The sequence below is a fragment of the Pleuronectes platessa genome, chromosome 3 (assembly GCF_947347685.1).
Source record: "Pleuronectes platessa chromosome 3, fPlePla1.1, whole genome shotgun sequence".
Classification (NCBI taxonomy): Eukaryota; Metazoa; Chordata; class Actinopteri; order Pleuronectiformes; family Pleuronectidae; genus Pleuronectes; species Pleuronectes platessa.
Window position 1 is genome coordinate 19815865 of NC_070628.1, and position 224037 is coordinate 20039901.

General features: G+C 42.6%; 4 protein-coding genes across 16 annotated transcripts; 2 read left to right on the forward strand and 2 right to left on the reverse strand.

Moving 5' to 3' along the window:
* Nucleotides 1-30363: 30363 nt before the first annotated feature.
* On the reverse strand, nucleotides 30364-60646 carry mxi1 (max interactor 1, dimerization protein). Of its 2 annotated transcripts, none has more exons than XM_053418323.1 (6): nucleotides 60273-60646; nucleotides 57625-57727; nucleotides 53328-53357; nucleotides 36655-36769; nucleotides 35008-35206; nucleotides 30364-34367 (listed from the first exon to the last, which is right to left on the reverse strand). In XM_053418323.1, exons 1-6 carry the CDS (start codon nucleotides 60499-60501, stop codon nucleotides 34204-34206), a joined length of 840 nt encoding a protein of 279 aa, XP_053274298.1. In that variant the 5' UTR covers nucleotides 60502-60646; the 3' UTR covers nucleotides 30364-34203. The 2 variants fall into 2 exon arrangements, with proteins under 2 accessions (XP_053274298.1, XP_053274299.1); XM_053418324.1 differs by lacking the exon at nucleotides 60273-60646 and adding an exon at nucleotides 57963-58507.
* A 31821-nt stretch (nucleotides 60647-92467) lies between these two features.
* Nucleotides 92468-191685, reverse strand: add3a (adducin 3 (gamma) a). Of its 11 annotated transcripts, XM_053417697.1 has the most exons (17): nucleotides 191571-191685; nucleotides 159280-159563; nucleotides 156027-157199; nucleotides 127048-127285; nucleotides 116259-116397; nucleotides 115368-115519; nucleotides 114532-114612; nucleotides 109562-109711; nucleotides 108649-108792; nucleotides 108076-108174; nucleotides 106775-106951; nucleotides 104534-104791; nucleotides 103424-103528; nucleotides 103148-103234; nucleotides 101443-101566; nucleotides 98205-98297; nucleotides 92468-95566 (listed from the first exon to the last, which is right to left on the reverse strand). In XM_053417697.1, the coding sequence occupies exons 4-17, from the start codon at nucleotides 127240-127242 to the stop codon at nucleotides 95316-95318; spliced, it is 2055 nt and encodes a 684-aa protein (XP_053273672.1). In that variant the 5' UTR covers nucleotides 127243-127285; nucleotides 156027-157199; nucleotides 159280-159563; nucleotides 191571-191685; the 3' UTR covers nucleotides 92468-95315. The 11 variants fall into 11 exon arrangements, with proteins under 11 accessions (XP_053273672.1, XP_053273674.1, XP_053273668.1 ...); XM_053417699.1 differs by lacking the exon at nucleotides 156027-157199 and having other exon boundaries at nucleotides 127048-127281; XM_053417693.1 differs by lacking the exon at nucleotides 156027-157199.
* A 5643-nt stretch (nucleotides 191686-197328) lies between these two features.
* On the forward strand, nucleotides 197329-211769 carry cusr (Copper-only SOD repeat protein). 2 transcript variants are annotated; one of them, XM_053419363.1, is made up of 10 exons: nucleotides 197329-197607; nucleotides 201721-203788; nucleotides 204322-204421; nucleotides 206773-206847; nucleotides 207353-207448; nucleotides 208157-208289; nucleotides 208378-208492; nucleotides 209445-209569; nucleotides 210713-210793; nucleotides 211231-211769. In XM_053419363.1, exons 1-10 carry the CDS (start codon nucleotides 197568-197570, stop codon nucleotides 211350-211352), a joined length of 2955 nt encoding a protein of 984 aa, XP_053275338.1. In that variant the 5' UTR covers nucleotides 197329-197567; the 3' UTR covers nucleotides 211353-211769. The 2 variants fall into 2 exon arrangements, with proteins under 2 accessions (XP_053275338.1, XP_053275339.1); XM_053419364.1 differs by having other exon boundaries at nucleotides 211261-211769.
* An 878-nt stretch (nucleotides 211770-212647) lies between these two features.
* On the forward strand, nucleotides 212648-223478 carry xpnpep1 (X-prolyl aminopeptidase (aminopeptidase P) 1, soluble). Its single transcript, XM_053419427.1, has 20 exons — nucleotides 212648-212808; nucleotides 213935-214059; nucleotides 214722-214785; nucleotides 215772-215876; nucleotides 216248-216340; nucleotides 216701-216844; nucleotides 217045-217140; nucleotides 218293-218374; nucleotides 218942-219152; nucleotides 219519-219608; nucleotides 219718-219768; nucleotides 220060-220118; nucleotides 220433-220510; nucleotides 220642-220713; nucleotides 220835-220895; nucleotides 221053-221122; nucleotides 221860-222033; nucleotides 222496-222572; nucleotides 222862-222960; nucleotides 223205-223478. The coding sequence occupies exons 2-20, from the start codon at nucleotides 213943-213945 to the stop codon at nucleotides 223322-223324; spliced, it is 1863 nt and encodes a 620-aa protein (XP_053275402.1). The 5' UTR covers nucleotides 212648-212808; nucleotides 213935-213942; the 3' UTR covers nucleotides 223325-223478.
* The last annotated feature ends 559 nt before the right edge of the window (nucleotides 223479-224037 follow it).

The window sequence follows — 224037 nt, forward strand, 5'->3', positions numbered from 1 at the left end:
GTACAAGGTGCAACAGGCTAAAATGACTTAAGCAGGAAACACCATCTCACCTGTGCAACAATCTTCCATTCCAAAGTAGTAAAACACATCACTTGATGCAGCTCAACATTTTAGTTAAAAAATGCCAAAGGAAAATTCGGACCTTTGCTGCTCATAACCCAGAGAGTCATGCAAACATGGACCGGTCTGAAATGATGATGATGCACAGGTCACTTCAGTAATGAATGAGTCACAGGTGAGGAGTGGGGTATGTGGGCCGCTGACAACGTCCAAACCTCTGAGCAGAACTCTCTCACAACCTTGACGCTGAGCCAGTAGTGTGTGTCCCAACAGACACTGCCCCTGTGATGACAGGCTTATCCTGCTCATCTTAATGACACAATATGTTGAGTCAAAACATTGGTGTTGGGCGTGTCTTTAAATGTCAGAGGGAGGAAAGGTTCTCTTGATCCAGTGTGTTTCCGAAAGTTAGAGATCTTGGCTTGTGTGATGCTGAGTCATGTGCTTTAACTGTCGTGCAAATACTACCAGCAAAAAGATCTAATCTGAATTATACATAATTTTTTGAATATATGAATGTTGTTGCCATCGGGAAGTAGATGTTTTTTTGTCAAAGCTTTGTGATATAAACAGAATTCTAAAGGACTGGCTGTTCTGTGATCTGTAATCAAGCAGTTCCCAATAATGACTCATTGATTTGTTAAACCGGGTGAGAAATGAGGTATGGAGGTCAATGAGTATCTGTGTGTGTCTGTGTGTGTGTATGTGTGTGTGTGTTCGCAGGGTTGTGTGAGGATCTATGTGTGAAGGCCGAGTTAGATTGACATTAAGCTGCTGTGCCGTCATCAAAGAGAAAACAACATTAGTCCTCCAGCATCCAGCAGACATGTGGGTCAGAGATGCAGGAGCTGAATGAGAGTTGGGCTCAGTGTGTGTGTGAGTGTGCGTGTGTGTGTTTGGAAACCTCTAGCAACAGTTTAAAGTTGGCCATTCTCTTCTTTTAAAATGTTTAGGCAGCTAAAAATAATAGTATTGATAATAAGTGTACTATGTTTGGAATTGGCATTTCCGGTTTCTGTTTCTAGTTTGGCCAATCATGGTAGCGCAGGCATCAATTGCCCACAGGTTCATGGGGAGAACAAAACAGGCGGGAAGACATTGCCTGAAAGTATCAGCTTAGTATTAGTGTGCCAGTTACCGATTTTCACTATCCAAATTCTTAGTTCCAGTCAGTCGCCATATTTAAATTCCCCAGATCTGGATTTCTTTTGGATCTGCACCACATTGGACAAGCTCGTAAATATCAGTCCCTTATTCATGGCTTTTTTTCATGAAGATTTATTAAACATTATTATCTGAGAAATTAAAATAAAATGTTGCCAGACATTCTCACAATGCTCAAGAAAGTGAAAAAAATAAATCCTGGATCCGCCCCCTGACGACATCCTTCAAGGTAACAACAAAGTAACAAACACCAGTGAAGACATAATCTCCTTGACGGAGGGCTCACTGATTAGTCAAACCACTGATCCACAATCGATATGCTCACACTAATCAATAGGTCATTTAACTTCCGGCCATCAAAATGTCACCTGCTTGGCTGAACCATTTCACTGATAAATGGATGTCATTTAACAAATGACTGCAGCCTGTGACGTGTGAGTGTGTGCTGCATAAAGATATTGAATGTTCCAGAAATACCGGGTGAATGCCGAAACCTTTAACTGTGTCATTAAATAATGTGGCTTCCAAACCCCACACATCCCTGTGTTAATGAGAAGATTACCGCCAAACTGTGATAGGAGGCTGTTAAAATGTCAAGTGAGAGCACAAACATAGAGTCTAAAAGTGGCAAAGTGTGACCTTTTCTTTCAACCGAAAGTTTAAGGCAGTTATTGAGACGGTGGAGTGTGGATGCGTCAGCCTGAGTTACTCAGGGAAAGAAATGATGAGCAACACAAGTCCATCACAGAAACATATACAAAGCAGCAGAGAACTCGGCAGACATCTCCAGGGAATACCCCCACACTGCCATTTCCGTTCCTTCAGAAGGACAAACAGTTCCCGCTGACACTGAGGAGGACCTGAGGGACCAGCAGCACAAAGACTTCAGGGCCTGGAAGGAAACCACACAATGGCTCAATCGAAACCTGCTCAACTGTGCAATATTTTGCTGATGCTTTTATCCAAAGCGACTTACAATTAGTGCATAAAACCATTAGGGTACAAACCCAGAACAACAGGAATCAAGAAAGTAAAATTGTCTTCAAGAAAGCCAAACTACCAAGTGCTATATGTTAGTGACATATCAGTTTTGTATAGTACTAGTTTTTACAATAAAAACCCTAACCTTAAAAGAGATTAAGAAAGGCAGAAATTGTGCTTTTTACAAAACTAATTTGAAGCCGCGGTTGACTAAGGTAGGGCTGTTGCATTTTCTGAATCTGTCAAATAGACTGTATATTGATGGACAAGAATCTGATCACTGCCATCATGGGCCAAAAACATGACTAGGAGCCAGAGGCTGTGTCCGAAATCACTCATCACAACATAGTCCACTGTATAGTGAGTTGGCCATTTTCGCAGTGCTGTACCAATGTTAAGTGACATTTTTTATAACCTATATAGTAGACTCATTGTTTCCCACAATACATTGTGAAAAGCAGTATACAACCAGTGGTCACTAAACGAGCAATATATACTACACTACATTCTGTACAACTTGTATAGAATGCAGTCATTCAACCGACGACGACGTTGCTGTAAGTCGTAATCCTGCGACAATGGGTTCTCTGCCTAGAATACCCTCCTATACAGTGAAGTATGGGCTGATGAGTGAGTGGTTGATTTCGGACACAGCCAGAGTCTGCACAGTAACGATCAGGTGATCCAAATGCTAATGCACACGTTTGAATAGCATCAAATGCCTCATTAAAACCAAACACACCAGAGAAATGAGCACTTGAACAAACAGTCTGATGCAAACTATTACAAATCTTTGAGAAAATCTTTCTTGACGTGTTCTTTGACTTTTTAGTCCGGGCCATGGTACATCCATTCACGTGGAGGAGGCAGGGTTTAATACTTATTCAGAGGCCAGGCACAAGGGGGCGATCAGGATATTTGGCTTCACTTTAAGGGAGCCGTCATTTTGCATAAAGTCCATTGTTTTCTTCTTTTTCAAAAATCGGACTCATCACACATGACCACTGCTTGTTTCTCCCCCCTCCTGTTCAGCCTGAACAAGTCCGGTCATGTTCCCTCACTGACAGGACATGACGGGATAACTTGATGCAGAGAAGAAAGACAAGGAAATCAATTTGTCATTACTAAACATGAAACATGGCGAGTGTGATGATGACTGAAGGTGTCAGAGCATCCAGAAATCCTTCACTTATCAAAGGGAAGGTCACTTTCTTTTCTCAGTAATATGTTCCTCATCCTTTCAGCCTCTGACGCACATGCCAAAGACATCACATGAGGGTCTAAATGAGAAATGCACTTAAGCTGACTCATACGATATTTTGCTAGTCAGACCGGAGAATAGTATCCAAATGGCAACCATGGCATCAACACAGGTCTCGATAGAATTGCTGGAAAAATTGCTGCCTGGGCCCATGTGTTGTTCTGCTCAACCAGCCGCTCCGGCAGTGTTTGTTTTCATCTTATTACAGGAAGCAATTTGCTTGGTAAAAAGGTAAAAGAAAAGATCATAAGGTAATTTCCTGTCTCCTGAAAGTCAAGCCTCTGACGCACACTAATGGCCCTTTAATCTACCGCTGCCACTGATGGTGCGTTTTGCTGCATGTCCGCCCCTGATGGAAGTAGAAGTAGATATGCACAAAGCCAGGTTATCTCTGTTCTTTGTTTGTCTGAGTTTCACCGCTTTTAATGCAAAGCATAGGAGTCTGGATAGGACAGGCTCCGCGATGTCTGTTCATTAAGGAGGAGATCAATGCCCTGGAAATGAGTCCCTCTACCTGAATTCAATCAGCGATGGGGCTAAAGCCCGTTATCATGAAGCATCTCTGGCTCTGATGAAAGAGGACGAGAGGAGCAGACGTCTCTCGGCCGAGAGGAGCCGGGCAGGGCTGGATGCTGGCGAGGCGTTTCCCCTCTGAGAGGAATTCCTGGAGAGGATCTGGGAGCAGGAAGCAATGAAACGGTCACTGGTATCTCACAGGGCTTTGTGAACAGTGCTGCAATAAAAACCTCCTGAAGACAAACTGGACACCAGAATAAAATAATTTGTATTTATTTCCGCGAAGGAGGTAATGTTTTCGTCTATGTTTGTTTGTTAGTCAGCAGGGTTAAACAGAGATTACTGAATAGATTTCCCCAACATTTTGTGGAGGGGTTGGATTTGGACTCAAGCATGAACCTAATACATTTGGTGCAGATTCAGATAGGGGGGCGGATCCAGATCCAGGAATGTTTCACCTTCTTCAACATTGTGAGATAGAGCGTTTAGCTACATTTTCCTTGACAATCATGATGAAAATGCAGTCTTTTTCTTTGGCTTTTTGACTAAATGTGAAAGGAATAAGTGGGACAGCTCATCGGAACAAGTAAACACTCTATTTAACGCAAAGTGTTCAAAGATAACACCCAGCCTGTGACTATTTGATCAGCTGTCCAGTTTCATGGCTTGTCACACAAGTGGCTATCTTTAAGTCAGGGTACATTATTTAGTATACGTCATTATCTTTATTTTTGATTTAAATCACATAATACTAAGACAACATAACCCTGTCTATAAGTAGAACCAGCGAGCTCAAGCAGATGTGACAATACACACTTTATCTAACCATCCCTATGGTGATGAAATCTCCTTGACTACCTGCAGAGGACAATTATCACATTTCTTCACTTCATCACACCTAAAGTATATTTTCATATTTGAATCAACTACACATCATTTCTCATTCAGTGTGGAAAACCCAGAACATAATCAGCTTAAGTGTGATCAAACCAGGTGGTAAAAGATATTCAAGAACCTGTTATCATTGAAGTACTCCACCTTATCAAAGACTCCTCCCTGGCTTCTGTTTCTATGATGATCAGATCCTCATCGGGCTTCTTGTCCTCCTCTCTGTGGAGGGGGCTCGTCAGCAGGACATTCTGGTTTCTCTTGGAACAGAACAACAAATGTTTGTGTTCCCTCTGTGAGTGCAAACTTAGAGGAACAAACAGGCCCTGTTGGCTGTGATGAGTAGTGCAGGTAGAATTGTGGGCTTGTTTCATGTGTTTGTCTCCATCATGTTGTGTTTTTTTTTGGTAGCAGCTCTTGGCCAAAGGCAACTTGACTGTTTCATCAAATATAAAGTTGTGCACCTGGAGACCTGCTGATATGTCCAGGACCAGGTTTGGACAGTTCCTTCTCTGGAAGCTGTTCCTGACAACATGCTGTCCAGATCTTGATCCTGTAATTCCCAGGTTCACTGGCAATATTGTGTTTGAATGGGCAGCAACCACAGAAAAGGACAAGACGTTGATCCACTTTTACTACAGTTGGAAACAGGATTTTAAGTCTTCAGGCCAATACGTGCAGACTCCACAGAAACAGGCTCCAGGCAGCATTCAAGTGGAACCCAGAACCTTCTCGCTCATGAGGCAACGTTGCTAATCACATCCCCACTACTTCTATGTAACATAGTTTGACTATAAAGTGCTCTTTACACTGCGGCCTCTCTGGTCTTACACATTCAATTCCAATGGCTGATCATTTTTGACACAACATACTTTAGATGGACAAAATTTAAAAGGAACGAGACAAAATATAACAAAATTGTATTTGTGTTCACACCATCTGTGTTGAGGGTATTATAAAGCCTTATTCCTATCTTCCTATGTACTGTACAAAAACAGACCTGGTGTAAGCAACCTAATATGACCCCAACCACCATGTTCAATGCAATATCTAAACATCCGTCACACTACTTCCTGTTTTGGTACGCAATGTTTCCACTGAAGATAAACCGCTGCGTAACAATGTATTACGTATGATTTGAAACACACACATACCCATTAACAAATAACCACATTCATACCAAAAGACACTGATGTTCCAGGTTGATTAAAATGTGAGGGAGGTGATTAGAGGGCAGAGCCTCCACACACACAAGTGACAGTTTGAGGCTCGAAAGGCCTTTGTGAACAAAATGAGTGAGTCAGAGAAGAGGCCAATGAGCAGGGACAGCTGAAGCCTTAAAAGCCTACTTTATCCCATTTGATGGCAATTACCTTTTGAGTGATCCGTCCAACTTGCACTTTGTTTCGCTGTCATAACACCTGATAAATGTCATCTCGAATAGCTTTCACTCTTAGCCTGGGACACTTATCCCACCACAGCCCCACCCCATAGAGTTGTCTTCACCTGCTGAGTGCTCCTCCTCATTAGACTGGGCCATTCTCCGATTGACTTCAACATGCAGAAGTTAATTGGCTATCTGTCTCTGCTCTGTCACACACAAAGTTTTGCTTTAGCTAGCATCCACGCTCTCTGAGTGTGGGGGTCGGGCGTCACTCGATGAGTCAGCGCCACGCCGCCACCCGCTGGCGCTCTCTTATTAGCAGCTGCCATAGTGAATGTGGGAATGATGCTGATGAGAAAGTCACGATGAGATTCCGCTGAGCTGATTTCGGTGTTTTAAGTGTGATCTCTGTGTCAGCGGGAGCGGCTGTGTGAGAATGTGGTGACACTGTGACAGCGTGAAAATATATGGAGATGACGATGCTTTAAGTGGTTCCTGTTTCAATGTGTCGCTCCTTTGGTTCAATTCTGTTTTTTAAGCTCTGTAAGCAAGACCACTGTTTCCATCATGTACTAAACTTAAACCTGACGTGAGAACTTTGGTTTAAACTGAGACTCAAACATTGACATCAACGGAGTTTTGTGTGTGTCGCTGTTCCATATGATAAGGCGAGTTTTCAATAAATGATTGTTCAAAATAAACGCAGCTGAGACCAAAATAAAGAGATTTCTGTCATAGAAATGTGTGGCCTCTTAAAGCCCAACATCATTCCCCCTAATTAAGTTGACAAGGTTTTAAATAAACTTATAATTTATCGTTGAAACTACAATATACTTAACCACACACACTCACACACACATAATCAACACACTTAGGTTGCTGCATTATAATAAAAAAAATGTACCTAATAAAATGGTTAAAATAAATTAAATTAACAAAAACGCGACTATTAATGACTTAAACTGTTCACTCACGTACAGCACATGTAACTTTTGTCCATTTTATTAGGTACACAGGTACAATTTCATGCAATCAAGAACAATTGTTCCATAAAATCAGCATTTATGTGGCCTGTAGTGTTCACTGCTTTAGAGGAGCCAATTACGTTTTAGGCCAAAATTAGTGGTTTGGGCAAAATACTGAACCGGAAATTGCCCCGGACGGCAGTGCTGTAAAGCTCTTTGAGTTGTTATCAAGACTCGAAAAGTTCCATATAAACACATACCCTTTACCATATAATGTAGTGCAGCACAACCCTACCTTTGACCATGTCCTTAATAAACAACACAATTTAATTCAAATATGTATGTAATGTTGTGAATGTCGAATTTATGGCAGAACAGTACTGAATTGAAACCTTTGAATTGCCTTTAATCTTTTAACATATTAACATTAACCATGTTTGTGTGATAGTAATACAAACAATACTTACCACAGTAAAGGTGTCACTTGACATTAGAGTGTGCTCCCACACAGTTTACTGGGTTCATACAGACTGGACGAGTGCAGGACTTAACATGTGTAGACCTAAACTGTGGATTCAGCACTAACAGTCCTGATTGGAAAGGTCATCCAAACACTGCTGTGGACGGTGTTTGGGCATGTTCAAGGGAACGGTTTCCTTTCCAGCATATTCTTCCTGTCCCTATTCTGGGAAGAGACACAGGGTTAGGAAATGGGGCCAATTAGGTTCGGAGGTTTGAGGCTGGATTGTGAACTTTTAGTTGTGCAGGCAGTTGCATGGATAAATGAAATGATAGTAGCCTTACTTATCCAGGGTTGGGATTTGACTTTGCAAAGAGTGTTATGTTGGTGACACCCAGTGCAAACGGGGAACTTTAAGCCTGATCTGCTTCACTTTGGCCACTGAAGGGTTAATGTTTGGCTAAATCTTTAAAGACGCTACATAGTCCTGAGATACAGAAGATGCATCGCTTGCAATTCAGTGGATGTGGTCAGTGGCAGCCGAACAGCAACCAGCAGATGTAGATCCCCACAGGGTGTGTTTGAGTCATCACATCAAGCTCAGGGCCTGTCAGCACCAATGGTGTTTTTATAGGTGAATGCTTCCCTCATTACACAACCAAAACTGTGGTGACATAGTACACATAAATGTGTGTGTGTGTGTGTGTGTGTGTGTGTGTGTGTGTGTGTGTTCTTGTGTGTGTGTGTGTGTGTGTGTGTGTGTGTGTGTGTGTGTGTGTGTGTGTGTGTGACGGAGAGAGAATAGTGGTGAAACAAGTGTGAATAGGAAATAAGTGAGAACGGCGTTGCACATTTCTGTGTATCATGACATCATCAAATTGTATTTTTATTGCCCATATTCACAAATCACAATTCATCTCTTAGGGCTTTAACAGGGTGTGACATCCTCTGTCCTTAACCCTCAGCAAGAGTAAGGAAAAACTACTAAAAACCCTTTTAACAGGGTAAAAATACATAGAAACCTGAGAGAGAGCCACATGTGAGGGATCCCTCTCCCAGGATGGACAGAAGTGCAATAGATGCCACGTGTAGGAAAACATCATCAAGATCAAAGTTTTTAGCAGCATTGATGAGGGTAAACATCCCGAAGGATAACTTCAACACGATATGTCAAGCAGTCCTGCTGCAATCATAGTCTATGGTCAGCAACCAGCAGGATCATGATCCACCATCCAGATCAGATGCCACTTTAGTCCACAGTCATTGTCCACTGCCGCTTATTAGGATCCATCATGAGCCGCCGCCGCGATCCTGGTCCACCGCCCGTATCTGATGCCAACGCGACACAGGATCCGCCAATACCACTACGATAAGCCTGCACGATATAGAATTCGCCATACTGGATCCACCATTGCGACCTCTGATGCGTGATCCACAAATCGTAATCCATGGAGCGGCCACAGAGGCCCCGGATCTGCGGGTGATAAAGCAAAGGGATTCCGGGGAAGGGGGATAGGGATGGAGAAGAGGAAGGAGAAGCTGGAAAGAGAAGATCCGGGTCTCATGTGTCACAAATTCCCTTTGCATCTTAGCGTCATCAGGATTTTTTGCCTTGTAATCAATGATACAATGATACAGGCCGAACTTGAGGCTACACTGAGGCTCAAGGTAAATCTGACTGGCTACTGGTTTGTATGATAGTACAATGAAAACCATGTGGCCCACTCAGTAGATCAGCCATCAATACCTCTATGCCTTTTTAGACTAAACGCTTCCTATTTTAGAAAATAGAACAAGTTACGTTCTGCTGCATTAATTAGCTCTAACTATAAGCTTTATCAAAAAGGAAGGTTTTGAGTCTACTCTTAAACGAACCTCCCGAACTGAAAGTGAGAGATTTGATGGCTAAAAGCTCTGGCTCCTACTCTACTTTTAGAGACTTTACGGACGACAAGTAAGCCTGAATTCTGGGAGCGGAGTGCTCTAGTGGGTTGATAAGGTACTAACAGCTCTTTTTTCATTCAAACTTGTTTCGATATAGCACCTTTCACACAGCGCTGTCTCCATTATGAGTCATATGTAATTCATACCCATGTCACAGGGTGTATTTGGGTGCAACATACTAAACCAGTACATGATTTCTCAGTCATACTGTGTCCAAACTCAAACTCCAAAGCTAAGCTTAGCTAAGCGACTCTGAGACAAGCATGTCAGTCACATTGATCTTCTCATCTCAACTCTCGGCCGGAAAAAGTTTTGAAAACTACTTGAACCCAACGTCAAGAATATTGTGTCTTGAATTTTTATTATCATCCACATATAATCATTGTCCTTCTTTCTCATAAGTACAGATCCATAGATTTTCCAAACGTGAACAAAGGTTTCCGCCTTTAAAAAATATATATAATAAAAGAAAAATGCCAAAAGGAAATCTGTTGTTGCTCACCATACCTCTAAGTGAATTCTAGTGATCTCAAACCTATTCCACAGTTGAGTTGAGGCACTGTTAACTTCTATAGATATCATTGTGATGTCTAAATAGTGTGTATTGTCAACCAACTTATACACACACAGAAAAATATCCTTTACTTGTAGTGTTGCCTAATTGCATTTATTTCTAACACTGCCTCGTTTTGAATCTTCTGTGACACGGTGAACACAAGCTGTCTAAGTGTCTGGATCCTAAGCGGAAGGAAGCAGATGGGGTGGTTGGTATCTGGGCCTCTCCTCCAGGCCTCAAAGCCCCCGATTCCCCCTGTTTACCCACCAACATCCTGCACAAACAGGCTTCAGATACAGACAACAGTGAGTAATCTTGCCCAGTCTGTTCCTCCACTGCTCTGGCTTCTGCTTCCTCCCAGCAGGACGCAGCCCCCGAGCCGAGAGCTCAGCTCGCGTCATGCACAGCCGCCGGGCGGGAGGACGGTGCACTGTTTGCGTACGCAGCCAAGCTGGCTGTTTAACTAGGTGTGATCTTAAAGGACGGTGATAACGGGGCCTAGTGCCAGAGAGAGTGATGATAACAGGCCGATGCACTGCACAGTAGCAAGCGGGAGCCCATCTGGACAGAAGTGCTGATCAGAGTAAGAGCTGGTCTGAAGATCCAGCTTGACAGGGAACACGATTTTATGTATTTCATCGTGACACATGAAATGTTTTCACTGGATGTGTGAGTGCAGCTGGAACAGGAAGAAGCACTGAACAGCAGATCGGCCATCAAGAGGAGAGGATGTGGTTACACTGTGGAAACTAACAGCTGTGACCATGTGTCACTTTCATTTGAAAGGTATTCAAATGTAAAACAGGTGTTCCCTGAAAAACACGAAGACATAGATTCAAGGGAAACACGAGTTAGAAAGTGAAACATCGATAGGAAATCACCTTCGAGTCCCTCGTTCTTCTTACACTAAACTAAAACTATTCATTTGTCATTACGGGATATACACATGGCTTTCTCTCTGAGATTTACATTAGAGGAATTATACTATTCTCTCATGGTTAGCTTAGCTTAGCATTGCTACCAGAGTAATAATCTGATGTTTTACTCTCCGAAAAAATTAACAGTTGTTCTTACCAATGACATAATGTGTGTTCATCAATCAGCTTTAGAGGTGATGGTCCGTGCTTTTTTACATTTAAGGCCTTTGCACATCAATGGCGATGCAAATAAACGACACAGAATCGCGAGTTTGGTCCCATCGGCTAATTCGGACATTCTGTGATCTATACTAGGGGGCAAGGCCGGGGAAACTGTGGAAGCTCTCACTCAGACATTTCCATTGTCCGGAGTGTATTTCCTTAAATGTAAGAGTGAGACCTGTTGATATTAGATGTTAAATAAACTGATGAATAATAAAATAAACTGATGTGTTCAGTTTAGTTTCACATGAGGCATTTACTTTCATAGCCTGCAGGCAGCAACGATGACCTTTATTAAAAACACAGGGAGTGCTGCTCAGGGGCGAGGCTCAGAGCTGTGACTCAGCCGTGACACGAATCACCTCACTTCCCCCATGGCTGTTGTAATGACCCGTTCTTAATATTTTATTATCGTTGTCTTTTCAAACTGTCACCACTCTGGTTTTGACAAAAACACAACACATACTTATATTCCACGTTCTTTCCCATTACGTGTATCAATAGACTCTCACCTGGATCATTTGTTCAGTCTGAGTAAATATCTTTCTCACAGGCCAACCCAGTGATGTGATGATGTGTGTATTGAATCAGGTTTGCCGACATGCACAGGAGACAGCGGAGGAGTGATCCTCAAACATCCTGGACGTGGCCCCCTTTCTCACACACAAACAAACCATCAAATATTCATCCGGTCACACCCGCTGCCTCGTGTGTGCGCATTCCTTCCCGGAGAGTCACCTACATTTTGTGTTTGTGTTTTGTGTCTTGGTAAACTGGATTTTGTCGCGTGACACATGACACCTTGCTGAGTCTGCACGAGTTGTGGTGCAGATTCATTGGGTGTTGTGTTATGGTGTTAGCCCAGTGGCTGCTATTAACAAAGGTGTGATGTTCTTTATAATTACAATCATTTATTGAAGATAAGCCTCCTCTCTAGGTCTGGACAACCTAACTCCATGGAAGCTAGGCCTCAGTTACACTCCGATTGCAGACTCGCACACAAAACAGTGTGGGCGCTGCGGACATGTTGTTATTCTCCTTATACTTGGAGTCCACTTGGAGGAGTGCATGTAGTTGTTGCTGGTCTTGTAGTCTAGTGACTGCACAGAGCAACATGGACATCAGCCCAGACCCCAGTTTAAACCCTCTGATGGCAAAACGTATGCTACTCATTGATGCAGAAAGTATAACACAAGAATAAGCACAAGTACAACGCTGCTTCTCCGCAGATGTTGTGATCACTATAATAAGCATTAACCATTACTGCTCAAACGATAACAACAGACCGAAGCAGCGAATCTCTGTGTGTCAGACTCACACCTTGAGATTCCGATGCATTTCCTGTTCGGTGCCGTCTTTGGCAACCCCGACTACCTGCCCTGACAACCACAGGCACCAGTCCTCTCCCTCAGGCCTTCTGATGACTCAAACTGACACACAGCTCTCTCCTGCTGGGGAAACGTTTTATCACAACCCCTCCTTGCAGCTTGGCTAAGGCCACAGTCATCACCACCACTGCTTAGCATCCTCCCACCAGGGGGCGGAACAGTGGGAGACAAAGGGCGGGGTGTTATTTTGAGCTCCCAGCTTGCGTATGGAGGTGTATCATCATGTAAAGCTGCGTAAAGTTGGCAGTGTGAGTGGAAAGAAGACAAAGAGGAGAGAGAGTGCTAATGGCTGAATCATACACCACTTGTCACACCCCCTGCTCCACCTGGGATTGAGACCACTCCACATCCATGTGTGTGTGTGTTATAGTGCCTGCGTAGGTGAGACAGAGGGCCGCCATGTGTGTGCACATGAAAACACTGTATGTGTGACAGGGACAGGGCAGAGAAAGGAAAGAGCAGATGTGTGTGTGTGTGTGTGTGTGTGGTGGAGGTGTGTGGTGTGTACGTTTCTTTGCGTGTATACACACGTGGGTGTGATTCCTGCCTCTCTGTCAATACATGAGCTGCATGAGGCTTCAATAGATTCTAGGATGACGCACATCACAACAGGAACGGCTCAGATCACGCGAAGCCCCGACAATCTCGAGATATGATTATTTCTAAACTTTGAAACTAATATTCTCAATTCTTTTCGGGAGGGGAAGCAAACATGACAACTTGTGTCTCTAGTCAAGGACATATTAATAATGTCACTAGTGTCAGTAATTTTGTGAGCAAAGCTACGATATTTAAGATTTTAAAGATGTCCAACATCATTTTTGATATTAATGGTTTATCAGCAATAACTCGTACATTAATTCTAAGGAGGTTTTTGTTTTCCTCTGTGTTTGTTTGACAATAGGAGTAATTAATTTAATTATCTCAGGGATTGCTATGAAACTTGATTAAACCAAACTGATAACGTTTGGTGCAGATCCAGGTTTGGGAGGCGGATCCTGTGACTGTGTCCTGCTGTTGTGTGGAAAACTACTTGGGCTGTAAGATGCATACATATATCAATACACATTCAACTGATTGTGACTCAGCCCTTATATAAAGTGCCTTGAGATATTGTATATTCTGATTTGGTGCAATACAAATAAAATTGATCTGTTGCGGATGATCTGAACCCACAAAAGACACATAGTCGTGACAATAGGCCCAATATTGTTTGTTATTGCCAAGGTATCACTGTTATGTGACCTGGGAGCAGTTTAATCATTGCACAAGACTTGTTACACATGCGCGCACCAAAACAATAACACTGGTTGTGCAGTTACATACCATAGTAAATGATGGGTAAAGTAATTTCCCAGGAATGTGCTCTGAACAAACAGAGATATAATGTTTCTAAAGAATCAGGGAAGAATGAACACACAAGAGTATCGCACAATTTAGATCCCTTAACCAGTGTATGTGGCAAGAAACAAAGGAAGATCAGATATTAATTGAATTTATGTAACATTCCTCTACCTTGGCCTACCCCGGGATAATCAGAGCCCTACGCTGGGAGTGTCCCCGGAGCCACAGGGAAGAGGGCTGGAACAATCTTTCCCTCGGAATTGGGACACCACTCACTACGCCATCAGCAGCCAATCAGTTTTATTACAGTGACAAACAATTTCAACTGAAAACCGTTAGGGCTAGATGGCCACGACCCCTTCATCACAAGGAGAGATGGGACAACACTTCCCCTTCACGGCCACATGCAAAAGTAATGTGTAGGGCCAAGTGGTCGGGTTAATGGGTGAATTAGGACAGGGCACAAATACCATGCTGGAAACATTTAGGGTTCTAAAATTGTTCCTTCTCTGACAATCACAGGTACCATCTTGTTTCTCTTCTTCAGCCGAATATTATTTGCACATTGGCTAACTTGTGTTTCCAGTTTTCACGTGTGCTTTGTTTAGCTCCTTCCAGTCAGTAGTGGCTGACTAATCTCCATGTGTCATTTTCACCACAACTGCATATTTATGCAATTGTGTCAAGCAAATGCGGTATCCATGTAAGTGGACAGCTGCATTGGAGCTCATACAATCATGTCAATACTTTTGTGGCCGGTTTCTTATTGTTGACGTGTCCAGGTAACCAGGTAATTATGGAGGTAGATGGCGTCGCAGTTTTCTTAAGCAAATCACTGATCATTTATACAACCTGGTAAACAGTTGTCAGTGAGGACAACACCAGGCCTGTTTGAAATATTAGACTAATCAGAATTGCAATTCAGGTGTCAACACCCCCACCCTCCGAGTAATCATTAAAAAAAAGAAGAGATGAACAGCCAATTTTTTTAAGCTTTTCTCAAGAAGCAAACTGCTAAAATGGCCGTACATATAAGGTCATAAAGGTCATGAAGTATCACTTAAAGACGACTCTGTGCTACAAATATTGTGGGAGTGCATTTTACTGAGAGCGAGGGTGATTTCAGTTTGGAGTGAACACTTAACAGATATCAAGATTTGGTTTAAATCATCAGCGGCTGCAGCCATTAACCACCGCCCGGCGTCAGACAGCACAACAACCTCCTCCTTTGTCTGCTTCGCTCGGCTTGATGCAAACTCATCAGTGACATCACTGTAGGACGCCTGCCCACTGGCGTCACCGTTCATACGTGTGTAAGTGGAATGACAAGTCCAGTGGAGTCGTCACTATCCTGCCTCATGATTTTACTCTAGAAAATGATTCTCCAACTGTGTCGCTGAATATTGACGCAAGGGAGCAGGACAATTCATACAGACTGGGAGATTTTTTCTTCACACCACGCACAAAAGGAAACACAAACATCAATTATGTTAAGGTACAAAACAAGTTAATCAGATATAATTAGATTTTTTTGATAACGTATTTATCATTTTAAAGTGCAGAAGTATTTGAACAGAATCAAACATACCTTTAAAATTTTATATTTATGTTCAATGTCATGAAAACGTATTGTGTTTAAAGGTCAATTTGTTGAAGTCTAAGTCTGTATATCATGAGTTGTGCTTGCATTATAATCGTGACGCACTGAAACGCACACACAGGCCTGCAGGCGCACACACAGAGGAGGCGAGAGAGAGAGATGGTTAAAGACATAAACCCATAAATACAAAGAAAGAGAGCACAAGACAGATGGATGAAGAAAAAAGAGAAAAGTAGACCATGGCAAGCCTGTAGGTAATAACACACATTCAGATAGACAGACAGATAGAAGCAGAAGAAAGGAAACAAGTAATACACACAAGATGATGCATGTATTGAGACATAATCTTTTGTCAAAAGACACATATGCAAAAGAAGACACAAACATATACACACACACACACACAAACACGTTCAATCAGACCTGTGAAATTGTGAGGAGCAGCGACACAATGCAGAAATATCCTGGTTGTCCATTTCCCTCGAAATGATGGTTTCAATCTAAATGTGTGATCAACCCACACATACAAACATTTGTTCTGCTATCTTAGTGAGGACACTCATGGGCATAATGTATTCCCTAGCCTCTTACCCAGACCTTAAAGGGGACATATTATGAAAATTCCACTTTTGTAGTGCTCTTACACGTTAATTTGGGTATTTTGCATGTCTACCGTCCCAAAAACTCTGGAAAAAAACAACTCCCGCGATTTGTTGTGGTTCCTCTATTTCAGAAACAATACGCTAAAGTGCGTCAAATGGTATTGCGACCGAAATAAACGTCATAGTCACACCATGCCCATGTAGGGAGTCTCGCTACATGGCCTTGGACGAGCGAGCTAACGCTAGCCGGGCTCCACCGGCCCGGTTAGCTCGTGAGCTAACGCTAGCCGGGGAGCCCCCTAGGGTACCCCGGCTAGGGGAGCCCGGCTCTCCGGCCCCAGCTAGGGAGCTGGGGCTCTTGCAGCCAGGCTAACCGGGGCTGAGGGGGGCGGGGCACTCAAAACAGGTCAATCTGAGGAGGGCTATTTTAGACAGGGTAAAAAGGGTGCTGTTTAAAATTATCCTTGTGGTATTTTGACCAAATATGTTACAGACATTTCATTAAGACCCCAAGGAACCATATCAACTTTGGTAAAATGGGCATAATATGTCCCCTTTAACCATCACAACTAGATGCCCAACCCTAACACCAAGTCTTTACCCTCAAACAGACCATTAAAAGTGGGAAAGAAAGTGTTGACCGGACAAAATGTCCTCACTCAATGGGTTCGATGCTCAAAATGGTCCTCACAAAGAAATAGTACACACAGACAGCAGTTGAAGGAGGCAAACTGCTGGAGACTGCGATGGCAGGGTGACCCACCACTCTTAATTGGGTTGTCATAACAGGAAGTGACCCACTCGACTGACCTGCCAGAATCACGACCTCCGAGCATCACCGACTTTGGACTACAAACCCCACTTCACTTCTTCCTCTCTCCTCATTGCTGTCTTCATCGCTCGCAACAAAAGCTTCCCCCAAGGTCATAACGGACCCCTGCTGAGGTGGCGTGTGCAGAACGCAGCTTCCGATTGGCTACCAGGGGAGAAACAGACAGTCACTGACTCTAATTGGCTCGTTTGATCTGACATCTCTGTCTCTACTGCTGTCAAAAAAGGTGTTAAACCCATCTGAAAGTATAAATGTATATCTATACTGTATGACAGTGGATTTACACAAATCACACAAATGACTTATATTGGATACAAAATAGACCAAAAATAAGGTTGGATGCAATATTTAATCAAATGCTTTTTTGATTGGACACATTTTCTTCTGAAATGCATCTTTGTAAAATCTGTATTTGAATTATTGGAGTTAAACGTCAAAATCTGAAATAACTCAAATACCAGTAGTGCATAAAGGCGCCTACATTATATATTAAGCTACTTTTAGTTAGCTTCACTTCTGCTGAAGAATGTCATGTCTGTTAGTTTTATGGTCTGTTGTCAAGGCTACACTCATCTAAGTGTAGTATTTTGTGTAATTCTGTTGTACATTCATGGAAGGAGTCATATATTAAATGTATACATTGTATGACGTATGTATTTAATGTGTATATATAATGAGTATGTTAGCCCTGTATGATGAGACATTGTGCTCTGAAAAGTTATTTAATTGGACAAAAGCATAGACATCAGGGAATACGTGGATTTTAAATTGTTTGAGTGAAACATTTCTGCAAAAATACGGCTTCCTCAGCTTTATGAATCGTCTTCAAAGAAACAAGGAGAAAAAAAAGAGAGGGAGTGGCTGGAGATACACAGGCACAGTTGGTGGATCTGCTTGTAGCCGGTTCTCACATGTCTGTACAGTTGGTACATTAGCTATTTGGGGAAAATCAAATACTGGCAGCATAGAATGTCCACATGTCAAATTAACATGGCGCAATAGGAATGAAGCTAAATTTGAATGGGTCACAACAATCTCCGGTGCCAGCTCTGATATATCACCATCGACAACCTGACGGCTCCCAAAAAGTGAAGCCAAAGCGTCTTGATCACCCCCTGGTGGCTGGGTGCAGTTTAGGGCATAACCCCCCCTCTAAGTTAGTGGATAGAACATTGACCAAACTAATGTTAAAAAAATTGAGTCCAATTTTCTCAAAGATGTTTTTTGTCATTTAGCTGGTTCTTGTCGCACTGATGTCCAAGTGCACTACTGCTGCAAAGTCTGAGGCTTCAAATGCACAAGATGGCAGAAGTTTGTATCCAGGATATTTTGGCTTAATTTCTTAATAGTGGAAGGAAGTGGAGACTTGTCTGCGATCTTTATGTACAATCTATGGTTATTGTACAGATGTTATATGTTGTATTACAGCTATATGTGAGGTTATCAGATCATTTGTCCTTCAATACAAGATTCGTATTCACTTTCCCCTTATAATAATGACAACAACTGCATCGTCACACTCTGAAATAGGTCACGGTTGATAGTCAGACGTGAGAGTGCTGCAGCAGGAGCAATAAGAGGAAGATAAAAAGTCAAGACAAACAGACGACTGATAAAGAGGTCACTCTTCCCCCTCCTCCTGGAGACTTTAGCAAACACATCAAGTCTTGTCACAAAGGCTTCATTAAGACGTGTGGTGATGACAATGGAGTGATCCCAGTGTGATTCACCCCCTCCTCGTTTCCTGTTGACCACAGTCGGGGAGCCACAAAGCCCCACACGAATCAAGGCGGTCACAGGGAGCAGATGAGAGGCCGAGACAGCGAGTGAAAAAAATGACTCCATCAGGAAAGCCGTTGCCTTGGAGAGTTCTCATCAGCGGCCGTGTGTGATATGATAAGGTGTTAATAATGCTGCGTGTCAGGCATAGCAGATCTTACAACGTCGCAGTCGCAGGTCTAATTTGACTGGTGTCAGCTGTACTCGTTGTATTATTGTTGTTATTATTGTGTGGCGGTAGGATGCTCGGAGATAAAGAATGTGACAAAGGAATGTCTGTAGGAGACACAAAGAAACACGCACGCTCACACATGTACACACTCTCGGTCACAAGCACGTGTACGAACAAAAACACATTCCAACTTTACAATTAAGCTACGAGAAGTGCACCAAGATGACACATAGAATGGGAATTCCACTTCAATTCCTCCTCCTCCACTGTAAAAGGGTGGTGGTGGTGTGTGTTGGGTGTTGGGGGGGGGTTGCTGGTGGTGTGGCGTAGCAATTATCATTGTGCGTGCACCAGCATTACAGCCAATCCTCGAGGATTAAGGTCGCAGAAGAAGAGTTAGTCATTATTCTCGCACGAGCGTCATCTCTGCCATCGCACCAGTCATCTGCAGATATGTTAATTGAGGGGTCGGAGCAGCGATGGAACTTCACTGAGACAACGGAGGATGAATACATGTTAACCTACGTCCTGGAGCTTCCCTTCATCCTCTGTGTAAAGTAAGAGGCAGATAAGGAGAAACACTGTTAAGTAAGGCTCACAAATCGCGGTTAAGAGCAGGACACCACCCAAAGAACCTGAATCAAATGGTGAATAATTCAGTACAGTATGTAAATATGGTAGATAATGGACACCATATGGCCCCTCTCTGTGTGTACTTGGCTCGGCCGTGGACACAAAGCAGACACACAGATCCCACCTTCACTCCGTCACGTAGCCCGGGGCTCGGTGCCACATCACGTGGTTGGTTCTGAGAGCCCAGATTAACGCCTGGGAGAGAGACAGAGAGACACCGCCAGAGAACGAGAGAGAGAGGGGGGATGATGTCGACATGACTGGGCCGATGCTGTGTCTTGTCATACATACCAACAGCCCTGGTGACTCATCAGCCTCCACTTTCTTTTATTTCCACTACACGGCCCCATTTGATCAACTGCGGATTATTATTATTAATATCATTATATCTGTGTAAAAGGGCTTTTTTCCATTGTCTCCCACTCCTTACGATCAGAAACACACACTCAGAGTCAGATGCCTGTGGATGATGTGCTGCTGACACTTTCCATGATGTGTCCCTGTCTGGGCCCCGACATATTTTCCGTCCTAATCAGACCGTGCTGCCTTTCCCACTAACACAGAGGTGCGTTCATAAATCTGCTTTCATAAAGACAGACCAGGTGCACTCCAGGTGACTCAGATGAACCAGGTGTGAGGCAGCAGCGCTCCTCCCAGGCCCAGAACCACAGAGGTAAGCATGTTCAGTAAGTGAGCCGTTTTATTGGATTTGAATGTCAGTCCCGATTGAAATGAGCAGGAAGATGTGGGTAGTTAGCATTAGCAGATATGAATCACCGTGTCTGAACTACAGATATAAAGATGGATGACGAATCTCCACCTATGGTCTCCACCTCCTCTTACTATAAAAGTAACCTGCATTTGTTTTGTTCTTGATGAAAAAGATTTGACAGTCCTCCGACATGTCTGCTATAGAGATCTGTGAGATTGTGTGATTATGTAAAGATGATCTGACGTCTTTCTCCCTCTTATCTTACAAGAGCTAAGCTAAGTAGTAACCACTCTATCATTGTAGCTACACGCGTGTTGGCCAGGTCAAAGCTGTCCCGTGTCACAGAAGCCTTTTGTTTCCTGTCATCTAAAGAAGTCAAACCTCTCAGCACTCTGTCCAGGACTGAGGCCTTCTGATTTTTTAGACCCATCTATATTTAATAAAGAGTTTCCTGGCCTGCCCGGTCATAATGTACTATGCACACCCCCGCTCACTGCAATGCTTCACTGTCACCCATTCATCCGCTGTGTACACGGAGTGATGGGGGCTTTGAGAGGGGAGAAAGTCAAGGACCAGTGAAGCAAGGAGGAGGGTTCCCAGTGGCCTTTTGCAAAAGCTGTGCCTTCGTCACCTCTCCAGCGGCCAAGGACTGTGACAAGTCAGAACGCACACAGACAGAGAGAGATGACAGAGAGAGAGGAGAAAGAGAGGAGGAGGGTATGAGACGAATAAATATTAAAAAGATAAAGAGAAGTGGACAAACAGTCCTTACGTCACTGTAATGAAAAGCCTGACAAAATAAACCCAGAGCAGCCAACCTTAAGTGTTCTACATGGGCAGCCTGTCGCTGCGGCAAGTGACATCATGACCGAGTCAGCGTAATGGAAGTGTGTGTCAGCTACATGTGTCTGGGACTATTATCTTTCTTTGTAGGTAGGTGTGTGTGTGTGTGTGTGTGTGTGTGTGTGTGTGGCGGAAAAGACACGTAACTCCATCAGCAAAGTGCTACCTCCCATTTTGCATCAAGCGACATCTAAAGAGCCTCCTCTGCAAAACAGAGAGGGAGGTGAGGGGTTTAGGGGGGGGGGGGGGGGGGGGGTTCCTGCGTGGGACCTTCACCACGCAGGAACACAATTGGTCATGGATTTCAATCAATCACGCTGTGAGGCAGACAGACAGGTTAGTCATACTGTATGGAAAACCTCTTTATTGTCTCCGCCTGCAACTTGAAGCAACACACACACACACACACACACACACACACACACACACACACACACACACACACACACACACACACACACACACACAATATATCATATTTTAAGACATCACCAAGGTGCTTTTTAGGCTGCAAGTGCAACAGTCAATGTAGTTTTGTTTTCACAGTACAACCATGATTCCTTCCAGTCTTTGTTTATTTTTGTGTAACCATAATGATGAGGTTTCCACTAATGTAAAAGGGACAAAAGAAATCCAAACCAGCCACAGCATCAGTGAACTCACTAGTTTCTACAACATTAGCTCAGCCAAGGAGGTTCTGTTTTCACCCCTGCCCACAAAAATAACTGGATGGATGAACGTTGCTATGAACACAGTGGGGGTGCTGCAACATTTCCACAAATTTCCCAGGGAAATACAGGCCAATTTTATTGTGTGAAATTTGGTGCAGCTAGTTAAACAAGTGCCCTGTAGTTACTCTGCCATGTTTAGATGAATACTCAGCAGACATTGCTACCTCATTACACATGTGTTCAGTAGGTTGTATTACAGTATGGCTCGTCAGAACACATGGATGAGACAAGATTCATCTTCTAACTCATTTCTATCTCAAACAGCTGTGACTCCATCTGACGATGCAACCGTGGTGACAACATCTGTCCAAAGACAGACAGACATATAAACACCTGCTGAAGTTAGTCAGAACCTCCTCTGTGGGAGGTCCTTCGTACAGCAGCTTCTCCAGGACACACACACATCTACATATGGTGAGACACACACACACACACTCACACACACAGCCACAGACAGAGTAACAACGCCACAGTTTTAATGTAATTTAACATCACAAAGATTCATATCACTGCAGTCAATCTTCTCATTAAAATTCAACATCAAAGAAAGGAAAAATCAGTTGGCAGCCAACAGACACTAATTGCATCAGGTAATAATGCAATTATTTAATTTCGGCCAGGGTAATTTGTTTTCCACTATATACAAACATGTGGTCCTCAAGAAAGAAGCAGCACATGGTAAAAAATAAACGTGTCTACCCTTCCAGGGGAATAAAGACTGTGTGGACTGTGACCTGGGAGAGGTTGAAAATGAAATGCACATCACACTGCTCTAATTATGTATTATTATGCATGATTATGTATGAAGAGGCGTCTGCTCTTTTGTCGTGATTCTGCCACTACACTTGTCATGTTTGTGTCACGTGGGCTGGGCAACATTTGGTGTGTGACACCTTGAAAAAACAAATGACTCACCTACAGTCGAAACAATTTGAGTTCTTGGGTGTCCCTGCCTCCAACAGGGTCGTGGTCTATTCGGTTCATGTCTTCCCCCTCTCTCTCTGCCCAGGGATCCTATCATCTCCACAGTAATCTGTCAAATACACACAAAAAGGAAAAAAAAATGCTTTCAATATCTGGAAATGCACAGGAAGTGTAAACCGAATCATACAACGATAATCACCGGCACAACAAGCAGCTCTTCTCCATTTCCTTCTATGAAATTGCTCTTTAAAAACCCATTCCAGCGTCTCTGCAGTGATGGAAACATGTTAATAACGAGACGTGACTCACACTCATTCCTTCTGCAGCGTTGAAATCTAACAGTGTTTCAGAGGAGAATCATAACAGAGCAGGGGTCTTGATAAAGAAAGACTTCACGTCGGGAAAGTGATGCATGATCATCTCTGCGCGGGGTTTTAAATTGGCGAGGGATCTGATTACGTGCAGCGGCTGCGATCCCACTGCAAATGAGCTTCAGATGGGTTTTCACTGATAACACCGAGGCAGCTGCCACTTCCAATCTTCTGTGTGTGCTTGAAAGGCCTGGCCGACAGTTTGTGAATTACCTGGAGATCCGCGCAGGAGACGGGCTTCAAAGTACCATGGCCATTGTGTTTGGATAAAAAGAACACACACACACACACGTTTTATTCTTCATCTAAATTTGCCAGTGTAAAAAAACTTGGAGGGTTTATGTTCCTGGACCTGGTGCCTCTGTGGTCACAAAGGAAACGCTTGAGTTTCTGTCGGTAAAAAGGTGGAAAATAAAGATGTTTGTAAATCTCCCTGAAGGAGATGAGAACAATTATTTACATTTGTGTACATTTGTGTATTGGATCTCTTTCTTCCCTCCAGCAGTGACCACAGCTCCGCCCGTCTCCTCAGGCGTCTCCACCTGCTTAACAGGACACGTGTTCATGGGAGTTTAACAGGGACCATTTTCTGAGTTATTGAGCCGCTCCGTGTCTCCCTGATCACTTCAACAACGATGCTCGATTATCTGAAATCACATTTCTTCAAGAGTAAATAAGTTTAGGTCTTTCTGTACGAGAAAGTCGAGTGGGAATAATGAGCCAGAGGATTTATTCCTGTGGATAAAATAAATAAAAAAAGCAGAACAAAATGTCTGCTGGGAGTGAAAATGGGTCTCAAAATTAAATATCTGGCAATCAGAGTCCTCAGTTATCAAACAGTCAAGTGATTTGTCTCCTCGAGCTACTTGACGGTTAACAAGCTGCCACCGAGCGTGTGGCGTGGAGCCTCTTGATTTCTGCTCGTCCCGGTGACTCACAGTTCTCAACGAGCAAACCTCCCATCCGGGGCCTTCTCACATTGTCTAGTGTTGTGTCGAGGGATTGAGGCGGCTGGAGTGTACGTGAGGCGAGGGGGGGGGGGCTGGATTTGTGCCTGCTGGGTCTTCTCATCAGGAGCGTGACTAACCCCACGGAGGCTCCGGAGACAGGGAGCTTGTCGTGATTGGATGCCCGGGAGCCTGTTCTGATCCTGACCGGCCTCCGGACCAGTCCCTCTCCCTGCAACCACAATTACTCCCCCCGTCTGTCACACTGACACACACCTGCCTCCTCATCTCAGAATTACAACACACCTCAGGCCTTGACTTCATGCCGCCCGTCTCCCGAGAGACGTCACGCATAATTTGTTTTGCCGTGAGCCCCCCCGCTCGCTCCTCAATCAGCCGGTGAAGGACCTTCGTGAGGAATTGCTTTCTCTCCACTGATAAGGCTGCTGTGATGTCAGAGGCCCAGTCGCCATGGGGGCGATGACTCATGCGCATCACTGGAGGAAACCCACCCGCCTACCCCGAGCGTATCCCCCCCCCCCACCCCCCCACAGAGTCAGTCCCTCTGCCCGGCTTCGTCTCAGCGTCTCACATTCAGCCATGGACTCCCACTGTGGCTCTCTTTTAGCGCAGTAGTTGGCTGCATGGGTTTGTTTCTCTGCGAGGGAAACGGAGAGGCGGGGGGGGGGATTGAAAAACAACAACTACAATATGGAGTTGAGGTCTGCGGAGTATGAGTCATGACGGGAGTGAAAGTGGAGCAGAACTCCTCCTGTGACATTCCTCACAAGCGGCAGACGCAGCCAACGGCCGAACTCTCATTTCAGCCCGGGAAACCAAAAACGCCCGGCAGAAACATTTTAATCAGGCAGCGTGAGCTACCTCCGCTACGTGCACGTCACTTGTCAGTGACACCTGACCCACGTGGTCCCAAACCCTTTCATCTGTCAGAGGATGTGGACGTTCGGATTTAACCACAGTCAACCCGAAGCAAAGAAAGAATGCTATGTTAGTATCTACAAGTTTGTCCAAAGTGATGAAAAAAAAATGGTGGTGCTGAAGGAGCTGGAGGTGACCTTGATGGAAGTGCAAAAATCACACTTCTATTTTTACTTCTAAATGCAGGACGCAAACCTTCGTCGACCCGGTGTTTATATTCAGCTGTGTTGACAATCTTCATCGTTTCTGTCCTTCATTCCGTCCAACCCTCATCTCAGCTCAGTTTAACCATCAGTTAGCGACACCACACATCCTGTAAGGGCCATGGGGGGGGGGGGGGGGGGGGGACTGGAGCCAGTCCCAGCAAACACTGGGCGAGAGGCCAGTGTGTCGTAATCAACCATTCGCAACTACGGGCAATTTAGAGTCTTCATTTAACAGAACCCCAGTCTGCATGTCTCCTTACATGATAGAGAAGATGTTGACTTGTTGCAGTCCACATGGGGATGCTGCGTCTTTTCCAGCGCCATGTTAAATGCATGCATTGAACTTCCAGGCGTTGGCAGGTGGAAAGTCATAAATGTTGTTAAACCAAGTAATTTTTTATCAAATAGGGACAACGTGCAAGAACAATTTTTTTCTTGAACACTGGCAAGACAGCGAGCTCCTCAGTTTCTGATTTCAAACATGACTAACCGGTGGTAAAATGAAACAGAAAATCAACCTCCTGTGATGGCAGTGAGAAAGGAGTTAATCACCTTTTGTAGCAGGTTCACCTGATTTTAACAAAAACACTCATTTTGTTGAATGACATCAGTCTTTGGACTGTAGGAGGAAGCCAGAGCCGCTGGAGAGAACATGCAAACTCCATTTAAAGACCACAGCCCAACCAGCAGCCTTATGACTTGGAGTGCTCCCCACTGCACCACCATGCCACCCAGTGTCGAACCATACTTTTTAATATATCTTATTTAACTAAATGTTACAATTTGTAGCTTTTTCTGGATCAAGTGCAGACACCAAGACCTGCAGAGGCAGCTCAGTGAATTATTCTGACAACACAAAGGTGAGCGAGAGTCCATCAACACAGGAAAATGTTAGCTACTGGAACCGGGGGTGGGTCAAGGATATTTTTGAACTTGGTTCCAGAGTGGAACCCAGTTCAAGTCCCACAGGAACATCACCTCACCCCCAACAGAGCCTGAGCTGACCCAGAAGACTGCGAGCAAGAAAACACACAACTGAGGCTGAAGGGATCATTGAACAGGTGAAAGACAAGTGGACAGCTGAGGACAATAGCAAGGGTGGGAAACAAGTAAGAGACACAGGGGAAGTGGCTTCAAAATAAAACAGGAAATGAGAAAACGTGAGGGATGAGAGGAAACATGATAATGAGTACAAACCACCAAATCCAAACACAAGAGGCCATAAGAATAACACAAAGATAACTTCAAATCCACAAAAATAATATCTCTACAATCCTGAACCTATTTCACCATGGACTCTATGGTGTGATCACTTCCTGTTAGGGTTCGGGTTCCACTGAAGCAGCCTCAGTGTGTCAGATGATGGAGGAGGTGAGAGCATCTTTTCATCACTGAGGTGAAGCCAGAGAGAAAAGAAATTTCTCACAATAAAGCGCCACATGGAAGAAAGTCCAAACATTTAGTCATTCTAGTTGCAGCTCACTGAAAAGACAAATAGTTACTGGGTTCATTACCAAGATCAGGATTCCGTGTTTCCTGTAGTTTCTACCAGGTTTCCCAGAACAGTAAATATCCTGGTTGCGAGTTTTTTCTTTATATACAGTTGTTTCTGACATTTCTTTATCGATCAACCATCATACAACGTTAAAAAGATAATATCCGTAGCTGTTTGAATTTACACATTTTATTTAAACAGAGGAGTCAAGTTTTTAATTAGCAGTGGGCTCACCCCCCTTGGGAGGTGTCACTTCCTCCCAGAGGACTTCACGGTGACAGTGGTGATCACCAGCTCCTCGGGGGGGTTTCCCCGAGCTGATGAGATTCAAACGAGGGTTCCTCTGACGTCTGGAGCATGCAGGGGGCCGAGCTGCAGGAGACAAATCAACTCGGAGATTCATATGAAATGAAGAAAGGACAATTAATTCAGGACTGGATGGATTTATTCGTGACCACGAGAGTTCATCTCCTCCAAAGGCCCTTCACCCCTACTTATAGATACCCATCATTATCATTCATTATCATATTTCTGGATTGAAGGGATATTTGAACAGCGATGGTTTTCTCTTTCTGAAGATTCCTCCAATCATCTTCTTGGCCCTGATCTCCACTTGCTTAGCACTGTATTTATTTTTTCTATTCCTTCCCTCGCACAGGCTCTGTGATGTGGGAGCCATGGGAGCCATGGTGCTTTTCTGCAGCCTAGTGGTGCAATACCACACAACTGCTCCTATTGTTCAGATAGTCGTGGTCCTGCAGCCTCCTCATACATCTTCCTTTAGTTGTGAGACCAGCTTAACAACACTCGTTTCTCCAAAGTTTACTAGTTTCCATTTGCATCCATGTGCTGATTTCAGCCAAAAAATAATTTCGGTGTGGTTCAGGGGGTAGAGTGGGTCATCCACTAGCCAGAATGTCAGAGGTTTGATCCCAGACCCCTCCACTGAACCCTGCCCTAATTTCCAAATTGTGATAGAAAAAGCACAGCATGTAGTTGTGTGTATGAATGTGTGTGACTTATACTTTAAACGGTCGTTATGGCAGGAAAATGAGATACTGCGTACATATACAGTCCATTTACCATTTGTTGTAGATATAAACATAATATATATTTGTATATATTTCCCGAGCTGGGTTTGATTTATAAACGGTACATTTGACATGTCTGTATATATCACACACTTTCGATCACATAAAATACAGACTTTTCTGTCTTTAAAATGTCAATGTCAATTCAAAGCTCTTAACATGCAGCCACATCAGTCTCTGTTATGAATGTGATCCGGTTGGTATTTAAATATATTCACAGTGAGATCGCAGACACAGATATGAAAAAAAAACACATACGAGATCCAGTGAAACGAGAATTGGAAAAGAGACAGAATGTGATTAGTTTGTGCAAATGAAAAATCAACGCAGCCCCATCAGAAAGAAACGAGCAGATTATATCCGTAGATTTCTGATATAATAAGAAAAGTCGCTTCACTGTCAGTGGAGGCTGCAGAAATTCACTGTTACTGAGCATCTCCAGGCCTCTGCTGCCCCCTATCGGCTGGTTTTCTATTAAACTACTGTTATAACCTGAAGACCTCTCATTTATATATCATTCATTCATATACTTATCTAATTATTTTATCAATTGCAGGAGTTGAAATGTTCTACATTAAACGCGGTGCTTTGTTATTCTGACTGAATGTGGGAAGTGTGTGGTGTTTACACGTTAAAGCAGCTCTTTTCTTTAATGAGATGCAGAAGAAGCAACAGTCATCAAACCTTGTGTGCTGATGGTAGGTCACACAGTCACATCCTTTGTTAACATGTATTATTATTAATCATCAAACACTGTAATGATGTAAGTAAAAGGTCGGGACATTTGAGTTTAGCTGCTCAACTGAAACCATTGACAGTTTTTGTCCTCTAGGAGGCAGTATTTGACTGATTATGACTGATGAACCAGCCTGAACGGAGCTTGTGAGCCTGAATGAGAGAAACAGAGTGACTTCATCATAATGTTACCAGCGATAATAAAATAATAATAATAATAATACTAATGATAATAATGATACAAATACATGTGTATCTGAGACATGACAGAATTAGCATTATGTAAATATCCCTAAAATAAAACATACTGTACATGTGATTCTGTGATTGATTACTGTTAAAAATCATGTTTCCCATTATCTAGAATTAACCAGAATAACTGAGATTAACTCAGAACAAAGTTTGGTTCAGTTGAAATGAGCTGACAGTGTTTGTGTATTTTATTTAACGTATATAAACAAATGTATTGTACAACCATCTCAAATATTAGAGACACCCACTTCTCCTTTTCTGTTTTTAAACTCAACCTTGTTTCCAGTTTGACATGTGACATGTTTATTCTCATTATTTTCAGCACAGACCAGCGTCAGTGGTGAACCGTCAGTGGCATCTGATGTGGATCTGTGATCTAAGTCAGATTATCTGCAGTTTACAGCGAGGGACAGACATCTTCATCATCACCGTGTTACTCGATGGCTGCGGCCGAACATTGTGGCTTGTGTACAACTTGGGAGGTTGAGTCTGACTCGAACCCTCGGAGCCTCTTCCCACAAACTGGGACCACTTGACGGGGACATTACATGTGGTGGACGCTCACGTGGTCGGTTCAAGAGAGAAGAATGTATCTGCTTTGATCACACAGACATCATGTGGTCACATTTACAGCACGTGTGGAAAGGCTGATTTAGTCTGACACGCATGCTAAACGTTATTTCAATCAATGTGACACGTTCGGTTTCGATAAAAAGACTTTAGTTCAGTATTAGTGAGTGTGTGTGTAGTATTGAACTAGAGAGGTATTAGAAAAATTGTTGTTATCCTTCGGGGATCCTTTTTAAAGAGACAAATATCCTTCATTCAAAATCTGTCGAAAAGCTTCTTCCTGAACTTCCAACTACATCCACCAGATTTCATCAGCAGGTGCAGCTTTCCTCAAAGATCGAGAATGAACACTGAGATCAAAGTTGTACAAACACTGTCCAGGTAGGACGCAGCCACACAAACTTCATATCAAAATACATACAATGCACATATATGAATTCATAGTCTATGGATTCTGTATCCATGTGATCCTTTATGTGCTCTTCATCAATTTGAGCAAATTCCCGACAGCTTCTCAAGTTGTTTGATTTCAATAAGCATTTACAGGCCTGAAGTGATAAAACCAAAGACTTTTTAAAGAAAAAGCAACAGCTATCTTTTTCTTTCCAGTGTCACTATAATCATCCATCCTTCCGACCCCCCCTCATGTGACCCATTAGAAGGGTTCAGACCCTCTATTCTATGTTATATTACATGTTATTCTACAGGACACACATTCAATTCAGTTTTTTATTTGAAAATATTTGTCCCATAGATTGAAGAGATGAAGAACCTTCTTGTTTTAGTTTGAAATCCTGAACTTCAGATCCTGTTTGGCCACCTCAGCATGGGTCCCAGCTGTACAGCACATTTCATGGTACAAACAATCCGGCTTAGTCGTTCAGGTTTGAAAATCTTGGTGTTTTTATTGTAAGTATTGCATCTTCAACTTACACGGCTAGAGTCATTTATCAGAGTGCATGATTTACAAAGGATGGCCACAGGTTCAGAACAACAGGACTCCTGCTCGTTTGGTTTGGCTCAACTTGACCTCGTGGACCCGTTTGCTCAGGGTCGACCTCCTGAGGGACCGACACCAGAACGGAAAGTGGTTTCATACAGCTTCCACTTTGCTGTGCTGGTTCACTTTTAGTCAAGTCAACTCATTCACCAACCTGAAGCACAGTCAGGACTGTGGGTCTAAACCTTAGCCTAAAACAAAGAGGTAAAAATATAGCTTTGTGATCAACAGCTTATGTAGATATGACATTTGTTTTTTGAATTTGCAGCGTAGCCAGAAACTCCAGTAACCTGGACTGACCCTGGACCAGTCTGCTCTGACCTTAACAGTTCCTTTCACTTTCAATGCAAAACCACACCTGCAGTTTATGTGATGGAGCCTCCACCACCACTTATTATTTCTCACACTGGACAGACTGGTCCCGGAGTCTGATATGTGCTGAGCAGCAGCAAGGAAACTAAGATCAGTGCAGACGAGTCCTGGACCAGGTGCCTTTCTACACACACACACACACACACACTCCCTCACACACACACACATACACTGAACACTCACACATGAGAGAGCACAGACCTGGCTTCTGTCTTAAAATTCGTTTTCATCCCGTTTTAGAATACAAGAGCAGAATAATTTGCCTCAAGAGACAATACAATGAGCGCCAGAGCGTTTTCACACATTGTCCAACATTGTCAGATTTGTCCCAATGATGTAAGAAAACACTTTGGACCCCAAGCAGGTGAAAAGACAAGTGTCCGATCTGCAAAAGGAGTGAATTTTATTTTTTCCAAACACGGGACATTTTTACCTGTCGTCAACGCAGGTTCATAAAAACCCAGCGTATATGAAAAAGAAAAAACAGAAACGAAGAGACGATGAAGGTTAATAACTTAAACTGGGGCAGAATAAATGCAAACTTTCCCTCGGAGAGAGAGAGAGAGAAAGAGATAAAGAGAGAGGACACTGAGGTGTTCTGAGGTGGTTTTGGCATTTGTGTATATTTTAATGATCGAGCACCGACAGTGGTGACTTTCTGATTCAGTGCCATGTCCAACAACCTCAACAGGGCTCTACCAGAGAGCTCTGATGTCAAACTCTGACGTCCTTCAGAGGAAAGCGAAGGATTTGTTCTTCTTTGTTTTCTTTTTCACTTGAAATCCTCAGTGGGAGGCCTTGTAAATGTAAGACACATTTTTTTTTCAACTACAACACAAGTTTAATAGAGACTACAATCCTCCTGAAAGAGGAAAGTGGAGTTTTAGACCCCTGTTTATTGTGTAGCAACCGGCTCAAACTGCCAGTAAAAGTCTTGGCTATCAAATAAGCCTTGTGCAGAGGAAGCCCCCCCCCCCCCCCCCCCCCCCTTTTTGTTTTTCAGCCTATCCATGTTTTTTTTTAATGATCTGAATTCATCGTCACAGGCATAGCGTAGGAGAGGTGGGAAAGTCGGCTCCGGACAAGGCTGACGACTCTAAACAGGCGGGCTCAGCATTAGGAGCAGCTTAGGGACCAATTACATTTCAAGTGTCCATCAAAAAAAAAGAACAAAAAAAAGAAAGAATATATAACAAACCAGCTACATTTTCTTCTGATTCCCTCCCATCCTCTGGACCCTCCCCTCAAAAAAAATTGAAGAAAAATCAAGGAATAATAATAATAACGACAATAACCCATAAAATATACATTTCTTAAAATAAGGAATGAGGAATAATCATCAATAGGAGGAGTAAAATAAGTTAACTTTTCTTTCACCCCGTCGCTTGGGTTCTTCGAGGGATTTGAGAAATAAATATTCAAAACGGTGGCGCTGTTTGTTTTTCTTTCTCTTCCAGACATGAGAGGATTCACGGGGACTGAAAAACGTAAGGAGGACTGTGGTGGAAGTGCAATCTGTAACACCAATGGAGCTGGGATGGCGAACAGTGACATCATCATATAACCCGTTTTTTTCTCCCCCCCCCCTGCACCTCAGATGTTTCACAGAACACCTGACCACCAGTGGAATGAATGCCATATGCAGCATTTTGTAACCCCCTGTTCATGAACAATACAAACACAAGAAGAAAAAAAAAAGAAGGAAAAAAAAGTCTAATAAATTATAAGAGAGAGACACACAGACATCCTCCAACACACGTCTCACTGCAACGCTTTTTTGTTTTTGTTGTTTTGTGTTTTTTTTTATCTTGTTGGAGAATAAATCGCCTTTCCTCCTCTGGGAAGCAACAGAAACGAGTAACTCTCAAATGTTTTCATCAATAAAAACTGAGCAGAGTAAAATAGTGTCCATGCCACATCCACTGTCACTCTGTAGAGGACGACATCTTTCCGTAAATCTGAATCTAAAAAGCACAATAAACACAGGTCAACCAGCAACAGAGGCAACATGTCTATCCATGAGCTCTACCCTTTTTTTTTTTTAAATCTCTTTTCTAAACTTTTATTTATCTGAGCTATTTGTATGTACAAAGAAAAAACTAGAAATCTGTTTTTTTGGACGGTCACACACACACACACGTGTCGTTAGGGAGAGGGGAAAAGAAACCGGGAGGGTTTTTTAAACTGATGGGACAAAAAAAAAAAAAAAACTACTACAAGAGTTATTGCTTGTTACTGCTGGAAAGAGGTTGGGCGTCTATTCCAAAGTTTGTCGACTTTTTCGTTTGGACTTTTTCTCTCTTTTACTTCTTGGTTTGTTTGTGCTGTTTCTGTGGACAGCTCTAAAGTAGGCAAGTGCAGGATGGCTTGTTGTAGCTGCTTGTCGAGGGGAAAGAAACTAAACGAAAACACACGCGCGCGCGCACACACACACACAAACACACACACACACACACACACACACACACACACACACACACAGTTACAATTTCCACTCTTTGAAAATGCACTGAGCACCCACATTCGATAGGAATGTATTTTTTCCCTCCATATATATATTTTTGGGGGGTTGTTTCCCTCCACACTTGGTTGGAAACAATCATAACAGACATGCTTTGTTTGCTTTAAAAGCTTAGTGGTTGTGTATCTGATCTGCTTTCCCATTGGTTTGTCTCACTATAGCACCAATTCAAGTGTTCCAGCTTCAATCAGGGGCTGGAAAGATGTTGTTTCAGCTGTGTTGATATGGCAAAGTTCACCCACAGTGTTCATTGAAGTCCCGATTAGATGTGCTCCCGATTATCCCGGCCCAACACCACAACATCAGGATGGGATACGAAGGATCAGCTCCAAACACACACACACACCCACAGGAGGAGGGACTTGGAATTATCTCTACATTTAAGTGCATTTTGAATCAAATTGGGGATCGATTGTGAATCTTTAGAAAAAATCCAGACATTTTAAGGGTTGGAGTAAAAAGGAGTAAAATCAATCATTCATTTCAATTGCAAGGTTTTAAAAATCACGATGCTGTATCATTTTTTTCACGTCAACCAAGTCTCTGACCTCCCTTTAAAAGAAGAGAAGAAGACCAGAACCAGTCGTCAGTCTCACATCATATGGGTCCCTGGCAGGGAGGGCAACTAAAATGCTGGGAGCAGGCGAAGGGGGGGGGGGGGGGGGGGGGGGTGCTGCTCAGACATTAGCTGGGACCCTGGGTGTCGTCTGAGGTGAACGGGTGTATGCATGTAGGCATTGCTGTGTGGATAAACAGATGGGAGGGCGGCTGGGTTTGGCAGGGGGGGTGGCGGCGATGGTGGTGGGCGTACTGGTGCTGGGGGGCTCTAGGAGGAGAAGGCAAGTTTGACACTGCAGGAGGAGTAGCCCTCGTCGCTGGCCATGCTCTGCAGGCTGCTGTGGTCGTCCAGGTCGCTGGTGCTGGCCGTGCTCACACTGTCCAGCTCTCCATGGGAGAACTCTGTGCTTTCCACGTCCACCTCGATCTCCTCTGCAGCCGAGAATGGAGAGATGGCATCAGAGAAGAAAAGAAGAAAAAAAAAAATCAATTCATTTGAGACTAAGAAACTGATTCTGGGAAGTACATTTGTGAGAATGACATAAAAATAAAGTCATGTCAAGAATAATCTAGAAGCAGATTTTTGTAATTTTATCTTTAAATTGTGCTACAAATATGCAGTATAGAAGTAATTTCCAATTTTTATAAAAATAAATCAGGCTTTGGCTACACAGGCACTGGTATAGTCAATTCGTTTTGATAATAAAAACATAGAACATCACTATTTGTTTCCTTTACACAACATAATATTAGGTAGAACAATATTTTTATAACGGCTTTAATTTAAAATGCTGATTAAAATGTCTTGTCTTGCAAACAGTTCCTCTAACAGTATATATCCGTTGAAAATAATCAATTTGACTCATTAGAAGTATCCAAACTACAAAATATTAAATTATATAGAAAAAACTAATATAGGCTTTAACATTACTATGTTCAATACTTCAAGATACATACTTTCAAGAAGTATTTTGCCATTTTAATCTCTATCCAACAATTCTGTGGTTGATTATATTCACTTTAAAAAGAGTCCCAGAGGGGCTGCAACTGGTTCGACTGTGGTCCCACTCACCTTGGTCAGAGTCCGAGCGGTCGGAACAGAGGGTGGAGCCCACGCTGTCCATACGTATCCTCTCGCCCTCCCCTGGGCTACTCTGGGCTACAGCACCGCTGCCCCCCCTCAGCAGCTCAAGCTGACGGTGGAGGTGCCTCTGCTCACGCTCCAGAGACTCCAGCTGATACTGGCTCTTCCTATCCGCATCTTCAAGTTTCTGACAGGGGAGAGAGCAGAGGGGGAGATGGAGAATAGGTTCATTATTATGGGGGAGATAAATGTCAGCGTGTTAGCCAGAATTCTTTCTAAAGGGGGACACACAAATAGTGGGTGATGGAGGAGATAGGAGGACAGACTGAGGGCGAGACAGTTGAGAAAAATAGAGCAGATAAGAGAAGAAGAGCGGGAGGAACACCTTAAGAAAGAATGCAGATACTGAGGAGATAGATGTCGATGTTCTGTACAGAGATTCCTCTCATATTGAAACAAAGTCAAAACCTCAACAACCGGTTTCTAATGTGTTGTGTCCACTCAGATCTCTGCTTCACCTTTCTGTGTTGACACCATGTGGACTCCTCTGTACTCGCTACCTCTGTTAACTTCCTGTGCCATAACAATGTAAGCAAGGGCCGTGGCTGGGCCTGATACGCTCCATGTTGTAGATCTAACCTGGTGGCTTTGTGTCACTGCCGAAGAATGGGCCATCAATAAGTGATGAAGAGACGAGAGAGAGAGAGAGAGAGAGAGAGAAAGAGAGAGAGAGAGAGAGAGAGAGAGAGAGAGAATGTGCATGTTTGTTAGTGTGTGAAGTGTGTGTGCGTGTGTTTGTCCAACAACAATATCGGCTTTATGCCCCCCCCTGTCTGTCAAGTGAAGCACGCTACCCGGGCCTTTTCACACACGGTCTGCTCAGTCTCAGTCACGTGCCTGTTGTCAGCGTGGATGTGAAGGCATGAAGCCGATGTCTTAAGATGTTACACACGCTTCTCTGGATTATCAGGCAGAGGAATCATATGTGACGGTTTCAGGTGTAGTTAAATAATCGATATTTCACCTTCAGCCCAGAAACTGGAACAGAGTGGTGCAAAAGAAATTTGAGATCGAATGTTCCCCCTGTGAAAACACATCATGTGACAACTTCCGTACACTGGTGGACACAGGAAGCAAATTGTCTACCCTGCAGTTGGTTGCTTGGTAACAGAAATCACGATGAATGGTGTTGAGATGGTGAAAAGTAAAGAGCTATTTTCAGACATTCATGTCAGAGAATGAGTTTGTCTTTCTCATATGAACAACTCAGCAGCAGAGTCTCAGAGTGACAACCAGGTGGAATGGTCACTGGCTACAGAAGTGTTGGCAAAGCTTATCATTCACTGCTGGTTGATGTTCAGTTATGAACTGATAAATCTATGAAAGTGTTAACTGGCAAATTATTTGGGGCTAAAGAAAAAAGGTATGGAGATGCAAAGGCCAGGCACTAAAGATCAGAAACACTCATTTAGACAAGGCAGTGCATCTTTATGCATTTGTATCAACATGTTTTTATGCATTTTATTCTTTGCTCAGTTTTGTTGATATGGTCTTTCTTCTTTCGCTCTCAGTTTTATATTTGTGTCCAGAAATGTGAACAGGACCGGCTGTGCTGATGCTCTGCTCAGCCTGTACCTTTATGTGTGATTTGGCCTTGTTGAGCAGGCCCAGGGTGGTGTGGCGGTTGCAGTCAGGTCCCAGAGGTATGAGGGACTTCAACCGCTCCAGACACAGCCGCAGGTGAGCTCGTCTGCAAAACAGGACGACAGAGAGACAGAGGGAGATAACGATTAGATACATCACAGAGGACAATGGGGAAGCAGTTGAGGCCCTGGACAGTAAAATGCAATCCATCTGGGTTTGTTCAGGCAGACGTGGTTTAGTGACTCACTTCTCTTGATTACTCTTGTACAGGTTGTAGGGTGATTTTTAAGCAGTAAATTCCAGTTTCAAACAAGTTTGTCTAATTTCCAGCCAATTGCTACTTTATACAAACCACCAGAGGGTTATTGAAAGAACAGTTCACCCTTAAAACCAGCGATTGGAGTCTTTTCTCTTCTTCTTCTTCTGCTGTACTTTTCTCTATAATCTTGGACATGTTTTACTGCCTCAACACAGATGTCAAGCTATTTATGACTTCACACCCACTTCAAGCAAAAGACCAAAATTTACAGCTGTGTTCCATGGGCTCTGATGATTTCTGGATTTCTCCCTTTAAATAAACCTGCTGCTCACCAACATGCGAACACTACACTGTCACCTTGGGAAGCAGCCTCATTAAGACACCCTCGTATTTCTCTCCGAGATCCGGCTCATGTGTTGTAAATCCCCCCAGCTTACAGTTCAACGACACAGCAGGTTACATATGATTCATGTCTCACATAAGCCCTGAGACGCTACATTAGCCTCTGCTGGTATGTAGTTCTTGCAAACAACAAGTTTCAGCTGAGAGAGAGGGGGGGCAGAAATGTGTGAGGGCATTTCCTGGACCCTGCTTGTCTTGTACTCGCTCCATCATCCCGACAGTCCCTTATTCTGGACTATCTATCCCGCTAATGGCCCGGAGTCGAGAGGTAAAGAGAGATAATTGTGGCTATAACACAATCAGCGCTCCATTAGCATGGGCTGCCCATTTAGCCTGGCCTGGAGGGAATGGCGGTAGAGACATTAAGAGTCAGTGGAATCAGTGGAGCGACCCCGGGCTCTGGAACTATCTCTGTGGGGGCCCCAAGGAGACGAGCACGGGGGACCGAGAGCACACCGACTTCACAGGAATAGACGGCTCTGTGCCATGCTCTGCTGGTTTAAGACTGGTGGAGACATGTGAGCGATGGCTGGAGCATGTCTGTCTGTGTGTGTGTGTGCGCGCGCGTGTGTGTGTGTGTGTGTGCTGAGGGGAGGTTAAGCTATGCATGGATGGTGCTGATAAGAACACGAGAGCAGTGCAAGCCATTAAACCATTACAGTAAGCACGTGTAAGTGTGTGTGTGTGTGTGTGTGTGTGTGTGTGTGTGTGTGTGTGTGTGTGTGTGTGTGTGTGTGTGTGTGTGTGTGTGTGTGTGTGTGTGTGTGTGTGTGTGTCAGTGTGTGTGTTTTAAGTACATGAACAAGACGAGTGCTGCATGTCTGGGGAGTGAACGAGGAGGTGCCTGATTCAGTCTGTCGTGCTAAAAGTTTAGAAGTCACGAGACGTAACGTCAACACACAGACACACACCCACACACAGACACACACCCACACACAGACACACACCCACACACATACACACCCACACACATCCAAACACACACACAATGAGTTAAGAAGTTTGACTGAATCAGTCTGGCTCAGGTCATCTGTCTGTGTAATCAGTTCTATTCACAGTGGAGACAAGAGCCCACCCCTGTTTCTTATCTGTGAAGGGTCTATCTGTGTTTGCCTCATCTGTACCTCAAACCACCATCTTTGCCCCTGAAGTGCACACGTGCGCACACACAAACACACTAACACACACTCGAACGTCTCCGTCTTTGAGTATTCAAACTAATACGGGACCAGCAGCATTTCCAAACCTCTTCCCCTAAGGCGCTCATAACGAGTAGTAGTAGCAGTGATGGATTGTTAAGACTAAAACGTAGTAGAGTGGATGTAGCCACAGACTGCTGGACAACATGGTTGAATATTTGTCTCGGTGGTTACAATTCTGTCAATTTCCTTCAACACTGCTCATAAGATTAAGATTAATAATACGTGATTACATGTAAACAAGCCCTTAAGTGTATTTCTACAGCAATTTGGCATATTTTCTACACAAGAAATTTCAAATGAAAAGGCGCATGTGCAAGGAATGTTTTAACATGGCTGATTTGCCATTCAATTATTTATTGTGCAGCTGGGGCTGAAGGCCAGACACAAATCTGATTTTAAATTACATGGTTGAACGAACACATACTTGCTCATGAATGCTACATTTTTTTTAGTTTTAAAGCTTGTGCTCACTTAAAAGACAGCCGGCCTGATCTTACGTGTTTCCTCAGTTACACACGCAAACACTGTTTTTCCACACATGGTCAAGTGCCGCCTGATGAGGGAGGCTGCAAGGGCAGGGCAGGACACACTGCTCATGTAGAGGCCTGCGTGTCTCTCTGTCTGGCCCATCAGGCGTCGAGTTAACAAACTCCAGACACCGGAGACCACAATCTTCTCCCCCACACCCATCCATATTAAAACAACCGTCTCAGCAGACAGCCTCAGATAACCTCCACTTACAAAACACTCCTGTCCTTCTTCCACCCTCCCTTCTCCCCGACACACTGACATGACGGACGTATGGAGGAAGCAACGGTGCTCCGACCGCAGACAAAAGTATCACCACCTCTCTAACGTTGCCTGTGACCAAAATATTACATTATGGTTCTTCGGGCTGAGACCTCGATAAGTGATTGTGGTGAGAGGCATAACTGGTCGGGCTGCTGAATCACCACTTTTATGCCAAGTCAGTGTGAAACCACAAATACCACTCCACACCCATGTGATGCTGATGACGAGTATGATGGTGGTGAGAGGGGGTTGGAAGAGAAGAAGAAGTCTGCCAAGTTTTCAACTCCTGCAGCACTTTTCTGTTCTTTTCACAGATACACTTTTCACGGTGTACTGTGCGATGCCTTCTTACATAAAGCCATTGGTTGGCAGCTTTTAAACGTTCTGTGCCTCTTATCAATAGACAGACACATGAGACGCCTGCATGGCATACGTGCTAATCTCTGGGTGCACGACATGCTTTACTGTGGAACACTCTGATAACTACAGAGGGCAAAGAAGCCCCACAAAGCATCAGAGGGAGTGGTGGAGGAACAGCGTGTATTTCATGTAATGTTGTGTAATTCATGGCTATCACACAGGACAGTCTGGGGAAGGAAAGTCCAACTGGAACTTCCATTTTCAGCACAAAAGTATTTCAAATGAGGGATGAAAAATCTGCGGATTAATAGCCTGGAGCCGGAGGCCACTTCAGATAAAGACAGAGACACATTTATCATGGTGGTCTGCACCACCAGCTCTGCTATCTCTCTGAGCAGCAACTGAGATCAGACTCTAAGATCTACCGGTGAAGCTACCAAGACAGGTACCTATACCCTGAAAAGGTTTGTTTATCATGTAGACCCAGAGCTAAGGAGCTTAAGCCATTTGCAGCTTACAATATGAGTTGCGGCTTATGACCATAAATACCTGCGTGCTGCAGCCACAGTCTCTTTGCCTCTGCCCTTGTGAAGCCACGTAACACAACAACCGGTTACAGAGCTTACTTTTTTTGCCAAGTCCTAGGAAAAATCTGATGCAGATTACTGAACAGCTATGGATTTACTGCACAGCCCAATAACTTCATGTCCTCGGGTACTTAGGCTAAGAACTGGTCAAATAAACGTATTTAAAGAATGCAACATCAGCAGATCACCATCAGAGGAATTAGGCTGCTGTTATTGCAGTCGCTTCATCAGGGGTTAAACTGTTTAACTAACATAGGCTTGTTTGTGAGAAAGAAAAAGCATATATGGCAATTACCTTATGTGTATTAAAGTGTTGGTCTATAAATGGTGCAATGACGTCCTAAGGCAGTGGAAAGTGTTTAATGCATGAATGACCAACAAAAAACAGCCAACGCTAATGAAGGCTATCAGTTTCAGTTGGATATTCCCAGTGATTAATGACTGGCTCAGCGAGCTGTATGTTGCTTGAATGAGGAACTCTCCATCTGTGGCATATAACACAACACGTGGCCAGTTGCTACCAGGACCTGTGCACAAAACTGTCACGCACAGCAGGGACATTGAGTCCCTGTTTTCCTCTTGACTTCAGCAGAGGGAGACTCCTAGGAATATAAGCCAGCACGACGGCATCTCTCATTTGGTTTTGGTTTGTTTCGCTGGCGTATGGTCTCTCTCTGTCCGTGAGGCAGCGAGCTCCGGTGGACCCAAGCCTTAACACGGATTGATTTATAATGCAACTAGTTATTAAGAGGAAACCACATCTAATGCTGCTGCTGATCCCGTGCTAGTTCATTGGAGTCATCTGAAACTCAAAGACGTGCACAGTCATGCTGTACAATGAAGTCTCAATAGGATGTTGGATGGGAAACATTATGAAAGTATATTAGGGGGAAACCAATGCTCCATCGTGATAACCGCCCCTTGTTGGCCTCTACAGGTGAGGCTTAAACAGGAGAAGCTTTTTTTTGGGCGTTCTTATCGATAGGATGGATTCAACATGTTCATTACGTGCCTATTACATAACTAACAAAAAGAGTGAAAATTGAGGTGTGTAAAAATCCTCCAACACACACATATTGACTCCCACAACCGATTGGCAGGACTTGCAGGCTCACTCCTGACACAGCCAGCCTTCCCTTCCTCTTGAGACAATGGGGCACTTCCACTCTAGCAGCGTGTGTGTGTGCGTGTGTGTATGTCTCTTTCATGTGTGTGTTCCTGTGCCTTGTGCTCATGATGGGCCCCAGATGGGCACTCAGGCAGGCAGGCTCTGCCTTTTGGCGTTGTGAGCAGGCAGCCAGCCGGCCCCGGGTCACTGCACCACACCTTCCCTCATCACCTGCCCTCCTCTGTCATCTCGACTCCTCTGTGAACCACACGTACACACCCACAGCCATTTTTCTCCTGTACATTTTTCCCCTTCTTTTTCCGTGTGTCAATGCAAAGTGAATTCAAACACAATGCAACAGAAAATAACCCGTCACTGGTCGAGTATTTATATGAAAAATTCTAAATTCTCCCTCTCCCTGTAGCTGTGTTACTTGTTGCTGGAATGCGTCAAACTGCCTCCAAAGTGTCTGAAGCTGAGTTCTTTTTAAAGAGGCACTTTGAAGCGCTCCCTGCTGGGATGGAGGGGCTGCCCACCTCAGCTCTAACACAACCTACACACATCACACACCTCTCGTCAGCACAGCTATGTCTGCAATATCCTCCTTCGCCCTTGTAACAGCCACGCACTTGTACAAGCGGAGTGCATGTGCCGTTGGAGACACTGAAGGGCAAAGGCACTGCAATAATATACAGGTATGCATATTCTGATTAAAAGGTACCTCTGCATTGAAAACGATAGCGTGAGACTCAACTAACATGCTACAAAAATCCCTTTTTAAATGTTTGTTAGCATGACGGGAACAAAACATCAACACGCTGTCATTTCAACATCATTAGAATGATAAGAGCAATCACTGCGGTAGTGTAATATTACAGTCCCTCTGGAGAAGTGATTAGAGACAGTAGTGTGAGTATACTGTGAACAGACAGAAACTAACATCGGAACTGACTGCCTTGCTTTTTATATCAATCAATCCAAAATCTATTTGTATAGCCCATATTCACGTATCACAATTTGTTCCGAAGAGCTTAAAGGGACACTTCATCCAAAAATTTAAATTTACTAATTATCTTCTACCTATGCCTATCGTTGTGTGGGTGAAGTGTTTGAGTCCATAAAACACTTCTAGAGTCTAAGGGGGTTAACTAGAGCAGAATCCAATACAATGAAGTCAATGGTGAGTCCTTCTTCAGACGTCATAAAATAACAGAAAAACCATGACATGCCTCCATAGTGCACCTGTAGTGTCATCCAAGTGTCTGCACGCCCAAACATTAATATTCAACACCATGTTTTGAGCCTCAATGTCCTCTGATATCTTCAGACAGGTGCATTTAGGGGCTGTCGGAAATGCTAACGTCCGCTAGCTTAGCAACTTATGGTGGACTTTTAGACTTAGAACTTGCTGTAAATTATCTCGTTTCGAGGCGAATTTTAATGGCGGGGCTTCCGGACCCTTGGATGACACCACAAAGCGGTATGGAGCATCTTATGTTTTTTCTGTTGTTTTATTACATCTGAAGATAGGTCACTATCAGCTAAACTCAAAACCTTTAATGTGATGCCATTTTCCTCTGTCCTTAACCATCAACAAGAGAAAGGAATAACTACAAAAACAGGTTATAAGGTAACCAAGTATATATGTACTTGAGAAAGTAAGATACGTGCGTCACATCAGTTGAGTCAGAATAACAAAGATAAATTTGTACAAATCTGAATCCTGACATTTCCTGTGGGCAGTCAGTATCCAACAGAGAGGCTGGTGAGCAGAAACAAAGGAAAATACATATTCATGTACTGCTCTTTGTTTGGAAGGAAAATAAATGGCAATAAAAGAACACCTGGGTCTGAAGAGGGATGCGGACAGAACTGTAATTTTCCCCCTTCATCTTCTCAGGAAACAGACGCAGCTGAAAACAGCCGTGACAAATTTTGTCACGGTTGTTTTTAGGTTATACTTATTTATGTTTTTCATTCAAAGTTGCTGGAACCAACACCATTAGTCCAAGCTTGAGCGGTGGAGGGGGGAGAAAAAAAATTGCTGCCCTAGATTCCGAACTTGTGGATACGTAAATAATGAATAACTTCTCATGCCGTCCAAGATGGCTGACATAATTACTGAAGGTGCATGCTCTTAAAGGGGAGGGTCAGATCTCCAGCCCGGAGAGCCAGTTGATACACTTCGCTTTGGCAATCCCCCACTCTCGAAAACCCATTTAACACAAGCACACATGCTCGCACCCACACTCCCAATCCGACCTACTTCTAATGTGTGTGTGGTGGGAGAAGAAATCTGACCCGTCACCCAGTTATTACACTAATTACACATCACCAATGATCGTCTCAGTGGTAAATCGTTTTAACTGACATGTAAAAGGACATTAGGACATCATTACACAGCAAGGGGAAAAAAAATGAACTTGATTTTGTGAGCAAGTTCCATTGTTCCACTTCTACTTTACTCCGTCTCCTGTGTCAAGGCTCATTCAAGGCAGCCCCATATCACGATTAACAGTCATGTCAAAGATAACCAGATTAATTACAGTATTTTGTGACGTAATGCCTCATTTAGAGGAGAGCAAGTCATCTCCATTGAGCGCCACGTCAACTTAATGGCAAATTAACTCACTATGTGGAGGAGGGCAATTAAATCAAAAGCAGAAGATGTGAGCACAGATATGTTCTGTGCTTTGAGTATTACTTTCCCAAACATGCCAAATCCATTATTACATGGGTAAAAATAGACAACGTGAAGTGAAACGCCAGCTGCTTTAAGGTAAATGGTCCACACCAGTCCCACTGTCAAATCACATGGTAGGCTCCCTGTCCAGCATCGTGCCTTGCCTATAGTGAAACAACATGTTAACATGTGGTAAACTGATCCACCCTCTGCAGATGGTGGCATTTCATATACATGGGGAGGGGCAGGTCTGGAGCCACATGGCAGCCTATACAGTCGTACCCCCATGATGCTTTGCTGTGGCTGTAGGAACCACCATGGAGCACAGGATGCATAAAAAAAACGAAACTCTTTGAGAATTTCTAGCGCCACATTATAATAAAACGAAGTGGCTGCACTTGGCTTAATGTTCACGTAAACAGAGAGAAAAAATCAAAAACAAAAGTGCTCTGTGAATAACATTACAACCACAAGAAACACAACGGCCCTCTTGTGTTTGCTCTCTACCTCTGTTTACTGGTTCGCTGGTTTAAAACAAAGAGCAGGGTTGTTTTTTCTGCTAAAGATGCCCCCTTCTAGGATTCTCTTGGGAGGGGGGTGGTGGTCATTCTCTCTCTCTCTCTCTCACCCCGCCCTCTCTCACATGACTGCTCCCGGGTTACAGCCAAGGTCACATGATTACACACAAAGACAGTGGCACCTGACTGAATAGGTTGTGTTTTTATAGGGGAAACCACCACTCACTAGGTTGACTGCTGGAACAGTCATCAAAGAGAGTGGAACAGCCCGTCTGCAAAAAACGGAGCCCGCTTTATGTGCTTGAGCCAAACTACAGCTTCATTATCCGAGCTATAAATGGAAGGTTCAGGAAATGACACATGCATGCAGATGGGGACAAGCTTATGTGTGGAACTGGTCTGGATTTGCACAGCAAATATCATTATTCTAGGTTTCATTATTCCCCTTCATGTGAAAGATTTACGTCGGCGACTTATGATTTGACAGATGGTTCAGCCCGTGGATGGCACATGATATGTAACTAGCGTTTAAGAGTCATTAATACCTGGCACCGCAACACTGACTCCTAAAACCTATGGAACTTTAGGGCCTTGCCCCCCCTTATTACCAAGGCGACCAAAAACATATACAAGAACTTTGCATTGAGGCTACACCCGAAAGTTGAGTTGTTTCCGTCTGCAGATGACGAGCAAGTTAGTCCGTCACATTTTGTGCACACGCACGCACACAAGATTAGAGCAATCTCTGCCTTACAGCGACTGTAGGACCTTTTATTTTTTTATCTGACAGACGGATGATTCCCTCCTCTCTTTTATAAAGCACAGACAGATGGGATAGATACAGAGAGAGTCGGCGCAACATAGAGAGGGTAAGAGATGTAGATAGTGGGGGAGGAAGGGGGGAGTGTGCTGCCTGTGTAATCTGCCCAGAAACTAGCCACGGGCACAAAACCAGAGCCAATCTGTCAGGAGTTTCACTGGGTTTAGAAATGGAAACGACTAAAATCGACTCTCATCATTTCAACTGCCCACTCCAACGTGACACAAATATCCAAACAATGTGAAAATCTAGTACAACAACATTAAAGATGAGCATGCTTTGTGTTGAGCACATTCGTCCACAATGTCACGAGTGCAGGAATTGTGCGCATGATTGGCACCAGTAGATATTTAACCCCTAACCCTAAAAGATTAAGAGCAGTGCTCTACTTATGGAGCTACATAGAATGGAGGAATGAGTGAACTGCACCAATAACATTCTGTTCTGTGATGGTTTTGACAGTGACAGCAGGTAAGTGGTGATAAGTTGTCGAAATGGTGATGATCAGCTCTTCATTAACACTTTTTGTGTCCTGATACATACGTTATCATCAACAGCTACACTTACACTGCTCTTCGGGGAAAAGAAAATACTCCTGCTCACCTTGTGTAGAACGCCCTGTGTCCCAGGTCCTGATCTCTACAATCCTGCATTGAGGGCTTTACTAGACAAACTCTCCATTTTTGAACATGACAAACAAGGTTCAGGAATGAGGGAAATGCTCATCTCTTTCCCACACACGGTACAGATTTTTGGTCTTAGTGATTAGGCAGTTACTGGCAAACGTTGGGATTCATGGGACCTACATAACGAATTCTGGTTAGATGGCCGGGAACAAAAAAGAAATACTAAGGGGGGGTAAGAAAATAAGTACACATGTGGGCGGATGATTGGGAACGTGACTTTTATATTTCTGAGTATTTAGGCTGTTGTGACCTCAATCCCATAAGAGATTCAGTGCGGAAGGAAGAGAGCATCTTTCTGACTGTTGTTTAAGCTCAGCATAAAAACTCATATGGATTCAGGGCTGAAACTACACTGGAAACTGTGGGCAATAAAATGCAAATGGGAGATGAAAAATCTATGTGGGCAGAAACCCACCACACCCCTGCTAAACTTGTCCCAAGGCTAAGAAAAGTGTGAGGTAATTAAAGTGAAACTCAGTTGATTAGGCAAGCCAATACTATAGTCACGGCAAACCCAGCTCAAGCCGCTCCGAGCCACACCAACAGCTTCCGTCACCATGCATAGCAACAGTGCAGGAAGAGGGGGATGAAGGACGGATTGAGCACGCGGAGGAAACAGAGGAGACACGAGATGATGGAAAAGATGGGTGAGTCTGAGAGAAAGGGGGATGAAAGAAAAGCAGCAGCTCGCACGATGTGTGAGCACAAACGTGCTCACACATACAAACACAAGTACACGTGCAGAGTAGAGAGGCAGAGAGAGTGAGAGCGAGAAGGTGGAGGGGGGGTAGCACTCACTGTATGGCAGGGCCAAGAGACTGTGGGGCTCAAACCCATCGCTAACACGTGGATTAGTTCACACATGCATATTGCCTTTTAATCTGCTCCACTGACACAGGTTGGAGAAGAGAGAGCGAGAGAAAGAGAGAGAGAGAGAGAAGGGGAGAGAGAAAAGAAGGTGGGAGAGAGACAAATGGACAGAGTTAAAGAAAAAGATGACTGTAGAAAGAGAGGGTGGGGATGGGGGGAAGTATGGAGTTAGTGGGACAGGGGGAAGAGATGATCAGATGATGGAGGACAGGGGAAACTACTACAGGTGTTCTACATGGGGCTGCTGATAGTGTTGCATGCCATCATGGTAAATTGTCCTCAGCGTCTTATCTGTCTAAATGATGAATGTCCCTCTGATTTTTCCACAGTGTTCCATCAATGGCAGAAAACCAGCTAGCACGGGGTGACATGCTAAACCTGACTCAAACAGGGATACTCCTACGTCACCAGGATGCCCCTCTATCCTCACTTTATCCTTTAGCCCTGTGCAACTTTTAGGGTGAGGGGCAAAGCTTTGGATTATGACTCCAAAATGCCTTTTCTCCTAAAATGGGCTTGGTGTAAAGCCAGGAAGATCGAGCCAGATGTTGGCTCTAGGGGCAGGATAGGGTGGGAGGCGCACAGACATACTATGCATGTGTGTGTGCGTGGGAGGGGGTTGCCCTGACCGACCACACACTCTTTTCAGCGATGGATGTGTTTGACTTTATCCAATAGCGGGTGGAGGTAGGCGTCTAATCCACATGTTCACATCAATATTTGATGCACAGATACAAGCACATGATGCACACACTCACCCACGTTAAACATCATATGTCTCGTTAAGTGACTTAGCCCAGTTGGCATGGAGGTTGATCCAATGAGGTTAACGTCAGTTCTTAACTGAGAAATGGTGAATCGTGACAATTGACATATGCTCCTGATGATGAGTAAGAATGTGAGTTAGCAGTTGCAGGAGTGAGGGTGGGGACCTCTCTTACTGCTTCTTCATCGCTCGGTTGTCATTGGTGGAAACACGAACCACTGTGATTGGCCAGAACGCAGTGGTGTTTCCCCCTTTTTCCCCAGCTGTACAGCTAAAAATAGAAGGCACAGTCAGATTTAGCCTAATTGAGTCTGTCTTGTATCTTCAACTAGCATCGTATTTTTCCCTGTCTTTCTATCTTCATCTCTCCCTCTCCCTCTCTCTCTGTCTCTCTCTCCCTCCCTCTCCTTAGGGTGCTGATTAAGTAAGCTCAGCTGCTAACATGACAAGCTGCTCCAGGAAGGAGGAAGGAAAACAGGAGCATTTCTTCCTGGAACAGTATGTACCCGCAGCCTCATCCAACAGCGCCAAAGTGGGCTTATCAACAAGCCCGACACAATGTCGTTAATGGCACAGGTTGGACAGCACGTTGCGTGGGAGGAGGTGAACACTTTGCAGTAGATTGCAGTACAGACTGAAGATACAGTCCCTGCTTCAGGATTATTAATTTGAACACCAACAAACAAATTGATCCTATTGAGTCAGTGAGAATTAAAGCAGGCTCTGAGTCACAGAGCCTGGGCTAAAACCTGCTGACTAGGCCTGTATGCTTGTCCGGCCTTAGTTCGTTTGGTTACACTATCCTTCCACAGAATGCGGTCTGGGTGCACTTTTGCAGGATAAGGGCACAACAAGAAGGCGCCAAGATAAGATAAGATGAGTCGAGGGTCATAAAAGCGGGATGAGAAGTGAGTGATGGGCGAGCCTTCAAGTGCCGATATCCAGTCTCCCTGTGTGGGGCCTTCTTTACACCTGTCTGCAGAACATCTGTCTGGCAATGGATTCTGAGGATGTGAGGCAAAATAATGGTGACCTCTGATTCTAGACAGTCTTCAACCATCTGACAGCAAGCGATAAGAAATGTCCACAGAATCAAACCAAGCCTGCTGTCCTATCATCAGAGTTCTCACTCGACACTTCTCAAAACGCTGCTTTAGATCTCACATTATAGCATTTGATACTGAAATCACAGCAAAGGACAAAAGACAAGTTGATTTTGGAGAACAATAAATGAAATGTGTCATGAAGCTACTCCATATAACAAGCTGAAATATTTTATGTAAACCATTTAAGGTCTGTGTAGTGTCCGATTTCTTGATGTTAAAGACATTTCCTTATGAACCTACTGTCGAAGTCTTGGCTGAGGTGAATATGTACATTCCTGTTGTACATATTGTTCTGTTAGCACCAGTAGTTAAACGGCCAAAGTCTACAGAATAAACAGGGAAAACTTCCAGCCACAATTTGTCACCTTCTGAATGTTTGTGGTGTCTGCAGCAAATGTCTTACCCTGATACTGGCTCATGTCGCACTATGTTAATTACAGGGCGGAAATGCTTACTGTGTACACACACTGACACGGTGGGATTGTGGATCAGGCTTGCGTGCTGCCCAAGTCATCCCTTAGTCAGGTGTGTTTGACCTATCCCTCTGCTCATCCCATCAGCCTGTCAATTATGTCCTCGTCCTCTGACATCGTTGTTAGCTAAGCCAATGCCAAGCAAAGCTATTAAGGACTAGCACCGGGTGGCCTGAGGAATGGCGGGGGTGGGGGCGCTGGGAGGAGGGGGGACAAGGCATGCCCCAGCACGTGTGCGTGCTCTAGCTCCGCTCACCAGACCAAAGATCAAGTCCCTTAAGCGGCTTTCCTGAGCCAAGAAAAGCTTACAAGTCGTCACGTTGATCAGAACAAATGGTCCCAGTTATAGAGCCTGCAGCAGAGCCTGAGAAGAGGCTGCACTCACTCTGCAGACAACAGGGAGCCCGGTGAAGCAGTTTGGCTTTCTTTGAGAAGCCTCAGCACAGCCAGGGAAAATGTAGCCCAGGCTTATTCATGTTTGACTGCGCATCCTACCCCAAGGCTGGCACAGCAGTAGTGAGTTTATAGACCACTGGTTAGAAAGAATAGAAAAGCATTAACAGAGTTCCAACAGAATCTGTGACATCAAGCTATGTTCAGTGGTAGGGCTGGGTATGAATTGACAACCTTGACATTGATAACGGTTCAGTGATTCAAATTCCTTGAGCTGATGGTCTTAGCATTTATTTTGTGCATTGATTCAATCGCACACCATCAACAGCAAGTCGGATAAAATGGAGCCACATGTTTTTTCATTAGCGACCATATGATGCACAACTTAGTCAAGCTACTCAAAACACAAATGTGAGCCCTGTCTCTGCCTCTATAACATGTTCTTATTAGATAGCCAATCACAAGCTTCAATAGATCTTGGTATGAGGAAGATGCTTGCTTATTGGTTGCTGATAACCATCAGGTATTGAACTGTGGCGCCAAATGACAAGGCATCTTTTGATACTCGAGAATATTATTCAGACAGTACCATACACATATTACAGTTCAGGTCCAAGCCCTTTTCAACAGTGAGATTTGGGTTCTGGTGTGGAGTGCATGTTCTTAAAACTACTTTCTGACATTTGGCCTTGTACCTGTAACAGTTACATATAGTTAGAAACAATCATTTCAGTAAATAATGATGTACTCATCTACTTTGCAGCTAAAGAGAGAGACCTTCTCTCAACACACATGGACAAAAAATAAAAACAGACGTTCAAGAACCCCCACAACAATCCCAATGTTGACCATATTTTCATTTATTATTAAACATACCACTTAGCCATTACCAGCCACCCAAGGACAACAGGCTCCTGACTACAATGGACAAGACTGAGACTTTTTAATATTCCCCAAGCACATGCTAAAAGGTGTTTAACTAACACTGTTTGCCCACCTCCCCTCATAAAGACTCTAGCAGAAAAGCTAATATTGCAGCCACTGTCTGGGTAGTGGGTATTATAAACCTGGCCTGATAAACAATATTAAAAGGAATAGGTTACACTGGAGGAGGAAGGTACATGCTAGGTGACCGTTCCTGTGGATTTGTTGTAACAAGTAAAAGCTTGTCGTATTGATTATCCATAAACAGAGTCATCACCCAAAAGGGAAAACAACAGCCATGAATCTGAGCCATCTTTGTCTTTACTGTGAAACAATTCCTCTCCATAAAAAACAAGGATCAACCAATGACTCTCCTGAGCTATGAATCTGGTATCAACATGTGTAAAGGAAAAGGGACTTCTGGGCGAAAGGCTGTGAGATCAAAGAGGCGACACAGCCCATGCAGCTTTTTCCTGTTACTGCTACTAAGGCAGTGTAATTTAGTGGTGACATTTGGAATTGAAATTGGGCTGTTAGGAAGAAGATGATCAAAGAGGCAGAGCCTCCACATTATCTGGTACCGATGCACAGTGTGAGCATCTACAATGCCACCCCCCTCTTCGGCACCTTTAATCCCCATCCTGTGGTCTCTGCTGTCACGATGAGTCTGCTTGTCACAGGGGTTATCAAGACCTGTGGTAGCCATGCAAGGCAAATCGTCTAGCCTGCAGCAGATATACAGGGATTGATAAGAGTAGAAAAGGGCCTCAGTCAGACTGAACCATAAAGGAGGGGCCTCCCAATGTACAAGACTTGAAAGTCTGCTGGGATGGAACGATTGCTGTTTCTGCTGCTGTTGTGGAATCATAATATAAGCCTGAAATACTTGGGTGAACAACTATGCCTGATACATATAGCTTACAGTAGGGCATGTGCTTAAGGGGAATTGGATTAACTTCTGGCAAAAGGGGGGATTATTAACGATTCTGACTTTAAGTGTGCTTCTTAAAAGATGGATTACCATTTCAATTTCTGCCCTCTTCCCTTGCTAATGGAAATTCAAATTAGTTTAGTACTGTTCAACTTCCAAGCAACAACATCAAGCTCGCTGTGTCAATTTGAAAATGAAGACTGGAGCAGGGGGAAAAAAGCAGGCTGCATGTATCTGGATGAGGTAGTGTAGTGTTCTACAGGACAGTGTGTTCCTGGACCACTCTGTTCTGCAGCAGCCCCGTTTGAGTCTGCACAGATCAGTTAGGTGGAGCCAGGAACAGGAGGAGGCAGAATAAACAAGATTCAAAGGATGTAGAACACAAGACGGTAAAATAAACTGATGCTATAAAATACACACATGCAGAGCTAAATCACCTTGTTAGTCTCTTCATTCTAATTTGGCTATATTAGTTTTATAATGTATAGAGTTGCATTCTACTTCTTCATTAAATTATTATTTATGTGATTGGTTCATCACAATGCAGCAACCATGATTCAGAAAGCAGTGATTCCTTCTGTTTTGTCATCTTCAGTCATTACACTACTCTGCTCTGATTGGCAGGGATGATTCTCGGCCATAAATGGCCACAAAACAAAATAGAGAGGATGCCTGCAAAAATGTGGGGGAGAGTCAGCCTTCACACTGTGTCGTAGGAACAAACAACTGTGCTGGCAGCTTTAAAAAAAAAAAAAAAATTGTGTGGGTGGAACATTGGGAAAAGAATCGCAACCTGTGCCGCAATCTGCCGAGGCCAGTCAGTCGACCGGCTGGCCTTGTGGTGCATCGCACACGAGCACCGAGATGACACATCAACTCTTGTCTATATTTAACTCACTGGACGCCTCTCCTTCCAATGTTCCCATTCATTTAGGAGAGGCTGCCAGGGAGAATGGTGAGAAAAACAGGCCGAGGTGATATGTAATTACACTGAATGGATCCATCCTCCCACATCCTTTCATTGTACCCACACCCTCTGAGATAATGAAATGGAAGGCAAAGCTTTTTTTTCTATTTACCATAAATCCTGCAAGTCTAGCCGCTCTTATTTATGGTGTTGAAGAAAACCCTTTACCGCTTGACTCTCGGGCCCTGCAAAGTCACGGAACATAAACACCAGCAAGCAAACCTATGTGGGTGGTGGACTCAATCTGATAAGGGCTTCTAAGAAACCAGAGTTTGCTCTCTTCAGAAGAGGATGTGGAAAACCATCATAACCTAAGGTCCCCCTGAATTCTCCACATTTCTTCCACTGCGGATACTATCTTGAATGCAGAGATAGAAATCGGGATAGAACTATGTTCAGGCTTGAAAAACACTGAAAGGACATTTTGTCCAGATTTAGGGCTGAATTTGTTTCCACTTCTACATGCCAATGAAAAAGCATATTTGTATCAAATAAGCATTAAACTTTAGACATCAATTCCAGCTCTGCCTGCATGCACCCACATGACTCAGAGCCCTAAGCAACAAAACAGTTGCATAAGTTTTAAAAGGTACAAAAGAGTGTGTGCGTGTGAGGGGGAAAACAATGAGGTAAAAGGATTGAATGTCCTTAACTGAACACAGGTTAGTCACCGCTTACTATTGTTTTTCGGTACCTGAAGAGCAGGAAGTGCTTATTAAAAAATCTTGTGGGGAAAATGAAAGTAGAACCTGATCGACTGAAGGCTCTGCTCTATAATTAAAAAGCCAAGTATTTTGAAAATGTTATGCCAACTCACCTATTCTTCTCCAGTTCATTGTGTGTCGACCTGCAGAGAAAGAAAAACAGGGGTTACCACAAAAAGAGCTAATGTAGACTTTTTCATACTTAACTAGCTGAAAGTGCAGAACTATAGTACCTGCTCCTCCTGAGAAGGCACTACACTATATATGGACAAATATGGTGCAATTATTTAATAAAACTACATGAGGTAGACAAACAGGGGCAGACAGGGGCAGAGAGCGAGAGAGGGCCCACTAAATTAGCTTGTCCAAATCAATTTATGAAATTATTAATTAATCCTCAGTGAGATGAACTCTAAACCCAGAGCACCGGAGCCTTCACACTAACAGAATGTGACAGTCGGGCATGCACTGTGGCATTATACAGCCTCTTCTTCAATAATGCACAGCACAACTCTGTGTGTGTTTGTGCATGTGTGTGTCATTGCAGCCATTTATGCTCTCAGAAGTTTTCAAGCACACACACACACACACACGTCCTCTGCATGCAGCACCCAGGGTTCAGCACTCTGTTAATAATGTAAAGTGAATCAGCTGGTCCCTAAGTGAGTCTTTGTGTGGCAACATACTGAAGGGAGACAAGCCCTCCTCCTGATAATTTAAATGGCCGAGTTCCCATCCACACACACTGCACTTAGCTATGTTTCAGGGTGTGTGTGTGTGTGTGAGACAGGGGGCATCTTTTGAGTCATTTACACAGAATTTCTCGATATTGTGGGTTCACAACACTGAAACACTTTGCACGTAAGCTGCCATCTTGTTGATATTGAGGCAGGAAATATGGAGAAAACCGGTGATAAGAATGGGAGAATAAAATGGTAAAGAGGGATGAGAAAAGAGTGACAAAAGAATGTTCAGAGCTGTGGTCGAGTGTGTCAACATCAGCCCTGCCTCCCAGGAAATCATTTTTGATGTTTAATAATTCACACCAATAAAAACACCATATGTCCGCATTAGAATACATTACTGTTCATGTTGTTGGGTATGCAAGACTGCATGTGTAGTCAAATGTGGGAGCGCATTTGATTCAATGGGAGGAGTTCTATGGCCAGTTTGAGCAGCTGCTATCACAGCAAAACAAAAGGCTCACATGGGCCATTTCCTGAAAACCTGTGAGATCCTAAGTGCTCACCCATGTGTTCTTGACATATTCTAACTTACATATTCCAAAACCTTGTAATAATCATGCATAACTGTGCCCTGTATCACATCAGCCACACACATAGACAAATAAATAACTGATCTATCTAAACCAGCTACATCTGTTTAGTGCAGTCACAGCCTTGTTGTGTTGAATGCAGGCTTTGAAATAGACATATAATCACAGTCCATCCACGGATTACTGGAGCTGATAGTGAGTCAGAGATAGTTTTGCTAACAGAAGATGAGTATTTCAGAGTGCACCAATTTGCGTCATCAGCTGTTATTGTGCACAAATTTTGTGTTGCATGGCAACCCGCATGCTAATTTGTAATATTTTCCAAACTTGGAGCATTTCACCATAATGTGTTTCCGTGTGGTGGTGAAGAATCTAAGAAGTGCTGTGTGGGGGGACGATGAGTCGTGGCCCCATCAGGCAGTGTACAAATGATTTGTTTTCAAAATGACTGTTTCATCTTAAAAAAATGACAGCAGGCAATCAAAAGACAGAGTCTCTTCAGGGATAGAAATGGCGGTGGGTAAAAAGGTGGAAATAAGTGAGGAGACTTTCAGTTATTCTATTCAGTTTTCAAAGAAGAGATACATTTAGACATGGAAGTCCCTTTTAGTGACATGCTTGCTGATGTCATTTACGCTGTCTCTTAATCTGAAAATGAAACAGGCCTCAATTCAGCCCTGGTCGCCCCCCCACCCCAGTCAAACACCACACACTTAATCTCGGTACGGCCTCTTATTCTGAGAGATCAATCTAAGTCAGCTCGCTGTCCTATGGGCTGTTATCATCACAAACCACTCTCCCTGCCTTCTGAATCAGATATCTGCATGTCTGGTCTTCAGCAACAATGCAATACAGATTATAAAAAGGCTCAACGCCACACACATCTGCAGCATTTCCTTTGTATAGGTGTGTATGTTTGTGCGAGTGAATATTAGTACACACAGAGTGGGTCATTGAGATAAGGCAACCCTGCTATAGACAGTAGGCAGGAGGGGACAGAGTCAGATAAGCTCGTCACTTTAAGCCCCAACACGCTACAGGGAAGGAGAAGGTATCTAAAGCGGGAGCGAGCGAGTGCCAGAAAGCAATCTACTGTATATTTAAATAAAATGTCAAGATAATATAATTATTATAATGAATGCATTATAATCTCTAAAAGGCCTGATTACCATGAACTGAGGGGGTGACTGTAAGTGAGGAATGATCATGAATAGTAATATGACACATGAGGTGCAGGTAAAGTGCCATGCTCTTATTTGAACACCATCATTTGTCAGTAGTAAAATCTTCAAGTTTTTGTAATTTTGAGCGTACACAGAGACGATGATCAAGCTGTAGACGTGTTGCTCAGACCTCTTGGGCTGAGGAGTAATGCATGTATTTCTGCAGACTCTGTAATCTGACAGTGTGGGGTGGTGAGAACAGCTCTAAGCTCGGACTAATTAGCAAGGCTTCTCACCTATGCTGGCAAACCATGAATAGAACCATTGAATAACGTAGAGCGCTAGAGACCCCGACAGCACCTGGGATATCCATATAATGCTGTTTTCTTGGTTGGTGAAGTGTGCAGCTCCGATGGGAATGAAATGAACTGCTCCACGATATGAGGCTGATAAATGGTGTTAGATGCTAAATGGTGTTACCTCACTAAGTGAGCTGTGAACGTGTCTCTGTGGAGAGTAATACCAACACCGGACATTATTCCTGCTCGGTCTCATCTTAAAACCCTTCAAGGATGCTCATCTCCATTCTAAAAGTGTTCCCCATAGGAGGAATATCTTATTGCTTTTCGACTTTTTAATTTAACATGAACAAGTGCAGCATTCTAAAACACAATTAGACTATGCTTTCTTGTATTGTAGAGTTTTCCTATTAGGCCCAAACCTGAGCAGGCATTATGAATATCGCCTCATACCTACAGTATATCTGATTATGACTGTTGCTATGCAGAACTAGGCAGCGTTCTGCGCCCATGATGAGTAATACGCAGTTCCTGTTTGTGTCCCGCTCTTGCATTAATATTAAAAGGCTCAGAAACCGAAAGAGAGACAAAGAGAGAGAGAGAGTGGGGCTTGCATTTGATGTATGGCTGTCAATGAGCAGATTAATGTAAGCAGCCTAACATCAAGAGAAAACACAATCACACTTGGTCTTAACTTGAGAGATCCCCGTCTGCCTCTCTGACTACTAAATGCAAGTTTGTGTCATCAGTGAAAGCACTGTGCACAATGAGGGCCTTAATCTCAGTGACAGCTCATGATGGGATTACCAGTGACATGAAGGAACACAAAAGAATAGATAATAAAACCTATGTTCTAAAAAACAAAACAAATCACTGGCTCTGAACCGATGCATGCCAAAAAGTGCACGGGCGCTTTTCTTTGTAAAACAGAGCTGCACATGAAAGTGAAACAAAAAAAATCACTGATCACCCTAAAAATTCATGAGTCCTGAAAAGGCTCCACGTAGTCACCTTTGGATGTCTGCAAACAACACCAGCCATAAATAGCAGCTTTTCCATTTAAGGGCATTACACAAAACTACCTCCCTCTCCCCCGGCGTAGAATACACGTGGCATGCGAAAAAAATACGCCTTAGTGCCACAAACACCTCAAACAACCCTCATTTGAAAATAAGACAATAGGTGTTGTGTTTATTAAACCAGGACTGAGCAGACGACACGACGTTCGAGGGGACCCTTTTTCCCATTCGGAGACAACACTTTAACCACGGTCCCTAACCTCGACCACTGCAGTCCGTTTGACAATCAGCTGATGAGAAGCTAGAGGAGCTGCTGCTGCCCGCCCCCACACCCCCCACCGATGTACACAACAATTAGACAAGCCCCGACACGTTTCACCACACAGCTTGTCTTCTTTCTTTTGCAAACTTTATTTGTTCTTCTCCACCAGGAGGGTGTGATGGCTGCTCGCTGCCGGCTGCAGTCAGCCCACGGTGGCGGCTCTGTTGTTTATCAAACCCTGCTGCCATAAAGACGTGAGCAGCGGGTGCGGGATCACATGCTGCCCTCACACACACCAATCACCACAACGCGTCAAAAACACAGTCCTGAGTAATGACACCTTCAGATATATTTCCAAGGGATGACACTTAATAGCAGGGCACTTCCTTACCGATTGTGGTTACTGCTAAACTTCTTATTCCGGAATTTCCTTTGCCTCTGGTAGTTCGTGTCCTCGTTTGACGGAAACGTGGAGGCATACCCGTGTTCACACTCTGTGGAAAGAAGGACGTGTGGTTAGCAGAGGACATGTCAGGACACTTGTCCCGCTCGGTCGTGTGCACCGATCCCACGAGCAAACCAGAACACTCCCGTGTGTTGTGATCATGTGCAGGTCACGAATAGAATCTGCTGACAATACTTCCCCTTTTTGGAAAAACCCGTGTTCCCCAGCAGGCAGTGGGTCAGGCGACAGAGGTGTCTACTGGCCATGTACACATGTGTAATTACCTCGTTCTTTCCTCTCTAGATATTCCGCAGCTTCCAGTAACCGTTGGATATTGATCAGCTGAACCTCCGTCATTCTCCCCCGAGGCTGATGTTAGCTGCTGCCTTCAGGGTTTAACGTTAGCTCCGCGGACAGCGACGACGACAGCTCGCGTGTTTTTTTTTTTAAATAACCCTAAACTGAATTTTACTTAAAAAAAACAAATGATAATCGTAAGTCGAATAATGATTATTATCTCGTCTGGTGTCTTCGCTGGGTCATCGGCAGCCTTTGTCGAAAGCAGGAGAGAGAGGGGGGAGAGGGGAAAAAAATCCAGTTTTTCCAAGCTAGCAAGCTACAGCCAATCCATGCCAGCGAGTTGTAAGAAAAATTCAAAAAACGAGCGTATGAAAGTATTAAAAGTTTCTAGGAAACAAGGTATTAATTTTCCTTTCATAAAAAAAAAGCGGATATAAACAATATAAAACTTCCCCGAAGGAGCCCCGAGCCAGCAAAGAGCCGCCGCTGCTCGCTTCCACCGCTCTCCTGTTTGTTTACCTGCTGCACAGCTGACAGGCGCAGAGCAGGCAGGGAGGGGCGGGGCTCACCGCGCTGCACTCTGGGAAACACAGTCTTTCTCCGCACTGGTGAATTACGGTCAAACGTGCACAAAACTCGTTATTTCCGGGATGAATTTAGACTTTAGAGCCATTAATCAACTCAAGCATCGTCCGCGGTGCTGCATGGTTTAAATGTGATTATGCCGGGGCAGATTGATGGGTAATCACAAGGAATGGGGCAGGTTTAAAGGGCAAGAGAAATTATTTATAAATGGAGGGATGATTATTCATGTCAGTTTCAATTGGGGGCTAATGTTGAGACACATTTCAAAGGAAAAAACATTAACATTAAAGATACCACTGAAATATTCAACATTATTATTTGGACCACGGACCAGTTATATTATATTATATTACATTAAACTACATTGTAGGTTTTTTATTTGGCAAAGACAAACGAAGGCTAATCTTAACTAAGTCAGCCCATCGATCATAACAGATCACGTTTACTCCATGTGTGTCACTAGTTCCTAATGCCGCTCTCCTCTGTCACCCTACAAGTCCCATGATCCATCGGGGTATTGGGGGTGCACGCGCCGGCTGAAGCCAGGCCCAGCAACACGTGACGTAGCCACCGAGCGGGCACTTGATTGGCGGCGGCTCTGACGAGCGTCGGGGGCTGAGCTCGTCCCAGGCCAATCACCGGGCAGCTTTGCGCCATGTGGAAGCCAGTGAGACACACCCACAAATAGCAGGAAGCAAACAATCAAGATGAGAGGAGCGGAGGAGCCGCTGCTGCGATCTGCCCCCTGCTCAACTCCCACGTTCTATTAGAATACATGACATTACTCAGGGGACATCTGCAGCGCTGCATTAGCACATAAGCCCCTGTCTTTGCACGGAAGGAGCCTTGCACGGACAGATGCGTGTATTCAATGGAAGCGATGGCATAAAAAACAACCTCGACTCCAGTGTTGATATAAAGCATTGCACGCTGGAAAGGAAATGGGGGCATCATGATGAATCGTTTTTAATGTCGCATTTCTTTGAGTTCATCCCCCATGTCAGCAGATGTAGGTCAGGGTCTACAATTTGAGAGATCATGCCATCTTAAAGCAACCCTACATGGATCGTACATTCCTTATAAGTTCCCTATTAATTCAGGACGAACGAATGAAACAGACAGACCTCAATGTGTCCTATAAACGTCAGATTCGCCAATCAGCTATGTGCGACGCGTTTTATATATAAAGTTTTCAGTTTTTTCGATCCAGTCTGCAGGGGCACAATGACATCATCCCTATCTGAGTTGGATGGCGCTGCAATGTGGTCAGTTTTATCATTTCACTGTGGTGGCCAACACACACACACACACACACACACACTCACACTCACACACAGACACACACGTATAATCATTATGTCATTCTGCTTTATATGCTGATGGCTCAAAATGAAGGATCTAGAGTTGAGAGTTGTGCAGACGCAAAGCGATGCACAGAGCCCCACTTGCACACAACGCAGATTAAAGAAGAGTCCATGAAATACAGAAAGCCTCTCAGTGTAAAGTGCACAGAGTAAAAGCGACTGATATGAGTCAGGTGCCCCGGCATATTCAGGGCTCACAGCAGACACTGAGGCTTTAGTTGAATGAAATCAGCCCTTTGTTGTCTGTGGCTCTTGACAATGAAACTCTTTTCTTTCTTTTTTTCAGAATTATTAGTTGGGAGGAGAAAAAGGGACAGGATCAAAGGCAGCACAAATCAAACTCACTTCCGTCCTTCCTCTCGGCGCTCTCAAGAAACCGAGCGGCCTCCAGCAAAACTTGCACGTTTTTCAGAAAAGTGTTGATCTGCTCCATGTGGGAGTCTTTGGAGTTGCTGAAGACGTCATTGAAGGCGCAACTGGACATGTCGAAATCCGGCTGATCCAGGGACGCGTCGGAGTCAAAGAAGAACTCCTCGCTCTGCAAACTTCTCCCCTGGCTCTCACTTTTGGCCATTTTTCCTCCTCCTCTGAGTTTGTGCGTCTTCTGCTGCGGGGACGTGCTTTGAGCGCAGTGGAGTGTGAGGTGTGCACGCTGCTCTTGTCAGATGGCTCGTCTTTTCCTTTCCCCCCCTGTTTTATGAATGCAGGGGTGTTTAATGTGGAGCAGTGGCCAATGTCAGTGGATGATGGTGCATGAGAAAACCAGAGCCCGCCTCCCCCCTCGCTGGGTCTGAGCAGTCCGCATGGTCCCTGTGCCCGCCGTTAGCCCTGCTATTTCTGTACACAGAGTAAAACACCAATGACTGAAGAAATATTCCCCAGTATGTGTCAACATTACTTTATCATTAAACCATTTTATACATCATCTGTATCTCCTTCTCATTATTAGTAGATGAATGCATCACATTAGTGCAGGAAGCAATATACTGGTAGTAAAGATGTTACAAGCAGTTACAACAGCATCGTGTACATGTCATATGAGTTCCTATCAATAAGGCAACAAAAACAAAAATCAAACTCTCCTTAGTATGTTTGGTAAATAATAGACTATGCTGATTTGGCGCAAATGACGGCACCAATGCACTTTGTCTGACACTGGACTTTATCTTCTTCTGTAGTAATATGTTGATCTGTTTCTTCCCTGGCATCAATTTTATGGTCTGGCTGTGAAACAATTCCCTCTGGTGGGATAATAAATTTGACTTGACTTGACTGTACTTTGATATCAGTATTAGAGATTTTATTGGACTCTTATGTGACTTTAAGTAGCCAACTGATGTAAGAATCTACACAAATCATTCTTAAAGTTGATCAAATGTTACATTAATCTCTCTGAAATGTTGGCTAATTGCTGTGGTTCAATAAAATAATGGGTAAATATAATTATGTTATTTGAAACTCATCTTGTTGAATTTGTTGCTGGTTAGATGGATTGATGTATTTGGATAGACTTTAACTGAAAAAGTTACACACATATTGCATTAAATTATATAATGAGAAAATGTAATAACTTCACTTCAAAAACATCTTGTGTCATGTGTTGTGTGTTATATAAGTATCATGGTACGTAAGTATCTAAATAGTGAAAGTGAGGCAGTAACACAGTAAAAGAGAATTAAAGTCAAATGAAATGACACAGCAATAAAGGGCTATGATGTCCGAGGGATGAGTGGACATAAAAGAAAAGCAGATTGTTTGAGGTGGAAAAACTCAAACTTACATTTAGAGATGAAGCCAAAATATCGATATTGGAATAAACTTGTGTTTTCAACATACACGCAATTTGCTTTGGTGTTTGGTGCAAAACAGGTAGAAAATAAAGGGAGAAGATAAAACAAATTAAGAAGATAATACTGTTGTACATCATTATGCAATAACATAAAATATGTAGCAACACCAGAAAACAACGTTAGATATGAAAGTATGAATTGATACTAAAATATGAATATAAATACATTATTTATGGCAGTTTTATTGCTAACTGGTTGAGTAACACTCTTTTAATTAAAAGGCATCACTCATGTGTTAGTGTTTGTTCGTGATAGCAGGGATATGAAAGCAGCAGTCACTCGAGGCACAGCACATCCCTGAAGTAGCAGCAGAGGCAGTAGTTGTGATAGCTGTGTCTGTTATATTATACTATGCAGTATAACACTGAAGTGTGTCTACAGACCCTCCTGTATGTGTCAGGATCGGTAACTCAGAGATAAGTCGTCAGCCTTGATCTTGTGCCAGTCTCCGCAGACCTTTAGCAGAGCTGTTTTGAAATCACGACAGAGTCCATTTTGAGCCGGAACATGTCAAGGCAGAGGCCTGTGTTCGACTCTGAACCCCCCTCCTCTGCCACTTCAAAGACCCAACAGTAGCTCACGACCGTTTGATGTAAAGTTCACAGAGACAGAAACTTTCAAGTCCGACGCACGGGGGAATCTCTGAAGGTCTCCCCCGCCCCTGCTCCACCTCTCCGCCCTCAGTCAGGGGTAGCTGTAGAGGAAGGAAACACATTTGAAAGTGTCCCTGTGTGCAGTTTGAAAGGTGCCACGGCCACATCCTCTTTAGGGTTTCAGGGCAGCTTCCCCATCTTGAGATCACTGGGTTCAGTTTTCCCAGGCTGTTTTTAGGTTTCATCTGTGTCCTGCAGTGATTGGCTTCAGGGCAACAGGAATGAAACAAGTAGCACAGGGAGCTGTTAAACCTTCATCATAATATTTTCGTCTTCATGAAAGCTCAAGGGGCGTCACAAGCCCAACAGGTCACAAGTCACAATTGGACCTGTCAGGTCATGTGCAGCAAAGAGAGGTGATAGAGGAATGCTGAAAAGCAGGAGGGAGTCATGTGTCCCAGTGGGGATCTGTGGTCACAGTGTGAAGGTAAAGATTTAAGAGGGACTATATGGCTTAGGGGTATGAATGTCCTACAGACACATTGTTTCGGGCCTCCCCCTACACAGACAGGTCGAATCACTCCTCTTCACGCTATCATTCCGATTGAGGGCAGCCTCGTGCGCTTTTAATTAAAAGGCAAGACCGGAGTCAAAGCAACGAGGTAGGATTAGTCATAAAGCCACACCACCAGAGGAGGAACAGGGACAGGGGTCAAACATGTTCCGTGAGATGAGTTCATTTTTCCAAGCCTCAGAGGCAAACCACAACAACCACCATCTCACATGGGTTAAAAGAGGGGATGGCAGCTAAATGGCAAAACAAAGGCTAATGTATGCTAAATGAAATGGAGTGCAACAGTTTTACTCCATTACCTGTAATGGCCTTTGATCATCAATTAAAAATGGCCTGTAAATGTTTAAATAATTAAATCATTCTTTATTGAATACTTTAGTCTATAAACGGGATGTCTTCAAATTTGTCTTTTTCTCAAACCCTGAAATCTGTCATCAAAACAGAAAAGCAATAAATTACATTGGATAAATTCACACAAGGGAATATTTGTTTCTTTTTATGCATGTTACATGGATGGTAATTCAATAGAACATGTTTTGCTATGAAAGTTCGTAGTGATGTTCATGATTCCTGTCTTCTCTGATCCTTGGACCTTTCATTTACCACCGTAGGTCAAACAGACGTCCCTGTTGATGTGGTGTAAACAAAAACACGTCATTTCCGCAGCCGAATAGTACGTTATGTCCTTCCTCCTGCATCCTCTACCGAGATGCCACCACTAGCCTGAAGGCTCTGACCATTTTCCTGTTGTTGCGAACACGTCTGACCAGGACATTCTCCCGCTATGTTCTTCATATGGGAAATGTCCAGAGACAATTTTCTGAACATTTACAGAGTGGATTTCTGGAAATGACTAAAGTCTTTGTTGGAGTCTTTGTTAGTCATCTGATCATTTCAGTACTAGTAAAAGTTATTCTGGAGAGTTTATAGGAAGAACAGTGGAACAATTTCAAAGCCGTTGATGCTACTTACAATTACACAATGATAATGTGGTGCTTATGACAAACTGCGCCCACAACTTTGTTTTCAGAGGATTTAAAAAACACTCAGAGGCACATTGAACATTCATATAATAACATTTTGCCCGGGAGAAATTGCAGACTTTGTTTTACAGGAACCATTTTGCATCATTCTTGAGTCAACACCATCTATTGAGCCTCTGTGGATTCAGGCCGTATTACAGTACCCAGCTAAATGAAAGTCAAATCTTCTGAAGGCGGTGACGTTGGGATGGGAGACGCATCGACAATAAAAACACCGAGCCATAATGGGGTCTCCCTCGTCTGTTGTGGCTTCCTCTGAAAACTCATTGACATTTTCGTAAATGCCACCGATTTACATCATACTCGGAGGACCACTTTAGCTGTTGGTGTTCATGGGTAATTAGGCAACATCCACCATGTAAACCTCTGCAACACAGGCAGGAAGGGCTGGTGGAAGGGATAGAAACAAAGTGGAAATGAGTGACACTTGGAGGAGGAAAGAGAGGAAGAGAAATGGAAGGCTGGTGGGAGAATATCTTTATGATAAACACGACCAGCTCTCCGAAGTGAAACCTTTTGTCCTGGCAGCGGGCGTCGAGAACGAAGAGTGGCCATTCATGCTGCTGACCTTTTTACAGCCTTGTATTTGTCTGTTGAGCTTTCCAAAACACCAGAAGCACCCTCCTGCTTCCCATTCACACGAGTGGCCTTTTGACCTCAGCCTACACAATGTCCACGGGGTGAATGAGTTTGAGTATGAACTTTAGTTATGACCAAGGAAATTACAGTTAAAACACAGAAACAGGAGCATTTCTAAAATACTAAAATACTGTAAGCACATCAAATTAAATGACGCATATCAAAGTACATTAGTTATTTCCCATGTGAGGAGAAAGAGAACATGTGCCTCAGCTGAAGGGTCGCACCATCCTAAATCAACCACTGTCTTTTGTTTTTGCCCCTGTCAACTGACGTGGTTAACTAGGCCTCTGAAAGAGACTCATCCTAAACCTTTATGTCCTCTTCTCATCAGCCACAATAGGTGTTTGTTCTCCATGGGAGGTCAAGCCTGATCACACAAACACTGAATACGTGTCCTGCCTGCTGTTTTCTTTCCAGGAGATCAATTACTGTAATTGATGGCTTACATGTGACACATACACACACACACACACACACACACACACACACACACACACACACACACACACACACACACACACACACAGACACACACACACACACACTAATGCACACACAAACAAACCTACACAAATCTGCAAATCCCAGGTTGAACTGACCCAGCTACACAATGAATAGCTACCACTGTTTTTCAGTCGAATCTTATTTACAAAACTCGCTGTGCAAACTGTCGGCGAGTTAGCACAGGTGTCTGTGCGTAATCCCCCCTGCTCAAAACACTGCCCATCAGAAAGAGGGAATACTAGTTCCAGGGAAAGGACTGGGTGGGGGTGACAAAGCAGTTTTTCATGGGAGCCTCTTCCACTGACCTCATGTTGACACCACCCGGTTATGCTACTGTCAGTGCGCTTACTTTCCCAAGGGTTTCCATGCGGTGTGGTGGTCTGCTTTGTCAGGACTTTCTAGCCAAGATACTAATCTGTCTTCCATCAAGATTGCAGTCAGGCTTTTCTTTTGTTTGGCTCAAACCGCGTGGCCACTGGGGAAAGGCTTCCTGGGTATTATCCCCATTCCAGGATATTCTCAGCCCTTCCTTGTGATACAGTATCAAAACAACACATTACACAGCTGCGCCCCACCCTCTTCCTTAAATCAGTGGTGCTGATTCGACTGCTAGTGCACCTCTCAATCTCAATTCTCACTTCCTGTCCCAACCCTCTCCCAGGTGCATGTTTTCATCACTTCTTTCTGTAAAATGTCACTCCAGTGTCCTCGGGTGAGAAGAGATACCCGCAACACTCACAGCACCCACTCGCTCGCAAGCATGCTGATGAGCCGACAGGGTGGATGAAACATAAACCTGTTAGACGACAGACTGGTGTCGCCCCTCCCCAGGCGATCGGCCTTTGGCTCTTGGTGACCATTGTTTGCCTCCGTTCCCAGGCACTGACATCTGGTGACAATGGCCACCGCGGGAAAAAGGAAAGCGAGCGCACACATGCACAAATTCATACATACAAACACACAGGCATACATTTGCAGCCTTAGAGAAACAAACAAACTTGGGTGCGCACAGAACCAAAACAATAAGGGCCCAAGCTGAGTGACGAAACACGTACGCACATGTGCACAAATGTTGCGTCCGGAAATGAACTCAAAGGCAAGAGCAAAACCTAAAATGAATGACAACACAAACAAACACACTCACATTTGCAGATAACACGCGCTGCCCAAGGCATGGGAGGGGCGAGATACAGAGTAACTGAGGGTGACACACACACAAATATGTACACAAACACACACAGGGGTAGAACGAGAGCCTTACAAAGTGATGTACACATTAGTCAGATGTTTAGATGCTTATTAAGAGTTTAGAGGATCACGCAAAATCAGCACACAGAAATACGCAGAGTCACGCATGTTAAAGGGGCAAGTTAGACAACACAGGCCGAGAAGAGGAATCACATATTCAGCTCGGCCCTTTCTCTCTCCTCAGTGGCTCCAGCGTCGACACACCAGTCAGAACATTGTTTGCTTCAGGTGCCGTGCAAACTTGTCATTTATCCACGGGGGCCTCAGACTGCTGTCTCTATACGTCTTTGCAGCGCCACACTCCCAACGAGAAACATCAAAACAAACCCCTTAGCAGCGACCCAACTCTACCACTGTGTCTCTGATGTGGGGAGCTGCCAAATTAGCTCGGGGGGCCTCGAGGCAACGTGTCTCCTTTGCAAATTAAAGAGGAGAGCAAAGGCAGACCCCAGAGAGAGGGAGAGGGTGTGCACAGGACAGGGAGAAAGAAAGCCAATGACGAGAGGTAGAGAGGTTGCAGGTTCAAAGAACCAATGACCTGCCTAGGCGGGGGAACTGTAATGGCAGTTGTGTAGACAAATACAACAAGAAAGAGACGTGACCTCATCCCTCTCGATTGTTTAGACCGATCAGACCAGGAAGTGCCACAATGACATCCATTTTCACATTCTTACAACATCCATGGTCCTGGAAACGTATCAATATTGTGACAACAAGTTCCTGGTCACTGGGTTCATTTGAGAAAAATGTATTTGCATCATCTGCTCCTGACTCATATAAACCACTATATCACTTCATGGAGCTGTTCATACTTCAGCAGAGTAATCCTATAATACTTTGAAGTATGTGACACAGCCACTATCACACCCTCCTCCACTATCGCACACTTGGATTCTCTCTGTTTCCTCGATAATCTGTGTGATAATCTTTCCAAGAAAAGTTGTCATTTGGATTTTGTGTAAAACTAGATTTTTACCACTAAGCAAGATTGTGCATGAATAGATTTCACTTCAGGGAGCTAATCTACTGATCACTGTGATTCCCATGAGTAGATCTCAGGTGTCATTTATGAATATCTTCCGACTCTCTGACCGATTGTGTGTGTGGCACTCAACCACAAATCTATTAGGTCCATCTGAAGAAGTAACTCTTCAAAACACTATTAATAGAGCGTTTGTTGGGTACTACTTTCAGCTGTGGATCCATACACAATTCGGTGCCCTAGCAAGTAGGATTGAATCTAAATGAATTAAGGTGCAGGTACATGGAACATGTTACCAAGTGCAATGATATGTCAAATACAGTTTTTGGAGACATGGCACAGAGGAAATAAAATATGTCAGGCTTCAGCAAAAGAATGTCACCTGCCTTATCATTAAAGTATTGCCGATTTGTTTCTCCCTAATGAAACCATAATGCTATAAATAGCATAGGAGTGGCTTTTGGACAGTAAGTACTCATGCAGATTTGGCATGACCTGCAGGAAAAATAGTTCTATGTCTTTGTTCTGAAGTGGTTTGTTGGAAGACTGTCTGAAAAATGTCTGTCAGCCAGAAATGTGAGAAGTTTCAAGTATAACCTGCTGGCTGTGGTTGCATGGTCATTAGTTTGTATGTTAAAACACAGCATGAGTATATTTCTTTGTTCTCCCTTTTCAAATGAAAGAATTGAGCATGGCCAACACTAACACACAAACCACAAGCATGGCTTTCATCTTCAGCTCACACAAACACAGACCCCCCCCCACACACACCCGTACACACAAATGTGTACACTCCTGCTCTTATTTTCTTGTAGCTGTAGACAAGATGCCTCAGACCCTGGAGACACCACAGCACGATGACTGTGTGCATCCAGAGGGGCTGATGGACAGGTGTGAAGAGGAGCCAGAGGACATGAAGAAAGCAACAAGAAAATGGAGGAGAGGAGAAGACATGGGAGGAGATGCTGTGGGAATCCTCCCGCTGTTGTTTTCACGCTGGCTTCCTGTTGTCACTGCTCCCATTTCCTGTCCCAGAGGAACTCTGCTCGCACATCCCATAATTCTCCTCTTAGCTTGTGTTTATCTCGCAGCTTGGTCTTGTAAACATATTTTTTTACTTTGGGGAGTGACTACCTGTGTCACTTCCGTCTGAATCCATGTGTAGAAAATAGACGGTTATCAGTTTCTTTGTCAGGACACTGTGTCTTGGAGAAGTAAACACGGACCACTAGATACACACGGACAAATAGAAATGCAAACCTGAAGAATTTGTAGATAAACAGGATGACAGGGATTTCATCCATAGGGCACGAGGGGTCATGAATGGTTTGATGGGTATAGGAATGGTGTGATCATATGAAGTGATCTCCTCAGTCACCAGATCTCAACCCATTTAATCTCTTATGGACGATTTCGGACCGATTTGTTCGAAACCATCATCATGAAACCAAATGGGTGAATATCTATTAGAAGGGTTCATTGTGGAATCAATGTAAGGGTGCAATAGCTGCTCTGGTGGAATGCGGTCGGCCAACACCTTACTTAGGCCTTGATCAGCCATGGTAGTAACATTGGTCCTGAATGTGTCTCCCATGACCAGTTGTGATGGGATTTCACTTCCCAGCTCTATATGCAAATAAACATGCCTCTAAGATTACAATGAAACAAGATTTTACCCATTTGTAAACAATAGAAAATCAACATGTAGTAGTCAAGTGTTAATATTGGGGCTCTGGGAAACACTGAGGTGAAGTGAAAAATGACTTGGGTACAAAGGGAAATTGTGGTGGATCAGTTGAGTAAGCCGCTATAATTTGGCCCGGACCACCTTCAAATGTGGTCAGATCTTAGACCTGGTCCACATCTGGTATTAACATGTGGTTGTTGTGATCCTATCACAGGTGGACAGCTCTAAGTACAGGTGTGAACGCACTCAGATCAGATAGTGATCGGATCTGATCAGCTGATGTCCTATGACCCACAGTTTCACTATGAACTGAACCTATTTTTACTCTTATCTGTGCCCATACAATGATTTTTTTGTAACCACAACATCATGAGATTCATCGAGCGCCTCCTATCTAATACCGACATACAGACACACACACAAACATTGTCATCTGACACATCTGTAAACTAAGGCTGGGTCAAAAAAACATAATTAGGTCTCAAGTAACACAAATGAAATACGTGTTAAATTGCATCTAATTGAAGGAAGTGAGATCCGATCCGATGCGTACTTAGGGCTGCCCACTTTGGATTGGATCTCTCAAGATGGATTTAACCCCATGGGTCTGAACAGGGTCAAAAAAGGGTCTTTATTGCATCTTGTGTTTGTTCACACATGCTTAGAGCTGATCACTTGTGATTGAATCACTTCGGACAAATATTATCACCAGGTCTGAGTCCATGGTGTTTTTTCCTATATTTCCCTTCTGTCTGAAAGGCTAATTCCTTTTATGTTTACTGGTCAAATGTCCCCATCTTTCAGATGAGATCTGATGAAAACAACACACATTCCCCCCTCTACCGTATCCTCACCACAAAAACCTTCTGTTTTTCTTTGAATTTTCCCAGTCTCTTCTCTCTTCTTCACTCCACCTTCCTCTACCAGACTGTCTGCATATCTCCTCCTCATCCCCTCCTCCTCCTCTCTGTGGTTTTCTGTCTGTTTACTGTAGCAGGGAGGGAAGCAGTTCGGCTGGGGAGTCGCCTGCTAGAGGAGCAGTAACCTTTCTTTGGGTCCTTACTGATTTCATTATTTTCATTATTGGGCGACTTCCACCATGGCAATCCCATTAGTATAAGACGGGGCCCAGTGGGGTAGGGCGCACTGTCTGTGGGAGGGGGTCGGGAGTGTGTGTGTGTGTACGTGGGTTCATGGCAAGGCTGTCCCGCAGGATAAGAGACTAAACTTAAGCATGGCTGTATTTACCCGGATTGTCAGGGGGTCTAAATTCTTAATGTCTCAGTTGTGATATTTGCCTCCATGTTCAACTTTAACAGCTGGAAAAATTGGAATTTCGAACTGAATGGTTAAAAGGGTTCTAAGATGCATAAGAACTAGTAGGAAATCTAAATAAAACAAAATAATTAAACATGAAGCCACTGCAGTATATGCAGGTGTTAGATACGACTAGATTTCAAGCTTTATTAGTCCTTCAGCAGATACAACTTCACTCCAGCTGTAATGCCTGTCAACACATTGAGGTTCCAGCCCTTGAGTTCCCACTAGTACTACAATAGTTGAAGAGTTTCAACTCAAGCAAAGATGTCATCATTCTGGAGTTTGTTTGCATCGTAACATATCAAGGCCTTGTCAACACTACTGTGGATACACTTCGAACTGATTTTTTCCCCTCTATTCTAAAAAGTATCTCCATCCACCTAGACCTTCATTTTACAAAGTAGCTCTGCTCAGACTAGAACACCAAAACTACTACAAAGTGCTACAAACACACAAGTTGTGGCGATAATGTCTATCCAAACAATCCTTCAAATATCAGCAAAGAATATTGTGAGTTTGCTCGAGCTTATTCTCTTTTGGTGTTGTGGTCCAAGTAACATTGGATGGGGCAGATGTCCGTTAATGGCGGTAACATGGTGCAGTAATGCTACTTATAGCTGTGCACTTGTAACTAGCCCCTGCTAACCAGATGTAGAGAAAGTGGTACATTGTTTCTTGCGCATGCTCGTTACACAAAGCAAGACTGGGCATGCGCGAAGTAAGCTCTGATGTCACAGTTTCCCAAAAGATGTTCATGAGAGGCCTAAATGCAGGCAGAAAAAAATTGTTTTGCAAAATATCCGCACTAGTGTGGACAGGGCCTGAGTGCTTACTTGAACCTGGAAACACAACAGAGTTTATCTCTGTCACCTTCCAGCTCCTCTGTGCGTCAGGTGAAACCCCTTTAGAGCTTTGTGGATCAGGTTTGCTTTCAAGTGTGAGACACTTCAGGCGGCTTCAGCGTCTGAAGTATGACTTGACGTTTGCAGAGGCTTGGATTACAGCACGGACACGGGTACATCCTCTATGTAAGCTGTCAATCTCCATCAAAGCGTCTCTATGGGGTAAAACAAGAAGGAGCACAAAAGGAGATGTCAGAAACATGCACAGACAGTTCATATATACTAGTATCCCTCTAAAGGGGACATTTTATGAAAATTCCACTTTTGTAGTGCTTCTACACTTTAATTTGGGTATCTGGCATGTCTACCATCCCAAAAACTCGGGAAAAAAACAACTCCCGCGATTTGTTGTGGTTCCTCTATGTCAGAAACGATACGCTAGAGTGCGTCGAATGGGATTACGACCGGAATAAATGTCATAGTCACACCATGCCCATGTAGGGAGTCTCGCTACACGGCTCCCCGGCTCCCCGGCTAGTGTTAGCTCATGAGCTAACCGGGCCGGTGGAGCCCGGCTAGCGTTAGCTCGCTGCTGCTACCCGTCAGACATTTAAGTGGCCGCATAAACAAGGGACCCCCGGGACACCTCTAAACAGGTCAATCTGAGGAGGGCTGTTTTAGACTGGGTAAAAAGGGTGCTGTTTTAAATTAACCTTGTGGTATTTTGACCAAAATATGTTACAGACATTTCATTAAGACCCCAAGGAACCATATCACCCGTGGTAAAATGGACATAATATGTCCCCTTTAAGAAGCATTTGAGTAAAGTGGATCAGACTGGTCTTAATGTATGTAACCAGGTGTCAAGTGTAATCCAGTTAACACGGATGAACTTTCACCTGGAGACATACGATTACGTGTATGTTCCTTGTTTCGTGCTCAGGAAGTCCTGTTCAATTAATTAAATCTTTTCCGATAAACCCTCCTGTTGGTCCATGCTCCCCTTCTATTTCTCGGAGCTGTGTTTTCGTGTGATAACTGCAGTGCTCAAAATGAATCTATCAGGGGGCAGTTTATTATTATTTTCATGCAGATACCTCACTTAGCCATCACTTACATACCTTCGCTCACTTGCATCTCTGATGAGGCTCAGAGGGAGCAGAGGAGTGTAGCTGCCAATGAATCATCATGCAACTGAGGGGGTGTGACCCTCTGTGGCCTCCTTATAACATCATCATTTGGAGCCGTACTCCAAATGTGCTCACCATTTAAATGCCCCATCTAACATCCTTTCTGTGTGTGTGTGTGTGTGTGTGTGTGTGTGTGTGTGTGTGTGTGTGTGTGTGTGTGTAGGAGGGAAGCAGGAGTGGGTGAATAGCTGAGGGGCCTCGTTTTCTACCTAAGGGAGTGCAGACACATACAGACACATGTATACATTCAAACAGACAAGAAACATCCACATACTACTGGCCACACTACTACAAATGCATACGCACACAGCCACCCCAGCCTGTAATGGCCTTTGGCACAAACAAACCCTAAACACATGACTGGAGCTGCTTAAGCCTTATAAATCTAATACTTCAATGTGGCTGTCAGCAAAATAAATGACTTTCATGCCACGACTTTGGAATTACAGGATGCCTGGGCCACGCATGACCACAGGAATGTACAGTGTTTTTGTTGACAAGATTGTGATCAATAGAACACATATCTAACCCCCTTCCTATGGTCCATCCATCACTGTTACTTGTTTTGCTATTTTGAACCAGTTAGAACCTTTTCTTCTAAAGAAAATGATTGTGCCTATGAAATCTCCACTTTGTCTCACAGACTTTTTCCTCCTTAACCCTTTAAGGATGTTTTCAAGACTGTTGGACCAAACATTCTAATAACTATGAAAATGGTCTTGCACTGGCAAATTCTAAGCATGGATTAGTAAAACCACTCATCTGTTGTCTGCAACTTCAAAACTCCTCTTTCTATCAATATAATTACAGTATCTTTTGACAATTACCACTGAATCTGCACTTTTAACAATTTTTACAATCTTTTGTGAGGTACTGCCTCCAGGGATCCCACTAGTAGTCTTATGGATTTAAATCTCACAGCTGTATTCAACACCATAGTATCCTCATTGCTCACCTGGATCATTGAGTGTATGCTACTGCTGTGGAATGGATTTGGTCTTACTTGTCTAACAGTTTCTGTCAGTCTTGGTGACCCTGAACCCTCATCTGCACCTCTCCAACCCTGAGTCCCTCAGGTCCAACAATGATGGCCTTTTTCCAGCTGAGGCTCTAAGTTACATTACATTACATTACATTTCATTTAGCTGATGCTTCTATCCAAAGCGACTTACAATAAGTACATTCAACCCCGAGGGTACAAACCCAGAACAACAAGAATCAAGAAGGTAAAATTTCTTAAAAAATAAAGCAAAACTACAAAGTGCTTTAACTAAGTGCCATTTAAGTGCTACTAAATTGTTAGTTTCAAAATTTTATTCAAGGTATAGACGGAAGAGGTAAGTTCAAATGCCTTTATTGTTTAATGATTTTTAAAAGGTTTTACAGGATCAGGTCTTGACTTGACTGCTGTAATGCCCTTGACATAGTTGTTAACCAGGCCTCCAGTCTAGCAGTTGTCCAAAATGCTTTGCTGCGTCTCATCTTCTAACAGGAAAACAGGACTGAGAATATATTTCCCCCTAAATGACCCCCCCCCCCCCCCCCCCCCCCCTTACTGGCTCCCTGAACGATTTAGGATTGATTGTTTGATTGTATTGTTTGCCTACAAATCATTAAATGGGCCAGCCCCAACCTATATCTCTGACCTTTAGAACCACGTGTCCCAGCACAGTCACTCAGGTCTGCTGACCAGTTTTTCTAAGTTGCTCCAAGATGAAAGTTGAAGCATGGTGAACTTGTTTTTAAATGTCTTTATTACAACAAATGACCCGACTCAACTTCCAATACAATTGGGAAAATTTTCAAATAGGATTGTAAAGATGAGGGGAGGTTGCATGCAGATGAAAGCTTAATGATGGGTGGAGACTGCAACACGCTGTTTGTTATCCTCTTGGTAACCATGATGAAAAAGATCAGGTGTCAACGCTACACACAAACACACCAACACACACTATATTCATGAGGATTTTCTGACTTTAAACTTAGTCGTAAACATAAATCCTAAATGCAGATAAACTGCTGAATAGCTGAGTCATAGCAATAAGCAGAATCATGTCTCTTCACACAAAATTGCACACTGAAGACTTAAATCACCAATAGATACTCACAATGGTGGAGAAAACAACTCACCATTGCCAGGTAACTCAACCTGTTTTTTCTAAACGAACAAACAATTGAAAGTCTACAGTGCAGTTGAGGGTTGCTCTTCAACAGCTGAATGGGAAATGTCAAGAGCAACAATGTTATTATTGCATGTTGTACAGACCTTGGATTTGGTATAATGAAGCAACACTTACCAATCCAATACATGAACAAAGTCAACTAATTACACCTCAATCCAATTAAAAAACCCCATTGCTTATTGTGTGACTGTTGAGGCAGGAAAATGACTAATTGTGTTCAGCGGTTGGTGACGTCAAGTCTAGGTCATGTCAAAGCCTCTTCTCTGTGTGAACCACCACGCTCCCCACACGGAGACAAAGAGCACATTTGATGAGGAGAAGTGAATGAAGGAAATGCCATCCGCTGCAATACCAATTTATTGCAGTTACACTAATGCTTGATATATTTGCAAAACAAAATCACTGATGTGAAAATTCTGTCATAAACTATATCGTATCCTTGTGCGTTCATACACGTGTAAGGCAAAGAAGAAGAAGAAGAAACACAAACACAATGGTTCCCCAAGAGCAAGGCTGTGGGCTTGCTTCTTTGCCGTGTTTGCTTTGTTTGTGAAGGTTTTTCCTTAGTTTCCATGAGAATGACTCGTCTTCTCCCTCCACGAGCCATCTGTGGATCTGTACATCTCCTTCAATAATGACATTAATCCGGTAGCTTAGCGATGTCTGTAGAGACAGACTCTTGGCCTCAGCTCAATTCATCCACCAAGTCCCCAAAAACATTGGAGATGTGCGACATGCCGAAACGACGCTGCTCGCAAGGACAAATATGACGCACATGGACTAGGCTTAATGGAGCCAATGACTGAGCCACTAAAAATGGCTGCAACCGGTCTCATGTATGGAGATGAGAGCCCTTACATACTATATTCATTAGTTCTTTACAAATTAAAATATGACATTTTTTGTGTTCTTGTGTAAAGTAAATTAACTTGCATTGTAAAACACTGTGCCACTGCCTTCAGCGCAACAAGTTCTTGACATTTGTTGTAATAGCCATAAGTTAGATCAACTCAACAGCAGTTTTCACACAAAAAAACAAGATGGACTTGTTCAATAAGGCTCTGTGTTGGGGCCTCCAGTGAGGCAGAGGCCTGGCCAAACAATAGGAGCCGAGGAGAAAGAGTGGTAGTGAGGGTCCTCCAGCCTCTACGACCAAAACTAGGTCTTCTATTCACTGAGCTGTTCTCCGCAGACAATGGGACCCGAGTGAGTGAGTGAGTGAGTGAGTCAGCACGTTGAAATTGACAATGGCAAGTATACACGTGTCTTTTTTTTCTGGATCTACATAAGCTATATACACACTCATGCACACAAACACAGATAGAAGAAGCCCCTATAGCCACGCCTTGCTACCCGGTCACGGCTCCTCCGCAGTCTAAATACGTCTCCCTATTGAACATCTGTGCTCTATCCAAAGTGAAGGGCTCTCCTTTATTAATCTCACACTCTTATAGCTTGTGAATGGGGATTTGATGTGTCTTGTTCGTCCCTCTGGTCATGAACCCTGCTCTGTGATATTTTACTCCCAGGGAGATTGTGGAAGTGGAATGGTCCTTTATTTTCTAATTTCCATGGCTGATAACGTGTCAGATGTGACTTTCTTCACTCTTTTATCCATTCTGATTCTCACCGCGCATTAAAATGAGTTATGAGTGGAGCTATGGCTGGGAGACATTTCTTTCTTTTCTTTTCCGTTTTTCCTTTGCATCATGTTTGAAATTCAAATTGTGCAAAATCTTAACCCACTGTTTAGTGAAAATGACTTGGGTGTGAAGTTATTTCTCTGTTGAATAATTCAAACGTAATTGTTCAGAGGGGGGGGGGGGGGGGGGGTGGGGGGGGGTGGGGGGGGGGCTGGTTTTTATTTCCCCCAAAAGTCTGGGCAGAAACAATGAGCTATGGGAACAAATTCGGCGAGTCAATCGGCAACTCCCATGCAAACACAGCCGGTCATTGTGTGGTAGTGAGATGGGCCAAGAGACGGAGGAGAAGAAAGAAGAGGGAAAAGTTGATATTTCATACTGAATAGGTGAGAGGAGGAGCAGAGCAAAACGAAGGCACCTGTCTCAATAGGAATCATTCTTTCTTTCTTTCTTTCTTTCTTTCTTTCTTTCTTTCTTTCTTTCTCTTTCTTCCTCAAGATGGAGAAAGATTTGGGGAAATAGGTACTTATAGGGGTGAGGTCTCTTCAAGCTTGAAGAAAATCTTTAATTCTGTCCCTTCCTTGCAGGGTTTCCTTCGTGTGTGTGTGTGTGTGGGGGGGGGGGGGGGGTGTGTGTTTGTGTGTGTAGGGGTGCGTAGAAAAGAAACGAGGAGGCTATATCCCCCTCCTTAGACAAAGGGCGCAGATGGCTAGCCCTCCTCAGCTTCGGGGTGGGGCGGTGTGGGCAGACGCCTGCGACGGAGCGCCGTGCCCTCCCATGGAGTTCATTTCAGTTCCCCACTGAAAGAGACGGCAGACAGGGGGGCCCTGCTTATAACAACCAGACTCAGAAACCCCCGTCAACACCCCGAAGCACCCTCACCACTGGCCCGTGACCCTTGCTCCTAACCAGGTCACATACACAGTTACGAAAGTGGGAGGAATGCCACAGCAGAGGAGGGAGTGAGTCAGACGGAGACACAGCGAGTAATAAAAACTGGACAGTTTAAGAAGAAACAGGAACTAATTTTACTGAGCTGTAAGAGAGATGAGAGCCTGACCGAAGGAGAAAAACATACTATACGTTACATGTTATTTAACGTGGCAACCTTAAGTGCAATGTGAGTTTAGCTGCCAACTTTGACAATGTAGTGCCACTTCAATGTAAATGTATGTATGTAAGTATTAGGCATTAAACTTCAATGCTGAAATAGCCATTTTGGAACCGTTGCGATTGTTCAATTTAAATCAAGTACATATTTCTCAGCTTAGTATAGTTCATATAGGAGATAAATAGCAAAGCTTAAAGAAGCTAAATAGCAAGTGTCCATATTAAGTGTGTTAATTGGAAGGAATAGTTTGAAGTTTTTGCAAATGTGTTTGTTTGTTTTCTTGACAATAGCTAAAGGAGCATGATGTTGTTAGCTTAGCTTAGCTTAGCTGCAACAGTTTCCTAAAGAAATACTCTTTTGTATTGTATTAAATCAAATTGACTGAGCTTTACAAATGTTTTTCTTCTTATACATTGAGTCAAGCTAGCTTTTTAATGTTAGTCTTTGTACTCCACTAAGCTAACTCCATTCTGGCCCCCGCTTCATTTACAAAGTGATATCCTTCTAACTAACTCTCGGCAGATAAGACTAATAACCAAAATGAGGAATTTAGATTAATTCCAAATAATTTAATGTGTCAAGGTTAAAAACTAGACGATCAGACCACTAACATACAGCATCAACACAGGGCAACATACAGTGACAGAGACAGAGAAGCTGTTTTCAGACATACAGTAAACTCCGGAAAATAGGGTCCAGACATTTTCACATATGAAGAATGCAGCAGGAGATAGTCCAGGTCAGACATGTTCACAACAGCAGGAAAATAGCATGAAAATTCAGTCGAGGGTGGAAGCGAAAGCCGAAGCAGGAAATATACAACGTATAAATTCTGTTGTGGAAACCACTGTGTTTTTGTTTCAACACCAGCCTCGGCCCTTCGAACTAAAAGCTCTAAATCTCATTGTCTTCCCAAGTTGACATCCTTATCAACATCTTCTGTGTGAAGAGACATTTGTATTATTTTGGCTTTTTTTTCTCCAGGTTTGCATCCGTTGAATGTGAGAAGCATCATCAACAGTAGCTGGTTGTGATATTTTCCTGCAGTATTCTCACAGGGCCTCAATTTGAAATTTTACTAGGGGTACCTAGAAAAGAAACAGTTCTGGAAAATATCTGGAACAACCGACTCGGACATTTGCATGTTCAGAGTTCAGTTCATGTCTGGAAGAAACTTGAGACAGTAAAGAGAGACACATCAGGGATAAAAACAGGGAGGACAATGATGCGAAGACTGACACTGACCCAGAATTATCAGTCCCCTCCACCTATCTGAAATACTTTTGAGGAGTTTGATTGCCAGTGTGTTATGTTCATGTCCCAATCATCCCTCCCTAACATCTCTTCTGACGGTGTAACCTCCTTCGGATAACTCGTTCTTGTTTCAGAAAATCTCTCAGCTCCACGGTGCCATCATGGTCAAACTGTTCCTACTTGCCTGATTAGCGGTGAGCCAATCCCACGCATGTTTAGCCGGCGCCCAAAACAAGTCAAAACACCCTGTCGACTTTCTCTAAGCAGAGTTTGATTAAGGGCAGCATTCGTCCAGGGATAATCTGCAGGTGATTATCTGTGGTAGACAGGGAAGAGGAGCCGGGATGCACATTCATAATTCCTATGTAATACACAGCACTTATAGTCCCTTTGACCCAATAACCCATATCCTGTCTTGTAGAAGGGGGAGCCTATATTGTGATACTGAAAGGCTTACAATGGCTTATGTGGAGGGACCTCAGGCACAGTGAGGCGCTTGTCAACCCACTCCTGATCCAGGGGGATTTGACCACAATGTGTGCATTATAATGGGCAGTGGGATGCGTGTAGGCACTAGCAGCTGCCCCATACACTGTACAGAAAGTATTGCTGGGTGTGTGTGTTAAAGGAGGACGAAGGGAGGAGGGGTGTTTTCAAATAAAGATTGAAAAGGCAGGAGAATATTGTTTGCCATGTTGAAGGGGGCAAGTATTGTGTGATATTTATCTTGTTAGCGTGTGCCTATGTGGGCATCAGCTTGTGTGTGTGTATGTGTGTGTGTGTTTGTGTTTGTGTGTGTTCTACAAACCAATTCCTGCTGGGGCGAGAAGAGGACATGCACATACATATTAAACATTTATGAATATGTACATCCAGCAGAAGATTGTTTGCAATTCCGAGTATGTAGTATTCAGTGTGTGTGGTGTGTGTGTGTGTGTGTGGGGGGGGAGTGTGGGTTGGTGTGAGTATGTGTTGGGTTTGAGAGGGATAAAGGACAGATTGTTGTCAAGGCTGTGAGCATGAAAACACGGTGTGTAACTGGAATGAGGGAGATGAAGTGAGTAAGAAAAGGTTTTGTGTTACAGTCGCAGAGTAAATGTGAGTGTCAGTGTTTATGTGTGTGTGTGTGTGTGTGTGTGTAGAGTCCCAGAGTGTAGCGTTACAGTGCATAGGGGTGGAGCCCTTGTTAGTATCTCGTGAATGGAGGTCAGTGTGACTCCTGGATAGCAGGGATCAGAAAGGAAAACATGACAGATAGAGGATAAATCAACAACTTCTCCTCTACCCTCTCTTTCTTTCCCTCTGCCTTTCCACTTCTCTTCTCCTTTGGCCAGTTTGACTCCCTCCACCCTTCATCCCCAGTCTCAGTCATGTTCAAAGTAGGGGAACTGCCCTGTAACCCAATTACTGTGTCGCTACCACTATGACTCACAAAAGTAAAGCAGAAAATTGCTGTCCACCTCTTAAACACATCTGACAGTGAAAGAGACAATAGAGACACTGCAGTTCAGGGTGTACAGAGAGAAAATGTAGCCACCACAGGGTCAGTTTTTTTATTTTTTAAACTCTGTTCAAACAAATCCCAACGACAACTTTCAGGTCAGTAAACACAGACGTAATCGACTCTTTCAGGCCCCGGCGGTGACCCTGCATGTTTGGCGCAGGTGTGAATGGGTCAACAACTGAACTGACCCATGACCCTGCTTCACACCTGTGTTTGATGTGGGTCACAAGCTGCTCAGCCCTGGGATGACCGGGCGAACAGACACAGGTTGGATGCTTGTGCAGAATCCCACTTCAGACGCCAGGTGGTTTGGGGTGAAAGTGGTGCTGGTCCCATCAGCCAGTTTGGAGGATTTCCCCTGTGGGGAGCATGAAATTTGGCAAATTCTGCGACCAAATGTGATTATTATATTTTACCCCTGTTTTTATATAATCCACAATAGATGTTACCTATATTATTCTTATAGTATGTTTGGACATTAATACATGGTCCACTTTTTTCTTTAACTGAATTTGATATCTATATTTATATTTTATATACTTTATATCTTTTAGTCATTGGGACGTCGGCCTGTATATTTATTCATATATTTCTTATCATGAGTCTCTCCACATCAGCCAGAGATCAGTGTATATAATATACATGCAAATGTGGCATGGATGAAAATTGAAGGCAGTAATATTCATTTTTGTTCGGCTGTCAAAAGAGATAACCACAATTTGAAAAGCGACAATTGCGAGACATGTTTTTGTAAACCATTGAAATTATTATTATCTGAATTTTCATTGGAATGCCGTCATCATCTTTGATTTAAAAGTGAATTTTTCTTCTCAAGAAAATGCCTTAACCTATTTTTCATTGTGGCGTCTCTGCTCTGATCCCATCTCTTCTCTTGCTCTGGTACGATGCCACTCACAAGCAAGCAGCAGCTCAATTTGCTCAAAAGCACCAAGATAGCCCCGGCAGAAAGTTTATCCTGATCCGTATTCTCCCCCCTCTCTGCCGTTTCCAGCTCCTCTCCGCCTCTCACATCACTCCTCTATGCCCTTCATCCCCTCCGTCCACCTCTCCCTCTTTTTCTTTTTCCTTTTCTCACCTCAGCACAGAGATAGAGAAAGAGAGAGGGTGGGGGGGCACTCGTGTTGCCCTCCAAATCTCTGCTGGCAGACTATCTAGAGAGAGAGAGAGAGAGAGAGAGAGAGAGAGAGAGAGGAGGAGAGGCAGACTTCAGCCACCCCCCTCCCCTCACCATCCCCCACTGTTGCTACTGTTGTCGTCCCCTTCAGATGTCTGCAGGCGGGCTGTAGAGAGCCAGAGAGAGAGAGAGAGACAGCCAGGGAAGGTGGAGGTTTGGGAGTCTTCGCAACAGGGGGATAGTTCTCAGGACGGCAGGAAATAGCCCATGTTGGGGTTTTTGTTTTTTTGGTAATCCTTTTTTAATATCAGGTTTTGAGACCATGGGGGTGGGAGAGGATAAGAAGGCAGGAGTGGGGATTGAGACAAAAGAGGGATCCAGGCCAGACAAAACGATTGGCGGCTCCCAGGGGGACGATATGGTGTCTGTGTGTACATAACACACATCTCAAGTGTTGGAAATGAATAGCATTATGGGATTCACACAGTATGTCTTTGCTGCTCTGTAATATTACTGCAATGAATAACAACAATGACCTTTTAAGTTTTTTTTCCTTTGACATCCACAAAGCTCTTTTTCCACAAGGACCAATACATTATTGAGTGACATACAGTGGGAGGCCTTTAAAGTTGCTTTCCTCGTTGACAATAATATTTGAGACATAATTTTCCATATTATTTTCAGTATTTAACAATTTAACTTTGGTACAAAAGTTTAGCGTTGCATCAATCAATGGTTTATATCACTAATAAGAACCTTATGCATGATTTCAAAGATGTCACATTTTCACGTGTGTCCCCATCACGTGTGTCTTGTTCAAACACCCGCCCAGTAGACAACTTTTTTCAGCAAAAAAGCTGAGCCAGCTGTAGCCTTTCTGGACCAATCACAAGGCAGATAAACTTATTATCAGCTGACTGGTCTAAAGAGTTTAACTTTTGCATCTAAAGATCCTAATAATTTTAGTTCAAACAGAAAATAGTGACCAAAACAGAGCTATACTAAGATAAAAGTAGTAACTTCTATGCCAGAAACATGACTTTAAATGAATGCTGTTGTTGCTCTGTCCCTTCTGGATGGTTAAATAGGGAGACTAAAGAGGGAACTTGCCATAGCCTCTATGTAATATGACAATATGTCAAAGTGTCTTCAGCTTCAGGGATTCCTCTTCCCTGAGTGACTAAACACGTCTTAAAACAAGCAAAAAGCCATGAAATTGATCTGTTGCTTGTTTCCTTTCATTCAAAAGACAAATATAAAAAAAAGGTTCAGCATTTTTTTAATTAACTCATCGGTAACTGTTCTGTTATTGATGAGCTTATGAAATAGTCCAACATTAACTTTATCTGCTAAAGAGCAAGATATTGACCCCAGGAGATGGTAAATGGAGACCAAACTGAATTTAAAGGAGAATGACTATTGGACCTGTGACCAGAGAAATTATTTCAAATGAAAGCTACTGCTGCTCCATGTCTGTTCGATGTGTAAACAGGCAGCTGTCTGCTCTCAGTTTTGCCTGAATAACTTAACATGAAGTGGTGAAACATGACATCACTCTTGCTGAGTCATATAAATACTTTGTAGGTTCTGTCATTTAAGATACGTGTTCAACATTTGACTCAAATATTTAAACTGAGTTTCCTGTGAGAGAAATGTTCTTACAGTCATACTGTTCAGTGCTGCATCAGCTAAATCCTGTTTATCACTGTGTTTATGCTCTAATGACAAATGTGGTACTCATCAGTGTTCTACGTATAAGTCGGGTGAATGTAGGCCCTTACAGACACAAAAAAGTAATGATCTAATGATGTTAAGAAGCTTAACTACCTCACATTTCTTTCTTACATTTAAATCTTATAAGTGCAGACCATGATCCAATAACCACTTAACCTTATATATCCCTTATATCCCCACTAATCTCGGCTGAAGTGGTCTCAGGTACTTTGTACTGCTCAATTCAATTAATTGTAAAACGTCATTATCTGCTGGCTTTTTTTCCAACTCTCATTTCTACTAGTTGCTTCTTAGTTGTGTCATGTTTGTTTCCCTGTGAACAAGACTCCTCATTCTCAATGAGATGACCGATTTAAATAAAGCTTAAAATAAGGAACATGTTGTGTTTGCAGCTTGTTGTGCTCCCACAACAGGCTTTAAACCGCTTTAAACTAGGGACGACGCTTTGAATAAACTTTATTCCAATTCCAAAAAGTCAAAACATTCCATCAAAGGCACACTTCTCTGAATAGTTAGGGCCAGATCAGTACGGGCTCACACTGATAAGGAAGAGAGGGACTTGCCTTCTTTCTCAGTCATTAATCAGTGTCACTTAGGGAAATCTCAGTCTCCCATTAGCGTTCCATTGTAGAGATAGTGGCTGACACAAAAGAGGAGGATCATCCCACAAGACACAGCTCACAGTAGCCTGGTGGTACCTTATTGACCCCCTTTATGCACCCCTTTCGTCTAGGAGCTAGGAATCTGTCTTGGCTGTCTTCCTCTCCTCCCCCACCTCCTTTATTATACAGGGTGTGGTGGATAGAGAGAAAGGAACGAAAAAAAGGAGGGAAAGAGGCAAAAAGAAAACGATACAGTGTCTCTATTAAGTCATTGTCATTAAACATGTACATCACCCTCTTTTCAGGATGCCTCGTGACCCGAGCATTTAGCACAGCAGTGGCATATATCCACACTCACCACACATGTGCGCAGTATTTGTCCAGCAGCTGAAATTCCTGGTGGTCAGGGAAGAGGAGCGGCTCACTCAGCCCAGTGCAACATACGTCCCGTGACATAAAGCCCGTGGGCCGACTTAGTTTGAAAAGCTGCCATGGAACAAGAACATGCAGTGATGACGTGTTTTGCATTATGTGACGTTTTCAGCTTTCCTTAAGTTACATTTTACTTAGGATTAAAGTCCTGGTTTAAGAGGTAGTACACAGAGTAGCAGTGATGTTAAGATTCATTTTCTCCATCGACATTTCAGGAAGTCCTCATAGAAAGAGCTTCAAGGCTGGAAAAGGTTGACTAGCTATGAGATAATCGTCACAGTACAACCTTTGATTCACAGCAGAAAAAAATGACTGAAAAACAGAGAAAAATACTGTATTGTACAAAACTATTTCAATAGTGAAGCAATAAACCATTGTGAATTATCCTTTTCCAATGAATTCCACTGTGTTACTTCTTGTTAATATATTGTTGAATATATTGTAGTTTGTCTCCTTTATGTGTGTAAACAATTGTAAAAATGTATGATCTGATCGCAGCCAATCGTAGCCAAGTTTGCGTTTGGGGTTAACATTTCCATGGTAACAGCAAGCTCCACCAATCAGAGACACTATTACACCTGATGATTGTGGGTAGTGTAGTACAAATAATGTAAAATAAATAAAATAATATAAAACAGGTTTTGTTTAAAAAGCAGTTGATATCAAACAGATTTGTAGGTTTTACAAGAGCATATATTGTTTCATGATTTTATATCTTGTAGTGAGTTCATGGCTGATAATTGAAATATCTATTCAGAAAATGAATGTTTTTTTTTCTTCAATCACTGTTGAGCTCTTTTAGAGGCATTACGGCATCAATATCTGGTACATTATATCTAGATACTTCTAGTTTGAGTCTAGATCTATAGTCTAGATGACTTACAGTAAACCTGAGCATCTTGACTTTCTGTCATTTCTATAGATTTTACAAATTTTAAATCCATTTTAAAAATGTGTAAGCTATGTGCTGGCATAATTAAATAATAACGATGAACTATCTGATCCCCCCCATCCTGTCTTTGTGAAGGTTTTCTATTCTTCTGATTTGTATTTTAGTGTTTGTAGGCTGGTGTCCCCTCTATATAGAGAGATAATTACAAAACATAATTGGGGACAAAATAGCGACCATGAAGTCAAACAATGGTACGATTTAATGAAAATTCTATAGGGATTATAAATTTAACATGCTGATATCCAACCATAGCTGTGGAGGGATGTTAAAAATTAAATCTAGCTAATCCTAAATTAATACAACTTGAATTATTTCTGTGTTTAATTCCAGTCAAGTACATTTCATCTTAATCACACTCAATTTAGACGAGATTAGTCCTGTTAATTCACTCCCGTCCAATCCAGAGCGACTCAGCTCAGTGTCACCGAGTGGAGTCATATCCAGGGCGATCAAATCCTGCTCGATTTAGTCCACCATAACATAACCTACTTCAGCCCGGGCCAGCAGTCGGACCAAGTTAAGCCTTGTTCTTCTCGCCAGTTCACGCCTGTCGTCCCGACCTTCATGACTGAGCAGTGTGACGCTGTGCATCGGACCCAGCTCGGATCAGCACACTTCAGGCTCTTCTCTGTCTCTTCCTTCCTGGATCCCTGGTTTCTGGTGATAGGGAGGTTAAAGGGCGGCGTGGGGGGGGGGGGGACGACTGTAGATCATAGTGATGGGCCATAGTTCTTCCTTTTCCAGCTGAGGATGCACATAAAAACACTACCATCATTCACTTTGTGAAACTACATTGATCCCTACAGCAGTTTACAGCGATATTAACAGATAATCAGGTCAGGTTGATTTAGGTGACATGGTCCGGTGTACTAGACATAAGAACATAATGTCACCTACATGCAAACAATATATATAGCTAATCCATTCTATTGTAAGAAAGCTTTTAATCAATGAAAAAAAAAATCAACATATACTGTTGTGTATAATCAAGTGTACACATATATACAGTGTACACTAGCACTATGCTGAATTCTTGACAAGTGGAAAGGGAAATTGGATGCTATTGATCTCCAATGGAGGATTAGATTTCCAATAGCAAAGGGATACATGTCTCATTGTACAGTGGGAGGAGCATATGACAGAGTGGCCTATATATAACCCATAGCAGGGAGTCAATAGCCAGGGAAACAAATAACTCTGTGGCCCAAGGCAATCTACGCCACTAGTTCCTCTCAGCAGTTGCAGCATTTGTCACATGGATCTCTTAATGGTGAGAGTGCAAATCAGGTTCCCATCTGTTCCCAGAGCTGAAGTCAGTGGGATCTCCTGCGTGGTTTTTGTTTAAGGCCTCTTCATGGCCATCCCTGTAGATTCTAGCTCCTTTTTGTGAGCTGACTGGAGAATATCATGAACATATTTCCTGTTCCCAATGCTTTATACCACTGTTAAATTGTAGTTCTGCTTCATATACGGGATTTATGTTTTTCTATGTTGTAAACCTGTCTACTCTGAGCAAGCAGCAATGACAGTATTTCAAGTTTTCATGTTTTTCTGTCCAGTTGGTTTCTGCCATTTCCCCCCTAATTGGTAGAGCCTATAGTCTGTGGGTGTTGTATGCTGAAGAGACTGTACCAGGCTCTGGAAACAATCTTATAAAGTTGTACAAAATGGGACTATTTCTTTCAACTAAATATGATACCCGGTCTTATTTTATCAGCTCAAAAGCTATGTATAAATTAAAACACATAAGTAATCAGAATTTGACCAGTTTTACAATGTATTGCATGTAAGTCACCTTTCTTCGGGGCATATGTTGTTCACATTCATTGTGGATAAGTTTTTTTCACATGTGGGCTGCAAGTAGTATCAGTGACTGACCTTAATTATAGGTAAATGTAGGTGTACAGTGGAGGATCTTTCTAATTCAGGGGCTATAAAGGGGCCAATAAGTGATTACTTTACTGGAAAAAAGACTACTGACAGGACAGGGCACTTCAGGGGCCAATCAGATTTCAGCTGGGGCCAGCGCCCCCTGGCTCATGGACAACTTACTGACAGTACACAAGTCAGTCAGCTCAATATGAATGAAATCAGCTCTATTTTGTCCATTTTGTTGCTAATGCTGAATGCAGAGTCTGACTTTCACAGACCACTGACCAATCAATCACAAACTTCCATCTCTAACCACCAGACCATGGTTGAGGGCTCCATTGTGTCCCCTGCCCTTGAATGTCTAGGCTTAAAAAATGGCACTGGGCTCCATACTGGGAGAGGAATGATAAAACACTTAGATAATGCTGCCCAGCGCACTTCCCTGTCTTGGTTTCCACAAACAACATCTATAATCTCTGTCCAACAGCCTTCAAGGAATTCAAGATTAAAGGGCAATAAGTGAGATCCTTACTGCCCCATAGCACCAAATGAACTCAATACATCTTCAAGGATTTGATAAAACAGTCGATCAATAACGGTGACTCCACAAAATAATCCAATCCATTATCCAATAATAAATAATCCACACACACACTGACTTGCACTTTCTCCTCCTCCTCCTCATGATGGAGCACAGAGTTATGAGGAGACCATTATGTTCTCAGGCCAATAAAGCCAATAACAGCTGCATTAAAATCCCAGTGTACTGCATTCTATTATCTGTTGCCCCATCACAAGACGCTGCTGCTGGAGTTTTAATTAGTTATCTATCCCGTGTCTGCTGTGTAAATTTGACTTCATTAGTTCTGTTGCTTACAGGACACCGGGACCTTTAACAATACAGTGTGTGTAGAGTGTGCCTTCAGAAGGAGGGGAGTTGGGGTCATACATAGCTTAGCATTATGTCAGTTTAACTCTGTGATGGGGCTACGGTCAGCAGCTGGGTAGATTGCATCTACTGTATATATATATCTGGCTCACAAATCTCAAGAACTGTTCATCTTATCATCTTCTCATAAGAAGAAGAAGAAGAAGAATCTGGTATGATTTGGACATGTGATACATTTAACATTAACCTTTGAATAAACAGGCGAGCGGCGCAACTTCTTTAGCAGCAGCAGCGTGAGTGACAAAGACAACTACGTCCTGTCCTCATGGCAAAGATTCCATAGATCAGATTCTGTGAGTCAAGCATAATGGAACTTTGAATAAACAGGTGAACAGCTCTTTGAGCAGCAGCGGCTTCCGGGCTCTGCAGTCTGAGTCCTGCAGACGCAGCGTTACCACAGGCCGGGCAAACAGCTCATTCCAAACAGACAGGTTTAGAAATGACAGTGCACTGGTTGCAATGACGAGTGGAAACAGAAGAGAAGTTGTTGTCCAGGTTCTGTCAGAAGGTTAATAACTACTTCCCCAGCTGTACCCTCTTTGTTCAGTTTATCAGACACATGTACTTAGGTGGTAAACTGACAACTTTTAATTTATTCGTTGGCATATGAGGTCGGGCCTTCACTCGTCACCCATCGTGTTCTCTCTCACACAGGAGGCAGTTTAGAGGAACAAAATGTACCAGCACAAGCTTGTGTGTGTGTCGGTGGGTGTGTGTGTGTGTGTGTGTGTGTGTGTGGTCCCATGGGGTGTGCGTTTGGGCTCAGACCTAACTGACCCCTTATGTTGTTTATCAGTCCCTAATTCAGCCCAGTGGCATCTGGGCATCACTGCAGTCTCTGGGAGCTGTGAGGCACAGTAGTGGGGTGTCTAGCCGGCTGTGTTTGGGTGGGGCACGGACATATCCATGTGTGTGTGTGTGTGTGTGTGTGTGTGTGTGTGTGTGTCTGTGTTTACAGGGGTGGGGTGGTGTGGGGTGGTTGTCCCCACCCCAAAAAGGCCTATCATGATTTCCCCCTCTCCCCTAACAGAGCATCCATCTGGACACAAGTAGGCTCATTGTTTTGACACTCACAGTGTGGTGCTGTCTGGAGATCACCTCCGTAATTGTGCTGTACATGATGCAATGGGACGGATGTGTGGATGTGTGTATGATGTATGAGTGTGTGTATCTGCGTCGCTTTGTGGTCAATTTGAAGTGTTTCAATCAATCAGTTGTAATAAACCTTGTGTTTTTTTGGACTAAGGTGAATGATGAACCTCATTTGTTTTGTTGTATCAACAGAAATGAGGTGATACCATTCCTACAGTCCCAGTGGAGGACCAGAGGGGACCGGGCCTTTTCGGTCGGGGTCCCAGCTCTGTGGAACAATCTGTAACATTTTTATTTCCTCTTGAGGTAGCACCTTGTAACTGTGGTTTGGAAGGTGCTTATATAAATAGGATTTATTCAATTATTATTATTAATATTAGGCTTAATTATTGTACATTTTCAATATTTCTTAAATTCTTCTTGATGAGGAGCAGACCCAAACTTAATCTGCAGTGTTTTTTTTACTTTTCAGAGATTGAACAAAAGGAAAATTAGATTTTTTTTTAAAACAATGTGCTTGACAATACTATAAAAGATAACAAAGATTGTTCATGCAACTGATCCCTCAGTTATTTGCCTTGATCTTATGAAATAATATAAACAAAGTTAGTGTCTTTAACTTCTGTGCATTTTCCAATGAACAGTTCATTTGGGCGATGTACAGTTTCAAGAGGGGTTCAAATCAAGTACATTCCTACTGCAGGACCACTAACAATGAACAGAGTTTAATTAAAGATACATACTTTTTTATATTTCTGTTTTAGAAGGTAGCTGGCAGCGTTGTGAGTTTTATAAGCAACATCTCGTTTTGTGTAAAATCTGCAGAGGTGGAGTCAGAATTCCACGGCTGTGGATTCTGTGCAGACCTGACTGATGACAGCAGAAGCAGTTTCATATCCTGTTTAGTCACTTGTGTTTTAATATACTGCAAACAATGAACAACAAGTCAAACTACCTCAGAATCCTCATCTGTAGCAAACGTTTCTGGAGCCAGTTAGAGGCTTCCTCACTTCCACACAAAAAGCACTGAGTCACAGGATCGCTCATCGGCTTTTATTGTTTATATATCAGGAACGTTGCCAAATAAAGTACCGTATCACATTCACTGACGCCAGGACAGGATTACAACGCTGTAAATACTTTATATGGAAGCTTCACCTAGCGATATGTAAAACTTAACTGATCCAAGTCCAGTTTTCATTCTCTCCACACACCAACACAACCCCCTCTCATTGGGCCTCGGTCAAATGGAAGTTGATGGTGATTGATTGGTTTTTGCTGTCGTTATCATTCTCCTTCGATCACCACAGGGATGTCAGAAGTTTTCCTTTTGCTAAAATGACATTTGCATACTTTTCTCTACAATTATTCAAACATTCCTTAAAATCTCAAACTAAATCATCTGGTGTATAAATCCTTGACAGTGGCTGAATCCTATCGTTTTCCCCAAAGGAGTACATACATGCCAATAGCGACTTAACAGATAGACCAAAGCAAGAAAAGAAAATCATCATCGCTGTTGAAACGTCTCACCTCATCTAAAAAGTTAATCATAATAATCTAGACAGCGGACGTATTTATCAATATCTGCAGCAGCGTAGCATCACAAATATATTTTTGAGGCTACATCAAAAGGGCAAGAAAGGGAGCAAAAAAATATTCTAACCATTAGTTTGTGGTCAAAACGTAAATATTCCCTCAACTGGCAGAAAGTGAACGGCCAGAAAGAGAGAGCGACATCTTACATGGAGGTTAGCACACTCTGTCCTGATGTGTGTTTTGCATATTTTGTTTAATATCTTCAGATATAAATGCAGTCAAGGCACGTTGGCTGCTCTCCTGCACACAAAGGTTGCCTGGATACTCAACTGTACAGTCCACGCTCACTGTCCATTCCTTGTGGCAGCTATCCCAACCTCTCTTGGTTTTTACCCGTTAAAAGTGAACTCCACCAATTTATTCAAGTCTCTTTACAGATTGTGTAAAACACAAGTCGTGTGAAGTATTCTGTGGCTTCTGTGCGATCACTTAATGTCACCGTCAAACAGGAAGAGATGAGTTAACCAGTAACCTGCTTCTCATCTCTGCTCCAGGCTACATCGGACTCTGACACAACCGATTCTCTGACTGAACTATCTGCCCGCTGAGTTGCATTGTGGGTAATAGCGGTCACAAGAGGACACAATGAAAGAAAGCGGACTTCAAACAGAACTTGTGAGTTTGGAGTTGTGATACACATGGGCCACAGCTAACACAGTGCAGGAAATACAATAAGAATAGAGAGAGAAAAGATGAAGCTGTGAAGATATCCAAATTTCACTCACATTTTTGAAAAACTGTACAATGCAGAATCTTTCTTTCTATTAACATGAAAGTGCTATTTTGTGTATGTTATATATGTAAATAAAATTAATCATTCCTCATTCGAAGATATTTTGTCACTTAAATTTTGCTCTTGAATACAAGAATTTCAAAATTCAAATTTCAAGTAATTTGATGGTTTAATTTAGCACTCACTTACTTTCAGTAGCCGCCAAATTAAATGACATAATATTAATTTATCATCCAATGAAAATTAACTTTCGCGGCCCCTGCCATTTCTGAAAAATGTTTGCAAACACATTCCAGCTTGTGATCCAAAGTTGTAAATTCCACAAGAGAAGGAGGCTTCATGTGGACACATTTAAGGGAATTAAAAAGAAAATTCTGTTTTGTTTCATTTTATTCTTTTTGGTTAAATTGTGCAGTGCTATGATAAATTGGTGGAGAACACATTTAAGATTAACTTGAGCAGAGTATTTTTCTCTTGACAGATTGTTTGACTTTTTTAAGAGGAAACAACTATAACGTAATAAGCAACAGTATGAGAACAGTTAGAACAATACAAATAATTTGGGGTAGCAAAATTTAGCTTTTTTACTTGTTTCTTGTGAATCATTATTTCACTCGTAGAACTCTGGAAACTGGCTTAACCACGAGTTGACATGTAAACAAAACGTCAAACTGTATTTATAGCAAAATAACAAAATACATATTTTTTACGATTTTGAGAAACACAGTCGTCATGTGTGTATTTTCATAATGAAAATGCAAACAAAGATCTTCTCCTCTATGTCTCTCTATGTTCCAGAGACCCAACCCTCCCTTGTTATGGCCTTAAAGGTACAATTTGCTCAAACAGAGCGATGCATAACTTTTGTGTCAAAGGAGTCATTGTGCTCCCTCTCCACTTGACATTTCTGTCCAGTGCTTCCACATTTCCTGGGCTTTCTCATTTGCATTCATGCCCTCTTTGCGTCACAGCTTCCTGATTGAACTATTCACACATACAGTACACTCACTATTATCTTTCATCGTCACGAAAAAAAGACACAAAAGGCACCAGTCACTGTTTTTCCTGCTCAGTCAAAACTAAAGTACTGTAGCATCGGTTCTTCTATATGAAACTGTTATTATCAGCAGCATTAAGCTCTTTGCATTTAAAATGCTAAAGTCATGATCATGGTATAAAGTGAAATGAGTGTGTATGAATGATCTGGAACTGAGGGACAACTTGAAGGATGACGTGGATTGTCATGCACAAACATGAAAAAAAAATGAGCTTCCGTTTCTTAAAATACAGTTTTATTTGTGAATGTACACTGATTAGCAATACATCTAAAAGCAACTCCATTAGATAACCATGTATATAGGATTTTCACAGGTCACAAAGTAGCTTGGCTCATTCTGGCATGCCAAAGCAGAACTCCATCTTTTCTTTTTTCTTTTTTTTTTTTTTAAACAGAAAAAAAAAGGTGTAAATTAGTAAAGCAAGGTGCAAACAGCTGGAAACAGAAGAGGAGGGAACAAAAAGGATGCAATGCACATTCAGTTCATCTGGGAGCAACGGATGCTCATAAAATGGCTGATTAACAAAAAAGAAAAGCCATGTGCTCTTTGCAAACGGAAAGAAGGAAAAGACAGCGTACTGCGATACAAATGGAGGATGAAAAAAAACATTTTCAGGAGAGATGGTGTGAAAGAAAAACAAAAAAGAGACAAGTCTGCGTGATGAAAACATGGTGCGTTAGTGTCAGGTTGTCTTTACCCCCCCCGCCCCGTCTCTACTTCTCTCGCACGTGCGCACACACACAGACACACACAAACACACGCAGACATATGCACTTTTCATTTCCAAACTCACACCTCCCTTTTTCCGTCACTCACTTGTGTGACCTCAGCTCTCCACCCGGAGCCGAAAGCCTCCAGCACGGCTAAAGATGTGTCCCCAAACCCTCCCTCCTTCCCTCCCTCCAAATCCAATACTTCACATTGCTAACTGGGATATTGGTATATCTGGTTAAACTCCGGGGGGGGGGATGTGTGGCAACCGGGGGGGGGGGATGTGTGGCAACCCATCACACTTTGGCTTTTGCAGAGTTCAACTGTGGGTCATCTGACGGTTACGCCACAATCGTGTTTGCCGGGGAAATTACACGAGGGGAGGCTTTAGAAACTGAAATGACGACCGGGCTTGCAGAGTGATCAAAGATAATAAAATAATAAAATAACTGTCCATACAACCTCCCTCAAATGGTTCCAGTACCAGTAGGAAGTAAATGAGAAAATTCAGCGGGGAAGCGTAGCTACTGTGAATGTAGCTACAGAGATTAGGAGGTTTTTTTGGGGGAGGAAGCCTGAGAGGAGTCGATGCAGTCACTGGGGTGATTTAATATAAGTCTTATGAGGGTCCTCGACGGCTGCGCAGGCAGACGAGAATCGCAACCCTTGTCTCATCGTTAAAAAAAAGCAAATTTATGGAGGAAAATAATTACAATATGGCTTTAAAAACAAACGCACAAACACACCAAAAACAAATATGTCACTGCTCCACGACCCAAGATTCTCATAACAGCAAACGACTGCGGAGAGTTCAATGCAGTGTTTCAATGCTACACTTCCTGTTTTCTGTTATTTCTGTTGACTTGAGACGTGTTGATCACTTCTCATGTGCGACACCAATGAACGACTTTTCTTTCTGTCTCCATGCGACTCACTTTCTGGGCCCCCGGACAACTTTGTATCTTTCCCCAACCCCATGCCTTGCTTTGCTACTTTTACCAAATACTTCACAATCTCCTTCACTGGTGAAACCACCTGCAACTAAAATGTGTTATATATCACGAGAAAAGTGCAGCACAATAGAATAAAAAATATATAGTTAAAAATCTATAGCCAACATATCCAGTTTTCATGTTATATAGTAAATTTGTGTACTCTGAAGACTAAAATATAATTTGAGCAATCGGGCATCACTACAGAACATAGTCAGCCGCAGAAATTCAGCTCTCGCAAAAGAGAAGACATGCGTAACATCTGTGTTCTCTGGAAAAGCTTAGAAACGAGTACAAAACATAGTCGACTGATACCGAATTTGTTTCGGTAAAAAAGTTAAAATTTCATGAGATGACAAACTAGACGCGGACACTTGCTAAAATGAGATCTTTTTTTTTTTCATTCTTTCATTTAGTTTGGCAAAAAACACTGAGATGAAGAAAAGGAACAATGCTACATAAATATATTTAATTTGTCGGCAGCTCTCGTGAGATAACGTGGACTCGGCTGTGACGGACCACCAGCCTCATCCTGACCCTCTAGTCCAGTTTGTTAACCCGGTAACTCGTCAGACACAATCGGCCGTGGAGAAGGTTTGTATCGGATGCCTTGCGCCGTAAAGAAGCCCGAAGAGAGTGAGAGAGAAACGTCCCTCACAGCAGAGGAATCCACACAAACTCATTCCAGTGTGACCTCAGGTTTCATGTGGCCTCTCGGTTCCCCCGATGTGTCAGGTCACCAGAATGTGAGAAAAAGACGAAACCCGAAAAGACCCGGAAGTCTGGACAGGTTAAATAATGAACAAGAGGTTTTAGTTTCGACTTGTGCAGTTTTACAACTTTCAGGTTGCGATCCAATCATTTCATAAAATTGGATTTTGACGCAAGCAATACGCTCTGTGGTTTCAAGTTGGGATCATCAGCCGAGGGGAGACGACTCAGGAGGAGCCAGAGACTCAGGAGGAGCCAGAGACTCAGGAGCTAAATGGCCTCAAATGGCACTTGCTGGCTTCTATGGAGCCTTGTTACAGACCTGCACGGTGATCAGGTGTGTGGACACCAGACACCTGACCACTGCAGTTTGAATATGTGGACCCCCACACTCATCCCAAACTCCCCCAACATACTCTTGTTGTTACAAACCAATTCTTTTTTTTTTCTGTAATCCTTTCTTTTGCCGTTTGCACATAAAACCTTTTGTTAAAAAAATCTAATAAAATTAAAAACATAAAAGGACATTAAACACAGAGACAAAATAAAAAACACAGACGCTTTAACAGAAGCGGTGACTGCCCCCCCTCACTCTTCTACACAGAAGGATTCCCCCGCCTGCCTCGCCCCTGACGCTCGTTTAATCTCAGGCCTCCGTCTTCTCTTTCTTTTTGTTCTTCTTCAGGAAGGAAGGGGTGCGGAACTTCTTCTTCTTCTTGGTGTTGGGGGACTTGGAGGGCGAGCTCTCGGGAGACAGCGCCTCCTCGATCTTCTCGCCGGAGCGCACCGTGATCTCCACGCTCTCCACGCTGGTGGTCAGCTGGCTGACGCGCTTGGACAGCTCCTCGTCCACGTCCCTGTGGTTGTCTTTGCCGTTCATCAGGCCCCCGTGGTTGTCTGAGGGAGGAGAGCGACACAGGTTAGGTGAGGGCGAGGGGCAGGAAAACACAAGAAGGGCTGATCCCTTCATTCTGCAAACCACACCCTGTTAACAGACAGCCAGCACAATCACACAGGAGTCTCCTGACTTACTGATAACGAGATAAAAAGGGCTGATCACTTGTTACTATGGAAAACAGCGAGACTTTCTGGAGCTCACAGGAAACAAATCAATAACATTTTCTAATCAAATAGTTTAATAAATTCAAAATTGAGTTTGTTTTTATCATAGAAGTGCTTTTAATTTCAGCAGTTAAGGGAGAGATGTACTTTTACAATAAATTAACGTGTAAATGGAAAATGGAAGCGAACACGGTTTTAAAATGTTTGATGGAGCCTAAGACTTGGCTTGTGTGTTGTTAAGGACCCAAGGAAGTGCAGTGTTGAATTTTGTGCGATTTGGCCGTGCAAAACATTTAATCATTAATATCATTTAGAGAATGTAGTGATCAGTGCTCTGTAGCAGCGGCGGCTGGGACTTATCAACGTGTGTAACAACAGGGACTTTTCACTGAACTTTGAACGGCTCTTTGTGCAGAAGCAGGGGGGGGGGCAGCCTCAGGGCTCTGTGGACTGAGTCCTGCAGCTGGTCTTTACTGGCTGCAGGTCCCTTGTACAGTTTCAGAAAGAAAAGCTGCAACCAGCATCACCACTGGCCAAACAAACAGCCCATTCCAAAACGACAGGTTTACAACAAGCACAGGACTAGTTTTTCATAAAATCCTATACTAACTAAAAATGCATTAAACTTATAAATGTTTATAAAATTTAAATATCTAACAAATCATTTCTGTAACTCCTAGTAAATCCTTAGCATATATTGGGTCCATGTCTTGTCATACTCGTGTCAACACCTGTAAGACAGTTTCTAATGGAGTGGAACATTACAAGCTTCAGCAGAGCAATACAATTTAGATTTACTGCAGGGCAGTGCATTGGGCTCTATTAAATCCTACAAGTGTTGAAGTGGTTGAATGTCTCTCAGCCTCCTGATGTGAGGCCCCTCTGTCCCTGTCACACTAGTTCTATTCCAAATGCGTTTTCAGCTTCCTCTCACACGGAGACGTGCAGTCCCCGTGCTCTACATATTTCATAACATGCCTGCGTAAAGGCCCCAGTGACCTAATAGCCCAGAGCCTGTCCTCCTTTCACCTCAAAGAGGCTTTGAACAGTGGACTACACCCACACGGTCTTAACGGCTCCTCACGAAACAGGCTTACTGGTGGGGCATCCTTTTCTCTGGCTTGTGAATGGGAGTGACACTGGGAATGCAGGGCAGCGGCGTTGTGTAGCTACACTGAAACACAAAGCCGCTGACGACTTCTTGACTTATTTTCATCTCGGCACAAAAAAAGGAAAAAGAAAAAGAAACCTTTTACAATAATCGACCTGGATTCAAACACAGCGACTCACTGACCTCACGGCGGCGGTGTCAGAAAATATGGGTCCCCTGAGCCAGTGTGCTGTCCTGGGTTAATTGTTCCTCATTGTGTGGTTTCTGCGTGTTTGTGCTGGGGGGAGGCTGACAGGAAGTCAATCCCATAGTGTTGTTATTTACAACCTGCACCGGGGCCGCTGTGATCTCTGTCTTTCTTGGAGGTTTGTACGTCAGACACAAGAATTTCTGTGTAATAGATGTAAGTTCTAGTCTTTGTTTTTTAGATATCTGTTCTTTCAGAGTCATACTTTGATATATTAGGGAATACATTTTTTCAATTGGTGATGTGTTTAGCACCTTGATTTCATCTTTTATTATGTGATATTTAAATCCTACTGATCACATTTTATTGCCTTTTGTATTTTCTAATTATTCCTAGATTTTATATATTTATATATAGTCTTACATATGTTTGGCTTGTTTAGCACTTTAGTCAAATGTGGTTGTTTTAAACAAGTAAATAAACTTTGAATTGACTATTTTTGGTTTCTTGGCGAGAGCTGGGAGAGAAGATTGATCCCATTTTCATGTCTGAGCCTCAGGTGTGGAACTGGAGCCAGGAGGGACTTAGCTTAGCATTAAGACTGGAAAACTGCTGTTTGTCATTAAAAAGTTAGAACATGTGACTGACTCTGTAACGATAAATTTATGTTTTGACATCCTGGTTTGTGTAGAGGCTGATTTTGAAGGATCTCTGAGTTGCCTGACTCGTTAAGGACTGAGACTGACATGTCCGACACAAACACCAGCCTGAAACTGGTCCGGAGGAGGTGACGTCAATGCCCTGTGTGAGTGGTTAGACTGTGTCAGACGATCTGAGTGGAGTGTGAGCTCATCAACATCTCTACAGTCCCACTGGGCGGACTGGTTTTCATCATCAACAACAGAGATGTGAAAAAAAGGACAAAGGAGGTATTTATAGTGTAGAGGGGGCACTGCTCTGGGAATTTGTTGTCATGACAAATCATTAATGCAGAACGAACCTGTAGCGCAGATCAGTGTGTAGCGTAGTGCATTCGATTCTGAGCTTTTGGTTGATTTCATTCAGTTAGACGTTCACTTCTCATGCACACACGTCAGAGCTCAAAGACAAACACAACATGACAGTGAGGATCATTCTGACAAGTGTCTCTCAGTCTCTCTGTGAGTGAGCGATACCTTCTTTAGCCGGAGTGCTGTGCGGGGACTGGGTGAGAGACAGAGACTGAGAGAGAGTGGAGCCGTCGTCGGAGGTTAGCTCGTGCTCGCCATCTGCGGGGGGTGTTGAGAGGGTGGGAGGGTAGTGGTGGGGTGGGGGGGTTGAGGGACGGTGCAGGGGATTGAAGAGGAGGGACGACAGCACGGGTGAGTGGGATGAGAGGTTGGGGAGGGGTGGTGGTGGTTATGGAAGGATTTTGGATGATGGGTCAGAGGGGGGTAAGGGAGTGGGGATGGGGGGGAGAGATTAGTGGTAACACACATGTTAGAATCAGGCCATGCACAGCTGCTTTTCCACAAAATGTTCCCAAATCCCTCCGATGACGGTCAGGGCCTCTGAGAGCCATCACTGGTTTGTGCCCTGCAACCTTTTGTTGAGCTGTAATAACCCGGAGCTGGGACAGATGTCCTGAAAAGTAACTTAAGCACCGTAGGTTTGATCCCCCGAGCAGCAAATAGATCATTGTGCTACACGCTAACACACAACATGTAAAAAAATATAACAATTTATTGGCTTTTGGTGATAAAATCTGACTAAATCAAAACTGATAACTAACTTGAGACAAAAATGCAAAAATCTAAACCACATTATGCTGTACACATTGCTATTTCAAAATGTATTTGAGTAGTTTGTCGATTTTATCTTTAATCCAGAGGGACAACACTAAACCTAAGTACAGCAGGAGACCTCGTAAGTGCTAAATCTGTTCAACATGACAAAGTGTGGTAGAAGAGATAAAGAAGAGCACCACAAAGTCTGAATACACATCATGATGCCATGACTGTTATCAGAAGGTCCTCTCATAAAATGGTGTCATTGAGATAATCAATATTATCATGAGGCTGTGGCAATTTCACTTTAATTAAAGCCTGAAATGAAACATTGTTAATGCCCTCATTCTCCCTTCCCTACGTTAAGATGAGTTATTTTTTTATTTCCCTTCCTGTCACAATTTTTGGATATTCCAGAGAACCATCACATTGTGGTTCCTGACTCTTGATGTGGGAAAAACTCATTGAGCTTCTCTTGCATATTAAAAGACAGTTAGCAGCGCAGTAAATGTAAGTGCAGTAAATGTTATAGACCAGTCCGGCATTAGCGGCTTCATTAGTTAAACAGTGTGAGTGATTGGCATTCCCATTTCACTGTGACACATTCATGAGCACATTCAGGGTTACACATCGGTTACACACTGGCTGAGATGTCACAAGTCACAACTCCTTCACGGAGAGAGTGTGTCGCGCACGATTACATAAGATTCTGTGCTGTCGATGTCTTTATAGGTTGTTGACATAAAAAGACGCTTAATTCAAAATTATGAGATTTTAGAGAATTTTTAATGTGTTGAGTTGGAAACATTACTCAACCCAATACACACAACTATTTAACACCGTGCGTAAGTGTGTGTGTGTGTGTGTGTTTCTATGTGTAGCCCAGGCATCTATCAGGCCATTCCAGACGGTCTCCAGCTTGCATCCAGATTGGTCACCGGGGATTCATGGGGCTGTGGGGACATCAGTGTCATAGCAACGGGCTGTGCTCATGTGGCGGGTGTTAAGGCCTGCTGTCTGCTCGAGCTGCCGTCTTAGTCAGACCGGCCCCTGACTCACACACATCTACACTTTGCACCGTGTTTCACAAACATTTGGACGGTTCCATAAAAATGCATGAACACGTTTGCATGCTGATGTGCGTACACACACACACACACACACACACACACACACACACACACACACACACACACACACACACACACACACACACACACACACACACACACACACACACACACACACACACACACACACACACACGTCTGGTTGAGCGTGGAGGCAGTTCTCTGCACAATGAGGACTGGTGGGTAACCCCATTTACTATCTGTTCTATTGATTTCTCCCTCGTCTCTCTGAAAGGCAGTGGGACAGAGGGCTAATATGATTAGCAGCGACTGTGTGTGTGTGTGTGTGGGTGTATACACAACGTTAAAGCAGCAGATGAAGGCATCGGTAGAGCCCTAGGGGACAAACCCTTGTGTTAAAAGGTATGTGTGTGTGTGTGTGTGGGTGATACACCAGGCAGTGTGTTAGAGTATGGGACCGTCCACTGGGACTGCTGCTACGGCAACTGTGCTATAGACCCTGGATTATGTGGATGTTTTTTTTAAACAAAACTGCTGACAGAGAGAACACAGCAAGCTGAGGATGTACAGTAATAAATCTGCAAGTCATGGTTTGAGGAGGTGGTGGCACAGATGTGTGAATATAGAAAAGTTTTGTTTTTTATCCTGATTTAGTTTAAGTTCATTTTGAAGACTGCTCCGACTGTTTTAGCTGACTTTCCCTTAACAGGCTTCTGTAGGACACTGAAAATATCTGCCTGTTAGGGTTGTGTCTTTTCTTACAGGTAAAAGTCTAGTGGTGCACACCAGGAAGTGTATTGAGTCTCATCAGTATTCAATTTGTTTAATAAGATATCCATTAGTGAGGGGTTGTGATGCACATATTGTTTAATAGGAACTGAAATGTCTACATATTTAAATTAGTATTATTTATATTAATCATCTTTCTAATTTGACATCTATTTAGACGGCAAAAATATAACTATTATTAATAAATATAATCTAAAACCCAATATGTTAAACTATGTAAAACTGCACTAAAATTGCTTTCTGCTGACGTACACACAGATAAAGTATTGGCTGATTACAGTGGCGCTGCTGATACATCCGTTGTGCTCCAATACAAACGGCCCAGACTGAAAGTACACATTTTATTTGAAGATAAGCTGCTCGATCAAATCTAGTGACACAATTCTTCCCGATGGCTCAAATTCATCTCATGGGTGCTTCAGATTGAGCCGTACAGATTGATTATTGATCCGATATTAAGCCTGGTCAATAGTTTGTTGTGAAATGAACATTCAGATTGATAGGGCTTGTTGCTGACAAAGAGGGATATGTTTTTGGCTCAGAGTCCAGGTCATTGAGCGTGACACTGTGTGTGTTTGTGCGAGCATGTGCAGTCCATATGTCTCTGCAGGGTGACTGGGCTCTTGCTGTATTTGCAGGTGGAACATGAATGAAGTCATGATGCTCACACACACCCATGAACATTCATGCAGTTATGGACTTGGTATTTGGTATGGGTTTGCATGTTTGTTTAAGTGTGTGTGCTTTTCTGTGTGTGTGTGTCGTACCACTGAGTCCCAGTTGCCCTCGCTCGGCTTTTTTGCGGAACTGCTCTTGGTCCTTGTCCAACAGCTCACTGAAGGGGTTCGGAGGCTGGGGAACCATCTGCTCCTCCTCTGTGGGCACGTATGGCTGGGGAGGAGACAGGGAGAAGGGTAAGCACGGGATCAAACACACACACACACACACACACACACACACACACACACACACACACACACACACACACACACACACACACACACACACACACACACACACACACTTCATTACAGGCTTCTCATATAAAGATATAACATGGGTGTTGACCACATCACACAGAACTCATGTAATCACTGCAGACCCAGACATCTTTACACCAGACACATGAAGACAATCGAAACCCACAAAACAAGTCACACACATGCAAACGAAACACACACTCTTTTTCAACATGTCGGCTCAGGCTTTCGAGTAACAACAATATGTCCTAAAAAAACTCCATTGCCCAACACACATGGGAACAATAAAGAAGTGCAAATTCATCTTAAGCAAAAACAAACACGTGGACACATCAATTGAAATCTAAATAACACAACCCACACATGCAGTCATTTAATTCTGAGCAGGCAAACAGTGTCAAATAATTACAAGAGAGAGTGAAATCAACATGTCACAGCGAACACGAACAATTACAGAACTCTTGCAGATATTTACCAGAACGTTAATCTGCACCAGATCCTTCAGGACAAGATACCAACCACAAAACCATCAACACCAGCATGAGTACATTTTACTTCATTCTATCTATTATTTACCCTACGTGTTATTTTCTTTTGATATGTGGAGCTAACTAGTTGCTACTATCAGCATAAGCGAGTCCCCTCGTCTTTGCATAATGTACTCACTTGACTCCCCCTAGTGGTCAGGAGGTGTCATTATACTGGCAGTTCTATCTGGTGAGTTCCTGAAGTACCTGAGCACAATGATGTAACCTCTGTTTTCACTTGTTTGACTGATTACATCTCTTCTCATGACTGTAGCAGCTCTTCAATGACTCTTTATTGACCTGGGAAAACCGTTATGATTCTTATCTCGACCCTCAGGTCATTTCCAGCACAACTCGACCAAAATGCAGCCTGAGCAGATTTCCAATCATCAGTTAACCCATCTAGGTTACTGCTCAGTATGGAAGTAAATAGGAACATCTGTTATTATTGCTTCAGTGCAGCAGGACAGCTTTGAATCCTGCATAAACCGCTGCATGTCCATAAACTGACACATACTGATGTTTCTAAAAAAGCAGTTACATCAATATGAAGTAAACGTCTCTGACCCTGCCCATTAGGAAAATAGAAAATTTTAAACGGGTAAAAATGCATAAAAACTCAGGATAAAATTCAGATTTTGTAGTTCCCCAGTTTATTTGAAAATCCAGAAGTGACAGTTCTATATTATAATCAGCAGCTCTTTTGTGTTTTCATCAAACTTCTGTCATCAAATAAAACATGGTTAAAAGCAATCTCAAATGTCACTGCTAGTTTCCCTTCCTACTCTTCCTATTCATGTGAATGACCAATAGTAGACATTAGATTATTTGTGGCATCACCGCAGTTAAGTTGAAAGTCAATCTAAAACAAACATGCTTTAGTATCACACTCACGATTTTAGAAATTAGGGTATTTGAGTGGAGATTGTTCCCTAAATACATAGGTTTACAAAGCTCATCCTCACCTGTCGTGGTGCGTCGACAGGGATTCCTGCGAGGTGTTGAGAGCGTGGACCTGACGTCATCACATCAAACCGGTTCTGCTCTCTGATCTGCAGCAGGACAAAACACACCAGGTTGTAACCAGGAAGCAGGAAGCACCACAAGTGACTGGGAGTCATTAAAACTATGGTCACAGAAAAAATAATTGAGCAATTAACCATTTTAAACGTTAAATGGCAGCTAACTACAACTGTGCGTGTAAAATGTCATCCTGACCGAGAGGAAAGAGTTAAACTCACTTTGTTCCTCTTCTGCTGAACCTCAGTGGGGTCCGTGTTGAGAGGGACAAACTGATTGGGGTCCTCGATCCTGATCGGGGTTCCTGTCTCCTCCGCCTTCAACCACTGTAAAAGGTCAAAACAGGTTAAAAACCGAACATACTAACTGGAACCAAGCACTTGCATTAACACTCTATAATAACTATTGTATACAAACTAATTTATATAGCCCTTTTAATTACAACAGTCTGGCAACTGGAAATAACATATCTCTACTGTAATCTGTGTAGTCAACATAATCTTATCATGGAGAGTTTCTCAAATGAAAGAGTCAACTAAGATGAATTATGTGAATTGTAGTAGTCACTGTCACTACGGCTGAAAAGTCCATACCTTTCATCATATTTATCTTTGATTTTGATAATTTGTTGTAAATATATCTCATGTGAGCTTGACAAAATTGTAGAAGTGTAAAATATATTAATAAAGCCTCCTTTTATAGTCTGATTCCTTGTTGTGCAGCAAGCTGACTGCTTCAAGAGTGACACCAATCTGTGCAGCTTAATTCACGGTAGGTCTCTGTTCCGCCAGTAGGTGGCGATCTAGTATCAAGTTTAAAACACTGGGGAGATAGCAAGTGTCAAAAGTCAGGTCTGTGAATTAAAGTGAAATGAATGATATTTCAGTCCATGACTTACTCTTTGCAGTTTTTATGTTTTGACTTACTACATAAATTCACAAATATACGTGCAGTCTATGAAAAACACTGGGAGCAACTGTCATGTCCTCCTACATTTTCAAAACTTGTTTTGGTGGAGCATTTGTGCGAGGGGAAGACATGTGTTGATTTTCCACATGTAGGTTTTGAACATGGAGGTCGTTGTTTCCCGCTGTGAGGGGGATTTTGAGTACAAGCAGGAAGTAGAAGTGGAGGAGAGCCCCGCCTGAGATACGCACCAATGGCAGGATTATACCCACAGTGTACATCTGATGAGTCAGACAAGTTTAACCCTGTTTTTACCCTAAAATCTTGTGTTTTATGTTATAGGCACTTGCTCTTTTTCCCCATAGGGTGAGTGTGTCAGCAGATTTATGTCCCCACAAAACACCATAACACCCCAAACAGCTCACCGTGGTCGTCCGGCTGTTGTAGCGCTCGTCGCCGCCCTCCACGTTGACCTTGGTGTAGCTGTTCGGCGAGTTGAGCCAGCGCGTCTTCTCCCTCTGCTGCCGCTGCTGCAGGAACTTGTAGGGCAGGCGCGTGGCACTGCAGTCCTCCTCCTCCTCGAACAGGAACGCGCTGACGGTGGCGGGGATCTCCACATCGCTCTTGTGCCGCGGCTTCTCCCGGACGATGGGGTGTCTGTAGGTGTAGCCGGTCCGGTAGCCCTGTGGCAGGAAACAAGGGTCAATCCTTCAGTGGGGTTTTCTTTGTTCTGAAATGATCTGGTCTGTTTGGGTTCACAACGAGCAACGACAAGGGAACAAAACCGCAAGGCCTCAGAGGAAGCTAATTCATTTATTTGTACATGGTGTATGTTTACGTACCCCCCCCCCCCCCGCTCTATTCCAGCTTCTACACACTGCAGCAGCACAACAGAAATGAGCTCTTATTATTCTGTGACGTTTCCTTCCTGTAACGCTGGCCGAGCTGCCAGTTTCACAGTTAGTAAATGGAAAAGAGAGACAGAAACAGCACTGTGACCGCAGGGTTTCTGGCAGCGCAGTGAACAGAGTCACAGTGTCATTTCCTATCTGACCCTTTCTCTCTTGCAATTCTCCCTCCACCCCCCCCCTTCTCCCCCCTTTATCCTCATTGTCCCTTTTTCCTCTTCTCTCTCTGTCTGTCGCCATCCTCTCACATGGCCTCACTGGTTTTCAGATGTTTTTCCACACTGGGCTGACAGCTCAGATCCGTTCTTTTCTCTTTGGTCCTCTTCCTCTTCGTCTGAGCTGCACGGTCAAAACTGACCTTTTCAACTTTCATTCATCAGTTTGGATCTGGAAACAGTCAACTGAGGCGGCATAATCTTTTCCTGCAAAAATCCTGATATTCAGAGATTTCTACACAATCTCAGCTGGAAGCTTGCTGCACATCCTTGCTCCACTATTCTGGTTGTTAGAGGAGATTAAAGTTTGTGGATCCTCTTTTTCCTCCCACGTCTTTGTCCTCACTGTATCTGGGTTTTGCGAAACTGAGCGCTTATCTGAGGCAAATGTTGTGTTTGTGAAGTGTGTGAGAAGCGTGGGATGGTTGTGAAGGTCCGGAGACACAGAGGCGAGCTGTTCCGAGGCTTGACGGGCTGATTTGTAGAGAGGGGGAAGAGCAGAGAAACAGAGAAGGAAGAGAGGGAATAGGCAGACGCATGAAGTGTGATGTGAAAGAGGCGACACTGGCCCTGAAACGCAGCCTCCAAGGAGGAACAAGGATGCTCTTTGTGGTGACACACTTTTTATGCCTCATTCTCCCATCTCTCCAAAATTCCTTTCCCTTTTCCTTCAACCCCAAAATAATAATTGTGTCTTTTTAAATTCACTTTTTGATTTGCTTGGATTTTTACCTCCACCAAGGAGATTTGGTTTGTCTCGGTTTGTTTGTTTGTCTTTCTGTCTGTTCGTTTGGAGGATTACGCAAAACCTACTGGATGGATTACCAGATCAAGGAATTCTGTTTCACTTTCTGTAACATTGCGTGGTAGGGTATTTTCCACATTTTTTATGATTTCTCCAAAAAATTATTCAATAATCGTGATGAAAAAAATCAAACATGTTTAGGACACTGATATTTATGAGTATGTCCAATTTGGTGCAGAATTAAATGTAAATCTGGATCTAGTGAAGAAATGTGGTTTCCTAAGGGAACTGTTGGTCCTTGGCGGATGTATGCACTCTTGTGAATTGCCTTCGAGACTGTTAGCTTTCTGTAAAAGGAATTCTAATCTAATTTGGTTCATTTACGGAGGCCAGTGCGTCCGAGTAGATACCATGAGCAGTGTGATTTAGACTGACTTCATTCTGAACAAGGAAATGGAAACAGACAGGACTTCAGAGCTGACCACAGAGGATTGCTCTATTGTATAATCAAGTTAAATCAAACAGATATTCAGTTATGTGAAAAAGGCCCGATGACTTCACCTAAACACAATGATTGAGGAACTGAATGGAATCTTCAGAGTAGCCTTCACTTTATGTATTTTTTTTGTTCAAAGACAAAACGCAGTAGCAATATAAAAAGTTGGGGGTGTTTATATAATCTGTAATTACCCAGTGAGCCTTAGGCCTTAAGATACACAGTATATATTTATGTATTTTCCTAACGATGCATTTGTGCAAAGCGGACAGAGAGTCTCACTCTGACGTCTGTGGACTCACCAGGTTATCCAGCATCCTCATCAGGGACTCAAACTCCAGCTCCCCTGCCTTCCACTTGATCTGGCTGGCCATGTTGATGTGACCTGCTGTGGCAATGTCGGCCGTTCGCGATTTGTACTTCTCCCGGTCCAGCACGATCAGGTTGTCCACGCTGCCGGCACACGAGATGGCATGCACCTAAAGCCACACAGTGAGGAGGATGGGACAGAGCATGTGAACCTCTGATGGAGACTGGTGACGTATGTAGCATAAATTAAATGGAAAGTCCTTTTTTCTGTATAAATAACCAAGCATATTTGGTATGAGATCATCCACCTCTATGAACAACACAAAGGGACAAACCGCCAGGCACACACAAGAAAGATGTAATTTTGCAGAACCGGAATGAGACCACCCCCCTAATCTGAACCCACCACAGCATCAAGGAATATACAGTTCATGGCATGCAACACCCATGGTTGGGGGATTTATTTATAGAAATTAAGCTGGGCTTTGCAGGATGGATTAATGTTTTCCTTTGCCTGACTGTCTGGGGACCGTCAATCAGGAGATTTGGTTTTGCCGGTTTCAGCTGAGAGAGGGGAGGGGGGGCAGCACAGATCCCTAAAACCCAACACATCTACAAGTGAACACAAAGATGCACAATAATCCGACGCAGAGGGATCTAATGCTAACTTTCAGAGTTTATGCGTCTATGGAGGCCACCATGTTTCTTGTGGTAGCCCAGACTGGACAAACTAAACTCCCTTTGTGATTTTCTGAAAACAGAAGGCTACCACAGGTTCTCTTTCGTGTTTGGAAGGGGAGGATGAGGTGAGGGGGTGTTCAGCTTCACCACTTTATGCACTAAATTCTCCACACTGCAACTTTAATACTAACTAATAATTCCTTCTGAATAATTAACCGGTCTCATTTTTATTTCTCCCCCCTGATCCAGGCTTCTTGAAATGCCGTCCATCATCCGGAGTAAAGGGGAGAACAGCATCCTTCTCTTCCCTAAATGTTGCTTTGGATCGTCAACTACAACATCAGCTTTTACTCCCCTCTCCAGCCTCCTAATAGCCTGTTTATAAGACTGTGTTTAGACAACACTCTCTACATGACAAGAGATTATGACTATTGGAGCTTTGTTGTTGTGGGGTGATTACATTTTGGAGGGCAAGCTGCCACCCTGCCGATCTAATTCATGTGAAGGGGAAACTGAGAGGTGCTGGAATGTGCTTGTTGCCCAAAAACAGCAGCATGCAGTTTGAGTTTATGTTGGTGTGTGTTTGTGTGTGTGTGTGTGTGTGTGTTCGTACCTGGATTTCACAGGCATACTGGACATTGTAGATGACCTGAAAGGCCTCTTCAACGGTTTCCCCAAGAGCAACCGCGCCATGATTCCTCAGCACCAGCACCTGCAACCCACACACAGAAACAGTGATATACATGCAGCAGCAGATCAAACTGAATTGTGAGTCGTCCGTCTGCCAAACCTGAGTTTAATGTGAGTGAACAACTTTGCCCCAAGCCTTTTAATATATTAGTAACCAAAACAACTGTTTGGATAGATTCTATCAACAAGGGCTGGGCGACTGGATGACAGAGGCGTGACCTGGCAACAGGCAGGTCATGGAAATTCCCTTCAATTCCCTGAATTCTTGCCAATCACAATTCTGTTGATCGCTGACTCATCATTGATTATTTTAAAAGAAGCCAAACGCTGAGATAATCGCAGAGTGAAGCACAGGCAGGGACAAACCATGAGGAGGTAACATTTCAACAGGACGTGCTGGTTTGACTGTCTTGCTACTGTTGCCTTCCAAATACACCACAACCTGATGATGAGATCATTACTCTTACTAAAGGCAAGTTTTTCTTAGTTTCCCTACCTTTGTTGTCGGCCCCAGGGCCTTCTGCAAGTCTCGGCGCTCCTCCTGGTCATCCAGGCTGCCCTGGTAGTTGTAGTATGCGATGTCACCCAGGATTAATGCCTCCTGGGAAATGGGCAGGATTCCACACTTCATAGATGAAACCTAAATGAGTTTGAGAAAAAGGTGAGAAAAGGGGAGTAGACAAATCGGAGGGTTTAGAGTCTTTGACAGCTGCATTGTAGCCGTTTCATTCCTCCAGGTTTGTAGCCCTGAATTTTCCTCAGATGTTTTGTGAGAAGAATACTTTGAAACTGTTCTCTTTGCTTGAATGAGAAGTGTACATCACAACCACTTCAACTATCAGTGCCAGTTTAGATAATAGACTTTTTTACCTCCTCCAGTTTCACGAGTTTTCTGTTTGTTTGCCTATTATTTAGCAGCAGTACAGAAAAACTTCTGGATGCATCACAACGAGACTTGGAAGTGGTATGTGTCAGTGAAGAATCCCTTTGGTTGTGGATCTGGATCAGTGGGCGGATCCAGGAAATGTTTCACTTTCCTTCATATTGTGGTACGAGATTGTTCAACATGTATGTTAATTTCTCAAGATACAATGCAGAGGTTGGTCATATGAACAGGGCTTAAATCTATGATCTGGTGAAAATTGGTCCGGATGTATCTTATCTCAACACATGACAAAGGGGCCAATCAGTTTTAGAGCGGTAAGGCCCCCGTCGAGTATTCTTCTAGTTCACATATATGATTTCACTAATCAAATTTAACATTTCCTGAATAGAAATGCAGTGTCTGATCTGGGAATCTACAAAAAGCTGATTCCCTGTAAAAAAAATGATGTATATAAACAGGTTGGATTGAACATTTGCTTGCAGTGCAGGCCTAAAAGATAGTTCCTAGTGCTATGTGAACTTACTGCAGCCGTGGCAGGAGTGTGCACATGTATGATGCAGCGTATGTCTGGACGCATTGAGTAGATGGCGGCGTGGGGGCTGAACCCTGCAGGGTCGACCCTCAGGTTGGTGGAGCCCTGCTCGATCACATCCCCGATGATGTTGACCTTCACCTGAAGAAACAACGAGAGGAGATGGAGTCAGTTCTGAGGATTTCTGGAGGTGGAGGATGTAAACCTCTGAACAGTTTTTACACAAAAGCAATCACACATAAGCTTTACGGGATTAATGCAGTTTTACAACAGCATACAACAGAGGCCTCTCGTGAGAAGGCAGGAGGAGGAACATAACGAGAATGAAAGAGAGCACAGGGAGACATACTGAAAACGAACCAGGCCCATATCAGTCTCATCAAATGCGCCCAGGCAATAAAGGACGTCCAGAGACTGACACATAACAAGATCCACCTCCTCAGACACAAACGAGAGATGATAACCTCCAACATTAACTCGCAAAACACAAATACAATTTAGAACCAGTGCACGTTAAGACGCAAATCACATTAACAAACATTCCTCTCCTTTATCTGCTTCTCTACTGGAGATGAACATAATAGTGTTAGTGAAATGGACATGTCGTCCTCTACTTTGAGTACTTCATTACCAGCCAGTTATTAGATTAAGCGACAGGAGAGAGGAGAGAGGGAGGGAAAAATGGAGGTCAAGACCTGGATCGAAGAGAGTCGGATATCCAGAGAGAATGAAAACAGAGAACTGGACAAAGAGACTGAGGCATAAAACCCGGAGCAAGAGCAATAACAAAACCCAGTGCAGATGTCAGGCCTGGCAGAAAAAAAACAAATAACTAACAGAAAATCCATCTTGGCCTGCAGACCTCCTACAAGATTTACGTCACTGTAACCACATGTTCTGTGATATGAACCAGAACCTACAAGCTCGCATTTCTCTTTCATAATATAAAGTACAAGTCTGTGCTATCGCAACAGGAAGAGGCATCCATCATGGAGTCGGAGGCTAATAAAATACTCCCATTACAGCTGCAGCCTGGAAAATATGATATTAGACCCTCCTTTTTTTACTTAGAGCAAGACAAGCTTTGTGTTCCAGAAATAACTTTTAAAGTAGAAGATGTACCCGAGTGTGTGCACCCCGATTCCCTCACCAGCCCTTTTCTGAATGTTGTTTAATAATAGTCATTAGTCTGTATATTAATTAGCATATACACAAATGTTTAAACTCAAGAATAATAATTAACACTCATTAAAACCACATGATTAATTAATCTGTTCCTTGTTTTCATATTTGTTTTCTATCTGTTTTCTAAACAATAAATTCATGTTGAGTTATAAACTATTAATAACCCAGGAGTAGTGCTTTTAACAGCCATATGGATGTGTGGATGAATGACTGTATATTGATCTTTAACCAACCACAGGAAAGAGGATGGCACCAGCCGAGCGTAATTAAACGCTGCTATCTTTGTGAAAGCCAGCGGGCAGAGGATCGAACATCGATTGGGTTACATCACATGTCTAATACAGTATTAATTCACCCTGTCACGTCCTTCAAAATGCTGCTGCCTCACCCAACAGCAGCCTGTCAGTCACACAGCCCTACATCTGAGCGGCCTATCTGTCATATACAATTTATAAAACCATGTCAAGACACGCGTCTGAGAGAATCTGCAACTTGAGAATCTGCAACTTGACTTGGTTTGATGTAGTGATAAGAAATCTCTAAGAAAAAAAGGCCCTTCATAGACAGAGAGGGCCTGATGAAATAAATGAAACTTGGAACAGGAAATCCCTGAATTCCTTAAGGATAATTTAAAGATTCACTTCTGATGCCATGTCACGCTCTGTCACTGCTCAGATAATGTTTAAAGCCAAAGTCCGATGTCAAACTGAACTGAAACTAAGCTCAAACTACAAAATTCTCCAAAACCGAGTTTCCCTGTGAACTCAAATGACCCCACCTTAACCTCAGAGCTCACACAGAGACAGAGAGAGGGAGAGGCAGATGGAAACTGACCAAAGACAACTGCACTTGGGCCCTCCTCAGATCCTCCAGAGCCTCCACCGAGCTGACCCCGGCACGACCTCCAACACTCTTTATTCTGGACGGCTTCCTGTTAATCAATGCGTGTCCAAACACTTGAGCTACGGGCCATGTGACTGAAGAGGCCGCTGGAGATGAGAGAGAAACAGCGGCGACGGACCGGCATCACGAAACAAACCAACCAAAACACAGTCAGAGAGATCGGACACATCTACGCAGACGACGTCGCTTTGTTCCGTCTGCAGGCAGTGACTGTGTTTGTGGTGATCGCACTTATACAGACAACCACAGCAAAGATGGACGCGGTCCAGACGCACAAACTATAAATACTCCTAAATAACGTGGCTTTAAGATTCTAAACCTGAGCGCAAACCTCGCTGTCATCTACTGTATAATTTACTCCACCGAGGAGATTATGTTTCATTGCCGGGTGTCTGTCAGTCAGCAGGGTTGCTCAAAAACAACTGAACCCATTTCCATTAAACCTAGTGGAAGGGTGGAGGTTGATCCGAAGAAAGAAACCGTTCATTTTGGGAGCGGATTCTTACAAACGGGCAGATTCCGAATTTTGTCTCTATCTTTAACATGGCATGTAGGGTGTTAGCCTTTTTTGAGTGACGCTCTCTGAGAACCCTTATAGTGTGTTCTTTAAGTGGCTGTTTGCAATTTTTTGGGATTTTCAGTAATTAAACTCGGACTAAGTGTATTTGTAGTATTTAAGACATTTAAGGCTCTAGATGAGTACATCTTTCAGACACTAAGACACAAAGAGTTCAGTAAAAATACTTCTGAACTGGTCAATTTACTCTACGTACTCAACGAAGCAACACAAGATCTGGAAAGGAAAACCAGTCAATCGATTTTTTCCCCCATAAACACTCTGTTAGACAACTTAAGTCATTTTAGATATAGCCACAATAACCTGGTGGGGAAAATGTGCTATTAAGCAGCTACTAGCATATATTTTGTTCTGTGCTTTGGAGCCAAACTGTTATACACATAATTGCTTTAGTTTATTTGAAAGATAGAAACATAACATTTATCTCTACTACGCCCAAATTAGGTTTGATTCTGTAGCTTGGTTTCATTCTTAATAGAAGCGTAGCTCTGCAATGAATCTGATTGACTTTTATGAGGCTTCGTTGCTAGACACCTGCAGAAGTTACCCGCTGAACTTCAGCCGAGTTTCTTTCAATATCTTGTTCCTGCCAACAACCTCTGGAAGGTCAAACAGTAAAATGTGTGTGTCAGCAGCACGGCTACTACATCCACTGTCAGCCAACACCTGCAGCAACACTACACAGGTGTGTGTGGGTGCTGTACAGATATCTTTGTGAGGACCATTTTGAGCCTACAACCTGGACATACAGAGTGGGGACATTTTGGCCGGTCCTCACTTTCATACCCAATTTTAATAGACTTGGTTTTAGAGTTAGAATTAGGGGCTAGGGAATGCATTATGCTAATGAGTGTCCTCACTAAGATAGATGTACAAACATGTGTGTTTGCGCATGTGTTGCAGATTAGGTAGCACAAAGCAAACAGAACGGAAATGAGAAAAAGACTAAAGATATGATCTAAGTAGCTTTTATATAAACTTTAGAAATGTCACAAATCATAAAAAGTGGATTATGCGGAAGTTATTTGGCTTAGTTTGGTGGATAAAAATAAAAATGCCTTTTAACTATCAAAGAAACCACATCTGCAAGTAACACAGGGAACTTTCAGAGAATGTTATTACTAAAGGGCAAGTTAAATTGATTATTTTAGTGTCCTGTCATGCTTTCTTTATTTCTGAATACATGGATTATATTATATATAAAGTATTTTTAAAGTATTTTAAAAGAACTATTCACCTGCCTGGTTATTGCAAGCATTTGCGATGATTTTAATCAGGAAATTTAGGATGTCTATACTATGTCGTATGTTTTTTATTAACATCCACATAAAGGTATTAAATCTTGTTTTAACACTGGGATATCTGTCATTTCACCTTTTTGAACTCATTGGAATAAGCAGCGATGGAAACCAGGGAGAGAAAGCAGAGCGAGGGCAAGATAAAGAGACAAACAGACAAACAGATGGAAACAGGAACTGAATTAGAGGGAGTTCAAATGCAAGGCAGAAGGAAATGAGGTTGTCAACAGATTATTACACACGTTGTTACACATCTATCAGCACGGCAGGCCCAGCGCTGTGACGACATATGCACTCTTTGAACCTAAGCTGGAGACCAACAGCCTGACACACCCAATGCATTTGCCCTCGTCAGACTAATATCAATATGAGACCAGCCAGTGACACTGAACATAACAAACTCATAAACAGAGTGGGATTTAGAGAGGAGGAGGGAGAGATGGAGGGAGTTTTTCTTTTGTGCCTATAGAAAAGCAAAACACTGAACTGTGCTGAATCTACTATCTGTCCCCTTTATAAAATTCAAGGAACATAATTGAAGGAAGTAAATTGCTGATTAAGCAAAGTGGAAAAGCATTAGCATTGTCCACTGAAGGCCAAAACTTTAATACGCTAAGTGCTGTTGGCAAACATCATGCACTGTCAAGGATATTAACAACCTATTTCATTTGATTCAGTTTAACCACGCGATCACTGGACTAGATTAATCTCAGACTATGAAGAAAATCAGTTTCTAAATAATCCTGTGCTTTGGGTTCAATTCCTGTGCTACACCACACTTACATGAACACGCCAGTCTTATCTTTCTTCTACATAAAGAGATTCATCACTCAACTCAGAATCTTTCACTTATTGCAAATCTAAATAAATAAAATCAACTTCACGTCAATTATCATCTCCTTACCCAGGTAGGTTAAATGATCTCAATTTATGTGCTTATGTTTCTGTTGCACTTCTGAAGTAAAATGATATTTTCTAAGGCTGGGTATATAACTTACCAGGTTTGATGCAGAGGCCTCAGCGAATGACAGACCTCTCGGGAGGATAAGGATGTGGTCTTGCTCTTTACTGACTCGGGCCTTAGAGAGAGAGGAAACAATTTATCACATTTTTGTTTCGAATAATGGCAACTGACCTGAGGGAGAATAGTTTTTGAAGAATGAGGCAGTGACTGTGTTTACATGAACACCAATAATCCGACTACAGAACTTATTTTGAATTAGACATTATTTTGATTATGGTGCTTGTTTGAGTTGCTGATAGAAAATTCCATTCATACTCCTGTTAACCTGTTACAGGGCATAGTCTGATCCAAAATTATTGATAACACTCGAACCCAGGCCATGTGTAGTAAAGAGTTCTTCACCATCGTGTGTTGATGTCGCCACAAAACAGTGAAAATTCTAATGGGACATTAGAATGCAATTTAATCATATACTTGCCTACATAATGCGACTGATTAGAATACTTTTCATATCTTAATTCGATTATTGTGTATTCCGACTATGACCTTAATCCTGTTGAGGTAATCAGAAAATCCTGTTAACAGTGTCTTATTCAGACTATTGTCTTAACATTAGAACATTGTATTCTGAGTAAACATGTCTAAAATTTTCAATGATGGAGATACTGTATATTGTAACTATATCAGTCAAAAGAAAAATAGCATGGAAAGTTTAACGTGGAAATACATGACAAATCTGTGATAAAACCTCATTAAATCAAATCATATACTAATCATATAATCTATATATAATGTTTTCATAAATCACAACAGTCCACACTTTAATTATCTCTCTACTAATCCTCTGCGGCTCCTCCTGTGTTGACTCACTGTGATATAAGAGTTGGCGGAGTGTGCCCAGCTGAACAGGTCCACCAGTCTGTAGAGGCTGGCCAGTTTACAGCGCGTCAGCCTCTCGCCTTTCACCATGGTGGCGGATTCCACTCCGTACATGTCGTTGATGGGCGTGACCATCCCCAGACCTGGAGGGAAAAAAGACAGGAATGACTAGAGTTACAAAAGAGAATAAAAAAAAAAGGTTTTCAGTGTTTTCTAATTGTTTGAAGTTAAAACAATCTCATCCCATTGTGTAAGTGTAGACACTTTTATAGTTGCACATTACATTTTCCACTAGTAATGTTTCAAACTGCAGAGGGCTCAGGACTGCCACAGCACCAGTGTACAACATCTGGATTTCGATTTAACAATTTCCTGTATCCGACACATCTGGCTCCATATCAAACATTTTTACTAATTTACACACCGACATGTTTCTAACAACACTCCTTCCTTTGAAAGTGAGTTCACTGCCACGCCTCCTCGGACTCCCTCATTACAGTGGTATTTTAGAGGAAGAGCTGAGCTGAACTGTTCTATTGCCTTTGACATGTACTTCAGCATTAGTTGTGCATTCCAGCCCTGTGATTGGAAGCAGACTTCACATGTGGACTCCTGGATAGAACTCACAAAGGATCAAAACTTCGAGAAAAATGCGCGGCTCTTCCGGAGTCTGGGGTTGGGTTGTCTTTGGGTATTCGTGCCTTTAAGCGCACAAATCTCGTGTTTGCATATCGTCTCTGTTCAAATAGTGATGCTGAGGCTTTTGTTTTTCAGGGCAGATCAAACCGGCGGCACCCTGGGCGAGGATGGTACGTTCCTACTAAATGTCAGTACCCGGCTCGGTTGCCCCGGGTGGTGGGATGCAGCACTGTGTGCACTCACTGAGGGAGGAGGTGTTGAAACCAGCCACTGAGCTGGCCATGAAGAAGTCTGCGATCTGTCTGAGGGCGAGCAGGCCGGAGGGGTTGTTCCCCTTCCTCTGCTGCTCCTGGATCAGACCCTCCAGCTCCTCCTTGAAGGCCTGGAATAAAAGAGAGGAGAGAAAGAGTTGAGAGAAAATAACAAGACTCGATGCAATGTGTCAGAAACTAGAAATATAAGCCTCAGATTTTCCTCTAGCCCTGTTAACATCTGTCCTGAGAGATCTGATCACAAGAGGACATTACTAAGTGTTAAATTAAAATCGATCCTGAATGTGTGTCCTGTGATGCCTCGTGATCTGATCTCACTTCCCCGCTTCATATGCAAATAATCAAGTATGTCCTTTGTGTTCACTGAAACCAAATGTTGTTTTTACCCAGTCTGAGTTTGCAGATGTTTGTGCGTGTGTGTGTTGGCGCGAGTGAGAGATGGAGAGAAAGAAAGTGAGCTGAGTCATGGGGGCTTAATGAATAAATGTGCACAGCTATGAAGACGGAATTTAACCAATATAAAAAAATGTATCCATCGTTATGTGGGCATCAGTGTATATATTGGGGGTGTGATTCCAAACAAATAAACATATGGACCCTCAGACATAAAAATACATTTTTTAACTGTAGGTCAGAGGACCTCAGCTGATTGTCTGGTCCTTCACATTTGGCCCAGCACACTTTAGCGTTCATACATCGAAAAGAACGTGGCCACATTCATCCAGACCCTCGCATGCTGCTGGAGTGCACTGATCTCAGGACACACTTTCAGACTTGCACACTTCTGATCAGATCGCTCTGGACAGATGCTAACACCAGGTCTGAATGGGGTCGAGCTGTCCAGATAGTACCCCCACTCTCAGTCAACTAGGATTACCTTCAGCGCCCCCACTCACATGAAAAGCAGTACAGATAATGGTGGATGGATTTCCATCAATGCAGGAGGAAAGGATTTCTTCAACTTCAAATGAAAGAATATGGTGAGACACATAAGAGCAGAGAGCTGTAGAGAGCAGGGGATTAGTGGTGACGGCGATGACAGAGTGAGAAGATGTGGGAACATGTAGAGCGACGGGATGAGTGTGAATAAAGAGGAGGAATGAGGAGTACATGTTAATCACAGATTACACACGCTCCTCTGGTGTCGGAGTGACTCGTCCCAACAGGGCACTAGATGAAACTGGATCGCGGTAGGCTTGCTGCACAAGAAGCTGAGTCAGGACTGGCTGTCTGACGAGCTCACAGCCTGCCCTCTGATTGGCTACTGGAAGTGACTGGGAGAAAGTGTGGATAATCCAGTCCACGTCCAGACCACAGTCATCAGCTGAATCCACAGACACAATAATACAGCATGTGCTGACATACTCTTATATAGGACCAGATACACTCAGCCAGCTGGATGCATTATGTCACGTCAAGCACTGCATGATTTGGAGCTTTCACTTTCCTTCAAAGAAATTGTTCACGATCAGGTCGCAGCCCATAAAGCAAATGTTCAAACAGCAGTGCCAGGCTGTGCAACTAGTGCAGACATGATATATACACACCCAGCTGCAGCAGGTAACAGCACACCAGGTTATACTGAGTGTCTGTAGCTCCTGGTAATCTCAGGGGGCACACTCACCTCTCTCTACCGGCTAATGCAATTAAAGCTGTGACCAGAGGATTTCAAAACGCAGACAGACACATACTGTGCATGTATATACTGTATGCACTGCATGTGTGCACACAAGCCACATTTCGAAACCTGGAGATGTTCTCATTAGAGCAAGAGAAAGCATATTAAACTGTCAAACATTTTAAAGTAATTCTTTATGGTGTCATATTATGCCTTAATCTGACAGTAGCCTTTCATTGCACATCTTCCCTGCTCTCTCTTACCTAACATTCTTGATTTCTGTCATCATTGAAACTCATAGTGCCCAAAAATATCATTCATATCATCATCAAATATTCCATGTTGCGCGTTAATATTCTCTCACTTATAACCTGCTTTTCTGACATTTATATTTTCGGTCTGTATTCATGACACTGACTTCTTTTTGTCTCAAGCAACAATGACTCATCTTTCCAATGACTCATTTAATGAAGTTTTCAACATCTGGTCAAACTTTCGATCTTCTAGCACCAACAAATTCAGAGCAGTGTGAGAGTGAAAACAGGCCATGACATTGTTTCCATGTGATGACTCCTCTAACAGGGCGACATCAAATATTCATCCGTTTACTTCATCTCAGTGCTTATGCACCAGTCAACACATTCCCAATAGAGCTGTGTCTGCACAAAAACATCTCTGACCCATAACTGCCTCTCGTCTTTGCCCCTAATGTTCCCTCAAGCCTCCCAAGGGACGGTCCATTAGTGTTTCCCGAATGGCGTGGGGGGCCCTTGGTTTTATGCCCATGTGGGGGGGTTTTGTTAAAACTGGAGCAACCTGTGACTCCGCCCCCTGTGTCAGGACACATACAGTCCTGCGGGGCTGCTGGTTCTGAACCCTGGTCAGACTTTCCTATATCCCTAATGTTGCGGATGTGTGATGGCGGAGGTCAGGGTTCTTGTTCCATCACCCTGACATTGGACCCACTCTACCAAACTGTGACACTGACTTGACTGAAACATTTGGACATACGAGGCTCCAGCAGTGTTTATAGAATCAGGCCCTTTATCACATCACATGCAGCACACAGCTGCAGATCATGTGTGTGAGGCGTGAACACACCTACTGGACTAGAGGAGGCAGTATAGAAATGCTATAAATACGCCCCACACACTCGCTGCAATTCTCTGGACAATGATCGCCTTTATTCACACATTGGTTCCATCAGACGTTATCAGTAACCGACACTCCTTTTAGGCAGCTGTCCACACACTGGACTGTGGTGTTTTGGAATAAAACCTATTAAAAAGCACATGAGCACATGAGTCCATCACCCACAAACACACACAAACACACCAACCCACAGCCACACACACACACACACACACACACACAGCAGGCATCTGCTCTACAGTATGTGTGTGTGTTCCCAAGAGGATTATGACAGCAGGGATTTGATTCCCATCATCGAAAAAAGATTAATCCTGGGACCTAAAGTGGATCGTGTCATTAATATTTAGACGAAACCCTGCACATCTGCAGCAGTGACAACAACATCACATGTCAAGTTTGTTTTTTAGCTGCTGCGGGGGCGTGGCTTCTTGGCTTTTCCAAATCACAATCCCACTGCAACGGAGACAGGAAGTCTGGTAATACCAAAAAAAGGACATTACATTGTTACAGCTCAATGACCTCTGGTATGAAAAAGACAAATATCTTCTGCCCTGCCAGATTATAATGACTGACAACCAGGTAGAGCAGCACTATCCACTTAGTGCCGGAAAAAAAATGATTGTCTAATCAGAGAAATGAGGAAATATTTCCATGGCTGTGCTGAAATGACAAAAGCTTATCTTTTATTTATGTATTAAGTCGACCTGCTGTCTGGAGCTTGTCCAATTACTCAGTGGAGAAGTCCAAGCCTGAGACTGGAGAGAGAATAGAGACGTGGCTATGCACAGTAATACAATTTTACCATGATAAAACGAACACTGATCATTCTGAGGCCCAACACAGTCTGACAGAAAGGTTTCAGACGTTCTTTATCTTAAATCTAGGTCCTTGTTATATTATTGGTTCTTGTGGGGATCATTGAATTTCGTGTTTCCTCCACAGGGCAATCTGAGTGATTAGACAAGCTCCAGGATTCATGTCTCACTTCAGGTCATTTAATCAGGGCTGATGTGACCTGATACAAGTGTTTCATCATCACCTCAATGCTTGTTGCATGGTGAACAAAAAGACTTGTTCACATGCATCTTATAGCTCACTGGATTCTCTCTCTGAGGGACAATAGAGAGTTTCCTCCACCCTCTTACTATAACAGGAAGTTTCTAGTATTCCAAGAACTTGTGTCATCCTCGCACTTCCAGAGAAGTTTCCTTTTGTTGTGATTCCCTTGTTTCTGCTGCAGTTATTGTTGCACATTCAGGTGACGCTCACACCGCTGCACGTCATCCTGTGGGAAAGGAAGGCAGGACTTTTTATATCTTGGTTGGGCCAAGGACGATTCTACACATTTGTTCGTTTTGCCCGATCACAAGAATTGTGCGTCACTCCCAGTTTCATCATTGCACCACAAGCTCAATAGTATGATGTTAACTGTCTCATTACAGCAGATTTCAAGGACATTTTTTAAATTCGGTTACTGTTTTTGTGCACCTCCAACAGGTTAGGATTTTTTCTCAGTCCTACACAACTACGCAAATACACACTCATGTTATTCTAAAAGAAAAAGAAACACACCAGGTGAGGCCTGTAATTTCAGCCTCCCCACAGTTATGTCATCACCATGCTTTTCTTTCAAGCAATCCACGTGACAGTGCTACAAAGAAGCAGAGTGCCTGTCTGCAAGCCTCCGAGTGCTATTGACCCCCACCTGCCGAGCCTCAGAGGGTGCTACAGTAAAATTGGTCCCCTGCCCCGACTGCAATGTCTCCCTACTCTGCATAAACTCTGCACCCTGCATGTTGAGACATGCACTTGTTCACCATGACAGAACAGATTGAACCCAAAGATAATTTACAACGATAGCTTTCTTTAAAAGTGATAAGAAAGTGTATCTGTATCATGTGGTTTGGTCACGTTATGCTCGATACTGATACGACATTTGAGACCGGCAGATATTGCAAATATTTTCATGTACCAGTCTTTCAATACATTTATTTTTCTTATTGACTAAACAGTTTCATCTCTGGTTGAAGTATAAAATACAAGACCCCAGGAGTCACAAGTGTTGAATAGATCCGACATCCAGCGGAAGAAACACTAAGGTGCTCTGTAACAATGATTTTAGTTTATTCCTCAGGCATGTAGGCAAATTAGCAGACCACTAAAGAGCACCTGTCAGATCAGCTGGAGTCATGCAGCGCTCCCCCCCCCCCCCCCCCCCCCCCACCCTCTGTAAAGCATTTTATGTCTTTGGAGACAGATGGAGACTCCTGGCCTCTCCTCTTGAGGGGAGTAGGACCTCGGTAACATTTCAGTGTTGACCTCTAACCCTGAGTTCACTGCCGGTGGTTTTTGCTAAATTCAGCTCCCAAGATATGTCGTGAAATGCCAAAGTTAAACAGAGACATAGCTCTGAGAGGAAAGAGGGCGGTATTAAAGAGCCTCTGGAGTGAGTTCAGCCTCTAATGTTCCATCAAATGAACCAAAAGGGCTTTTAGAAAGAAAAAAAGGAAAACGTAGCAGAGAGCAGCCCTGACATTTACCCGACACCAGAGAGTCCTCGACAGAAGCCGCCACTGCACCATCAATTATCCACTGGTGATTTCTGGCAACTGAGAGGGAAGAGGAGACCCGGAGGCCTTAAGTGCAAATGAGACTGAGCAAATGTGCCACTTGGTATCGGTAAATCATTTCACTGGATGATGAACAAAATGTGTCACATGCTGGAGAAGGAAACGGAGAAGCGCAGGAGACTGGTAGACCGAGCATGTGGAAGTGAAACAGAAATTAAATTTCATCTTGATTGAATCTCGAGCCTCAGAGAGCTTTTGACCTTTTGACCCTTTGGGGCAAATAGAGACACGCAGAACTCATGAGCGAAGAATTAAACAGTGACCAATTAATATTACGATTTAAAAACCGTGTCATCATGAGACTTGGCTTTTTAAGCCGCAAGCTGAACCCAAGCTCAGTCTCTAGAAGAAAGTGCAAAAGAAAATCAGCTCCCACATCAGCTGAAGGCAAATTTCAGTCCTCGCATGTCAATACAGAAGACTTGTTATGATCGCTGACTTAAAAACGACCCTGTCTCCTCTCCTCCTCCTTCGTCATGTGAATTAAAGTAATACAAATAAAAAAACATCTGTATTTTTTAAAGGAACCATAAATTCGATTTCTTTTTACAAACATGACAGTTTCCCTCTAAAAGTGTTTAATGGTCACTAACTGCATCCATAACCTTGAGGATTTTGTTTGTATAATTCCTATAAAAAAGACGTGGTCATTCTCTTGTGCTAGACCAAGGGACTGTGCCGAACATGTATTTATTATGTTTTATGTGAGCTGAGACTCTGCCCATGCAGCCTCGCAGGACGAAAAGACTTAAGGGCCTCAACCTTGAGCTGTCCTTGGACTTTTCAAGGTAAACACAGCTGCAGGAACGAGGCGAGTGGATGAAGTCAGCTCAGTTGACTCAGTCCCGCCTGCTCTATATTGGTCCGACTTTAAATACAACCTGCCATCTGAGCGCTGTAAACCATGTAATCTGGAGCCGCCGCTAGTCCCATAACACTGGAATCAAAACAAACGGAGGGGGGGAGGGGGCGAGAGAGAGAGAGCGAGAGAGAGAGAGAGAGAGAGAGAGAGAGAGAGAGAGAGAGAGAGAGACAGACATGTGTGGACGTCCAGCTGTTGACATGCATGTTGTTTGTGTTGTGTGCGGTTGAACTCGGTAGAGCGGCAGGAAATAGAGACGATAGGACAGGAAGAAAGAGAGAGAGAGAGAGAGACGGCGTGGATCCAGCACACGTGTCCTGCTCAGCTGGTGACGCTTGTTATTGTTGTTGACGTAGTTCAATGTGTGTAAACCGACTGTTTTGATGAGAGGGCTGCAAAACAATCTGCGGCACGCGGGGAGCCACCTGTTCCTGCTGACAGAGAGCAGCTTGGCCCACGTTCAAAACCACATTGAGCTTCATAATAAACGTGACGGCAAGTGAGACACAGGCAGCATCTTCCAGCGGCCGACTTTCCTGATGCCAGAATTTGACATCTCATCAAATTCATCAATATTTGTGCAGCTAGCGGCAGCAAGCAGCTGCCTGCACATCAGGCAGACACAGATCAACCATACATGGATAAGGTGTTGATTCCAATGTTTCTTTTCTCTTGGTTGCTTTGTTTATTTGTCAGCAGGATTACACAAAACTACTGAACAGTCTTCCATTAAACTTGGTGGAAGGATGGGACATGGGCCAAGAAAGAACCAGTTTTAGCGTGGATCTGGAGAAAGGGGAGGATCCAGGAATATTTTAATCACTTTCTTTAACTTTGCAAGATAGGAAGGGTTTTTTATATTTTCACCGATTTCCCTGAAATTAATTCATGGATTTTAATGAAGAAAAAACGAAAATGTTTAGGGGGCTGATGAGTGAGTACAATTTGGTGAAGATCCAAGTGAAGATTTAGATCTAGCCTGGATGCACTCTACTGAGATCTATTTTTTTCTGACAACAGCTGCCTTATGCGTCTTGAAAATAAGCTGTTGAGACCCGTGACACTGGACCCAAATTGCAGGTCTCAAAACCAAAACCATCGAACAAACTGGAAGACGCTAAAACATTTAGTGGAGCCGCGGGGGAACGTGAGTGAGGCTGAACAGTCAGACAGCTCTCCCTCTCTCTCTCTCTCTCTCTCCCACTGACTGCCTCTGCTTCTTTTCAACATGAACTGCAGCTGAAAAGGACAAACTGCAGCCAGCTGTGTGAGACACACCGCAGAACACACCAGTGCTGGTCGGGTCCAGACGCTCCAGCGGGGGGGCCCAGCAGTGCACTGCAGTCTACATAGAGCAGAGCCCTTTAATGTGCTCATTCATTTGCTCACCCCGAACTGCACTTGTGGTACTTAATCACACACAAACACACAAGGACACACACACACATACACACAGAGGATCAAATGGAAACCTGCATCAGCAGCACCAAGCTCCTGCCCCTCCAGACATCTGGTGCAAAAACGTTGTGTGCCAAGGAAACCACACTGGGCATGTGCAGAATGTGGATCACATTTAAAGCTAAAAAAAGAAACCACAGCGCTGCCACTAACAAATACCACACACACTCACACACGCACACACACACACACAATTCCAGACTTGTGTTACTGTACTTGTGAGGAACATTTCATTCATGACATTCATTGCTGCAGCAGCACCTGACCTTATCCGTTACCAGACTGTACCACATATATTAGAGCTGTAATGATTCTCCAAATCCACGGTTCAGTTTGGATCGATTTTATTTTAAGGGGGTGAATAGTAGGCAAAAGCGCAGGGTGGGGTTAGGGGGGATGTGTGGGTTTTATTAAAACACCAACATTTGGAACAGTTAAGACAACAACATAAGGCTGTTTTCAGACATGCACTGGACTCTGCAGATCCTCTGTATTTTCTCCTCGGGAGTCGCATGAGAGAAAGCAAATGTCAGAGTGAGACGCTCCACAGTTCCTACAGAGTTTATCCGCCTGACCTCCTTGTATAAAGGCCGTAGAAATCCAGGAGAAGTCGATGTGGGAACACAGCAGGGGATCCCCCGAAGGATTTATCGCGACTGGGTGGGGGTTGTTTGATGACGCTTCTAACACACGACACAAAAATGAAAAAACAAAAAGAAAACAAATGTTTCCCGGTAAAAAAGCGGTGACAGACACGTGGCACTGACAACGGTGCCGGGCACTGTAAACATTATCGAGTGATCTACACAGCGGAGTTACTACGTCACTTCCTGCCTGTGTCTGCTGCACCCTGCTGCTCTCGCCTGAATAATGCTGAGGATTTGATGCTGTTGTGAACGCGTTAGTGCAGAGAACCTCCCGCTGTGTTGTGCATGTGTGAGAGGCAAACAACAGGTAAACTCCGCAACCAATTCTCCAGATTTTACCTGGAGGTCATGTCTGAAAACGGTTTATAGAACATGTTGGACATTTCGACAACACAAAAAAATACATAAACAAAAGTAAACAAAAAACAATATTTTCCACGCTTTTTAAAGGTAAAACAGACGATCCTCTCAGACCTCCCCACTCATTGTTCTGAAGCTACTAGTCACTTCTTTGTGTTGCTTCAGATTACGCGTGGCTGTGGTTGGATTGGAGTGTGAATGGACACAGACGCACACAAGCGACAGGCTGCACATGTGTACGTGTGGGATTTGGCAGGGAGGTGTTTCGCGAATCGGTCTTTGTCTATTGAGAACTGAAAAAGTGGTCGTTGGGACCGTGATTTTGGTTTCGGTCCTGTAATCCTAATAAGCCCTAATAAATGTCACTGCTGACTTTAAAAACGTAAATCAACCTACACATACGGACAAATACAGACAGAGATACACACACACACACACACACACGCTGGTGAGAAGCACTCCCTCTGTCAAGAGACCAGCCCTGTGCTAATAGTGCAGAGTAAATACTCCTCATACTGTAAAAGTGGAGGGCTTGTTGTCAAATATCCACACATGGTGACGCAACTGCTCAGAGGACACAAGCAAGAAAACAGCAAGACAGGACAGCGCCATGACTTGTCCCCGACTATGATTACCACAGTTGCACAGTTTTGTGCTAACTGCCAGATCGGGATGAAATGCATTTAAGTGGTAGATGGAAAATAATTGATCCAGAAGTAAAACATCTATATAGTACATGATGAGTTTCTTTTTTAAGTCCGATATTGTTGTGTATAGTTTGATGTTTAAGTGTTGATTTAGCTCGGCCTCTCTCTGAGCTTCTCCCGATTTAATCACAACCTTTGCACTACATTCAGATCCTTGCAGAGGTTGCAGCGAACAACAAACCTACAGCAAGGACACAATATCCCCATTTGTTTTACAATACCTCAAGTGCCCAAACAGTTAGTATGTGGCGCCCCAGCGGACCAGTAACTGTACCTTCAAAACTTCTATCAGGCTTGGCTGGTGAAGCAACAGTAATTCTCAAGAATTCAGACCTCGGGGCAAAGAGAATCAAACAACAACAGTACTAGTGTTGGCTGAAATTGGCCCCATGCACGCCGAGTTGTTTACTTCAGCAAAACCTGACCGAGCATGGGAACCGCTGGCCTGTGAGAGCACCTGCAGTAAGCCTGAGGCAGGGCGCGGCACCTGGTGGTTATATCAGGATGTTAGCGGGTGGCTGGGCCAGTGTCACAACATCAACACAAACACAAGAGCACGTGTGATGCACTCACTGCTGTGGCTTTTTTAGAAATCACTTGATTGGGGAATAATAACCGTCGGAAAGAGAAAAACGGGAAGTGATTTCACAAATTGTTAAACAGTAAGGTGAAACGTTCTCCATCGGGTCTTGTGTAATCTTGATAGTGTTCCTCTTAAACTTCTCTTGCAAAAGTATCAGTTACTTTTGCATAATGAATGAGTTGATCCTGCTCAGAAATGTAGGCAACTAGAGCCAATGCCAGCATGTATTCAGTGACAGTTGTGGAACACTGGAAAACGATGCCAGTCTTAAGCCATTAAACCCACTGACACTTGCTAATGTCTGACTGTAATGGGAATAACTTAAATCTTCACTCACTTCCAGGTCAAATGACTAATCAGCAAACACAGGTTTTAATTGGCGTCGGCTCCTATCAGCAGTGATGGAAACAACACGTCCAGGTGAACACGCTAATTCGGTAAAACAACGAGGCAAACTTCTCCACTGCAATATACTACCACAGCAAAGGGAGAGGAGTGAATCGCCTTTTTAGCTGATTTGCCCATTTAAAAAAACCTTATCAACCACATATTTGATCTGTGATGAACATTCTGTAAGGAGAACCATCTGTGTTCGGTCCCATCCACCTCTCAGGACCAGTGAGTGTATAAAGAGCTGGACGACACGACGGCTCAACAAAGGTATTTGGTTTACAACTCTGTTTACAGGTCTTAATGAATATTCTCTGGCCTGTGCATATTCTCTTTCCTGTCTTTTCACTTACGGGGCTCTGTAGAATCTGTGTGACACGTTTCTTCTGCTCCAGAACGTTGAAGTCCTGCCGCAGGTCGGGCGACATGTTCCTGGCCCTGATGTATTCGGGATCATTGACGTTGACCCGGTCGAAGTAGCGCTCCTTGGTCCCTCCACCAGGCGGAGGGGGAGTGGTCACCACCTCCTGATGGCTGTCCGCACTCATGCCTGCTTCACCTCGCTCACTCAGTCAATGGCTCTGACTCTACCTGAGGAGAAAGAAAGCAGGGAGGTGTTCATGTTAGAACGTGAATCGTGTCATTTGAAAGAGGTAAAAGGGTTGTATCGACCATTTAAAAAAAACATGTGCTGAGATGTTTTCCTAGCACAAAAACAGGAGTCTTGAGAACAGCAAAGATCAGCATGGACGAGGATTCAAACGTAAGCAGCAATTAAAGCAGCGAGCGAGATGCAAAACAGATTTGCTTGTAGAGGCAAAATGCTAAAGAAAAAAACATGTGTATTTTTATAGTATAGTATAATTTGATTTCTGCCTTATTTCAACTTAAGTGTCTTCACTGACGAACAAAGCCCTGATATATAGAATAAGAAAAAGATTTGGTCACTGTTTTAACGAGGGTAAAGAAGACCTGCATTTGTAATCAACTGACAAATAAGGAAAAGGATATTAGTTTCATTAGTGGACATGACGGAGGTACTGTACTTTGGTTTGAGATATATTTATATATTAAACCAGGTTTCTATACTGTCCTGGCTTCAAAGTTTTGCTCCATATGCGCATTGTGTCACTCTGTATAGCTCCACACTGCACACAGGCATTAGCCAGGTCACTCTGACACACCTCCCAACAAAGCGGAGAAGAATGACAAGAGGTTTTGTGTGGAACATGCAGGCCTTGACTGGTGAGCTGGTTTACTCCCACTGTTCATTCTCAGGTCAGCTGGCAGAGCAACAGACATTTCTCAGGACGCAGATTGTTAAAGTAAAATCCAGGATCGTGACCGGACCCTTTCACCGCCTTGTGGTCCTGCCAAGGGACACAGCCAATAACTAAAGGAAGGAAATACATCAAGTTTATTATGTTTTTGAAAGACTCAAGGGGAGAAACGTGAGGCTAAATAAATTTAAAAGGAATCTGACAATGAAGCACACAACAGCAACACAAACTGGGAAACACTATTTTTCTTTTCAGGGGATAAAGAAGACAACAACCTCCAAGAAGGTTCTGTTTTCATCTGCAAACAAACCCATGATACAAGCTCTTACCCTCCCATGTGAATGAAACACAGATTGATTCACAGGGGGAGAAAGACAGAACAAATAAAACTGTATTTTGTCTTTGCAGTGCGGCTGAAGTTGTGGTAGTGGACATTAAGCTGGTGATGTATTAGGGAGAGGCGGGACTTATGGGATCTCCACCAGATGGTGTCTCTTAGAGGAATGAGAGAGAGAGAGAGAGATAGAGGGAGAGAAAGAGATCATTTAAGAACAAGGGATCCCCACGGCTTTCAGTAGTCATATGACAGGAGGCGGCTCGAAAAATGTTGGGGTTACAGAATCAGCCCCCTCTCTACTTTTAACCTTCACTGCTGTTTACTTGGTGTGGTGGGAAACAGGGGGTGTGAGAGGTGATTTGGTTTGACACATGCTGCTAAGCTACTCAGGCAGGTCAAATGGCACTCAGAAAGATGGCGGAGATTAGAAGAGCCACACACCGATAAGTGAAGAGAAGAGACATCCTCAGACCAAACAACCAGTTTAAAGAAATCCTTCTTAGTGGACCAACACGGGCATGAGGAGTTTTTGGGGGGTTTTCTCTTCACGTGTTCCTGTGTTCCACTTTGTTGAGACTAGATATATGTACAGTACTGCTACTGTAGTAAATATGTAAAGAAAAGAAGAAAAAAGCCAGCAACAACATTCAAAACTTACACAATTACAAATGGCTCATTTTTGACTATAATGCCTACCTTAAACTTAAACGTGTGTGCAATGTAATTAATTCGATGTTTTTTTTATGATATTTCTCAGATGATGAGGAGCCATTCAGAACTTAGTTGAACTCATATACGACCGCTGCTGCTTCCTCGGGTGTTTAGTTCCTTGCTCAGGGTTCAGTGGTAGTTCAGTGTATTCATAGATCACTAACTATATTTCCCCATTTTCACCGGGGATTTGAACTGCCGACCCTCCGGCAACCCCCCCTTTGTGTTTGTATTTTTAAGATGTGGCAAGTCACAGAAATAGTTAAACATTTTATACAAAATGCAACCTTATGTAAAACGTACTTTAAGATGCAAAAGTATTCATTCAGACTACCAGCGCTTTCTCTATGGTGCTATCTGGAAACAGGAAGCCTCTCCTTCTCGACCTGATCCCTCCACTAAAGCTGTGATTTATATTGTGGAAATGAATAAAAGCCGCATGAAGAATCCTCTTTAATTGAAGGCAGCTGGGCAGCACCGAGTTATGTAACCTGAGATCGAATCCGTCCTCCTGCGCCTCTGAACTATTCTGCTTTGTTTTTGTTCTCGACCATAGTCACAGTAATTGGAAGTTGTGTTGAGATGTGATGTAAATCTGAGGGCAGAGTGCATTATTACAAAGAAGTCAGACATGTGGCTGCACTAACTGATGATCCGGTGCCAGGATCTTTAACGTAAATGAAACTTAGGAGCATCAAATCAAAAATACATCTAAGAATCTGTGACTGACAGTTTGAGCTCATGCCTGAAATTTTGTGTATGACTGGAATTCTGCATGGCCAGCTGGAGCCTCACCAAAATACAGTAGTCCCCCCCCACCCCCAGCGCCAAACCCAGCCTCTCAGTTCACCGCCCAATCACTGCTCTGTCACAAGACACACAACTCCAGCAGTACCCAGCATGAGCCCCCCCCCAACCCTCTGTCTCTGTCAATAGATCATTGTCCCCGTCCCGAAACCTCCTGGCCTGGTCTCATCCAGAGGGGTCGGCGGTTGGGCGGTATGAGAGGGTGAGAGGCTGAGGGGCTGTGGGGTGGTAGTTGAGTGGGTGTGTGTTTGTGTGCATGTCCGAGAGCGCACAACTAATCTGAGTAAGAATGGAATCTGATCCTCACATTACAGTATCAATGTTTAGAATTCAAATTTCAAGCGTGATGGCAGATGCGCGCTTGTGATTCGTTTAAAACGCTTCTTGAATGAAACAAATTCAAAATCCACGACAATTCCAGAAGTTTGAGTTCAGCGGCCAAACCCGGAAACTTGCAACACTGCTGCTCTTTAGAGAAGTGGCATTGGAGGACTGTGCTGTGCTGTTATTGATTTAAGCGCCATTATTCTGTGGCAGATAGACGAGGCGGGCTGTGTTTTAGCGAGGGGCGCTAGACTTCGACCACAGCCCGTGGCAAGGTGACTGTGACCTCTCACCCCGTGACCTTTGCTGACCCTCCCTACATCCTTCCCTTCACCTCAGCAGTGTTTGGCAGCTCTGCAGATATAAGCCACTGTCATGTGTGGGGAGGCTGTCCATGAAAACGTTCTCATCTATAAACAGTTATTTTAAAGAGAGCCATAAAACCAATCACTGCTGTAAACCAAAGAGCGCTAATTTGTTTTTGGTTACTAGGAGTAACTGAGGAATAGTGTGAGTCACAGACACTAAACCTCCATCGAGTCTGGACTTAAGCTCCAGGCAAAAACAAGCAGTTACTGCATGAGTGGTACTGATTTATAAAATACAGCTTAGGATTCCTTAATGTTTTTATATATTTAAATTATTGGTGAATCTGTAAAATGCTTTGTCATGTAATAAAAAATATAGGTAATTCATTATTTGGTCTATAAAATGTCAGAAAATAGTGATTCCATTTGCTTAAGCCAAATGTGATGTCTTCAACCTGCAGATCAGTAGTTTAAAATATTTAATTCAATGTCACATAAAATGAAGACAGGCAGCAAAGCTCACAATTAACATGCTAGAAAGAGAGATGTCAAAGATATTTGTTTGAAAAAGAAACTAAGCAATTGAAAAGATATTAATTTCTGTAAAAAATGTATTTGATAAATATGCACTATCAAGTACTTGTAATTGTTTAGTGACATAAACATCCACTTGTGTGCTTTAAAATTAAGGTAAAAAATCTGTGAAGCAACACTGCTGGAGTCAAGTCTCTCACATTTCACGCGTGAGTTTCCCTCCTTCATCTCCGTTCTGTGTCTTTTACCCCAGAGACTGAGAGTGATCCCCCATCGGGCCTCAGTCGTCCTCTGACATTTGGAGCTGGATTAGAGCCAGCGACTCAGGCAGCACACAACTCTCTATCTTCACCTGATGACAGGCGGCTAATCTGGAAGCCAATCACTGTTAATTTGTCAGTCGCTGCATCTCTCTGTGCGGCGCCGTCTTTCTGGTTTCCTACATCTCTCTCCGACCCTCCCTTTCTGACTTCGTTTTCACTGTTCTTTCAACAGTTAACAGCGCAGTAGATTAAATATTAACTTAGTGGAAAGGTACGACAAACACAGTTTATCAACAGGCAGCAGACACCAACACTCAGCCACACGGTGAACCCTCATACCGTCATCTGGCCCGGGGGGGGGGGGGGGGGGGGCAGCTTCAAAGCATGCATGCTTCACTCTCCACGAGCTGCCTCCACTAAAAATAGGGCAAACGGCCTTTTGGGATGTGTTTCAACCTGACGGCAACAATACAAGGAAAGAATCCGTATATGTGCTAATTATATCCAAACACACTGTAAATGGCAGAGTGAGCACACGCGCACAACACCACACACTGTGACCTGCATGGTTAACCCTGTGAGAGCAACTCACACATGCAGACACACACACAAACAGAGGAGCAGGTGTGTACGTGTCTAAACACGACTGCATGATAGACCTCGCAGTGAAACTGGAGCCACATGCTCAGCAGCTTACAGATCATCCAGCGGCTTTACTATGAGATGAGGAAGACTTCTCCTCCTGCGCCCGACAACGTGCCGGCTCCGCAGCCCGTGTTTTGTCTGACTGACACATGGAAACATCTGATTGTAGTTTAGGGTGTTTCTTTATTGTGCAACTCTTTTGTCAGTGGCAGCAGCTGCTTCTTTTGCAAAAAACCTTATCTAGATTATTTTGGTTGCTGCAGACAATCACCCAAAGGAATGTGTTGTATCTCCACATGCCTTCAGTGCCCAGTGTTGCACACATCAGAGTTAATAGCCACAGCTAATCTTCTCTGGGGCTCACACTCCCTGCACTGTTACTGCCAAGCGTGTTTATAGTGCAGGAGTGTGTACACGCCTGTGTCAGTGCCCAGGCAGCCGCACTAACTTGGAATACCCCTTAAACTACAAGTCAATTTTATGGATGACAATCTGGAGGCGCGAATAATAACCAGCAATGAATAGGATTAAAATACTAGAAGGTCCGAGAACCAGAGGGATCAAATTCCCAAACAACATTCCAAATGTCCAACCAGGTAATGACAAGAGAACAAGAGAATAAGCCCGAGCCCAACCAACCTTGTGTGTCCTCCGCGGTCACTGAATGGGAGAGCACAGGCAGTGGTAGGAGGCGGCTGAGGCAAAACACATGTCTCTATTTCCCTCTGCTGCTCGCCGGCTGCGCTCAAAATTCCAACACTGAGTCCCGGAGAGAAGACGAGAGAGTCACAGAGAAAGAGCGGGACAGAAAGTGAGAAGAGGCAGGCGGTGATCACTGGGAACCAGTCGGTCCACTTGTCCCTCCAGGTTGTTCCAGCAGAGAGCAGATTCGCTCGGATTCCTGCCGGCCCCTCTCCACGTCTGTGCCGGTGTTCATCAGTGAGAGAAGAATCAACAGCTGTGAGGGTATGTGTGTGTGTGTGTGTGTGTGTGTGTGTGTGTGTGTGTGTGTGCATTCAGAGAATGAGGGTGTGTGTTTGTGTGGTAAAGAAGCTAAAGGGACCACGTGATGCAGGCTTAATCCCCCGCCCACTGGCTAGAAGCACACACACACACACACACACATACACATACACACACGCAGAATGATTCATGCAAACACACACGCATGCACACACACACACATACACAAGCTGCTGGACCAATCAGAGCTCTGGCTCACGCACACTAATCACCCCTCCTCCTCCTCCCTGCCTACTCCCGCTCTGTTCCTCTCTTTCTCTCTCACTCTGTCTGGTCTACTCGTCTCTTTTTTTCCTCATCACTCTTTTTCCTCTGATCCATTCACTTTCTGCTCTCTCTCCCGCATTCCAGAACCCTCTCTCTTTTTCTTCTCTTTGTCTTTATGCCTTTCTTTCACACACCCCTCGCCACCCCCTCAGGGCGACTGTACTAAAGGTCAGTGTTTATGAGTTTGTCTCACTTGTGAGCCGCACAACCTGCCCACACAGCCGCTCCGGCCGCTGTGGATCAACGTAACCTGTGGCTGCGTTGAACTGAAACACCAGATTCCATAAAAAGTCAAGAGGACCCTGTCGGAACGACTTTAAAATGGATACGTCACAATTTAATCCCAAGTCAGAGGTCGGGGTCGGTCCACAGAACTGCTGCTGGCAGTGTCTTGCCTGGAGGAGAATTTCGTTAGTTTTTTAGTTTAAACTGCATCTGTAAACTACAATAGAGAATTATTAACCAGCCCCACCGACTATAGAACTAATCTAAGACATGCTGCCACATGTTGTCAAGTAGACCTTTGATTCTTTCACTGGCCCAAAAGCAGCTGCAAAGAGATTTTGGTCGAATATGAGTGAAAACCAAAAACCTTCTGGCTGTTTGAGGACAGGACGGACAGTGAAGACAAAGTCCTTTACTTGATGATTCAACAACTATAAAACCAAGACGATTGTCTGAGCCCAGCCCGCGGAGACCAACCTGAACTACACACCAAGGAACCACCGCAGTAACACCACAAATTCTCTGTGATATAAAGCAGCACAAATGTCAAACACCTGTGAGCCAGGCCTGAGATGACACTGCTTGATTTTCACTGCATCATACTTCACCTTGATTCTTCTGCAAATTTACATGTGGATGTCTTTCACTTACTTAAGCTGCTTTGAGACATCCACTAACTCCTGTTAGTGGACTCCTGTTAGATGTTTTCCTGAAATTTTCTGGAAGGACTGCATGTGAGAATGCAGCTCCCCCGAGTGTGTGTGTGTTCAGGCCGTTTCTAAAACCCGACAGATGCAAAACTGGAGAATAAAAATATGTAAGGATGAAAAAGTAGTTTCATATAGGTAGAACCCGCCGACAATGGCACAAACTTAGAAGGAAGACAAGATCTGAGAGGTTTTGACGATAAGGGCAGACATTACATTTATCAAACAAGTTGCAGGGACTGCAGAGACACTTCAGACACAGGGTCTGCCCAGGCCAAGCCCCTTATCTGAACATTCTGAAAATGTTGCAATGGTTGTAAAAATGTCTGACCCGGCTATCAGCATTCTTAGTTTATGAAAGGCAAACTCGGAAAAATGTCCAGAGTTCATGTCTGAAAACGGCTTAACTCATAGTCATTTATATTACACTTGATTTAAACCTGAGAACAAGCTGCACATAGGTTGGATGTGTATAGGTTTGAAGTCAGTGACAGTTGGTTCTACTTTAATAAGGAAAATCTAATAAAAATTCCTAAACATAAACATAAAGGTACTCTCTTCCCAGTCTTCATGCAGCAGTCAGTGCTGGTATGTGACCTGCTTTCTCTCTCAGTAAAGTTACTTTTTAACTTAGAATTTTCTTGCAAATCTGTATCACAATATTACCTTGGCACTGAACCATATTGTATAAAACATAACTTTTTAATTTATCTAAGAGGAGCTGCAGATTTTCGAGCCAAAAGGATTTCGGCTCTGAGCTCCCAGGTAATGAACCTGCTGGTGTTTACTGTCAGCACCTGATGGCTCAGATAATAAGGAGCTTTCATTTAGGCTCCCGCAAGAGAAACTGTAAAAACACTGGGACGTCAGATGCCATCAGATGATCTGAGCTGATGCTGAACTTTGGCCAAAATTAAACTTTAGTCCTGCACTGGTTTGAGAAGTCGTACTCTGAATTTTCTCCTTCCGCTTCTACGACTGTGTAAAGTTAGATTTCATGTTAAAAACACAAGGTGGTGAGAGTTTTGGCAGACGAGTGGGGAACATAAATGTGGTGATTGTACGATGGATTAAATTGGTGGTGAGAGAATGATTAAGCGAAGATTAATACCCACACAAAGCATTCATTCATGGTGTGTGTGTGTGTGTGTGTGCATCTGAGCCAACAGTGAAAATGAGAGGGACTGAGTTATGACAGTTAACAGCTCAGGGGTGAATCTGCACAACAATGCAAAACCTTAGGTGCAGATCACCATTCTAAAGTTTTTTAATGGTTTAAACAAATTAAAATAAGAGATTTATTGTGTTTTTAAAACTCCCTTTTCAGGATAATAAACTTACTTAAACTCTAAGGACACACACCCTCTACCCTCACAGACTTGATTGACTTCAGTTGATAAGTGATTGAGTGTGACAGGCAGCAAAAGCTTGAAGTGGTATAAATAGGACTGGGACAGCACACTGCGCCATATTACATAAGTTTGGGGCTTTTTATTGTAAGTTGTTTACTTTCTTCACAGCCAAGTTGCTCGAGGGACAGAATGCCTGGTACCACCATGTCCCTGATTCAAGTCTTACAGGGAGGACGGGAGGTTATCTAAAAAAAAAAATGTGCTTACTCTTTTTGGATCATAATACAAATAGTAGGATAAGTTTAACCACGTCTGACTATGACTTTTGGGCAAGTCCCATTGGCAAAATCTGCAAAATGAAGACTTATAAGTGTGTTTAAAGGGCTCAAAGTCTGAAGGGAACCCTGCTGCAATTTACGACTGGAACGCACCTCAACGCCTGTGAGTCCTTGAGAGTTGACAGTGAGACTGAGCCCATTTCACAATAAAGATACTACATGTAATTTACTGTTGTTTGCTGTTTAAATGTTTAGTTCAGTGTCTTCACCAGAATACAATGGCAGATCACATACATCAATGAAAATACCTTTTCAAGAAAGAGTCATGTGCTATCAGTGTGCTATGTGTGTCAGCCACTCACTCACTATACTTCACAGTATAGCGATAACTATATAGACTATATAGAGCACTACATAGTAAGCTCATCTGGAAAAGAAAAAAAATGCTTTCGAACACTACTCGATGCATATTCTCTGCGCCGGTAATGACAGCATTGTCACAGGATGGTGACCTAGAACAAAAAGGATCAGGTGAAAAACATGTTGAATGATCATCTTTAAATATAGTAATACAAATATATATAAGTAAACGTTGTGCTCTGATGAGCTGCTCTGCTTCCATTCACATTCAAACGACAGGTCCTGCCTCCCTCTCTCCTCTGGTCGCTCTGCCACGAGCACAAAGCATGATGGTATACATTGCTCAGTTAGCAACCATCGGTTGAACACTACTTTTCATGATGCATTGTGGGTAACAATAAGTGCACTAAATAGGGTATGAACTTCACTAAACACTCTGACAGCACTACGAAATGGGAAACTTATCTATATAGTGATTAGTGAGTGATTTGGGACACAGCCCCTGTCACACTAACACACACACTAACACAGACACACACAAACTCGTGCTGATATACATTTCGCGGACATGATCTGGGAGCTGCAGGCGACGACTCCTCTAAGTGGTATCAGATGCACGTGGAGGAAATAAGCGGAGTGATCGCTCAGGGGGCTGCAGCTGGTTTGTTCCAACAAACAAGAACAACCATCCTGCTGTCGCCTCATGACTTAGTGTCCTCACCCACAAACTGAGCCCTCTGCACAAAATCTGAATAATAGGAAATGCTTGCACTCTATGAAATTTCATTATAAGCAAAAGCGTATAGAGCACCGTCCTGTATGAAGTAGCTGGAGGGGCTGTTTCAGATTGAGCATGGTCTGCAGTATAATGTCTTTAAGAGAATAGTATTCTTCACCAGTGCTGCAGATATGCAGAGCCTGGTGGTGAGCACTGTGGAACAGAAATACACACGCGATGGAGTCTGCAGATTTTCAGTGCCACATAATGCTGACGGAGCAGATCTTACTCATTAGTTTATCCAATCAAGACGCAGATCCACCGTTGCAGTATCAATGGATTACGATCAAATCCGCCAATTCCACTGTAGGACAAGGACAACCTTGTGCATCACTAAGTTTTATACAATACAGTGGAATGCAACTTACAAAGTTTTATCAGTATTTTTTTATTTGGTTATAACTAATGTGTGGTAACAAACATTGAAACAGGTCATCGTTATTGTTACTTAAACAGTAACAGGGAACACATATTTCTAAGTGTTGCAATATTTTATATGTTTTAAAGAATTTTCACTCTTGCAATGGACTGAGGTAATTTAATATATTTATCATGTTGGAAAACTGTAATCGGTTTCTGTTAACATAAAAAAAATACCTGTACAAATTAATGAAAAAATGTCATCATGCTTTTAGAAATTTCTGGTAAAATCACATCCGACAAAAACAGCTAATGTTTATTTGAAGAAGTTGTTTTGCTCCTTCAATGTGCCCGTTTGATATGTTCCAGACTCAGTTATAGTTTGATGTTGGTTCATAACTCAGCACTTTATGTCAAACTCCTGGACGCACTCAAACAAACCTGCATAGCACTGAATGCACAGACTACAGCCACAGGTTGTATGTGTTAATTTTTCATAAAAAGTGCATTTCTCCTGTGATTTGGATTTTACACTCTGCCATAATGTAATGTCAATACTATTTTAATTGTTTGTTTGAAAGCGGTTACAAGCTGTCTAAGTGCAGGGAGGGCTAAAGCAGAGAAAAACCCATCGCACTGAGACATCCCGTCCCAGGACAGTGTCCAGGCTGCTGCGTCTCACTGGTTGATAACAGCAGGCTTGTCTCTTAACAACAGGTAATCATGAGCCTGTGGAAACCCAAATGACTGTTATTGCTTTAAGTTGACTTGTGTGACATATAAGAGACAAAGATAGACTAAACCCAGACAGACGAGTGCATGCTCGATACTCTACTGTCTCCGTGCAACCGTTATTGAATCTGATGATTGATAAGTCCCTTGCACACCACCGTGCTCTTAAGTAATCCCATATTTCTGTGGAAGTCAACCCCTCCTTGACCCCGATGATAAGCTGCGGACAAAAGGAAAAACCCAAAAGAGAGGAAGACCTGAGCGTCAGCTGGGCTGGACGTACGCTCGTATCCATTTACTGCCAAAGCCCTGCTATCAGCGTTCTGTCAGCGTTTCCCACCAAGTGGCGAGCGGTAACAGGAGAAGAGTGAGGGGGCACGTTCACTGATGCTAACTGTTCAGGAATGTTCAAACACTTGAGCTCAATGATGGAAATTCTGAGCTTTTATCCCCAAGTACAGAAATTCGAGAGAAAAACTGACCGACAAAGGTGGGGACCCCACAGCGGGAAATGGACAGATGTGGTAATTCTTAAGAAAATAAAACGTGCTCGGTTAATGGCTGTCAGGCCGAACCTTCGACATCTGAGAATATTTTTTTTCCACTAAGTTGTTTTGACTAGTGTTACTTCAAACACCATTTTCCCGCATGACGCAGAGTTCAAGTTGATTCCTGGAGGATGGTATAAAGTCACACCCTGGCCTCAAAAGTAACCCTGTGAAACCGCTTGTCAATTTATACATAACATCCTCGACATCGAGAGTTGAACCTGCGGGAGACATAAAGGATAACCAGGCATCAAGCGACTTCAACTGGTTTTCACCAATGGTACCAGACAGTCATGGCCACAGTCCACGAAGTGTCCCAGTCGTCAACGACAGTGACCAAGCATGCAGGATATGAGGACCTGAAAACTAATCTGATTACTTTTCATCTAAAGGATATGAATAATTTCTATCATTAGGTGATGGTTATTTTAACCTATAACGATAAAACCAGTAAAGACATGACAATGCCAACTTACAGTAAGTGTCTCTGACTTTAACAGCATGTCTTCATTGAAAGACCACATGTGTCAGTTCTCTGACCACTTTAAAAGATATGCTCCTATTTTAATTGATACAGCCCACACAGGTTATATCGATCAGACTCTTGTTTTTCGAATGCCACATCTTGGTATGCGGAGTCCACTGTGCGTTACGACCCTTGTTCTTTGGTTCAATAGCAGGATTAAAAATATTTCTTTATGAGGTTTTAAAAAAAAAAAATCATGTTAATGAGTAACAGAGAAATAGAGGAAAAGCAAACAATAAGGTTCACAGGTTCTTGTTGAGTTCTTGTTATCAGTCTTTATGACTGCCATGTAGTGGGTGTTGCGAAGCGGGAAGATGAGGCCATCATCTTTTTTTAACCCTGCAGGGGCTGAAAAAAAGCTCCCATCACCTGGTGTACAGATGCAAACACGGACAGACGTGCACACACCCACTGAGTGTAGAGCTGTCTCTTAACAGCCTGTCTAGCTTTACGTGTGTAAGGGAGTGATCCTAAGTATCCACTAATCCGTGTTTGAGAGCAGCTAATGTTTAACGCATTGAGACGCGTTCAGATTCACTTCCTGGAACGCTCACCGGGAAGAATGCTGTCACTGTCTGAGCAGCTGTCTCACTTAGCAAACACACACACACACAACATTAAAAGAGAGGTACTGGAGTTGGACCAGGGGAAGCCTGACTCAAGCTTCAGGTAGAGAGATAACAAAAAAAAATCCAGCAAGTATCAGCGTCCTTGATGTCGGTGCGCGCATTTGTGTATTTTCACAGAGTTGTGGATAATACTTCATTTCCTCCTGATGGAGCAGATGAAACGAGCCATGGCGAGGACAATGGGAAGTCACCGCCCACTAGTTACCTGGGTCAAGTGTGCTATTCCAGGTCAAGTTGAACAACGGCTGACAACCACTTCTGTGACAAATTGCTTCGGAGACAGAGTTTCCCTGCAGGAAATTTAGAACACAAACAGGAACTTATCCCTCATCTCCAAGCGCTCATAATTAAAGATAGGACAAAACAGAAAATAATAATGATTTAATCTTAAATTTTTGAAGTGACATAATGATGCTGGTCTTTTCTATCTCGTTAAAAAAAAAAGCTCATAAAATAGACTGAGAAAGTTTACATTTTCAGTAAGTTTAATTATTTTGGATCCTGTCAAAACTGTGCAGTGAAAGAATGAAGTTCATCAATCTGATTTATGATGTTGGCAAAGTGTGTAATTACAAGTTCATTCAGGCGCTCAACAATGCATCTATCTGTGCTGTATATTGTATGTGGAGGCCCTGGACCCTTTCCAACCGCCATCACTCCCACAGCATATCAGATAACCTCCTACACACTTGCATGCACCTTTTCCACTCCCTGTTCACAATAGAAAACCACACACACCTTGAATCAACACAACAAGAAGAAGAAAGTTGACAATAGCATCACCAACTATGGGTGTAAAAACTGGTTTTTTAAACATTTATTTTCAGTCAGATTTCCTGTTGATACTTTGAGTTTAACCTAAAAGAAATGTAATATTAGTATGAAAAACTGAAAAAGAGAACACAAAAAAGAGATAGTTCCAGAGGTAGCTCTCCTACATTTCCTTTAGTCCTCGGTTGACTTGCTGTTGTCAGATTTTGAAGGAGCCATTGGGACCAAAGTTAACACATCAACATGTCAAAAGACATTTCCTGTGACCGTTCAGCCCAAAATGACCAGACACATTGGAGCCAAAACAGTAAAGGAGTGTGGCACATTTGGCGTTTGGTCAAACGAGAACCAAGTCTACCGCAAATTCCACACAGTGCATGACTACTCACTGCAACAAGGACATGAAAGCCAAAGTACTGCCATGCACACAAACCTTCACGAAACAAAAAAGTGCTTTGTAGCTTCACATCGAGGCCAATTCCTGTGAATCAGAGCCGTGAAGGGGAGAGATTGTCCACTTATATCTGTTGCAATGAAAGTTACTGTTCGTGGAGCATGAAAGAACCCAGTCACCTTCAAACCAGGAGAATGTGTGCTCGCATGTGTCTGATGCTTCTTTCAGACAGGCACTGAAGTCCTGACATTTACCTGAAAATATCTGGAGGGGTTGTATACGAGAACTCAAATGTCCAAGCAGGTTGCTGCGGACATTTTGCAAAGCTTTTTCTTGCCAGTCCTCGAGTCCTAAGATGTTTAGCAAAACGCAGAGTTAGCCCATGTGACTCATGCAAAGCTTGAAGTATACAAATATCTCAGGATGAGAGAGGTGCCATTGACACCAGCATTGATTTCCTGTAAACAAATATGCTTAAAACTAGCGCAGAATATGACATAACAGCAAGATGATGATTAACTGCAAAGCCATGAATGAAAATGAATTGCTGCCTACATCATCACTTACTGTAGGGCTACGTTATAACTGTTATATACTGTTGTCTGATGCCCTCTATTAAGAAGTGGTTCTACGCTTTGGGCAATAAACATATTACAAGAGTCAGATGAGAACATTCTCAAGTTCATACGCCAAATATAAAAAGAATGTATAGTTTCCAGCTGGTTAGTTTAGCTGTGGACTTGTACTCAAACAAACTATCCCCAGCTTGTCACTGACTGTTTGCAGTAATGTCACCAGGATAAGGGAAATTACTATTTAATATTTAGGTTAATTGAGGCTGCTCAGTGAAGTCTTTCTGAAGGATCACACTATAAACCCATGTGAAACACAGGAATAAAGGCTACCACTGTGACACACATACTGACACACAAAGTTGGCTGCTAATCACACTGTAATTATAGCAGGCAATGACAGAGCCACAGACAGAGCTTAACAGGCTCCTGTTGCCTCAACCACGCAAACAAAAACAATCCATTTCTAAGTGTTGCAGCTGCAAACTGCTACCGCGTGTCCTCTCGTCCGGACACTGGGCTTTTGAGTCGGGCAGCAGTTAAACAGCAGAGCGCCCTAAGCGGCTCCATGGCTACACAGCACAAGGTCGTTTTACAGACCTGTGCTGAATTAGCGTTGGGCTGAATTACTTGTCAAAGCTCTTATTGAGATCAATGCCTGATTGAGGGAGACGGAGAAAAACATGTTGATTCTTGCTGCCGTTACTAAGCCCCGATGTTTCCTGTTAACAAAAACCCTTCATGATACTAGTTTGAGATTCAAATCACTGCAGGTCTCTGTACACCAAGCCTCAGCTCCAGGTTCGCCCCTAATGGCCTTAGATGAACTGGATTTACATCAGAGGTATCACAATCTTAACTCTGTAAATAAAATGTTTCACGCTGGTCAGCTTTTGACTTGCACGTCTTCTCCCTTGCAAACTTACATTAGGTTTGGGTTATGCTTGATGGGAGCTACTTCAAACTACGTGTTGTCCGAGCATGTTGGAAACGTTTACAGTCGATCCAAACAGTCACAGTCTAAGGTGGAGTGATAGCTTTGGAGGGGAGATGTGATTTATTCCCCCCCCCCCCCCCCCCCAAGTCATGTATGGCCAATTTATCCGGTATGTCAAAGAAATCAATATTCAGATTCCATGAACTAAAACTGCAGTTACCCTTTGTTTGTAATAAAGTTTGTACAGAAGAAACTTATATACAACATCCCAAAATACTGCATTTTAAAGCAGAGGCAAATTTCTCAGGCAAATGTTTTTTTTTTTTGACAATCCCTCCATAACAACCTGAGCGTGTGCCTGCACCAGTGTGAACACACACTTTGCCTGAACTGACATGTGGGAGCAAACTACCCATCCAGCACAAGGGGATTTCTGTGCTACTCGCTTGGAGTTGAAACATGTTGGTTGAAATCCCTGACTTGATGCAACAACCTTGCAGAAGGGACTGGCTAAAGAAATAAGCAAGTCAGTTGTTTTTCAGTTGTTTTCATACAGATTTACTTAAATATTAAGATTTTGTTGGATTTTGAGTCAAACTTATATAACTGCATATAAAAGGACCAGTGGTCATGTGAATCCATATGTAACTGATTTACTTTTCTGGGCTTTGAACAGTTACGCAACAAGCAACTGCAGCAGCAGCAATGATCTATCACCTCAAGCATGGACTGAGGCAATGTCTCTGGATGGGGCCTTTTTGCAGTAACTATCGCCTTTTCATTGAAAGTCACAAGGCAAATCAATAATTGGGCTTTTAATAACTGTGTACAATTATGCTTTGGGGGAAGTGCATCTTTGAGAAATCTCTGTGAAATGAAGCAGAATTCCCCCGCTAAGACAGAGCGACATTCTTTATCTCACAGAAAGGATCTCTTAGCGCCGCCTTGAATCTCCGCTGTAATAAATACACACAATAGCTAGGCTGTGCTCCACGTTTTTTAACACTACACTGGATTAGCAGCTGAGAAGCGTCTGGTGTTTGACCCCGGGTGATGAGGTGGGAGTAGCAACAGCTTTGTAACAACATGAAACCCTGGAATACAGCTACGTGAAGAGCTGTCAAGTTCAAGGGCTCTTTGTCAGTTCACAGACTTTCTTTCCATTTTCTGAGACATGAGACATAATTCCATTGAAATAAATCTAATTCTACATTTATACACTTTAAGAAATCAAAATTATGAAGCAGTCACACATTGTTCTTGTTGTCATATGGTGTTGTACTACTCTTGACTGGTGAAGGGGCGTCGGCTAGAGGGCTGGCCTGTGTTTAGGGACTATCCATTACACAATCCTGAGGAAGCAGACGGATTCGATATGTCGGGGTCTGTGTGTGGATGAGGTCATCATGCATGAAGCAGAACTGTGGTCCTATCACACAAGCGCAAACACACACACACAGAGGAGCATGAGCACATTAACAGTCACACACTCACTAGTATCTATGGAAACTCCAAACAAACAGTCCGAGCATGTGGTGACCCCGCCCCCCCGCCCCGGGAGAGAGAGAAAAAACAGCGAAACCAAGACACCGAGACCAAAACAGAAATAAAAGAACAGAAAAGGACATTAGGAGGATTCTGCAGCACCACATGATTCATTTGATGCATGCTCTGTGCCTTAATCAGAGCTGAGACATTAAATAAAAGATCACAAGCATCGAAAGAAACTTTACCATATGCAAGTGTTTCAACCACATAAAGATCATGAACCTTTTGCTTAACCATGCATTCATAATCTATCTTTCTTAAAGATAAAATCTCCACGGCTTAGATTTGCTCATTCAGTTACTTGGAAAGACTTGATTTCACAAGAAGGCAGAGGAATTGTGAAATAACCTCAACCCCTGAGCATCTCATGGGCCTCTTTCACCACCCAGTTTAGAGCCTGAACACAGAACGACCACACATCAACCAGTGCCCCCGTCCAAAAGGCCTTTTAAATCACCTTAGAGCTCCAGAAACCAAAAGGAGCAAACCAACAATAGACGTGCAGCTTGTATCAAAGTCAGGGTCGATTATTGAGGCTTAGTAACTTCCAAGTTCAATCAAGGCTAAAGACGCCCACATCCACACATGAAAGGGACCCTGGCATTTAGATGTTTTGTTGGTTGAACAAAGGTCTGACCGCTTGGAAGATTGGCATTTTCCCTTGTGTTTTGCAAGTCTATTCCGTTTAGAAAATTGCTACTTCTAACAAATAGGTATTTCAGGAATTATGTTACTACTACTAAACATTGTATTCTTCCTATTTAGTAAAGTTCCTGCCAACAGCTGTTGCTTACATTGATGAACTGCCTATTTTGTGATAGCACTAAAGGGCCAACTAGCATCTTAAGAGCCACTGAAACTCCACTAAATGCACTTTCACAGCTGCGTAGTTAAAGGATTGAAGCTGGGGATTCCTTGCTGTACTTATTGTCAACAAATCCTACAAAAAGACCAAAACCAACCGTCATTGAGTCTGTCTCATGATACTCTGACGTCTGTGTATCCCTCTCATCCCCCAGACTACTGGAAATGTGCACAGTCTCTTTGATGGGTCATGAATAATGTACTGATATAATATAATCTCACCATAGTTTTGAGCAAACTTAACTTAAACAGGCATAAATGGTGCATCTGATGGGGACTATTTTTCAGCTGTAGCTTAATCCACAATCGGCAGTCCATGGTATACATGCTACTAGGACGGTGGGGTCGGCCATATTATCCATATTCAGTTCTGTGACCTGTCAGACAGTACAACAATGTGATTTGGACCACTAATGTGTTTTTAAAGTAGCACAACAGTGATAAGATTGATTCTTCCTCTTCTTGATGAAAATAAGCCAAAAGAAAGTTGCTATTCAAAACAGCAGTGAAAGTGATTATTGACCAATCAAAATGACGATTAAGCTGATTGGTTAAGGAAGCAAAAACTGGTTTAAGAAGCTTAGACATTTAAGATATTAGGGGATAAAAATCATACAAAAGCAAGATACTCAGTTGTTTTCAATTTCCAAAAGCTGCTCATAGGGAAAGACTTTCTGGACCAGAGCCAGCTGTGGATCAAATGGGTGGTCGCCAAAGACTGGAACTCATCCAGGGGTGCTTTGATGAGTTTTTGCTTTATTTGAAAGGAAATCTCAGCATGTCTCTACCACAACAGGAAAGGAAACAAGCAGAGCTCTTCTCAGAGAGTAACTGTCACTGAACTGTGCTTTGACCCCTGGTATCACATCTGACCGTTCAATGGCAGGCTGTCAGAACAGAGTGAAAAGAGACCCGCCAGAGTGTGTGTATGTATTTGTGTGTGTGTGTGTGTGCGTGTGTATGTGAGTGTGTGTGTGTGTGTGTGTGTGTGTGTGTGTGTGTGTGTGTGTTTCCGGGACTGCCGAGCTAGGCCTTGAGGGTTGTGACACAAATCCATACAAAGCATTCATCATGGAAAGGAAAGTGGCAGCAACCAATGATGTTGACATCCAGAAGGTCTGCCATCTTGCTGCATAGGCCCCTGGGGTTCTCTCTTTCCTTGTCAACTATTCACTTACTGACCATCGCTGTCAGGGAGAGTTCAACAAACATGGCTGAATTTAATTGAAACTAAACCACTGACCTTTTCTGAACGGGTCAAATGTGTTGCACTTGCTGTATTGTAGTTGTTACTACAGCCAACAAAGTGTAATGACCTAACTTTAACTGCACTTAGAGCATGGAACAATGGAACACCGCTACAGCTAAAGCAGGATTTCTAGCATGTATTAAGCACTCAGAAGAAAAGTCTTGTGGATTGTGTAAATCTTGTTAAACTGACTTCTAGCTTTGTAAGTCCGCTCCACAAAGTCCTCATGGAACACACACAGTCTGCATGAGGCCAGCACATAACAATTAGCAGTGACCTTAATGCCTTAAGCATTACCATTTTCATCAATGTCGGAATCAGGCTTAAAATGTTGTGTTTTAAATCATTATACATACATAACCACAAAAACCCCAATAGCCAACAAAATTGTAAAAATAATGCATCAATATTATTATTACCAACATAGGCACAGTCCTAAAAGCGGTTATTGTGCAGAGGCACTTTGGGAAACCGGGACCTCAACACGTGGTCCTGGTGCAATTTAGGCACCATTTCACCCATTTGTGGTCTATTTAATGATTTCTATTCATCTGTTTTAATCGCTGTCTCCTTATCACTGTTATTTTCTGACTGTACAAACGTGTGTGAAGGAAGGACAAGCTTCCTGTCAGGATGTGGGGTCCAGCAGTGGGACAGTGGCATAACGCCAGAGGTCAGAACTTTTGTCTTAAATCTAGTGTGCCAGAGTTGAGTGTGTTTGTGTGTGTGTGTGTGTGTGTGTGTGTGTGTGTGCGTGCGTGCGTGCGTGCGTGCCTGCTTGTGTGTATGTTTATGTGTGTGTCGTGCCTGCATAATGTGCAATTGCCCATGTCCTGATTGCACTCGACCATTGGCTGATTATACTTTGGTTGTTTCGTCAACTTTGGGAAATTCTTTGCTAACATCAAAGACATTTCTGACTCGTGCTCTATTAGTTTTTTCTTCCATGGACATAGAAACAGCAGAGCTCCAGATGAACCCGAACAAGGCCAATTATCACCATCTCTCCTGCACCACAATCATGATAGAAGGCTTCAATAGTCTATACCATCTCCAGATAATTAGACCACCATGGAGGAGGAAATGACTCAAGATCCTTGGCCTCATACAGTAGATGCCCTTTCTTCCTCTCCTCTGGCCTCTCTACTCTCTTACAGCACATCTACTCTATACTTCCATCTCACCAAACTCTAGATTCCCCGTCTCGTGTCACCATTGTTTATGTTCTTCTGTCTTATAACCAGAGTAGAACATTTCAAATTTGCACGAAAGGAAAACATATTGTGAACAATGTGTGATCCTTTGAACAAGAACGATGCTTTTTTTTTAATAGGTGAAGATTTTCTGACATTCAAACTTTGTTCAGCCTGATAACATGGATCCATGTTTACAAACCAACTGAAAGATGATGGCACTTCTTAAGGTACAAATCTAGTCAAGATAACTTCAATCAGGTTTGTATATTCTGTCTCACACGAGGTCCCGAAATCTAAAATCCGCAAACGGTGGACGGTTTCATTCTATTGTAAAAAGGATATGGTGCCATTAAAAGCTGTGGATAATTTCAGATGTCTAATCTGTCGGTGTCTTATCTCGTTTTAAATTCTGCAAGAAGAAAGATTGCAGTTCAGATTGTAGATGGCGATAACATTTTAAAAACATGTTTTTTCACTGAGAAATCGAATGTTGCTGTAACTATTTCCATAGCACACCAGGGTCTTAAGTGATACCTTGTCAAATACTGTGAAATCACAATTTCTCAGAGCAACTCAGTGTCTGTAGCTGCCGGGTGTATCTGGAAACATTGCAATATTCCCACTATCACATGTTGTCCCAAGCTGATTCATGCTTTCAGGGGCACAATCGTACTTCTTTCTTTGTAATTTTGTAAATAAATATATCTTCATTACCAGCTGTCCAGATGTGGATGAGTGATTTGTGTGAACATGTACATGTGCCAGCCTGTCCAGCTGTTTCCTCACCCATCCTTCACGCTCGCACACCAGCACAAAACACTAACTACCATCCTTCCTGATCAGGAAGAGCTTAAAGGATATCCAAAGAGAAGCAGAGTATTATTGCGGCAACGTATTGTTCCTGACCAGCAGTGTGTCGTATGACTCACAGTCACCAATGAGACCTAGTGATGCAATCAGGAAGGACCACTTTGAGGCAAGGCTGAACCAAGTGACAACTGCAACAGCTGAGAGCTGAATTAAATGTGCTCAAAACTTCTGTTCCTCATACAAGTTTCTAGGTGAAACTCCAAATTCCTCTTCAGTAGTATATGCCGTGATAGTCGAAGACAATTGTTTTTGGAAGATTTTATATTGATGTAGCTTTGGGATATGTCTGCTCACCTCTAAACTGCCAGGGGGGGCAGGGGTAAAAAAACAGTTAACTCAAATCCAACCTATCAAAGTTTTAGGGCCCTAACCTTGAACTGCATAAGAAGCTTGGTTTGAGTCTGGTGATGGATCTCTGTTGCATCATCTCTTCATCTTAAGTCATAATTTGATACCATGCATCAAACGTAAATGGATCTTTGGTGTAGCATTCAAGAGCTTCACACAATTTATTTTACAGAAGAAAAATATTATTTTCAGTTTTCAGGCCACAGGACATGTTCCGGCTCTGAACAGTTACAAAGCAAATCAGTGGTAACTCATGATGTTCACCTGACTTGTCTCAAACACCTTCTAGCTCTTTAATCTACTTGGCATGTTGAGAGGCGGATATTTAGGTTCTCCAGTTAACCATCACACCTGTCGGGTCCCACAAAGAATCTAGTGACAGCTATCTCAAAGCCACTGTAGAAAGGGAGGCCTTTCAAAAACTAGAATGAGAGCAACGCAGGCAAAGAAAGGATTACACAACTGATGGAGGATCATAAAGCACTAGGGATTATCTTTTCAACTTTCAGGCTTAGAAGTTTGATCTTTTTCCCGCTGGGATAAAGATTACTCAGATGTTAATTCAAGAAATACTCCTCCAGGCTAATGGTTACTAGGAACTTGTACAGCTTGTCACTGTGCGTCATTGTCAACTCAAATTTGCTCCGCTCAGTTGTCTGAGAATTTCTCATTTCTAAAACTGAGATGAATCAGGATACAAACACATTTTATAGAGACAAAATTCCACCTGGGTCAAACTAAGACTCAAGCTCATGCAGTGGATTACAATGAATACCACAGAAGGAACAGTTCAAACTTGCATATCACCAATGTTGGTAACATGTACCTTGGGTTTTAGTGTTAAGATTGATGATTAAAATGTATTTGCCAACTTCAGCCCAATGGGACATTATATCCAGTTTGTCTTTACGAACTCAAGATGAACTTTGGAGAGGAAATGTGTTCATATTTTTAAATATCCTCATGAAACCCGATGCCAACCTCAGTCAACTCTTGGAGATGTGTTTCCAAGTAATAGTTTTAATTTACAATACCGGCTGTTATTTTAAACATCCCAACTTCACGTAATTGGTATTAAGGAATGCAGCTGACCCAAGGCACTGATGTCATGTCTCATGTTGTGTCAGCTTTGCAGACATGCATTGGAATAACTTAAACTGGAATTGGACACTTGAATCTATGTCAAAGGCCACTACCTTTTGGGAGGGTACACTGACCCAGGAGGTAAATGTAAGGTCTCGTGTTAGTTCTCAATTACCCACTGATTTGTTGGTGAGGCCGGTAAATGCCAGGGATCCCCCCAAAGAGTCCACGTTGCAGTGTCACTTTCAACTAGAAATGATCAAACGCAGGGAAACGCAGAGAAAATGAAAGAAAAAAGGGGGAATAAGAGTGATGGAGATGGAGAATGACCTCACTGAAGGCCTGTTGCCGCAATCACTGTCTCCTGGTTTTACGATAAGGGGAGTATCAGTAACAAGAAAGATCACTTTGATACAAAATTCATCTGCGCAAGGCGACACCACAACTATGCAGCATGAAATTCCACAACTCCCTTTTTTCTCCCTCAGGCTCTCCATCCCCCAAAGCTGACAGCACCATCTTCATCCCTCCTTCCCCTTCCCCGGAGTAGTCCTTACAATCTCCTCATCCATTATCTCTGGTTATTAGAGATGATTATGACAGAAAATTGGGGACAGAGTGGGAAGCACAACACAGCAGTTGGCCTTACTGTAGGTAATCAAGCAACTATAAAAGTCAGATGGTGGATGGGGTCACTAGATACAAGGAAATGGAGACTTTAAATCTTTGAACTTGAGGCGGTGACAGAGGTATCTGATGGAACACTGTGAGGCCCCTTTCTCTGGCTACAGACGTATTCTTGGCAAACCCTCACAGACCTGGCGCTTCGGGTTTTTGTCAGCGACACACACACTCATACAGATTAAAGTTTTCTCCCTGGGTTAAAATCCCACACCAATATTCCATTAAAGTCGTACCTTCTGTTTAACCAATCAAATAAAAACGCCCACCATCTCAGCAAGACGTCCATGGGTCTGGTTTTCAAAAAGAAGCATGAAGGGATCTTTCCACATTTAAAATGAAGGCAAGGAGGAATTATGAGTAGTTGGTGGGCGATGTGCAGCACGACTGTGAGCTGCACATGGAGGAACTAACTTGCCATGATGACATCGGAGGTCTCTCATGAACGGCCAACAATGCTGAATGGCTTCAACAGTCTGATTGTCCAGTTAGCGGCGTCTTAAAAAATAATTTGATATCTTAGTTTACTGCAACAGTAACAACAAAATATTTTGAACAGAACTAGTAAAGTAAAAAATTTCATCTTGTACCAAAAATGTTGCAGGTGAAATTGTATTTCAAATGGTTGCAATCTCTGTGATTTTAAGGCTCTTTGGAGCCATTAGCACTTTATCTTACGAGATGTCTTAAAAGTTTGTATGAAGTGGGCTTTTGATTTTGACAAACTGAAGCTGTCCTCATCTATCTACAGCTCTCTGTCCCTCTTTGCATCCCTCCCTCTCTCCCTTCCAGCCTGTGTGTGAACCCATCCGTCTCTAATCCTCCTCTTGTACGGCTCACTGAAACCTCAACGTTCATTTTGCAACTCTTTGTTTGGCATCCAGTTGAGGTTGTCTGCTCTCTCTCCCTCCTCTCAGTTATACTCTCCATTGATCCCTGCATCCTCCATTTCCGTCTTTCAACCACTTCCGCTCTCCCTCCATCCCCCCGGTCCCTCAATCCATCCGTCCTCCGCCCCACTCGTTCCAACCCTCTCCCCTCATCTGTCTTTCATCTCCTTCCTCCGCGCTCACACACTGTCCACGCTCTTTACTTGCTGAGAGGACAGTGCAGCGTCCTGGCAGCTCTCCACCCTCCCAGGCTGGGTGGAAAAATAAACAAGTGTCCACATGTTCTCAAGGAATTTTAATGACTTCCATAACTCGGGGTTCTTTACCTGCCAAACCCCAGGCAGTGTGAGGGAAGCAGCGGCCTCCAAACAAGTCAGTTTAGCAGCACGGATGACGATCGTTGAGGGACTGGGCCAAGAAACATCCTTCTAAGCACTGAGCAGGATTCATATGGGCTGGAGCTTTCTCATACGAGAAGCCATATAGACAAATTTATAATGTAAAAATGCAGAATTAAAGTTTCAACTGAAACACCCATCTTACTGTTTAATAAAAATAGAATGTAATATAAAAATATCAACAGTAACATGCAGATGACAGATTACTCCCTCATACATGCAGAAACACTACTTTCGATTACGCCCCAGGGAAGAGGGGGAAATGAAATGCCCCGTTGTGTTGTCCTGGTACAGCATGCATTAGATGCATAGTGGCATGCCGTGTCATGATCATTTCACCTGTATGGAGGAGGACCACTGCAGGAGTGCCAAACCATGACGGTCTTTGTCTTCAGCTGAGCTATGTCACTGCACTTAATTGGTTTGCCATTTGACAGGAAACCACAAAAGGAATCACCATCTATAAAACTAAGCTTAACATAGTAGCTCTTTAGCTGTTAAAGTTACAAACACTGAACCATGGAAAGGGGCTTTCAGACGCCACTAGATGCACAGATGGCTTTACATAGACTTCTGCTGTGCTTCTGCTATTCTAAGGTTTCCAATGGCAAACCACTATAAGACTTGTATTGTGAAGCAGTAAGGGCTCTGATAACTGTTGAGTAAAGCACGACATGTGGCGGATATCACAACCATATGGAAAGCATAACGCATAAGGGAATCTTTTCCGGGGCAGGGCGGTGCGTTATGTGTGAGTAAGAGACACCACCAATCTGCACTGACTGAGGAGCTGGGGAGGCCGACCGGCTGTCAGGTGAGGAAACTCTTGTTGGGAGTGTATTTTAATAGTCCCATGACCCGTTGGCTGTCAGGTCATACTCCAGTAACCTGACCCGAGGGGAGACAAGGGGTTGACGGAGGCGTCTGTCTGAGCTTGAGGCAGGGCAATAAATCTGTGGACTTAGTCAGTCAAGCTACATATTGAAACCTTTTTAAAAGAGCGAGGAACAAAAGAAGAACCAATGCATTCAGTAGCTAGTTAATCCCACAGTTTCTAACTTTTGATGTGAATGGAATTACTACTCAGCACACGAATCCTTTTAACACAAGGCTGCGTTACATCTGTGCAGTTTTCTACGGCTTGACCTTCCCATCACCTTCATTAGCGCCCCATTAAAACATTAGACATCTGCTATATTACACGTGTCAGAGGTGGGGAACCCGCTGGCAGGAGCGCTGTTTAGATTTCCGATCTCCTCAGTTACGCGGGACCAGCTGCAGAGGATATGACAATGTAAGGGGGAAGCAACAGAGATTAATAATATCTACTACGGCTCCCAATTCAATCACTCATTTCTCCCTTCATTCACTGGTCTTTTCCCCACCCCTCTCAATCCGCACCTCCAGCTACAGGGTTGTGACCCACAGCCCATGAAATCGATACGTCATTCCGTCTTGCCAAAACGATTGAAACTCACACTCACAAAAATTCTGTTTTTGCTCCCCCTTTGGACCCCGTCCTCTGTCATGCATAAGGCATCTGGGATGTGTTCTCCAACTTCAAGCCCACAAGGGTTAGATCATTTTGGACTATGGAACCACAGACCGCCCCCACCTTGCTTTCTTATACTTGTAGTGCTCAGGTACATGCTGTCTTTAAAAATCCCCCCCGCCACCACCCGCAGTGTTTCCAGCCAACCTGATAACAGAGCCTAAGATAAGTGAGTACAACGAGAGAACAAACTGATCATCTCCTGGCTCCGATCCAGACAGGAAGAAGAGGAAGCTTCTTTTACAGCCGAGATACGAGTTAAAGAATAACAGGATTCACAGCGAGCGGGAACCAACGGAAACTAAAAGAGGATAAAGCTTTGAACTGAAACTTGGAGAGAACTTTGAATGAAATGTTGGATATGATTCCCTCAATAGTGAATTATTGATTTATATATTTTAGTTAGGCCCAGACTAGAAATAGCAGGTGCAACCATTTGAAATATACCTGGAAGTAGTACAAACCATTTGAAAGTGTATCAAAAAGACAAAAGACCAAATCTACAGTAAAGCCATAAAGAATCCCCTTCTGGCTTCTCTTGACTGGCTGTAGTTAAACCCATATTAAAACACAAAACAATAAAGCCTGAACATTTAAGTTAGCAGTGAACAGTATGTTTACCAACCCCGCCCCCCATATTTATTGTAAGATCCAGTTGGACTTAAAGCCAACACCACTGACCTAAACTGCACATTTTCTTTTTAATGACCTACGGGAAACTCTGATAAAAAGACTGTGGCACAGCCTCTGCTTTAGTAACCGTTTGGTTAAAGCCAAACATCAAACCACAGCTGGTTCCAGCTCTGAGATCTTCAGCTCCACTCTGATGCAATCCCCTTGATGGGAGGTGTGGGATGTCAAACTGAAGTCCCTACTCACTGAGGTCTACTCACATATCCCCTTCTGGACGGGAGAAACCCCATCCTGACTTCATAAATTACTTCCAGGTTTTAGTTAAGGAAGGGGGAGGGAAGGAAGAAAGGAATGATAAATAAAAAAGAGAAAAAGATTCATGGGGAAATTGGATGGCTGTGTTCTCAGCCTCTTTGCCACCAGAGTCAATCTTTAGCACTGAAATATGAAATCATAGTTTTTGAACTTCTAATAACAAGGTTCTGTGAAGAGGTTTTGCTGCGTTTCCCATGGATGAACCGTAAGCTTGCACCTGTGTACTTCTAGCTGGTTTGCATGATTCTCAGTTATGCAGGAACTGACGAGGTCAGAGAAATTAAAGCGTTATCCCCATCCTCCCTTTTGCAATCCGTGAACCTGCCACACATCAGATCAGTTTCAAATCCATGCAGACCACTGGAAGACACTGGTAAATCTTCAAAAACATTCCTCCTTTTCTCTGAAATTCTCACTTTCTTCGCAAAGCTCAAAGTACAAGTTTTTATTATTGAGAAATTAGCGCTTAATATGGCATTTTATAGCAACTGTGAAAGTCAATGGGGCCTTTACCATTGCAATAAAAAACTCATGAAACACCATAGCTCACCAAGCACTTCTACAAGAAAAACTAAAGTGCCTTCAATTTGAATCACTTGCCGAGTAGATACTTATTTGAGTAGATTCCGTCAACATTGATAACTAATGCTAACAAACGTCTTTTTTCAGTTTTTGTACAAACAAAACCTTTCCCCCCGAATCCAGCTGGTCTGGTGTGAGACACAAGATTATGTCTGTGACTCAGCAACAGTCTGATAATCTCAATGACATGACAAGGAGGGAAGCTGCATCAGAATAAATGTTGAATCGTATTTTTGGTTAAAATTCCCATAACGAGCTTTATCTAGAGATTCAAGTTTTTATTTAGCATCTAAGGTGAAATATAAATGTTAAGAGTTATGGCAAATTGTAGTAAATGGGTGTACAGTGATATTTACAGATGAAAAGGGACGTGAGCCCAAAAGGAACTTCAACATAATGGAAAGTAAAGGTTGGTCATAACTGCTGGGGAGAAATGTCCTGTTGCACCGCCTGAGTCATCTGGTGGTTTCTGTAAATACTGCTAACTATTTCATTTGGTGGAAACTTTAACTCATAGGCCGTTTCCAGACTTGACCTCTTGGTAAAATCCGGAAAATTGGCAATGGAGTTTACCCGCAGTCTGCCTTTCACGTGTGTACAACACAGCGGGAGGAAAATTGCTATTTGGTCCTGGTTGCCGACCAAAAACTAAAACGTATTACTTACCTACTATTAACACAAGTCCAACAGGTGTATTTGGAGTCTTCTCTTTCAAAAAGTAACTGAGATCCAATTTAGTAACAAGTCATGAGAAACATGTAAGCAGATCCATTCAATTGGTCAAGACAAGTTCAGCAGAGCTTTCCCATGAACTCTGACCTTGCCAGAAACAAAATAAAAGTGTGGGGAGAAGTTGAGGCCAATACTGGTTTCAATCTAGAAGCCTCATCCCACTGTGGTTGAAAGCAACTGGGCGCCCAGGATTAGAAGAGTCTGACCACTGTGGGTCACAAGGATAACCACCAGACATTTCAATTGGTATTAGGCAATTTAACCAATATTATCAACCAGAGGAATATACTATGGATATAGGTAGGACCGTTTCTCTTTCTAGCACAGATCCTGTCTCAACACGCTCTCAGATATCAATCCAACACTGACTGCAGATGCATGAGAGGTCCTCAGTCAATCAAACATCAATTCAGCATCCGTCTCTTTTCAGAGGAGAAGTAACCGGCCTCTACGTTGTAGGAGAACACAACAATGAGTCAATCAATCTATTTCAACAAGAACGTTGAAAGAAAACAGAGGATATTACCATGTCCATGGAAATATCAGACTTCTTAAGAACTCATTGCTTACTAAACAAAATTATCACGACGGCAACACGTCATCATCCACTTCAACACTGTAAGTTCAAAGTTGTCAAAGAAACCTGATCGTGGAGAGTTTGGGGCCCCATGTGTGCACCTGCATTAAATCTGTAATGTGTGCCGTCCTTTTGTCAAAACTCACGTTTAAGCCGCTCAGTGGGACCCGGCCCAAAGACATTTGGTTTAACTTAAGAGTTGGACCACAGCGCTCCGTCAGACCCAAATCCCAATCATGAAAGAGGAATGAAAAAAAGAAAGTCAGAGCTTTTATCAGCCAGTAACTGACGGCTATAATTTCTTCACTCTGTGGGCCAGCGTGTGACTACAGAGTTTATTGAGTGTGCATTTTTATGCAAACGATTTAGGATAAATTTTAAAGACACACACACACACACACAGAGACAGACACACACACACACACACACACACACACACACACACACACACACACACACACACACACACACACACACACACACACACACACACACACACACACACACACACACACACACACACACACACACACACACACACACACACACACACACACACACACAACTTGGGGATGACTCTCTTGAAAGCTAAATTAAATGCAGCTGACTCGGACAGCTGGAAACCATGTTGAATGACATAATCGCAAGCAGGCTAGCCAAGCTATTTCACACACACACACACAGTCACAAACCCAGCGTACCATTACATAAAACAGTGATTTACAACACAAGTTAGCATGAGGAGACAACACCCATTTCTTGGATGATAAGACACACCCCTTCCTGTCTTTTTATAACACACACACACACCTGTTTTGTCTGCTTAAGTATAAACAAGCAGAGCTGGCCAAATGAGAGTTTTGTTTCAAACTGCAGGAGACTAGGATCTCTGTTTGAAAGATGCTGCACAGTCCATCATCCCTCCTTAAGTGGAAACATAAGGAGAAGAGTTGGAGAGGTGCTTAGGTCACCGGGGTTGATTGAGAAAGAGGGGACCATACTTCACCATGGAATTGCTCTGTGCTCCCCTCCTCAGACTCTGCATGTGGGGAAAACTAACTTCATTTGGCTACTTCTAAAATGTTATCGAATTACACGTACAAGTTCGAAGAGCGATAAGTCACATGTGACCCTGAGAAATCTATCTTCATTGGCCACAATGATGCATCTCAGACCTTGACCCCGAGAGCGGGCATGCGGTGTTGAATTCAGAGAGATACAAACATCTCCCTGGGAGAGGAAATCGAGGCCAGCAGGGCTGCAAATCATTCGGCCTGAAGCAGCAATTCCCTCCGCGGAGCCGGCCCACTGAGTCATTCCTGAAACAATGAGGAAACTTCAGAGAATGGCCAAAAAGATGAAGACCAAACAAGGCTCTCTGCAAAAGTCCCCCCACTTTATTGCTTCTCTGCAAAATATCTCTCTGTTAAAGATCTCTGGACAAATATTTGCCAAGAGCCATTTCAGGATCTGTTAGAGGACCAAGGCCATCACCATGTCAACCAGCACCATGGAGGCAGCGTACTCCACTGCTGACAGAGTCACAACACATTAGACTCTTTGGTTTCACATCTGCAACACAAGAGTAACACATAGCCAAAGTACAGGTGGTGCATTTCATTAACTCATCAGAATTAGTGAGCGATGCAGTTTGATGGCGACAAGATCCATGTCCTCCAACGTACAGCTGTAATGAGGAAACAAACTGGAGAGGAAAGTGTATCTTGGTAAAGACAAAAGGAAAATGTACTGCCACAACACGGGAGGACGGATTTAAGGGGGTCACTGTCTTCAGGGGACAACAGCATGGACGCAGGTGTCACCGCAGTGAATCCGTCAGCACAGAGAAAACTAACATGACAGCAAGTCAGGATCTGTTAGCCTGTGGCTAGAAGGTTGTGTAGCTGATCTCATCAGTAGATAAAGTCAGATGACAGGGAGGGAGGCGACACCCAAACAACAATTTTAATATTATATTAGAGTTATTTCTATACGGACAAGAAACTGACATTTTGAAGCTTTCTTTTACTAATTACAACCCAGTGTTCTGTTCTTTTTACTGCACAATAGGACGGCAGGTTCTGCTCGAAAACCAAATTCAGCTTTAACTCATATCTCCTTCCTATTACACTCCTGATCCAACAGATGATTAAAACGTTTGCTGTCAGAGAAACAGTGAGTCACGTTTATCTGTGTTCATATAGAGATAGATGTTGAAAGAGATTTGCCAAAATGTCGCCGTAGAGCTAAAAACACCTACAAAGAGTATCGCTGTTTGTGTTTTCTGTGGTCAATCGTCTAACCTGGCTGGACTCGTCTGACTGTACACAGTGCCAGGCGGAGGACTGAGTTGCCTGTTGTCCACAGAGCCTTATCCGTCTTCAGACAATAGCTAATGGGCGCCAAGATTCTGTTGAGATCGCAGCTGTTTTGGCTGCAACGGTGCACCGAGATTAAAGAAGTAAAGGAAAACCTTTGAGAAATGGAACGCAAATCCTTGATAATGCAAAACCCTTCAAGAAACATAAAAACGAAATGAACTGTGAGCAGCAGAATCAAACAAGTATCCAAACCACAGTTTCCTATCAGCATGTCATGAAAGGAACACCCAGAAAACAACGGTCAGAAATAGAATCGTCTCCTTATCTGTGGTCGGTCTTGAGTAAACAAACACCTGTGAAAAGCCAGATCGACTAAAGTGCCTGACGTACCCTCCTTTCCCTCAGGGGGGTAAAGAGTGGAACAGGAGTCACAGGACGGGGAAGAAACTAAAATACTTAACTCTTAACACTCATTTAAAAACATGTGGAGAATTAAACGCAGGTAGCACGTCACACATCGATGTGGCCCAGACGCATTAAATAATCCCAGCACACACCCCCGCCGCAATACCCCACCCCCTCCCCATCGAGCATGCCTGACACTTGAGAGGGCGGCACCTCTCCTCTGCACACAGAGAGCCATCCCGGGCCCATTCACGGCTCCCAGCTCTATTCTTCTCCATTGTAAAAGAACCCTCGATCTGAAAGGAGGGAAAAGGGCCTCTGGTATTTCATTTAGCACGAAGCAAACCAAAAGAGGAAAGTCTTCCATTCCCTATTGGCGGCGTTAAACTTTCTCATTTGGCCTGAACATTTTGCACATGCAGCAAATAAGACCACCCCAAAAAACACAATAACACAATCTATGCCTCAGCCTTGAGAACATGCATGAGATCCACACAGATTTGTGTACTTTTACTTAGTGCTGTCAGCTCCGGTAAAATGAAGGCAATGAAAGTAGTGAGATAACAGTCTGGATTGTGGAGAACACTGCATCCATTATATCAGTCACACACACACACACACGCAGACTAATCAAACAATCAGCTCTCCTTATTAAATAAGCTGCAGCACAAACCTGCTGAACCGACGATCCGAGTCAAACTGCCGCCTCTGAGTCGTCCTCTCCACCACACGGCTGAGATCCACCTGCACTGCAGCGAGCTCCTCTGCCCCTCCGTCCGTCGCCCTCGCTCTAACACGCCTCTCTCTCTGGAGCAGTGTGAAACTGTTGCTGCCCTCCTTCCTCCACGCTCCTCCTCTTTGCTCTCTCTTTCACTCACTGAATCAGGAGGAGCCGCTGTGCTTCATCCGTGCAGAACGAGAGGCGAAGCAACACTGATAGAGAGCACAACTTATCTGCTGCAGGGGACACAGACGACCAGCCCGCAGAGAGAGAGAGAGAGAGAGAGAGAGAGAGAGAAAGAGAGAGAACTGTGAACTCACTGGCTGCTGATTGTGGTGGTGGAGGGGTTGAAGGGGGGAGGGGGGAGGGGTGAACCTAATTTAAATTCACACACGCAGGGGTGAGATGACAGGGTCTTTTGCCCCCCCGAGAGCTTCAGTCAAATCATGTTAACAAACAGCTTATTGATTGGCTCATCCTTCACAGCAAAGTGACGACTCGGGGTAGAAGAAAAAGTCTCCTCAACTGAAGCTCTCTGGACTTACTCCCTCGTCTCTGTCTTTTACTTTCTTTGCCTCCAGCCAATCTCTCCCTAAATCCTTTCAGCCACCCCCTCCTACCAAACTTTTAATTCTAATCCGAAATCGCCTACACTTAAAATTGTTGTTGCTAAATTTCACAAAGTCTATGGCAAGGCATAGAAAACAGCACCACTAGATTTAACTGGGTCTGACAAGAGGGTCGTCGGCTCCAGGGTCCCCCCCCACTTCACTTCCAAAAGACATCCAGCACTTTCCCTGATAGCAGCTTGACAGTCTCCTCATATGAAACATTTCCATCCACTCAAGCCTGTGCAGGGAGATTTACCCAAAACAAAGAACGAAAGAAGGGAGAAGGTGATGACATTTTTAAAATAAGGGAATTAGCACAAAATATCAAGTTGCTGACTTTGGACTCATCAGTAATTTGAAGCTAAACCCGCAGAATAAAAAGTGTTTTTTCCCATGTCTTTGATTAAAAGTCATAAAATGGCAAAAGGTTAAATATAACTAATTGGTGAACATATCAGGGACTATAGGGTTTTTTAAGTGAGAAGGTTTCAGTGCTGTCACATTGTCGTGATAACATCAACTTGTTAACTGGGTTGAAATAAAAAGAGGCCAGAGGAATGAGATTAAATTAGCATGTGAATGGCTGAGTCACTAACCAGGCTGTCCATGCAAAATTCAACCGAGGAGCCATTTCCTCAGCCCGCCTCCTTCCCTTCATGACTTCTTAAGCTGTTTCAGACATGACCTGCAGGTAAAATCCGGAGGGAATTGGCTATAGAGTTTAACTGGAGTCTTCTTTCACACATGACAACGCAGGAAGAGAATCTCTGCAAAACGCTTTCAGCATCAAATCATCTACATTATTCAGGCTAAATGTGGAGCAGCCGCTTTCTGAGAAAGTCTGCAGAAACTGCGGAGAGTATCACTCGGACATTTGCGTTTACACAACTCATGTTCGAAAGCAGCTTTATTGAAAGCCATGCTGCCCCATTGAAGTGTTTTATGGACATTATTTAAGTGGCGGGTTTTAGGCGGCTTGTAAGAAGATTTTGCAAGAGGCCTCAGTTTTCTCAGAGACATGTTTAGAGGAATTAAAAAGGGGCATCGGATGACATAACTTGTGTCTGCAAGTTTATGGTCAGTGAGGGCAAAAAAAAAAAAAAAAATGTTTCCATGTGAAGGATTAAAGCTTGGCTTTATTGCTGACCAGCAGAGAAAAAGGCTGTCAACAATTACAGGAAGCAAAAACACATGGTACTGCCCAAAAGCCAGTGAGCCAGTTGAGCCCAAATCAATTCAGAATCAATTATTCAAGCTCAGAGAGAGGGATTATGGGGAGACGCAGTTCAGCCAAACTACTGTCTCACCGGCTGTGGATTTCTAAAGCTGCTTTCAGACATGCACTGAACTCCAGAACACCTTTGTAGACATTTGGAAATGTCCGACCGTGAGCGCCTCCATAGTTTCTGCAGAGTTTCTCTGGCCAGCGCCTTGGTACAAAACTCTGCAGAATGTCCGAAGGAGCCAGTGAGAACACAGCAGGAGATCCTCTGAAAACACAGAGACACACACGAAGAAAAACAGTGACAATGATGTTAAGAGAGCATCTGGTAGTACGGGGCCAACACCAAAGTTGATGTGCCATAAACAAAAACACGCCATCGCTGAAATCAATAATCTAGCTTGCGTCTGCCTTCTGTCCCTCACCTGAGTCCTCTAGGGATTTCTGTGTTGTTGTGGACGTGGCTGAGCAGAGAATCTCCTGCTGCATTGTTCATGTGTGAAAGGCAAACTCCAGACATTTTGTTGCGTTTCCAAAATGTCAATAAAGTTCTTGAATCTTGAATATTGCATTTGGGTATATATGATGAGAGGAACCTTCCCTCATCAGGTCAGAGGACAGTGAGTCTCTCACATTGGAAACTGTGAAGTTGTTGCCGGTTCAAAATGCCCTGAAATAAAAAGATGCCTCAGCGTTTTCCAGAGTCATTCGTATCTGACAGCTAACGGCCCGTGCTCCCAGAAAAATCCCAAACCTGTGACCATTGGACAAGGAGGTTTACCCAAAACAAAGAAAGAAAGGAGGTGATGACATCATTTTCCAGCTTTTTTGCGATTTTAAAGTTACAGCATATGTACTACAAGAACACACGGGCAAACAATCTTTGGCTTCACTAGTAAATAAAAACAATCAATTATTGCAGCCCTATAAACAAGATGTAATGTCCCATGCTTGCAGACAAACTACAGAGCTTTTGTAGTCCTCCTGCATGGAGCTCACCGTCATGATGCCACTTCAGAAGCAAACACCGAACACATGCATTCATTACACATATAGGAACCAGGACCTCATCCCTCCAGCTCCCGGCGACAGTTCATACCTGTCCCAGGATTAACCTCGCCCTCTGGCCTCCTGTGGCAGAGCTGGAGCTGGAGGCCCGGTCTAACATTGGAATATATCTGAGTGAAATGCGCAGGGGCCCGGCACTCACCACGGGTTAAAAAGGGATGCATGTCTAGATTATTTATGAGTGAGACTGCTAGATGTAGCTTTCTACAATGCCACCTTTAAGGAGAGAAAGATGGCGGAGTGCACTTTGTGAATGGTAAATGCTGCATGTATAGTGCATGTTAAAATGAACTCACGCTGGTGGGTAATTATATATGTGTGTGTGGAGCAGAGAGGGTCTTAAAGTCAGTGTAGAGATGTGAATCTGCAGCTTGTTAATTCTGTGTGTGTACACATGAATCGACAAATCATCACGTGCTTGTGTGCCAGTCTCCTTCCACTAATAGATCCAGACATAATGTTGGTCACCTCAAAACCGCAGACTCAGCAACTGCACAGCAACGAGTTTGCATGTATGATGTGATGGACACTGACACGAGCTGAGGCAGAGTATCAGCAACTGTAGATCAGACTTCATCAAAAATGGTGAAAAATAAGATCAGGGGTGTATTTCCTTTGACCAACTATTAGGTGGAGTTATTACTTAAACATATATTACACAAAAATTTGCAGGGATACACAGGATATTCTTTAAATCCTGGTAAACCTGCAAAAAAGGTGATTAACTCCTTTTTCAGTGTCATTTGAGGAGTTCCCCCTTTTTCACCCTGGTGCGTTTGTGACATTGAACATGAAGCGCCTGAAACTGAGAATATCTCTCGCCCCAAGTGTTGCATCTTACATGATATGAAAAAAGAAAAACAATAAATTCATAAATAAAAAATATTTCTGTTTCATGTTGTTCCCAAATGTAAAAAAACAATAGGTACATTAATGTTCAAGGCTCTTTATATGCAGCTTATATGATATCTCAATATGACTGTCATCATTTTGCAGCGGGAGAGGTGACAATCAAGATAGAGAAGAAGAAAGTAGTAAATTCACCCGGGTGTCATGTTTCCATCACTGCTGTTCTGAGCCGGAGGCAAAGTCATTAGACCTGAAAGTGCATGTTGAATGTATCCATTCCCATTGCAGACAAAAGCCGGGTGTTAGCGGGAGTTTAGTGGGAGTTTTTTGATAAGTGGAAAAGGGGCTTTTGTTTTCTCAGAGTTCAAAATATAACATCTCCATTTTAGGTGCTCACAAAGTTGTGTGGACAGCGGGTGTAAACAGCGATGCATTTTAAAACTAAATGTAGTGGTGTGGATATTAACCACAAAACAACAACAGACATTCTTCTCTCTCCTCTCATGTTTGACCAATTGTCATCGGAGCAACCGTTCGGTAAAGAAGGGGATGTGTGTGTGGGGGGGGGGGGGGGAGAGTTACCATGCTGCGTCAGAGAGGGTTAAACATCCACTGTGACATGAAAATAGAATGCTGTAACGTCTGACACGTTATACTGACATTTGCAATGAGAGATCTCAAAGAGAGTTCGAGGCAACACAAAGTTGGCATTTTAACACTAATTCCACAAAACAGCTGACGGTGCCCAAGCAGACACACAATTTCCCCTGTCAACACTAACTTCTGAGATGCAAGAGCAGCCTTTTATTAAGTATTTACTCTGCAGAGTGTTTTTGATCCTGACTATTTGGACCAAGTTCATGCTGACACTGCGTCCATTTTAATTGTCATGCGTCTCCTCTCAAGCCACAAAAAATGCTCTTTTCACTGTTCCAAGTGACAAAAATGCAGCTTTCCTTAATCCAAAACAACCAAGTACACAACAAGGAACATACAAAAATAACACAATACCCACACAACTGGAGCATCAACAATAAAACAGCAATACAACAGCTGTCTTTTAATTTGCCTGCATATATTATAATGAAAAAGAACATACTGTGCCTAAAACCAGATTAAATGGTACAAAACAAAAGCTCTCTGCTGTGGCTGCAACCCTCTGCATGCAGAGTAAATAAGCCCATTCTACCCCCTGCAAAGAGCAGGAGACGTAGCTGCTGACGCGAGTTCAAATCCCCTGAAAACCCCAGAGGAAGAGCTGGGATTCACCTGCAGAGGAGTAGAGAGAAGTTTAGGTCTGTATCGCAGTGCGTTTGTTTGGAAATCCGAACAATGTGTTGTCATATTGTTGATAAAACATAATGGTGGAGGGATTTGTGGCAGCTAGAGTAGTCTGTGTGTTTGTGCGTGTTGGAATACTCCCAAACATTTGTTCCAGAATCCAGAAAACTAAATTCACAGTTGGAACACCAGCTTGGAAATTCGGCCCAAATGTTCACGTTAGTTGCCGAGTTGCAGAGGTCATCACAAACTAATTAACCTAATTTACAATCAGCTCTACAGAGTAGTGTTTAATGTAAATGTGTCAAATGTTATACTATAGGTGTATCTGTCATAGTCCCAACACAGTTATTAAGCCACTAGACTTTCATGATTATCATGAACACATTATAAAGGATTTATATGGTAATGTCAAACTGGATCCTTTTTCTTTGCTCTTCATTGCAATGCAAATATTTTAAAAACTGTCCAGGTGTTGATTGAATGTTATAAACATAATTACATCAGACTTTGTTGACAGGGTCCATGTTTTTTTAACACTTTAATGTTGGAAAATCTCACTTCACAACTCTGGAGATTGGACCTTCTGAGGAGCCTGTGATAGGTTCACAGCAATTTACTGAACAAGGTTGAGTAACTGTGATAAGTGAAGCTGACAAATGGCCTTGTTTTTCCATTGTTTGTTCCCTGATTTCAGTCGACTCGTGTCCTGGGGCGACACCCCCCCCCCCACCCCACCGCGCCAAGAGTCAAGGGGGTGTCGCGACTCAGAGCCTACGTGTATGGGGGGTGGTGGAGGTGGTCTTCAACTCCCCTTGTTGACTGTAACACCATGTGACAAGAGATAAACATAGAGTTTCAGCTAATGAGTCGGTGTCTGGAGCGAGGTCAGGAGGTGCTCATTACGGTCAAGATGCACACTGGGACCAAGAGCGTGTTTCCAGGGTTACCTTAAATTGAATAATCTAAACTGGGAGAACGGTGACAAGGGCACGTTGTTTAAAAGTGACTTGAGATCAGCTGAACACGTGTCAACCATCCGCACAGAGGAACAAGACGGCAGCTTCTGCGATAATCGAATCGGGGTTAGCGGGAACAAAGGGTCATCTGCTTTCGACAGTTCATCAAAAATACGAACATACAGCCTAATCTCCCTGTGCGTTCCGGAGGGAGCAGTTAAAACATGCAGTAAATCTTAAACATATCCAAGAGGGGGGAGGGGGGGGGGGGGGCGTGAGAGCACCTCTTCCACACGGAGCGAGAGACCCAGACAAACACAGGTCGCTGCCAAGCATCGTTACTTACAACACCCACTGCACACCAGCGCACATTTCCACTGCCGGCTGCCAGACCCAGTGACGGTGACATTACATAAAAACAATCTGCTAAAAAAATAACTCCAAATCTCTCCCACAGAGAAAATCCATTTAATGCGGGATGTGCTATTGGAAACAAAAGGGGTATGGACATTTTTGGAGTGTTTTTCTGCATCGGGACAGAATGACTAAAGAGTGAAAATATTTTGACATCACTGTGTGGCTCCATTTTGAATAACTCTGTGTAATGCAGGCTGTCAGGCCCCTCTAAATTTGCAGCTTTTGGGACGAAGCAGAGAGTCAAAGAGTTATGATGTTTGTATTGTGGACTTTTATGGCGACTATGACGACACTAATGAAATTATAAATGGAGACCCTCTGACCAGAACTGAGCCACAATGGAGATAAATAATTTGCTTCGGGTTCGGCATTCCTAGAGTTCCAGGTGTGTGAATCATTTATCATCATTTATAAAATGAAAACATACGATGATTTAAACAAGTAGAGCCAGATTGATTTACTCTAGAATGAGTTTTCCACAGATATGTCCGTTTTGGTGTTTGTTTGCTGACAGGAAAACTTATTTTACACTAATGCAAGAAAGGTTAGGTTATGTTTACAATTCACATCAAAAGTTGTATTTTCTTTATTAAAGGCTTAAGTATTTGGGTGCATTGGTGTTTTTTTTTAGCAGTTATTTATAATTAAGTTTATGGTTAAACTGTAAAATATCAAGCTTTAGTATCGTCCTTATTAATTGGGCTCTAACTTATATATGAGTAAGGTGAACAAGCTTTGTTTTCCTAATGCAGGCAACAAGCCACTTGTATCATATCCACAGATGACACTAATGCTGTTAGTGCTACTGTTTCAGCCCAGAGGCCTTGATGGCCTCTCATGATCTAAAATCATGAGAAGAGAAAATGAAAAAAAGAATAAAAATATTTTTTTTCAGGTGGGTGTTTTCCTTTAAGACTGACCCGACCAGTGTCAGGTCACGTCAGACTTGAGTTGCGGATCACTGAGCTGCAACGCTCCTCCTCATCTCCTCGTCCTCCCTCAACTGCAACTGCATTTTCTCTTCTGGTGTCATGAGGAGGCTCAAATGAATCAGCCTATTGAGCCGGGCAGAACTGTGCACTGGCTTTGACAGTGCCAAAGTGTGCGTGTTCGTGCACGTGAGTGAGAGAGCAACAGGGCATGTGTGTGTGTGTGTGTTTCAGTCCAACTTTCCCAGCCTCCCAGAACACAAAGCTGTCCTTTGTGGCATCTCAGCACTACAAAGCCCCACAGGCCACCAGAGCTGAAAGTGAAAAGTGTGTGAGCTGTTGAGTGAGTTGAGTCTTTGGTGTCTATATGTCATGTGCACTTGACTAAATATATAAAAGTAGGGAAAGTGAAGAGATCATCTGCATGAGTGCAGTCTCTTCACATACTGTACATGTGTGTCTTGTGTACGTGGTCAACCTGTGGCCACAGACAGCACCCACTCTGCAGTTGAATGGGATGCACCAAACCATTAAAAGACCCATCATGTGGCTCAGAACCAGAGTCGAGCTCCACCTCCACCGCAAAAGCCTGGCAGTAGATCTCACCGACTAGACCAGAGCGCTCGCTTCCATCCTGACACAACTATAAACAAAGTGCAGCAACTCTCATCAGATACGGCCGTAAAACACAAAACACATACACAACATCTGCAATCAGTCTTACACACACACACACACACGCACACACACACACACAAACAAAACCCCACCTCCAGCTGTTGATGAGTCACAGATGAGACGGCTGTTATTAATCAGGGACACACCCACACTGATTATAATAAAAACTGTTTTATAACTACAAATAAGTAGATGACAGATGTTGGAAAGACCCTTTTGATTAATGTGTGTGCGTGTGTGTGTGTGTGTGTGTGTGTGTGTGTGTGTGTATTTCCAGGTCTGCAGAGAGAGGGAACCTTTCCATTATCATCTCGGTCTAACCACACTGTTTTGTTTTTTTATACCGACCGAACCAAATATCTCAATTAAATCAGCTACACCAGTTTTGTTTCGTCAAGCTGTGAACACTTACATCAATAGATTTGACACGACCGACAGGATTAACAGGAACAAACTTGTAATTAACTCAACCCATGTCATGCTGCAGGGTTCGGCTGGACGTCATTGCACAGTTATCCCCGGTGGATGTGCACGGGAGTGTCTATGATTTACAACAAAGACATCTCCCTGAAAGTCGGAGAACTGCAGGCCTTTTTATTGTTTCCACCCTTTATACGATCCATCTCTGTGGGTGGACGCCTGCAGGACATTTTTATGTTTCTATAACTGTATCCTCCACCAGCTGCTCATAACTGCAGTAAAAGGTTTTCTTATTCAAATCTTCTTTGCCCTGCAGGGTCGTCTCTACGCTGGCGCCAGTTTGTACGTCATCACAGTGACTTGTGTTTGACAAAGACAAATACCTGTCAGACTCAGAGATGAATGTCCGTTACCGTATAAACACGGTATGCAGCAGTCTTTCAAGTTTTGGAGGACCCTCCCTTCCAAATGTATCCAAAAGAGACATATCTACACAAACGATTAAAAATGTCCAAAAAACTCAGAAGAAAGCCAACTGCTCTGTGGCTTCCCAGGAAGAAGGAGGAAACATTCAAATGGACAGAGAGTGCCTGCAGACTGAAAGTCATCAAACTGGGATAGAGGGTCATTAAGTATCAGTTATGCTCAGGCTACTCTCTGCCTGGAATTAAATAGGGTTTACAGAAACAAAGGTATTGATTATCTTATGTCTCTGCATCAAAATATCATGTGGTAAAAACAACAACCACTGAAAATGTATTTTTAATGGTGGTGTATAATAGCTCTTCAATCATGTAATGATGATATTGTCTTTATTGGTGCATTTGTGGACTTTGTAATACTGTTTCAATTCTTATACATTTACAGTAAGATATAAAAAAAAATGCTGACCTAAGAGCACAGTAATTATTTACTATTCTCAACTGTATGTTATGTGCATTGAGATTATGTCTGTGGAGATTTGTTGCAATTGAATTGAATTGAAATATCATCTTCACACTGGTCGATTTCAAACCAACGACCAAGGTAATTTCCCCCATCCCCGTTTCTGGTGGATGTCAAAAAGCTCCACTATTGTGTGCTATCCTGTCTGATAAAAACTATGCTTGTTTACAAATACAGTATAATTGCGACTGCATTATGTTTTCTACTATAATAAAGATGATATGTTGTTAAAGTTCAAAATTTGATAAAGAAGATAATGACCACAGACAACGTATTTGTTTTCCTCCCAAAACGTCAAATGTTGTAGTATAAAAGTTTTTCATGGAGATGTTTAGGCACTAACGGTACATGGTGAAGGTTCTGGTAAGAGTGTGCTCTTGTTTAATACAGAGGAATTTTCACAATGAACAGAGCACAACTTTCCCCTTTAACCACAGGTCCTTTTGTTACATCAATCCAACCACTGATGGTAATCTGGATGCAATCCCCGGGCTCTGATGTGAAAATTGTGTGTTTTGCATCGACTCCCAAACCATCCTGAAAACCACACAACCATTATCAAATGTAGCATTTTGCTCACGGAAAGAAAATCCTTATCCTGCCAGCGATTACAATGCCACCACAATGTAAACTAACTGGAAAAATAGTTAAATAGAAAATTAATGTCATTTTGAAGTGACATGTGTGTTTATACAGAGGCTGATCTGTGGGCAGCCGACGTGTGGTCTGGATTAGCAGTGATATAAGAGCAACTGTGATGTCATCCGAATGAGCGATAGACGGCAGACAGCGAGTCAGTGCCGAGTCAGTGCAGTGTCTACGATCACAGAGTCGATTAACTGCAACAAGTATCGAACACAGAGAAGCTGATGGCCGCCTGGGGGTTTGAAAAGCTGCGTTTGCACAGGAAGGAGACTGGTGGCAGGTCTGAGTCTCCAGACCAGCTGCCGAACCATGATAAAAGGAAATGGACCAGTCGGAAAACTTGTTCAGGTAAATGATGCAGGTTCTCAGAGGGTGGTGATATAAAAAGAGGATGGATTGATCACATCAACCTTTTCAAATCATTAAGATATTCTTTTATTGTTGTGTACAACAATATAAAAGGCTGAACAAGAGAAAATCTCTTTTGTAGTCTGCTGTTATTTCTTGCCCGACTGAGATGGACAGTTAAACGTTGCATTTAATTATAAACTGCCAGAATAACAAGCAGAATTTAGAAAATCCCCAAAAATGTGTCACTCCTTTTATTAACTTTTATTCTTCATCCACTAGGGCTCTCTCGAAAAAATTTAATACAATCGAGATTGATGACATCATGAATCAGCATGGGATCATGGGAGTTTTTGTCTTCACCACCACTGCCATTGAAAATCTACCCGACGTGACTAAGAAGTAAATGATGTTGATGTCATATATTCAAGTTTTATATAGGTTGCATAGCAAACGGAAATAGGAAATATTATTCCAATAAGAGTGACCAATAAAAAAATAGAGTGGAAGGAAAAAACAGCCGAACCAGCCTGGCTAACTGGTGTCACTGGGTTTTTCCTTCGAGAGCCGTCACTTGTTCCAGAGTAGAGACGAGCACAGCAGTGGCTAAAGCGGATAAGATGCAAATAAAAGTCGACCAAAAGGAAATGTACTGTTACCTTCAATAAAATTGTGGAGTTTGAGCATTGTTGAAAAAATTGAGGGATGATGTAAGTGTACAAGTCAACTAAATATGTTACATTTGTTTAGTATACAAATAATAATATAAAGACATTTCAACAAGGTGCATGAGATGAGGACCAGGCTCCTTACAGCCTTGCTGGGCAAAGGAAATGTAAAATAATTGAAAAAGATGGGCAGAGGAAAGCAGGAGGAGAATAGACAATGAACAGTAAAGGAAAGCAACAGTGAGCGGAGAATACAGAAGAAGCAAGAAAAAAAAAAGGAAAATGACCAATGGAAAGTTTTGACCTGAGCTTTCTGACTCCAGTAAATGGTTTTGCAGTCATATGTGCTTTATACCTCTGTTCTCCTCTTTTGTATTTCTGGCTACTTCTCAACTTTTCTTTCAGATCTCCTCGTGCAGACACCATCAAAAGCCTCAGGAACACCTCCTCTACTTTCCTCCCTCGGCTTCTGTCTTTGTTATCTGGTTACATGGACACACTTCATGAGACGCCAACGGTTTCACTTTTGCACCTTCAACAACTCTCACCGACTTAAATCACATGAGACACGTTTACAGGAATTGTTAGCCTGCTGGACAGAAAGAGAAAGTAAAGTGACTTGTTATGTTTTTAGATTTTTTTAAAACTATATTGTTGTATTAGCAATATATGAAATGACTGTATGATGTGAACGAGTCACTTCTAGAGACAAACCTACAGAATGATCACCCGTTCCCCTCAGCTCTATAGAACATTGCAGTTTTTTGGTTCTGTGGCTCAAGTTTAGTGTTTGGTTCAGTCTCACCAGTATTATTGGGAATGTGAGAATGCAAATGTCTGAATCAATTGGTCTGGACAATTTTTTTAACTTTTCTTTTCCTGCCATTCCCCAAGTAAAATATCCAGAAAATGTCCAAGTGAGCGCATGTGAGAATACAGCTGGAAAAGGTCTGGAAAATCACAGCAACAGAGAGGACTTATTGATTATATTTCTAACACATGACATATGTGAAACTGAAAGAATACGAATATCTCAAAATGAAACCGAGCTACTATACACTTAGAAGACACACACGAAAGATTTCAACCTGTTTCCCAAATGTCCAGTAACACATTTTCCGGAGTTAATGTCCGAAAACAGCTTGTGTTTTAATATAACTATTAAAAGTCCACACACATCAAAAGGCTTAATATGACTAACTCTTTTCAATAGTGCGTCTAACTGCTGAACTCTTGCTACCAGCACAAACTAAATAACAGAGAGCACCATGAAACTCATTAAGGGATTCACATCAGCGGCTGTTAATCCACTTTCTATTATGGCGTAATCTCTAAATGAAGCATTAGGAGATTTATCCAGATGTCATTGCTGTCGTTTGCACTCTAAATGGCAAACACATCCAAACAAAGCTGACAGCTCAAGTTGGAACCCTGCGGCGGATCCCTGACAGATATTCAAACAAGCTTAGACTGAGTGTAAAAAATTCTCAACGCACCCTTTAAGAAATTGTTTGATTTACTACATCGATAAACAATTACGATATACAATATCATAAAAACACTAAGTTCCAATTTGTTGATCAGGGCAGATGTTGAGTGCATAAGAACATTTTAGAGCAAATGCTTAATGAAGCCAATGTTTATCAGTTATCGGTCCTCGATGTCAGATGAAAAGACGCAGCTATTTATATGGTTACCACTATTATCTACTCACCACTATAAAAAGTCCAGTAACGGAAGTAGCGATGCTAGCAGACGTAGGGATGCAAACTCCAAGCATGCCCTTGGGTGTGTGTGCGGTTTCCTGGTGGGTCCATGAGAACGTGAAGGCGCCTCCGAGGAGGACATCAGAGGACATTTAGGCTTAAAACATGGTGTAAATTACGCCGTTCCTATCCAAATATGAATGTCGGGGCTTGCAGACACTTGGTTCACACCAAACGAACAGTATGGAGGCAAGTTATGTTTTTTTCCATTACGTCTGAAGAAGGGGTCACCTTGGCTGCAACACTGTTTACCCCTGATACTCCTCAAGTGTCTTGTTGACTCAAACACCTCAACCACCCCTCAATCGTCATAGTGCTGAGTAAATAATGAGTGAATTTTCATTTTTCGGTGAACTGTCCCTTTAAAGACTAATTAAGTCAGATATTCCTAATTAGGCTGCAGCAGTACCATTGTTCAACATACTGATCTAGATAGAAAGCACAATATTACCTACCAGCCAAAGCTGCAGTAATAAAGAAGCCAAACCTGGTTAATGTTCAAATGGTCCCATGCAGTGATGAAGGACCCAGATATGAGAAGGACTGTCGCCCCGCTCAGACTGCAGCAGGACTCCAAGAGGTATTTGACACATTATGAGACACGTCAGCGAGCACAGCTGCAATGTTTCCCCTCCATGACCTCATGAGCTCTGGACCTGGGTGATTTGCCAAACTGAGACTGAGCGGATGAGAGAGATGCACTGAAAGTATCTGACAGGGAGCGAGGGAGAGTGGGAGGGAAAGATAAGACCTGTGAGAGGAGGCAGATAAAGAGTAACAGAGATGGAAAAGAGAGGATGGATCGACAGAGACGACCCTCCTCAATGTGCAGTCTTGCCTCTTACAACACATTTCACAAGATCCAAAGCAAAATACTGCAAAGATACTTAACCTGACATCTGAGTATGCATCCTGCTGACGGATGAGAACTAAAATCAAACTCTAAAATGAACTTAAAGGAGAATAGAAAAGCTCAAAATGGTGTTGTACCCTGCCTTCTGGAGACCGTCACTCGCTTCAAGACGTTTTTTGTGCTTTTTGGTTATGGTGGTCAAGAAAGATGAAGAAACAAGGTTCCACCAGGTATCTTTAAATGAGTTTTGGATTATGACTCTAAACAGAAGCAGAAAACCGACTCTTAACATGTATAAGCAAGGCAGACACTAAAAACAGCATCCAAGGACTCAAATGTATCTTGGAAATTAAATATCTGTACCAATTGTCACACAATATGTCTGTTGACCATATTTATCAAAAATGCTGTCTTTCAACATAACACATATATCCCAAACACTGAAGAACACTGACAACATGCGCAAAACAAGAATCTGTTTTTCTTTTTGAAAATTAAATTACTTTGATATTTAAAAAGTAAAAAACTCCTTGACAACTGCAAGTTAACATATTGACACGGTCGAGACACAAAATATGAAACACAACAAGAACAGACAGTCAAGCAGTGACGTATTAAAGAGGGGAAAAGAAAGAAGAAATCAGAACCACACCTCGAGAGTTAGCAAACTCACGAATGCATGACTGTTACATAGAGCAGAAACTGCTGCAGCAAATTAGATTATCTCTGTTTAGTTTGTATAGGTTTTCAAAATAATGTGCAAAAAGAAGAGGAGATCCATTTATCAAAAAGTGGAAATAACGTGTGGCAGCTGTGGCCCGTTCAGCAAAAAGCTCTTCACATGAACCAGCGCTGGAACAATTGACATAAAGCAAAGCTGAAAACAGTGATGTGTGACTACAAAGACTTGGAAGATGTTGTAGAAAGTGATAGTCCCAATTTTCTGGGTAGAAGAAAGGTGACTTGCTGTTTTTTTCTCCATTAAAATGAATAGGAAAGTGATCTCAGACTTTTCTACAGAAGGACAAACACATGGACATATAGATTGAGTGCTCTCACGCTGTCTTATAGAGTATAAAATACATATTACATATATATAATACAGTAGGAACTAGGAAGTCTGGCCAGAGGCTGTTTGTGAGCGTAGCACTGACCATGTACATTTTGAGTCCTTGAAAAAAAACATAAGGAGTGTGGAGGTGGAGGCGATCGCTTGGCAGCCCAAAACTTTCCACTTCAGTCGACACTACATTGCAGATTTTTTTCATTTTCATTCCCATCTACTATGAGTGTTACGGCATAAATAATACTCCAGACAGAAATATGCTACTGATGCAATGAGCAGGTGTTTCAAAAGCTTGAGCAAGAGCTGAAATGGTGCGTGTTGATGCAAAAGTCTTACCTCCCGAGGGACTGTTTGAGTTAATGATGTCTCGACAACTAGGACAAAAACAGTCACAAACATGTTGTTACTTTCTGCATCCAAGTCTTCTGAGGCCTGCAGCAGCTCACCAGGACAGCTCTCTGCCATATTAAGTGTCTTAGGTGAAGAAATCGGTCACAGTTAGAAGCACACGTGAAGTTGGTTCAAAGAGATTTTTTATTTAACCAATTGTGTGTTATTTGAAGTTCGTAATCCCACAGTCGAAAGCAAAAGTTAGGCAAAGTGAGTGAACTCTAAACCTGAAATCATAGCTCTGAGAATAAAGTCTACTTTAGATCCTGAAGGATGAAGCCTATGCATTATCCTTGAAGACGCTGTCTGCTCTGTATGCTCTGTAATTCAACATATTTCACATACTGAAAAATCTAATCAAAAAGATGAGACTCAACTTTAGCAAACACCTGTAATCTTTCTTTTTCAGCAAGTAAACAACCAAATCGATTGTTTGGGTATAACTGTGCCAGACCTTCCACACAAGGGTAAATAAAACAGCCACTTAAAGCATACCAGAGACAATTGTGATTCATTCTTTAATCATGGTAATAATAAATGTGCGTTTAATATCATGGAATCATCGCAACTTAATTATTTATAGGACCAAAAACTATTTGGTAAAGAGCACGGTTCCTTAACGTCAGAGGAACTTAGGGTTGTGGAATGGTCATGGACAAAGGAAACTAAATGGGAAATGAACAGCGATCCATTCACCCCATCCTTCTGTAAATGGATAATAGGTCACATGATTTACTACGTCACCTGAATTCCGCATTTACTCCCATCATAATTACTACAGACGCTTGAGGTTGCTCATATGTAACCATAACTGTGGGTCCTTATAAGCTGACTTTTGGGGTCTGTTTCATTTATAGGATTAGGGTTAGGACAGGTTTCTTTTCTAAGAGGTGCCTAACATTGATTTATGTTACTTTACATCTTTTTTTGAGTATGCAGCCCAAATTACAAACCAGCTGCCCTATTTTGAGATACAGTAGACCTTGGAACTTACCAGCTTCCTTACAAAAGGACATGTTAAATGCCCCTCTACATTTGTTATGAACCATTTTCAGGCGGAAAACCTCAAGTGCTGCATATGTTTTCATTATGATGTCCCTACGGTCCCCATAACACAGGAGCTTCTGCCATCTCTGGATGAGGTTAAATTACTACCCAGTACGTGTGTGTGTATTCGCACTGGTGAGTTCTCTTGAGGCCTCTACATGTGTGTTCTTGGTCACAGTGGTCTGCAGTTTTAGATTGAGCTGTGCCTCCATACTGTACTGGTGGCTACACAGAGCAGCAGGCGATCTGCCCTTGACAGCCATCTATGTCCTCCGCACAAACACCAACTGTGTCAACACCAGAGAGCACAGCTCAGTGTAGGAGAACATGAGGGCTATTGATAGCATGTGATGTGTGTTATTGCTGAGGGTGCTACGCCTGCATTCCATTGTTATTGGCTACCGGGAATTTTGAGATTGGCCCAGAATAGCACGTCAAAATATTCCATATTTACCTCTAAAACAATTATTGAACAATATGTTGAGAGAACAACCGCTGCAACCATGAATGTGAGGGTTCGGTTATGCCCAGTCAGAACCGGTTTGTAGGAGATGTCAACCTAGGCTGAAACCACCGGACGAACACATTGGTTTGTAATTAGTAGAAAGGTTAAAAGCTGATACGTTGCGTAACAGCAGGTACAATTGGATGTGTTCTACCTCTTGGAAATGTGCGAGAGGTTGTAGAACACCTGAATTGTGAAAAACCCCAGAACCAGCCGTTCTGGAAACACGTTTCTGTCCGGGTTGACTGAATAAAAAGGAAATTAAAACTACCTGCTGATCTACAGGGAATGTTTTCTTAGTGGAGAGAAATAAATGAAATTCCCTTGAGTTCTCTGGTGTGCGATGACAATGAGAATTGTGAGAAGCTTGTTGACAGAAAGTCTGCATTCTTCCACAGCTCAGACCTGTCTAGTCATATAAAAACCAGTAAGAAGCTGCAGATCACTGTTCATGATCATCTGTGAAGGCCTGGCAGAGAAAAAACAATGATTCAGTTTAGTGACAACATTCTACTCAAATCTCAGCTTACTTCACGTACAGATTTTGTAAATGCTTTCCCTCAAATCCTGGCCCTCTCCATCAAATAGCCTCTGCTCATGGGAAAACTCACTCAGCCCCTACTGAAAACTGTTTGCACTCAGTTACTGTTGCTGCACAAATGTCCCGTGCTTCAGATCGAGTCTGTGTGATCGCGAAACCTCTTCTCTCTGATTTCTGCTTTTGCTCTAGGACTTCAGTGACATGATGAACTTGTTCGATTTTCACAAAAATACAACATCAGGTATTGTATTTTTGCTTTACTTCTTACAGAGTCCTTTTACTATTAAACCAGCTTCAGTGGACATTTGAGTGCTGCTGCTGCAGTCAGATCGTGGAATGAAGAAATCATGCTCTTTTAATGGAAGACTACACTTTTGAATAAAGAAAGAGAAATCCTATTTGAGAAAAGGTTTCAGGTTTCCTGTAACCATTACATTTTCAAAACTGTCCTTTGATCAAGTATAAATGGAGCCTTGATTTCAGATGAGTTTCAATTAAAAACTTTGAGCTTGTGGCTGAGGATCAGGAGGTATTGAACTGTCCAATTATCAAATGGTTCGATGATTCAGTCCCTACATCTCCCTGTCCTACAAGTCTCCTTGTACCGTGGATCACAGCATGTTTTAACTGGGACAAAGGTCAAGGGTAGTGTCATTACCTACCCTGAACATTGGTCTAAAGACCGGGCTCACTGTCAGCAACACCTCTAGCCAGAGCAATGGGAACCACCAAAATGAACTGCACCTCAAGTCATTAACTAAGTTTGACACTGGACTTGACACTGATCATTTTTACTTTGGGCGAGATGCAGAGAGACAAGGAAAACCAGCACAGTTACATAACAACCTTATAGCTAATAATTGACTCAGTGGATGTGACTTCTCCAGTCACATAACACGTCCCCCTTTAGCCTCATCACGTTAGCCTCACCAGGGGCGGTGAGGTCCCTTTCAATGAACAAGCAGCACCTCAAGGTCTTTGACTTTTTGCTTGATGTGTAACCTTATAAAACAAAAGCCCAAAGACAAAATAAGAGTCGACTATGCTTATTTTGCCACAGTTACAAAACAATCCCGACATTTCATTACTGTGATTCTGTCAAACATGTTAAGTGAGACAACGTGAGAGCTGCAGTGTCCAGTCGTTCTCCGATGGTTTGGGTGTTTGGAGATTCCCTTAACTCAGAGTTATTAAGTGGATAATAGCTGGTCCTTTCAGTGCTGCTGAGCTGATTTGTGCCTTTGGAACTGAATTAGTAGTAGTCTGTAATTTGAGTTGGCTGAGACCCGGGGGAAAGCAGAGATAGGAAGGCCAAGTTAGGCAGAGACCCAAAATAAATGAGTCGAGCCTAAAGAACACGCTGGCATGTGTTAGAATCTGTTTAACATCAGAGTCAGAGCAGATGGCCGACTGTGCTCATTGAGCTGGAAACATCTGCAGATGACATTTTGTAAAATGTTGGTCAGGTGTGAAAATTAACCTATTTATCCAAGTAATCACACATGGAACCAGTAGCATCGCACTCTGAGAAGAGACAGAACCCTGTGTTTAATATATGTTTAAATATTCCGCTATTGATATAATTCAATTATGTTAACAGAAAACTGATCTAGAGAAGTCTTCTCATTTCAGTTTGAAGAGATCATTTGCTTTATTATTCAATCATAATTATCTCTTCCTGAGTTGAGTTGTTGCATTTGAGTTTATTAGAATGAACTGCGTGTCGGGTCAAATTCGTTCAAACTAGATTTTGGGGGAAAGTGACGGCCCTTATCCATTACACAAAAACAAAATTAGCAGTGTACACTTCATATTACAAACAATCTCATTTAACAAAGCGAATCCCACCCATTAAAACCAACACAAAGCCATTTACAGCACTGCAACATTTCATCCAGATTTTTTTCCACAGTCTTACTGTTGGGTGTCCTGATAAACAGCTTTTGAGCATTTGTGCTTTGTATGTGAACTTTTGGAGATACGTTCGCAAACATTATCAAATGTTTGAGGGGGTGGATGACGCTTCAAACACACGAAAAGACGCAAAAAGAAAACAAATATCCCTCTATGCTTACATTCAAATTCAGAGTTGCCAATCAACCTAATCTGCAGGACTGCAGGACTTGGGGAGAGCAAGTAAACTCCAAACAGAAAGGCCAAACCCTTTTGTACGAGTTTACAGCTTCATTTGATCAGCTATTTACAGATATTCATAAAACAAAACAAGACAAGACAAGCGTTTAACAGTCAAGAAAGATGTTAATTGTTCTTAACAGATGACTCACTTTCTCTGAGTTTGATCTGTGTTCATTTTTGGCAGCACGCCGCTCTCTAGAATATCAACCATACAGCTGAATTAACAGGGCCGCTGAAGGATGAGTTCAGGCAGAGTACTTGACATAACTTTTGTTTTCATTACTAATAACAACTTTAAAAATGTGATACACTATTAAGCCCAACAGGCACACTCCTCTTTGGGGAGGTTATCGGTCAGGCTGAGCCGTACAGCAGCGTCTCTGGAGCTTCTACAGAGTCAGAGTCTTGTGAAGACACAAGGTGTTTAACAATGTGATATTAGCCAAATACTGTTGTTGAAACATGCAAAATCCAACCATGCTGCCAAAATGGTTGGAAAAATATAATATCTACTACATACACAACTATTCCAACTATGACACTTTTTTAAATTCCCTGAATTAAGATATGTCAGAGAAAAGGAAAGTAAGATAAGACTGTTTGAATGGATTTTGGTCAATCCAAACAACTGAAAAAGTCTAATGTGAGACTAATGTTTCTTTAAATGTGGACCATTGTTTCCAACCCACAAACTGGCAGGTCTGACTAGCATTTGGTGCTCATGGCAAAGTTTCTCTCTGAGAATACAGTTTAAGTTCAATCTCGGGAATCATAAAGTATGAATGAAGAGAATGGCTTGCTGAAAAGTCACAGTTCTCAACCATTCTCATGACTCGTTTTAAGAAATAATACGACGGACTACGTCTTTATTGTCTATCAGCGTCCAACACATTCCACTTAGCAGCGATCGCCATTGTTCTGAAGTAAACAGAGATGCCAGAGAATTTGTAAATAAGCGAACCAGAAACCAGAAGAAACTCAACACCATCACAGAAACTCTACATGTTTATCACTATAATGTAAGTCTATTAATCAAGTTCTACAATTCTGCTCTGCCAATGAAAATAGAAACAAGATGTTCAAAATCAATGAAAAAGAGATGTATCAAAAAATAGCTGCATGTGAAGAGATGGGTTATAAAGTGATACCTCAAATAGGGGTGGGCAAGCTGATGAGTTTCTTGATGTCCACAATCGAACTTTCCAAGCAAGACCAAAGTGAGTGTGTAATGTTCTCTTGTTGTTATGTCCAAAACCAATGACATAATCTTTAGGACAGGCCATAGCACGCCCTTTACCAACAAGATGACTGACATCACTTGTCTGAGTCGTAAACAATTGTTCTTGAAGCACCACATTGTGTCATTGGCCCATTAAGGCCACAGAAACATGCTCGGCTGCCATATCACATGACCTTGTGCTGCATGCTGTGTTTGTCTAACTTCCCACTCAGAGTGAATCAGTGACCGTCCTGGAGGGACAGAACAACAGATGGGGTCCGATCCAGTGATTTCCTCTGCTGAGTTAAAGGAAATACGGCCGCCCCATACTTCCCATCCTGCGACATGAGTCCGAGACGTGTGGCACGACACTACACACACATCTGACATGGTATCTCTCCCTGGCTCCGACCAGATACATCCTCAGTGGAAACTCGTTGAGTGGCTGCATGTAGGCGTCCATTCAAGAGGGGGACCTGATAAGGTGGAGAGTGTATTTGTCATGAGAATCTATTTATTGGCTTGAAGGGAAAACGGATTGAATTTCCACTTGATGGAGTATAGAAGCAGCTAATGTCTGGAGTTCAGTGCGGGAACATGAGTTATGAAAATGTCCCTCTCTGAAATGTGTAAGAAATGGGAAACCCCCACTGTGACTAAAATTCAGTTCAAGTGAATGAACTCACGTCTGTCAAATCGGCCTGATATTCACACTCACATCTACCTTTTCTACCAGAATAACCTATTTGGATTCAGTATGAATAAACCATTTTCACATCAGAGCTATGCCTTAAGACTTACATAGGACCTTGGAATGAAAGCAATGACCGATCTAATGAGCTGATTGGTAGAATACGTTTGGATTTTTCACAGGACTCAAATATTTGAGGGAGAAGCTTTCCTTTAAAGGCAGGGTTGTTTAGCCGTGTGACAGTAATAGATATTCCTCATATCTTACAGGTTTACTCTGGTGCCTTCTTGTATGCATCGTGTGGGGAGTGGTATTTCTGGATGCATAGATAAGGTCACATTTGTAACTCAATAACAGCATAAAAGGACAACAAGACTATTTCGGATCCAGCAGGACGAAGACATAAACAAACTGTGGATTAGCACGATGCTGGCCCAGTGGCTCTAATGTCCCCACAAACATAGCTCCCTCTCCCCAACCATTTACCCATGTACTGTGGCTTTAAATACATCCTGTTACCATGACCAGTCACCATGCTAAAAACACAGACACACACACGTAATAGACACGTAACACGACTGACTAACAAGGGATCTCTGGGAAGCACAAGAACAAAAACATCACAGTCTAATCTACTCCAATTGTCTCTGATGTAAGCAGCTGCACTGATTTATAAAAAGACATTCAGCATTATATCACATGCTGTCACATCCTTCCACTCCACATATTTAAGTAAAGCTTGGTCAATCAATAAGAAACCATAACTCAGAACAACAAATAACCACCCAAACACAACCACACTCAGCAGCGCTGACTCAGCGTTTTATCCGAGCCGAATCGAGGAGGAGAGTTGATGTTTACTTCACAAGTTGACCCAGTTAGAGACGAGACAACAGAGACACAGCACAGTACATTCCCACATTAACACCAGGACACAGTCAGAAAGCCTCAGGGCAGCCAACTGTGATTTGTTAGTGGGTGTGTGATGTGACAATGCCACGGCGTGTATTTATGTGTGTGTGTGTGTGTGTGTGTGTGTGTGTGTGTGTGTGTGTGTCCACAAACAGGAACCGAGGCATGGGTGTGCCTGTTAAAGCAGTGGCAGGTGATGTGGTAAATGTAAGTGTTTGGTCAGTGAGGCAATAAAGTGCGTTTCCTGGGGACACAAGGCCAACAATAGCTCATATATGCACACATACACAAACACACATACATTTTCATTTGCTGGATTCAACTGTAACTTACACTTGATCCCGTGTGTAAGTAAAATGTTATGTGTATGCAAGTAGAATTGTAACGAGGAATCTGTCAAAATAAAATGAATCTGCTCCTAGTATTTTCAAACTATTTTTTTTAAAGCAAATATGCCAAACTTTTCATGAATCCAGGTTTTTAAATGAGACATTAACAATTTGTCTTCGTCTTACATAGAAGTAAATCAAAAATATTTGGGTTTTGAACTCTTTCTCAAACAAAATGAGACATTAAACACAATCATCTTGCTTCTACTTGTGGTCGGTACTCTACACTTCAATATAATTTTCTGGTGTTTTACAAACCGAATAATTGAAAATCATCCTTAGTTAGAGACCTAAATATTAGTAGACTTGATATTTTGATGATAATGTTTTCTCCTCTCCAGTACAACAACAACTATCTGTCATAGAGCAGGACAATAAACCGTTTCTATTGAATTATAGACAGTATGAATCTAATCTACAATTACTCATGGTTAAATGACTGCTGCCACCATTTGAAAGGTGAGTTAATAAAGGAAATGCATCCACTGACGTGAAATAATGTGACAATTATTGTTACTGAGGTAAAATCTTCATACATTTGTGTCGTATTATTCAGAAATGTTTTCTATACTACACATTCAATGACCACAAACACCTCAGTAGATTTTGATATACAAACAATAAAACATCTGCATTCACATACAGAAGTTAAAATTATTGCAAACTGAGAGAAATGCCAAAATAACCCTGCTGGTGGTTGACCTACCAAGAAAGTAAAAAACGTTGGTTCTACTACAATTTAAATGTCATTACCCAGAATGCTTTTCACTAGCCCAGTACGGCCACCATCATGTTGTGTCCATAGTTGGTGAAGTCGAACTCCAGTGTGTGCGTCTCCCTTTAGAAAACGCACAACGCAAACCAGCATGACAATTACACAGAAGGTCGGTTACAGAGTGATGTATATCTTTCTAAACAATTACAAAACAAAGGGGATCCTCAGTGAAAGTCACTCAGAGTGAACAGAGCTCAGCGTCAGAGCTGAATGTCACAGCAGGACTCAGAGCCCAACCGTGAGGTTTAATGTGTCTGTGTGTGCATGTATGGAAGAGTTATGTTTTTTAGTAGGACTTTTATAGCAGGGTAATAAAACAGCAGAGCAATAGTGAGGAAAGGAGAGAATGTATTCAGCGCACACACACACACACACACACACACACACACACACACACACACACACACACACACACACACACACACACACACACACACACACACACACACACACACACACACACTTTTATATCACAATTAGTATCACTGTCTGTATTTTCACAAGATTCTCAAAATGCATTGAAAATGTGCTGAAACGCAAACTAAGGCAAGTTTGCTAAGTTTGATATTCAAATCATATATTTATTATAATTTATTACCATATTGCTGGCTTATATAAACACACCTTTAAACGTGTAAATCATATGTACTTACTAGCAGTTGCTAGATGTGGAATGAAACCAGTAACTGTTTCATCTCTAACCTTAAAACACGTCTCCACCTTCTGGTTCTGGGGACTTGCTTTTGTCCACATAAGACACATAAATCCCCATAATGTAACAGCCTAAACAGATTTAGGTCACCACAACATGAGTAATACCTGGACCACACACACACACATGCACGCACGCACACACAGCCACACACACATTAACTGTTCCATCACGTAGCCAGTGTGTCCTTTGCAGACCCCCAAACAGCAAGGGGATCAACACTTATAATAAAGGAATCCATAGGAATCTGCTCACATGGACACTCAGACGTGTACACACACAAACACACACTGCTATAATTGAACCATACATGTACACACTGTTCCAAGAAAAATGATTTAAACACTGTCTAATGAATCCAAACCCCAATGGCATTTGCACTTTGACAGGGAATATTCAAAATGACAGTCTGTTAATTGGACAGATGAGGTGACCTGGAAGATTTCTAATATAATCTCCATATTAATGCAGACCCTCGGGGCAGAGTGTCGGGAAGCCCCCTCTCCACCCCTCTCTCCCTTCTCTCTCATTCACAAACAGTGGCTGCACACTCGCTCTCATGACTGGCACTCAGCCCAGGCAGAACAGCATTCCAAATCAGAGCCGTTCTCCGGTCACAATGGCAGCATTTCATCAGTCGGTCCACAGTAAGATTCACAATTAACTGTGATGACTGAACAGGGATTTAAAGCTTCATGTATCTGCTGCATTTTGGATCATAACTATCCAATGCTAAAAGACGAGATCGTTTGTCGTCTCACAGGACAGAATTTCCATATCAAGTTCACAATCTCTAATCGATTCTGTCTCATCTTTCCCGAACGCTCCACAAGATTAGAGGACAATTGTCTGGTGGAGTCCACGTTCCCACGTCGGCTCTGAACTTTCACCATCTCTAACGTTTAACTCTCAGAGCGACACTTTAATAATGTGACGACCACAGGGATCAAAGAGGCGCTGTCTCCCTCAAAAGCTCATTTGGCCCAAAACTTGGCACCTCTCCTCCTCCCATGGTCAGAGGCTGACCCCGTTGCCATGGCTACACCACTCTTAATATCTATGCAAACGCCTTCTCGCTGCAAGGGGAAGACCCCCTGCTGGACGGGGCTGATGCTCCGCCAGGGACTGCCCCCTCATGCACAAACACAATAAGGCCTGTGTAAACACAAACATGTTATGAGCTCAAACAGACACACATGCATATATCAACACACATGCAAAGTGATGGCGTATGGACGCACATATGAACGGCTGGACAGTCAGCTGTGCTCCATGTGGGGCCGGATGCTTTCAGTAATACATCCACCCACAAGTGTATTATAAAGTTATTCTAACCCCAGCCGGCTGGGGCGTCTGGCTCTGACAACCAAACAACTGTGGAATCTAAACACTCGGCCCACACACGTATCTCATCCAACAGCAGCATGACTGTGCGTGCACAATAGACACTTCAGTTTCATCTGGCTCCATCAGTCAGGGCATCAAAAAATGAAACGCTGAAGTTGGAGATCAGCCGCACAGCTAGATGGCACGTTGTCAGAATGTGGAGGTAAACCGAACTGGATAGAGCCAAACAAACAAAGCACATAAACAGGAGGAATCATGTAAAAGTTATAATCTAAATTTGGTGCTTGGTGTTGAGTTCAAACTTGATCAATTGTAATCTGCACTGTTGTCCTGATCAAGCTGGTATGACAGTGTTGACCTTTAACAGAACGGTCATTAAAAAATCCAGGAAGCTACTGTAACTAATTTGCCGCTTTGTAATTGTGCGGTGTACTTCAATTTGAACTCCTCTGCTGGAGAATAAAACTTTTATATTAAGGACCGGAGTTGATGATGCATAAATTCTAAAAAGACATTGCTTCATTACCGCCCCTGCTAACAAGCGTGTTTCCCGACAGCTACAAAGCAGTTAAGGAACTTAACAGAGCTTTCATTTATTGAAATGATGTACAATCCCTAAAAGATCCCTACACTACCAGAAGGTGTAAAAAGCTCACTACATAATCTTTTAATGAAGCTCATAGAACAATTGTGAGCATAGACTGTAAATAAGATGGACGACGCGTCTCCACTTCAAGGCCAAATATCCCTGATACCAACCAGAGTCAGTCTAGTACCGTCAGCCACCAGGGGGGATCAAGACATTTTAACTTCACTTTTAGGGAGCCGTCATCTTGCCCATCTTTTATATACCGCTCATGATTGGGACTGACTAACACTAGCATGATCCCGTCCGGGTAGCATTTTGAAAAAAAGCCAGCTAGCCCTTTGAGACTCTACATCAACAAGCGTTCAAACCTAAATATTTATACAGCACAGTGATTCATTTTGCCGCAATGTGTGACCATGCCTCAGCTCCTAGCAAATTGCCTTACCTTTGCCATCAGATACCCAAACCTCAAGTCTATAGTGAGAAAGCTTCTTTCTTTTTTTTTTTCAGCTCAATGGGCGTATCAGAAAACGGGAGAAGGATTTCATTTAATTTGCTTTGGTATCGCTTCGTGGAAAAACATCCAACTTGAATCGTTTGTCTTTCTAATTTCCTCAAGGCAAACTTGAATTTCGAGATTACGTTTAAGGTGACATTTTGAGAGACATGCTTACTCGGTTTCTCGTCCCGAGTTAAATGAGAAGATTGATGTCACACTCGTCTCTGTAAATGTGAAGCTACAGCAAGCGGCCAGCTAGTTTGAGTGGCTTGACTTTCTACAAGGGTAATAAAATCTAAATTCTGGCAGCGGCCCTTAGGCATGCGAGTGGAATTAGTCTTCTGATCATTCTCAACTCTCAATAGGAGAGCCTGTGTCCCACTGGATCATATAGTTACATAATAGCACGGTAAATAAAATGTTTATTCCTGTTGTGTTCACACAGACATGTACACACAAGCGGTTGGGTACAATCCCGTTCAGCTCAACAGGCCCTCGGTCCTGTCTGACCAAACCCCAGAGCTACATGCTGAAGCAAACTAAATAAATGACAGATGAGGCCAAAGCCCTTGGAGAGACGAGAAAATCCAGCATAATAAAATCAAGCCTGGTTGCGCGCAAACACACACGTCCTCCTCTAACAAAGGGAAAACATTGGAATCCAAGGCTCAATCAATCTGCCGTGTGCAGGGAGAGTGGAGCCACATGTTTTTGATAAGTCCTCTAGCAGAGCAGGGTGAGGTAATGATGAAGTCATCTCTGTCCTCTGGACAGGTTCAACTTCACTGTGTGTTGAATGGCTTCAGGCTCTCACACACACACAGACGTCCATTTCAATATGCATGTTGTGTGCTATGCAATAAAAAGTTAGTGTAAGTGTTTTAATTTTGGTATCAAGACCATTAATTAAGAAGCTACAAGTTGTGAGCTGCCTTTAACACACTTGCAACTAGGGATGGGCGTTCGATTAAATTGTCTTCGTCGATCGTCGGGAGAGTTAATGACGAATTTTCGATTAATCATTCATATTTTCAAGTTAAAAAATTCACTATTTATAAGCTACATTAAAATGCAGTGATGTTTCCTCATTGAGATCTTTATTACAAGATGAACAAAATATGAGCTGCCGTAATCTTAAGCAGCGGAGCCGACAGCTAGAAGCCGGTGCTACTAAACACAACTGACCCTCGTTTTTTTTTTTCTCCAAAATAAAATAATAATAATATAAAAAAACATAATGTTAAACAACAACTACAAATATATAATACTTAGGTCTGACAGGTTTTGCCAAATGTAACTCAAAACTATCAAACAAGGTACCGAGTCGAGAAAGCTTCATAAAAATAACCAGTAACTCGCATACAACTTCAGCACCAGCCTACGGATTTGTGTTGAGAAAGATGAGCATGTTAACATGCTCTGGGTTCAGACGCGAACGCAGCCTGGTGACCGTCAGTCCAGCCGCCAGAAAAAACCCGCTCTGAGGGGACTGGTGTCCCCGTGATACACAGGTAGCTCCGTGCTAACTTGGCTAGCCTGGCCGCGGCTCCGGTGTTTGCACTCCCCTCGGCCGTGTCAGACAACGCAGGCTCCTCGTCTCCCCCAGCCTCTGGGATAGCTTCGCAGTATTGGCAGTGAACCAAGTCATTTTTTAACTCAAAATGGTCCCATGCAACACTTCGCCATGACCTCTTCATGTTTACTTTAGAAATGGAGCTACACGGTAACTCGCAGCCAGTCGCACGTAACTGAGTAGGACGGTGGCGTTTTTTTCAAACACTGCCCCCCGTGGTCAAATGTGTAATTAGCGAGTTTCTCGATGAAAATTTTTTTTCGAAGAAATTCTTAATGATCAATTAATCTATCGTCGATTAATTATGCCCATCCCTACTTGCAACAGAAGAAGCTCCTCTATCATTACAAAAAAAAACGTACTCAAATATTATATTGTTGAGAACCTTCCCAGGCAATCACGTCCTACTATGGACACGCCTCATTTACAGTCCATGCAGAGAGAGCCACTCAACGGGTCACTGTAGCTCCGTTATGAGACCGTCAATCTATTCCCCGACAATAAAGGACAATGTACTTCCTGTGTCTTGGCATCTTAATATTGACTGGGCTCAATCGTGCCTTGGGTCGTTATTATGAAACCATTTGTTAGGGGAGAGAAAATAGAAGAGAGAGAACTGCTCGGAGAGAAAGACTGAGTTGAACCACAGATTAGCATCTGCTGTGCCCTATCTAAATGCTATTCTGTGAGCCATTAAAAGGTCAAAACTTTAAGCCTATTACAAATGCAATATAGTCATGGAGTATACATTCAGCTTGGATGGCCACAGGATTCTGATGTACATGTTGTTCCAAACATATACAAATATCCACAGCGTATATGTTAATCTGCCCGTCCCAGGGTAGACACCCAGGGAACCATGCACAACTCCATTAAGTCTGCTTACACTGTTCATTTGGGGTCCTTGCATACATGTTTGGATCGTTGAAGATATTGTTTCAATGTTTCAATAGCTCTGTCAGTAACTCTCTCTCTATCATTCACACTGCCATCCAAATTGAGCCAAACCGGCTGCACCAGCATCTCCTCCAGCTGGGTAAGCGCTGTAACCTTTCCCTCAAGTTCCAGATAAATCAAACAGAAGCTTACAGTGATAAATTTCTGTCCTGGACAAATGTGATCAATATAGGCCGTTTCCACTGTACTCGATTTTGTCGGGAGGCAAATGTTGAGCATTCTGGTGTCAAAAGACATCACGAATCAGAAGTATCGCCCGGACTACTGAAGAGGCGTTTCAGGAACTTCAGGACCAGTGATTTCTGTGGCTGAGAGGAGTTGCTTATTACTGCAGATGTTAGACATTTGCAGACCTTTTACATACACAAAAACGTTATATTGCACACTAGAGGAGATAAACTGAAAAAAGCAAGGCAGGGCACAGAACTTTTAAAGCTTTTAAGGGCAATCCAAAGGGCCTGTCATGTGCAATTCCACTCTCTAATACAATGTCTACCAGAGTTCTAACCTGCAGAACCTGAAGGAAAGAAAAGGAAAAAAGGAACACTTCAGAGACTGGCAGGAAGTGAGAAGTGTAGCACAGCTATAGTCCATTTAATAGTTCAAGTTTTATTCAGGACAGAGCTATTTACACACACTGTTGCATGTGAACCTCCACTGAGGAAGAACCACTAAAACTGAATAAACCGTTAAAAACAATAAAGCCAGTTTTTAGCAGGAGAAGGAGTCATCCAGCAAAAATAATGGAAATGTAGTTTCGCTCCAGCTTTCCTCCTTGACCTGGCACAAGTTTTACTAAGTGAAGTTATTATAATCCTAGTGATTATTATAACTGCTGCTTACTTCATTGTTTTTTATTGCCATCCATATGTAAGCAGCATCAGCTTACACTCCACAATACAAATAATTAAAATTAATTATTATATATAATTTGTCACTTGGGCACTTTTGCCAAAGAAGGAATTAACATGCATCGTTGTACATTTTCAGGCTACAGTACATAAAAGATAAACCCTCAACTAAAATCCTTTTCTTTAATTTTCATCTCATGTTTTTAAAAGCCTCTTTGAGTTAGACTTGGAGATCTTCTTTAAAAATATGAATCACATTAAATTGTGTGAGAAACTGCATGAGTAAAACAACACAATAAAGTCAAACACATTAAACACCTTAATAAAATTGTGTGCTTTTTCTCCACAGGTCATGAGAGCACTAAAACCTGCAGCAATACATACACAGAAAAAAATGTTCTGTTGAATTTACTACATATTATTATGACAAGCAGTTGCGCAAAGTAAGATCTAAATCAAGATATATGCTTAAGGCTTTGCGTTAATATATTTTGAGTTAACTGTATTAATCATTGTTCCAGTAACCAGCCAACCCACTGTGGGACTAATAAAGGATTATCTTCAGTGTTGTGCAAGTTCACACCTCTCATGAACTAGTTCAAAGTTCAGTTCACACAAGTAAATATGAATAGTTCACGTTCATAGTTGACCATTTAAATTCTGAACTAGTTCATAGTTCAGTTCATTTCATAGTTTAAGGTGGAAAGTGAGCCATTTTTGTAAGAGACCAGAGCTGTTGTGTTGCAGGTATGGCCTGCCCCTTTAAGGAAAGTTTGTAGTGTGTGACGTAGTGCACCTGGGTATTGTGGGAAGAGACCCTAAAAGTGTGTTTATAACGAGAAGTGACGGAGCACCTAGAGGTGATGCGAGTGTTGCTCCTGCTGTATATCCGAGAAATAAAGTGGCCGCATTCCAAGTAAAGAAACATCTCCTCCTCCTTATTCACGGAGCGGTCCGGACAGCGATCCAAGATAACCCGTGAGCCGAGCTCCAGACTACGGCTCGGAGCCGAGACACTGGCCAAAGAAGAAAACACTTGGAATACGTTGCTTGTTTGGTGTGCATGTGTGTGTGCGATGAATCATGGGTAACGTAGTGCGAAGTCGAGTTACTTGGTTCAGGTTAGGCTACATCACGGACATTTCACGGGCACTGAGCAACGACATGGTGCAAGCATTCGATTTATACAGCATCTCTCCTCAGGAGAAGGAAGACATTCCGTAACGTTTTAGCTAGACCTCAGATAATATTGTAACGGACTGGTAGTTAGGTTTATGTTCTGTTTGACTGCTATGTGTTTGTTATGACTTATGTTCAGCTAACTACACCATGTCAATAAGTGTTGGGATTTCCATAGGTTCAGTGAACCAGTCGGGGTGGGGCAAGTGACAGTTCTAGACCAATGGCTGGAGAGTTATCTGGCATGACAGGCTCTCATTGGCTGATGAGTTGGCATGTCAAGGGTGAATGAGGAAGGGGAGTGAAGAACACAGTAGTGGATGACAGGAGTGTCGGAGTTACAACAAGAAGTGTGTCGTGTTCGCTGGACTTTAATAAAGTAACACATAAAGAGAGAAGTTTCCTGTCGTCTATAAGCGAGGACGCTGAAATATGAACGTGTTCACCGTTCAAATTCATTATTTGTCATTGAGTTGCTTTCAGTTCACTGTAACCCTAACCCAAAAGTGAACGTGTTCGATGAACGCGTTCTTTTGCGTTCGTTCATGCACAACACTGATTATCTTATATGATCTAAAAATTTAATTTAAAATAAATGTAGAGTTGAGTAAGACATTGAATATCAGTTAAATAAGACAGATTGAGAATCCATTTCTGGCAGAGTAGCCAGAATATGTGACAAACGTGATCAGCTGCAGCGCCTGCTCTGCGGTAAATGAACTTGAACTTTGACCTCCTGCCAAGGGACCTAGCCCTATAGCATAATAAAGAGAAAAACAATATAAATAATTAAAACTAAATGAATGAAAGTGAATATGCTGCTGTAGCCTACACCTACAGTAGTAGTATTACGTTGAAAATGACCAAATATGATTAAATATGAGAGCAACAGCGTTGGTCTGATATGTTTGTTGTTTACATGTCGTTACTAACTCGTGCAATGTGCACTTAACTTTATATCCTCAATAATCTAAACAGCTTAGTAAGATCTCCTCAGTTTGGATCATGGTTTGGATGTGTGGCGGAGTTTCTGGTCACATGGCTACAACGTCACATTACATTTACCGCGTGAAGCACGGGAGATCCCATCCTCTGCAGACCATGCTGCGCAGCAGCCTCAGAGCAACACACCGACGAGACGTGTCTGTGAAACAACAACAACAACAACAACTACAGGCTGTGACATGTAAAGACGAAGAAACATACCTGGAGGGAGGATGATCCGAGTGAGACGCTGAATGACCTGCAGAGACACAGGTGTCCCCGGACCGCGTCTGTCCCTCTGAACTCAATGGTTCCGGTGTGTCCGGACACTTTCGCTGATGCACACACGCTGCTGATGGTGCTCACTCGCCCCCTGCAGGCTGGCTCAGAAGCTCACATGCTGTGTAGATCTACTGGGGGGGGCAAGTGGCTCACAATGTGGCAGGAAATGCGACCCCGCTCACTGAAACAGGAGGCTCACCATTTTGCAAATCCCTCGATGCGTCAGGCTGAGCACACGTGACTCAGGCTGGTTGCACGTCATGTGTTTTATTTATGATTGTCCTAATTCTGAGAGAAGGATCACACATGATCCAACGGGTTCACCTCACATAGCTCATTCTATGTTTCACTGTACAGCTGAGACATCTATCAATCAACATGCAGCCTACATGTAGAATAAAGTACTTTACATGGTTTCCTTTATATTATTAACAGAACAATGCATGCAATAATATAAAATTAGACTAAATGTCCAAACAGGCCACAACCTAAATAGTACAGGTCACTGCTTAGTATAATCTATAGGTGGTTTATTGGCATAGCAAGTGTAACACGCTACTGTAGATTTGTGCTCAGACTTATTCGGTTCAGGCTCAATGTAAGTGTAATATGAAGATAAATGTCAACTATGACTTGTGCATATGTGCTGCTCTGCCTCCCTCTGGTGTCCTTAAAGGTGCTTGTGTAATATGCATCCTATCCACACCATCCCTCCTTAAAGGTGCAACAACCCTTTAATTATGCTTATTGCTTTAATTGTGTTGTGTAAAACTTTTTTTTTCATTGAATAATTTTATTCTGGCAATTTCCTTGTTCTTCAGTCTGAACTGGAACTGTGTTAAGCTGTGTGCATCAGGTTTTACAGAAACACATTTGGGGCTTGGGCTTTACTGTACTTATACAGACAGTCTGTATAAAAGGCATTCATTATTAACACTGAATAATAGGATGGTACTGAGTACTGTACGGGGCCACAACCTAAATGTTACTTTTATAACTAGTGAAGTGGTCTAATTTGAAGAACAGTAAAACTGCCTTTATATTCTCTGTCTGTCTGTCTGTATGTCTGTATCTCTCTCCCACAGTAAACATGACAAACGTCAGTAAACAGCTGGACAAGGCTTTGAGTTCAGTTTTTGTTTGTTTATTTTTTAGGAAACGTCGGACCAGTTGCGACGTAATGTTTTCAGGGGCGCTAATGTTGTGGTTCATTTATCACCAAACACGTCATTACCTGTTTGTCTGATGCTGCGGGCAGTGTTGTGCAAGTTCACACCTCTCATGAACTAGTTCAAAGTTCAGTTCACACAAGTAAGCATGAATAGTTCACGTTCATAGTTCACCATTTAAATTCTGAACTACTTCATAGTTCAGTTCATGTCATAGTTTTAAGGTGGAAAGTGAGAATGAAAGACTTAACTTGTTAAAGAAAACCTTATCCATCACTACCCCGTGCCTTTACTGTCGGAATCTTTATCAGACAGTGTGTAAAAATCCCTCTCTGCTTTCTCTTGCCATCTGTATATGAGACCGAGAGCTGTTGTGTTGCAGGTGTGGCCTGCCCCTTTAAGGAAAGTTTGAAGTGTGTGACGTAGTGCACCTGGGTATTGTGGGAAAAGACGCTATAAGTGTGTGTATAACGAGAAGTGACGGACCACCTAGAGGTGATGCAAGTGTTGCTCCTGCTGTATATCCGAGAAATAAAATGGCCGCATTCCAAGTAAAGAAACATCACCTCCTCCTTATTCACGGAGCGGTCCGGATGGCTGGTTACCGGCCAGGCAGCGAGCCAAGATAACCAGTGACAGGGGCGGCTGCTGGTACAGGCGACATAGGAGACTGATTTATCATGATGTGACACATGCAATGTAAAACAATACATTAACGTCACACCATCATCCTCTAACCCCGGGACGTACCAGAGGTTGAAGCGCTGCGGAAAGCGGTCCGCCTCCTTTCCTCGCCCATGTTAAATACTTGGGCTGATTGCACCGGCAGGTAGTGCCGGGAAGAACCGGGAAGCCACGGCCCCACAAACACACACACACACACAACTACATAATCTCCTGTGCCCCCCACAGGAGATTATGTAGTTGTGTCTGTGCGTTGTGCCTGTAGCCGCCAGGGGGGGTTGGCGGCTACAGGCTTGGTAAGTCAGTCACCTGTGAAGGATAATTTACCCTGAACTGCGCACATCCTGCGCAGAAGTCCATTGCGCACACCCTGCGCAGAAGCCCATTGCACAGAACCGAACTGCGCACATTCTGCGCAGAAGCCCAATGCGGAGCCGGCCCTTTTTTTTTATTAAATTCTTTCCTGTTTTAGATTTAATTAATTTAAATTTAAATAGTGTACAATATTTTTGCAATTAATATGAAAGTATATTGCCATTTTGAAGATGGGAAAGAGTGGGGTTTGAAACCGGGTTCTGCTTGTTGAAGAGCGAACGCTTTACCAACTAGGCCACACAGCCTGATGATTGCAGTGAGGAACTTAGCACAGTAACAAGATGGACAAATTATCGTGTGCGTGTCCATGTCATTTTATGCTGCTTTTGATAAACACTTCAGAGAAAATATTTTCTACTTTACTACATATATTTGACAGCTTTACTTAAAAGTTACTTTTATATTTTTGGCTTTTAGATACTGGATGATTTACCATACTTTAAAAACCTATTATTAGAGAATAACCCAGTACTTTTCCAACCTTGTCTTCTGACGCCTTACAAGAATCACAGTCTGCTGATTCTGCCTTGTTCTGAGGCTGCCCCCTGCTGGCTGCTGGGTTCCTATGCTGCTCTAACTTGGTTTGTGCAGCTTGTGATTTACTAAAGTTGTCCATAAAAGAAACATTTTAATATCCTTGAAGGGCAATTTGATGTACAACCAGCAATCAGTGCACGACAAAAATATATACAACGCAAATAAAACACAATATAAAAACCCTATAGACTAAGTAGCAGGGGAAAATTAGCTTTTAATAAATGAATTGGTATTCTACTTTTAATTTCCTGTTGTGTTTCTAATAATTATTAATGTTGGTGACATTTCCTTGATAAATGGGTGGAGGTTTTATTACCTCTGCTAAGGAGGTTATGTCTCTGTTTTGTCAGTCAACAGGTTTATGATATAAACTACTGGACCAATAACCACACAACTTGGTAGAAGGAAGCTGCATGGATCAGAGATGAACCCATACGGCTCTGTTGAGCTCTACTGAGTGCCAGTCTAGTGAATGAATCTGGAATCTTCTCTCAAAAAAAACATTTCCCCCCCATAGAGCTCACAAAAACTCAAATAAATGCCCTGTCCGATATCAAAACACATTTGGGGGGAATTGATGACAGAGAGAGTAATTTTTATTCTTAAAATGATGAATGTAGAAAAAATTGGGCTCCAGCAGTAGGGCACTTTTCTCATCCGGGACAGAAGGGCCAGTGCTTGAGCACCACTAGGGGTCGTGCCTGTAGGACGAAGAACTGTACGGGGCTCGTCTGGAAAGAACAGGGCAAAAGAGTGAAAACATATTCATCTACAAGTGCAACAAACATTGCAGTTGCATTTTTTCAGCATCATACATTTTGCCCAGCTGTGTAATGTTTGCAGGAAAATAAAGTACAGGGATGAAATTATAGGTCTGGGCCTGATCACTGGAAAAGCACTGTCCCCACCCCAGTGGCAGAAGCAAACTGTCAAAACTTTGAAGTGAAGAGCAGACACTAAAGCTGCCAGGAGGCCTGATCAGCAGAGTCTGCTGCATATGAATGAGATGCTGGGAGGAGAACAATTGAGTATGAGATAATCTGGCTTGGAATTAGTTGTTTCCTTATCTAATAAAAGGCCGTGGCAAACAGGAAAATCTTCAGTGTTTATTTGAATGAACTATCATTTCTGGTGGACTTGTAGTTCTACTGAGGTTTATTCAAACAAATGTGGTGCTTAGAAATTGACCGGGGCTTCTCTATGTTTAGTTTTGACTCTGGTGAAAGAAGGCGGACCTGTTTGAGATGACTTGAGGATGGTCCACAACGTAATGCATTTCAGGTTCAGTATCTGGCCCAGAGACCCTTGTAATGCAAGGACTGGGAATGTTAACCTGTTAACCCTTAATTCAAGATAAATGGCAATACAGTATCAATGCGATACGTCAGATTTTCAAAGGTTTTCCGTTAGTTCTTCCAGTATGTGTTTATATTTTATAAACACATACTGGTTATTTTATAAAATCTTTGAATTCTAAGACACTCAAGCTAACCCTGCGTAATGAGCAGTCCCCCTCATTGAGAAATCAGGCTACTATATAATGTCTCTGCTCTGTTTCTACTGGTCCCAGTCTTAAGCAGTCACCACCCATTGTCTGCATTTGTATGTGTGCAAATGGTAAACTTGTGTGCACTTGCACGGACAGAGACACGGCTGCGTTATGATTCCAGCTCCTGCCGCAATCAGATCTAAAGGAGCCAAGTGAAGCACCCTACCCACTTCGCTGGTCCTCCAATATGTGTAAATAGCTGCGTGGCCTGCAACAAATAGCTCACAGTGATGGGCCATTGGGCGGCTATTCTTGGATAAGTTACTATTTTTACTCCTTCATTTTCCTCACCTCTGTCACAAGGTCAGCTGAGGGATACTCTATGAATAGAAAGAGGTTTAAACAGGGTCGAAAAGGGAGAAAGTAAATGGATCTCGGAAGCACAATGATTTTCTAAGAGCCACAGCATGCAGCTGAAACATGAAGCTGTGAGGCTACAAGGTTCATTCTGGTCACCTTATTTCTATTTGATAGCACCAAGGACACCCATATGTACACACAATGATTGACTGCTGTTTTTCTATGACCTCCACGAAGGAGGTTATATTTTCTTTGCTGTTTGTCTGTTAGGTTGTTTTTCTGTTAGCAGGACTATGCTAAAACTAGGACGGCATTCAGCAGATTGCATACCTCAGAGCACAGTCCCCTTAAATTCGATCATCAAGATCTTTGTGTGTCATGAAACTTGGTGAAGGGGTGGGGTATAGGCCAATGAAGAATCAGTAAAAAAAAATGTCAGCATCCAGGAATGTTATTTCACAATTTCTTAAGTATCGAAGGTAGGGTCGCTTTTTCATATTTTTCAATGAACATTTGATTGTGATTTTATATTTGAATCTAGATTTCCTCTGTTTATTGTTCTGTGATCTGTATTAAGTGCACACCAAAAATGGGATAGTAAATAAGATAAAAAGACATTGAAATTGAATCATTTAAAGCATTGAATAAAACATATTACCAATGCATTTTAGCAATATTGAGCTGCATGGAGTTCATCTCACTTTCGTCTTTATTGTATTAATTAGATTAGAGAATTCAAATACTATCTTACTAAGTATAAAGCCTAAAGAAATGCAAACAACTGAGGAAGTTTACTTTCATGTTGATCGCCCAAAAATATGAATTAAAAGTCTTGTAAATTTCTATTGAATATGTTACATGTGTTCTCTGAGCATAACCACTAAATGCTTCCTCTGCATATTGCTGTGACTGAGCCCAGCAGAATACATTAACACTAAAACCACACCGGAGGCCGGCAGACCACCGCCACTCATCTGGGGCACCCAAATATTCCTCCTGCCTCCCTCCTGCTCTGGCACATGAGTCAGACTGGCCCTGTTAACCAATCACAGGCAGACACAGACAGAGTGCAGCTGACAAACAGAGGCACAGGGGAGGCTGCATGCATTTGAAAACCAGTCCCACATGACATGCTGCTGGAGGACACAGAAACAACCTCACACACACACCGTCCTTTTGCCGTCATTGAACTTCTTCACTGAGAGCAAACAGTCTTCTGCATCTCAGCTGTGTTTTTTCCCTCACCTTCGCCATCAGTCCGGATTTACATGCCTGCAGTGAAGTTTTGATTCTTCCCCCCCCACACACACACACATCTGCAACATGTGCCTTCTGACAACAGCCCTGGTGTTTTCTTTACTACGTGAGTATTTTTGCAAACTTTTACTTTGCTGATGGTGCCACGTTGACAGCAAGGACGATTCATGTGTCATTATTTATGCATGTACAGATATTTAACCATGTGCCACAGAGGACAGAGAGTGTGTAGGTTTTCTTCTCCCAGCAGTTCATTTCCACAACTAGTGCTCCGTTCAGTGTTGGGTTTGTTAGTGCCACCAGCTACTCTCTCTTGTTCTCTGTCCGAAGGGAAAACCAGTGGACTCTAACTTACTCAGTAGCACATGGACAATGACTGATAGGTTCAGATAAGTTAAAACAGGTACAGCATGTTTGATGATGGAAAAATTGGCATGAAAAACATTTATATAACAGGAGGTTGACAGACAACAGGTTTATTAAGGCAGGGCATACAGGCAGGGGAAAACACTGGAGGTCAGCAGACAGAAAAAAGGCAAAGACAACGTACAAAAATTTACTGAGCCAAAACTGTCAAATACGATCTCGTAGTAGCACTGTAAGGTTCTGGTGCTGCCTTGTTCTGAATGGAGGGAGAACGAGGATTTGCTGAGTGTAGAACAGAAGGAGCTCCTGCCTTACCGGTCTGTCAACTTTCAACTGGGTTGTGGGTCTGAAGCCAAGGAAGATTCAGGACAGCATGATGTGGAATTTGTTTTTTTCTTGATGATACTGAGCTTATAAAACATAGAGTGGCTCGGTTCGGGGTGATGGTTGTGAGACAACTGCCATTTAATCTTACCTTTGTGGGGGTGGAAAGCGGGGGGGTCTTAAAGGCAGACTGCCTGACTACCTTGAGATCTAAAAAGCGTTCATGAGCACCAGAGACTGAACATTTGCAATTATTCAGCCTGGAAACTGACTAAGTGTACGGATGTCTGAAACAGAAGCCAAACTGAGACTGGTGAAGCTGGGAGTGTAAACGAAGTGTGCAGTTTAACAGTACATGACCAGAACCACCACAGTGGAAACACAGGCCCTCCTCGAGTCTGCGGGTCTGTTCAGCTGCATGTGCTCCATTGGAGCAGCAGCTGGAGATGGAGAAGCTGAGGAAAGGGCAAGACTGGTGAGGGTCTGTCGGAGTGGGGGAGATTTCGAGATACCGAAAGATCTTATCTTTCACTGCTGCAGTCTCTCCTGGAACCGATGGTTAAGTGTAATCGAGAGTGAAAATAAATTGTCTAGTGACTTGGGTTGTGATCTTTCCCCAAACCCGTCTTTAACCACCTTGTTCCGCCTCTTTAAAAATACAACCTTTATTATTCCAGCCCAGCTGCTAAAGTAAAAAAGGTTCCAAGCCAATTATGTATGAACTCTTAGGTCTATCTGATGTAGATTGTAATGACTGATAGGCCTGTTCAGAAATGTGGCAGCATTGTGGAAGAAGTTCACTACATTCCACATCATAGTCGGTTTATGAGGCAGGGAAGTGACATTGTTTACCTCTCTGAAGGATTACTCGTGCTGACCAAGCATATATCTCCCTGGCTTCTGAGGGATAGGCAGAGTGTCTGGTTGTCCAGGTGGTGGTCTGAGCCTGCTTGGTCCATAGTGGCCAGAGTATTCACACGCATGACTCAGAGAACCCAAGAAGGCGTACTAAAAGGTTCTAATGAAGAGATCAAAAAGAGAGGCAAGCCGCAGGGCTTGGCTGGCACAGCGTGATGTTAGTGCTCTCCCTGAGGGATCAGCTAGCAATTAGCTGAGAACAACACCCAGGTTAATAAGTTAAGCGGGTTTGCTATTGAACAGATTGCCAAGATAAATGATGATCGTATCGGCAACATATTTCAGGAAGGACGGACAGCAGAGGAGAAACCACCCCCATGCCCAGAACTGCATGGACAGAACTGCCATGCCAATCATGCTTTCAGAATCTGTCACATTTGTATTACAGGGTAATAACCAGCCAATCTGGTGCAGGATTTTCTGTTCCAAAGAAGGACTTACTCAATGTCTGCATGACAAGTCACACCCTGAAACTATCTCATCTGACTTTTATAAATGTTATATTTCTCATTAAAAACATAGTTGTCAGCATTAATTTCAATTATGGAGCAATAGTTGGGAATTAAAGATACTTCCTTAAACATATAATCTGTATGTGTGTGTGTGTGTGTGGGTTTGTGAGAGTCTGTGTACGCAAGCATTTGTATGTTTGTGTGCGTGTGTTAGGGCGTTGGAGTTTGCTTTTCTCTCAGAGGAAAAACACTTCCTAAGAAATGATGATCACGGAGATTGATATGATTTACATCCACTGTTGATGCAGTGCAGTGTTAATTTCGTTGACGAAAACTATGACGAAAAATATTCGTTAACAAGCTTTTTTCCATGACGAAGACGACTAAATCTATTTTAACTTTCGTTGACGAGACGAGACGAGACGAGACGAAAATGTTGGTGGTTGACTAAGTCACAATCATTTTTTTAAACATCATCGTATCAGGCCGTCATGAAGTATCAGGAGCGGGCGAGTGAGTGTGTGTGTCTGTGTGTGTCTGTGTGTGTGTGTGTGTGCCCCAGATAGCGCACCGGTCCCGAGGCTCCGCCCCCCGCCCCGCTCACTCGCTCAGAGACACAGTGAGAACAGAGCTCGTTCACGTGATGGAGCCCGTCACTGACTCACCGGCTGCTTCTTAACTATGGAAACAGTGAAAACACAGAGCTTCTCTGGTCTCAGCTGATCAGAGATCAGCGCAGCAGCTCCTCGATCAGAGCAGAAGCTGCAGGTGGTTTGTACCGAGTTTCAGTTTCTGTGTTCGCCTCCAGTCTGATCTGCTCTCACTTTTTGTTTTCACATTTAAAACTAAATATATATTTTAAGCTATTAGGCTGCAGGTATATGTTTTTATTTATTTAAAAATAGGGTACTTCTTATTTCATAAATTTCCCACAAATACGAGGAGGACTCAAATAGCCCTACAAAGTTCTGGGTTGAATTAAATTCAAAGTAGGCCTACACTTGCCTGTGTATTTTCTTCTCTTCATAAGCGTTCTGTGTTTTCCTTTGTTGTAACAGATACAAATAGCAATAAAATGTCAAGAGTTTTCTTTATTGTCGTTCTATAATTTCGAAAAAGCAACAAACTATAGTTTAGTATAGTATAACTTTATTAGCTTTGTTATCAAACATGTTTTGCGGCTCCAGACAAATTTTATTTGGGGGAAGAGGGGGCAAAATTACTCTTTTGAAAGTAAAGGCTGCCGACCCCTGCTATAGACCTATGCTGGTAGGGATATCTAATGGACAACCTAAGTACTGCAAGCTAGACTAGTCTGCAGTTGTAGACACAACACAGGATCCCTGGGCCTGAGAAGGGAAGAAAAGGAGTTTAATGTGGCTATTAAATGTGACTAAAACTAGACTAAAATGTAATTCGTTTTCGTCGATTAAAACTAGACTAAAACTAAGAAGGATAAAAATGACTAAATGTGACTAAAACTAATATGCATTTTCGTCAAAAGACTAAGACTAAGACTAAATCAAAAATAGCTGCCAAAATTAACACTGATGCAGTGTGACATTTATGCACTGTAACAAAGAGTTAAAGTGGAGACTGAGAGTCCATGTAAATGTCTCCAACCTCTGAAGTATTCTTGACTCAAAAATTAGTTTTCCTTATATTTTTATGTTAAAATGTATGTACTGAAGGAGGGTCCAAAATTCATAATCTGGAAAACTTTAATCATCCAGTACAAACACACTAAGAATGGACTTTTCAGTTAAATCAGTTGTGTCCAATATTAAACTTTTGACAGGAAAACAAATATGGGGGAGAAAGAGTAGATCTATTTTTATTTTTAACCATAGTCAATTTATTAGTTTTGGTGTAAAATCTCTGTTGGACACAAATTATATTTGTAAGTTCGTCATTTTGTTATTTGAAATATATTTGAATCACGTCTACAGGGGACTTGTGACTGTCTTTTTAACTCAATACGTGAACCTTTCCTTAACCGAAACAACTGCTCTAGTTATTTAACTATTTTGTAATGTGGACATATTAAAGGAATATTACCTAAATCATCCAGTATCAGCTGTGTTTGTTGAGGTGGAATGTACATTAAGCAGTGTAAGAACATATGATTATCATCACCTTCTCCTTGTTGTCCTTTTCAGATTCCATCTCCTGTGTTCAGTTTCGGGCCCCTCTGAACATGCGAGGAGTCACAGGGCTGGTTCAGTTTAGCACCACCTCCCAGACAGCCACTGCCACTGTGTCTGGAGCTGGATCCTGTGGTACAATTAACTTTTCCCTCAGTGAGTTCCCTGTCATGTACGGACATTTTGCTCAGCCTTGCTCTGAGGCAAATATCGGCTCCAGCATTTTCACCTTCACCGCTGATCCTGCCTCAAGCTCCACCATTAATGTGTCACAACTCTTTGAACAAAGTCCAAATCTGGATGACCACTCCTTGACATTGCAGACGTGTAACGGCACTAAAGTATGCACAGTTGTAAGTCGAGGGCAAACATTCTTGACTCGTCAGGCAAGGTTCTCTGGACCTATTGCTGGTAATGTGTACATCCGCCTCAACAAAGGAGAGACCAACCCAAGGCTTCTTGCAGACCTTGTTACAATCGGACAGGTCAATGCCTCACAAACCACCATAACTCTCTTTGGATCTACAAGCACCGCTGCAACCTGCGATGTTCTACTAGGAAGCTTAGAGGCCTTGACTTTGACCAATTTGGGTGTGGTAAAGGTCGGGACGCCTTTGCAATCAGAGAAGTCCCGTCTGAACGAGACCAGTCTCAAAAACAGACCTGGCTTTCTTCTCCTCCGAATGGGATCAAGTTACGAGTGTGCTCCTATTTATGATGTGCCAGAGAAACAGGTGACTGCTGTTGTAAATATGAGAGGAATCAAAGGATACTTCAGCTTCCGCCAGGCTTCCTGTTTTGATGCGACAGAGCTGAGGGTGAACCTGACTAACTTACAGAGCAGAGTTGGCCCTTACCATGTCCACCTTTTTCCTGTCCCCTCACCAAGGCTGTGTTCGAATGATAATGTGGGTGGCCACTGGAACCCATTTAAAGTCAAGACTAATGACCCAACATACCCCAAAGTTCCTGGGTCCACACATGATAAGTATGAGATTGGTGACCTAAGCGCCAAGCACATGTCCCTTGCCGGTAAAAATGAGACAAACATGGTTTTCACAGACTTCAACCTCCCTCTGTTTGGACAGAACAGTATTGTAGGTCGCTCTGTTGTAATTCACCAAACAGATGGTGCTAGGTATGTTTGCGCCAGCATCAGCTATCCTGGCGCTGTGACTATTGCCAGAGCCAGATTTCAGGGCCCTGTGATTGGTGAGATCTTGTTCACCCAGCTGAAGAACAACCCCCTGTCTGACGTATCCATCTTTGTGGATGTGTCGTACGGAAATCAAACACTGACACCAACCAGGAACCATAATTGGCATGTTCACACCTACCCAATTAGCTCAGAGAGGGATGATGACGAAAGGCGTTGCAGCACAACAGAAGGACACTGGAACCCCTTTAACATCAACACAGAGGATGGCAGTTATAGATTCCACTGCTCCCCATCCAATCCTTTCTCCTGTGAGGTGGCAGACTTTTCTAACAAACACAGCCCCATCAACCTCGGCACCAGAGTGGGTGTAGTGGAAGCAAAAAACTTCTTCACTGATGTCACCTCCTGGTTGTCTAGATCAGGCATGATTGGTCGTTCTGTAGTCATCCATCAAGCAGAGAGAGGAGGGCCAAGGATTGCTTGCACTAACGTTACAATGGTGCGGGTACACAAAGCTAGTTTGGATGGCTGGTTTGGCCCGGGGATGTCCAGCGGCCAGGTTCAGTTCTCTCAAGCTATCCCACAGGGCCCTACGACTATCAATGTATCCCTGATGAGCCTGAACTCCTTAGCTGGGGGCTACCATGTTCACATACTGCCCATCAAACCTGGCAGTGCACAGCCTTGCTCCAATGCAAACATCATGGGCCACTTCAACCCATTAGCTTGGAATGTATCAAACTCTCCCACACCAGGAACTGGAACTATGGACCAATATGAAGTTGGGGACATCAGTGGGAAGTTTGGGATGCTGAATGGTCTCAGCCAGTCTGAGGCTTTATATGAGGACCCTGATGTGCAATTAAGTGGACCCTACAGCATAGTTGGAAGGTCGCTGGTGGTTCACTATGCCAATGGATCAAGGTGAGAACTTGTTTGTGCTGGAAAGAAAGAAACAAAGTCAGTCAAAATGAGAAAAAAGGTGGTAAAATAGATGGGGAAACATACAGTAAGACATACAGGATAACCAGAAGTTATATTGTAAGATTAAATGGAAAGAAATGCCACTAACATGCTGTAGCCACTGACTAGACCTTCCCTCAAACATAAATTTGGATTTTGTTAATTCAATGTGCCTTAAATAAGATGAGAACAACATACAAAAAATGGCATAATTCTAGCCAACATTCACCATCCTGAGGGACCCACTGGCACAGTAGCAGACTTGGCCAGTCTGCTGAGGGCATTACAGGTATAAGTTACTACAGACAATGAGTCACATCACCCTCATGTTAGATAGTCTTCCCATTCATTAAGAATGATTCAACAAAAATATTGTGAAGTAAAGAAAATCCTTATGGTTAACCCTGCAGGATTTGAATGTGTTTTGCTTACCTTTTTGTGTATTTTTTGTCTTTCCCTGTACGTGTGTGCATGAATCTATTCTCCCTCTGCAGAATGAGGTGTGCTGACATCTCAGCTGAAAGAGACACAGAAGGACAATGGACTACTGCCAAGGCTGTATTTAACGGTGCAGTAACAGGGACAGTCCGACTGGTAAGAAGTATTTTCCACTAATTGCAATGGGTACATTTACAAAAAAAATATACACACACTTGCACTATATACTACATCCTTTCACACCCTCAGAAAGTGTTGGAAACATTTGTTTTTGACATAAATTCATCAGATAAACATAGAAATCAGGTTAAAGATCCTTTGCTCTGTTTATTCTGCTGTGAACCACAATGTTTATCTCTCTATGACACAATTGCTTTACATCAGTTCCCGAACCCGTATCAAAGTAAAACCATTCCAGCGTTTCAACTTCTGAATCCACTAATTTTTTCCATAGGGTTTTTGATTGTTATCAAAAAGACCGAAAGATGCGCATCTTCATACCGTAGAGTCTTGACATTTACTTTAATAAATGAACCAACAGGAGGTTGTAGTGCAATTCTCATTTGAGCATACGCTTGGCTGTTCACACAGGAAGTGCATTTCTGCATGCCGGTTCAGGGGTAAATGATGATGGACTGACGTACGCAAGCCTATAGCCAGCACTTCAGACAAGAGATTGTGTACTTTTGTGTGTCTGTCTGTTTAGACACATCTGACAAATGTGTGGAATAAGTACATAATTAAAGATTGGGAAATTTCATCATGTGGGGGCAAAAATCGTGGCAATTTTAAATCCAGGCCATTAGAGGGCAAATCTAAAGTATGGAATGCATATTTAATAATTATATGTTATATAATATATCACTTATATGTTTTTTTATATTGATTTTCGGTGTGTTTTTCCCGGCGCTTGCCGGTGTGAGCAGCCCAATTTATTAACATGGGCGCGGAAAGAAGGCGGAGAGTCACTGGTACACTTCCAGTAAAACTTCTTCCCCGCAGCTTTCCACAAGCCTGGTCGAAAGTCTTGCTGGCACATAGGGCAGGGTTTGCACAAAAACGTGCATTTCATCTTTTTGCTCTTTGATTTGACCAATGAAACTGGCAGAATGTCTAAGGCAGTACACTGGCTATCAGGCCTGTGCAACCTGTCAAATCTGTTTTTAAAGTCAAAGTCTGCATCGTGAGATGTATATCTGTGCTGTTTGTCTTAGCTTCCTTTATGGGATTATTGTTTATAGATTTAAGAAAAGTGTGTTTTTGATTTCTTCACTGATAAGCATATTCAAGATGCTCACGACCTTATGAAACCCTTTGTTGGGTCAGAGCTTTGTGTGTGTGTGTGTGTGTGTGTGTGTGTGTGTGTGTGTGTGTGTGTGTGTGTGTGTGTGTGTGCGTGTGTCAGAGGTCTCACATGCCTGATCTATGGGTGATCTCTCACGTCCGTTCCTGCATCAAACCTAGATGAGTCTTTCCTTTTCCTCAGCTCCTCCACTGGTCAGTCAGCCTGTTCTCAGGGCAGTTTCGTGCCAAATGTCCAATTTTCCACACTTGACCTCAAACTTTTCTCCGTCCTCTGACTCGGCTTTCGCACACCATTAGCTGTGCCCTCTGTCTGTCATCTGCCACATTTCCTCTTCCTTTGTCGGTTAGGTAGTTTTCTGCATGGATGGAATGTCTTTCAAAAGTCCCAAGGTTTCCACAGTCCCAGTTGATTCAGTTGTGCTTCACTGTTTTCTGGTTTGACTCAATTGATGAAGCGGTACAAGCTCTCCATGGTACAGTTGTTTCCAGTCTAAATATGGTTTTATTTTGGATCTGATGCAGATTGGCTTTGTGATGTACTTTACCTCCAGCCCTGAGGTCTAAAAATTTCCATTTTATAACTGAAATTGGCGTCTGAAGCTTTTTTATTTGCGCGTAAATGGTGACAATTCACTCCTGACATTATGCAATGAAATTTGAAAGGCTGTGTAATCATCACCTCAACTTACAAGGTTTTCTTTCCTACTAACTAACTGGGGGTCAAGCTGCCACAAAAACATGACAGAGTATTTTCTTTGTACTGGACAGTTAGTGAATATTTATGGCCATGGCAGCTTGCATCAGAGAGCTACGTTTAGCATGGGAGAGATCATTAATTTGGCAGAGCGTATGTCTGCTACGGCTAGTGAACCCTCCAGGCTGCCTGAACTAGGAGGCTCACCGGGGAACAGCTGTCTCCGTCAGCTGCCCTCCAGAGGCCCCATACTGAGCTCTCCACTACATCTATGGATATGAGCTCATGATATCTCAAAAAAGAGCCATTTTATTTGGGGAAAAAATATATAATCGGAAATTAAGCAGAAAGTCACAGGGGAATGTAGTAATGCTTGAAGTACGCAACACACATATTTCAGGTGAAACATTGATCCATTTCTGAGTTCTTTGCTATGAGGATATTGCGATCAACTTTCATTTGAATCCTTCTATTCGCCTGTTAATTTTGTTTTTTTTGTCACTTTCAGCGCCAGCAGATGTTTCCTGATGGGAGTAGCGGTGATATCACTCTGGATGTGACCCTTCAATCATCAAGACGAGATGTGGGTACAGAGTCATATAGACATACAGACTAATGTAAAAAGTCCAAATTCACTATAAAACTACATTAGCATGTAGTACTAGCAGTCTAAACCCATTTGAAAAATAAAAGCTTGGAAAGGAATTACATGGAAAGTGATCCGGTAGAGAGATCAGGTGGCATTAATTTGGCACCCAGAACCGCTGCCATGTAGACGCCATGCTGTCTCAGAAGAAGAGAAACTCTCACAACACAAGAAAAAAACACAACTATAGTGCCAGGGAGTGACAAAAGAAAGGTGTTGAGTTTGCGTACTTTAGGACAAAGTGTATAACTAGTGCCCTGAAATCTGAGGACAAGAGATCATGTATGAGGGTGCACAAATAATATGTTGCAGGTTGATGATGTTCCCAGAAATTTGATTCCCTTGTTTTGGACAACGAGAACAGGAATTAGAGCGGATTCAAAATGGGTGTTTGAGATCCATTGCTAAGTAACAAACACTAACACCTTAACCCTTCCTGCAGACGACTGTGGCATCCTTGTTTATCACAAGTCACCGTTCGGGCAGCCAGTGCAGAGATGTGGGGGACACGTACAATCCCTTCAACATGACATCAATGGTGAGCCCACACACTCTCTTCTTCTAGATCTGCTCCTCTTTTATCATCGGATTCTAGAAGTGACTGATACAGACATTTTCCTACCGAAGATGCTCAATAAATCTTAATCAGTGATGGATTATTTTTGATCTATACATCTGGGGGAATATTTACGAAACAATTTAGTTTTTGTGTACCAATATATTTATTCCAGTGATCTTAAACAAGAAAATCTACATGAAAAGTGCTAAACTTAAATATTAGCTCTTGGAACATGACTAACTGTATGTGAACGCCTTATTACCTAATTCAACATTAAAGCAGTTTACAGTTTATAATATTAAGTGCTTTCATCACCCGGATATCTGAGTTACTAGAACTTGACAGAAGTTTCTTAACAGAAATGTTTTTTCTTGCAGTGGACAAGACTCTCATGGTATTGTTATTTATAAATTGACTTGCACTTCTACAAAGAGATTTATAAATTATTATGTTGTTTAGAAATTATACACCTTATTCCAAATTAAGAATTTGTACAAATTCTTGAAAATCCTTCAATAATTAAAGGATTTACAAGTACTTAGTTGGCATATGTATTAAAGTTTAATACATACAATAGGACAACATTTCAGGCAGTTCAGGAAGAGAGATGCATTTCTCACAGAAACCTTTTGATGATTAGGAAATATGCATAACCAGCCACAATCACTTCTCGTTTGTGCCCTTCAGGACTCCAGGTGTTCATTAGAAAACCCTCTGAGCTGTGTGGTGGGGGAGATATCCGCAAGGCACGGCCCAGTCCGGCTGACTGAGAGTCAGCTCTTCACAGACAGTATCATCCAGCTCCATGGAGACAACACAGGTACCACACTAAGAGAGCTGTTTCTAGTGACACAATGACAAATGTGCGGTAGAAGCTCCTGCTTTAGTAGAGTTTTTGTTGTTTTTAGTGGTCCAGAGATCTCTGGTGCTGAAGAGTGGAGACAGCACCATCGCATGCACGGATATCCTCCCAGAATCCCCTGCAGCAGAGCAGATCTTTCCCAAAGTGACTGTCTTCAGCAGGTGAGTGGAATAACGATCAACTCACTTTCATCAGAATTCGATCTCAACTCAATTGGTACATCTTCCACATTTGTATGAACAAAACTTGCTTTAAATGGTTTGAACTCAGGCTTGATGGCTTTAACATAAAACGTCTATATTTATGATTGCATCTGTCATTTATTTTCCTTTAAATACTTTTTTGGCTTCATACGTTGGTTCTATACCTATACTCCAGTGACCCCAAATCATTTATATTATCTCTTGGGACAGCATTTTTGAGGTGTAGCCCATTTTCCATTATGAGTGTAGAGTTTTTCTCACCTTTTACAGTTTATATTTTTATAAATCCTAAATTTTAAATAACATAAAGCTATGACTGTCTCTGCTGGAACATACTGAGGAAGTAGGAAAAGTTTAATCAAGATACTAATTTAAATAATATTCACTCAGGGAAATCCTACGTCTGTAAGTGTTAAAATATAGAGTGCATAAAACAAAGGAATTAAAAATATATAATCTAAATAATGGACAAACATAAAGAAAGAAATAATGTCATGGTCCCATCCTTGTTTTTCGATCTAATTTTTTAAGGAACATTTCCCTCACCATTCAAAAAATATCTGAACCGTTGAGGAAAATAGCACAACTTTTATCAACACAAGTGAAACATCCAATAAGGATACAATGTTTCCTGACAGAAAGGGCCTCTCCCTTAGTGATAATAACTCAGGGATTTCTTCGATAGCTCTCCATCCGCAGTCATAATAAAAGGATAAGATAAAATAAGATTAGATAATCCTTTATCTGTCCCACAAAGGGGGACATTTTGACATTAACGCAGCAAGAGGGAAGTTATCATTAGGTAATAGTAAATAAACATCCAATACTTCTAATTGTACTGGAAATGTATTATGCACATAAGTCTATATTGTGTGAATACAAAGTTTAAACTCTATGTATCTTCGCTTAGATATGACTTCCGTTGGAGAGTTGCAAATGTCCTGCAGTTGAAAATGGCAAGAGTCACCATCCTGCCCAGATCTCTCCTCCCTGCAGCAGATGGAAGGTGCCAGCAGGTCAGCTTCAGTGTATCTGGTAAGACAGTATCAACACCACTGTGGGTCTAATATGCAACAAAGGGAACTATCGTATTATCTCTCCACAAAACATGGCCCTTGCAGCACATACAATAATTATGTTGGACGGACATGACAGTGCCAATTCATAGAAAAATATTAGCATTGAAATTACATTATATACTTATATAATATATGATGTACTATTTACACTATATATACCCTATTATATATTTTTGACGATTAAGATAAAAAGTAAATGTGCACAAGGAAAAAGAAGGGGAATAAATGATTTATGGAAGGTGCATCTTGTTGGATTCTACCTGCATTATAGACAGTACCAATAAATCCTGCACCCATGTATACACAGAGGTTTTGGTGATATAATATGAATCTGTTGGAATCTATGTACAACATTTACATCTCTAAACGCTACAGACAAGTCAGGCCTCCTGATTATAGAGCTATCTGGGTGTTCATCAGCACAATGACCAATAATGGGCATTGAAAAATCTTTAGAAATCCCCAAAAATTGCTCAGTAATCTGATGCTGGAGTTGAGTGTCTGTGTGTCTCATTTTCTGTCCCTTGCTCCGTCCCAGAGTATGAACAGAGAAGTATCTGTACCCAGGTCTCACACAGTAGAACACAGGGCGGGCATTTATGCCCTCAGAGGTCTCCCACAAGGTAGAGCCTTGACTATTGTGTTAATTCCTGAGAAGGCCTCCATTACTGTGAGACAGTTTGTGTGTGTCTGACAGTAAGGCAACAGAAAGACAAACACAAGAGACTTCACTGAGAAAGGTGGGGCGGGGGTTGAAAATGGAGCTTTGTGCACGTTCAGAAACTGAACAGCTAAAACAATTATTATCTCAAGGGCTGGGCCTTTTTACAGAAATTACAGATAATTATATGTATGAAGGAAAAAGTACCTGCAGAGTATTTGACGACCAATTGGAAATGAGAACACTATTTGCTATTGCTGCATTTGTTATTTCTGAAATGAACTGCAGGATTTCTGGTATATCATAATTGGAGTTAATGATAAAAAGGCAAATCCACAACTGCCTTTGGACTCAGCAACTGTTATTATGAAGTATAGGAAATCTATAGGCATGTTTTGGATTGCCTTCGTCTGATTGAACACTGTCTTTGTCTTAAAGGGGACGTCGGCAAAGAACTGCTGAAGTCTGTCAAAACCAGTGAGAAGATGGGCAAGTACAGAGAGTCAGAGTCATGTACAAGTAAGTAAGCTCCATATTGTTATTATAGCTTTTACCACACCTAAGCTCCATACTGAGAATGTGAAATTGTTAATGTACATTTTGAACAGAAGGTTTACCCACTCGCATATTTTTACCTGTATTTATGAAAACAACCAGCTCTATTAACCCTTATGTTTATATTTGATAGTGATAGAGCATTTGTAAAAGAGAGCAGAATTGAAGTTCATTAACATCTATAAAATACTGTTTGATAACACAAGGTATGACTCCAAATACAAAAGTTTTTCACCTGTATGAAATTATCCCTCGTTTAAATATTTCTACACAAAGACTTTAGTCATGCTTCAAGTGTTTTTGAATCGATAAAGTACAGAATAGGCGTGTGTGCTAAGGATAAAAGAAAAAAGTAATTGACTCATGGCCTCTATCAATGTTTAACTACCGGCTTGAATAAGCTGTGGGCACCTCTCTTTCCATGCCCTCAGGAAATGCTGTTGGGCCACTGGTGCCAGCAGGTCTTCTTCTGGGCTTGATGTTTGCTGCCGCCTGCCTGCTGCCATCAACAGCTTCTTTATAGTTCTGACATTCAGCCACGTCTTGCATCATTAGCTGGGATATGGGGATCTTCTTATTGTAAATCTGTGAATATGTATATGAAACATAGCTCACCAAGTGCGGTAATCATCATCTGATCAATCAGCAAATAATCAATAATTTTGTCTCTTTTTACAACATCTGTCATCCAATAAAGATCTTGCCATTTGACATTTAACTCAGTGATAAACAGTTTAGGCTATGTGGTGTTCATAACTGTCCGGTGTGTTTTTATAGAGATGTTTTATTCTTTTGGACTTCAGGGGAGTTAACGTGTTACCTTTTCAAGTTTACACATGTTTTTCTTTATGTATTCACTATCAATAAATCCAAGTTTTGTGTAAATATATCGAGGGTTCTCAATAAAAATACATAATGTTTATATGCCTTGTGCCAACAATCACTGTGGGTTGTTTTTTTTGCTTCAAATCCCTGTGGGAGTGTGAGGAGTATGAGGTGTCGTTTGACATTTAATGTGTCAAACAAAATTGAGAATAAAATCTATATTTACAGGATATACAATCTCTAAAGCTAGTTGATTGTTTATTTTATAATGAAATGCATTCAATAAATATATAAAACTTAGTAGTCGTTTATCATTTAACATATAAAATATTCAGAGTGAGTAACCACTAGTTACGGAAATAATAGTCAGAAATAATATAACAACAATAAATAAAACTGTTAAATAAGGAAATGTAGAATACCAATACATGTAACACTTATAAATTAAGTGTTATATATATATATATATATATATATATATATATATATATATATATATATTATTGTTTTACCTTGGATCAATTTTCCCACATTTATATTCTGATGTTTCCTTTTTTACACCTTGAATATTAAAGGTTAGTAGTATAATCGTATACTTTGTATTCACTGTAACATAAAATCTGAATTATGGTATATGATGAATATTTTTAAATTTTCTTTGTATACAGTGACACAGCAAATCAGTCAAATTCACTTCAAATGTGAATACTTATATCAGAAATATCTCATTTAAAAATATTATCGATTTGATTAAATCTGTTATTTATCTGTTACATATCATTATTTTCATTATTTTTAGTAATTTATAATCCATGTAGTGAACAATCTAATCAGGTTTGAAGCTTTTATATATGTTTAATGATTTACATTAAGTCCATGTAGTGAAAGGTAAATCATTGATATCTGTTTTAGGTGATCATTTGATTTTTATAAACTACATGAATGGTTCCGTGTGGCTGCTCAGAAAAGGGGGCGTGTCTCGAGCGCTACGCGTCTAGTGGCAGAAGCTGCAGTCACGTGAGCTGACGTCGGCAGTGACATGGCAGCCCCCTGTTCTGTAATTTAACACAAGGTCCGAGTTGGTGGAGAAGCCCCGCGTGTTGTCTCCTCTTTACCCCCCGAGAGTTGCAGCTTTGACCAGGCGGAACCAGCGGGTGTGTATCCATCGTTTCACGGGCTACACGGGTCTTGCGGGGGGTTTCCGCGGCTTGTGGAGCTGACGTCTCCCGGCGATGCGGAGCGAGCTCGGGGGGTGGGATGTTGACGGTTTCCAGTCGAGGGGAAAGCGGCTGCCCGTCTCACGCCTGCGCCTGTAGCGTGTTGTTCGGTCACTGAACTGAGCGAGGGGCGTCTCATGGAGCTCAGAGACGCTTCAAACCAGCGACTAACTTCACACACATCCCAGCGTCGCGCCACCACACCCACCACTCAATGAATCAGTTGTTCATGCTCGGCCTGTTGACAACAATGATGTGTGAATAAATAAAATGTCCGTCCACTTGAACAACCGCCTTTACTTTATCTAACCTACAGTAGAAGCAGCTGGTTAATGGCACTGCAGCTGCGAAGCTATGTGGTTGGTTAGATTGTGAACATCTAACATTCATCTGAAGCCAACTTGTAAACAACATTCTCATTGGAGCGTTTAGCCAATGGGAGAGCTCAGCGATGAGGATCTCTGCAATGTGATTGGTCGGAGTTACACCGCTGTACACAGGCTGTAGACTGTCAGGGATTTCATTGTTCTGTGTCCCTTTGAGTTTTTTTTACGGGGGTTATTGCTCTGGAAATATGTCATATATCTATGCTACCCCACTGGAGCCAATTATACTCTTCTTTTAATATTTAACCCTGGCTCCTGCTGTGGTTGCTTTATCAGCATGTTACGACAGGTTAAAGATCCAGGTGTGGACTGTGAGCTCGACGTTAATAGTCACTGTCAGTCACTGTCCAGCTGCAGGCACCTGAAGTCAACATAGCTTCCCAGAAGTCAGGTAATCTGTGGGTTATTAATGTGGGAATGTCTCGTTGCTTTTTGTTTTAATGGTTGATTCGTCTGTAATTGCATTTGCGGCCTTCGGAAAGAATTTTTTTTATTTTCATATCATAAAATACCTATCGGCAATGCTGACTGTAGCGAATGAGGTACTCCACGTCATACGTTTTGTTTTATATTAAGGGCACTTTACCTCCCTCAGGCAAAATTTGGTATCAAGTGACATCAGCCTATTTTAAGTGTACTGTCGTTTTGAATCATGTCACTCGTCATTGTCCGTACAGATACAGCAATGTCTCCGAAGATCACAGGAGAGCTGCTCAGGAATCTTCGCCACGCTTTGAAGAATTGCAAATACTTCTCTGAGCCTATACAGGCCTACATCGTTCCCTCTGGAGATGCCCACCAGGTGAGTGAGACCACACACAACATACGCTACATTTTTAAAGGTTCAGTGTGTAGAGTTTAGTGACATCTAGTGGTGAAGTTGCATGTTGCAGCTGAATACCTCCCAACTTCTAAACATGAAAGAGAACCTGTGGTAGCCTTCAGTTGACATTACAAATCTAAATGTTTTAAGTTTGTCTAGTTTGGACGACTGTAAAAAACAGTAGAGAGGACCCAGGTGTAAATATGAAGTATTTAAATATAAAGGGACCATTCTAGAGTAAGGAAACCAACAATTAGTACATTTTAGATGATCACACACTAGTGAAAACATTACTAGGATTATTTATATTCATTTCTGCCAATCCATCCCTTTCAACTAAATCTTACACACTGAACCTTAAAATCCAAACAACGACAGCCACCTATCAACTCTGTTGCTCCTCCTGTCGGTCTTAGTTCATGCATGTGTGTCAAGTCACTGCTGATCGTCTCGTCTGACCTTCGCAATTAATTGTAGCCCTTTGCCCGCTGCTCCTCCCTTTCCCCTCTTCCATGCAAAAGTAGTTGTGTGAGAAGAGCAGAGAAGGTGGCCTTTAAAATGGCTGACTGGTTGATGGCCACTCCACGCTGATTGTTAATGAAGCTGATCTCTACCTGTCTCTCTGTCCCTGTGTCTCTCAGAGTGAATACATTGCACCGTGTGACTGCAGACGTGAATTCATCTGTGGATTTAATGGCTCTGCAGGTAAATGTTGCAAGGTTGTGAGTGGAAATGAACTCATACAATTTTGTATCAAACTTGGAGGGTTGTGCAAAGAGCCAAGATCAAATTTCTAGCATAGACAATTTGATAAGCAGCTGTGCAGATTCTGTCATGTTCACCCATTCAGGGCAAGCCAACCACATCTCGTCTCATGTTCAGTTTAGCTGCATCAGTACATGACCTAGGTGCTTATGATGTTGGCCAAGATGAGCTACTTTTGTAATAAATCACTGTGGGAAAACTTCTGCTTCACGATGACACAAGAAAAGTTTTAAAAGGAGAGATGGACCTCCTCACTCTCAGGCTGTTGTTGTTCACTGCTGTAATTTTAGAAGTACATGCTTCTTGGCACCGATCAGACAACTTTTGACCCCGTCTCTTACTGTCCAAAGTGTTCTGATACAAACAGTGGAAATGCCTCCGATAATTCTAGTAATGTGGTGGGCATCAGAAAGTACGCAAATTTATGTACTGATCTGATACCACGGCTTTAAAGCATATTAGTGTTACCCAGATAAAACTGCAATTTTCTTCTTCTTCTTCGTAGCTACAAAACAACAGACGTGATTTCCGGTAGTGTAGCATTAGCCAGAGCTAGCTAAGATGTCACCAATTCGCCAATATTTCATGCTGAAGTAAAACCGTGACGTGTACTGTTTGCGAGTCTTCAGTTTTGAGGGGTGTCACTACATACAATAATCAAAGGCTGTTATAATACATAATATGCAGGGTTTTTTTTTTATGCATGGGTATTGGGATCGTACTTTGTATTAGCTGATACGCAAAGTGTGTCAGGAAGGAAAAACTGGAACATCTCTAGCACAAATACAACTGACACATCGGACATGTAAGAGACAGTAATAGACGCAATAGATGCAAATTTCTTAAATTCTTTCACATTCATCCATTGTACAAATAAGATCCAACGCATTTTTTTGTAATTGGAAATTCTGTGCCGTGATGTGTAGGTACGGCCATCGTCACAGAGCAGTATGCTGCGATGTGGACTGATGGGCGGTATTTCCTCCAGGCCAGCCAGCAGATGGACAACAACTGGACCGTCATGAAGATGGGTAATGTCCCACTTGGTGTCTCTATTGCACTTGATGAAAATGATAACTGTCTCAGTCCTATTTTCTAAACTATGAATACAAACTGATTGTTGTTGTTCTCATTTTAGAAGTTGTGGCTATTTTTGAGTAACTTGCTCCTATTTTTATAGGTTCCCCATCTACAAATGTTATATTGAAGTTGGTCTTCGAACATAACACACATCCTTAGCACTCTTTGCATCAAACTGGTTTCAGAGTAGTGATGATAAGAGTTCTGGGTGAAATAAATGTTTTATTGTATTAGCTGCCGTGGAATGATTCAGGCTCGCACTACATCTTTTGGTCTTCGGTGTGTGATTCAGTTAACAAGTTTATTTTTTTATGGCATATAGGACTGAAAGAGACACCCTCTCAGGAGGACTGGCTGATCAGCGTCCTGCCGGAGAATTCCAAAGTGGGAGTAGATCCTTGGATCATCGGCGCTGGTAGGTTGTGGTCACATGTCTCCCTGAAGACAGCAGAATTAAGAAGACACGACACACAGAACAATTAGAGCAGTGTGAGCACTGTGTTCTTCCTGGTATACTGCAGGAACTGTCAGTTCAGTGCATTTTTAAAATGTTCGGTATGAAAGTATCTATTTTTAAAGTATCTATTTCATACAACCCAGTTCCTGTTAATTTCTTCCTCTTCTGACTTTATTGCGAAACATAGAAAATTCACGAGCTTCCCAACGTTTGCTCCCATGCTGTGATTCATATCGTTTCTATTATTGGCCACAAAATGTTTGTGTTTTAAACCATAGTTTATGCAACTGAACTCATTCCTCTGATGTTATATCTTAGACCAGTGGAAGAATATGTCCAAGGCGCTGACCAGTGCAGGCCACTCTCTGGTGGCGGTGCAGGACAACCTGATCGATGCAGTTTGGAGCGATCGTCCAAAAAGACCCAGCACTCAGCTCCGCACCCTGGGATTAGACCACACTGGTCTGTGCCCCTCTGCTTTATCACCACTATTAGAAACATGTTTTTGTTATTGTAGCTAATTAGGGTTTCTTTCAGAGATAGAGATATTAGAACATGAAACACCATTTTTTAATTCTTGTGAAATTTGCAGATTTACTGTCTTTAACTGTTTAATCCTTCTGGTCTTATCTTCTTTTTCATGTTTATGCTTCTACTCGTAGGTTGGTCCTGGCAAGACAAGGTCACCACTTTGCGAGCCAAGATGGCAGAGAGGAAAATCAGCTGGTTTGTTGCCACGGCTTTGGACGAGATTGCATGTACGGTTCATTTTTCAATATTTCATATTAGATTAATTACTGCTGTCAATTATTAAGACAGTAATGATGTGTTTTAGCCACTTAACTCACAGCAGCACCGTGTAGAATTTGTAGTAGAGCAACATGAGGAATATATATTGGATAAAATATATTATGTATTTACCAGGAACTTTAGTATTGTACCTACAATGGATATAAAAGGTCTCCACAACTTTACAAAAATGGTAGGATTTAACCTATTATGTCAAGTGAGAATCAAAAACAAATAAGTGCCATTTTAACCATTTATATCCACTACTACAGTATTTGAGCCAATGTACTTAGTTACTGTCCAACTGGAAATATGATAGATAATATAATCTATATATATATATATATATATATATATAATATGCACAAAATGTTTTCAGCAATTCCGCCTTTTATAACTTTAGAAGACAGACAAGTATTATATATTTAACATTATATTTGAGTGATACCTCTTAAACCCATCGGATTCCAATTATCCGAATACTTCACTGGTGTAAAAACTCGGGGACAAACCTTGTATCAAAACTGAACACAGACCTAAAAAGCTTTGTGATTACTCATGTGCAGAATTTATTATGTTAGGTTTTAGCAGTATTTGGTTATTGGTTTAAACTAGAGGCAGCTGTACCCTCGGTCACGTCTGTTACATAAGTCCGTTTTGATACACGATCACGATCCAAGGACCATGGGATGCACAGGTGTCCCTCTACAGGTCGGCTTGAGCACCTCGTTCACTCTGTCTAATGAGCTCCTGTTTCTGATTGTTTGGTCTGAGAGCTTGTGTTAATTAGAGTGATGCTGATTTTGATTGTCATCAAGTAGCGTTTAGAGCCGAGAGTTTCAATGGGCGTTCAAATGAAGGGGATTTGCTGAGGCATCTACTGAGGAGGAGTGACAGTCTAATAATAATGTTGATATTTAACACCAAACGATGTGAATACAGGTTTGAGATGAATCATACAAATTGATTTTAAGGCAAAGTAGGAAAGTCAAGTGGATAATTAAAATTGTCATTGCTGTTAGGGGAATGAACACTTTTCTTAATTATTATTAATTCAGTTATTTATGCACGAGTATTTTTCTTGTAGTTCAAATATATATTCTAATGTTTCTCTTTCTCAGGGCTTTATAACCTCCGTGGTGCCGACATCGAGTACAACCCAGTTTTCTTTGCATATACCATCGTGGGAATGAACTCGCTGAGGTAATAGAACATAACACAACACGACCGATCAGTGTTCTATTAATTACATTCATGCTACCAACTGATGGGAAGGGCTTCAGGAATACATTGCAATGATAAATTTCAGTACTTACTACGATATTTCAATAAGTAACTTATCTTGTTTTTGGGAACATTTAATAAAATGCCTGAATATGTTTTAGACCCACAAGGATCTGTAAAGTGCTATGATTGTTTTTCTATATTACTGCTCTGCATTTTTTCATTCATTCTTATTTTGATAATTACCTTTTTAGTCCAAATTATATATATATTATAATAAATAAGATTAAAAGTTGGGTTATTTCTGAACTTTTAAGGGAATAGTCATTCTCTAAATTCTTAACTCTACATAATACTTTTTTATCGTACATAATGATGAGAACAAAAGTTAAGTAACATTTACCTTAAGAGTCTTTACATGTATTTTGTATTAAATCTATTGATACACACATAATTCTAGTAATTTATTAAAACCATTAAAACTGGTGCTACAAGTATTTCTTTTTCTTTTTACCTCCTCACTGACCGACGTCTTCCTCTCTGCAGGCTTTTCTTGGACCTCAGCCGCCTCTCTGGTCCCGCTGTGAGAGACCACCTGCAGCTGGACACTCCCAGCAAGCCTGAGATGAGCATCCAGATGTTCCCGTACGAGTCGGTCCACACCGAGCTCCAGGCCATCTGCGCGGCACTCGGCCCCAAGGACAAAGTGTGGATCTGCGACAAGGCCAGTTGTGCTCTCACACAGGTCATCCCCAAGGTGAGAGAGCGGACTCACGAAGCAGCAGCATTTAGAAGAGCGTTTACACATCAGAGAATATAAAAGCTTGACCGTGACTTGATCTTAAATTAAGCTTCAAGAAATAAATGAAGATCTGCTGCAATTCAGATCTCATCAGTAGCCACAAAGCTACTAAATGATTTGTTCTGTGGTTGTTTCCCGTTACTCTTTCAGATTTCTGTTAACAGCCTGTACTCCAGTTTTGTGTGTGGGAAGACAGAGATGTAAACTTTCACTTTCAAGTAATATTTAATGCCCATTTTCTCACTGTTCAGAGCAGGCACTTTCTAAATCATCTAGGATATGCATCGTTTAACCAGAGAGTTTTTCTTGTTACTTCCTCAGGAGCACAGGACTCCGATCCCCTACACTCCGCTCTGCCTCGCCAAGGCTGTGAAGAATGCCACTGAGGTTCAAGGCATGAAAATGGCCCACGTAAGAACCTGTAAACCTCCGATTACTGAATATCTGTTAATCTTTTATTTGGTTTATGACGTTGAATAAAAAAAAATCTTTACACCCTGTGTGTTTTTCCACCCAACAGATCAAGGATGCAGTTGCTCTTTGTGAACTCTTTGCTTGGTTGGAAAAGGAGGTACTGTCCGTTTTAGATTCTAAAGTCTCTCTGAAAAGGAAAATCTGAGGAAACCTCAGTTTATAGATGTTTGTGTTGATATAACAACCGTTTTTTAGAGGCAATGTTTAATTAATGATCAATGAATAGGAATTTTGATTCACCATATTAAATAGACCAGTAATCAATGTTTTGTATTCTTATAGTCTTGGCATACTGTGTCAATGTGGAAACTCTTGCTGTGACTTGACCCATAGTGTGATACTACAACAAGCGATTGCGTGACTGACTGCTGCTCTTATTGTTTTACAGATCCCTAAAGGCACCGTGACAGAAATCTCTGCTGCTGATAAGGCTGAGGAATTACGCAGGTAGGTTTTGTTTACACAGATGTTTTTCAAGCCATGATGTTTTATTTTTTTTGGGTAACAAGCTCATCAGGTTTCAAAATCATCATAGGATAACAGATCCATTGTCTGGACTCTGGCTTCATTCCCTCTGATTGTGACTATTGTGGAGTGTTAGCTCCCTCTGCTGGGCATGTAGTTGAAACAATTTTGAACAAAGTTTTGTCCAGATTCAATATTTTACTTTTTCACGGGGCTGCCTTTAAAGTAAGAGTAATGTCAAAAACAAAAACAAGATGTACATATTTATTTTGTTGACATGTGTGTGTCTTTCTCAGTCGACAGAAAGATTTTGTCGGCCTCAGTTTCCCCTCAATCTCCAGCGTTGGTCCAAATGGAGCAATCATACATTACAGGTCAGTGGCCAAAATATATATATATATATATATATATATATATTTTTGTATCTATATTTGCCTTTATTGTTGTTCTTTAAAAAAATATCAAACTAATATTTCATCCTTGACTTTTTACCTTTTTCATTTAGACCACTGCCTGAAACCAACAGGACTCTCACCCTGAATGAAGTTTACCTGATTGATTCTGGAGCTCAATATGTGTAAATAATATACTTATAATATACAACAAATGCATTTAGACTAAACGGCCCTGTCCAGTATTGAACATATTATCAGCTGCATTATACCCATGCATTTATATCCACATTGGGTCTTTGGCAGTGATGGAACCACAGACGTCACACGCACCATGCACTTTGGGACACCATCTGCTTATGAGAAGGTACATTTCTGTGATCGCTAATTTTATCTTATTTCACATTTGAACAAAGTTGTCACATTGTGTAAAAATTAATCAAAGAATCAGTGCCGTGTGAAATTGATCACAAACATGATTTTTTAATAGTGCGTTCTCTCTCTCTCTCTCTTTCCCCGTGTAGGAATGCTTTACCTATGTTCTGAAGGGACACATAGCTGTCAGCGCCGCTATTTTCCCAAATGGAACTAAAGGTGTCAGCTTTTTGTTATTGTATCAGAACATGTTTATGTGTTACAGATATACAGTATTCCTTTATTCATTGTGTCTTGTGTTAAATATTTTAAGTATTGTTTTATTCTCAGTTTAAGACAAAGAAAACAGTAAACAGGTTGTTGTTCAAGAGTAATAGAAGCGTCCTTTTCACAAGTTTGTAACCATTCTTGCTCTCGGAGGACAATTTCCTCCATAAGCGTTCTTCAGAGAGGAGAGGACAGTGGGCTGTTTTTAAACCTCGAGCTAATATAATTGAACATACAGACGACCTTTTAATTCAAGCAGTCACATGAGGCAATCAGTTCAGAACTTTGGAAACACGGGGTCAAGATACAGATAGTCACAGAGGGTCAGTCAAATCTCCAACGTGTTTTCTGACACATTAGATCTGATGGAAGTGAATCATAGCTCTTCCAATAGATCAGGAGAAATAAAAGAGGTCTTATACATTCATGCATTTGTTGTCACTGTTCAAACATGAACTGGACTTAGGGCAGGAAGCAGGGTGCCAGAAAAGTACAGCACCAACACATGGACAGATTACCTTTATTTCATATTTAGGCAAAATGATTGATGGTTCAATAATCTTGTGCCATATAAATGTGGAAGATTTAAATGAATTCCTTTAAAAAATATATAAATTAGTATATTGTTTATCTGCATTATAGTGTATTACCGTGTGATCTCAAGTACTAAACCTCTGGGATCTTCTTAGGCCACCTGCTGGATTCATTTGCCCGTGCGGCGCTGTGGGAGTCAGGGTTGGACTACCTCCACGGGACCGGCCACGGCGTTGGCTGCTTCCTCAACGTCCACGAGGGGCCATGCGGCATCAGCTACAAGACCTTCGCTGATGAACCTCTGGAAGCCGGCATGATCGTCAGCGATGGTATGACAATTACCTAATATTTATATTTTTCCACAATTTATATGCAACAGAGTTTAGCTAAACATGGAGCCTAATATTTCAACTGATTTGTTTGTTCTTCATTTCATTGATGCCATTTTCACATCACGTCTGACTGAGGAGTCGCCACAGGCTTCTGTAGCGTCACATGTGACATGAGAGCAGGCTGTGATTTAATAATGCCTCGCAAAAGTCTGAGTAGTGTCAGTGGCTGGAGTGAGAGACTGAAGAAGAGGACACGTGTATTCATTTTCTTATAAAATAAGACACATTAAGGCAGCTTCTGTTGAAGTCCAAAAAATGCTGTCCCTCTATTATTTCAGCTGTCTTTAATGTTTGAAACACTGTTGTTCTAGTGGAAGCAATAAACATCTTAACAGAAAAACACTCAATTTCTCCAAAACTTACATCTTCATCACATTTCTTGTCTTTCTTTCTGTCCAGAGCCTGGGTACTATGAAGATGGAGCTTTTGGCATTCGTATCGAGAACGTGGTCCTAGTTGTTCCGACAAAGCCCAAAGTAAGTCATTAAACTGAGAACCAAATCAGAGGGGACTTCAAAAATATAGAGAAGAGAAAGAGTGCTGATCAGACTCTGATACTTAAGCATTTGATTATTCCTCAGTAGTCAAAAAGGATGACTTAGATTTATTTATTTATCTCGTGATCCACATGTGCTTATAACCATTATTTTAAAGCCATGTTGCTTCATGAAGATCTTCTTTCCTGTGTTTGATCTGTTGTATCTAAGTCCCAATGGGATGATAATGAAAATCTAATAAAAAACGTTTGTTCTGGTTTGTGTGCAGTACAACTTCAGAAACAGAGGGAGTCTGACGTTTCAGCCCCTCACTCTGGTCCCTATCCAAGTCAAGATGATGAATACAGATCTGCTCACCCAGAAGGAGGTAAAGAATACCCAGCAAAAATACATTTTATTGGTAAAACACTTCAAATACAACAACACATTGAATGTAGCCTACATAACATTGTGTAGGAGCAATAGGAGCAGTTAAGCTCAATATTACCTACATTAAAACCATGAACTATGGATTTGAACGTCTGATAATATATCCAGCTATTCCTAGTACACGGTGCACATACTCGAACACAGTCTCTTCATGGTCTGTTGTTCCCTTCCCTGTGCTGCAGCGCGACTGGGTGAACGAGTACCACAGGACTTGCCGGGAGGTGGTTGGAGCAGAGCTGGAGAGGCAGGGCAAGAGGGGGGCGCTGGAGTGGCTGGTCAGAGAGACCCAGCCAATCGTCTGAGGACGGATCCGATCACGTTGCGAAGGAGTGCGATGGATTGTTCTGCAGTGATAATTGTTTGTATTTCTCATCTTTCTCTTTGTCTCACACTCGGCTTCTTTTTGTAAAGCACATTGTATCTGAAGTTTTATTAAAGATCAGTGAAACTAAAGAATCCACAGCGTGTCTTTACTACTCTGTCAGAAAAAAAAACTGTTTTGAAAGGAGTATGAGAGTCCAGTGAGGTTACAAGGGGCTTTGTAGACAAAACAGAAATGCAAATACAAATTTCAATTATAAAGAGCCTAGAGATATATACACACAGTATCCTAACATGCATTCAAACCCTAATATGTCATATACAAAATGATGGGGCCTATTTGTTATTAATAGCATTAAACCTTTACTTGATTTTAGCATCTATTTAATTGAGTTATGCATCCACTTCTATTATCACAAAATGTTGAACTACTTCCTATTGGCTGAGCCTGTAAACCATTCACTTTCTACAAACTACTCAGGAGTAACTGTATCTGTGCTGATCCAGGTCACGGTATCTTCAGGTTTTGTATATTTGTACAGAGACAACACAGCATGTCAAGTTGTCTATGTACACATGGTGACGATTACACAAAAACGACTGAACCGATTTCCTTGAAACTTGGATGGATTTTTGCGTAATTCTGCTAAATAAACAAACAAACAGACATTAGTAGTGTACTCCGACGATTCAC

Bases quoted from the DNA above. Each gene is read 5' to 3' on its own strand.
- mxi1 (XM_053418323.1), bottom strand. From the start codon at position 60,501: ATGGCCAAAAGTGAGAGCCAGGGGAGAAGTTTGCAGAGCGAGGAGTTC. The intron at 53,358-57,624 runs GTAAGGAAGTGC...CTTTCTCTGCAG, and splicing joins TTTAGCAGTAACCACAATCG to GTCGACACACAATGAACTGG. The intron at 36,770-53,327 runs GTGAGTTGGCAT...CCTGTTTTGCAG, and splicing joins AATGAACTGGAGAAGAATAG to ACGAGCTCACCTGCGGCTGT.
- add3a (XM_053417696.1), bottom strand. From the start codon at position 127,242: ATGAGTGCGGACAGCCATCAGGAGGTGGTGACCACTCCCCCTCCGCCT. The intron at 103,529-104,533 runs GTGAGCTGTTTG...GACCTTTTACAG, and splicing joins ACAACAGCCGGACGACCACG to TGGTTGAAGGCGGAGGAGAC. The intron at 98,298-101,442 runs GTACGACACACA...CACCCCCCGCAG, and splicing joins AGGGCAACTGGGACTCAGTG to ATGGCGAGCACGAGCTAACC.
- xpnpep1 (XM_053419427.1), top strand. From the start codon at position 213,943: ATGTCTCCGAAGATCACAGGAGAGCTGCTCAGGAATCTTCGCCACGCT. The intron at 219,609-219,717 runs GTAAGAACCTGT...TCCACCCAACAG, and splicing joins AAGGCATGAAAATGGCCCAC to ATCAAGGATGCAGTTGCTCT. The intron at 220,511-220,641 runs GTCAGTGGCCAA...TTTTTCATTTAG, and splicing joins GGAGCAATCATACATTACAG to ACCACTGCCTGAAACCAACA.
- cusr (XM_053419363.1), top strand. From the start codon at position 197,568: ATGTGCCTTCTGACAACAGCCCTGGTGTTTTCTTTACTAC. The intron at 197,608-201,720 runs GTGAGTATTTTT...TGTCCTTTTCAG, and splicing joins CCTGGTGTTTTCTTTACTAC to ATTCCATCTCCTGTGTTCAG. The intron at 208,290-208,377 runs GTACCACACTAA...TGTTGTTTTTAG, and splicing joins GCTCCATGGAGACAACACAG to TGGTCCAGAGATCTCTGGTG.